The 288,358-nt window shown below is 47.9% G+C and overlaps 5 protein-coding genes, 3 long non-coding RNA genes, 1 other non-coding gene, 1 pseudogene and 1 gene segment (V, D, J or C); 6 read left to right on the top strand and 5 right to left on the bottom strand.

Moving 5' to 3' along the window:
- The first annotated feature begins 72,257 nt into the window (after window positions 1-72,257).
- Window positions 72,258-91,625, top strand: LOC140418544 (Ig heavy chain C region-like). The segment is given in 5 exon segments: window positions 72,258-72,331; window positions 87,406-87,699; window positions 87,909-88,217; window positions 88,827-89,135; window positions 91,177-91,625. Coding segments are annotated over 5 exon segments (1,347 nt in total).
- Window positions 91,626-103,903: 12,278 nt separating this feature from the next.
- On the top strand, window positions 103,904-111,391 carry LOC140418542 (uncharacterized). Its single transcript, XR_011945120.1, has 2 exons — window positions 103,904-103,980; window positions 110,180-111,391. It is a non-coding gene; the product is annotated as an uncharacterized lncRNA (long non-coding RNA).
- Window positions 111,392-128,798: 17,407 nt separating this feature from the next.
- Window positions 128,799-140,349, top strand: LOC140418541 (uncharacterized). 3 transcript variants are annotated; one of them, XM_072502031.1, is made up of 2 exons: window positions 128,799-128,922; window positions 136,165-140,349. In XM_072502031.1, the coding sequence occupies exon 2, from the start codon at window positions 136,676-136,678 to the stop codon at window positions 137,930-137,932; it is 1,257 nt and encodes a 418-aa protein (XP_072358132.1). In that variant the 5' UTR covers window positions 128,799-128,922; window positions 136,165-136,675; the 3' UTR covers window positions 137,933-140,349. The 3 variants fall into 3 exon arrangements, with proteins under 3 accessions (XP_072358132.1, XP_072358131.1, XP_072358130.1); XM_072502030.1 differs by having other exon boundaries at window positions 128,842-128,970; XM_072502029.1 differs by having other exon boundaries at window positions 128,842-129,029.
- Window positions 140,350-154,754: 14,405 nt separating this feature from the next.
- On the bottom strand, window positions 154,755-160,800 carry LOC140418540 (uncharacterized). Of its 2 annotated transcripts, XR_011945119.1 has the most exons (4): window positions 160,454-160,780; window positions 158,137-159,087; window positions 154,870-156,985; window positions 154,760-154,796 (listed from the first exon to the last, which is right to left on the bottom strand). It is a non-coding gene; the product is annotated as an uncharacterized lncRNA (long non-coding RNA). The 2 variants fall into 2 exon arrangements; XR_011945118.1 differs by having other exon boundaries at window positions 154,755-156,985; window positions 160,454-160,800.
- Window positions 160,801-176,035: 15,235 nt separating this feature from the next.
- Window positions 176,036-256,812, bottom strand: LOC140418534 (uncharacterized). 4 transcript variants are annotated; one of them, XM_072502018.1, is made up of 3 exons: window positions 256,570-256,812; window positions 185,562-185,677; window positions 176,036-182,929 (listed from the first exon to the last, which is right to left on the bottom strand). In XM_072502018.1, the coding sequence occupies exon 3, from the start codon at window positions 182,819-182,821 to the stop codon at window positions 181,367-181,369; it is 1,455 nt and encodes a 484-aa protein (XP_072358119.1). In that variant the 5' UTR covers window positions 182,822-182,929; window positions 185,562-185,677; window positions 256,570-256,812; the 3' UTR covers window positions 176,036-181,366. The 4 variants fall into 4 exon arrangements, with proteins under 4 accessions (XP_072358119.1, XP_072358120.1, XP_072358116.1 ...); XM_072502019.1 differs by lacking the exon at window positions 256,570-256,812 and adding an exon at window positions 199,211-199,284 and having other exon boundaries at window positions 185,555-185,677; XM_072502015.1 differs by lacking the exon at window positions 256,570-256,812 and adding an exon at window positions 199,211-199,284.
- LOC140418539 (uncharacterized) lies at window positions 199,043-202,772 on the top strand. The gene is made up of 2 exons (XR_011945117.1): window positions 199,043-199,251; window positions 201,914-202,772. It is a non-coding gene; the product is annotated as an uncharacterized lncRNA (long non-coding RNA).
- LOC140418538 (uncharacterized) lies at window positions 223,961-248,235 on the bottom strand (annotated as a pseudogene).
- Window positions 227,317-241,932, bottom strand: LOC140418536 (uncharacterized). 2 transcript variants are annotated; one of them, XR_011945116.1, is made up of 3 exons: window positions 241,775-241,932; window positions 238,895-240,705; window positions 227,317-227,334 (listed from the first exon to the last, which is right to left on the bottom strand). XR_011945116.1 is itself a non-coding variant. In XM_072502026.1 (2 exons), exon 2 carries the CDS (start codon window positions 240,270-240,272, stop codon window positions 239,250-239,252), a length of 1,023 nt encoding a protein of 340 aa, XP_072358127.1. In that variant the 5' UTR covers window positions 240,273-240,705; window positions 241,775-241,932; the 3' UTR covers window positions 238,148-239,249. The 2 variants fall into 2 exon arrangements, 1 of the variants encoding a protein (XP_072358127.1); XM_072502026.1 differs by lacking the exon at window positions 227,317-227,334 and having other exon boundaries at window positions 238,148-240,705.
- On the top strand, window positions 236,629-236,718 carry trnap-ugg (transfer RNA proline (anticodon UGG)). The gene is given in 2 exon segments: window positions 236,629-236,664; window positions 236,683-236,718. It is a non-coding gene; the product is annotated as a tRNA-Pro (tRNA).
- Window positions 256,813-261,685: 4,873 nt separating the features above from the next.
- LOC140422626 (uncharacterized) lies at window positions 261,686-279,553 on the top strand. Its single transcript, XM_072507632.1, is given in 4 exon segments — window positions 261,686-261,948; window positions 263,373-264,870; window positions 275,031-275,128; window positions 275,237-279,553. Coding segments are annotated over 3 exon segments (2,400 nt in total). The 5' UTR covers window positions 261,686-261,948; window positions 263,373-263,611; the 3' UTR covers window positions 276,280-279,553.
- On the bottom strand, window positions 269,051-272,104 carry LOC140418537 (uncharacterized). Its single transcript, XM_072502028.1, has one exon. The coding sequence runs from the start codon at window positions 271,904-271,906 to the stop codon at window positions 271,157-271,159; it is 750 nt and encodes a 249-aa protein (XP_072358129.1). The 5' UTR covers window positions 271,907-272,104; the 3' UTR covers window positions 269,051-271,156.
- Window positions 279,554-288,358: the final 8,805 nt, after the last annotated feature.

Raw genomic sequence — 288,358 nt, 5'->3', positions numbered from 1 at the left:
TATCACATTTCAACGTCGGGTGCCGATGTTCCTTCAAATTAGATCATCAAGAAATAAATTAACAGCAACTGAGACAGCAACCTCCAGCTGACCTTAAACCAGTTTAATCTACAATAAATTACAACATAACTTTTGGGACCACCGACAAAAAGGTGATGACCTGCACATCAGTGTAAATGGTTTCTTGATAAATTCTGCCAGCAAGGGCATATCTTGTTCCGTGAAAGATCTTGAGTGTTATGCTGAGCAACAGAGTTGATTGATGGGGGAATTGCTGTTCATCGACCTCCAAAAGGCATTTCATCAAGTGCTGCACCACAGCCTTGTGAGGAAATATGAAGCTCATAGAATAAAGTGAACAGTAGAAATATAGATACGAAATTGGCTAAGAGCCAGTAAACAGCTCGAAGTTTTGAAGGGCATTTTTTTGATAGAAAGAAAGTTTGTCGCAAAGTTCACAGGCATCGGAAATACGATGCAGCTCTTCCTGTTACATATTAATGAATTAGACCTTGGAGCAGAGGGCAGATTTCCAATTCTGGGCACCACAATTAAGAAAAGATGTGAAACTATTTCAGCTGGATGCAGAAAATATTCACGAGATTGGTTCCAGTGATGAGCAAATTCAGTTTCGAAGATAGATTGGAGACTTTGCGACTGCTTTCCTCATGGAGAAGGTTGAGATGCGATCTGATAGAGTTATTCAAAATCTCGAGGAGTCTGGACAGGATAGATAAAGAGGACCTGTTCCCATTGGAGAAGGATGAAGTACCAGGGGGAAATATTGAATGTAATCAGGAAAGGAACATTGAGATATAATGAGCAACATTTACCCAGGGAGTGGCTATGATCTGGAATGAACTGCTTGGGTTTGTGGGTAGACGCGGGCTCAATGGATACTTTCAAAAGGAAATTGGATTATTATCTGAAAAGAAAAAGAAACGCTGGATTCTGGAGTTAAGAGTGGTTTGGGGTCAATTGATCCTTTACAAGGTCAGCAAATACACGACAGGCCGAATGACCTTCTTCTGGACTGTAAGTATTCTCTGCCGATGCGTAAAGGGTAGACAGTGACAAAGAACAAAGAACAAAGAAATGTACAGCACAGGAACAGGCCCTTCGGCCCTCCAAGCCCGTGCCGACCATGCTACCCGACTAAACTACAATCTTCTACACTTCCTGGGTCCGTATCCTTCTATTCCCATCCTATTCATGTATTTGTCAAGATGCCCCTTAAATGTCCCTATCGTCCCTGCTTCCACCACCTCCTCCGGTAGCGAGTTCCAGGCACCCACTACCCTCTGCGTAAAAAACTTGCCTCGTACATCTACTCTAAACGTTGCCCCTCTCACCTTAAACCTATGCCCCCTAGTAATTGACCCCTCTACTCTGGGGAAAAGCCTCTGACTATCCACTCTGTCTATGCCCCGCATAATTTTGTATACCTCTATCAGGTCTCCCCTCAACCTCCTTCGTTCCAGTGAGAACAAACCGAGTTTATTCAACCGCTCCTCATAGCTAATGCCCTCCATACCAGGCAACATTCTGGTAAATCTCTTCTGCACCCTCTCTAAAGCCTCCACATCCTTCTGGTAGTGTGGCGATCAGAATTGAACACTCTCCTCCAAGTGTGGCCTAACTAAAGTTCTATACAGCTGCAACATGACTTGCCAATTCTTATACTCAATGCCCCGGCCAATGAAGGCAAGCATGCCGTATGCCTTCTTGACTACCTTCTCCACCTGTGTTGCCCCTTTCAATGACCTGTGGACCTGTACTCCTAGATCTCTTTGACTTTCAATACTCTTGAGGGTTCTACAATTCACTGCATATTCCCTACCTGCATTAGACCTTCCAAAATGCATTACCTCACATTTGTCCGGATTAAACTCGATCTGCCATCTCTCCGCCCAAGTCTCCATACAATCTAAATCCTGCTGTATCCTACGACAGTCCTCATTGCTATCCTCAATTCCACCAACCTTTGTGTCGTCTGCAAACTTACTAATCAGACCAGTTACATTTTCCTCCAAATCATTTATATATACTACAAAGAGCAAAGATCCCAGGACTGATCCCTGTGGAACACCACTGGTCACAGCCCTCCAATTAGAAAAGCATCCCTCCATTGCTACTCTCTGCCTTCTATGGCCTAGCCAGTTCTGTATCCACCTTGCCAGCTCACCCCTGATCCCGTGTGACTTCACCTTTTGTACTAGTCTACCATGAGTGACCTTGTCAAAGGCCTTACTGAAGTCCATATAGACAACATCCACTGCCCTACCTGCATCAACCATCTTAGTGACCTCCTCGAAAAACTCTATCAAGTTAGTGACACACGACCTCCCCTTCACAAAACCGTGCTGCCTCTCACTAATACGTCCATTTGCTTCCAAATGGGAGTAGATCCTGTCTCGAAGAATTCTCTCCAGTAATTTCCCTACCACTGAAGTAAGGCTCACCGGCCTGTAGTTCCCGGGATTATCCTTGCTACCCTTCTTAAACAGAGGAACAACATTGGCTATTCTCCAGTCCTCCGGGACATCCCCTGAAGACAGCGAGGATCCAAAGATTTCTGTCAAGGCCTCAGCAATTTCCTCTCCAGCCTCCTTCAGTATTCTGGGGTAGATCCCATCAGGCCCTGGGGACTTATCTACCTTAATATTTTTTAAGACACCCAACACCTCGTCTTTTTGGAGCACAATGTGACCCAGGCTATCTACACCCCCTTCTCCAGACTCAACATCTACCAATTCCTTCTCTTTGGTGAATACTGATGCAAAGTATTCATTTAGTACCTCGCCCATTTCCTCTGGCTCCACACAAAGATTCCCTTGCCTATCCTTCAGTGGGCCAACCCTTTCCCTGGCTACCCTCTTGCTTTTTATGTACGTGTAAAAAGCCTTGGGATTTTCCTTAACCCTATTTGCCAATGACTTTTCGTGACCCCTTCTAGCCCTCCTGACTCCTTGCTTAAGTTCCTTCCTACTTTCCTTATATTCCACGCAGGCTTCGTCTGTTCCCAGCCTTTTAGCCCTGACAAATGCCTCCTTTTTCTTTTGGACGAGGCCTACAATATCACTCGTCATCCAAGGTTCCCGAAAATTGCCGTATTTATCCTTCTTCCTCACAGGAACATGCCGGTCCTGTATTCCTTTCAACTGACACTTGAAAGCCTCCCACATGTCAGATGTTGATTTGCCCTCAAACATCCGCCCCCAATCTATGTTCTTCAGTTCCCGCCTAATATTGTTATAATTTAGGGCAGCACGGTAGCCTTGTGGATAGCACAATTGCTTCACAGCTCCAGGGTCCCAGGTTCGATTCCGGCTTGTGTCACTGTCTGTGCGGAGTTTGCACATCCTCCCCGTGTATGCGTGGGTTTCCTCCGGGTGCTCCGGTTTCCTCCCACAGTCCAAAGATGTGCGGGTTAGGTGGATTGGCCATGATAAATTGCCCTTAGTGTTCAAAATTGCCCTTAGTGTTTAAAAAAAATTGCCCTTAGTGTTGGGTGGGGTTACTGGGTTATGGGGATAGGGTGGAGGTGTTGACCTTGGGTATGGTGCTCTTTCCAGGAGCCGGTGCAGACTCGATGGGCCGAATGGCCTCCTTCTGCACTGTAAATTCTATGAAGCTATGAATTAGCCTTCCCCCAATTTAGCACATTCATCCTCGGACCACTCTTATCCTTGTCCACCAGTACTTTAAAACTTACTGAATTGTGGTCACTGTTACCGAAATGCTCCCCTACTGAAACATCTACCACCTGGCCGGGCTCATTCCCCAATACCATGTCCAGTACCGCCCCTTCCCTAGTTGGACTGTCTACATATTGTTTTAAGAAGCCCTCCTGGATGCTCCCTCCCGTGTGACACTAGCAAACCTCGCGGCCAGGATATTTATGCCTCTCCGGTTTAGATGCAACCCGTCCTTCTTATACAGGTCACACCTGCCCCGGAAGAGGCAGTAATGACAATGCCATTGGTCTATTGATTGAGACGCCAAAGCTAACTCTCTGAGGACATGTGTTCAAATCCCACTACATCCGACCGTGGAATTTAAAAATGCGATTCAAATTGTGAATTTAAAGATTGTTACAGTGATGGTGGCCATGAAAATATTGCCAGGAAAACACAGCAGATTCGCTGATGGCCTGCACGGAAGGGCACATTCCATCGTTACCCAGTCTGGCCTATCTGTGATCCCAGGCCCACAGCAGCCTTGTTGACTCTTAACTGCCCTCTGGGATGGCCGGGAACCAAATACATTCATGGGATTACAGGTTATCAACAAATGCTGGCCTTTCCAGCGAGGCACACGTCCCATGAAAGATTAAGAAACAGTATTTTAACAGCATATGCGATAGCTAGGCTTGCCCAGCAGATGGCAGTGAGACCGTTATTGCTGACATGACCTGAAGGAGAGATGTCTCAAATGTTACGGAAAATACTTTGCTTTTACTCATAGATCCTGTCTCTGTTTATATTACTGACAGACATGTTTCTGATTATTTGTTTCTATACTCGACAAAACCCCAGTTGTTGTAATGAACTAAGGGCCATTTACACTCACACCGGCAGTTACAACTACACTGAATTTTACACTGAACAAAGAATACTAAAGCACAGGAACAGGCCCTCTGCCCTCAAAGAGTGAAGGAACCATGCTGCCAATCCTAGCTAATATAAAAAAACTCCATGTCTCAATTCTTACTTCACTAGACCCATTCGCTACAGATACCAAACCACAACATGTTACTGTTTCCATTATACGAGACTCTGTCTCCCTCTCTTATTTCTTTGCGAGAACGTGCCACATATGCACTAAACTAGACATTATCTCAATCAATGCTGCGCCAGTCCTGCCTCTGTTTATATCATGCAATTCTCTGTCTCTGCTGTTGCGCTATGTTCTGTTTCTCTTGTTGCTGCACTTGTCCATGTCATAACTTGTATTATTCTAGTCTTGGTCTGCAAATTACTGAACCAGACTCTGTCTCAGTTTAAACACACAAAGTCTGGAATTAGATAACGCTACACCAGACCCTGTGCCAGTTTCCTTATCCCAAATGGTGTCTTCGTTGTTTGGCATCTTTGAATTTGTCTATATATGTGTTTCTGGAACAGACCTCTTCATTCACCTGAGGAAGGAGCAGCGCTCCGAAAGCTAGTGACATCGAAACAAACCTGTTGGACTTTAACCTGGTGTTGTAAGACTTTGTACTGTGCTCACCCCAGTCCAACGGCGGCATCTCCACATCTTCGTTATTACTGCACTAGACCATGCCTCTGTTCATATAATACAGATGTGGAGATGCCGGCGTTGGACTGGGATGAGTACGGTAAGAAATTTTACAACATCAGGTTAAAATCCAACAGGTTTTTTTCAAATCACTAGCTTTCGGAGCACTGTTCCTGTGAATGAAGAGATAGATTCGAGAAACATATATATAGACGAAGTCAAAGATGCAAGACAATAATTTGAATGCGAGCATTTGCAGGTAATTAAGTCTTTACAGATCCAGAGAGAGGGGTAATCCCAGGTTAAAGAGGTGAGAATTGTCTCCAGCCAGGACAATTGGTAGGATTTCACAAACCTAGGCCAGATGATGGGGGATGAATGTAATGCGACATGAATCCAATGTCCTGGTTGAGGTCGTACTCATGTGTGCGGAACTTGGCTTTACGTTTCTGCTCGGCGATTCTGCGTTGTCGCACGTCCTGAAGGCTGCTTTGGAGAACACTTACCCGAACATCACAGGCGGACTGCCCATAACTGCTGAAATGGTCCCTGACTGGAAGGGAACATTCCTGCCTGGTGATTGTCGCGCAATATCCATTCATCTGTGGTCGCAGAGTCTGCATGGCCTTGCCAATGTACCATTGTCTGGGACATCCTTTCCCGCAGCGTATGAGGTAGACAATGTTGGCCGAGTCGCACGAGTATGTACCACGTACCTGGTGGGTGGTGTTCTCACGTGTAATGGTGGTACCCATGTCGATGACCTGGCAGGTCTTGCAGCGATTGCCATGGCAAGGTTGTGTGGTGTCGTGGTCGCTGTTCTCATTGCTGGGTAGTTTGCTGCAAACAATGGTTTGTTTGAGGTTGCGCGGTTGTTTGAAGGCAAGTAGTGGGGCTTTCGAGATGAGCTTGGCAAGATGTTCGTCTTCATCGATGACATTTTGAAGGCTGCAAAGAAGATGTCGTAGTTTCTCCACTCCGGGAAAGTACTGGACGACGAAGTGTACTCTGTCGGTTGTGTCCCGTGTTTGTCATCTGAGGAGGTCGGTGCAGTTTTTTGCTGTGGCGCATTGGAACTGTCGGTCGATGAGTCGAGCACTATATCTCGTTCATACGAGGGCATCTTTCAGCGTCTGTAGATGTCTGTTATGCTCCTCCTCGTCTGAGCAGATCCTGTGTATACGGAGGGCTTGTCCATTAGGGATGGCTTCTTTAATGTGTTTAGGGTGGAAGCTGGAGAAGTGGAGCATCGTGAGGTTATCCGTGGGCTTGCGGTAAAGCGAACTGCTGAGGTGACCGTCCTTGGTGGAGATGAGTCTGTCCAAGAATGCAACCGATTCTCGTGAGTTGTCCATGGTGAGTCTGATGGTGGGATGGAACTTATTGATGCCACCGTGCAGTCGGTTGAAGATTCTGTGCAGTGAAGAGGTCTTGTTCAAACTTGTGCATGAAGATGTTGGCATATTGAGGTGCGAATCTGGTCCCCACGGCTGTTCCGTGTGTCTGGATGAAGAACTCGTTGTCGAAGGTGAAGACGTTGAGATCCAGAATGAAGCGGATGAGTTGCAGAATTGCGTCTGGAGATTGGCAGTGTCGGTGTTGAGTACTGAGGCTGTTGCAGCAATGCCCTCGTCATGGGGGATGCTAGTACAAAGTGCCGAGACGTCCATTGTGATGAGGAATGTTCCTGGTTCAACTGGTCCATGGGTGCTGAGTTTCTGTAAGAAGTCCGTCATATTGCGACAGAAGGTGGGCGTTCTTGTACAATGGGTTTCAGGACGCCCTCGATGTAGCCAGAGAGGTTCTCACACAGGGTCCCATTGCCTTATACGATAGGACGGCCTGGTGTGTTGGCCTTGTGTATTTTCGGGAGGCAGTAGAGATCTTCAACGTGGGGAGTACGTGGGATGAGAGCACGTAGGGTGCTCTGAAGGTCTGGATCCAAGGTCTTGATCAGTCTGTTGAGTTGGCAGGTGTGTTCCTTGGTCGGATCTGTGGGTAACTGGCTGCAGTGTTCCTGGTTGTTGAGTTGTCGGTACACATCTTTGCAATAGTCCGTGCTGCTCAGTATTACGGTGGCCCCTCTTTTGTCTGATGGTTTGATGACGATGCTGCGGTTGGTCTTGAGAGTACCGATGGCGTTGCGTTCTGCTTGGGTCACGTTCGGGGCTGTCTTGTGAATGCGACCGATGAATCTGGCATTGACGTGACTCCTGACGGCTTGAGCATACATGTCGAGTCCAGGGCGGCGGCCTTCCGGCCTTTTCTCTTTGGTTGCCGCACCACAGATCTCTCGGTCTGCTGTTCCGGTTCATTAGTTGTATGTAATACAGGACCTTGTCGCAGCTATTACTGTACACGCACAGCCCAATGTTTATTCCACTGGATCGTGTCTCCGTTTATATTTCACTTATCATGTCGCTGCTTATATTCTTGGAGCGCCTATCTTAGTTTACATTACACTTGCCCCTGTCTTACTTTATATTAGACTATACCCTGCCTGAATTTGGATTGCGGTGGACAATCCGCTAATATTGCAATACATCTTGCCTTTGTTCCCACTGCATATCGCATGTCTCTGTTTATATCACGAGACACGATGTCAGTTATGAATACGCTAGAGAAATGCGAGGTATCCAGTTTGGTAGCAAAACCAGATTATTATCTGAATGGGTATAAATCAGGAGAGGGGAATGTGCAACGAGACCTGGGTGTCCTTGTACACCAGTCACTGAAGGTAAACATGCAGTCCAGCAAGCGGTAAAGAAGACAAATGGTATGGTGGCCTTCATAGCGAGAGGATTCAAATACAGGAGCAGGGATGTCTTTCTGCAATTGTACAGGGCTTTGCTGAGGCCACAGCTGGAATATTGTGTACAGTTTGGTCCAGTTATCTGAGGGAGGATGTCCATACTGTGGAGGGTTTATCAGGCTGCTTCCTGAGATGGTAGGACTAACGGATGACGAGAGATTAAATTGGTTTGGATTGTATTCGCTGGAGTTCAGGTGTGTTTGTGTGTGTGTGTGGGGGGGGGGGGGGGCGGGGAAGGGGGGGGGAGGGAGGTACTCATAAAAAAAACATAAAATACGAACAAGAGGAGGCAGGGTAGATGCAAGAAGGATGCGGGGTGGGGGGTCACACTGGGGTCAGGTATAATAATAATCAGAGACCGGCTCCAGTGAGTCAATAACAGAGACTGCCGGGCCCGGGGTCAGACTGGGGTCAGGTATAATAATAATCACAGAGACCGGCTCCAGTGTATCGATAACAGAGACTGCCGGGCCCGGGGTCAGACTGGGGTCTGGTATAATAATAATCACAGAGACCGGCTCCAGTGCATCAATAACAGAGACTGCCGGGCCCGGGGTCAGACTGGAGTCTGGTATAATAATAATCACAGAGACCGGCTCCAGTGTATCAGTAACAGAGACTGGGGGCCCGGGGTCAGACTGGGGTCAGGTATAATAATAATCACAGAGATCGGCTCCAGTGTATCAATAACAGAGACTGCCGGGCCCGGGGTCAGACTGGGGTCAGGTATAATAATAATCACAGAGACCGGCTCCAGTGTCTCAATAACAGGGACTGCCGGGCTCGGGGTCAGACTGGGGTCAGGTATAATAATAATCACAGAGACCCGCTCTCGTGTATCAATAACAGAGACTGCCGGGCCCGGGGTCAGACTGGGGTCTGGTATAATAATAATCACAGAGACCGGCTCCAGTGGATCAATAACAGAGACTGCCGGTCCCGGGGTCAGACTGGGGTCAGGTATAATAATAATCGCAGAGACCGGCTCCAGTGTATCAATAACAGAGACTGCCGGTCCCGGGGTCAGACTGGTGTCTGGTATAATAATAATCACAGAGACCGGCTCCAGTGTATCAATAACAGAGACTGCCGGTCCCGGGGTCAGACTGGTGTCAGGTATAATAATAATCACAGAGACCGGCTCCAGTGAGTCAATAACAGACTGCCGGGCCCGGGGTCAGACTGGTGTCTGGTATAATAATAATCACAGAGACCGGCTCCAGTGTATCAATAACAGAGACTGCCGGGCTCGGGGTCAGACTGGGGTCAGGTATAATAATAATCACAGAGACCGGCTCCAGTGTATCAATAACAGAGACTGCCGGGCCCGGGGTCAGACTCGGGTCTGGTATAATAATAATCACAGAGACCGGCTCCAGTGTATCAATAACAGAGACTGCCGGGCCTGGGGTCAGACTGGGGACAGGAATAATAATAATCACAGAGACCGGCTCCAGTGTATCAGTAACAGAGACTGGGGGCCCGGGGTCAGACTGGGGTCTGGTACAATAATAATCACAGAGACCGGCTCCAGTGTATCAATAACAGAGACTGCCGAGCCCGGGGTCAGACTGGGGTCTGGTATAATAATAATCACAGAGACCGGCTCCAGTGTATCAAGAACAGAGACTGCCGGGCCCGGGGTCAGACTGGGGTCTGGTATAATAATAATCACACAGACCGGCTCCAGTGTATCAATAACAGAGACTGCCGGGCCCGGGGTCAGACTGGGGTCAGGTATAATAATAATCACAGAGACCGGCTCCAGTGTATCAATAACAGAGACTGCCGGGCCCGGGGTCAGACTGGGGTCAGGTATAATAATAATCACAGAGACCGGCTCCAGTGTATCAATAACAGAGACTGCCGGGCCCGGGGACAGACTGGGGTCTGGTATAATAATAATCACAGAGACCGGTTCCAGTGTATCAATAACAGCGACTGCCGGGCCCGGGGTCAGACTGGGGTCTGGTATAATAATAATCACAGAGACCGGCTCCAGTGTATCAATAACAGAGACTGCCGGGCCCGGGGTCAGACTGGGGTCAGGTAAAGTAATAATCACAGAGACCGGCTCCAGTGTATCAATAACAGAGACTGCCGGGCCCGGGATCAGACTGGGGTCTGGTATAATAATAATCACAGAGACCGGCTCCAGTGTATCAATAACAGAGTTTGCCGGGCCCGGGGTCAGACTGGGGTCTGGTATAATAATAATCACAGAGACCGGCTCCAGTGTATCAATAACGGAGACTGCCGGGCCCGGGGTCAGACTGGGGTCAGGTATAATAATAATCACAGAGACCGGCTCCAGTGTGTCAATAACAGAGACTGCCGGGCCCGGGGTCAGACTGGGGTCAGGTATAATAATAATCACAGAGACCGGCTCCAGTGTATCAATAACAGAGACTGCCGGGCCTGGGGTCAGACTGGGGTCAGGTATAATAATAATCACAGAGACCGGCTCCAGTGGATCAATAACAGAGACTGCCGGGCCCGGGGTCAGACTGGGGTCAGGTATAATAATAATCACAGAGACCGGCTCCAGTGTATCAATAACAGAGACTGCCGGGCCCGGGGTCAGACTGGGGTCTGGTATAATAATAATCACAGTGACCGGCTCCAGTGTATCAATAACAGAGACTGCCGGGCCCGGGGTCAGACTGGGGTCTGGTATAATAATAATCACAGAGACCGGCTCCAGTGAGTCAATAACAGAGACTGCCGGGCCCGGGGTCAGACTGGGGTCAGGTACAATAATAATCGCAGAGACCGGCTCCAGTGTGTCAATAACAGAGACTGCCGGGCCCGGGGTCAGACTGGGGTCTGGTATAATAATAATCACAGAGACCGGCTCCAGTGTATCAATAACAGAGACTGCCGGGCCCGGGGTCAGACTGGGGTCAGGTATAATAATAATCACATAGACCGGCTCCAGTGTATCAATAACAGAGACTGCCGGGCCCGGGGTCAGACTTGGGTCAGGTATAATAATAATCACAGAGACCGGCTCCAGTGTATCAATAACAGAGACTGCCGGGCCCGGGGTCAGACTGGGGTCTGGTATAATAATAATCACAGAGACCGGCTCCAGTGTATCAATAACAGAGACTGCCGGGCCCGGGGTCAGGCTGGGGTCTGGTACAATAATAATCACAGAGACCGGCTCCAGTGTATCAATAACAGAGGCTGGGGGCCCGGGGTCAGACTGGGGTCAGGTATAATAATAATCACAGAGACCGGCTCCAGTGTATCAATAACAGAGACTGCCGGGCCCGGGGTCAGACTGGGGTCTGGTATAATAATAATCACAGAGACCGGCTCCAGTGTATCAATAACAGAGACTGCCGGGCCCGGGGTCAGACTGGGGTCTGGTATAATAATAATCAGAGAGACCGGCTCCAGTGTATCAATAACAGAGACTGCCGGGCCCGGGGTCAGACTGGGGTCTGGTATAATAATAATCACAGAGACCGGCTCCAGTGTATCAATAACAGAGACTGCCGGGCCCGGGGCCAGACTGGGGTCAGGTATAATAATAATCACAGAGACCGGCTCCAGTGTATCAATAACAGAGACTGGGGGCCCGGGGTCAGACTGGGGTCAGGTATAATAATAATCACATAGACCGGCTCCAGTGTATCAATAACAGAGACTGCCGGGCCCGGGGTCAGACTGGGGTCTGGTATAATAATAATCACAGAGACCGGCTCCAGTGTATCAATAACAGAGACTGGGGGCCCGGGGTCAGACTGGGGTCAGGTATAATAATAATCACAGAGACCGGCTCCAGTGTATCAATAACAGAGACTGCCGGGCCCGGGGTCAGACTGGGGTCTGGTATAATAATAATCACAGAGACCGGCTCCAGTGTATCAATAACAGAGACTGCCGGGCCCGGGGTCAGACTGGGGTCAGGTATAATAATAATCACAGAGACCGGCTCCAGTGTGTCAATAACAGAGACTGCCGGGCCCGGGGTCAGACTGAGGTCTGGTATAATAATAATCACAGAGACTGGCTCCAGTGTATCAATAACAGAGACTGCCGGGCCCGGGGTCAGACTGGGGTCTGGTATAATAATAATCACAGAGACCGGCTCCAGTGTATCAATAACAGAGACTGCCGGGCCCGGGGTCAGACTGGGGTCTGGTATAATAATAATCACAGTGACCGGCTCCAGTGTATCAATAACAGAGACTGCCGGGCCCGGGGTCAGACTGGGGTCTGGTATAATAATAATCACAGAGACCGGCTCCAGTGTATCAATAACAGAGACTGCCGGGCCCGGGGTCAGACTGGGGTCAGGTATAATAATAATCACAGAGACCGGCTCCAGTGTATCAATAACAGAGACTGCCGGGCCCGGGGTCAGACTGGGGTCAGGTATAATAATAATCACAGAGACCGGCTCCAGTGTATCAATAACAGAGACTGCCGCGCCCGGGGTCAGACTGGGGTCAGGTATAATAATAATCACAGAGACCGGCTCCAGTGTATCAATAACAGAGACTGCCGCGCCCGGGGTCAGACTGGCGTCTGGTATAATAATAATCATAGAGACCGGCTCCAGTGTATCAATAACAGAGACTGCCGGGCCCGGGGTCAGACTGGGGTCAGGTATAATAATAATCACAGAGACCGGCTCCAGTGTATCAATAACAGAGACTGCCGGGCCCGGGCTCAGACTGGGGTCTGGTATAATAATAATCACAGAGACCGGCACCAGTGTATCAATAACAGAGACTGCCGGGCCCGGGGCCACACTGGGGTCAGGTATATTAATAATCACAGAGACCGGCTCCAGTGTATCAATAACAGAGGCAGCCGGGCCTGGGCTCAGACTGGGGTCTGGTATAATAATAATCATAGAGACCGGCTCCAGTGTATCAATAACAGAGACTGCCGGGCCCGGGGTCAGACTGGGGTCAGGTATAATAATAATCACAGAGACCGGCTCCAGTGTATCAATAACAGAGACTGCCGGGCCCGGGGTCAGACTGGGGTCTGGTATAATAATAATCACAGAGACGGGCTCCAGTGTATCAATAACAGAGACTGCCGGGCCCGGGGTCAGACTGGGGTCAGGTATAATAATAATCACAGAGACCGGCTCCAGTGTATCAATAACAGAGACTGCCGGGCCCGGGGTCAGACTGGGGACTGGTATAATAATAATCACAGACACCGGCTCCAGTGGATCAACAGCCGCCTGCTGATAATATGTATGCAGGGAGGCAGGGAGCTTAGTTTTATTCGCCAGTGAAACTGTGAGACAGCTATGATGCCTCGGGCCTTGGCCCAGTCTTTCTTGCATTAAAAAGGGATTGCAACCATTTTTGAGTGAGGAGCGTGTGACTGACTCCACCTGGAATCTTTTATACCCAATGGGAGGACAATCATGGCGGACTCGAGAGACTTCTGCTATCTGAGGTGATAATGATGTATCTTTCAGGGGAACCGAAAACATCTGTTTCTTCTCATTCTTACCAACACTTCTCCATTTACACAGACACAGAGAAGCCGTATCCGCCAGGTTATGGAAACTAAATCATCAAAACCCAATCGCATGAAGAATTCGTGCCACAAATGTTAAAGATAATTGTACTTTTTCTGAGCAAGTTCTATCCAGTGTTTCTTTGTTCAAAGTAACGAATTTATCATAGAATCGCTATAGTGCAGAAGATGGCCATCGAGTCTGCGCAGACCCTTCGAAAGAGCAGCCTACCTGGGTCCAATCACCGATCTTGTCCTGTATCCCTGCCCAACCTTTGGACACTAAGGGCAATTTAGCATGGCCAATCCACCTAACCTGCACATCTTTGGACTGTGGGTGGAAACCGGAGCACCCGGAGGAAACCCACGCAGACACGGGGAGAAAGTGCAACCTGGACACACACAGTCACGCGAGGTTAGAATCGTCTGTTCCCTGGCGCTGTGAGGCAGCAGTGCCAAACACCGTGCCGCTGAAAGTTTCCTGACAATTATCTACCCACGCCCAGGTTCTGCCAAATGACCGGATTAGCACAAGAGCAAAGCTATATAATGATTGTATTTAATTCGATGTCAATGAAGGACAGAGGTCGAAACAGAAGAGGTACTGGGACAATGATTCGAAATGAGCCATCCGACTGGCCCCATTGCCTATAATACAGAGCCTCCTGCCAGTTGTAATAGTCTCTCTTTAATTACTCTGTTCAAATCTTCATGGTTTTAGCAGTTTGGTTAAATAGACAACACAGAGAGATGGAGAGAGATACAGGGAGAGAGAGGCAGAGTAAAAGTGAGCAAACAAATATGAAGAGGAGAAAGAGAGATGGTGGGTTGAAAGAAAAAAGCTGAGAAACAGTAAAAACGAATTACATAGAGAGAGGGAGAATGATAAAATATTGAAAGGGAGCAAGATATCATTTCCTGGATTCAGAGAACCGAGTGACTGATCCACTGACCTTCCAATTGTGCCCTGGAGTGGAAGGTCTAAACAGATCACACCAGGCTCATTTGTAAATGTCACCACAATGTGATCTGTGTGGCTCTGCCCTGACTCTGTGGGCAGATAGAGGCCGCACTGACAGATGTTCTCACCAGATTGTGGTCCCTGGATTTATATTCTGCTGAGAAGTGAGATGTGCGGTTTGGTACCGGCAGCAGAGAAACAGGAAGCTGTGTTACCTGAGAATGAAACAGCAGGCGTCAGTTTCATGTTATCACAGTGAACAGTCTTCCTGCCTGTGATGGTGAACTCAGTCTGACAGCATCAAGAACAACCACACAGATTGCTGCTGGTCTCAGCATTCCATTCACCTCCATTCCCATTCCCTTTAAAAGGTTAGAGTACTTGTGCAAAAACACATTAACCGAAGGGGAGATGGATAGAGGGTTGTCACTGGGGGAGAAGAAGGGGCATTAATACAACAATTTCGCTAACAGAAGTTTGAAGTAAGTTGATGTCTCTGTGAGTGAGAGACTGAGAGAGAGAGACAGAGAGACAGACAGACAGACAAACAAAGAGAGAGATAGAGAGGGAGAGAGAGATTAATCTTTAAAGACATAAAGTGCCTTCAACAAAAAAAGATTTCAACGTTAGGTGCCAGACCCGACTGCTGTGTACCTGTGTATGGGAGTTAAGTCTGAGAGAGAGAAGCGGGATCAACAGAGAAAGCGAGGTGTGCTGATATGTAAGTAATTTGAAACATATATTTGCCTTTGCAAGGGAATGAACAGCTTGATATTACTGTCACGATAATTCAAGAACAGTAAATTTTGACTGTAGCATAGGATCTGGAAGGTAATCGCAACACAATGTCGTCATGTGCTGAAAATAATTGCAATTATTTGTACCACCATTTTGTAAAAAATGAAAAATGATGTGTTCCAGACCAACGGACCACCATAGGCATACAGACACACACACACTTACACACACACTTTACAGACTCTGTCTCTCTCAATCATTGGCCACAGCAAAAGCCAACAGAATCCCTTCAGCAAAAAGGGTGAAAGACAATTGGCACCATTAAAGAAAACAGTGAGTAATTGGCACAGATAAACACAAGTATGAATTAGTGATATCTACCACAATGGAGCTTGTGACTGTGCTGTGTGATGTGAAATTCAATATGGCTCCTTTATTCCTGTTCTTCTCCCTGTTGATGAAGTGAATGTCACATGACTCACTCCAAACTTTCAGCAAAATATTACACACATATCACCGGAGCAATCACACTAACACCATAGGGCAGCATGGTAGCACACGTGGCTAGAACTGTGGCTTCACACCGCCAGGGCCCAAGGTTCGATTCCCCGCTGGGTCACTGTCAATGCCATGTCTGTGTGGGTTTCCTCCGGATGCTCTGGTTTCCTCCCACAGTCCAAAGACGTGCAGGTTAGGTGGATTGGCCATGCTAAATTGCCCTTAGTGTCCGAAAAAAGGTTAGGAGAGGTTATTGGGTTATGGGGATAGAGTGAAAGTGAGGGCTTAAGTGGGTCAGTGCAGATTCGATGGGCCGAATAGCCTCCTTCTGCACTTTATGTTTTACGTAAATAGTTATTCATTATGCTTTTGTAAGTGAATTAAATCTGAGAGAGAAAAGGGAGAATTAATCTACGTGCAGTCTGAAACAAAGAGATGAGAACAGATCGGCAGTAATTTGAAAGTTGTATTTGCTTTTGCAAGGAACGTCCACAACCCCTAATAGTTATTGACACGACGAAATGGATTCTTTAAAAACAGAAGTGACTGCCCCTTTTCACGCACGCAAGGCAGTGGCGCAGTGGTAGTGTCGCCGGACTAATAACCCAGAGACACAGAGTCAAGCTCTGGGGACCCGGGCTCCCACCACGGCAGGTGGTGACAGTTAAATCAAGAAAAATCTGGAATTAAAAGCTGACCAGGAAACCATTATCGATGGGAGTAAAAACCCATCTAGTTTATTGATGTCCTTTAAGGAAGGACATCTGTCACGTTTAACGATTCTGGCTATAGCTATATGGCTTTAACTATGTTGTCGCTGGACTAGTAATTCAGAGACCCAGAGTCAAATTGGCAGGTGGTGAAACTTGAATCCAGAAAATTCTAGAAATTTAAAATCTGATGCTGACAATCAAACCATTGTCGATTGTAGTGAAAACCCACCTGGTTCACTGCTGTCCTTTGGGGAAGGAAACCTGTTGCCCTTAACTAGACTGTCCTTCATATGACTCCACATCCACAGCAATGTGGTTGACTCTTAAATGCCCCCCGGGATGGGCAGTTGCTGCCGGCCCAACCACCGACTCACACATCGCATGAACGAATAAAACATATTTAGAGTTTTGAAAATGAAAATCCACCCATCTTTTTCTTTCTTTCTTTCTTTCATGCTTTTTATCCTTCCTTCTTTCTGTCCATCGACCTTTCTTTCTTGCTTGCTTTCTTTTTATCCATCTATCTATCTATCTATCTAGAGGACTTCCGGTTGCGGCTATGCGGAGCTAAGTCGCACATTCGGCGGCTCCCGCAAAAACGGACTTTTGGGCTCTTTTCAGGGCCCCCAACGGTACCTTTTTGACTTTTCAAGGTGTGGGAAGGAGTTAATAATAGCTCCCCGTCAGTATATGGCTTCTACTAGGAACGGGGCGACAAAAAAGGTGGTGGTGGACCCCTGGGGCTGGAAGGGGCCCATAGAATGCTGGCGAGGAAGCCCAAGGCTAACGAGCCTCCGCGGGCGGTGCTGGTGCGGTTCCATCGGTTCGTCGATCGGGAGTGTGTGCTCAGTGGGCCAAGAAGGAGAGGAGCAGCAGGTGGGAGAACGCGGAGGTTCGGATATATCAGGGCTGGAGTGTGGAGGTGGCGAAGAGGAGGGCCGGGTAAAATCGAGCGAAGGCGGTGCACAGGAAGGGGGTGAAGTTTGGCATGTTGCAGCCGGCGCGACTGTGGGTCACCTAAAAGGACCGGCACCATTATTTTGAGTATCCGGAGGAGGCGTGGGCCTTTGTTCAGGCTGAGAAGTTGGACACAGATTGAGGGTCGGGATGGGCGATTGGGGACTGCGGTTGATATGTTACGTTTATTCTTTTTTCGAGGGGGGGGGCCTTTGCATTGCTCCGGGTTTCTTCTTTTTCTCAGTTTTTCTCTTTCGGGTCGGTGAGGGTGGTTGGGGCGGGTTGGGTACTGTTTTGGTCGGGTTGGTCGGGGGGGCTCTAGGAAGGGGGTAGGTAAACGGAACAGGGGTGGTGGATGGCGGTGAGATGGGACCCCACGGGGGAGGGGGAGGCCCAAGTCGGGGGTGATGGGACCGGGCCTGTAAAAGGAGCTGCGTCAGAGGTGGCGGGGCCTGGTAGGTGGAAAGCGCGGGCTTTTTCCCGTGCTGAAGACTGGAGGGGACGGGGCCGGGGCGGGGAAGCGAAGGTTGTTACCCACGCTTAGAATGGAAGGGGGAGGGGGATGGGGAACGGGAGAAGAGGGTGTGTCACACAATGGGAGGAGTCGAAGAAGAGGCAGGAGTGGCCGGGGTCAGCAGGAGTCAGCTGACTTGCGGAAGTGCAATGGGGGGAGTAAATCAGCTAGGATGGGTCCTAGTTCGGGGGTGGGGGGTGGGGGGGGGCAATCGAGTTGCTGCTGCTAAAGTCAAGGAGGAGCTGAGGCGAGTGGGGTGGGGGGGGGGTGGTTGAGACGGGAGTATGCCACTGTGGGGAACGGGCCAGGTGTGGGGTGCGGGCACATGGTTGGCCGAGGAGGGGGTCATGGCTAGTCGACGGGGGAAGGGGGCGGGTAGCCCCTGATCCGGCTGATAACCTGGAATGTAAGCGGTCTGAATGGGCCGATTAAGCGGGCCCGCATGTTCGCGCACCTGAAGGGGCTCAAGGCGGATGTGGTTATGCACCAGGAGGCTCACCTGAAGGTGGCAGACCAGGTAAGATTGAGGAAAGGCTGGGTAGGTCAGGTGTTTCACTCGGGGCTGGGTGCCAAAAATCGAGGGATGGCGATCTTGGTGGGAAATAAGATGTCATTCGAGGCGTCGAGCATTGTGGCCGATAATGGCGGTAGGTGCGTAATGGTAAGTTGTAAGTTGCAGGGAGAGAGGGTGGTACTGGTCAATGTGTAAGCCCCGAACTGGGACGATGCGGGTTTTATGCGGCGTATGTTGGGTCGGATCCCAGACTTGGAAGTGGCGGGCCTGATAATGGGGGGAGACTTTAACATGGTGCTGGATCCGGCACTGGATCGCTCCAGGTCTAGGATGGGTAGGAAGCCGGCGGCGGCCAGAGTGCTGCAGGGGTTTATGGACCAGATGGAGGGGTGGACCCTTGGAGATTTGCAAGGCCGGGGGCTAGGAAATTTTCATTCTTCTCACATGTCCATAAGGCTTATTCCCGAATCGACTTTTTCATTTTGAGTAGGGCGCTGATAGCGAGAGTAGAGGATACTGAGTATTCGGCAATAGCCATTTCGGACCACGCCCTGCATTGAGTGGACTTGGAGATGGGGGAGGAGAGGGACCAGCACCCGCTGTGGCACTTGGAGGTGGGGCTGTTGGCGGACGAGGAGGTGAGCGAGCGGGTCCGAGAAAGTATAGAGAGGTACTTGGAGACCAACGACAACGGGAATGTCTGAGTCGGGATGATATGGAAGGGGCTGAAGGCGGTGGTGAGGGGAGAGCTGATCTCCATCAGGGCCCACAAGGAGCGGAGGGAGAGGGGGGAGAGGGACAGGCTGGTGGGGGAGATGGTGAGGGTAGACAGGAGGTATGCGGAGGAGCCCGAGGAAGGATTGTTGAGGAAGAGGCATAGCCTCCAGGCCGAATTAGACCTGGTGACCACCAGGAAGGCGGAGATGCAGTGGAGGAAGGCACAGGGGGCGATTTACGAGTATGGAGAAAATGCAAGCCGGATGCTGGCGCATCAGCTTCGGAAGCGGGACGCAGCTAGGGAGATTGGGGGAGTTAAGGACAAGGGAGGGACTGTGGTGCAGTGGGGTTTGGCATCAATGGGGTCTTCAGGGACTTTAACGAGGAATTGTACCGATCCGAGCCCCCACGGGAGGAGGGAGGGATGGACCGCTTCCTGGACCAATTGAGTTTCCAAAGGTGGAAGAGGGACTGGTGGTGGGATTGGGGGGCCCCGATTGGGCTGGAGGAGCTGATCAAAGGGATAGGAAGCATGCAGGCGGGGAAGGCACCGGGGCCGGACGGTTTCCCGGTCGAATTCTATAAAAAATATATGGGTCTGTTGGACCCGCTGTTAGTTAGGACCTTCAATGAGGCAAGAGAGAGGGGGGCTTTGCCCCCGACAATGTGCCGGGCACTGATCTCCTTGATCCTTAAGCGGGACAAGGATCCCCTGCAATGTGGGTCTTACAGATCAATTTCCTTGCTAAATGTAGATGCCAAGGTGCTGGCGAAGGTGTTAGCCACGAGGATTGAGGATTGTGTGCCGCAGATCATCCATGAAGACCAGACGGCGTTTGTGAAGGGGAGGCAGTTGAACGCGAATGTGCGGAGGCTTTTGAACGTTATCATGATGCCGGCGAGGGAGGGGGAGGTGGAGATAGTGGTAACGATTGACGCTGAGAAAGCATTTGATAGGGTAGAGTGGGAGTACCTGTGGGAGGTGCTGAAGAGGTTCGGGTTTGGGGTGGGGTTTGTCAGTTGGGTTAGGCTGTTATATGAGGTCCCGATGGCGAGTGTGGCCACAAACAGGAGGAGGTCCGAGTACTTTTGGTTGCACCGAGGGACGAGACAGGGGTGTCCCCTATCCCCCCTGCTCTTTGCACTGGCGATTAAACCCCTGGGTATGACACTGAGGGAGTCAAGGAACTGGAGGGAGTTGGGGTGGGGTGGGGAGGAGCATAGGGTGTCACTTTATGCGGACGACCTGCTGCTGTATGTGGCGGACCCGGTGGGAGGAATGCCTGAGGTAATGAGGATTCTTAGGGAGTTCGGGGACTTTTCGGGGCACAAGTTCAACAAGGGGAAGAGCGAGCTGCTCGTAGTTCATCCAGGGGACAGGAGAGGGGAATTGGCGAGCTCCCACTAAAAAGGTATTTGGGGGTCCAGGTGGCCAGGGGCTGGGGGGCCCTGCATAGGCTTAATTTTACAAGACCGGTGGAGCAAATGGAGGAGGAGTTCAAGAGGTGGGACGCGTTGCCACTGTCCTTGGCGGGTAGGGTTCAGTCAATCAAAATGACGGTGCTCCCAAGGTTTTTGTTCCTGTTCCAGTGCCTCCCCGTGTTTATCCCGAAGGCTTTTTTCAGGCGGGTTAATAGGAGTATAATGGGGTTTGTGTGGGCGCGAGCTACTCTGAGGGTGAGAAGGGTGTTCCTGGAGCGGAGTAGAGATAGGGGGGGACTGGCGCTGCCCAATCTCTGTGGGTACTACTGGGCCGCCAATGCGATGATGGTGCGTAAGTGGGTGATGGAGGGGGAGGGGGCTGCATGGAAGGGGCTGAAGACGGCGTCTTGTGTGGGTACGAGTCTGGGGGTGCTGGCAACGGCGCTGCTGCCGCTCCCTCCAAGGAGGTATACCACGAGCCCGGTGGTGGCGGCTGCCCTCAAAATTTGGGTCAGTGGAGAGGGCACAGGGGGGGATGTTGGGGCCTCGGCATGGACCCCAATACGAGGCAACCACCGGTTCGCCCCAGGAAGAACAGATGGAGAGTTTTTGGGGTGACACAGGACAGGGACACATAAGTTGGGGACCTGTTTGTGGACGGGAAGTTCGCGAGTCTGGACGAGAAGTACGGGCTCGCCCCTGGGAACAGCTTCAGGTACTTACAGGCAAGGGCGTTTGCCAAGCAGCAGATGGTGGAATTCCCACGGCTCCTGCCACACACAGTACAGGACAGGGTGCTCTCGGGAGGGGTGGGGGAGGTGGGAGTGGGGAAGATCTCGGAAACTTATCAGGTCATGCAGGAGGAGGAGGAGGCCTCGGTGGTGGAGGCAAAAGGTAAGTGGGAGGAGGAGCTGGGAGAGGAGATTGAGGAAGGGACGTGGGCAGATGCCCTGGGGAGGGAGAACTCTTCCTCATCATGCGTGAGGCTCAGCCTCATACAGTTTAAGGTGCTGCACAGGGCACACATGACCGGGACAAGGGTGAGCCGGTTTTTTGGGGGTGAGGATAGGTATGTTAGGTGCTCAGGGAGCCCAACAAATCACACCCATATGTTCGGGGCATGCCCAGCGCTGGAGGAAGTTTGGAAGGGCGTAGCGAGGACGGTGTTGAGGGTGGTAGGATCCAGGGTCAAACCGGGCTGGGGGCTCGCAATATTTGGGGTGGCAGAGGTGCCGGGAGTGCAGGAGGCGAAAGAGGCCGGTATTCAGGCCTTTGCATCCCTGGTAGCCCGGCAAAGGAATCTTCTTCAGTGGAAGGATGTGAGGCCCCCAAGCGTGGAATCCTGGATCAGCGATATGGTGGCATTCATTAAATTGGAGAGGGTGAAATTCGCCTTCAGAGGGTCGGTTCAAGGGTTCTTTAGGCGGTGGCAACCGTTCGTAGACTTTCTGGCAGAACGATAGACATTGGTCAATGGCAGCAGCAGCTCGGAGAGTGGGGTGGAGGGGGGGGGGTTTACTTGATTACTGTTTTTGTTATTTACACCGAAGGGTCTGAGGGGTTGTATATACCAGTTGTGTAAGTCGGGGTGTTAATGTTAATTTATTTTTTATGTACAGGGCGGAGGGGGGTATGGAGGGTTGCTTCTCTGGACTGTGTTTTGTACTTAACCTTGTTGGGTTCTTTTTTTTCTCATTTTGTTATTGATATGAATTATGTTATTTTATGAAAACGTTTAATAAACATTTTTTTCCAAAAAATCTATCTATCTATCTTTCTATCTATCTATCTATCTATCTATCTATCTATCTGTCTATCTATCTATCTATCTGTCTATCTACCTACCTACCTATCTATCTATCTACCTACCTACTAACTATCCATCCATCTATCTATCCATCTATCTATCCACCTATCTATCTATCTAGATACCTATCTATCTAACTATCTACCTACCTACCAACTATCCATCTATCTATCTATCTATTAGACAACCGTTATTTCTTTCATCCATTTGCGCGACAGGCATCGCTGGTTGGGTCAGGAATTATGGCCGATTCCTAGTTGCCATTCAGAAGGTGGTGGTGAGCTGCCTTCTTTACTTGCTGCAGTCCCTGACATGCAGTTACACCCGTACTGCTATTAGCGAGAGAATTTCAGTATTTTTACCCAGGCACAATGAAGGAATGACGATATATTTCCGAGTCAAGATGGTGAATGTCTTGGAGAGGAACCTCCAGGTGTTCCAAGGTATCTGCTGCTCTTGTCCTTGTTGATGCTTGTTACCGTGGGGTATGGTAGGTGCTGATTATGGAACCTTGATTTGTTCCTACAGTAAATTGTGTGGATGGCACCAGTCAAGCGGACTGCTTTGTCCTGGGTGGTGTAAAGCTTCTTGAGGTTTGTTGAAGCTGCACTCTAGACAAGTGGAAAATATTCCATTACACTCCTGAATTTTGCTTTGCAGACGATGGACAGGCTTTGGGCAATCAGAAAGTCAGTTACTCGCTCCAGGATTCCTAAACATTGGACTGCTCTGGCAACCACGTCATTCGTCTGGCTCGTCCAGTTTCCGGTCAATGATAACTCCCAGAGGGCAGCACGGTGGCGCAGTGGGTTAGCCCTGCTGCCTCACGGCGCCGAGCTCTCAGGTTCGATCCCGGCTCTGGGTCACTGTCGGTGTGGAGTTTTCACATTCTCCCCGTATCTGTGTGGGTTTCACCCCCACAACCCAAAGATGTCCAGGCTAGGTGGATTGGCCTCAATAAATTGCCCCTTAATTGGAAAAAATGAATTGGGTACTCTAAATTTAAAAAAACAAATGATAACTCCCAGGATTTTGATAGTGCGTAACCAATGAAAAAACATCAGGTACATTATGCTGTGGGGTAGGACCGTTTGTAATATAAAATGAGACACAGAAGACTTCAGCCATGAACGAAACAGAATCTGACACAATAATATCATGATGTGGAGATGCCGGCATTGGACTGGGGTGAGCACAGTAAGAAGTCTTACAACACCAGGTTAAAGTCCAGCAGATTTGTTTCGATGTCACTAGCTTTCGGAGCGCTGCTCCTTCCTCAGGTGAATGAAGACGTATGTTCCAGAAACATATATATAAACAGATTCAAAGATGCCAGACAATGCTTGGAATACGAGCATTAGTAGGTGATTAAATCTTTACAGATCCAGACATTGGGTAACCCCAGGTTAAAGAGGTGTGAATTGTGTCAAGCCAGGACAGTTGGTAGAATTTCGCAGGCCAGATGGTGGGGGATGATTATCCATCTATAACCGGGACCTGGGATTCATGTCGCATTACATTCATCCCCCACCATCTGGCCACCCCAAAAGAAACCCCCCCTCCCCCCCTCCATCCCCCCCCCCCTCCCCCGGGTTGCTGCTGCTGCTGCTGACCTCCTCCTAACGCTCAGCGAGATAGACTAGGAACGGTTGCCACCGCCTGAAAAACCCTTGCACAGACCCTCGCAAGGCAAACTTCACATCTTTCCACAGTAACAAAATCCTCCACCGGGCTATCAGGGATGCAAGGGCCAGAATGCCGGCCTCTTTCGCTTCCTGCAGTCTCGGCTTGTTCGATACCCCAAATACTGCTAACCCCCAGCTCGGCTTGACCCAGGTGTTCACCAGCTTCGACATAGTCCTCGCAAAACCCCTCCAAAACCCATCCACCGCCGGGCATGCCCAGAACATATGGGCGTGATTTGTTGGGCTTCCGGAGCACGTCACACATCTGTCCTCCATCCCAAAGAACCTACTCAACCTTGGAGGAAGAATTAACCCTACTCAGGGCATCTGCCCACAGGCCCTCATCTATCTCCTCCCCAAGCTCCTCCTCCCACTTGCCCTTTAACTCCTCCTGCAGCGCTTGGTAAATTGCTAAAACCTTGCCTTCTCCAACCCATACACCCGAAATCACCCTGTCCTGAATCCTACGTGTTGGAAGCAGCGGGAATTCCCTCACCTGCCGTCTCACAAACTTGCATTTACCTGAAAGTGTTCCCCGGGGGTAGCCCAAATTTCTCCTCCAGCGCCCCTAGGCTCGCAAATGTCCCATCGATGAACAGGTCCCCCATTCTTTTAATCCCTGACCGATGCCAGCTCCGAAACCCCCCATCCATCCTTCCCGGGACGAACCAACGATTCTCCCGAATCGGGGACCAACCCGAGGCTCCCACCTCGCCCCCGTGCCGCCTCCACTGCCCCCAGATCTTCAGCGTCGCCGCCACCACTGGACTCGTGGTGTACCTTGTTGGCGGGAGTGGCAGCGGTGCCATCAGCAGCGCCCTCAGGCTCGTGCCCACACAGGACGCCATCTCTAGACTCTTCCACGCTGCACCCTCTCCCTCCATTACCCACTTACGGATCATCGCCACATTGGCTGCCCAATAATAGCCACATAGATTCGGCAGCGCCAGAACCCCCCTGTCCCTGCTACGCTCCAGAAACACTCTCTTCACCCTCGGGGTCTTATTCGCCCACACAAATCCCATGAAGCTCCTGCTTACCCATTTGAAAAAGGCCTTGGGGATCAAAATGGGAAGTCAGTGGAGCACAAAGTGAAACCTCCGAAGGAACGTCATTTTGACCGACTGCACCCTACCCGCTAGTGAGAGTGGCAGCATATCCCATCTTTTAAAATCCTCCTCCATCTGCTCCACGAACCGCGTCAAATTGAGCTTGTGCAGGGCCCCCCAACTCCTAGCTACCTGTATCCCCAGGTACCGAAAGCTCCTTTCTGCCCTCTTCAGTGGTAGCTCGTCTATCCCCCTTCCTGGTCCCCTGGATGCACCACAAAGATCTCACTCTTCCCTACGTTGAGTTTATACCCCGAAAAATCCCCAAACTCCCTAAGGATCCGCGTGACCTCCGCCATCCCCTCCACTGGGTCCGCAACATACAACAACAGGTCATCAGCATACAACAACACCCGGTGTTCCTCTCCCCCGGAACCAATCCCCTCCATTTCCTGGATTCCCTCAGTGCCATGGCCAGTGGCTCAATTGCCAGTGCAAACAACAAGGGGGATATGGGACACCCCTGCCGCGTCCCCCGGTACAGCCGAAATTCATTCGACCTCCGCCGGTTCGTAGCCACACTCGCCACAGGGGCTCTATATAGTAGCCTGTCCCAACTTATGAACCCCTCCCCGAACCCAAACCTCTGCAACACTTCCCAAAGATGCTCCCACTCCACCCGATCAAAGGCCTTCTCCGCGTCCATAGCAGCCACTACCTCTGCTTCCCCCTCCACCGAGGGCATCATGATCACATTGAGGAGCCTCCACATATTAGTATTCAGCTACCTGCCCTTCACAAATCCCGTCTGGTCCTCATGAGTCACCCCCGGGACACAGTCCTCAATTCTCGTAGCCAGAACCTTCGCCAGCAACTTAGCGTCAACATTGAGGAGCGAGGTCGGTCGACCCACATTGCAATGGATCCTTGTCCCGCTTCAAAATCAAAGAAATCAGCACCCTGGACATTGTCGGGGGCAGGGTCCCCTCCTCCCTCGCCTCATTAAAAGTTCTCACTTGCAAACGTGTCCAGCAGGTCCACGTATTTCCTGTACAATACAACCGGGAACCCATCCGGCCCCGGGGCCTTCCCCGCCTGCATGCTCCCCAATTACTTAACCAGCTCCTCCAGCCCAATCGGCGCCCCCAGCCTGACCACCTGCTCCTCCACCACTCTCGGGAACCTCAGCTGATCTAGGAACCATCGAATCCCTTCCTCCCCCGCCGGGGGCTCAGATCTGTACAGATCCTCATAGAAGTCCCTAAATACCTTGTTTATTCTCACCGCACTCCGCACCATATTCCCCCCTCTATCCCGAACTCCACTAATCTCCCTCGCTGCCTCCCTCTTCTGAAGCTGATGTGCCAGCATCAGACTCGCCTTCTCCCCATACTCATACGCTGCCCATTGCGCTTTCCTCCACTGTGCCTCTGCTTTCCCCGTAGTCATCAGGTCGAATTCCGTCTGGAGGTTCTGTCACTCCCTAAGTAACCCCTCCTCGGGGGCCTCTGCAAAGCTCCTGTCCCCCCTTTAAGTCTCCCCCACCAACCTCTCCCTCTCCCTCCTCTCTCTCTTCTCCCTGTGGGCCCTAATGGAGATTAGCTCTCCCCTGACCACCGCCATCAACGCCTTCCAGACTACCCCCACCTGCACCTCCCCATTGTCGTTGGCCTCCAAGTGTCTTTCAGTACACCCCCGAACCCGCCTGCACCCCCCCTCATCCGCCAACATTCCCACATCGATGCGCCACAACGGGCGCTGGTCCCTCTCCTCTCCCAACTCCAGTTCCACCCAATGCGGGGCGTGATCCAAGATGGCTATGACCGAATATTCCGTTCCCTCCACTTTCGGGATTAGCGCCCTACTGAAGATGAAGAAATCTATCCGGGAGTAGGCTTTCTGGACGTGGGAAAAAAAGGAAAATTCCAAACATCCATGGATCCACTCCCCCCATCTGGTCCATAAACCCCCTGAGCACCTTGGCCAGCCAGCCTCTTACAAGTCCTGGACCTAAAACGGTACAGTGCTGTGTCCAGCACTGTGTTGAAGTCCCCGGTCTCCCCCTGCCGCCCCCCCCCCCGCCCCCCCCCGCCCAACCCCCGTCCCCCATTAACAAGCTTCCTACTTCCAGATCCGGAATCCGACCCAGCATGCGTTTCATAAATCCGGCATCATCCCAATTCGGGGCTTGTACGTTCACCAGTACCACCTGCATCACCTGCAACGTACCACTCACCATCACATATCGACCTCCATTATCCGCCACAAAATTCAGTGCCTCGAACGACACCCGCTTCCCCACCAGTATTACAACCCCTCTGTTCTTCGTATCCCGCCCTGAATGAAAGACCTGCCGTACCCATCCTTTTCTCAGCCTAACCTGATCTGCCACCTTCAGATGTGTCGCCTGGACCATAAACACGTCTGCCTTCAGTCCCTTTAAGTGCGTGAACACCCGGGACCTCTTGACCGGCCCATTCAGGCCCCTCACATTCCAAGTTATCAGCCAGATCAGGGGGCTACTCGCCGCCCCCCCCCCCCCCCCCCGCCGACTAGCCATCTCCTTTTTTAGGCCAGCCAGGTGCCCACGCCTCCCGCACCCTCCAGTCCCCCAGGCGGCGGACCCCCGCCCCGACTACCTCTACTCCCTCCAGCTCCCCTTTGGCCAATGTAGCAACAGCCCAGTTACCACCCCCCCCACTCCCTCGCCTACCACCCCCCCCCCCCCCGCTAGATCCTCATATAGCCATTTTGCGCCCCCCATGACTCTCCCGTAAGTCAGCTGACTCCTGCTGACCCCGGCCTCTCCCGCCAATCCATCGGGTCCCCAGTGTGCGAATCCCCCCCCCCCCCACCTCCCCTTGGCAATCAGTGTGTGCTCCTCTCCAGCACTGCCCTCCCCCCCGGCCCCGCCCGCTTCCTTCCCTACCACGGGAAAAAGCCCGTGCTTTCCATCTGAGCCAGCCCCGCCTCCTCTGGCGCAGCTCCTTTTTGCGGCCTTACCCCAACTCCCCATCCCCGGGCCTCCACCCCCCCTCTTCCTCCGCGGGGCCCTGCCCCTCCAACACCAACGCCCACACTCTCACACAGCCCCCACATCAAAACCATTGACCCACCCCACCCAGCACCAAAACAAAAAGAACATTTCCAAAACGCAGTAAACACCGTAAACCCCCCCCCCCCCGTGACAAACCCTCAGTTCGAGTCCAACTTTTCAGACTGGATAAAGTTCCACGCCTCATCAGGCATCTCAAAATAGTGGTGCCGATCTTGGAACGTGACCCACAATCGTGCTGGCTGCAGCATCCCGAACTTCACCCCCTTCCAATGGAGAACTGCCTTAGCCCGGTTGAAACCAGCCCTCTTCTTCACCACATCCGCACTCCAGTCCTGGTAAATTCGGATCTCCGTGTTCTCCCACCTGCTGCTCCGTTCTTTTTTGGCCCATCTCAGGACACACTCTGTCCATAAAGCGGTGGAACCTTACCACTACAGCCCTTGGCGGCTCGTTGGCTTTGGGTCTCCTTGCCAGGACCCGATGAGCCCCATCCAGCTCCAGGGGCCTCGGGAAAACTCCCACACCCATAAGTGAATTGAGCATCATGACCACATATGCCCCGGCATCCGACCCCTCCACTCCTTCAGGGAGACCCAGAATCCGAGGATTCTGCCTCCTCGACGTATTCTTCAGGTCCTCAAATTTTTCCTGCCACCTCTTGTGCAGCACCTCGTGCGCCTCCACCTTCACCGCCAGGCCCAAGATCTCGTCCTCATTCTCCCAGGCTTTTTGCCACACCTCCCGGATCACCGCCCCTTGGGCCTTCTGGGTCTCCACCAGCTTCTCAATCGACGCCTTCATTGACGCCAGCATTTCTGCCTTCAGCTCCACAAAGCAGCATTTGAGGAACTCCTGTTGCTCCTGCGACCACTGCGCCCACGCTGCTTGGTCTTCACCCGCCGCCATCTTGCTTCTCCTCCCTCGCACTTTCCGCTGCACGAAAATCACTTTCTTAACCGCGCCACTCCTGGTCCAATCCATACAGTGCCGGGGAACCTTATTGTCACCGTCCCACACTGGGAGCCGTCGAACAATTGCCGTTGGGGCCCCTCTAAAGAGCCCGAAAGTCCGTTCCTGGCGGGAGCTGCCAAACGTGCGACCTACCTCGGCATAGCCGCAACCGGAAGTCGCTCAGTGCATTTCTGAACGTGACTGCACCTATTCGTTAAAGTAGAAAACACAGGCGGCATGTGGCAGAGTGGTTAGCGCTGCTGCCTACGGCACTGAGGACTCGGGTTCGAATCCTGGCCCTGAGTCACTGTCCATGTGGAATTTGCACATTCTCCCCATGTCTGAGTGGGTTTCATCCCCACAATCCAAAGATGTGCAGGGTATGTGGATTGGCCACACTAACTTGCCCCTTAATTGAAAAAATAATAATAATTGGATACTCTAAATTTATTTTAAAAAGTAGTAAACACAATCTCTTGCAGTCATAACTGAGACAGGATGAATTGTAGTTTGTATAGAAACATGGTCCTTCTTATTCAAAGGTTTAACTGCAGATAGCATTACATACACAGATGCAAAGGTAAAACGAAACATGGCCAGTACAATCATTACAAAGACAAGACCTAGGGTAACAAATGATGTTACACGGTTAAGTACAATGATAATTGAAGCAGGGCTCAGTGTAATACTGCGGAACGCACTGTGTCATAAAATATAACTAAAGACGTAGTTTAACTACAGTAAAAACTCAAGTAGAGTAAATTACAGGGGGCACGTGATCTAGTGTCTTAATAACTGTTATAATATCAAAAGATATAAACTCTGAGAGGGTATAATTTAGAGAGAAGTGAGAAGGGACCTATTTTATTTCAAACCGAGATATGGGGGAGCGTGGTAATAAATGAAATGCAACCCATTGCACTCTTAATAATGGCATTGTCTCGCACAGTAATAACGAAAACAATCTGTAGCGCAACATTTACAGGCACAGAACTGGCATTAAATAAACAGAGCCGGAGGTGTACAGGAATTACTAAAACTGGGTGTTGATTAATACAAGTGGAGACAGTGTAGTGCAGTGTATGCCGACAAACCTGGATTCATTACAACTGGGAAAGTGTTCTAATGCAGTGGTTACGATTGCAGGGTGTATATTCATAATAACTGAGACAGGGTGTGCAGCAATGATTAATGGAGGGAAGTCCAGAATAAGGGGCACAGTCTAAGGATATCGGGCATACCATTTAGGACTGAGATGGGGAGAAATTCTCGACCACAGAAAGCAGTTCAGGCCAAAACATTGTATGGTTACAAGAAGGATTATATATAGCTCTTGTAGCTATATAGATCATGGGATATGGAGGGAAAGCGAGAACAGTATGTTGAGTTGGATGATCAGCCATGTGATCATAATGAATAGAAGAGGGGGCCGAATGGCCTACTCTCGCACCCATTGATTATGCTTCTATGTTTCTATGTAATGCCACAAATCCTAAAATATATCTAAACTGAAACAGGGACGAGTGCAGTAATTCCTCATACAGAGTCGACATTAATTTGAACTGAGACAGGGCCAAGGTCAGTGATTACTGATGGGGGAAGGGGTCTACATTAAGGTAGATTTAGACAGGGGTATAATGCACTAATTGCTGATACAGGGTCGAGATTGATACAAAGTGAGTCATATTCTATGTGGTAATTAATGCTACAGGGTCTAGATTACCGAAACCCGAGATAAAGTCTAATGCAGTGATTACTGATTCCCGGTATAGATTCGCACAATACGAGACATGGTCGATTGAAGGGTCGGCCCAAGATTAATGTTGATCAATATAGGGCTGAGTGTTATGCTCAGCCTTACAGGGTTGAGATTATATATATGAAGACACATGTCAGTCTTTTTCTGTGTGTGTGTGGACATTTTCACACCAAACTCCTGGACAAACACACAAATAATTCTTGTGTTTTATACACCAATTCATGGGACGGAGTATGGGGAACTTAACTCTCGACACAACCCCGCGTTTTTCCTGCCCTGCAAGTATCTGGTGGTGCGGCAAAGAGGAAGCTTTACTATGTTCCTTACATGTGCTTTACCTGTTCTTCACATGTTAGATAGCGGATGTTGCGAAGAGTGATTTCCGCTGTACTGTACCTGTCCGCGTGTTTGAGGGGAGATTGTCAAGGGCAGTTTGCTCGGTAACTAAATCTTTACTGTTGGTGCCCTGGGAGTGTATAATGGGACAGGTTTCAGGAAGCGTTACTTTTTATCGAATCCTGTGATGTATTTGGCCTGAGAGTGTTTGCTGGTTCAGTGTGCAGGAAGCTTTGCTCTATATACAACCGCGTGCTGCACCTGACGTGGGAGAATTTGACACGATATTTTAGACAAGCAGAGCGTTGGTAAATCTGCCCTTGGAATTTTGATGGGCGCAGGAAATGGAGACGTCTGGGACCATTGTCTTAATGTCCGTGTCATATTTGAAAAGTGAGCAAAATTGATGTTCATGCGATTAAATGGGCAGTGGAAGAATATGTACAAAAGTGTCAGGTATCCAACTTCGGGCACAGCAGAAAAGAGGACAAGGTGAGAAGGGGGTGGTCAACGCAGGACAGAGGGTGTTGTACCTAAAAGCGAGCATCATATGGAACAAGGTAAATAAACTCATTGCGCACATTGAAATGAGCTGGTACGGTGTTGTGGACATCACAGAGACATGGCTGCAAGGGGATCAGAGCTGGGATCTAAATATACAAGGATAGGTATCCAAGTGAAAGGATAGGGAGACGGGCAGAAGGAGCAGGTTGCATTATTAGTATGGAATGAAATTAACTCAATAGCAAGAAGCAATATAGGGTCGGAAAGTATAGAATCTTTGTGGGTGGAGTTGAGGAATCGCAAAGGAAAAAATACCCTGTTGGGTGTTATGTACAGGTCCCCGAGCAGTAATCAGAATGTGGGGCAGAAAATAAATCTGGAGACAGAAAATGCATGTAAGAAAGGCAATATTACAATAATCATGGGGGACTTCAATATGCAGTTGGATTGGGGAAAATCAGGTTGGTAGCGGATCTCAAGGAAAGGAATTTTTGGAATGCGAAATAGATGGTTTTTTGGAGTAGCTTGAGACAGAACCTACTAGGGAACAAGGAATTCTGGATTTGGCATTATGTAATGAGGCGGATTTTATTAGGGAACTTAAGGTGAAGGAACCTTTCGGGACAGTGCCCACAATATGATAGAATCTACCGTCCGGTTTGAGAGGGAAAAGTTGGAATCAGATGATTGAAGGTAACTACGAAGTTATGAGGGAGGAGCTGACCAGAGTTGATTGGAAAATGAGCCAAGCAGGGAAGACAGTTGAACAGCAATGAGAGGAGTTTGGGGGGATTATTAGCAAGGACAACATAAATTAATCGTAAAGCGGAGGAAACATGGCTGATGAGGGAAGTCAATGACAGCATGAGAGCAAACGAAAAAGCATGCAATGTGGCATAGATTATTGGGAAGCCAGAGGATTGGGAAGCTTTTCAAAGCAAGCAGAGGACAACTAAAAATCAATAAGGGGGGTGCGGAGATTAAATATGAGTGTAAACTGGCTAATAATATATAATAATATTGCTGAGAGATTTTTTCCGATACATAAAAGGTAGAAGCGAGGCAAGAATGGACCACTGAGGCTGCAAATGTAGTAATAGGGAACAAAGAAATGTCAGGGGAACTGAATAGGTACTTTGCATCACTAAAGAAAAGGTGCTGGGGGAACTGAAAGGTCTGAAAGTGGATAATTCACACCCACCGGATGGACTACTGCCCAGGGTTCTAAAATAGATCGCTGAGGACATCGTGGAGGCACTGGTGGTAAACTTTCAGGATTAACTGGCGGTAGGGACGGTCCCAGAGGATTGGAAAATGGTTAATGTAACACCCCTGTTTAAGAAGGGAGGGAGGCAGGAGACAGGATATTATAGGCTGGTTAGCTTGAGTTCGGTTGTTGGTAAGATTTTAGAGTCTATTATTCAGGATGAGAGTGAGGGAACCACTGTGGTGCAGTGGTTAGCACTGCTGTATCACGGCACCAAGGACCCGTGTTCGATCCTGGCCCCGGGTTACAGTCCGTGTGGTGTTTGCACATTCTCCCCATTTCTGTATGGGTCTCACCCCAATAAACCAAAGAGATGTGCAGGGTATGTGAATTGGCCAAGCTAAATTGCCGCTCAATTGGAAAGAAAGAATTGATACTCTAAATTTAGTATTTTTAAAAATTAGGGATGAGATTTCGGAGCATTGAGAAATGCATGATAAAATAGGATTGAGTCAGCATGGGTTCTTCAATGGGAGATCATGCCTCACAAATCAATTAGAATTCTTTGATAGGTAACAAGGAAGTTCCACAAAGGAGAACCAGTGGACGTGATCAATTGGGATTTCCAAAGGGCCTTTGACAATATGATACAGGAGGCTGTTAAATAAGATAAGAGCCCATAGTGTTATGGGAAAGATACTGGCATGGAGAGCGGATTGGATGACGACAGAAGGTAGAGAGTGTGGATACAGGGGTCTTTTTCAAGGAGGGTCAGTGTTAGGACCACAGCTATTCATAGTATGCATTAATGATCTGGATAAATGAACAGGGTGACATGGTAGCACAGTGGTTAGCACTGTTGCTTCACAGCGCCAGGGAACCGGTTTCAATTCCCGGCGTGGGTCACTGTCTGTGCGGAGTCTACACGTTCCCCGCATGTCTGCGTGGGTTTCCTCCGGGTGCTCCGGTTTCCTCCCGCAAGTTCCGAAAGATGTCCTGTTAGGTGAATTGGACATTCTGAATTATCCCTCAGTGTACCCGAACAGGCGCCGTACTATGGCGACTAGAAGATTTTCACCATAACTTCATGTGTTAATGTGAGCCTACTTGTGACATTAATAAAGATTTTTATTATTACTGAACTGAGGGCACTGTTGCTACGTTTTCAGATGATACAAAGGTATGTAGAGGGACAGGTTGTGTTGAGGAAGCAGGGAGGCTGCAGAAGGACCTGGACGCGCTAAGAAAGTGGGCACAGAACTGGCAGATGGAATGCAACGTAGAAAAGTGTGGGATTGAGGTTGTGCACTTTGGTTGGAAAAATAGGGGCATAGACTATTTTTCAATTGGGAAAAGGCTCAGCAAATCAGAAGCACAAAGGGACTTAGGAGTTCTAGGTAGGATTCTCTATGGTTTGCCAAAGAGTCATTGGACTCGAAACCTTAGCTGTTTTCTCTCCCTACAGATGCTGCGAGACCTGCTGAGATTTTCCAGCATTTTCTCTTTCGTTTCAGATTCCAGTCTCCGCAGTAATTTACTTTTAAATTCTTACGGTTAACATGGAGGTTCAATTGGCAGTTTTAAAGGAAAATGCATGTTAGCATTGATGTTGAGTGGGCTAGAAAACAAGGGCAGGGATGCACTTCTGAAGTGTAAGGCTCGGGACACATCCCATTTGGAATATTGTGAGCAGTTTTGGTCCCCGTATCTAAGGAAGGATACTAAGAAGTTTTACAACACCAGGTTACAGTCCTACAGGTTTGTTTCGATGTCACTAGCTTTCGGAGAGCTGCTCCTTCCTCACCTGGACACAAGAGTAAATTCGTAATTCTGACCAAAACAGAGATTTCCATTAATATCATAGAATTTACAGTGCAGAAGTAGGCCATCCGGCCCATCGAGTCTGCACCGGCTCTTGGAAAGAGCACCCGGCCCAAGGTCAACACCTCCACCCTATCCCCATAACCCAGTAACCCCACCCAACACTAAGCGCAATTTTGGACACTAAGGGCAATTTATCATGGCAAATCCACCTAACCTGCACATCTTTGGACTGTGGGAGGAAACCGGAGCACCCTGAGGAAACCCACGCAGACACGGGGAGGATGTGCAGACTCCGCGCAGACAGTGACCCAGGCCGGAATCGAACCTGGGCCCCTGGAGCTGTGAAGTAATTGTACTATCCACAATGCTACCGTGCTGCCCACGGTTAACATTCGGAAATTGCAGTGCACCAGTGTTCCCATGTAGACATGTCCCTCAAGCCCAGTTCATTACTGGGACGTTGGTAAAATATTCAACTCAATATTGCCCACATGATAGCAGAACAAATACAAATGTCATACAACTAATTAACAAGAATTAACATAATCTCCAAATCAACAATGATTGTATTGTACAAACAAGCAAATATATACAATAATTTTAATATCGAGACAGACAACAGGAACATGGTCTGGTGCAATATGAACAGAGACATGTCCTGGTGTGATGGAAAGAGACAAATTCCTGTGGAATATAAAAGAGGCCGAACGTAATGTAATATAATCCAATGTATGGTTTTAGCATTGTATTAATTGAGTGTAGCACAAACAGAACAGTGTAGCATAGACAAGGGCAGGGTTTACTTAAATATAAATAAGGACAGGGTCTCATTCAACATGAGGATAAACAGATTTGATGTAATACAGTGCATAGAAAATAGAGCAGGAGTGGACCATTCTGCCCTTCGAGCCTGCTCTGCTATTCACTCTGATCATGGCTGATCATCCACCTCAGTAACCTGTTCCCACTTTCCCCCATATCATTTGGTCCCGACAGAATTTTGATCCCCAAGAGCTTTATCGAACTTCCTCTTGAAAACATACGATACTTTGGACGTAACTTCGTTCTCTGGTACAGGATACCACAGATTCACGACTCCCAGGGTGAAGATATTGCTCCTCATCTCAGTCCTAAATGGTTTACCCCGTATCCTGAGACTATGACCCCTGGTTCTAGCTCCCCCCCCCCCCCCATCGGGAAGATTCTTTCTGCATCCGCCCTGTCTAACCCTGTTACAATTTGATAGCTTTATAATCAGAGGGGGAAATTAATATTTCAGAAAATAGTATCTGCTGATTTCTGACCCTCCTGCCTTTGAACGACGTTTCTTCCTAATTAATCAAACAAAATCCTTCAGAATTTTGTACGTCTTTAAGCTATGATTAATCTAGGACAAAGGTTCGGCACAACATCGTGGGCCGAAGGGCCTGTTCTGTGCTGTATTTTCTATGTTCTATGTACCACGCCTGCCCATAAACTGCTAGGTTCTTAAGAAAACAATCCCAGCTTCCAACCGCTCTGACCGTGCAGCTCATGCAGTGGGAAGATCAAGTTGTATATATTTTTCTGCCTTGCTTGTTTTTAGATGCTATTTTTGGAATTATTGACATTTTATATGGAGCCAGTGGAATTCCCATTCACCATTACCATCGTGTCAGAATAATACACAAGACTAATTAAAGACCAGCCTCTGAAAATTAAATTAAAGAGTTTGAACTTTAGATACACTAAGCAATATTTCAGAATGTAATGTCAAAATGCAAACCATGATAGGTTAACAGTGTTCTTTTAGTAGAATCAATATCACCTCTGTCGTCTTTTAAAATCTTTCCTACTTCAAGACTGTGAAAAAAACAACTTTACACCTTGGTTTCGATAAAACTAACTTCGTCTTTATTGACCAAAGTCTGCATGTAGATGGCTACAGGTTAGAGAGAGAGAGAGCTTTTAAGGTAAACCTGCTCATTCTTTCTCAAGCTCGCAAAAACATGGAGAAAACGTTCAATATTTATACAAAAGCTGTATCATTTTACAAAAACAGACCTTGTTCAAAAATGTCAATACAGTCATAACTTCTGATCAAACATGTTGTCATGGAAAGCCCCTGACTCGGCTTATTTGCAGTATTTTGTCTTTAGAGGATTTAAGACGTGGTCTTATTTTGTTTTTCACCTCTGCCCTCATGATGCCTTGACGCAGATGGACCTAGGTCATGAGGAGGTTGTGTTATTAGGACATTCCTAGATCGTGGCTTTGATATCAGGTTTTAATAAGGTCAGGCACTATTTTCCCTCTTCTGGCCTTGTATGATACGATTATGTGGATTCTTAGCTTTGTCTAGATTGTCCGGGTCTGATCTTGGCACTTAGCTGACACAGCTGTCTTACACTTGGTTACATAAGTTGGCTATTTTTCCCATCATGCTATTGCTGAGTTTGTACACTTTCACATTCCCTCCTGTTGTCCCATCAGGACAACCACTCAATTTGTTCAAATAGGGATATTCAGGAGACGGGTGTAAATACATTGACACAAGCATCCAAGCAATCCTATTGCTAATAGTAATAATAGTAATAATATGAAGGCCTTAAAGATCCAATCGAACAATCCGTGTCCCAGCCAGCCTAACCAACCTGGTGGGTTATAATCGTGAAATTCTTGGCCAATTTCTTGAAGTTGATCCGCCTGTCTTCTTATATGGCCAGCTAGGTTGGTAATATTTTCAGAGGCATCTGGGATATAAGTACAGCATTCCTGACCTATAATGGCACACGTTCCTCCCTGCGAGGCTAACAGATAATCCAGAGCCATTCGATTTTGTAATGCCACAGTCCGGACAGACACCAGCTCAGCCGAGACCTCGGCTAGTGCCCGTCTGGTTGCCCTGGATTCTGCTGCTGTTATGTTCGACAGTTGTTCCAATGCCGAGGCCATAAGGATCAATTCGTTTGCTGACTTGCCTGTTCCGTATTGTGGAAAGGCGATCATAAAGAACTCCTCGGTTTTACTAATGGTCCTCCTGATTCGTGAGGAGTGTTGTTTAAGGGAGAGTAGGTGGTGCATGCAGGGTACGACATATCCTAGATAACAGGACCCTGTCCAATTTCTGGGAAGCCAGGAGTATGCTTTAGTGCCACATATGAAATAGGTCCCGTTATAGGCCGTAAAATTCTCAGCCATTGTCATCCAGGGTACCTGGGAATTATGCGTCCATGAGCTATTTGATGTTTTATTCCACACCCTGGACCAATCAAGAACAAACATACCCTTGTTGGAGAGGTTTGGTATCGGTCCCTGTCATTCGGTTGTAAGATTACACCTACTCTGCCCCATTGATGGTCCTTCTCCTGATTTATTAAAACATAGGGATCCTTGTGCAGTGCTCGATGGGATGGTAAGGGCAGGGGGATTCGAGACATGGGGATATCCAGGTTGATACCAGGCTGAAAATCTAGTCATCCCATAGCCAGCCGATCTCCAAATTTTCATATCTCCACCGAACCCCTGTGTTCGGTTTTGACGCAGTATCCACTCAACTGTTTCTGCTAAGTGGAATGGGAGTGATTGGAGAGGTAGCCCCTCCTTGGAATGGATGGGGATACGGGTACAAACCCAACAGTTACTTACATTCAATCTGTCAGCATAAATATATGACATATATAGAAAGCTATTAGCACGCAGCTCTTTGTCAGTTTGTTCGCCTACTGTCGAATGGCCATTAAGACCAATTAGTCCAAATAGTCCAAATGTGATAATGAAAATCCTCATTCTGCGTCCTCGTTGGGGCTGGAACCAATCTTCTTACAATCCGATAGGTGTACCCAACTCGAACGTCCTTCGAGTTTAACGGCAGTCGGTGTAGTCAGCAATACTTGAAAAGGGCCGCTCCAGCGTTGCCCTAACTTCTCTCTGCCCCAATTCTTTATCAGCACGTAGTCTCCTGGTTTGACTACTGGATATCGAGGGATCTTTGTTCCGGCTGCTGCTGGGAGATGGGCCTGTTTTACCTGCGAGTGGAGAAACTTCAAAGAAAATGTTAATTGCTTCAAATAACTCAGCATTTTATCTCCCATAACGTGGGGGTCTACTGCCTCTAGGGGTTCTTCATGGGCATCCCAGGGAGTCCTCATTGGCCGACCGTAGACTATCTCTGCAGCTGACAGTCCGGACCGCGAATGTGGAGTAACCCTCATGTGAAACAGTGCCAAAGGCAATACCTTTAGCCAATTTAATCCAGTTTCTTCGGTCAATTTAGATAATTTTTCTTTTAAGGTCCCATTTGCTCTTTCTACAATTCCTGCTGCCTGTGGATGATACGCGCAGTGCAGTTGTTGTTTAATTTTGAGTGCTTCGCATAATTCAGAATTGATTCGAGCCACAAAATGTGTTCCCTTGTCTGAGCTCATCATTCTGGGAATCCCAAATCGGGGAATAATTTCTGTCAATAGTAATTTTACCACCGTATGTGCAGTACAGTTGGTGGTGGGGAAGGCTTCAATCCATTTACTAAATACATCAATGATCACTAAACAATATTTATAGCATTGTACTTTAGGTAATTCAATAAAATCAAGCTGTATGCAGGCAAAATGACCATCTGGCAAGGGGGTTGTTCCAGGAGGGCATTTAATGCCTTTACCCTTATTATTTTTCATGCAAATAAGACATCGATCCAGCCGCATTTGTGCTGCTGTATTCAGATCTGGGTGCCACCAAGTTTTCAAAAGTAGCTGTACCATTCCCTCCTTGCCAAGATGTGTACAAGAATGCAAATAATCAATAAGTATCGGCAATAACGAATCTGGAACACAAACTTGACCTACTGGGGTAAGCCAGAGGTTTTGTGTCAACGAGTGCGAACAGCCCATTGACTTCCATAGTGTGCGCTCAGAATCAGAGGCGTCCCTCTGTAACCTTTGAATTTCAGCTAACTCTGGCATGCCCTTTTTTGCCAGAATAGGTAGCTGATTTAAAGCCTGTGTACCCCCTGCGGGAACAATCATAGGGGCTGATGCAGACGCTGCCTTAGCGGCTGAATCAGCACGGGCGTTTCCTAATTGCACAGGAGTGTCCCCGGAAGTGTGCGCAGCACATTTAATGATAGCCAGTTGACGAGGAAGTTGAATAGCAATGAGGAGATTTTTAACCCAAAGAGCATTTAGAATGGGAGAGCCTGCAGAGGTAAGGAATCCACGTTGCTGCCAGAGGCGGCCAAAATCGTGGGCGACACCAAAAGTGTACAAAGTGTACACATTCGCACTTTGGTCTTTGGCCAGAACACAAGCTCTAGTAAGGGCGAATAGCTCAGCTTTCTGTGCCGACACTGGAATCTGGAAAGCAGCTGCTTCCAGAATGTCAGTGTCTGTAACAATGGCATACCCCGATTGCGGGACACCCATTTGGGAAATAGAAGAACTGCCATCAATATAAAAAGTGAGATCAGGATTATCAAGAGGGTGGTCAGTTAAATCGGGACGAGGTGCGGTAAGGAAGTGATTCCTAAGCAAACAATCATGTGGTGGATCAACAAGTACATCAGGGGGATGTTCGAGGAATGCTGCGGGATTTAAAGTGGAACAGTAATGGAAAGACAGATATGGGTTCTGTAATAGTGAGACCTCATATCGGCTCAAGCGGGCCTGTGTCAGATGCTGGGTCTGCTGAGATGTAAGGAGAGCCACAACAGAGTGTGAGGTATACACATGCACGGGCTGATGAAGGGTTAGATTAGAGGCTGCCTGAGCTAACACATGTACAGCAGTGAGAATTTGAGTGCAGAGGGGCAAACCACAAGCTACTGGATCCAATTTAGGAGAATAATAGGCAACCGGATGGCGTTGGTCACCATGTTCCTGTGTCAAGACACCCGTGGCACATAGGTCAAGGACATTAACATACAACTGGAAGGGCCTGTCGTAAAGAGGTCGTCCTAGAGCCGGGGCGGAAGCCAGCGCGTTCTTAAGAGTAACAAAAGATTGCTGTGCTAAATCAGGTAGTTCAAACTTAAGGGGTGAATTCTGGGAGGAATAAGGAGTAAGCTCCTTGGTATGAGCAGTAACATTCGGAATCCATTGTCTGCAAAAGTTCACTAAACCTAAAAAGGCTCTCATCAGCTTTGGCGAGGTAGGAAGTGCAGTTTGCAAAATGGGAGTAATACGATCCTGCGTAAGGGAACGTTCAGTGGCGCTTATCAGAACGCCCAGAAATTTAACCTGCCTCTGTCCTTTGTGTACTTTATTAGGTGGTATTACATATCCCCAGGAATGGAGACGGGTGAGCAGATAAATGGAGTCGCGTTCATTAGAAGCAAAGTCAGGGCTAGCAAGGAGTAAGTCATCGACATACTGTATAATAGTAGATCCCCCCGGGGGTGTCAAAGTAGCTAATTGGGAGTGCAGTGCCTGTGAGAAGAGTGTCGGTGAATGAATGAAACCTTGCGGTAGCCTAGTCCAAGTGTACTGGTGCCCTTTGAATGTGAAGGCAAACAAATACTGGGATTCAGCGGCAAGGGGTATCGCAAAAAAGGCGTGTTGTAAGTCCACAAGGGTAAAGACAGCTGCCTCAGGCGGGATATTACTGAGGATTGTAGCCGGGTTAGGGACCAGGGGATGCAAGGGTTCAACGATCTGTTTGATATGGCGGAGGTCCTGGACCAAACGCCATTCAGACGGCCGCCCAACCTTAGGAACCGGAAGAATAGGAGTGTTACAGGGCGATTGGCACAGAACCAAAATTCCCTGTTGAAGGAAGGATTGTATCATGCTGGAGATTCCTTCCTCAGCGTCAGGGCGAATAGGGTACTGAGAAATGGAGGGCAGGGGCACACCGGACTTAACCTTAATGAGAACTGGAGGCACATTAGTAAGACCAACTTCGTGTTTGGCCGCAGCCCATAAGTCTGCAGGAATCTCTGGGGATGGGGAACGGTTGGACCGATGGTGGTTCAATGTACCATCAACACAAAAGGGCTGTGAAAAATACTGTAACGTGCCTTCAGGGAAGCTCTGTCGTCCAGTATAAAAAGGATCACATTTTCCTTGGAGGGTAGCAACCAGAAAGTCCAGTGACCTGGCACTGTAGCCTGCATTGACAGTGAGGGTAACGTGAGATGCCACTAGTCCAGACTGTTTCCAGAATACGAGGGGCACTTCAACAAGAAATGCAGAGCCCTCTTTTCCCTCAGCATGAGCGATGAAAGTAACTGCCACCGTGGACCCGAGGGAGTCCCGGTAGATGGTCTCCAAATCGGGCGAGCACCCCGTGTGGTCATAGCAAAGGGTCACGTATGGATGAGGAACATGCAAGGGAGGTGAAAAATTGGAGGGATCAAAATCAACGGACCACCATTGGGGAGTGAAAAAAGGGGTAAATTTCGAGGCTGGACTTGTGGAGCCGTGGAGATCGTGACGCCGTCGTCAAGGCAAACAATCTCAACTTGTAAGGGACATAACAGATCACGGCCAGCAAGATTAACACCAAGGGTATGCGTGACAGTGAAGGGAATACAACATTGACGGTCATTAAATTGAACCAGAAGGGGTTTCGTGAGTTGGTATGTAGCCCCCTCACCCATAAAACCAGAAAGTTCCACATATTCGTCTGAGAGAGGAAAACAATACTGTTTAACTAACGTCAAATTCAACGTAGAAGCAGTTGCCCCTGTATCAATGAGGAAGGGGATGGGAATACCCTCAATGTGAATTGTAGCTGTGGGTTCCTCAGAGTGGTCGCCAGAGAGAACCGGGAAATTGGAGCGGGCCAGTCAATAGGGGTGGGAGTCAGTGAAGGGAGCATACCGCCGTGGAGGGGGTGCCCTGTCTCTGCGTGATGGCAGGCAATCCCTAGCGTAGTGACCCATCCGTCTGCATTTAAAGCAAGTGACACTGTCTCGGGTTGGAGGACAAGGCCGGGGAGGGCCTTGGTGACGTTCATAAGGTGGGGGGTTCCTGCGAGGGGGTCGCTGGACAAACTCCGACTTTATTTTGGGTGTAGTAGGGTCCCTTCCGAAAGCTTCGCGGTCACGGCCATTGCTCCAGTAATAAGAGATAGCACGTCGCATGTGGGATTTGGAGCTATCAGACCAATCCATATTATTAGTTTTAATACTGGTCGCTATGCGGTCAGGCACGACCTGCATAAGCAGCGCATTGAACTGGGGAGATTTCAAGCCCGCATTAAAAGTCTCATCACCGGAATAAAGAGTGTAAATTCCACAAAAGCGGTCAAAAAATTCAGGACCCTCCTCCTTAGGAGTGGGTGTACAATCAAGAATTTTGGAGATATCTACAGGTTTACGGAGAGCACGCTTAAGTGCTGGGAACATTAAAGTGAGTTGAGCCTCATCTGATGGATTGTTGGTTTTAAATGCATCCCATGTGGTTCCATGATCCCCTAATTCTCGTTTCCATTTCTCACCTAAATCTGGGGGAAGGGATGAAAAAATAAGGGAATACTGATCCCTAGGGGTAGCACCATACACAGTCGCAGTTCTCCTCAGGTATTCAGTAAAGCCCTCTGGGTCCGTTTTATGTGACGGACAGTGAGCCATGATCAAACAGAGCTCCTGAGGTTTAAAAGCCTGCCATGTCTCAATAAATTGGTCGTCGTCATCAGTCGCTCGAGGGTTAACGAGACGTCGGATTGGAAAATTTGCAGGGGGAGGCGGTGGTGGAAAAGGCTCCTCTACCGGTGCTGTGCGGATAGTTAATTCTTGGAAAGCCTGACTAACAGAGGTAATGGGCTGATCGAGGAAGGGGGTTGGTGCTTTTGAGCGAGTGCATGTTGCAATGGGAGTAATAGGAGCAGGGAGATTATCGGCAGCAAGGTTGTTACAAGGGGGAGGGTGAGAACGGGGCTGCCGCACCGTGTAACTGGGAAGATGTGGCCATGGGGGCATCGTGGGATTTAATTCCTCCTCCTCCTCCTCTGTATCAATCAAATAGGGAAACAACGGCATGCCAGAGGTAGTGGGAGGATCCTCCTGATTTTTAATCTGATGGGCAATTCCGAACTGCTTACCACCCGATGCAGTATTATCCCCCCCCCACCCTTGATTCTTAGGATCTTTCCTGTCCCATAGTTCACATTCGAATTTCAACGTTTCCCAGTCTTTGGTTTCTCCGTCTATATAATCAGCAATCCCTCTCCTACGGGCATTGTCCCTCCAACTCATTAACAAGGACAGTTTGTGTCGTCTGTCTGATTCTTTTTGCCATTTGGTAATTAATTTCTTCCATTTGGCTCCGGCATTCCGAGACCAAATGGCTGTCTCTGCCGCGGTGCAGTTTTCTCAATTCCAGGTACCACCTAGTGGCCAAATTTCAGATCCGAATTTCTTATTTAAAGCTGAAGACAAGAGGCGTAAATTGCGTTCCTTATCAGGGAACATGGTGCACATAAAAAGCAAGGGAGAATTGTCCTCCGTTTTGTCCAGGCTCTGGCCCATGACTTTTAAGGAGTGGAAAAAAAATTAAAAGAGAGAGAGAAGAGAAAAAAAATGGGGAAAAACTGCCTTGTAAATTTAAAAGTCAAAAATCCAAATCTGGTCCCTGACCTAGCCAAGCCTGTGTATCCCTGTCCTGGGGGGAAAAAAACAAGAGCAGGGGGTCCCTGACCTTAGGCTTTGAACGACAACCGAGTCCCAGACCCTAAGAACATTACTCACAGTCAAATTTAGATTCGAACACCGTCACCTGTCAGCGTTATCTGTCAGGGACGAGGGGTCACAGCACCGATCCGAGAGAGAGAGAGAGACCAAGGTTAAAGCTTACCTTGTTGCGCCGTCCGTCTCCGCTCTCCGGGTTCGTGCTCGATCACTTGTTCGGTCCCCCACGGAAGCCACTCAGGGTATTGGTGAGGGCTCGCAGCGCCACTGTCGTCTTTTAAAATCTTTCCTACTTCAAGACTGTGAAAAAAACAACTTTACACCTTGGTTTCGATAAAACTAACTTCGTCTTTATTGACCAAAGTCTGCATGCAGATGGCTACAGGTTAGAGAGAGAGAGAGCTGTTAAGGTAAACCTACTCATTCTTTCTCAAGCTCGCAAAGACATGGAGAAAACGTTCAATATTTATACAAAAGCTGTATCATTTTACAAAAACAGACCTTGTTCAAAAATGTCAATACAGTCATAACTTCTGATCAAACATGTTGTCATGGAAAGACCCTGACTCGGCTTATTTGCAGTATTTTGTCTTTAGAGGATTTAAGACGTGGTCCTATTTTGTTTTTCACCTCTGCCCTCATGATGCCTTGACGCAGATGGACCTAGGTCATGAGGAGGTTGTGTTATTAGGACATTCCTAGATCGTGGCTTTGTTATCAGGTTTTACTAAGGTCAGGCACTATTTTCCCTCTTCTGGCCTTGTATGATACGATTATGTGGATTCTTAGCACTTAGCTGACACAGCTGTCTTACACTTGGTTACATAAGTTGGCTATTTTTCCCATCATGCTATTGCTGAGTTTGTACACTTTCACACCTCTCACAACAGGTACTTGAGACCATGATCCAGACCTGTGGTCCAAAGCAGAAGGAGCGTTTTATGTTCAGTTGCTCCATCTTTTGGATGTGATGATATTACAATCTTAGAGATGCTTCGCAATATTATTACTAGACTGGTAATCTGGAGACCTGAACTATTACTCCACAGGCAGGAGTACAAATTTCACCAGGGTATACTGCAATGATTTGAGCAGTTTTGGACTCCTTACCTAAGGATAGATATTTTGGAGGCAGTCCAGGGAAGGTTCTTTAGGTTAATCTCGAATACGGATGGATTTTCATATGCAGCTGGAATTTCACAGCACAGAAAGGGGTCCTTCGGCCCATCATTACTGCGCCTGTCATCAAACGGAGAAGAATCCGGCCCTAGATGGTTTGAAGCACAGACTTTTCGGTTTACAGCCAAACACGTTGACCAATTGCACCAAAGTGACTGACAGGAGGAGAGGTTAAGTAGTAAGGCCTACACGCATTGGAGTTTAGAAGAAGGAGAGGCGAACTTACTGAGATATTTGGTATTCTCAAGGCACTTGACAGTGTGGATGCTAGAGGCTGTTTCTGCTTGTGGGAGAGTCTAGGGCCATAGGGCACAATCTCAGAGTAAGGTGTCACTCATTTCAGAAGAGGATGAAGAGGAATTTATTCTCTCAGAGGGGAGTGATTCTATGGCAATTTTCCACAGAGAATTGGAGAGGCCGGGTCAATAAATATGTTCAAGGCTGAGACAGTCAGATTTTTCATCAGTAAGGTAATCAAGGGTTATGCGGATAAGGCGGAAACGTGGAGTTGAGGATTTTATCAGATCAGCCACGATCTCATTGAATGCCAGATCAGATTCCATGGGCCGAAAGGCCAACTGAACATATAACATCCAGTGCAGAAGGAGACCATTCGGCCCATCGAGTCTGCACCGACCCATATTAAGCCCTCACTTCCACCCTATCCCCGTAACCCAATAACCCCTCCTAACCTTTTTTGGACACTATGGACAATTTAGCATGGCCAATCCACCTAACCTGCACGTCTTTGGACTGTAGGAGGAAACCGGAGCACCCGGAGTAAATCCACGCAGACACGGGGAGAACGTGCAAACTCCGCACAGACAGTGACCCAGAGGGGAATCAGACCTGGGACCCTGGTGCTGTCAAGCCACAATGCTATCCACGTGTGCTACCGTGATGTCCCAACTGCTGCTCCTCCCTCTTATGGTTTTATGGCACCTGGGGGAACTTTCAATTAAATGAATTAATAAATCAGAAATAAAAATCGTCGTGTCATTCATAATGCTCATGAAGTTATCGAAATTTCCCAAAGCTCAGCAGGTTCACCAACATCCTTCAGGAGAAGAAATCTTCCCTCCTTACCCTGTCTGGCCTATATGTGACTAGTTCAGCAGTGATGTGGTTGACGTTTATCTACCTCTGGTATTGCCGAACAAACAAGTCAGCCGAAGAGAAGCTGCTACATAAACTCAAATGTGAATTCAACTGTCCAATGTGCCCCTTATCTAAAAGGTGGTTCACATCCGGCTTCTCAGGATGGACAGTTAATGCTGACTTTGCCAGTGAGGGTCATAGGCCGAGAATGAATTTTAAAAACTGTGCAAAGTGCTGCAGATTCCGGAAATCTAAAACAAAAACAACAAAAAAGGCTGCTCAGCAGGTCAGTGAGCATCAGCAGAGAGAGGAACAGATTCACATTTCAGGTGGGCCACCTCATTGACATAATTCTAAAGAGTAGAGCTGATTTTCCCGGTATCCTCGACCAATGTCCGTTCTTGAACATAAATCGCAGATTAGCTGGTCACTTATCACATCTCAGTATGTGGGAGCTTGCTGTGCACACATTCCCTGCTCCGTTTACAACATTACAGCAGTGACTAAATTCAGCAAAATATATCAGTGAGTTTTAAGGGCGTTGGGATGTCCTGAGGTCGGGTAAAGGGTTTTACAAAAGCAAGCTCTTTCCAAATGTTAACATTTTAAAACGCAAGTTGTAATATGTTGAAAGATCTGAGATTACTGTGACTATCGGTCACTCCTCTGCCTGATGTTTTAATTTATCTAGTTTAAATCGGTTACTATTTCAATCAAATTAATATTCAGTGGAATAACAGCCTGGTTAAAGATGCTTCATTAATTGAGGCATCAGAACTTTCAGAATGAATACTTAATTTAAATGTATTTTTTATTTCAATTAAGTAACATCTGTTCTAATGGAAGTTTCTATACATTTTAACCAACTGTCAATATTCTTAAAATAACCCGCTATTTTGAGTTGAAACTAATCAATGTGACTGTGTTTATCTCGTTTTGCTGACATGAACATTTAATTGTGACTAGTGAGGTGTTTATGTAAATAAACACAGAAATAGAAGTCTCAGATTAGATTATAGACTGACAAAAACATAACAACTATTTCCCCACCGACACAGCACAGAAATATAGATAAAGATGTAAATAGATCAACGGATTCCAGTAGTGATTGTTTTTGGACATTTGTTTCTTTATCAGTTATATGAGAAAAAATTCATGATGATATCCATGTTCAGAATTAGGAAAGTGTCCCTCTAATCTCGAAATATAATGACATGCGAAATGTGTTCGTAGAGTTTTCCTGTCTCTGATATCTGTGTCTTTCTCCTAACTGGTTCTGTCTCATGTCTCTCCACGATGGGCCATTGCCTTTAATCGACAACTTGAAGTCAACATGTGCCCAATATATTCTCTCAGCCCAATCTCACCCCATTGGCTTCCAACTAAATGGATCGAATCCAATTAATTGGAATATATAGAGGGAGTTTTACTCTAAAATGTGGTTGGAGTATTCAATTACTTTGTAGGGTTTAATGAGAACTGTAGAGAAAACGTTACCCTGTATCTAACCTGAGCTGCACAGAGTGGTGAGCATTTGATGTGGCAGTGCCGAGGGATCTTTCCCTTTATCTAACCAGTCTGACAGAGATAGATAGTTTTTTGATTAATAAGGGGACCAGGGGTTATGGCGAGAAGGCAGTAGATAGGCTATGAGAAACATAACAGTCGTGATTAAATGCGGAGCACACTCGAGTGGTCTAATCGTCGAATTCTGCTCCTGTGTCTTATGGTTTTATGGTCGGAAGACCATCTCTGGACGATCTTAGAATAGAAAGGTGCTTGATTGCCATCGCAGATATGGTGGGTGAAGGGCACCCTTCTGTATTGTAAACCGCTAATTCTCCATGACTCTGTGACAAGGTCTAAAACGATTATCACTCATATAGGGTGGAGATTAACCTAAACTAATCCAATAATATTTTTGTCACAAGTAAGGTGACATTAGCACTGCAATGAAGTTACTGTGAAGAAATTCTAGTCGCCACATTCCGCCACCTGTTTGGGTACGCAGACGGAGAATTCAGAATGTCCAAATTACCGAACAGCACATCTTTCGGGACTTGTGGGGGGAAACCGGGGCACCCGATGGAATCCCACGCAGACACGGGGAGAACGTGCACAGTTGGGACTCTGGCGCTGTGAAGCAACAGTGCGACTGCGATTGGATCTATTGCAGTGATTACTGATGCAAGGTCTAGACTAGCATAAACCGAGACAGGTTCTGGTGCAGAAATCACTGATACAAAGGTTGATTACCCTTAAATGATATAGGATACAGAGCAGTGATTATTGATTCAGTGTCTAGAATATTATAAACTGAGGTAGGGTCTATTGCAGTCATTGCTGCTGTAGGGTCTGGATTAATATATGTGTAAAGACTTATTAGGTCAGGTGATTAAAAACTTGGTCGACGAGGCAGGTTATATTTATTAAGGGAATTGAGGTAAGGATGAGTACGGAATTCATACCAGAGATTAGGGCCGAGATGCATGAAGACATCGCAAAGTGAAACAATTAATTCTGAAGATAACATTACGCCGTGATCGATTACAGGTGCAAAACTTAAGAACAATATTTTATATAAACACCTACACGAACGGTCAATACCTTTTTGCAGAGAATTCACTTGCTCTTCTTAGCCAAATGAGAGTTCTATGATTGGGTGGACATTTATCCTGTGGGTGCCAATCTGGGGATTCTGTGAAAGCACTGATCTGTCTAACATTGCCAGTGTATCAGATGATTGGTGAATATAAAACGAGGCAGGAAAATAATCCACGCCATAAAACAACTTTCCAATGGATAGAGTGTAGCACAAGAGTAAATTCATCATTTTGAACAAAACAGAGATTTCCATTAACTTTTGGAAAGTGCTGTGCACCGGTGTTCATATGTAGACCTGTCCCTCAAGCCCAGTTCATTACTGGGACGTTGGTAAAATATTGAACTCAATATTACCCACATGATAGCAGAGCAAATACAAATTTCATAGAACTACTTATAGGTATTAACAAAAATGAATATAATCTCCAAATCAACAATGATTGTACTCGTACAAACAAGCAAATATATACAATCATTTGTTATATCGAGACAGGCAACAGGAACATGGTCCGGTAAAATATCAATAGAGTTAGGCCCTAGTGTGATGTAAAGAGACAAATTCCTGTGGAACATAAAAGAGGCGGAACTTAATGTAATATCAATAGAGTTAGGCCCTAGTGTGATGTAAAGAGACAAATTCCTGTCGAACATAAAAGAGGCGGAACTTAATGTAATATAATCCTATGCATGGTCTAATGTAGTATTAAATGCGTGTAACAGAAACAGAACAGTGTAGTATAGACAGGGACAGGGTTTACTTTAATTTAAATAAAGACAGGGTCTCATTCGGCTTGAGAACGGATTTGATGTAATACAGTGACATAAAAAATAGAGCAGGAGTAAACCATTCTGCCCTTCGAGCCTGCTCCGCTTTTCCCCGTTTCATTTGGTCCCTTTAGAGCTTTGATCCCCAAGAGCTATGTCTAACTGTTTCTTTAAAACATGCAATACTTTCGACTCAACTTCGTTCTGTGGTAGAGAATTCCACAGATTCACGGCTCCCAGGGTGAAGATACTGTTCCTCATCACAATCCTAAATGGTTTACCTCGTATTATTAGATGGTGACCCCTCGTTCTAGCTTCCCCACCATCGGGACCATCCTTTCTGTATCCGCCCTGTCTAGTCATGTTGCAATTTGATCGGTTTAGAATTAGAGAGGGGGGGGAATTAATTAATATCTAATTAATCAGTGTCCTCTTTTTCTGACCCTCCTGCCAGTGAATCAAGTTTCTTCCTAATTAATCAAACAAAACAATTCTTAATTTTGAACATTTTTACCAGGCCTTGCCATAACCTGCTCGGTTAAAGGAAAACAATCCCAGCTTCCAACCGCTCTGATCGTGCAGCTCATGCAGTGGGAAGATCAAATTGTACTTATGTTTCTGCCTTGCTCTATTTTTGGAATAACTGATATTTTGTATGGAGCCAATGGAATCCGATTCACCATTAGCATCGTGTCAGCATAAGACCCAAGACTAATAAAAGACCAGCCTCTAAAAATTAAATTGACCCATGTAAGACTGGACCCTGAGTTTGAACTTTAGATTCCCCGAGCAATATTTCAGAATGTCAAAAAGCAAACCATGATAGGTTAACAGTCTTGTCTCAGTCGAATCAATATCACCTCCCACAACAGATACCCGAGCACATGATCCAGACGTGTGATCCAATGCAGGAGTGTTTCATGTTCAATTGTTCCACCTTTTAGATGTGATGATATTACAGTCTTTGGGATAGTCTCGCAATATTATTACAAAACTGGTAATCTGGAGGTCTGAACTAATACTCCAGACACAGGAGTACAAATTCCACCAGGGCATATTGTAATGTTGTGAACAGTTTTGGTCTCCTTATATAAGGATAGATATTTTGGAGGCAGTCCAGAGAAGGTTCTTTCGGTTAAGCCCGAGTATGGAGGGATTTTCAAAGCTAGGTAGCATTTCACAGCACAGAAAGAGACCTTTCGGCCCATCGTTACTCTACCTGTCAGCAGAAAAAGAAGAATCTGGCCTTGAATCACAGGCCTTTCGGTGAACAGCCAAACACGCTGACCAATTGCACCTCAGAGACTGACATGGGCAGAGCTTAAGTCGGTTAGGCCGACACGCATTGGAGTTTAGAAGAATGAGTGGTGAACTTTCTGAGATATATAGTGTTCTTAAGGGGCTTGACAGTGGAGACTATAGGGGTTGTTTCGGCTTGTGGGTGAGTCTAGGGCCATAGGGCACAATCTCAGAGTAAGGTGCCGCTCATTTCAGACGAGGATGAGGAGGAATTTCTTCTCTCAGAGGGTAGCGATTCTATGGAATGCTTTGCCGTAGAGAGTTGGCCTGATCAATAAATATGTTCAAGGCTGAGACAGGCAGATTTTTCATCAGTAAGGCAATCAAGGGTTATGGGGATAAGGCGGCAAAGTGGAGTTGTGGATTTAAAAAAATATATATATTTATTAAAGTTTTTTAACACACTTTTTCTCCCTTACAAACAATAACAATAAGCATTCCATAGAATCACTACCCTCTGAGAGAAGAAATTCCTCCTCATCCTCATCTGAAATGAGCGGCACCTTACCCCGGTAACAAAAGAGCAAGAAATTGCGCGGAGCAAGATATACATGACAAGATGATATATTTACATAGCTTTGTACACTGGCTCTCTCCCGTACGTGCCAGTTTCCCCAACCCTTCATGTTAACTCTTGCTCGTCCACCCTCCCAGGCAGCCCCCCTCCCCCCCCCCCCTCCCAGGGCATCCCCCCCCCCCCCCCAGGTTGCTGCTGCTGACCAACCTTCCTCTAACGCTCCGCGAGATAGTCTAGGAATGGTTGCCACCGGTGGCCTGTAGAACCTCTGCGCAGACCCTCTCAAGGCGAACTTAATTCTCTCCAACTTTATGAACCCACCCATATCATTTATCCAGGCCTCCACGCTGGGGGGCTTCGCCTCCTTCCACATTAGCAAGGTCCTTCACCGGGCTACTAGGGATGCAAAGGCCAGAATGCCGGCCTCTTTCGCCTCCTGCACTCCCGTCTCATCCACTACTCCAAATAGTGCTAGCCCCCAGCTTGGCTTGACCCGGACTTTCGCCACCTGAGATATTGCTCCCACCACTCCTCTCCAGAACCAATCTAGTGCCGGACATGACCAAAACATATGGACATGGTTCGCCAGGCTCCCCGAGCACCTTCCACATCTGTCCTCTACCCCAAAGAACCTGCTCAACCTCGCCCCCGTCATGTGAGCTCTGTGAACCACCTTAAATTGTATCAGGCTGAGCCTGGCACACAAGGAGGAGGAATTAACCCTACCTAGGGCATCAGCCCACAAACCTTCCTAGATCTCTTCCCCCAACTCCTCCTCCCATTTACCCTTCAACTCTTCTACCAGCGCTTCCCCCTTTTCTTTCATCTCCTGGTGTCTTGCCGACACCTTGCCCTCCCCGACCCATACACCCGAGATCACCCTATCTTGAATTTCTTGTGCCGGGAGCAACGGGAACTCCCTCAACTGTCGCCTCACAAAAGCCCTCACCTGCATATATCTAAAGGCGTTTCCCGGGGGTAACTCGAACTTCTCCTCCAGTGCCCCTAGACTCGCAAACGTCCCGTCAATGAACAGGTCACCCATTCTTCTAATCGCCACCTGATGCCAGCTCTGGAACACCCCCCCCCCGTCCATCTTCCCCGGGACAAACCGGTGGTTACACCTGATCGGGGACCACATCGATGCTCCCATTGCACCCCTGAGCCGTCTCCACTGGCCCCAGATCCTTAGTGTTGCCGCCACCACCGGGCTCGTGGTATATTTTGACGGTGAGAGCAGCAGCGGTGCCGTCACCAACGCCCCCAGGCTCGTTCCTTTACAGGACGCCATCTCCACCCCTTCCATGCCGCCCCCTCTCCGTCCATAACCCACTTGCGGATCATCGCCACATTTGCTGCCCAGTAGTTGCTACCCAGGTTTGGCAGCGCCAACCCTCCTCGGTCCCTACTGCATTCCAGGAACCCTCTCCTTACCCTTGGGGTCTTGTTCGCCCACACAAACCCCATAATACTCCTACCTACTCTCTTTAAAAAGGCCTCAGTGATCACGATGGGAAGGAACTGAAACACAAACAGAAACTTCGGAAGGACCACCATTTTGACCGACTGCACCCTACCCGCCAGCGAAAGCGGTAAAATGTCCCATCTTTTGAAATCTTCCTCCATTTGCTCCACCAGCCTCGTCAGATTCAGTTTAGGTAGGGCCCCCCAACTCCTGGCTATCTGGATCCCCAGATACCGAAAACTCCCCTCCGCTCTCCTCAGCGGTAGGTCCCCTATCCCTCTTTCTTGGTCCCCCGCCTGTAATTCAAAGAGCTCACTCTTCCCTACATTGAGCTTACAGCCCAAAAAGTCCTCAAACTCCCTTAGAGTCTGCATGACCGCCACCATCCCCTCCATTGGATCCGCCACCTACAGCAACAGGTCATCCGCATACAGCGACACCCGATGCTCTTCTCCTCCTCGGACCACCCCCCTCCATTTATTAGACTCCCTCAATAACATGGCCAATGGTTTGATCGCCAATGCGAACAACAGGGGGGACAGGGGGCACCCCTGCCTCGTCCCTCGTACAGTCGTAAGTACTCCGACCTCCGCCGGTTCGTCACTACACTCGCCAACGGAGCTCTGTAAAGGAGCTTAACCCAACTGATAAACCCTCCCCCAAACCCAAACCTATGCAGCACCTCCCAGAGGTACTCCCACTCTACTCGGTCAAAGGCCTTCTCTGCGTCCATAACTACCACTATCTCCGCCTCTCCCTCCACCGATGGCATCATCATCACGTTTAAGAGCCGCCGCACGTTACTGTTTAATTGCCTGCCCTTTACGAATCCCTCCTGGTCTTCATGGATCACCCCCGGGACACAGTCTTCGACCCTCGTGGCCAGCACTTTTGCCAGCAACTTTGCCTCCACATTAAGGAGCGAGATCGGCCTGTATGACCCACATTGCTGTGGGTCCTTGTCCCGCTTTAGGATCAAAGAAATTGTCGCTTCCGACATTGTCGGAGGCAGTGTCCCCTCCTCTCTTGCCTCATTAAAGGTCCTCACTAATAGCGGGGCCAACAGGTCTACGTACTTCCTGTAGAACTCCACCGGGAACCCGTCCGGTCCCGGGGCCTTCCCCGCCTGCTCAGCTCCTCCAACCCAAATCGGCCTCCCCAAACCTTTGCTCAGCTCCTCCAACCCAATAGGTGCCCCCAAACCAGCCACCTCTTGCTCCTCCACACTCGGGAATCTCAGCCGGTCTAGGAATCGTCTCGTCCCCTCTTCCCCCGCTGGGGGCTGGGATCTGTACAGCTCTTCATAGAAGGCCTTAAATACCTCGTTTATTTTCGTCGCACTCCGAACCGTGGCTCCCCTTCCATCTCTGACTCCCCCTATTTCCCTCGCTGCCATCCTCTTACGGAGCTGGTGTGCCAGCATCCGACGAGCCTTTTCCCCATACTCGTAGGTCGCCCCCTGCGCTTTCCTCCACTGTGCCTCAGCCTTCCCTGTGGTCAACAGGTCAAACTCCGTCTGGAGCCGTCGTCTTTCCCCAAGTAATCTTTCCTCTGGGGCCTCTGCGTATCTCCTGTCCACTCTCAAAATCTCCCCCACTAACCTCTCCCTTTCCATGCCCTCTGTCTTCTCCCTATGGGCCCTAATGGAAATGAGCTCTCCCCTGATCACAGCCTTCAACGCCTCCCATACCACCCCCACCCGCACCTCCCCATTGTCGTTGGCCTCCAAGTACCTTTCGATACACCCCCTCACCTTCCCACACACCACCTCGTCCGCCAGCAGTCCCACATCCAGCCGCCACAGCGGGCGTTGGTCCCTCTCCTCTCCCAGCTCCAGTTCCACCCAGTGAGGGGCATGGTCCGAAATGGCTATGGCCGAATACTCCGTCCCCTCCACCCTCGGGATGAGCACCCTGCCCAGAACAAAAAAATCTATCCAGGAGTAGGCTTTGTGTACATGGGAGAAGAAAGAAAATTCCCTGGCCTGCGGCCTTGCAAACCACCATGGGTCCACTCCCCCCATCTGATCCATAAACCCCTTAAGTACCTTGGCACCGCCGGCCTCTTTCCAGTCCTTGATTTGGAGCGGTCCAGTGCTGGATCCAACACTGTATTGAAGTCCCCTCCCATTATCAGGCCTCCTATCTCCAGGACTGGAATGCGCCCCAACATGCGCTTCATGAATCCTGCATCATCCCAGTTCGGGGCGTATACGCTGACCAACACCACCCACGTCCCTTGCAGCCTACTGCTCACCATTACATATCGCCCTCCATTGTCCACTACAATAGCCTTGGCCTCAAATGACACCCGCTTTCCCACCAATATTGCCACCCCTCTATTCTTCGCGTCCAGTCCCGAGTGGAATACCTGTCCTACCCATCCCTTTCTTAGCCTGAACTGGTACGCCACCTTCAGGTGTGTCTCTTGGAGCATGACCACGTCCGCCTTCAGTCCCCTTAAGTGCGCGAACACTCGAGCCCTCTTCACCGGCCCATTCAGGCCCCTCACATTCCACGTTATCAGCCGGATTGGAGGGGCTCTCAGCACCCCCCCCCCCCACCCCGCCGACTAGCCATCTCCTTTTCCGGGCCAGTCCCGTGTCCACGCCTCCCTCACCTTCCAGTCCCCCAGACGGGGGACCCCCGCCCCGACCACCTCTTCTGTGTCCCATTCCCTTTTGGTCAGTGCAGCAGCAACCCTTCCCCCCCTTCCCCCCTCCCCTCCCCCCCGTTAGACCCCTGTCTAGCTTTTTTGCTCTCCCATGTCACTCCCGTAAGTCAGCTGACACCTGCTGACCCCGGCTTTCCCCGCTGTCCCATTGACCTCCCCATGTGGGAGTCCCCCAATCTATCTGCGTTCCTTCGTTCCCCTTCCCGCCTTTCTTACCGCGCGCGGGAAAAACCTCGCGCTTTCCACAGCCCACTCCGCCCCCTCTGGCGCAGCTCCTGTCGCGGCCTTGTCTCTCTCCCCCAGACCATGTAACATTCCTGCACGTGGTTGACCCCTTATGTACACCAACCATCACACATCAAACCTCAAACATCCCCCCCACCCTCACAAACCCTCAGTAACAGTCCAACTTTTCGGTTTGAATAAAGGTCCACGCCTCTTCAGGCGTTTCGAAGTAATAGTGTTGGCCCTTGTATGTGACCCACAGTCGCGCTGCCTGCAGCATTCCGAATTTCACTCCTTTTCGGTGCAGCACCGCTTTGGCCCAGTTGAAACCCGCTCTCCGCTTTGCAACCTCCGTGCTCCAGTCCGGGTATATTCGGATCTCTGCATTGTCCCACTTACTGCTTCGCTCCTTCTTGGCCCATTTCAGGACCCACTCTCTGTCCGTGAACAGGTGAAACCTCACCACCATCGCCCTGGTGGCTCATTTGCCTGGGGCTTCCTCGCCAGCACCCGGTGTGCCCCATCCAACTCCAGCAGCCTCGAAGGGGCCTCCTTGCCCATCATCGCCCCGAGTATCGTGCTCGCGTATGCCCCGGGATCGGCTCCCTCCAATCCTTCAGGGAGACGGAGGATCCGAAGATTATTTCTCCTCGACCTGTTCTCCAGGTCTTCGAGTCTTCCCGCCCACCTCTTGTGTCGCGCCTCATGCTGCTCCACTCTCACCGCCAGGCCCAAGAGTTCGTCCTCGTTCTGACTGACTCTTTTCTCTAACTCCTGGATCTTAACCTCGTGGGCCTTCTGGCTGATCCCGAGTCCTTCAATTGCCAAAAGCATAGGCGCCAGCATCTCCTTGCGCATCTCCTCGCGCTGCTCCTCGAAGCAGTGCTTGATGAACTCCTGCAGCTCCCCTTTGTCTCTGGCCGCCGCCATTTTGTTTTCTTTCCCTCGCTTCTCCCGCTGCTCCAGTGCCGATTTTTTTGGCCGTTCCACTTCTGGTCCCTTTCATAGAAGTTGGAGGGGGACCTCGCTCTTCCCTTCCCCACGGGTTGACGTCAAAAAAAGTTCCGTTGGGGCTCCTCTAGCGAGCCCGAATGTCCGTGGTAGCGGGAGCTGCCGAATCGTGCGGCTTAGCTCCGCATAGCCGCAACCGGAAGCAGTTGTGTATTTTATCAGATCAGCCACGATCTCATTGAATGGCAGATCATATTCCATCAGCTGAATGGCCAACATCTGCTCCTCCCTCTTATAGTTTTATGGTAGCTGGGGGAAATAGCAATTGAATGAATTAATAAATCAGAAATAAAAATCATCGTGTCGTTCATAATACTCATGAAGCTATCGAAATTTCGCCAAGTCCAGCAGATTCACCAATGTCCTTCAGGAGAAGAAAGCTTCCCTCCTTAATCTGTCTGCCCTGTATGTAACTCTAGTTCAACAATGATGGGTTGGCTATTAACTATCTCCGATATTGCCGAGCAAGCAAGTCAGTTGATGGGAAGATGCTACAGAAAGTCAAATGTGAATTAAACCGCCCGAAGTGCACCTTATCAAAAAGGTGGTTCACATCCGGCTCCTCGGGATGGACAGTTAATGCTGACTTTGCCATTGATGGCCTTATGGTGAAAATGAATCCAAAACTGTTCAAAGTGCTGCAGATTCTGGAAATCTAAAACTAAAACAACAAAAAAGGCTGCTCAGCAGGTCAGTGGGCATCAGCAGAGAGAGGAACAGATTCACATTTCAGGTGGATTACCTCATTGACATAATTCTAAAGAGCAGAGCTGCTTTTCCCAGTATGCTAGACCAATGTCCGTTCTTCAACTAAAATCACAGATTAGCTGGTCACTTATCACATCTCAGTTTGTGGGAGCTTGCTGTGCACAAATTCCCTGCTCTGTTTCCAACATTACAGCAGTGACTAAATTCAGCAAAAATATATCAGCGAGTTTTAAGGGCGTTGGGATGTCCTGAGGTCGAGTAAAGCGTTTTACAAAAGCAAGCTCTTTCCAAATGTTTACATTTTAAAATGCAAGTTGTAACATGTCGAATGATCTGAGATTAATGTGACAATAGATCACTCCTCTGCCTTACGTTTTAATTTAAATACTTTAAACTGGTTAATATTTCAATCAAAGTAACATTCAGTGGAAAAGTAGCTGGTTAAAGATGCTTCATTAATTGAGGCTTCATAACTTTCAGAATGAATACTTAATTTAAATCTATTTTTCTTTCAATTAAGTAACATCTGTTCCAATGGAAGTTTCTATTCATTTTAACCAACTGTCAATATTCTTAAAATAAACCACGATTTGGAGTTGAAACTAATCAATACGTGAGGTGTTTATGTACACAGAAATAGAAGTCCCAGTTTAGATTGTGGACTGAGAAAAACAAAACAAATATTTCCCCACCAACACAACACTGAAATAGAGGCAAGGATGCAAATAGATCAACGGATTCCAGTAATGCTTGTTTTTCGACATTTTTTATTCATCAGTTATATGAGAAAAATTTCATGATGATATCCATGTTCAGAATTAGGAAAGATTCCCTCTAATCTCTAAATATAAGGACCTGCAAAATGTGTTCGTAGAGTTTTTCTGCATCCTATCTCTTTCTCTGCCTTTCTCATAACTCTCCACGATGGGTCATTGTGCTTAATCGACAACATGAAGTCAACATGTGGCCAATACATTCTCTCAGCCCAATCGCACCCCATTGGTTTCCAACTAAATGGATTGAATCCAATGAATTGGAATACGTAGAGGGAGTTTAACTCTAAAATGTGGTTGGAGCATTCAATGATCTTGGAGTGTTTAATGAGAACTGTAGGACAATTTTACTCTATGTCTGATCTGGGCTGCACCTGGTGGCGAGGATTTGATGTGGCAGGGCCGGAGAATCTTTCCTTGTACTTCACCAAGCTGCCGTGACCTTGGAGCATTTGTTTGCCCAGGGTGGAGCAAGCTTTACTTGCATGTAACCTGCACTAAACCTGCCCTGTGAGTGTTTGTTATGAATGTGCACAGGGAGATCTACTCCGTATCTGAACTCTGCTGGACCTGACCTGGGTGAGTTTGATGAAAAGATGCAGAGGTTTCTTTACGCAGTAACTAACCTCACTGTCAACCTGGCTTCGGGATCTCGGAAGGAAGAGTGCAGAAGAGCTTTTACCTGGTATAGAACCCTTGATTTCCAGGCCTTTAATGTGTCTAAGCGAGTTATTCCATATAATAATTTAATTCCATATAATAAAAATCGCTTATTGTCACAAGTAGGCTTCAATTAAGTTACTGTGAAAAGCCTCAAGTCGCCACATTCCACCGCCTGTTCAGAGAGGCCGGTAGGGTAATCGAACCCGCGCTGCTGGCTTTGGTCTGCATTGCAACCCAGCTATTTAGCCCGCTGTGCTAAACCAGCCCCTCATGCAATCTGCAGCTGCTCTGGGAATGTTTGATGGGGACAGTATGATTGAAGAAGTCCTGGCGACATCTTGCCTCCAAGCAATGATGCAACTGTCCTGCGAGTGTTTGAAGGGACAGTAGGCCCTGCCTTTGTATTGTACCAGGCCGTGAACCCACCTCTGCTTATGTTATACTACCTCGTACCCGTGTCAGTTTATATTCAATAAGGATCTGTTTCTGATTGTTCATATTAAACTAGGCCACCAATTAGAGGACATGCCTTGATCAATAAGGAGTTCAGGGGTTATTGGAAGAAGGCAGGAGAATGGGGATTCGGAACATATCGGCCAGGATTTAATGGTGGAGCAGTCTCGATGGGTCGAATGGCCTAATTCTGCTCCTATATCTTATGGACACATGGAACCTGTTTGTCTCTGTTTACATTAACCTAGAACCTGACTCTGTTTCTATTAATTTAAACCTGTCTCTGTATTAAATTAGTCACAGCCTCAGTTCTGCATTGGGCCATATCTCTGTTCATATTACATTGGACCCGGCCTCAGTATTTGCTGCGGTAAACCATGCACAATAATGTCGAAAGTGGCTGGGGTGGAAATTGTGAAGATAAAGAAAAACTGAGGTAACAGTAATAATGTAAAATTCTTCAGCGAGCAATGCTGATCTATGCCCAGATAAACGTCGCCATCTGTCTTGTCAGCACCCTAGCTTTGTGGACATACAACCGCAGATCTCCCTGATCTTCTTGCAGCCATTTCAAATTGTGCAACTTAACTTCTATTGCCTGGGCCTAGTGCAATAAACTGAGGGAATGGACCAGTTGTAATTGTGCAACATAAGCAAAGGACCATTAGATAAATAACTGAGTACTTAATGTTACAGCAACATTCATTCTCTTCACAACGGCCACACAGTAGCTGCAGTGTGTAACATCGACGGGATGCACTGCAACAACTCGCCAAGAATTCTTCAACAGCACCTTCCATACCCGAGACCTCCGAGAATCACAAGGGCAGCAAGCACATGGGAACACAATACTCTGCATCCTCCTACACATACAGCTCTCTGGGGCAGAAATTGGTCTTGGGCATTGGCAAAGAAGAAATGCCAACTGAAATCTAATTCCGCTAACTGCACTGAAAATTAATATCAAATGTTGCATCGCACACACTGGAGACACTATACATCCCGTTTCAGGCTGTTGCCATATACTGATTTCTTGTCCAAAATATGTATTTAATATATTATATTTCCATCTCAAAGACATGTGGAATAATGCGCCCACAGTTAAAAACAGAGGTATCATCTGGTGCATTAATAAAAGTGAGCAGGTCTCGAAAAAATAGGCAGATTTAGGATCAAATATAGAATCCCTATAGGGCAGAAGGTCACTCGGCCCATAGCATCTACACCTACCTATGAAAGATCACCCTCCCCCATCCCCCGCCCGTGCACCATGACCTGCGCAATTTAGAATGGCCAATAAACTTAACCGACGCATCTTTGGACTATGGAAAGAAACCAGAGCACCCGGAGGAAAGCCACTCAGACACAGGGAGAAAGTGCAAACTTGGCACGATAGTCAAGAATTGAACCCTGGAGCTATGAGGCAGCAGTGCTAACCTCTGTGCCACCGTGCCGCCGGCACCATAAGCAGAGACTGGGTCTAGTGCAATCTAAACTGAGTTCTGCTCGAGCGGAGTGTCGACTGATACAAATTGAGACACAAACAATGCAGCAATAAGAAGGATATTGTACAATACAAGAATAACAGGCAGGGCCTAGTGTTATATAAACAGGGACATGGGCAGGTGTAGCATTAACTAAAGCAGGATTTACTTTATTAGAATCTAACTATCTAGTCGAGTAATAATTGAGACAGAACCACATGTGATGCAAACAGAATGTTGTTCCAGTTTACGATGCACAGATAAACGTTCTGATGCAATAACGATTGTGACGCATTTCTTGCCAGATTAACCTAGACATGGGTCAATGCGTCATAATTAATGATTTGTAATATAAACAGGGTGTGGGCTGGTAGATTAACAACTGATATTCAGCCGAGTGCAGGAAAACTGAGAGAGAGCCTGTTGCAATGTGATAGAGACACGGCCGAATGTACTTTAAACCAAGGCGGGGGCTAGGTGAATGTAAGCTGAGAGATATGTTTAAAATGATTTAATAGGATCTTGGCGTCACCAGTAGCGTCAACATTTGATGCTAATTCCTAATTGCCCTTGATAATGTGGTGTTGAGCCCTCTTATTGAACCATTGCATCCCACCCTGAGCAAGTGCACCCACAGTGCTGATAGGAAGGGATTCCAGGATTTTGACCAGTGACAGTGAAGGAACAGAAACATAGTTCCCATCAAGATGGTGTGTGGCTTGGCGGGGAACGTGCAAGGCCTGCTGTTGCAATGCACCGCTCGGGGCCTGGTCCTTTTAGATGGCTGAGTTTGTGGGTTTGGAAGGTGCTATAGAAGGAGGCAGTTGCTGCAATAGATTCTTGAATATCGTTCACGCTGCTAGAATTGTACACCCGTGATTCAGGGAGTGAATGTTTTAGCTGGTCGATGGGGAGTTGTCGAGACGTCTGCTTTGTCCTGGATGGCGTCGCGATTCTCTCGTGTTGCTTGAGGGGCACATGTGAGACAAATGGAGAACATTCAGTTAAACTCCCGACTTCTGCCTTACGATGATGGATCTGGGTTAGGAAGTCAGGAGGTTAAATACTCACCGCAGAATTTCCAGCCACTGAGCTGCTCTTGTAGCCATATTATTTAAAAGATTCTTCCAATTCAGTTATTAATCAATGATAATCCAGAGGATGTTGACAGTGGGGGATTCAATCACGGTAGTGTCATTTAAAATCCAGGGGAGATGGTTAGAATCTCCCTTTTTGGGATGGTCATTGCCTGACACTTGTCAGCCCAAGCCTGAATGTTGTCCAAGTCTTGCTGTATAGAAGACAGACTGCTTCAGTATTAGAGGAGTCGAATATGGTGCAGAACATTTAGTAATCATCAGCGAACATCCCACTTCTGACCTTATGATGAATTGAGAAGCTAGGGCCGGGGACATTATGCTATGGAGATGATATGTGACAGGGTGATCCTTGACACTTCTCATGAAGTTGCTGATGATCGAATGTGGACTGACAGGGAAATAATTAGCCGGGTTGGATTTATCCTGCCTTTTGTGGACGGGTCATGTTTGTCAATGTTACACATTGTTGGGTACATGCCAGTGCTGTTCCTGTACTGGAGAAACTTGTCTGGGGCGCAGCCAGTTCTGGAGCACAAACCTTCAATATTGCTGCTGGAACGTTGCCAGGGATAATGCATTTGCAGCACCATCAGCCATTTCTTGATATCGTGTGGCGTGAATCAAATTTCCTGAAGACAGACACCCATGATGATGCAGACCACCGGAGGAGGCCGAGATGGATCATCCTCTCGGCACCTCTGGCAGAAACTTTCAGTCTTGTTTTTTGCTCTGACGTGCTGGGGTCCCCCATCATTGAAGAGGGGGATTTTATTGAGGCTCCTATGCTGGCTTTTTGTTTATTTATTCATTAATATTCAGGACTGGATGTGGCAAAACTGCAGAGATAGATCCTGTATATTGAAAATAGGATCACATTGATTGTGTGATATAAACATTGACAAGTACTGGTGCAGTATTAATTTAAACAGACTGTTGTGTATTATAAACAAAGACAGAGTCTAGTCTGACAAAAATACAGATGAAGTCCAATTTAAAATTAGCAGAGACAGCAGTAATTATTGAGGCAATGTCTGCTTCATGTAATGCAAGGCATCTCGATTTAAATTCCATCTGCTGGCCAAAATTTGCAATTGCAGTTACTGTGAAAATGTCGCTGTCAGATATAATCTATGATGTTGATGTATCCATAATCCATTTCCACAAATGTAATATCACATCGCCTTCTGCGGGAGGTGCCAACATCTAAAGTGTAACTAATTGCAGGTGTCGCTGGCTGATTCTCCCACATTGAGATCAGCACCAGAGCAAAGCGGCTCAATTCCTGGTCATGCATTTTTGTTCATCTTTGTGAAATGGAGAAATGTTTACCTGGGCGCTGGATGGAGTCTATGGGAAATGTAACATTCATCTAACAAACATAGTGTTGGGGAGAGTTTATTGATTCATTATACCACCTGGAAAATGGTTGGGGCCATTGTCTCCGAACCTTCCCAGGAAGTTAACATGGGATTTTAATTTTAAAGGTGAAATGTGGGTGTGCGTGTAAGACAGAGAGAATGCGTGTGTGAGAGACTGTGTGTGTGTGTGTGTGTTTGTGTGAAACACATGTTGCGCACAACTAAATTTCACAAAGGCCACGGCATCCTTCTATTTCCAATAGATACACAGCAAATAGTTCCACAAATGTTGCACCTGAAGCTCCCAATTGTCTTCTGGGTTGTCATTTTCTCGGTTTGTGTCGATTTCAAAGCTGCTAAATCCACTGGTCCTGGTGGTTCACACCAGCTGCCGGAGGTGTCGCCATTTTTTTCAGTTTGCAGCTGGTGGCACCCAAGTGTGCTGATCAATGTTTAGGTTTAGGGACATTATGTCACACTTGGAAGAATCATTGAAGCGGAATATCGGGCTTCCCACTGGGTGCGTGGCTCCGGCTACTTCGCAACGTGGAAATTCCTTGGTCGTGTGACCATGTCCCATTTAGCGACCATACTGGAAATGTGCAAGCCACCTCTTTTTAATTGTCTCAAAGAGACTTGCAAACTCTGTCTTTGAGAGAAGTGCCGCATTTCTGATTTTGTCCGGGCAGTAAATATCCATAATGCATTGCAGACAACAAAGATGGAATTGGCGGAGCTTTTTTTCTTGACAGCTGTAAGTGTTCCTTGTTGCACAGCCATACAACAAGTTTCTGGGCGTTGACGCCATATAAACCATCAGCTTGTTCCAAAGGGTCAGCTTGCTGTTATTCCATGGGCATTTAATGAGTAAAACAACGGTCGTGTCTGCTTTCCCCATGACAGCATTACATTCTACTTCAAGGCAGTCTCTCGCCATGAAAACTCGGCAGCAGAATTTGCTCGCCTGCTCTCATTTAGTGTGACCATGGCGAAAGTGCAACACCTTGACCCACGACCACGGTTTTCCTCATGCGTATGGTAAGGAAGAACAAGATACGGGCACCAGGGTCACAGTCCACAAGTCTCTACAGATGATGTTTTGTCTGGATGATCGGATTTTCAGAGTAGAGGAATTCTCTGATGAGGATGTATTCTGATTATGTCTCCGTTTGATGACTGAGGTTGCAGAGGTTGCAGCCTGACCGAGTGTGCTCCTGGATTTCATCCATATCTTCAGGGAAGGTGAAGATCAGCAGCATGGAGAGGAAGCTGCCGAATAGAGTTGGGTGTGGGACATGGTCATCTTTCACTCAATTATTCACTTAGAATCATTCGGATGTGGAATCATCAATCTGTACAGTGCAGTGCATTTTGCCATGGAAGGAGTGAATGAGACAGGGGAGCTTTAGCAGACAGTCAATTTTCCCCAAATCATATAGTCCCTACTCCGCTGACAGTGTTGAATGTTTATTGAGATTGACGAAAGTAAGGTGAAGAGGTAGACATGTGGCAGAGGGAGCAGATCATGTCCAGAGTAAATCTTGCGACATGAATACCGCGCCTTTCTTCCAGCAACATTCGGCCTACAAGCAGATGAAGTGTTTAAAGTGTGAAGCTAGCAAAGGCCTTCCCAGTGCTGCTATGAGTGAGATAAGAACATAAGAACTAGGAGCAGGAGTAGGCCATCTGGCCCCTCGAGCCTGCTCCACCATTCAATGAGATCATGGCTGATCTTTTGTGGACTCAACTCCACTTTCCGGCCCGAACACCATAACCCTTAATCCCTCTATTCTTCAAAAAACTATCTATCTTTATCTTAAAAACATTTAATGAAGGAGCCTCTACTGCTTCACTGGGCAAGGAATTCCATAGATTCACAACCCTTTGGGTGAAGAAGTTCCTCCTAAACTCAGTCCTAAATCTACTTCCCCTTATTTTGAGGCTATGCCCCCTAGTCCTGCTTTCACCCGCCAGTGGAAACAACCTATCTATCCTATCTATATCCTTCATAATCTTGTATGTTTCTATAAGATCCCGCCTCATCCTTCTAAATTCCAATGAGTACAGTCCCAGTCTACTCAACCTCTCCTCGTAATCCAACCCCTTCAGCTCTGGGATTAACCTAGTGAATGTCCTCTGCACACCCTCCAGTGCCAGTACGCCCTTTCTCAAGTAAGGAGACCAAAACTGAACACAATACTCCAGGATATGCCAATAGTTGCTGCAGTTTCCTCCGTCCACTTTGTTTTCCGATATTGGTTATGACTTTGCATCATGCATCTCCTGTGGGATGTCTTATATCTTCCAGCAGAGAAGGCGCAGGTCATAAATGTTCCAAAACATAGCAATTCTATTTACCAATTTTCATTCATTTATGAATATAAATAGTTAGATTCACAAATTGCCCTCGTTCCACAAAGTGCAGTTTTAAATTAAGTTGTACAGTGTGGCCGTAGAGGGTTAGGCCATGACTTATTGTCCATCGCTAATTGCCTTTCACAAAGAGGCGGTGAACTGCCCGTTTGAACCTCTGCAGTCACTCTGGTGTAGGTACACAGACGATGCTGTTAGGGAGGCAGTTGTCGGTTTTTGAACCAGCGACAGCGAAGATTTGGTGATATATTTCCAAATCAGGATAGTGAGTGATTTGGAGGTAGACCTCGTCACCTTACTTTCATCAATCTCAATAAACATTCGACATCGTCAGCAGAGCAGAGACTATAAGATTTGGAGGGGAATTTCCAGGTGGTCATCTTCCCATGTGTCAGCTGCCTTTTCCTTCTGGAAGAAGTCCTGGGTTAGAAGGTGTTTCAAAGGGGACTTGCTGCGTTGCTGCAGCGTATCTTGTGGATGGTACATTATTGTCATTGTTCTTCGGTGGTGGGTGGAATGAGTGTTTGCGCATAGGGTGGCAATCAAGCGGGCTGCTTTGGCCTGCATGGTGTCAGAATATTCAATTACAGTCCTGACTTGTGCCTTGCAGATGGTGAACAGGCTTTGGGAGTCAGAAGGTGAGTTGCTCGCCGCAGGTTTCCTCGACGCTGACCGGATCTTGTAGCTTCAGCATTTATATGGTCAGTCCAGTACAGCTTCTGGTCAATGGTAACCCCAGTGTATTGATCGTGGGGGATTCAGCGATGGCAATATCAGTCAATATCAAGTGGGCGATGGTTGGATTCTATTTTCCTGTAAATGCTCATTGTTCAGCAATTCCGTGGCGCATATTACCACTTGTCACAATTCACAAAGTTAAATAATGATATTAATCAATTATCATCAACTCACAACATAAAAAGTTATATTCGCCAATTATGATCCGCACTTAGTTTTACAAAATGTAAATGCAATTCCTTTAAGGGAGGTGGATTTGAGACCAGGAAGAGATCAGCCATGATGACTGAATGGCGGAGGAGGCTCGAGGGCCTGAATTGCCGACTTCCGCTCCTCATTCCTAGATTCGTATGTTTAACATAATCTATTGAGATTAAATTTAATTGAGATAGCACTGACCATTCTGCCACCAAGAAGTCACATCTTCACCGGAATTCAATGTGAACTGGAATTAAACCACACCAAGGATAATGTGCAGCCACCCAGCAGCCTCTGCGCTGTATTGGTCAGTGATCACCTCGTCGTCACAGAATCTCCAGACTGGAGTGTGAGATGATTTTTAAAGTGTCGGTAGAAATGAAACCTCCTGCACCTAATGTGACGTTAATAAATCTTTGAATCCCAGTATGTTATTACACTGTTTTGGAAAGTAATTCAACGTCTGCAGCTGTCCACTGAGTTCCACAGTATTTCTGTCCCAAGTCTGGTGTCTTCACTGATTTGGGGGAGGACATCTTGAGTGACTTATTGTACATGAAATGACATGTGCCAAAAATTACAGCCGTCCCTCCTCAATGTAATCATGTTCCCGCTTTCTGTGTTTGAGGTGAAGATTCACCATCAGCGGAGAAGAATCACCAGCACTGCAGGAATGTCTCCAGTTTCCTCTTCGTGACGTCCATCTCGTCAGTTCCCGATAGTCTGGGGGTGGAATTCACCCCGAACAGCTTCAGCTACCGAATGCATTACACTGACACAAATTATAATGGACCAGCTTTAATTTGTGAAGTCATCAACGCAAAACTGAGAATGTAGAACAGTATCTTTCAGGGCCAACTATCCATCCATCCATCAACCTCATTCACTGATTCGTCAATCAACATATTCAGGCATCCAACCAACACCCGGCCCGTACATCAAATCAGTAATCCCTTTATCTTTTGGGTGGATGGTGGGGGAATATTAATGACATTGAACCAGTAATCCAAAGGCCCAGGCTAATTCTGCGGGGACTTGGGTACAAATCCTACCATAGCCGGTGGGGGGATTTGAGTTCAATTAATAAATCGGAAATGCATACTAACTGTGACCATGAAATCCCCTCTGCTTCACCAATGAAGGAAATCTGACATCCCTCCCTGGTCTCACCTACATGTGGCTCCAATCGGACAGCAACATGTCTGACCCTTCAGCTCCTTCTGAGCTGGCCCAGCAAACCACTCAGTTCACCAGCAATTAAGGACAGGGATCACACGGTGATCTTGACAGTGAGTCCCACGTTCCATGGACGAATACAGGGAAAAATACATAAATATACATGTTTATCTATTACAAAATGTACCCTCTGTCTGATAGTCTGTCTGATAGTCTGCTTGTATTTCTATCAGTTATCACAATGCTATGATATGTGGGAGAGATCCTCCAGCGGGATATTGCTGCTCAGAGGGGTCAGAGAAGCTGGATAATTATCCTTTCCTTAGAGAGGGGAGCAGTTCAAATAGGTTCACAATTTTAAAACATAAAATGATCTCCAGTACTGTTGCTGGGTAGATGTATTTATAAATAGTCCTCATTGACAATGTTAAGAGTTTGAAGTTGGCTTGCAGCCAAGCGGTCAGTACTGAAGAAACAGATCTTTGAAAAAAAAAATCCAGATGTTTCCTGTAAACAACATTGAACTTTCGAGCCTGCCTGACTGCAGGGGGCTGGATTGCTGCCAAATACTGTGTGGGGCAGATTAGCCTGAATATGAATGGATAAAATGGGATTTATCCATTTAAACAATAAATGTTTCAGTCTCACATGAACTAAACTTTTTAAATGGTGATCCATCAAACCAACATATTCAGTGAATGTTCTGTTCACTTTGAGATTAAACGCCATCGGAAAATAGTAAACGGACTAACTGCTATTTAATTTACATTGATTCCGAGTAAAGGTCACTGTAGTTATTAAAGTCCGTTTGTTAAGAACCTAATGGAGTGAGAGTGAGTGGTGTTGACGGACCAAGTCCACAAGCCCAATAAGATGAGTGGAATTGCAAAAAAAATAAGTTAAATTAAAAGAAAATCATAATTCTGCCTTGAACCCGCCGGGATTCCTGGAATATTTTCGGAGTTGTTGACTTCATTGAAACGGGGGCGTCTCTTGAACCCGATTAGCACCGTGTTCTGTACAGTTTAATTTGTGCTGATTTCCATTGTTTAACAGTCACACTCATTGCTGCCAATGAGTGGAGGAATGACCAGTTCATGACCTGCTTCAGTGGAAGAGAAAACATTTATTCTTGTGATAGTGCTTAATAGGCCACAAAGTCCTGATATCCTGTGTTCCCAACACCCGGGAATGTTCGACAGCCGGTGGTCAGTAAAATTAGCGGCAATGATTTGGATGCTGAAGGATAACTTTACTGATCGCCGTGTCTATTCCGATTCATTAACTTCTCTGTCAAAAGCTGATGTGAATTTTCTGTTTCTCTGTCAACTCGCTGCTTACTTATCAGACAAGTGGGCTTCTTTTACCGCTAATGTTCACAGGACTGTCTGAGGCTCAGGGACAGATCCAGAAATACCAGGAGAAACATTGTCTAATGTGAGAATTTCTTCTTGTCCCCAGACCGACATTGCTTAATGAGAGTCTTCCACACTTTAAGTAAATCACTTTATTCATTGCCCGTATTTAGTTACAGAAATCGAGAACAATTCTCCTGATAGAACATACAGTGCAGAAGGAGGCCATTCGGCTCATCGAGTCTGCACCGACCCACTTAAGCCCTCACTTCCACCCTATCCCCGGAACCCAACAACCCTTCCGAACCGTTTTGGACACTAAGGGCAATTTAGCATGGCCAATCCACCTAACCCGTACATCTTTGGACTGTGGAAGGAAACCGGAGCACCCGGAGGAACCCCACGCAGACACGGGAAGAATGTGCAGACTCCGCACAGACAGTGACCCAGCCGGGAATCGAACCTGGGACACTGGCGCTGTGAAGCCACAGTGCTAGCCACTGTGCTACCGTGCTGCCGACTTAAGTTATAAGTTATTGTTTTAATGGGATAAAGAACCGGAGTTGTTACAAATCAGACAGAGAGACATCTTATTCCCTGTTAATATAATTTAACCTGTTTGTGTTCATCCCATTATGTTGACGAGTAGAAAGAAAAGGACTGAGTTTACAATCGAATTCACTTTTATTAACAGGTGCGAAAATATAATTTAGATTAGGATGAGGAGAGACATTACAATGAATCCATTCAGACAAACAAATATCCCGATACAGATAAATGTCTATTTAACAATAACCTATAGTAAATCTCTGGGTCCATTCTGTTGGGGGAGTGGAAGGTGGGACGTGGATCCAGTCGCCGCCTCCACCAGGGAATCAACAGGCGGCGCCTGGAAACCCGCCCCTTCTGCCGGGTATTTAAATGCCGCTCACTGGGACCCGAATCCAACAGTCCGGGAGCTGGTTTGCTCACTGAGTTCCTGACACAACCATTTCCCCCAAATGAACAGAAGGATGAGGTGGGCCATTTCTCTCAGTTTGTTGCTGACTTTCTTATCCCGTGAGTAGTTTTTATTGTCTAAGTCTCTCACTGTTGCTGTCTCAGTGTTAGTCTCTCTCTGGAATGTTCCAGAGTCACCAATCATTTCACCAGCATTAATCCTCGGGCTTTTTGATATATTTTTACAGATGTCCAGTCGGATGTTGTGTTGACTCAGCCGGAGGCAGAGACCGGGCGTCCCGGAGGCTCCCTGAGACTGACCTGTAGAACCAGCGGCTTCGATCTTGGCAGCCACTGGATGGGTTGGATCCGCCAGGTTCCCGGACAGGGGCTGGAGTGGCTCGTTAGCTACTATGATTCATCCAGCAACGGCTACGCCCCAGCCATTAAAGATCGATTCACTGCTTCCAAAGACACTTCAAACAACATCTTCTCTTTGGCCATGACGAACCTGAAGACCGAAGACACCGCCATCTATTACTGTGCAAGAGACCACAGCGAGAGGAACCAGGGCTGGACCCGCACAAGAACAGCTCGAGAGGGAATTCAGCAACTTGCACCTTAACCTGAAGGTCAGTACTTGATCCAAATGTAATTATTTATGGCAGTGATCAGAGTCAAAACACAAGCTGCTTCTTACATAACTGACACAGGGAAAATTAAACAGTAAAACCGAACAAACCAATCGATCTGCAAGTATTAGCTTTTGTCTGTTGATGTTTACTGTTAACAGTTTCAGTAATTACAGGCCTGGATATACTCATCGTTGTATTATTTCTGATACTTGGAGAAAGTCTATGTGCATTGCGTTTTATGAACTGCTGTCTAAATTGTAAATTCGATCAGAAGTAATCGTCTATTTGAAGTGAATATTGAGCGGCAGGGCTGAACAGGGAGTGAGTGCAGTTTTTGTGCGGGTGTCTGTCACTGTGACTACAGGGGGTCACGGTGCTGTGCACAGCGACATCCTCGTACAAAAACCTCAGTGAAAGAGTTTGTCCAAATTGGTGATCAGGGCCACAGCAGGATTGTCAACGTAAATGAGGCTTAAATAAAACACAATATTAGTTTGTGAAAAGGTACAACAATCTTCCACTTTATCTCTGTGGAACGACACGCTAAATGTTTAAAAGTGTTCCGATCCTCTTTATAAATATATTGACCAGGACAAGCTGAAATAACTCAGATTCGCTCTTGGAAGAGACAGAGTTAGTTTTTTGAACGCGCAGTGAAATTAAATCTCTGTATTTTACAGTTAACAGTCTGCCGCAGTATTTGACACGCTGTGTCTCACTGTGATAACTGGATCACAGCAGTTACTGTCAATACAAAAAGCCCCTCAGCACTAATTAACTGAGGCTGGCTCAGTGCTCGCTTTTACAATCCAACTTTATTTACAGTGAAGTATTATTCATATCCAGCATTGACAAAATGACAATAATTAATATGGAAATCTGTGACAATTATTCACTCGTTAGTTGGTGATTTCAAGAACATGATCATGTGTTACTCTGAAATATAAAACATTAAGGTCATTTCTGAACAGCAAGCGATCTCCACAAGTACAATTCTAGTTTAATGAAAATTTACCGTGCCTTTACCTTGTCTCTGGTTTGTGAATATTCAAAATAATGGTGGATTTCTGTCTATTTTGTGCAGGTGCGGTTATTGCACGGAGCTGCCCATGGAATGTGACACTGTGACGCTATGGACTACTGGGGACAAGGCACCATGGTGACGGTGACTGCAGGTAAGAACCATTCAATTATTTATGAACTGTTTTACTTGAGTCTTTGTTTTATTTATTTTTTTCTATTTTAACTACGCATTCGTTCACTGAATTGCGGGTTTGCTGGATTCTGTATTGAGATTTTGTTGGAATGCTTTATGTGATTCAGCTGAAAAAGGAATTATTCTGTCTCTTGACAAAAGGTTCTGCTGAGGGATTCAGACCCTGGTTGTTATGATTTGATGTTTATTTGCTGAGGATACTGTGGCTGGGTTACTTTAAATACCTAACGCCTGTTAAACAGTTTGGTATTTCTGCAATGTTTAATCTCGGTGACATCTGGTGGCTGCAGATTTTACCACCTCCTGCACAAGTGTTAGAAATCTACCCAATATTCACAAAATATGCTGAAGTATCTGTATCAATTTATTGAACACTTCCCGCTTATTGACAATGCTGATGATATTCTTCCATATTTCTGTTTGTTTTAATTGTTCATTCACTTGCTGAAAGGCGAATTTGGTGGGTTCTAGATATAAATTTTCTTGAAATGCTGTTTGATTCTATTGAAAGTGTTTGAAGAATTGAGCTGGTTCTCCATGAGACGAGTTTCAGCCTCTCGGTGATGTAATTTGATGTATTTCTGCTGAGGAGATTGTGTCTGGGTGATTTTGAATTAGTAAAATTTGTGAAACGATTCTGGCGTTTCTATATTCTTTAAACTCGGTGATATTGAGCGTTTCCATGTTTTGTAATTGAATGAAATAAGATACGTATTTGAAACTGTTTGGCACACGATTGTGGGTGGAAAACAGTTAGGATTTTAGAGTGTTTTTTAAAAGTGATGATTGCAGATTAAACTAAGCCACAGTTTAAAATGCTCTTTCCGAACATAATTTGTTACTGAAATCACAGTCTGGCTTTTCTTCAATGTTCCATCTTGGTAGGATTGATGGATGCAGCTTTTATCTCTCCTGTCAACTGTTTAAATGCGTTTGAAATATGGTCCAACATGAATAAAATGTGGTAAAGTTTCAAAAATATTTTGCACATACCCCACATCCTCACAATGATGTTACTGTTGTTCTGTATTTCTATTTAGTTTGATAATTCATACATTTGGTGTCGAACTGGTTTGCTGGATTCGATATTCAGCTGTTTTTGAAATGTTACATTTGATTCTGTTGAATGTAGAATTGAGCTGCTTCTCAATGAAACGGGTTCAGTCCTTACAATGAGTTTTGGTGTTTTGCTGCTGAGGAGATGGTGTGTCTGGGTGACTTTGAATAAGTACAATTTGTGAAGCGGTTTTCTGTTTCTACGTTGTCTCTGCATTGTTCAAACTGGGTGACATTGAGCAGTTACACGTTTTCTGGTTAAATGTAAAAAGGTTTGCGCGTTTGAATCTCCTTGAAACACAATTGTGGGGAGTAAACGCGTCAGGTTTCGAAAATAAAGAAAGGAATTAAAGATTTGATAGACATTTTTAAATTTTACCTACTGATTAAACTAAACCATGGCGTCATTAAGAACGCAATTCGTTACTGCAGTCTGAAACTATTTAATTAAACCGTTTTCAAATTCGTGAGTAAAATTAATATGACAAACAATTATAATGCGGTATTATCACCATATTATCCAAATATACTTTCATATTAATATCATTAATCATCAATCTCCTTTCACAATTCTGCTGTGCTTTGTACACCATTAGCATGACCGGAAAAGTTTCTCGGCTGGGAATATTTTGTGATTATTTCTGAAACTGTTTTAATAATAACATTGATTTTACAGCACTGTTCAGTTACAAAAGATATATTTGAATTATTTTTTATTTCTCTGATTTCGTTTGCAGTTACTTAAATATGAGTTTTATATTGCAGTTTGGCAGTTTATTTACCCGGTTATTGTATTAATTATGTGCAGCAGCAAGAATATTATCTCTTCAATATTTGTAGTTGTCTCTAACCTAATCATAGAGTTTTCTCAGAGGCGGAAGTCGCTGACAGTGCAGGAATTGTTCTTATGATTTTATTTAAATTGTAGGAATGTTCATACTGCACAGTGCTGGAGATTGACAAGTAAAAGCTTGAAATTCAAAGAGATTAATTTAATTACAAAAGGAGAATATTAGCTTTGCAATAATAATAACATCGTGTCTCGCAGAGCTGTGCTGTACACAATATAACATTATAGAAATAAAACAAATTATACAATAGAAGAATAGATTATATCTGAGCCTCAAGCTCGTAGATTGAACAAGAACATTTCTCAATCATTTTCTCACCATGTTTCAGGGCTGTGGAGGATCTGACTGAACTGTTTTCATTAAGTTGTGCACTGATTAATTTGGATCTCCTTTTCTTCAGCAATATTTTCAATAATAAAGTTACTCGAATTGCCTGAATGATTAAATCTCAGAAACACTTTATTGATCACAAACTACCAAGGACTTTATTGTTTTATATATATATATAGTTTCGAGTTACAACAGTTTATCAATTCGGGTATACCACTTTAACAAACAGATGAGATATTACACATGTCTGAATTATTCCATCCGATAATTTGAAGTTTAATATTTAATTAAATCCAAATTATTTATCAAATTTCAGGCAGGAGCAGGTTTTGAATTACAGAGAACCATGTTTTATTATTTATATTATAGAGTACAAATCAGCTGACAGGTCAACTAATTGACAATTGGCAATAACTTGCAATGCGACATTAGTACTAACTAATTCAACATAAATTAACTGCTACAATTGAGTAGCATACTGGTGTGTGATATCAAAGCTATTGGAGAATGGTTAATTGTACTGAAAATAATTTAGAAAACAATACATTTATTTGCTCCGGTTGAATAGGTGGCCCGCCTCCATTGTTTTGTTGATTGTATTTAATTAAGACATTGGATCAAATCAGGTAATCCGTTTCCAATGTGAATGTTTCCTGGTTTGTTTATTTCTTATCAAACACTGGATCTCTGTCACAGACATTAAACTCCCCTCAATCTGTTATATTTAATGGGTTCATTCTCAGTGAAAATATATTTTGCCCAGAAATGTCTGAAAGGCGAAGGGAGTTTGAAATTAATATGAGTTTAATTTCAAAGAGGTTATTAAATTTATTTTGTCGTAAGTTGACTATTTATCAATTAGAATCAAGCAGTTTGAATGATTCGTTCCCCTGTGTTTCAGAGTGAAATTTGACACACGAGGTACGCTCTCATCCGCACACTCTTTCTCCCTCACACACTCCCTCTCTCCCAGAAACCCGGACTATTCCTCAAACACACAGACACTCTCTCTCACAGAGACTCTCACATACACGATAGCTCTTCAAAAACACACAGTCTCTCACACACACACTCGGTCACACACACGCACTGCCTCACACATTCATTCTCTTACATACTCTCTGTCTCCAACTTTCTCTCTCTCCAACTCTCCCTCACACACCAACAGACTGTCACTCACTCTCTCACATACACAGGCACATTATCCCTCTCTCTCTTCACAGACAATCTCCCTCTCTCACACTCTCTCACAAACACACTCTCTCTTTCACGTTTTACCAATCTCACTCACATACACAATCATTCACAGACACACTCTCACACACATGCACTCTCGCACACATTATCTCTTGCACACACATGCCCTGTCACACACATCTCTCTCACACAAAAACCCTCTCTCACACATACACACTCTCACGCATACGCTCTCTCTCACACACTCTCTCTGATATGCATGGTCTCTCGCACGCACGCTCTCTCACACACATGCTCTCACACACACGCTCTCACACACACGCTCTCTCACACACACGCTCTCTCACACACACGCTCTCTCACACACACGCTCTCTCGCACACACGGCCTCTCACACACACGGCCTCTCGCACACACGGCCTCTCGCACACACGGCCTCTCGCACACACATGCTCTCTTGTACACCTGCTCTCTCACACATATATCCTCTCTTGCATACATGCTCTCTCATACACATGCGCTCTGATACTCACACTCTCTCGCACACACTCTCTCACTCACTCACACTCGTTCTCTCTTGCAGACACGCTCCCTGACACACAATCCCTCTCACTCACATGCTCTCTCATACACTTGCTCCCTCACATACATGCTCTCTCAAACACTCACTCTCTCACACACACACCCTCTCTCACTCACAAGCTCTCTCACAGACACGCTCTCTCATTCTCTCTTGCACTTACGCTCTCTGACACACATGCTCTCTCACACATGCTCTCTCACACTCATGCACTCACGCACACATGCTCTCTCACACACATGTTCTTTTGCACACATGCTGTCCCATGCACACATTCTCTCACGCACATGCTCTCTCGCACACATACTCTCACACATGTTCTGTTACACCCTCTCTCACACACATTCTCACACACATGCTCTCACACACGTGATCTCTCGCACACATGCTCTCTCACATACATGCTGTCTCACTCACATGCTTTGGTGCATACATGCTCTCTCACACATGCTCTCTTGTGAAAGCACTCTTTCACACACATGCTCTCACACACACAATTTTGCGCATACAGTCTCTCTCCTGTGCACACTATTTTGCTCCTCACACACACACACATCCACTCGCTCGCATAAATACACACAATCGCGCTCTCACACACAGATATTCTCTCACGCAGATATTCCCTCACACACAGATACACTCTCACACCCACACTCACACGTGTACTCTCTCTCTCCCACTCTCTTGATTCATCTCTTGCAGAAACACACACGCATTCACACACACGCATGCAGACACATGCATGGACACACTCACAGGCTCTCAGACACATACCCCCACACTCCCTCACACACACACACACTCAGATACGCACACACTTTCACATACACAGGTGAGTGCAACTGAACTAACATCAATAATAAAAATAATAATCTTTATTACTGTCACAAGTAGGCTTACATTAACACTGTAATGCAGTTACTGTGAAAGGCCCCTAGTCGCCACACTCTGGCGCCCGTTCGGGTACACAGAGGGAGAATTCAGAATGTCCAAACCACTAACAGGTCGTTTTTCAGGACTTGTGGGAGGAAAGCAGAGCCCCCAGAGAAAATCCACCCAGACACGGGGAGAACGTGCAGACTCCACACAGGCAATGACCCAAGTGGGAATCGAACCCGGGTCCCTGGTGCTGTGAAGCAACAGGGTTAACCACTGTGCAGCCGTGCCGCCAAATCAAGGCAGCATTGAAACGTGTGACCTCAAGCAACCCAACCAAAGAATGAATGGATGGGAATCAGGGGAAGAATCTCCGCTGGTTGGAGTCACAACCAGCACCAAGGTGGATGGATTCCATTGCTGGAGGCCAATCAGCTCAGTTCCAGGACATCACTGCGAGACTTCTTCAGGGCAGTGTCCCAGGTCCAGCCATCTTCAGCTTGTTCATCAATGACCTTCTTTCCATCATCAGGTCTGAACAGGGGTTGATGGCAGATGATTGCATCATGCTCAGCACAATTTGCAGCTGTGCAATCACTAAATAAACCTTTAAATAAAGCATCATGGAGGCTCTATCCGGTTCTGGCTGACAAGTGGTAAGTAACAGTCAAGTCACCCAATTGAAGGCAATGCCCACCTCCAGTAAGAACGGATCTAACCACCGCCCCTTGACATTCACTGGCATTACCATCATTGAATCCCCACTAACAACCTCCTGGGGATTAACATGGACCAGAAAGTGATCTGGACGAGTCATAGAAATGTTGAGGCCAGAAGAACAGATCAAAGGTGAGGAATCCTGCGGTGAAAAACTCATCTGCTGACTCCCCAAAGCCTGTCCGCCATTTAAAGATCCGCTGCAGAAGCTCATCATGTCTCCCTAGACAGCACCTTCCAAACCCATGACAGCGGCCACCTGGACAAGGACAGCAGAGACATGGGAACACCACCAACTGGAAGTTCAATCCCAAGCCATTTAGCACCATGACTATAAAATATATCACCGCTCCTGCACTGCCGCTGGTTCAAAATCATGTAACTGACTCGGGGAAACACCACATGGACGGCAATGGTTATAGAAGGAAGCTCGCCACCTTCTCAAAGGCAATGAGGGATGGGAGATAAATGCTGGCCGAGCCAGGGACGCCTACATCACAAGAATGAATAAACACAACACACTCTCTCTGACACAATATGACAAGAATTTTACGGGCAGAAAAATCTCATTTACAAAATGAAAATCCGTTAAGTCGCAGGAATGTTCATTGTCCCAGTTCTAAATTGTTTTGTGGAAAATGAAATTACATCGGCATTAAAGCAGCTGCCCAGTGATCTACACTGCTGTCTGACTGTACACAGCCGGTGTTACTGAAAGTATTGAAGCAGCTGCCCAGTGATCTACACTGCTGTCTGACTGTACACAACCGGTGTAACTGAAAGTATTAAAGCAGCTGTCCAGTGATCTACACTGCTGTCTGACTGTACACAGCCGGTGTTACTGAAAGTATTGAAGCAGCTGCCCAGTGATCTACACTGCTGTCTGACTGTACATAGCCGGTGTAACTGAAAGTATTAAAGCAGCTGCCCAGTGATCTACACTGCTGTCTGACTGTACACAGCCGGTGTTACTGAAAGTATTAAAGCAGCTGCCCAGTGATCTACACTGCTGTCTGACTGTACACATCCGGTGTTACTGAAAGTATTAAAGCAGCTGCCCAGTGATCTACACTGCTGTCTGACTGTACACAGCCGGTGTTACTGAAAGTATTAAAGCAGCTGCCCAGTGATCTACACTGCTGTCTGAATTTACACAGCCGGTGTTACTGAAAGTATTAAAGCAGCTGCCCAGTGATCCACACTGCTGTCTGACTGTACACAGCCAGTGTTACTGAAAGTATTAAAGCAGCTGTCCAGTGATCTACACTGCTGTCTGACTGTACACAGCCGGTGTTACTGAAAGTATTAAAGCAGCTGCCCAGGGATCTACACTGCTATCTGACTGTACACAGCCGGTGTTACTGAAAGTATTAAAGCAGCTGTCCAGTGATCTACACTGCTGTCTGACTTTACACAGCCGGTGTTACTGAAAGTATTAAAGCAGCTGCCCAGGGATCTACACTGCTATCTGACTGTACACAGCCGGTGTTACTGAAAGTTTTAAAGCAGCTGTCCAGTGATCTACACTGCTGTCTGACTGTACACAGCCGGTGTTACTGAATGTATTAAAGCAGCTGTCCAGTGATCTACACTGCTGTCTGACTGTACACAGCCGGTGTTACTGAAAGTATTAAAGCAGCTGCCCAGTGATCTACACTGCTGTCTGACTGTACACAGCCGGTGTTACTGAAAGTATTAACGCAGCTGCCCAGTGATCTACACTGCTGTCTGACTGTACACAGCCGGTGTTACTGAAAGTATTAAAGCAGCTGCCCAGTGATCTACACTGCTGTCTGACTGTACACAGCCGGTGTTACTGAAAGTATTAACGCAGCTGCCCAGTGATCTACACTGCTGTCTGACTGTACACAGCCGGTGTTACTGAAAGTATTGAAGCAGCTGCACAGTGATCTGCACTGCTGTCTGACTGTACACAGCCGATGTTACTGAAAGTATTAAAGCAGCTGCCCAGTGATGTACACTGCTGTCTGATTGTACACAGCCCATGTTACTGTAAGTATTAAAGCAGCTGCCCAGTGATCTACACTGCTGTCTGATTGTACACAGCCCGTGTTACTGAAAGTATTAAAGCAGCTGTCCAGTGATCTACACTGCTGTCTGACTGTACACAGCCGGTGTCACTGAAAGTATTAAAGCAGCTGCTCAGTGATCTACACTGCTGTCTGACTGTACACAGCCGGTGTTACTGAAAGTATTAAAGCAGCTGTCCAGTGATCTACAGTGCTGTCTGACTGTACACAGCTGGTGTAACTGAAAGTATTAAAGCAGCTGCTCAGTGATCTACACTGCTGTCTGACTTTACACAGCCGGTGTTACTGAAAGTATTAAAGCAGCTGTCCAGTGATCTACACTGCTGTCTGACTGTACACAGCCGGTGTTACTGAAAGTATTAAAGCAGCTGTCCAGTGATCTACACTGCTGTCTGACTGTACACAGCTGGTGTAACTGAAAGTATTAAAGCAGCTGCCCAGTGATGAACACTGCTGTCTGACTTTACACAGCCGGTGTTACTGAAAGTATTAAAGCAGCTGCCCAGTGATCTACACTGCTGTCTGACTGTACACAGCCGGTGTTACTGAAAGCTGATCAATGTGGAGAATCAGGACAGGATCGATGGAGAGGAAGAGGAGGAGGTGGGGGTGGTGGACCCGAATGGAGGAGCCCCAAGCTCGGCTGTGGACAACAGGCAACAGAAAGCTGAGCCTGAGCGGAAAATCGTCCCAAGAAACATCGTCCCAATGGGCTGGGAGCACCTGGGAATGATCACTCACCCACACTCACTCACGTACCCTCACTCACCATTCTCACCGTCACTCATTGACCCTCACTCAACCATCCTCAATGATACACCTTTCCTTAACCACCCTCACACGCAGACTCACACTCCCACCCTCATTCACCTACCGTCATTCACCCCCCTGACACACTCTCACTCACCCACCCTCACTCTCACACCCTCACACACACACTCACACATCCTCATTCAGCAACACTCACTGTCATTGACTCACCCATAGACGCCCAACCTAACTCTCACCCTCACTCACACACTCTCACACACTCATCCTCAAACACCCACCCATCCTTCCCCCCCCCCTCATTCAGGCTCTCACCCTCACTCAGCCACCCACCCATACTCACTCCCCCACCTCACACACTCTCACTCACCCACCCTCACTCTCACACCCTCACACACACACTCACACATCCTCATTCAGCAACACTCACTGTCATTGACTCACCCTTAGACGCCCAAACTAACTCTCACCCTCACTCAGCCACCCACCCACACTCATTCGCCCACCCTCACTACCCTCACCCACCCATCCACACCCACCCTCACTCCCCCTCATTCAGGCTCTCACCCTCACTCAGTCATTCACACACCCCCACTCACCCGCCCTCACAAGCCCTCATTCTGTAAACCACCCTCACTCCCCCACCCTCACTCACCCACCCTCCCTGACACACTCTCATTCACACACCCTCACACACCCTCCCCACCCTCACTCACCCACCCTCCCTGACACACTCTCACTCACCCACCCTCACACACCTCACTCCCCCACCCTCATTCTGTAAACCACCCTCACACACCCTCACTCCCACCCTTACTCACCTTCACTCACTCACCCACCACCACTCACCCACCCACCCTCACTCACCCACCCTCACTCACACGCCTCACACACTCTCACTCACACGCCTCGCACACTCTCACTCACCCACCTCAGCTCACCAACCCTCCCTGACACATTCTCACTCACCCACCCTCACTCTCACCCTCACACACACTCACTCACCCACCCTCACACACTCTCATTCAGTAAACTACCGTCACTCACTCATCCTCAAACACCTACGTATCCTCACTCACCCTCATTCAGGCGCTCACACTCGCTCACTCTCCCACCCACACTCACGTTCACTCACTCACCTACCCTCACTCAGCCACCCTCCCTGACACACCCTCACTCACCCACCCTCACTTACCCACCCTCCCTGACACACTCTCACTCACCCACCCTCCCTGACACACTCTCAGTCACCCACCCTCACTCAATCGTCCCTCAACCATCCTCACTCATTCACCCTCACTCACCCACGCTCACTGACTCCCCCCTCATTCATTCACCCACTCCATTCACTCACCAGCAGTCGACCCCCTGACTCACTCACCCTCATTCACTCACCCTCACTCACCCACCCTCACTCACTCACCCTCACTCACTGACCCTCACTCACTCACCGACCCTCGCTCACTCACCTTCACTGACTCTCACTACACAACCTCACTCACCCAGCGTCACTCATTCTCTGCGTCTCACTCACTCTCCCTCACACACCCTTTATTCGTCCTCGGTGACATACCTACCCTCAGTCAGTCACCCCTGATCCGCCACTTATCAACATTCATACATCCTCAATCACCCAACTCACTCACCCTCACTCAGTTACTCACTAACCCACACTCACTCTCCTACCCTCACTCAGTTACTCACTCACCCACACTCACTCTCCTACCCTCACTCAGTTACTCACCCACACTCGCTCTCCTACTCTCACTCAGTTACTCACTCACCCACACTCGCTCTCCTACCCTCACTCAGTTACTCACTCATCCACACTCACTCTCCTACCCTCACTCGGTTACTCACTCACCCACACTCACTCTCCTACCCTCACTCAGTTCCTCACTCACCCGCAATCGCTCTCCTACCCTCACTCAGTTACTCACTCACCCACACTCGCTCTCCTACCCTCACTCAGTTACTCACTCGCCCACACTCACTCTCCTACCCTCACTCAGTTACTCACCCACACTCACTCTCCTACCCTCACTCAGTTACTCACTCACCCACACTCGCTCTCCTACCCTCACTCAGTTACTCACTCACCCGCAATCGCTCTCCTACCCTCACTCAGTTACTCACCCACACTCACTCTCCTACCCTCACTCAGTTACTCACTCACCCACACTCACTCTCCTACCCTCACTCGGTTACTCACTCACCCACACTCACTCTCCTACCCTCACTCAGTTACTCACTCACCCGCAATCGCTCTCCTACCCTCACTCAGTTACTCACTCACCCACACTCGCTCTCCTACCCTCACTCAGTTACTCACTCGCCCACACTCACTCTCCTACCCTCACTCAGTTACTCACCCACACTCACTCTCCTACCCTCACTCAGTTACTCACTCATCCACACTCGCTCTCCTACTCTCACTCAGTTACTCACTCACCCACACTCGCTCTCCTACCCTCACTCAGTTACTCACTCACCCACACTCGCTCTCCTACCCTCACTCAGTTACTCACTCACCCACACTCACTCTCCTACCCTCACTCAGTTACTCACTCATCCACACTCACTCTCCTACCCTCACTCGGTTACTCACTCACCCACACTCACTCTCCTCCCCTCACTCAGTTACTCACTCACCCACACTCACTCTCCTACCCTCACTCAGTTACTCACACCCGCACTCACTCCCCTGCCCTCACTCAGTTACTCACTCACCCGCACACACTCTCCTACCCTCACTCAGTTACTCACTCACCCACACTCACTCTCCTACCCTCACTCAGTTACTCACTCACCCACACTCACTCTCCTACCCTCACTCAGTTACTCACTCACCCGCACTCACTCTCCTACCCTCACTCAGTTACTCACTAACCCACACTCACTCTCCTACCCTCACTCAGTTACTCACACCCGCACTCACTCCCCTGCCCTCACTCAGTTACTCACTCACCCGCACACACTCTCCTACCCTCACTCAGTTACTCACTCACCCACACTCGCTCTCCTACCCTCACTCAGTTACTCACTCACCCGCACTCACTCTCCTACCCTCACTCAGTTACTCACTCACCCGCACTCATTCTCCTACCCGCACTCAGTTACTCACTCACCCGCACTCACTCTCCTACCCTCACTCAGTTACTCACTAACCCACACTCACTCTCCTACCCTCACTCAGTTACTCACTCACCCACACTCACTCTCCTACCCTCACTCAGTTACTCACTCACCCACACTCACTCTCCTACCCTCACTCAGTTACTCACTCACCCACACTCACTCTCCTACCCTCACTCAGTTACTCACTCACCCACACTCACTCTCCTACCCTCACTCAGTTACTCACTCACCCGCACTCACTCTCCTACCCTCACTCAGTTACTCACTCATCCTCTCTCACTCATGCTCAGGAAATGGGCAAGGGAGCGGCTGCAACGAGAGAGGAATGGAGAACTGGAGCGAAACTGATGACGAGTGGCGCCCGAATGTGGCTGCATGACACGGGACTGCCGGGAGCCGGGGAAAGTGCAGAGAGCCGGGGAAAGACCCCGGAGCCGGGAGAAAGCGCCGAGGCGGTGGAAAAGAGCAAAGAGGCGGCGAAAAGGCAGAGTTGGGAGGAAAGCATCGAGATGCAGGGGAAAGGACAGAAATGCAGGGGAATAGACCGAGATGCAGCGGAACACACAGAGAGTGGTAGAAAAGGACAAAGAGTTGGAAAGAAGTGGTGAGAGCAAGGGAAAGGTGCAGAGAGCAGGGTGGGGGTGGGGGTGGGGGTGCGAGGGGCGGGGGGGGGGGTGGCGAGTGCGGGGAGCCGGGGGAACTGCAGAGAGTCAAGGGGGGAGGGGGTGCAGGGTACCGGGGGAAGTGCAGAGAGCCGGAGGCGGGGGATGAGGGGGGGGGGGAGTAGTGCAGGGAGCCGCGGGGGGGGGGGGGGGGGGGGGGGGAGGTGCAGGGAGCCGGGGGAAGGTGCAGGGAGCCGGGGAAAGAGGCAGGGAGCCGGGGAAAGAGGCAGGGAGCCGGGGAAAGACGCAAAGAGCCGGGGAAAGATGCAGGGAGTAGGGTGAAGGAGCACAGAGCCGGGGGAAGTGCAGAGAGCCGGAAGAAAGTCCATGGAGTGGGCGATAAGCGATAAGAATCGGGGTAAAGCGCACAGTGCTGGCTAAAACCTCAAAAAGCCCGAACAAAGTGCCAGGAACCGGGAAAAGCACAAAGAACTGGGAAAAGTGCAGCACACCTGGGCAAAGCACAAAGAGCAGGAAGAAAATGCAGAGTCGAGAGAAAGTGCAGAGATGCGGAGGAAAGCGCAGAGAGCCGTGGAAAAGAGCAGAGAGCTAAACGAAAGTGAAGGGACCAGGAGAAAGGTACAGAAATCCAGCGGGAACCGCAGAGAGATGGGGGACGCACAGGGAGCGCGGGGCGGGGTGCGGAGGGATTGCAGACAGCCCGGTCTCAGTGGCAGGCGGAATGTGGAGTTAACACCACAATCAGCACAGCCAGGATCTTATTGAATGGGGGAGGAGGCTCGACCGACTGAATGGCCGACTCCCGCATGGTCCTAAAATTAGAGAATGTTGCAATTACTCAAATGTAGAACCTTATTGTAATTATATAAAGGTGCATTCCGAAGGTATTTTTGAAGCAAAGCCACTATGCTCTGGTTTGGGGAATGGGGGTCGTGAAATGGAGAGAGGAGGGGGCATCAGTCAGTTTGAACAAAGGGAAGTTCCCAAATCTGCAAAGATACAAATGAAGAGACAACATTTTTAACACAAATTGATTTTGACGTACACAGCTCAGTGAGCTGGATTGTGACATCGACAGCTCAGATAGCTGGATTGTGACGTACACAGCTCAGTTAGCTGGATTGTGACATCGACAGCTCAGATAGCTGGATTGTGACGTACACAGCTCAGTTAGCTGGATTGTGACGTACACTGCTCAGTTAGCTGGATTGTGACGTACACAGCTCAGTTCGCTGGATTGTGACGTCCACAGCTCAGTTAGCTGGATTGTGTCGTACACAGCTCAGTTCGCTGGATTGTGACGTACACAGCTCAGTTAGCTGGATTGTGACGCACACAGCTCAGTTAGCTGGATTGTGACGTACACAGCTCAGTTAGCTGGATTGTGACGTACACAGCTCAGTTAGCTGGATTGTGACGTACCCAGCTCAGTTAGCTGGATTGTGACGTACGCAGCTCAGTTACCTGGATTGTGACGTACGCAGCTCAGTGAGCTGGATTGTCCGTACGCAGCTCAGTGAGCTGGATTGTCACGTACACTGCTCAGTGAGCTGGATTGTGACGTACACAGCATTGTCTGCTGGACTGTGACCTACGCAGCTCAGTTAGCTGGATTGTGACGTACACACCTCAGTTAGCTGGATTGTGACGTACACAGCTCAGTTCGCTGGATTGTGACGTACACAGCTCAGTTAGCTGGATTGTGACATACACAGCTCAGTTAGCTCATTGTGACGTACACAGCTCAGTTAGCTCATTGTGACGTACACAGCTCCGATAGCTGGATTGTGACATACACAGCTCAGTTAGCTGGATTGTGACATACACAGCTCAGTTAGCTGCATTGTGACGTACACAGCTCAGTTAGCTGGATTCTGACCTACGCAGCTCAGTTAGCTGGATTGTGACGTACAAAGCTCAGTTAGCTGGATTGTGACGTACACAGCTCAGTTAGCTGGATTGTGACGTACACAGCTCAGTTAGCTGGATTGTGACGTACACAGCTCAGTTAGCTGGATTGTGACGTCCACAGCTCAGTGAGCTGGATTGTGACGTACACAGTTCAGTTAGCTGGATTGTGACATACACAGCTCAGTTAGCTGGATTGTGACATACACAGCTCAGTTAGCTGGATTGTGACGTACACAGCTCAGTTAGCTGGATTGTGACGTCCACAGCTCAGTGAGCTGGATTGTGACGTACACAGTTCAGTTAGCTGGATTGTGACGTACACAGCTCAGTTAGCTGGATTGTGACGTACACAGCTCAGTTAGCTGGATTGTGACGTACACAGCTCAGCTAGCTGGATTGTGACGTACACAGCTCAGTTAGCTGGACGGCTGGTTTGTGATGAAGAGCGATCCCAACAGCGTGGGTTCAATTGCTGCACCGGCTGAGGTTATTCATAAAGACCCACATTCTCAACCTTGCCCCTCGCCTGATGTGTGGTGACCCTCAGGTTAAATCACCACCAGTCAACTCTCAGAAGGAGAGAGCAATCTCCGGGACTATGGCCTCATTTACATTTTATATCACATGGTGGCTGAAATAATGGGGGAAACCCTCTGCTCCCCTCGTTCAATCCAATCAAAGTTACACCATTCAGATTACATCAAAATGTGTGTTTTTTTCGATAGAGACGGAGAAAGAGATGTGAGTTTCTAAAGACGGGACAAAACGTAGGTGATTCTCAATGATATAACTGATAGAATATTCAATGTGGATGTAGGGTTTAATCGGTAAATGTTAGGATAAACTCATAGTTCTTGTCAAATTATGAAATGCTTGGTTACTTATAAATCACAAATACCAGTGTCTAACTTGTTGGATTGGCCATTCTCTCCCAGCAACACCGTCTCCGCCCACTCTCTACAGCCTGGTCTCCTCCTGTCAGCAACACAACGCCGATAGTTCCATGACCTTCGGCTGTTTGGCGATGGACTACTCCCCAGAAATCTCCAGCCTTACCTGGAAGAAAGATGGGCAGCTGATCACCATTGGAGTTAAGAAATACCCGTCAGTGAGAAACAAGAAGGGAACCTACACCCTGAGCAGCCAGTTAACCATCACCGAGCCAGGATGCAGCAAAATCAGCTGTGAGGTTCGACACAGCGGCTCAGATACGAGCATTGGAATGGAATGTAAGTGTTGTGGAATCTGTGAGAAATAGAAAACCTATGATTATCTTGTATAGGGTCTTGGAGTTAACTCATTTGTAATACTCTGCATATTCCTGATCCCTGGGAAATCCAGCTTAGTGTCTATTGACCACAAACATTTTTTAAAGCATATGAACTCATTTTGTTTATCAATTTCTTCTGCAAGAAATAGCTAATTGTGTTTCTTGAAGGTCCCAGAATTTATGCTCCAAATGTTCTCCTCACCGTGAGTTCCAGTGAAGAAATCACAAGACAAAAATTTGCAACCATTGTCTGTTCAATCAACGATTTCCAGCCAAAGTCAATGACGGTGAAGTGGCTGAAGAATGGACAACCCATGGGTTCAGGATTTGTCACCTCTCCCGCCTGTGAAGTGAACGGGAACTTCTCAGCGAGCAGTCGGCTGACAGTCTCCGCTGGGGAATGGTTCAGCAAAGCGGTCTATACCTGCCAGGTCACTCATCAAGAGGTCACCCAAAGTCGCAACATCACCGCGTCTGGTAAGAGACACAAACAGAGGAAACAATAAATCATCCTGCACTCTGATGTTAATCAAAATCAGGAATTTACTGAAGTTAGTACAAAGCACAGAATAACTTCTAATTTACTGCCATGTAGTTTGTGTTCCATTCTGATGTAAGAGCTGCATTTGGATTGCTCACCATTCAGGACTTGATCAGGATAGAAATACATGTTTCCCTCAAATTTGAAGTAATTTAGTGAGTGAGGTGGACTCGATGTCAGCTTTATCCTGAGACAGCTGATTATATTTGAGCGGCAGTGGGTGTCTGAAACACTTAACTGATAACAGCTCCGGGGGAAAGTGTTGGAAAGTTCATCCAACCTATTTATGGATCAGCCGCCAGTACTTCGTTCCTGAGATCAGGAATGGAATATTTGCATTGGGAATGCTGCAACACTGGTTCGTTAGCATGGTATCGGGACTGACCATATTTCATATGGTTTTCCATTGTGTATAGAAGATTGAAGGCGATCATTAGAAGTTGTTATTTCGAATTGATTTAGTCCCATGTAGAGTTCAGGCTGAATCCTGCTGTCCTGATTCTGAAGATCAAACTTGGGTTGATTTCCACTTTTTTCATTCGCAGATCCTTCCGGTTGCACTGATGCCTCAGTAACAATACTGCCACCACCAATAGAACAGGTCTTACTGGAGGCGACAGTAACCTTAACCTGCGTCATTTCGAATGCTCCTTATGGAGTCAACGTGTCCTGGAGTGAAGCGAAGAAGCCGCTGAAATCAGAGATTGCCGACCAGCCTGGGGCAGATACTGAGAGTGTGGTCAGCAAATTAAACATCTCGACACAAGCCTGGCTGAGTGGGGCTGTGTTTGACTGTGTGGCGAGCCACCAGGACCTGCCAACTCCTTTAAGAATTTCAATCCACAAAAAAATAGGTGAGCGGTGAGACTGAAGCAATAAGTGAGCCATTGTGTCTATTTCTAGTGTCAGTGCAGCGGTCAGTATTTAGCATTCAGTGTATTTATGGTCCATTCTGATTGGTAATTCCACTAACTAAATACTCTGGGCATTTAGAGTTTAAGGGGGAAATTGATATGCAGATGAATGAACAATTAATTAAAAACAGTGATATTGGGTTTAGATGGAGCGAGACCATAGACCACAAGACTTAGGAGCAGACGTTGGCCATTGGGCCCATCAACACCGGTCCAGCCGGCAGTGAGGTCATGACTGATCTGATGTGATAACCTTCAATTACTCTTTCCCGACTTATCCCCATATCTCTTGACGCCTTTACTGATTTAAAATCTGTCTCTCTCAACCTTGAACATACTGAGCAACCCAGAATCTACAGCCCCCGGGTTAAATAATTCCACAGCTTCACTACTCTCTGAGGAAATTCCTTCTCATCTCTATTAAATAGGCGAACCCTTACATTATGATCCTGCTCGCTGCTCCTAGACGCTCTCACAAGGGAGAAGAACCCCTCAGCGTCTATCCTATGAAGGTCCCTGAGAATCATTCATGTCTCGATTAGGTCGCCTTCATTCCTCTAAACTCCAATAAGTAAAACCCAGCCTACATAACCTCAGCTCATAAGAAAATCCCTCCATACTCGGGATCAACTTCGTCATCCTTCTCTGGACTGCCTTCAAAACCAATCTGTCTTCCTGAGATAAGGGTGCCAAAACTATTCAAAGCATATCAGGTATAGTCTCACTAAATAATAATAATCGCTTATTGTCAAAATTAGGTTTGAATGAAGTTACTGTGAATTTCCCGTAGTCGCCACATTCCGGCGCCTGTTTGCGGAGGCCGCTCCGGGAATGCCTTGTATAGTTTTAGCCAGACTTCCCCATGTTTATATTCGATTCCCATTGAAATAAATGTCAACATTCAATTTGTCTCCATGTTACCTGCAGAACTTGCTTTTTGTGGTTACTGCACGAGGACCCCCAATTCCCCCGTTACTTCAGCTTTCTCCATCTAAATAATATTCCGTTTTGTTCCTCCTCCTACCAAAGTGTCTAACCTCACATTTTCCAACATTCTGTTCCATCTGCCAAGTTTTTACTCCAGATTAAAGTCCAACAGGTTTGTTCTGAATCACTAGCTTTCGGAGCGCTGCTCCTTCCTCAGGTGAGGAAGGAGCAGCGCTCCGAAAGCTAGTGATTCTAAACAAACCTGTTGGACTTTAACCTGGTGTTGTAAGACTTCTTACTGTGCTCACCCCAGTCCAACGCCGGCATCTCCACATCAAGTTTTTACTCAGTAACTAAAGCTGTCTCTGTCCCTCTGTGGATTTTCTGTAATCCTCACCAATTGCCTTTCTACCTATTTTTTGTCAGCTGCAAACGTGGGTATAGGACATTGATTTATTAAACACAGTTTTGAAATTCATGTAAATTACATCTACTGGCCCCCCTCTCTCTCGCCTTCTCGTTATCACCTCAAATAAGGGCAATGCATTTGTCAGGCAATGATTTCCCCTTCACGAAGCCGTGCTGACTCTGTTTGATTATATTGTGTATGTTTAAATGCTCAGCGATTGGATCCGTTATAATGGACTCTAACCGTCTCCCACTGACAGATGTTAAGGTCACTGGCCTATAGTTACCTGTTTTTGTCTCCCTCCCCTTTTGAATAAGGGTGTTACATTGGCAGTTTTCCAATCCTCTTGGGGTAAGGTGGGGGGAGTCTGGAGTGGAGTTTATACACCAGCACAGAACAGTTGGGCCGAATGGCCTGTTTCCCTGCTGTAGACTTTCTGAAACCATCATATCCAACATCCATAAATTCTCAGGGAAAAGGCTTGTGTCCACCGCTGCTCCGAGCTGGGAAACAGGACAGATCCCAAAGTGGGAAATGGAAACCTTTAAAATCCAACACAAAACACATTTCTCTCACATCTAAACCGCGGTTCCATTGTCTCCGGAATTCCCCATTTTATTGACATTTATTGTACATTTTCTGCAGATCCCAATCCGCGGGAACCGTCCGTCTCTGTCCTTCTGCCCTCGGCTGAAGACGTCTCCGCTCAGAGATTCGTCTCCCTCAGCTGCTTAGTGAGAGGTTTCTCCCCCCGAGAGATCTTCGTGAAGTGGACCGTCAATGACAAGCAGGTGAATCCCGGGAACTACAAGAACACCGAGGTGATGGCGGAGAACGGCAATAGCTCCTTCTTCATGTACAGCCTGTTATCCATTGCAGCGGAGGAGTGGGCCAGCGGTGCTTCTTACTCCTGTGTGGTGGGACATGAAGCCATCCCCTTGAAGATCATCAACAGAACGGTTGATAAATCCAGCGGTAAACCCAGTTTTGTGAACATTTCCCTCGCTCTGATGGACACCGTTAATTCATGTCAATGAGAATCTATGGGTTACATGTCTAACTGAAATAAAAATAATAAAGTATTTTTCCTCCAATTATGATTTAAATGCACAGCCGCTTAATTAATGGAGCTTCCACTTTGCTGATATCAAATTGGTTTAATGAGACCCGGATTTCTACAGGTCTCGGCCCCAAGTCTGATACAACCAGTGCTCCCAGCTCAGAAACACCCTGGGTTAGAGACAGAGCACAACTCATTCATAACAGAAGTCAGCAAAATATCTTCACTGACTTTCCCCCCTCTGAGAAGAAATCGGACAATTTCCCATTTCAGACAAACAAACACATCATATTTAGTCCTCAGTGTTCCTGCTTCTCCCATTGTCCGTTCCTTTAAAATTGATGTCAGATTTCATTATCATAGAATTTACAGTGCAGAAGGAGGCCATTCAGCCCATCGAGTCTGCACCGGCTCTTGGAAAGAGCACCCCGCCCAAGGTCAACACCGCCACCCTATCCCCATAACCCAGTAACCCCACCCAACACTAAGGGCAATTTTGGACACTAAGGGCAATTTATCCTGGCCAATCCACCTAACCTGCACATCTTTGGACTGTGGGAGGAAACCGGAGCACCCGGAGGAAACCCACGCACACATGGGGAGGATGTGCAGACTCCGCACAGACAGTGACCCAAGCCAGAATCGAACCTGGGACCCTGGAACTGTGAAGCAATTGTGCTATCCACAAGGCTACCGTGCTGCCCCTAATTAATTTAAGATTTAAGTTGCTGTATCATACCCACTGGGAACTGAATTGAGGGTCACACAGAAACATGGACCAACAATCCTCAGCGAAAGAGAGGGGAAAGTGAAATTGTTAATCCACTATACCTCCACTTCACCAGCAGAGAGAGGGGGAGGGGAATTAGTTAATCCACTATACCCCCACTTCACCAGCAGAGAGAGGGGGAGGAGCTTTAGTTATTCCTCTGTACCCCCACCTCCCCAATAGAGGGAGGGGGAGGGGCTTTACTTAATACACTGTCTCCCCACTTCCCCAACAAAGAGAGGGGGAGAGGCATTAGTCTCCCCACTTCCCCAGACAAAGAGAGGGGGAGGGGCATTAGTCAATCCACTGTCTCCCCACTTCCCCAACAGAGAGAGAGGGGGCCATTAGTTAACCCACTGTCTCCCCACTTCCCCAACAAAGAGAGGGGGAGGGGCATTAGTCAATCCACTGTCTCCCCACTTCCCCAGACAAAGAGAGGGGGAGGGGCATTAGTTAACCCACTGTCTCCCTACTTCCCCAACAGAGAGAGGGGAAGGGGCATTAGTCAATCCACTGTCTCCCCACTACCCCAAACAAAGATAGGGGGAGGGGCATTAGTTAACCCACTGTCTCCCCACTTCCCCAACAGAGAGAGGGGAAGGGGCATTAGTCAATCCACTGTCTCCCCACTTCCCCAACAGAGAGAGGGGGAGGGGCATTGGTTAACCCACTGCCCCCCCCCACTTCCCCAACAGAGAGAGGGGGAGAGGCATTAGTCAATCCACTGTCTCCCCACTTCCCCAAACAAAGAGAGGGAGAGGTGCATTAGTTAACCCACTGTACCCCCCACTTCCCCAGCAGAGAGAGGGGGGCATTAGTTAATCCACTGTCTCCGCACTTCCCCAACAAAGAGAGGGGGAGGGGCATTAGTTAATCCACTGTCTCCCCACTTCCCCAACAAAGAGAGGGGGAGGGGCATTAGTTAATCCACCGTAACCCAATTCCACGACAAAGAGAGGAAGAGGGGCATTACGTAATGCACCGTACCCCCACTTCCCCAGCAAAGAGAGGCGGAGGGGTATTAGTTAACACACTGTGCGCCCACTTCCCCAACAAAGAGACGGTGGGGGCTGAGTTAACCCACTGTACACATGCTTCCAACAATGAGTGGAGCGGCATTATTTAATCCACTGCACCCATACTTCCCCAACAAAGAGAGCAAAGGGGCAATACTGACCCATTTTACCTCCACATTCCCGACCAAAAGAGGAGGAAGGTGATGAGTGAACTCTCTGTATCTCCACCTCCAGCAGGGAGATCCCAAAGGCAATTTGCTGAGCTGGCCAGAGAGAGGGAGATTATTAACTCAATATCTTCACAGTCTCCAAGCAGGGAGTTTGGAAGTAAACGGATCTCTAGACTAAGAACTCGGTTACTGACATTACAAGACGTCATGTAGCTTACTGGCTGAAGGGTTTAAAAGATCATCATGATAACGATGTATTTTTCAGCACCCTTGTTCCTCTTATCCATCTGCTAAAACCGATTCCCCAAAATCCAAATCCAGATGGTGATAGAATTCTCCCTGGGTTTTCAGTGTTCTCTCCTGAGGCACCTCCTTGTATTTTTGCATTCGGTCAATGATGTCAGCTTGCAACTCACAGAAAACACAGTTAGAAGCAGAAAGTTCAACATATTCTACATCGGTATCAATAATACCCACAACTGGAAAAGCTGCAGGCAGCTGATACAAACACACAGACAGATAAAGACACAAACACTACACACACATGCACACAGACCCACACACGCTCACACGTAGACACAAACACACACATAGACACACACATAGAAACACATGCATAAACATACACCCAGGCACAACGAACCACACATATTTTGACACAAAAACACACGCAAACGTGCGCAACAATTCACAAACATGCACATAAACACAAGAAAGCACATGTTTATACACACGCAGACACACGTGCACATACACACACAAATCCACACACACAAGCGGCTACACAAATGTACACAAACAGACACATACAAACACATGTCCACACAGGTACACAAACATATGAAACGAGACAAGCAGGCGGATTGAATAATATGAAACACAAATGTAACCAATAACATGAACATTAGCACAATTTCACGATGACATAAATAATTCCACTCAAACAGAGACAATAATCCACACTAACTCACTTATGGTCTCACGTGGACACATATTAGCAGACTCGTACGCACATTAACACGAACACACATGAATACACATGGAGTCATCAATACACAGCAATAGATAGTTATAAACAATCATCAACGCATAAATAGCACTGCTGCCTCACAGCACCAGAAACCCGGGTTCAATTCCAGCCTCGGGTGATTGTCGGTGTGGAGTTTCCACGTTCTCCCGTGTTTGTTCCTGTTTCCTCCGTGAGCTCCAGTTTCCTCTCACAGTCCAAAGATGTGCAGGTGAGGTGGATTGGTCATGCTATATTACCCCTTAGTGCCACAACGTTAGGTGGGTTACGAGGTTCTGGAGATAGGGCAGGGGCATGCGTCCAGGTAGAATGCTCTTTCGGAGGGTCGGTGCAGACTCAATGGGCCAAATGGCCTCGTTCGGCACAGTAGGGATTATACGATGATGATTCTATGATGAAATACATGCATCAACAAACACACACACACAAACGCACTTATCCAGACACAAACATTAAGACACTGATATGCATGTTGAACGTATAAAGACACATTAACACTTTTATTACTGGGCAGGGAAGTATAAACTTATATTAACACAGGCATTAATATATAAACATAGACTTCAACAGACAAACACGCACAATCAAACACTCATATTTACACATTGACAGAAGATAAACAAAGTTCACATACATACGCTGACACACAAATACACAGATCAATACTCATTGACACATGAACACACACAATGACACTTATAAAGACATCGGGACACACGAATTTCGCATCTACACAGGCACAAAAGACAAAGAACAAACACAAACTTCAGGCAAGGGCGGCACGGTGTCATAGTGGTTAGCACTGCTGCCTCACAGCGCCAAGGACCTGGGTTGGATCCCACTCCTGTGTCTCTGTCCCAGTGGAGTTTGCACATTCTCCCCGTGACCCGTGGGTCTCACCACCACAACCCAAAGATGTGCGGGGTAGGTGGATTGGCCACGCCAAATTGCCCCTTAATTGGAAAAATTAAGTAACACAGATCGATTTCTGAGTGTCACGAACTCAACAGTAGATATGCAATGAAAAATATTTTAAAGAATGAATTAGCAGCGGGAGAAAATGAAACGGGAATATTAAAAATATATCCTGGATTAATAAACAATCTAATTATATTTATTCGGCTCTATCCTCATAGATACCACAGACCACACCTGGACTGAAGACGATGAGGATGATAACGGGAACATCTGGACAACCGCTTCCACATTCATCACCCTGTTCTTTCTGAGCATTTCCTACAGCGCTGCAGTCACTCTGGTGAAGGTGAGAAGATTCAATCCACTCGCACTTCAGACTGACAGAAGCCGTTTCAAAAATCTATAAATGTTTGATTGATTAAAAACTCTAACATCAATGTCCCCGATCATAAACATCTGCTTCATCATTTTCTCTCTCTTTTACAGATCAAGTGATCGGTTGACTTTCGGACGCTGTAGATTTTCCTCAGCTGTTTATTATGATCTGTGTGTGACACAAATACAATATCTCCTCTTGGTGACTCTAACAGTAAAATCCTCTCAGTTAATTATTCTGCATCTGTAACTGAGACAATCATGGGCAGTATTTCTGTTTTCAGTTTAAAATGTACGAGATAATTTTGGCTGTAATGTCATTGTAGCTAATCATGTCCCTAAATGTTATGTCTAAATAAGTAACTTATCTCGTACCTTATTTACAACAGTTGCCTTCCCTTTATGTTGAGCTCCTGTTCTCTCTTTCTGGTGTCTGTTACAGTTGTACATACATTTGGCAGCTCAGAGGGCATGTGGTCTGTTCTCACTGTGACCCTCAATCGTTATATTCCCTTTTGTTAACTTCAGAATAAATTTTTGTGTAATATGTTCTCTGAAATGTTAATAAATATTGAATGAAAAATGAAGAAAGTAAGGCTTTGCTGAATTCCTTTCTCTCAGGTCCATCGGCACCGCTCCATTTCCCCGATTACAGTTTTCTCCCCTTTCCCAGACAGATATTTCTCACCCGTCCTATCTGGGATGTGTCTGAACTCAAGGCCCCTCAGCGAAAAAAACACTGCGCCACCAGGCGGCCCATCCGGGTTAAGACACCTTTAGCTTTGCCATGTTTTTGGTAAACTCCAGACAGAACGCCAGCTAAAGAATTCCGCAGATTCACTACCCTCTGAGAAAAGAAATGTCTCCTCATCTCTGTCCTAAATTTGAGACGCCTTATGCTGAGATTATGCCCTCTGGTCCTAGAGTCTCTCACAAGAGGAAACAAGATGATTTTTCAGGCTGTGTAACTGGTTAAAGCTCTTTCCACAGTCAGTTCACTGGAACACACTCACTCAGGTGTGTGTGTGTCTCGAGGCTTTTCCAGTCACACTGATGTTTGAAATCTCTTCCCACAGTCAGAACAGACAAGCACATTGACAGTTTGTGATATTTAGATCCTAATGAATTGAGTGACTGTCAGATCTCGATGTTATATTTGGCTCGAGTTGCCCAGCTGCCAATCCTCCCATTCTAATGCCTGAAAAAGAAATTTACAAAAATGATCACTGTAAGAATAGGGATAGAAATTCACAACAGATCATTCTAGTTTCTATTGAACCTTCTTTCCTCTCTTGCTTTCCCCAAGCATGTGGTCCAGTCAAAATAAAAGACCCAAATCAGCGAGTCCCAACCAAAGTGTCACTGTCTGTGCGGAGTCTGCCCGTTCTCCCCGTGTCTGCGTGGGCTTCCTCCGGGTGCTCCGGTTTCCTCCCACAGTCCAAAGCTGCGCAGGTTAGGTGGGTTGGACATGATAAATTGCCCTTATGTTAGATGGGGTTGCTGGGTTACAGGGATAGGGTGGAGGTGTGGGCTTAAGTAGGCTTAAGTAGGATGCTCTTTCCAAGAGCCGTTGCAGACCCGATGGGCCAAATGGCCTCCTTCTGCACTGTAAATTCTATGATTGTACCTCTATGATAATTTTAAAAAAAAATATATATTTATTAAAGTTTTTCAACGCAATTTTTCTCCCTTACAAATAATAACCCCCCCCTCCCCCGCCCCTCGTTACAAAAAAAAAACGAGAAATCGCGCAGAGCAAGATATATACATGGCAAAATGATATATTTACACAGCTTTGTACACTGGCCCTCACCCGTACATGCCAGTTTCCCCAACCCTTCATGTTATCTCTTGCTCATCCACCCTCCCAAGCAGTCCCTCCTTTCCCCCCTCCCAGGACGTCCCCTCCACCCCACCCCCCAAGGTTGCTGCTGCTGCTGACCGACCTTCCTCTAATGCTCCGCGAGATAGTCTAGGAACGGTTGCCACCGCCTGTAGAACCCCTGCGCAGACCCTCTCAAGGCGAACTTAATCCTCTCCAACTTTATGAACCCAGCCATATCATTTATCCAGGACTCCAGGCTGGGGGGCTTCGCCGGTCTACTAGGGACGCAAAGGCCGGAATGCCGGCCTCTTTCGCATCCTGCACTCCCGGTTCATCCACTATTCCAAATATTGCTAGCCCCCAGCTTGGCTTGACCCGGACTTTCACCACCTGAGATATTGCTCCCGCCACTCCTCTCCAGAACCCCTCCAGTGCCGGGCATGACCAAAACATATGGACATGGTTCGCCGGGCTCCCTGAGCACCTTCCACATCTGTCCTCTACCCCAAAGAACCTACTCAACCTCGCCCCCGTCAAGTGCGCTCTGTGGACCACCTTAAATTGTATCAGGCTGAGCCTGGCACACGAGGAGGAGGAATTAACCCTACCTAGGGCATCAGCCCACAGAACTTCCTTGATCTCCGCCCCCAGCTCCTCCTCCCATTTACCCTTCAACTCTTCTACCAGCGCTTCACCCTCTTCTTTCAACTCCTGGTGTATTTCCGACACCTTGCCCTCCCCGACCCATACATCCGAGATCACCCTATCTTGAACTTCTTGTGCCGGGAGCAACAGGAATTCCCTCACCTGTCGCCTCGCAAAAGCCCTCACCTGCATATATCTAAAGGCATTTCCCGGGGGTAACTCGAACTTCTCCTCCAGTGCCCCTAGGCTCGCAAACGTCCCGTCGATGAACAGGTCCCCCATTCTTCCAATCCCCGCCTGATGCCAGCTCTGGAACCCCCTGTCCATCTTCCCCGGGACAAACTGGTGGTTACCCCTGATCGGGGACCACACCGATGCTCCCATTGCACCCCGGTGCCGTCACCACTGGCCCCAGATCCTTAGCGTTGCCGCCACCACCGGGCTCGTGGTATACTTTGTCGGCGAGAGCGGCAGCGGTGCCGTCACCAATGCCCCCAGGCTCATTCCTTTACACGACGCCATCTCCATCCTCTTCCATGCCACCCCCTCTCCCTCCATAACCCACTTGCGGATCATCGCCACATTTGCTGCCCAGTAGTAGCTCCTCAGGTTTGGCAGCGCCAAACCTCCTCGGTCCCTACTGCGTTCCAGGAACCCTCTCCTTACTCTCGGGGTCTTATTCGCCCACACAAACCCCATAATACTCCTGCCTACTGTCTTAAAAAAGGCCTTAGTGATCACGATGGGAAGGCACTGAAACACAATCAGAAACCTCGGAAGGACCACCATTTTGACCGACTGCATTCTACCCGCCAGCGAGAGCGGTAACATGTCCCATCTTTTGAAATCCTCCTCCATTTGCTCCACCAACCTCGTCAGATTCAGTTTATGTAGGGGCCCCCAACTCCTGGCTATCTGGATCCCCAGATACAGAAAGCTCCCCTCCACCCTCCTCAGCAGTAGGTCCCCTATTCCTCTTTCTTGGTCCCCCGCCTGTAATACAAAGAGCTCACTCTTCCCTACATTGAGCTTATAGCCTTAAAACTCCCCAAACTCCCTTAGAGTCTGCATGATCTCCACCATCCCCTCCATTGGATCCGCCACGTACAGCAACAGGTCATCCGCATATAGCAACACCCGATGCTCTTCTCCCCCTCGGACCACCCCCCCTCCATTTATTAGACTCCCTCAATGACATGGCCAATGATTTGATCGCCAATGCGAACAACAGGGGGGACAGGGGGCACCCCTGCCTCGTCTCTCGGTACAGTCAAAAGTACTCTGACCTCCGCCGGTTCATCACTACACTCGCCAGCGGGGCTCTGTAAAGGAGCTTAACCAAATTGATAAACCCTACCCCGAACCCAAACCTACGCAGCACCTCCCAGAGGTCCTCCCACTCTACTCGGTCAAAGGTCTTCTCCGCGTACACAGCTGCCACTATCTCCGCCTCTCCCTCCACCGATGGCATCATTATCACGTTTAAGATCCGCCGCACATTTGTGTTTAGTTGCCTGCCCTTTACAAATCCCGTCTGGTCCTCGTTGATTACCCCCGGGACACAGGCCTCGATCCTCGTGGCCAGCACTTTTGCCAGCAACATTGCACCCACATTGAGGAGCGAGGTCGGCCTGTATGATCCACATTGCAGTGGGTCCTTGTCCCGCTTTAGGATCAAAGAAATTGTCGCTTCTGACATTGTCGGGGGCAGGGTCCCCTCCTCTCTTGCCTCATTAAAGGTCCTCACCAGTAGCGGGGCCAACAGGTCTGCGTACTTCCTGTAGAACTCCACCGGGAATCCGTCCGGTCCCGGGGCCTTCCCCGCCTGCATGCTCCCCAAACCCTTGCTCAGCTTCTCCAACCCAATTGGTGCCCCCAAACCAGCCACCTCTTGCTCCTCCACCCTCGGGAATCTCAGCTGATCTGGGAATCATCTCATCCCCTCTTCCCCCGCTGGGGGCTGGGATCTGTACAGCTCTTCATAAAAGGCCTTGAATACCTCGTTTATTTTCATCGCACTCCGAACCGTGGCTCCCCTTCCATCTTTGACTCCCGCTATTTCCCTCACTGCCATCCTCTTACGGAGCTGGTGTGCCAGCATCCGACTAGCCTTTTCCCCATACTCGTAGGTCGCCCCCTGCGCTTTCCTCCACTGTGCCTCCGCCTTCCCTGTGGTCAACAGGTCAAACTCCGTCTGGAGCCATCGTCTTTCCCCAAGTAATCTTTCCTCCGGGGCGTCTGCGTATCTCCTGTCCACTCTCGAAATCTCCCCCACTAACCTCTCCCTTTCCATACTCTCTGTCTTCTCCCGATGAGCCCTAATGGAAATGAGCTCTCCCCTGATCACCGCCTTCAACGCCTCCCATACCACCCCCACCCGCACCTCCCCATTGTCGTTGGCCTCCAAGTACCTTTCGATACACCCCCTCACCTTCCCACACACCACCTCGTCCGCCAGCAGTCCCACATCCAGCCGCCACAACGGGCGTTGGTCCCTCTCCTCTCCCAGCTCCAGTTCTACCCAGTGCGGGGCATGGTCCGAAACGGCTATAGCCGAATACTCCGTCCCCTCCAACCTCGGGATGAGCACCCTACCCAGAGCAAAGAAATCTATCCGAGAGTAGGCTTTGTGTACATGGGAGAAGAAAGAAAATTCCCTGGCCTGCGGCCTTGCAAACCGCCATGGGTCCACTCGCCCCATCTGATTTATAAACCCCCTAAGTACCTTGGCCGCCGCCGGCCTCTTTCCAGTCCTTGATTTGGAGCGGTCCAGTGCTGGATCCAACACTGTATTGAAGTCCCCTCCCATTATCAGGCCTCCTATCTCCAGGTCCGGAATGCGCCCCAACATGCGCTTCATGAATCCTGCATCATCCCAGTTCGGGGCGTATACGTTTACCAACACCATCCACGTCCCTTGCAGCCTACCGCTCACCATTACATATCGCCCTCCATTGTCTGCTACAATAGCGTTGGCCTCAAATGACACCCGATTTCCCACCAATATTGCCACCCCTCTATTCTTCGCGTCCAGTCCCGAGTGGAATACCTGTCCTACCCATCCCTTTCTTAGCCTGATCTGGTCTGCCACCTTCAGGTGTGTCTCTTGGAGCATGGCCACGTCCGCCTTCAGTCCCTTTAAGTGCGCGAACACTCGAGCCCTCTTCACCGGCCCATTCAATCCCCTCACATTCCACGTTATCAGCCGGATTGGAGGGGCTCTCACCCCCCATCCCCCCCCCCCCCCCCCGCCCCCCACGCCCGCCGACTAGCCATCTCCTTTTCTGGGCCAGTCCCATGTCCACGCCTCCCTCACGCTCCAGTCCCCCAGAGGGGGGACCCCCGTCCCGACCACCTCTTCTGTGTCCCATTCCCTTTCGGCCAGTGCAGCAGCAACCCTTCCCCCCCCCTTTCCCGCCTCCCGCTAGACCCCTGTCTAGCTTTTTTGCTCCCACCATGTCACTCCCGTAAGTCAGCTGACGCCTGCTGACACCGGCTTCCCCCGCCGTCCCATTGACCTCCCCGCGTGGGAGTCTCCCAATCCATATGCATTCCTTCGTTCCCCTTCCCGCCTTTCCAAAGCCCGCTCCGCCCCCTCTGGCGCAGCTCCTGTCACGGCCTTGTCTCTCTCTCCCCCAGCCGATGTAACATTTCCTGCGCGTGATTGACCTCTCTTTACAACAACCATCACACATCAAACCCCAAAACATCCCCCCCCCCCCCCACCATCACAAACCCTCAGTTAGAGTCCAACTTTTCGGCTTGTACAAAGGTCCACGCCTCTTCAGGCGTTTCGAAGTAATAGTGTTGGCGCTTGTATGTGACCCACAGTCGCGCTGGCTGCAGCATTCCGAATTTCACTTCTTTCCGGTACAACACCGCTTTGGCCCGGTTAAAACCCGCTCTCCGCTTTGCAACCTCCGTGCTCCAGTCCGGGTATATTCGGATCTCTGCATTGTCCCACTTACTGCTCCGCTCCTTCTTGGCCCATCTCAGGACCCACTCTCTGTCCGTGAACCGGTGGACCCTCACCACCATCGCCCTTGGCAGCTCATTTGCCTGGGGCTTCTTCGCCAGCACCCGATGTGCCCCGTCCAACTCCAGCGGCCTCGAAGGAGTCTTCATGCCCATCATCGCCTCGAGCATCGTGCTCGCGTATGCCCGGCATCAGCCTCCTCCACTCCCTCAGGGAGACCCAGGATTCACAGATTCTTTCTCCTCGACCTGTTTTCCAGGTCTTCGAGTCTTCCCGCCCACCTCTTGTGTAGCGCCTCATTCTGCTCCACTCTAATCGCCAGGCCCACGAGCTCATCCTCATTCTGACTGACTCTTTTCTGTACCTCCTGGATCTTAGCTTCGTGGGCCTTCTGGGTGATCCCAAGCCCTTCAATTGCTGAAAGCATAGGCGCCAACATCTCCTTGCGCATCTCCTCGCGCTGCTCCTCGAAGCAGCGCTTGATGAACTCCTGCAGCTCCCCTTTGTCCCTGGCCGCCGCCATTTTGTTTTCTGCCCCTCGCTTCTCCCATTGCTCCAGTGCCGCTCCTTTGGCCGTTACACTTCTGGTTCGTTTCATGGAAGTTGGAGGGGGACCTCTCTCTTCCCTTCCCCACGGGCTGCGTCAAATGAAAAAAATAATAAAAAAAGTTCCGTTGGGGCTCCTCTAACGAGCCCGAAAGTCCGTGGTAGCAGGAGCTGCCGAATCGTGCGGCTTAGCGCCGCATAGCCGCAACCAGAAGTCGAGAGGGAATCCTTTTGGCAGTGTTCGCTTCACCAGTCTGCCCCAAAAAGTCTATGGAAACTCCTGAAAAAGGTCTGGGAGTCCATTCCAGGCGGGAGCTGCCGAATGAGCGACCTACTCCTCCATGGCCGCCACCGGAAGCCTCGTCCCTGCTTCTTCAATGGCCTTGGTAGATCTTTTCACAGTTGTTCCCTCTGCTGCTAGAATTCACCTTTGATAGAGTCAAGTCAGATTGCAGCTTTAAGCTTGCCCTTCCCCCGCCTGCATGCTGGAAGAGGCCCTGTTTATCCTGTTGCAGCCAAATCTTTTACTGTTTCTGCCGGGTCTGGTAGCTAAAAGACATAACATTCCTGGGGGACACTGTCAGGGGAATGCTGCAGTCTTCTTGCCACACTGGGAAATGTCAAACAAATGCCGTGGGGCCCTGTTAAAGAGCCCAAAAGCCCGTTCCAAGCGGGAGCTACCGAATATGCAACCCAGCTCTGCATAGCCGCACCCGGAAGTCGTACCTCTATGATTATTGAGCATGATGTGGAGATGGCGGCGTTGGACGAGGGTGAGCACAGGACGAAGGCTTACAACACCAGGTTAAAGTTCAACATGAAGAACCTGAGGAAGGAGCAGTGCTCCGAAAGCTAGTGTTTGAAACAAACATATTGGACTTTAACCTGTGATTATTGAACAATCAGCGAGTCAGCCAGAAATCTGCCTCAGAATGCCCGGGTGATTGATGGCAGCTCCGGACCAATAGGAAGAGGAGGGGGGGGGGGGGCTGGAGGACCCACCAGGAGAAGCAAGCCTTCCAACCAATCGGAGTGAATGAGGGGCGGGGCCCACTGTGATTGAAGCATGCGCAGTGTGGGTAATGGCGAAGGAGATGGACGTCTTTTTCAGATCGGAAATTGGTAAGAGGCGATAAACAATATGGAGGGAGCGAGAGATCGCGGGGGTGGGCGGAAACGTTGCGTAAATTTGTTGAAATCGCCAACCTCGGAAAAGTTTACGGGACCCCGTTTGTACCGAGCGGAGCTGCAGCTCCTCATCTTCGGCTCGGGTTAACGGCCGCCATCTTTATTGGATGTGAATCGAGGCGCATGCGCGGTTGTCGTCTTTGTCGGGGGGCGATGTTTCAATGAGTGGGCGGAACTTGTTCCCCATTGGTCAGAATGGAGACACCTTGTCCATCAAACTGGATTAGTCTTTGAGTCCCAATGTCTTATTGATGATGCAAAGCGGTGGCAGAGATGGAAAGGAAAGGAAGCAAATCCTGCTCTCCGGATTTCACTGTCTTATTAGACATCCTGCCCATGTGTCCAAAGCTCTGCGACTCTGTTCAGTCACATGAAGACCCAGGATAGAAATTCACAACCCTGAGTAGACGTCACCCTCAAATCGAGGGACTGCTGATGACAAGAGCGTCAGTGTGCAGCGGGGGCCATGAGTGGTCAACCTGGACCCATAAGCAGGAGGAGAGAATGGTGTGAATTTCTATCCTGGACTGATGGTGATTAATTTTGGAAACTCCTTTTACAGGGGATTAGTAGAGGAGGATTTACACACAGCAAATTCAAACCAGGAGAAATGTTTATCTTTCTCGAATTTCATTTCTGGACTGACAGTGATGCCTTTGGCAACCTCTTTCACACGGGCTTAGAAAGAGATTCGCAGACAAGAAACCCACAACCAATCCTCACATCAAATTCTAACACCACAGTTCGAGATGCCAGGACCTGGAGATTATCGACCTTTGTGTGTAAGCATTGAGTTCCATATCATTATCACTCACTGTATAAAATGCCTACCTCCTATCTCCCCTGTAGATCTTGTTCACAATCTTAAATCTATGTTTCGTAATCATTTTACAATCTACTGATGGGAGCAGTTTTAAAAAATCTTTTGCTGGGTTTGCTGTTGTTTCTGGTGCCTGGGTCAATGCCGGGTGGTCTGTCTGGTTTCATTCCTTTTTCATGTTTTTGTAATGGTTGAATCAGCTTGGACCAGTCCATTTAGGATCCAGAACACAATTGAAGTCTCCAAGAATCAATTGATCTGTATCCAGGATGGATTCCAACAATCTTTTTACAAATGTTTCTATGAGATCCCCTCATTAAAAAAAAAGATAGAGAAGCAGAATTGGGCCATTCAGCCCATCGAGTTTTCGAGTTTGCTCTGCCATTCGATCATGGCCAATATATTTCTCATCCCCATTCATCTTGTATTGTAGCTCTCTTGAAATAAATGCGAACATTGCATTTGCCTTTCTAACGGCCAACTTTCCTTTATTGGCCCAATGTTACGAATCGTAATCAGTTCGCAAAGCATAATTTATATGAAGAATATCAATTTCAATGGCGGGTTTATTACACAACATGCACAGCAGCTCAGAATGTGCTCTCTCCATATGACAGAAGTTCCTCGCACATGCGCAGAGTCCGGCTGTGACTGGAGCATGCGGCGTTCGGGCTGTGATCGGCGCATGCACAGTTCAGGTTGTCGCTGACGGTGCGAGGAGCGGGAAAGAAACAATCGAGCGACTTTCAGGATTGGAGCCGGTAGGTGACTGGGGAGCAATTGAAGCTGCGGAGTGAGCCGGGAGGTTTCATAAATACCCCGTGGAGGCTTCAACACCCGGGGAAAATGTTAACGGTCCCGTCTTAAACAGCACCGAATAGAGTGAGAGCTGAGCGGTGACAGGCCCGGGTTACTGGCCGCCATCTTTACAGAGGACAAGGTGCCGCAGGGAAGGGGCTGGTTTAGCACAGTGGGCTAAGACAGCTGGCTTGTAATGCAGAACAAGACCAGCAGTGCGGGTTCTACTGCCGTTCCAGCCTCCCCGAACAGGTGCCGAAATGTGGCAACTAGAGGCTTTTCACAGGGACTTCATTGAAGCCTACTTGTGACAATAAGTGATTAATATTATTATTGTGCGCTGCGAGCCTAGACTGGATGCCAACTCTCAGAGATTGACTGACTGGAGTCTCCAGGATTTTATTTTATTCATTTGTGGGAGTCACTGGCTGGGCCAAAATTTATTGCCCATCCCTAATTTTCCTCAAACTGAGTGGCTTGCTCGGCCATCTCGGAGGGCATTTAAAGAGTCAACCACATTGCTGTGGTTTGGAATCGTGTCGGCCAGTCCAGGTAAGGATGGCAGATTTTCTTTTCTATTCATTCACGGGATGTGGGTGTCGCTGGCTGGGCCGGCATTCACTGCCCATCACTAATTGCCCTTGAACTGAGGGCATCTCAGGGCATTTTAAGGGTCAACCAGCTGACTGTGGATCTGGAATCACCTGTAGGCCAGACCAGGTAAGATAAGAGGATTTCCTTCACTGAAGGACATGAGTGAACCAGATGGGTCTTTGCAACAATCGACAATGGTTTCATGGTCATCAGTAGACTTTCAATGAATTCAAATTTTACCTTCTGCCTTGGTGAGATTCATACCTGGGTGTCTGGAAAATCATTGGGACAGTACAAAATATTTTTGTGACTCTGGAACATGATGAGGAGAGTATAAATATTAATTTTGGGTCGCTGGAAAATCATTTGGACAGTAAAAAAGATTTTTGAACAATTCTCTTAAGTAGATATAAAAACATTGAAAATGGGATGAAGGTTGATTGACTGACAGTCAATCACTGTCCTTTTAAAAATAAATTTAGAGTGCCCAATTAATTTTTTCCAATTAAGGGGCAAGTTAGCGTGTCCAATGCACCTAACGTGCACATCTTTGGGTTGTGGGGGTGAAACCCACACAAACACGGGGAGAATGTGCCAACTCCACACGGGCAGTGACCCAGAGCCGCGATCGAACCTGGGACCTCGGCGCCGTGAGACAGCAGTGCTGCCCTAGTCAAACACTGTCCTGTAAGGTAATGAGTCCTTTTGCTTCCCAATTGGCCGAGGAAGGCTGTGTGTCACAAGGATGGATGTGTCGACCGATTAATGGCTGGAGGATGGGGGTCAGGTCATGTGATCAAACCTCCAGGAATACATTTAATTAAAGTTGGCGAGGAGAGAGTGTTGTGAATTTCTATCCTAAACTGACAGTGAGGTATCTGTAAATTTACAGGACACAGGATGTGGAGATTTAACAGACGGGAATCTCATACCAAAGTCACATTGCAATCTGACAGAGTCACTTGATTCATTAGAACCTGAATTTCAGCAGCATCTGGGTGTGGAAGGTAAAAGGTTTGTCTGTTCTGTCTGTGAGGGAAGATTTCAGGTCTCAGTGTGACTGGAAAAGCCCCGAGATTCACAAACCCTGGTTAGACCAAACCTGGAGAACTGTGTTCAGTTCTGGACAACAAACCTGAGGAAGGATAGAATGGCCTCGGAGGGAGTGTAGCACAGACTTACCTGAGTGATATCTGAACCCCCGGGGTTAGTTTACAAGGCGAGATTAGACACAAGTGTCAGAGTCAGCTGGCAGCACGGTGGCATAGTGGTTAGTACTGCTGCCTCACAGCACCGATGTCCCAGATTCGATCCCGGCTCTGGGTCACTGTCCGTGTGGAGTTTGCACATTCTCCCCGTATTTGCGTGGGTTTCGCACCCACAACTTAAAGATGTGCAGGCGAGGTGGATTGACCGTGCTAAATTGCCCCTTAATTGGAAAAAATGAACTGAGTACTCTAAATTTGTTTTAAAATATTTTTTTTTACAATAAGGGGCAGAGAAGGGCATTCAGTCCATGCTCGCTCTCTAATCGGCACAGTGGTTAGCACTGTTGCTTCACAGCACCAGGGACCCCGGTTCTATTCCCGGCTTGGGACACTGTCTGCGGAATCTGCACATTCTCCCCCGTGTCTGTGTGGGTTTCCTCCGGGTGCTGCGGTTTCCTCCCACAAGTCCCGAAAGACGTGCTTGTTAGGTGAATTGGACATTCTGAATTCTCGTTCAGTGCACCCGAACAGGCGCCGGAGTGTGACGACTTGGGGATTTTCACAGTAACTTCATTGCAGTGTTAATGTAAGCCTACTTGTGACACTAATAAAGATTATTATTATTAACTGAATCAATCCAGAGTCACTCTCCTGCTCTGTCTCTGTATCCGCACAGCTTTATTTCTCTCAGGTTTCTATCCAATTTTTAAAAAACAATCATTTATTGTGTCTATTTCCAAACTCCATCATCGGCAGCAAATTTAAGGTCATTGCCACTGGCTGTGTAAAAACATTCTTCCTCATACCTCCTGGACCATTTACAAGCATAGACACGGAGCAACGTAGAGAATAGGAGCAGGAGGAGACCATTTGGCCCTTCGAGCCTGCTCCACCATTCATTACGATCAGAACTGATTAGGCTCAATAGCCTAATCCCGCTTTCCCCCATATCCTTTGATCCCCTTCACCCTTAGTGCTGAATCTAACTGCTTCTTGAAAACATGCAATGTTTTGGCCTTAATTAGTTCCTGTGGCGATGAATTCCATAGGCTCACCACTCTCTGGGGGAAGACATTTCTCCTGATCTCTGTCCGAAGTGGTCTACGCCGTATCCTCAGACTGTGACCCCTGTTTCTGGACACTCCCGCTATCAGGAACATCCTTCCTGAATCTACTCTGTCTCGCCCTGTTTTTTTTTAACCAGTAATTTAGTGTGCCCAATTTTGTTTTGCAATTAAGGGGCAATTTTAGCGTGTTCAATCTACCTACCCTGTACATCTTTGGATTTGTGGGGGTCAGACCCACACAAACACAGGGAGAATGTGCAAACTCCACACAGACAGTGACCTGGGGCTGGGATCGAACCCGGGTCCTCGGCGACATGAGGCAGCAGTGCTAACCACTGCACCACCCACTTTTTATACGTTTCTATGAGATTCCCCCCTGATTCCTCTGAATCCTAACCGATTCAACCTAACCTGCACATCTTTGAGCTGTGGGAGTAAACCGGAGCACCCGGAGGAAACCCATACAGACATGGGGAGAAAGTGCAAACTCCACACAGTCAGGCTGGGAATTGAACCCAGGTCCCTGGTGCTGTGAAGCAGCAGTGCTAACCACTATGCCACCCCCTGACTTACAACCCAAAGAGAATAGAAAATCCTCATCTCCATCTTAAATGGGTGACCCCTCACTTTGCAACAGTGACGCCCTTGTTCCAGATTCTCCCACAAGAGGAAACATTCTCTCCACATCCACCCTGTCAAGACCCCTATGGATCGTATACAGTTCAATCCAGGTTTTACCCCAAACTTTAAATCTGTGTCTGGGCTGCATGTACGATCAGTGAATGAAAACAGTGTTCCTTTGACCACCCGATGGAAATCTGGCATAATCTTGTGTCCCTGAATCAAATCTCCCCTCAATCTCCTTTGCTGGAACCATTCTGGCAAATCTCCTCTGCACCTTCTCAAGAACCTTCAGATCCTTCCTGAAGAGTGGTGACCAGAGCTTTAGAAAGATTCATAGAATAGAATTAGAACCATAGAACTCCTACAGTGCAGAGGGGGGGCATTCGGCCCATCAAGTCTGCATTGATTTTTTGAAGGCCCACACTCCTACCCTATCCCTGTAAGCCCAACGCCCCACCGAACCTGCACATCTCTGGACACAAAGGGACAATTTATCAAGGCCAATCCCCCACCGAACTTTCCCTTCTTTGGACTGATGGAGGAATCATGAGCACCGGGTGGAAATCCACGCAGACCCAGGGAGAATCCACACACACAGACATCAAGGCTGGAATTGAACCGAGTCCCTGGTGCTGTGAGGCAGCAGTGCTAACCACCATGCCACCAGGAGCGTAGTTTTGGTATCAATATTACTGTTTATGAAGCTCAAGATCGAATTTGCTTTGCCAACATATTATGTCTTGTAGATATACAAAATCCCTCTTCGCCTCTTTCTCTCTCCTCCCAAAGAGGACAGTTGGGTTTTTATGACAATCCAGCAGTTTTCATGGTCACTTTTTCTTTGATTCAGATTAGTTTCAGATTCCAGCATCCGCAGTAATTTGCTTTTATCCAGCATTTTCTCTTCCAATTTTTCTTAGTGCCGGCCCCACAAATGACCAGATTCATTCAGCTCAATTTCACAACCTGCCTTTGTATTTTTGTGGGTTCTCTCTCACTCCCTATTTTCTGTTTTCAATCAGTTTCACAGGGTGTTCGAAGGGGAGGCTTCAAAGTCCGGAAACTCAAACCAAGCATCACATCGGGTCTGACAGTCCTCAATTTATCATATCCTGAATATCATCGTTCTTTGAACATGGACAGAAAAAGCATCGTTCATAGTGGGGAGAAACCGTACACATGTTGTGTGTGTGGGCGAGGATTCACTCGATCATCAGGCCTCACGAGACACAATTGCAGTCATACTGAGGAGAAACCGTGGAAATGTGCGGTCTGTGGGAAAGGATTCACTTATCCATCCAAGCTGGAAACTCATTGACGCAGTCACACTGGGGAGAGACCATTCACCTGCTCCAAGCGTGGGAAGGGATTCACTGAGTCATCCACTCTGTCCACACACCAGCGAGTTCACACTGGGGAGAGACCATTCACCTGCTCCAAGTGTGGGAAGGGATTTACCATTTCAACCCACCTGCTGAGTCACCAGCGAGTTCACACTGGGGAGAGACCATTCACCTGCTCAGAGTGTGGGAAGGGATTCACTCGGTCATCCACTCTGTCCACACACCAGCGAGTTCACACTGGGGAAAGACCATTCACCTGCTCAGAGTGTGGGAAGGGATTTACTATTTCATCCCACCTGCTGAGACACCAGCGAGTTCACACTGATGAGAGACCGTTTCAGTGTCCAGACTGCGGGAAGTGCTATAAAAGTTCTGGTGATCTGATGAGCCATCAACGTGTTCACACTGACGAGAGACCGTTTAAGTGCTCTCACTGTGGGACTGGGTTCAGACAATCATCTGACCTCACTGTACATCAGCGAGTTCACACCGGAGAGAGACCATTCGCCTGCTTCAAGTGTGGGAAGGGATTCACTAAGTCGTCCGAGCTGCAGAAGCACCAGCGAATTCACACTGGGGTGAGACCATTCGCCTGCTCCCACTGTGGGAAGGGATTCACTCAAGTCAACCAACTTGCTGACACACCAGCAAATTCACACTGGGGTGAGGCCATTCACCTGCTCCGAGTGTGGGAAGGGATTCACTCAGTCATCCCACCTGCTGAGACACCAACGAGGCCATAAGTAACCACAGTGCATGGACTTTGCTGTTAACTCACATTCAGGACTGAACCATGTTCATTTGGGTCTCTTTCTGCTGATAACAAACTCCAGACAATTTACAGGGGCTAATATTCTGGCTAAAAGTCAAATAAATTAGATTTGTGTTAAATGCGCAGTGTGTTGAAACTTTCTAATATCTCTGACACAAGTTCCTTTTGAAGTACTCTCGCTCTCCCCTGTCTCTTCCATCCTCACCTCCAACAAGAAGTGTGAGGAGCTTGTGGAGCTTCTTTGTGACTGAGATTGAGTAAATCCGATCAGCTGCTTCCCTCCCTGCCAAGAGCCCACCAGACCAAACTGTCTCTAAATTTCAACTTTCCCGAGCCCTGAACTCACATCTTTCTCTAGTTTCTCACCCATCTCCCCTCATGCCCTCTCAGAGCTCATCTTGTCCATGAAACCCCACTCCTGTTCCATCAACCCTATTCCCACTAAGCTACTGATGTGTCCCTGGATATTGTCAACATTTCTCTCTCTTCAGGTACTGTCTCTCTGTCCTTCAAATCTGCCATCATCACCCCCTCCACAATAAAACAAACCCTTGACCCTGCCATCCTTATAAATTACTGCCCCATCTTCAACCTCCCTCTCCTCTCCAAACTCGTTGAACATGTTGCCACCTCCCAAATCCTTGCCCATCTTTCCCAGAATTCCCATGTTTGAACCCTTGAATCAGGTCTCTGCCCTGTCACAGTGAAATACAGGAGACAATCAGAATCTTACCCGGAAAGACAGACAATCCAACATGGATATGTTCATAAGACCAGAAGCAAGGGTAGCAGCACAGTCGTTATCAAGACACAACAATATCTGCTTGAGACAGACAGACAACCAAACAACACACATCACACCAAGCTACCGAGACGCATATACACGAGACAGGAAGGGAATTGGAGACGGAAGAACTCAAAGACTCCAGACACATTAACCACAAACAGATGGAATATCTGAGGGCACAACCAGGAGAAACAAAAAGTTCTACCTGCTCCTTAAAATGCACAAACACATAATAATAATCTTTATTATTGTCACATGTAGGCTTATGCAATGAAGTTACTGTGAAAATCACCTAGTCGCTACATTCTGGCACCTGTGTGGGAGGAAACCCACGCAGACATGGGGAGAATGTGCAGACTCTGCGTAGACAGTAATCCAAGTGGGAATCAAACTGGGGACCCAGGCGCTGTGAAGCAACAGTGCTAACCACTGTGCTATTGTCACGGAATTACCACCAGACACCAATCGGATGAGATTGAGAGAGAGAGAATTCGACTGAATGGTAGAACTAACAGTGCGAAAGGAGGTTATTCAGCCCATCAAGCCTGCACTAGCCCTTGGAAAGAGCACCCCACTCAAACCCATGCCTCCACCCTATCCCCATAATCCAGTAACCCCACCGATCCTTTTTTTGGCCAATAAGGGCAATTTAGCATGGTCAATCCACCTAACCTGCACATCTTTGGACTGTGGGAGAAAACTGGAGCACCCGATGGGAACCCACACAGTCACGGGGAGGATGTGCAAACTCTACACAGCCATCCGAGGCCGGAATGGCTGAAGCATCAACACACTGCTCCTCGTAGTTGATGGTACAGTGGTTCAATAAATATAATTAGTAGATTAAAAAGGTGCGTAATGTCAAGTAAAAACAGAAAATGCGAGATTAAACCAACAGGTCTGGCAGCATCATAGAATCCCTACAGTGCAGAAGGAGACCATTCGGCCCATCGAGCTTGCACCAACCCTACAAAAGAGCACCCCACCCAGGTGCACTCCCCCCGCCCCCCCCCCCCCCCCCGCCCTCTCCCCGTAACACCACTTCATCTTTGGACACGAAGGGGCAATTTAGTATAGCATATCCACCAAACCGGCACATCTTTCGACGGTGGGAGAAAACTGGAGCACCCAGACGGATCCCACACAGACACGTGGAGAATGTGCAGTTACCCAAGGCTGGAATTGAACCCAGGTCGCTGGCGCTGTGAGGCAGCAGTGCTAACTACTGTGCCACCATGCCACATCTGTGGCACGAGAAACAGAGGTAACGTTTGTTGTTCCTTGTAACAGTTCTGTAGAAGGGTCAATGGTCTCTAAAAGAGTCCATTGAAGTGAAAATAAAGTGTTTTACTCAGCGGATTGACACAGGAAGAAGATTCAGTCTGTGTGAAGCTCAAACTTCATTCACACAAAGCCCGTAGTCTGTTTGGCTGGAGTATGTCCCAGTCCTTTATTTGGATATCCAAGACATTTATTTTAAAGTGATCAGGATTTCTGCTTCTATGACCCTATCAGACAGCGAGTTCTAGACTCCCACCACTGAAATGATGACCTCCGAGAAGCCATAGCTTTTGGACTTCCGGTTGCGGCTATGCGGAGCTAAGTCGCACGTTCAGCAGCTCCCGACAGAAACGGACTTTTGGGCTCTTTTCAGGGCCCCCAGCGGAATTTGTTAGACAGTTCCCAGTATGGGAAGGTGATAGTAACATTTCCCCGGCACTGTTTGGATCGGACCAGGAGTCGAGCGGTGAAAAAAGTAGTTTTGGAGCAGTGAAAAGTGCGAGGGAGGAAAATCAAGATGGTGGCGGGTGGAGACCAGGCAGCATGGGCGCAGTGGTCGCAGGAACAGCAGGAGTTTCTCCAGCGCTGCTTCACAGAATTGAAGGCAGAGCTGTTGGAGCCAATGACTGCTTCGCTTGTACTTTTAGAAGATTGTAGTTTAGTCGGGCAGCATGGTCGGCACGGGCTTGGAGGGCCGAAGGGCCTGTTCCTGTGCTGTACATTTCTTTGTTCTTTGATAGACAAGCTGCTCGAGATCCAGAAGGCCCAAGGGGCGGCGATCTGGGAGGTGCAGCAAAAGGCCTCGGAGAATGAGGACGAGATCTTGGGCCTGGCGGTGAAGGTGGAGGCGCACGAGGCTCTGCATAATAAATGGCAGGAGGACTTCCGGTTGCGGTGATGCACTGCTAACCCGCACGTTTCGGCAGCTCCCGTTCTAACGGACTTTTGGGCTCTTTTCGGGAGCCCCAACGGAAATTTTTTCAGACCAAACCCAGTGTGGGGTGACGAAGGAAGGTGCCCCCCCCCCCCCGGGTGTGTATGGGAAAGACCAGTGGCAGTGGCCAGATTGCGAAAGATCCTTTGGAGCAGCGGCAGAGAAGAGAAGGAAGAAGCAAGATGGCGGCAGATGGAGCCCAGGCAACATGGGGCCCGGACCAGCAGGAATTCCTCGGACGGTGTGTGGAGGAAATAAAGAAGGAGGTGCTGGCGCCGATGTTATCGGCAATCGATGGGCTGAAGGAAACACAAAAGGTCCAGGCGATAGAGCTCTGTGGAGTGAAGGCAAAGGCAGCCAAAGACGAGGATGAGATACAGGGCCTGGTGGTAAAAACGGAGACGCATGAGGTGCTACATAAGAGATGTATCGAAAGGCTGGAAGCCCTGGAGAACAACTCGAGGAGGAAGAACCTACGGATTCTAGGTCTCCCCGAAGGAACGGAGGGAGCTGACGTTGGGGCTTATGTGAGCACGATGCTCCATACGCTAATGGGAGCTGAGGCCCCATCGGGCCCCCTGGAGGTGGAAGGGGCTCACCGGGTCCTTGTGAGAAGACCAAAGGCGGGAGAACTACCAAGGGCGATAGTGGTGAGATTTCACCGCTTCACGGACAGAGAGGCCGTTTTGAGCTGGGCCAAGAAGGTACGGAGTAGCAGGTGGGAGAATGCGGAGATACGAGCGCGGAGGTGGCGAGAAGGAGGGCGAGCTTCAATCGGGCCAAGGCAGTGCTTCACAGGAAGAAAATAAAATTTGGGATGCTGCAGCCGGCGCGATTGTGGGTCACGCATCAGGGCAAGCACTACTACTTTGAAACGGCGCATGAGGCATGGACCTTCATCCAAGAAGAGAAACTGGACTAGAACAGAGAGACTGATGTTGGGGGGGAAACACAAGGCTGTGGTACAGAAGTGTAAATTGGAGGATGTGGGACTATTGGCGGATGAGGGGGTCTGTTGAAGGGTGCGGGGATGTATTGAGAGATACCTGGAGGTCAATGATGATGGCGAGGGCCAGGTGGGGGTAGTATGGGAAGCGCTGAAGGCGGTGGTTAGGGGAGAGTTGATCTCCACTAGAGCTCACAAGGAGAAACAAGAGGGCAAAGAAAGGGAGAGATTAGTGGGGAGATTTTGAGGGTGGATAAAAGATATGCGGAGGCCCCGGACGAAGGACTATATAGAGAGAGGTGAAGACTTCAGACGGAGTTTGACCTGCTGACCACAGGAAAGGCAGAGTCACAGTGGAGGAAGGCACAGGGGATGAGATAATGAGTATGGGGAAAAGGCGAGCCGGCTGTTGGCCCACCAGCTTCGCAAGAGGATAGCGGCGAGGGAGATTGGGGGAGTTAGGGATGAAACGGGAACTAGGGAGCGGAGAGCAGGGAAGGTAAATTAGGTATTTAAGACCTTCTATGAGAGGCTATATAAGTCCCAACCCCCAGAGGGAAAAGAGGGAATGCAACAGTTTCTGGACCAACTAAGGTTCCCGAGGATGGAGGAGCAGGAGGTGGCGGGTCTGGGGGTGCCAATTGAGGTGCATGAGGTGACTAAAGGACTGGGGAACATGCAAGCAGGGAAGGCCCCGGGACCAGACGGGTTTCCGGTGGAATTCTACAGGAAATATGTGGACCTGTTGGCCCCGCTGCTGGTGAGAACCTTTAACGAGGCCAGAGAAGGGGGGACTCTACCCCCGGCAATGTTGGAGGCGACGATATCACTAATCCTGAAGCGGGATAAAGACCCGCTGCAATGCGGGTCATATAGGCCTATCTCGCTCCTAAATGTAGACGCCAAGCTGCTGGCAAAAGTGCTGGCGACGAGGATAGAGGATTGTGTCCCGGGGGTGGTGCATGAAGACCAGACAGGGTTTGTAAAGGGGAGACAACTGAATGTCAATGTTCGACGGCTGCTGGGGGTGATAATGATGCCCCCAGCGGAGGGGGAGGCAGAGATAGTGGTGGCGATGGATGCGGAGAAGGCATTCGATAGGGTAGAGTGGGAGTATTTATGGGAGGTTTGGGTTCGGGGAGGGGTTTGTCAGATGGGTCAGACTCCTATATGGGGCCCCAGAGGCAAGTGTAGTCACAAACCGGCAAAGATTGGAGTATTTTCGGCTACACAGGGGAACAAGGCAGGGGTGTCCCCTGTCCCCATTACTGTTTGCATTGGCAATTGAACCACTGGCCATAGCGTTGAGAGACTCTAAGAAATGGAGGGGGGTGGTTAGAGGGGTAGAGGAACATCGAGTGTCACTCTACGCAGATGACTTACTGCTATATGTTGCGGACCCTGTAGAGGGGATGACAGAGGTTATGCAGATATTGAGGGAGTTTGGAGATTTTTCGGGATACAGGCTAAATATGGGGAAGAGCGAGCTTTTTGTAATACACCCCGGGGACCAGGGAAGAGGAATAGACGCCCTGCCGTGAAGGAGAGTGGAAAAGAGCTTCTGATGTTTGGGGATCCAGGTAGCTAGGAGCTGTGGAACTCTACACAGACTTAATTTGACGCGGCTGGTGGGGCAGATGGAGGAGGATTTCAAGAGGTGGGATATGCTGCCGCTCTCATTGGCGGGCAGAGAGCAGGCGGTAAAAATGATGGTTCTCCCGAGGTTTCTTTTTGTGTTTCAATGTCTCCCCATTCTGATCACAAAGGCCTTTTTCAAGAAAATAGACAGGAGCATTATGAGCTTTGTGTGGGCAGGGAAGACCCGAAGGATAAGGAGGGGGTTCCTGCAGCATAGCAGGGACAGAGGGGGACTGGCGTTGCTGAGCCTGGACGACTACTACTGGGCCGCCAATGTGGCGATGGTTTGTAAGTGGATGAGGGAGGGAGAGGGGGCGGCGTGGAAGAGGCTGGAGATGGTGTCCTGTAAAGGAACGAGCCTAAAGGCGCTGGTGACGGTGCCGCTGCCGCTCTCTCCGAAAAGGTATACCACAAACCCAGTGGTGATGGCAACCTTAAGGATCTGGGGGAAATGGAGGCGACACAAGGGGGTGACGGGTGCCTCGGTGTGCTCCCCGATCAGGAACAACCATAGGTTTATCCCAGGAAAGACGGACGTAGGGTTCCAGAGCTGGCAACGAGCAGGAATTAGGAAACTGAGAGATTTGTTTATAGACGGGACGTTTGCGAGCCTGGGAGCGCTGGAGGAAAAGTATGAGTTGCCCCCGGGGAACAATTTCAGATACATGCAGCTGAGGGCATTTACGAGGCAACAGGTGAGGGAATTTCCGCTGCTCCCGACACAGGGGATCCAAGATAGAGTGATTTCCGGGGTATGGGTCGGGGAGGGCAAAGTGTCCGAAATATATCAGGAGATGAGAGACGAGGGGAAGGCGATGGTAGAGGAGCTGAATGGAAAATGGGAAGAAGAGCTGGGAGAGGAGATTGAGGAGGGCCTGTGGGCTGACGCCATAAGCAGGGTAAACTCCTCGTCTTCGTGTGCCATATGACGGGAGCAAGACTGAGCAGGTTCTTCGGAATGGAGGACAAGTGCGGGAGGTGCTTGGGAAGGCCGGCGAACCACACACACATGTTCTGGTCGTGTCCGGCACTGGAGGGGAGTGGCAAAGGTGATCTCAAAGGTGGTGAAGGTCCGGGTCAAGCCAAGATGGGAGTTAGCGATATTTGGGGTAGCGGAAGAGCCGGGAGTGCAGGAGGCGAAAGAGGCCGATATTTTGGCCTTTGCGCCCCTGATAGCCCGGCGAAGGATCTTACTCATGTGGAAGGAAGCGAAACCCCCCGGCGTGGAGGCCTGGATAAACGATATGGCAGGGTTTATAAAACTAGAACGAATAAAATTTGCGCTGAGAGGATCGGCTCAGGGGTTCTCCAGGCGGTGGCAACCGTTCCTTGACTATCTTGCGGAACGTTAAGGGGAAATAGATCGTCAGCAGCATCGGGGGGGGGGGGCACTATTTTTTGTTACTTTGTTAGATCACTATATTATTTAAAGAATGCTATTTATCAGTTACTGTACTATTTTTATGTTGATTTGTAAAATGGAAAAATTCTGTTTGAAAACTTTAATAAAATATATTTTTTTAAAAAAGAAATGGCAGGAGAAGTTCGAGGACATGGAGAACCGGTCGAGGAGGAAGAATCTGCGGATTCTGGGTCTCCTGGAGGGAGTGGAGGGGTCGGATGTTGGAGCATACGTGGTCACGATGCTGAACACTTTGATGGGCGCGGGGGCCTTCCCGGGGCCCCTGGAGCTGGAGGGAGCCCACCGTGTCCTGGCGAGCAGGCCCAAGCCCAACGAGCCGCCGCGGGCGGTGCTGGTGCGGTTCCACCGCTTCATGGATAGGGAGTGTGTCCTAAGGTGGACAAAGAAGGAGGGGAGCAGCAGGTGGGAGAATGCAGAGGTCCGTATATACCAGGACTGGAGCGCGGAGGTGGCCAAAAAGAGGGCCGGGTACAATCGGGCTAAGGCGGCTCTGCATCGGAAGGGGGTGAAATTTGGAATGTTGCAGCCGGCACGACTGTGGGTCACTTTCAAGGACCTCCACCACTACTTCGAGACGCCGGAGGAGGCGTGGACCTTTATCCAGGCCGAAAAGTTGGACTCGGATTGAGGGTCGGTTGCGAGGGGATGATGGGAGGGGATTGATGTGATTGTTGTGTTTTGGGGGGGATGTTCTGTTCTGTTTGGTCCTGTTTTTTTTTTGGGTGCTGGGTGGGGTAGGGTGAAATGGTTTGTAGTGGGGGTTTGGTGAGAGTGTGGACGTCGGTGGTTGGAAGAGGGGGCCCCATTGCGGGGGAGGCGAGACGGGAGGCCTGAGGTGGGAGCTGGGATGAGGCCGCGAAAGGGAGCCGCACCAGAGGGAGTGGGGCCGGCTTGGTGGAAGCGTGGGGAAGAAAGGGGGAGGGGTGGTGCTGGAGAAGAGCGCCCGCTGATGGACAGGAGGGGGGGGGAGATTCTCACACTGGGGAGGTCGATGGAGTGGCGGGGGCGGCCGGGGTCAGCAGGAGTCAGCTGACATACAGGAGTGCTATGGGGGGAGCAACGCAGCTCGGGGGGGAACCTAGCTGGCGGGGGGGGACTGGGTTGCTGCTGCATTGGCCAAGGGGGAGCTGGAGCCTGAAGCGCGAGTCGGGGTGAGGGTCTGCCGCTGGGGGGAACGGAGAATGTGGGAGGCGCGGGCACGGGGCTGGTCTAGAAAGGGAGATGGCTAATCGGCAGTGGGGGGGGGGGGGCGCAGCCCCCTGATCTGGCTGATAACTTGGAAGGTGAGAGGCCTGAATGGGCCGGTCAAGAGGGCCCGTGTGTTCGCTCACCTGAAGGGACTGAAGGCAGATGTGGTCATGCTCCAGGAGACGCATTTGAGCGTGGCAGACCAGGTTAGGCTGAGAAAGGGGTGGGTAGGGCAGTTTTTCCATTCGGGGTTGGATGCAAAGAATCGAGGGTGGCGATGTTTGTGGGGAAGCGGGTGTCGTTTGAGGTGCTGAGCATCGTGGCAGACAATGGAGGTAGGTACGTGATGGTGAGTGGTAAGCTGCAGGGAGTGCGGGTGGTCTTGGTGAATGTGTATCCCCCGAATTGGGAAGATGCCGGATTCCGGACCTGGAGGCAGGGAGCTTGATAATGGGGGAGGGATTTTAATACGGTACTGGATCCAGCATTGGACCGCCCTAGGTCCAGGACGGGTAAGAGGCCGGCGGCGGCCAAGGTGTTGAGGGGGTTTATGGACCAGATGGGAGGAGTGGACCCATGGAGTTTTGTTAGGCCGGGGGCCAGGGAATTCTCTTTCTTTTCCCACGTCCATAAAGCCTACTCCCGGATTGACTTCTTCGTTTTGAGCAGGGCGCTGATCCCGAGGGTGGAGGACACGAGTATTCGGCCATAGCCATCTCAGACCATGCCCCGCACTGGGTGGAGCTCGAGCTAGGGGAGGAGAGGGACTAGCGCCCGCTGTGGTGCCTGGAGGTGGGTTTGCTGGCGGATGAGGAGGTGAGTGGGCGGATCCGGGGTTGCATTGAAAGATACCTAGAGGTTAACAATATTGGGGGGATGCAGGTAGGGGTGGTCTGGGAGGGGCTGAAGGCGGTGATTAGGGGAGAGCTAATCTCCACTATGGCCCACAAGGAGGGGAAGGAGAGGGAGAGGTTGGTGGGGGAGATTTTAAGGGTAGATAGGAGGTATGCAGAGGTCCCCGAGGAGGGACTACTCAAGGAGCGACGGAGCCTCCAGGCCGAGTTCGACCTGTTGACTACCAAGAAGGCGGAGTGCAGTGGAGGAAGGCGCAAAGGGCGGTGTATGAATATGGGGAGAAGGCTAGCCGGATGTTGGCACACCAGCTTCGGAAGCGGGAGGCAGCGAGGGAGATTGGGGGAGTTAGGGATAAAGGGGGGAACACGGTGCGGAGTGCGGTGGGAATAAATGGGGTATTTCGAGACTTCTATGAGTGGCTGACACAAATCGGAGGAGGTCGGAATACTTTTGGCTGTACCGGGGGACGAGGCAGGGGTGCCCCTCCCCCCCCCCCCCCCCCCCGCTATTTGCGTTGGCAATTGAGCCTTTGGCGATGAGGGAGTCCAGGAACTGGAGGGGGCTGGTGTGTGTGTGTGTGTGGGGGGGGGGGGGGGGGGGGAGGAACACCGGGTATCTCTGTATGCAGACTGTATGTGTTCCTGAGCTGGCACAGGGCAGGTATTAGAAGGGTGGGGGACCTGTTTATAGATGGGACGTTTGCGAGCCTTGGGGTGTTGGAGGAAAAATCCGGCCTCCCCCCTGGAAATGCCTTCAGGTACATACTATATGTGGCGGACCCGGTGGGGTGGGGGGGGGGGATGCCGGAGGTGTTGCGGATCCTCAGGGAGCTTGGAGACTTTTCCGGGTATAAGCTCAACATGGGGAAGAGTGAGCTATTCGTGATACACCCAGGGGACCAGGGAAGGGGGATAGACGAGCTTCCAGTGAAGAGGGCGGAAAGGAGTTTTCGGTACCTAGGGATACAGGTGGCCAGGAGCTGTGGGGGGCCCTACATAAGCTCAACTTGATGAGGCTGGTGGAGCAGATGGAGGAGGAGTTTAAAAGGTGGGATATGCTGCCACTCTCCCTGGCGGGTAGGGTACAGTCGCTGAAAATGATGGTGCTCCCGAGGTTCCTTTTTATATTCCAGTGCCTCCCCATCCTGATCCCTAAGGTCTTTTTTAAGTGGGTCAGCAAGAGCATCATGGAGTATGTATGGGCGAAAAAGACCCCGAGGGTGAGAAGGGTGTTTCTGGAACGGAGCAGGGGCAGAGGAGGGCTAGCATTTCCTAATCTGTGTGGGTACTACTGGGCTGCCAATGTGGCGATGATACGCAAGTGGGTAATGGAGGGGGAGGGGGCGGCATGGAAGAGGCTGGAGATGGCGTCCTGTGTGGGCACGAGCCTGAGAGCGCTGGTGACGGCACCGCTGCCGCTCCCGCCGACAAGGTACACCACGAGCCTACTGGTGGCGGCGACCCTCAAAATCTGGGGGCAGGAGAGACGCCACAGGGGGGAGGCAGAGGCTTTGGTGTGGTGTCCGGTCCGAGAGAACCATCGGTTTGTCCCGGGGAGAATGGATGGGGGGTTCCTGAGCTGGCACAGGGCAGGTATTAGAAGGATGGGGGACCTGTTTATAGATGGGACGTTTGCGAGCCTTGGGGTGTTGGAGGAAAAATTTGGGCTCCCCCCTGGAAATGCCTTCACGTACATGCAGATAAGGGCGTTTGTAAGATGGCCGGTGAGGGAATTCCCACTGCTGCCAGCACGTAGGAACCAGGATAGGGTGCTCTTGGGGGTGTGGGTTGGAGAATGCAAGGCTCGGTGATCTACCAGGAGATGCAGGAGGAGGAGGCCTCGGTGGAGGAGCTGAAAGGTAAATGGGAGGAGGAGCTGGGGGAGGAGATAGACGAGGGAATGTGTGCAGACGCCCTGGGTAGGGTAAAGTCTTCCTCTTGCGCCAGGCGTAGCCTGATACAATTTAAGGTTCTGCACAGGGCGCACATGACTGGGGCAAGGGTGAGTCGTTTTTTTGGAGTAGAGGACAGGTGTGTGAGGTGTTCGGGGAGCCCAGCAAATCACGCCCACATGTTCTGGGCGTGCCCAGGGCTGGATGGGTTCTGGAGGGGCGTTGTGAGGATGGTGTCTAAGGTGGTGCATATCCAGGTTAAGCCGAGTTGGAGGCTCGCACTATTTGGGGTATTGGACGAGCCGGGAGTGCAAGAGGCGAAAGAGGCTGATATTCTGGCCTTTGCGTCCCTGGTAGCCCGACGGAGGATTCTGCTACAGTGGAAAGATGCGAGGCCCCCAAGCGTGGAAGCCTGGATCAGCGAAATGGCGGGGTTCATTAAATTGGTGAGGGTAAAATTTGCCTTAAGAGGATCTGTGCAAGGGTTCTTCAGGCCATGGCAACCATTCGTAGACTTTCTCGCGGAGCGTTAGGAGGTGGACAGCAGCAACCCGGGGGAAGGGGGGGTACTTTGTGTTTACTACTGTGTTTATTATCGTTTAATGGGGGCTTGTATATTGGGGGAATACGTGACATAGCTATAAGATGTTTATTTATGTGTTCTTTGTTTTTTCTTATTTCTGTAAGGGTTTCTTATTCCTGTTTGGTTGAAAATATGTAAAAATTTGAATTAAAATATTTTATTTAAAAAAGGATACTAGATATTATAGACTGTAAGATCCACGAACTCTGTCAAGATGGCTGCAACTTAACAGGTTACAATGGACATTAAACTGGCCAATATTCGATTCTCTGACCAATATTTAGTTAAACACGGACCTGAACAAGGAAACTTTGCATCCACCTGTGAAGTTTAAATGTCTCGTTGTATCAGGATTAACCAGCGTTTGAAGAACATGAAATCTCGGGATTGTTGGTCTCCAAGGGCCGTATTGAACACAGGAGAATGAGCTCGAATTGGGACAGAGATAAGCGTGAGTGAGCATCGTAAACTGCTATTGCATCGGGGTATTCTGGGTCCCAGAGTTTTAACCCTGCAGTTAATTGTCAGGGATGCAGCATAATAAACCCTGAACAAAGCAAATGTGTGTGTGAGACGCATCTGAAGCACCAGGAACCAGCTGAACCAGCAGAGCTGAATGTCTCCCAGTGCAGCCACAGTACTGAACTTATTCCAGCTTCCAAGTCCACCTGAGAACCAACCTCCTGGCTATTCATCCACAAGAAGCTTCAGAGCCTCATGAGAATTATTTGTTTCTAAAAACGCTTCACTCCAACTAAAAGATCTGCTCAACAAGACAACAAGCATTGCGCTGGTCAAGGAGACACAGCCTGAGTGAGTGAGACACAGACAGAGTGAGAATTTGGTAATTTGGTGCAGTGAGGTAACCAGGAAAGGTAAGTGGTTAATCTAATTGTGCTGTTTTTCAGTTAAAAGTGCAGTGTAGATTAGTGTCTGATTGGCTGAAGCTGCCCCACCCTAATTGCTGAGAGGCAGTTATCTGGCAGTCACCTGAGGCCTGTTAAGGGGCACAAAGGTACACATTGTATTCTTCTCTTTGAAGTTTTAGTGTGAGTCATCCTAAAGTCTGTATAAAAGACAGACAGAAAGCGCACTTAGTAAGCATTGCGCTGGTCAAAGAGACACAGCCTGAGTGAGTGAGACACAGACAGAGTGAGAATTTGGTAATTTGGTGTAGTGAGGTAATTCGGTGCAGAGTGGGAGAAGGTGTTTTTTCCCGACTGTTTTGTTCGCTCGCTTTCTTCGGACCTAATTTTGGGAGTCGTTCGGAGGAGGAGGAGCAGGCTCTGTGATTATAAAAACCTAACGGTAACTTCCTGTTTTCCAGTTTTTTTTCCTAAAGTGACGTCAGAGGGAAGCTGTGATCTGATTGGTTGATAGCAAATATGCCCCAAATTTTTTTTAAAACACAGCTAAACTCGTAAACTTAAATTAAACTAGTTAATTAATCAGTGATGGCTGGTCAGGCGATGTGCTTGAGCTGCTTGATGTGGGAGCTGGCAGATCCCATTGCGAGCTGCAGCGACCACATCTGCAGTAAGTGTTGGCTGCTCGAAGAGCTCCGGCTCAGAGTTGGTGAGCTGGAGTCTGAGCTTCAAACACTGAGGCACATCCGGGAGGGGGAGACTTACCTGGACACTGTGTTTCAGGAGGCAGTCACACCTGTCACAGTAAGTAGTTTAAATCCTGCCGGTGGTCAGGGACAGCAGGGTGTGACTGCAAGTCAGGCAGGTAAAGGGAACCAGCAGTCAGGAACTCAGGAGCCTCAGCCCTTGACCCTGTCCAACAGGTATGAGGCACTTGCTCCCTGTGTGGATGGCGAACAGGGCTGCAGGAAGGATGAGTCAACTGACCAAGGCACCATGGTTCAGCAGGCCATTCAAGGGGAGGGAGTAAATAGGCAAGTTGTAGTTGTAGGGGATTCTATTATCAGGGGGATAGATAGTATCCTTTGTGAGCAGGATAAAGAGTCCCCCATGGTATGTTGCCTGCCCGGTGCTAGAGTGCGGGACATCTCTGACCGGCTTGAAAGGATACTGGAGAGGGAGGGGGAGGATCCAGTTGTTGTGGTCCATGTCGGTACCAACAACATAGGCAAGTATAGAAAAGAGGACCTGTTTAGAGATTATAAAGAGCTAGGATTCAAATTAAAAAACAGGTCCTCAAGGGTCATAATCTCTGGATTACTGCCCGAGCCACGTGCAAATTGGCATAGGGAGGCAAGAATAAGGGAAGTTAACACGTGGCTGAAAGAGTGGTGTGGGAAAGAGGGGTTCCTTTTCATGGGACACTGGCATCAGTCTTGTGACAGTGGGGACCTATACCGTTGGGATGGTCTCCACCTGAACCGAGCTGGGACCAGTGTTCTGGCGAAAAGAGTAAATAGGGTGGTCAATAGGACTTTAAACTAGAGATTGGGGGGGGGGAGGGGAAGTCAGGGAACCAAGAGGTGAAGTAATCAGTGGGAAGCGTAGCTGCTTAGGAATACAAAAAAGCACGAAAAGACAGAACTCAGGAGAGGTTACGATAGTCCCCATCCCACAAAATGTGACACAGTGTATGGAAAGGCTCAGTAAACCAAGGTCCACCACACTAAGAAAACAAAAAGGGACTGTCAATGGAGAATTAAAGGTGCTATATTTAAATGCGTGCAGTGTACGGAACAAGGTAGATGAGCTTGTGGCCCAGATTGTGACTGGCAGGTATGATGTGGTAGGCATCACAGAGACGTGGTTGCAGGGGGTTCAGGACTGGCATTTAAACATCCAGGGATTCACAACCTATCGAAAAGACAGAGAGGTGGGCAGAGGGGGCGGGGTTGCCTTGTTAATTAGGAATGAAATTAAATCAATAGCACTAAATGGCATAGGGTCAGATGATGTGGAGTCTGTGTGGGTAGAGTTGAGGAACCACAAAGGCAAAAAAACCATAATGGGAGTTATGTACAGGCCTCCTAACAGTGGTCAGGACCAGGGGCACAAAATGCACCACGAAACAGAAAGTGCATGTCAGAAAGGCAAGGTCACAGTGATCATGGGGGACTTCAATATGCAGGTGGACTGGGTAAATAATGCTGCCAGTGGACCCAAGAAAAGGGAATTCATTGAATGTTTACAGGAGGGCTTTTTGGAACAGCTTGTGATGGAGCCCACGAGGGTACAGGCCATTCTGGACTTAGTGTTATGTAATGAGCCATACTTGATTAAAGATCTTAAAGTAACTTAGGAGGCAGTGATCATAATATGGTAGAATTCAATCTCCAATTTGAAAGAATGAAGGTAGAATCAGATGTAAAGGTGATACAGTTAAATAAAGGTAACTACAGGGGCATGAGGGAGGAACTGACGAAAATCGACTGGGAGCAGAGCCTAGTGGGAAAGACAGTAGAACAGCAATGGCAGGAGTTTCTGGGAGTAATTGAGGACACAGTACAGAGGTTCATCCCAAAGAAAAGAAAGGTTATCAGAGGGGGGATTAGGCAGCCATGGCTGACAAAGGAAGTTAGGGAATGCATCAAAGCAAAATAGAAAGCCTATAATGTGGCAAAGAGTAGTGGGAAGTCAGAAGATTGGGAAGGCTACAAAAACAAACAGAGGATAACAAAGAGAGAGATAAGGAAAGAGAGGATCAAATTTGAAGGTAGGCTAGCCAGTAACATTAGGAATGATAGTAAAAGTTTTTTTTAATACATTAAAAACAAACGGGAGGCAAAAGTAGACATTTGGCTGCTCCAAAATGACGCTGGTAATCTAGTGATGGGAGACACGGAAATAGCTGAGGAACTAAATAAGTACTTTGCGTCAGTCTTCACAGTAGAAGATATGAGTAATATCCCAACAATTCAGGAGAGTCAGGGGGCAGAGTTGACTATGGTAGCCATCACAAAGGAGAAAGTGCTAGAGAAACTAAGAGGTCTAAAAATTGATAAACCTCCGGGCCCAGATGGGCTACATCCTAGAGTTCCAAAGGAGATAGCTGAATAAATAGTGGAGGCATTAGTTATGATCTTTCAAAAGTCACTGGAGTCAGGGAAAGTCCCAGACGATTGGAAAATCGCTGTTGTAACCCCCCTGTTCAAGAAGGGAACAAGGAAAAAGATGGAAAATTATAGGCCAATTAGCCTAACCTCGGTTGTTGGCAAGATTCTAGAATCCATTGTTAAGGATGAGATTTCTAAATTCTTGGAAGTGCAGGGTCGGATTAGGACAAGTCAGCATGGATTTAGTAAGGGGAGGTCGTGCCTGACAAACCTGTTAGAGTTCTTTGAAGAGATAACAAATAGGTTAGACCAAGGAGAGCCAATGGATGTTATCTATCTTGACTTCCAAAAGGCCTTTGATAAGGTGCCTCACGGGAGACTGCTGAGTAAAATAAGGGCCCATGGTATTCGAGGCAAGGTACTAACATGGATTGACGATTGGCTGTCAGGCAGAAGGCAGAGAGTTGGGATAAAAGGTTCTTTTTTGGAATGGCAACTGGTGACAAGTGGTGTCCCGCAGGGTTCAGTGTTGGGGCCACAGCTGTTCTCTTTATATATTAACGATCTAGATGACGGGACTGGGGGCATTCTGGCTAAGTTTGCCGATGATACAAAGATAGGTGGAGGGGCAGGTAGTATGGAGGAGGTGGGGAGGCTGCAGAAAGATTTAGACAGTTTAGGAGAGTGGTCCAAGAAATGGCTGATGAAATTCAACGTGGGCAAGTGCGAGGTCCTGCACTTTGGAAAAAAGAATAGAGGCATGGACTATTTTCTAAACGGTGACAAAATTCATAATGCTGAAGTGCAAAGGGACTTTGGAGTCCTAGTCCAGGATTCTCTAAAGGTAAACTTGCAGGTTGAGTCCGTAATTAAGAAAGCAAATACAATGTTGTCATTTATCTCAAGAGGCTTGGAATATAAAAGCAGGGATGTACTTCTGAAGCTTTATAAAGCATTAGTTAGGCCCCATTTAGAATACTGTGTGCAATTTTGGGCCCCACACCTCAGGAAGGACATACTGGCACTGGACCGGGTCCAGCGGAGATTCACACGGAAGATCCCAGGAATGGTAGGCCTAACATACGATGAACGTCTGAGGATCCTGGAATTATATTCATTGGAGTTTGGGAGGTTGAGGGGAGATCTAATAGAAACTTACAAGATAATGAATGGCTTAGATAGGGTGGACGTCGGGAAGTTGTTTTCATTCGCAGGGGAGACTAGGACCCAGGGGCACAGCCTTAGAATAAAAGGGAGTCACTTTAGAACAGAGATGAGGAGAAATTTCTTCAGCCAGAGAGTGATGGGTCTGTGGAATTCATTGCCACAGAGGGCGGTGGAGGCCGGGACGTTGAGTGTCTTTAAGACAGAAGTTGATAAATTCTTGATTTCTCGAGGAATTAAGGGCTATGGAGAGAGAGCGGGTAAATGGAGTTGAAATCAGCCATGATTGAATGGTGGAGTGGACTCGATGGGCCGAATGGCCTTACTTCCGCTCCTATGTCTTATGGTCTTATGGTCTAAGCCTGCAGCGATATAAAGACTGCAGTCTGCATTCCATTTTCATCATTACAGCTTCAACTTGATCTGTACCTAATTTCTGTGTATGTGTCAGTGAGTGTGAAAGAGACGGGAGACTGAGATGTTCAAACATGCAGGGAAATAGTGTGATGATAAACAACCTTCTATCCGTTAAAAATCACCAGTGAGCCTGCTGCTGAAATGTGTTTTAAAGAAAGAAAAATTAATCTGAGGGTAAGAAAATATCACACAAACATCCTGATAATGGCTGGAAAGTCCCCGAAATGTAATCAAACGCTTTTAATCCCCTTCAGGTAGCTATATAGAGGCTGCAGCCTCTCACACTGAATGTAAACGTGACCCACAGACACCTCCAGGCTACAAACAGGAGGTTCAGCCTGGGCGTGGGTGAAACTTTTTAAAAACCTGTTGCAATTAATTGTTCTGGCGGGCACTAGGACCCGGCTGGGAACAGAAACCTGCAGGCCCCGCCCACTAGGTGTTGCATCGCCAAGATGCCAGCGCATGCGTCCTGCTTCCCCAAGATGGCGGCTGTGAACCAGGGCCTGGTCCCGGGAGAGAGCTGACCGGCGGTGATGTGACCTGAGGATCACCACACCTCAGGCAAGGGGCCAGGTTGGGAAGGCGGTGCCTTCAGGAATAACTGGGAAGGTGATGTTTGGTCAGTTGCTGCAGTCTGTGTAGTGAAGGTGCTGTCACAGTGGTGTGAGGTGAGGAAGTACAGGATTATCGCCCAGCAATGATGAATTAAGGGGAATGTAAATCCAGCTCAGGCTGCTTTCAGATTGGAAAGGGAGCTAAGGTGTGTCCTTAGCGCTGGTGAATGTTGTGGCTTTGGCAGTTTCTCTATAAAGTCATTCCCTCCCTCCTTCTACCACCTCTATCTTTACAGTCATAGTGTCTTTCAGCACGGAAAGAGGCCCTTCGACCCATTCATGATCTTTATTATTAGTGTCACAAGTAGGCTTACATGAACACTGCAATGAAGTTACTATAAAAATCCCCTCGTCGCCAGACTGCGGCGCCTGTTCGAGTACACAGAGTGAGAATTCAGAATGTCCAATTCACCTAACAAGCTCGTCTTTCGGGACTTGTGGGAGGAAACCTGAGCACCCGGAGGAAACCCGCGCAGACACGGGGAGAACGTGCAGACTCTGCACAGACAGTGAACCAAGCTCGGAATCAAACCCATGTGCCTGGTGCTGTGAAGCAATAGTGCTAACCACTATGCTACCGTGCCGCCCATAAGATTATTAAATTACTAGCTCTGGATGAATTGAGTCCCAGGATGCTGTGGGAGGAGATTGCTGGGGCTCTGACCCAAAGGTTTAATCCCTCTCTGGCCACGGGGGTGTTGCCAGGGGACTTGAGAACAGCTAATGTGGTCCTACTATTTAAGAAAGATTGTAGAATGGGTGGCATGTGGTGCAGTCAATAGCACTGGGACTGTGGCGCTGAGGACCCAGGTTAGAATCCCGGCTCTGGGTCACTGTCTGTGGAGTTTGCACATTCTCCCCATGTCTGTGTGGGTTTCACCCCCACAACATAAAGATGTGCAGGTTAGGTGGATTGGCCATGCTAAATTGGCCGTTAATTGGAAAAAAATAATTGGGTACTCTAAATTTTAAAAAAAAAAGAAAGGTTGTAGAGATAAGCCAGGGAACTGCAGACTAGTGAGTTTCATGTCAGTGGCAGGGAAACTATTGGAGAAAATTCTGATGCACTCTTATCTCCACTTGGAGAGGTTTGATCAGGAATAGTCAGCATGACACTATCAGAGGTCATGCCTAACAAATTTGATTGAATTTTTTGAGCATGTGACCAGGTGTGTGGATGTGGGCAGTGCAATTGATGTAGTTTACATGGATTTCAATAAAGTCTTTGACAAGATCCCACATGGGAGACTTGCGAATGACTCAAAGATTGGCCGGGTGGTTAACAGTGAGGTTGAGTGTCTTGGGTAACAGGAAGATATAGACGGTATGGTCAAATTGGCAGAAAAGTGGCAAAATGGACTTAGAATCATAGAATTTACAGTACAGAAGGAGGCCATTCGGCCCATCAAGTCTGCACCGGCTCTTGGAAAGAGCACCCTACCCAGGCCCACATCTCTGCCCTATCCCCATAACCCAGTAACCCCACCCAACACTAAGGGCAATTTTGGACACTGAGGGCAATTTAGCATGGCCTATCCACCTAACCTGCACATCTTTGGATTGTGGGAGGAAACCGGAACACCCAAAGGAAACCCACGCGCACACGGGGAGAACGTGCAGACTCCGCACAGACAGTGACCCAAGCTGGGAATCGAACCTGGGACTCTTGCACTGTGAAGCAATTGTGCTAACCACTATGCTACCGTGCTGCCCCTATTTGAAACCTAAACAGTGAGGTGACACACTTTGGAAGGCGTAATGTGACAAGGAAGTATTCAACGAACAGCATGGCACTGGGAAGTTCTGAGCAACAAAGGGACCTTGGCGTGTTTGTCCAGAGATCTCTGAACGTGGAAGGGCAGGTTAATAGGGTGGTGAAAAAGGCATATGGGACATTACCGTGAGCATTTCTGCTCGTCACATTATAGGAAGGATGTGATTGGAGACAGTGCAGAGGAGGTTGCATGGGATGGAACATTTAAATTATGAAGAGAGGTTGGATGAACAAACAAAGAGCACAGAAACATTCAGCACAGGAACAGGCTATTCGGCCTTCCCAAGGATGCACCGACCATGCTGCCCATCTAACCTAAAACCTTCTACTCTTCCGGGGTCCATATCCCTCTATTCCTAACCTATTCATGTATTTGTCAAGACGTCCCTTAAATGTCACTATCGTACCTGCTTCCACCAGCACCTCTGGCAAGTGAGTTCCAGGCATCCACTACCCTCTGTGTAAAAACAACTTCCCTCATGCATCTCCTCTGAACTTTGCCCCTCACACCTTAAACCTGTGTCTCCCAGTAATTGACTCTTCCACCCTGGAAAAATGTTTCTGACTACCTTCTCTGTCCATGCTCCTCATAATTTTGTAGACTTCTTTCAGGTCGCCCCTCAATCTCCGTCATTCCAGTAAGAACAAACCAAGTTTCTCCGACCTATCCTTGTAGCTAATGCGCTCCATACCAGGCAACATCCTTGGAAATCTTTTCTGTATCCTCTCCAAAGCCTCCACATCTTTCTGGTTGTGTGGCGACCAGAATTGAACACTATATTCCAAGTGTTGCCTAATAAAAGTTCTATAAATCTGCAACATGACTAGCCAATTTTGAAACTCAATTCCTCGGCCAAAGAAGGCAAGCATGCCGTATGTCTTCTTGACTACCTTCTCCACCTGCGATGCCACTTTCAGTGACCTGTGGACCTGGACACCTAGATCCCTCTGCCTGTCAATACTCTTAAGGGTTCTGCCATTTAGTGTATATTTCCCTCCTGTATTAGATCTTCCAAAATGCATTACCTCACATTTGGCTCCATGTGCCATCTCTCTGCCCAAGTCTCCAACTGATCTATATCCTTCAGAATCCTCTGACAGTCCACATTGCTATCCGCAATTCCACCAACTTTGTGTCATCTGCAAACTTACTAATCAAACCAATTACGTTTTCCTCCAAATCATTTATATATACTACAAAAAGCACAGGTCCCAGCACTGATCCTTACTGAACACCACTAGTCATAGCCATCCATTCAGAAAAGCACCCTTCTGCTGCTACCCTCTGTCTTCTATGACCGAGCCAATGCTATACCTATCTTATCAGCTCTTCTCAAATCCTGTGTGACTTCACCTTCTGTACTGCCAAGGGGCTTACTACCTTCGTCAATCATCTCTGTCACTTCCTCGAAAAACCCGATCAAGTTAGTGAGACACGACCTCCCCTTCACAAACCATGCTGCCTCTCGCTAATACGTCCACTTGCTTTGAAATGGGCGCAAATCCTGTCTTGAAGAATCCTCTCCAATAATTTCCCTACCACTGATGTAAAGTTCACCAGCTTGTAGTTTCCTGGATTATCCTGTATTTTCCTTTCAATTTTCTGAGTTATCCTATAGGCTTGGGTTTTTTCCATTGGAGCCGAGAAGACTGGTGGAGGAGGGGGGGGGAGGGGGGGTGCTGATTGAGGTGTACAAGATTATTAGGAGCTTGGACAGGATGGATAGGGAGCAGCTGTTCCCCTCAGTTGAAGGTGTCACAAGGGGATGCAAGCTCATGGTGAGGGGCAGGTGGTTTAAAGGGTCTTGAGGAAAAACCTTTTTACCCAGAGGATGGTGACGGTTTGGAACGCACTGCCTGGGAGGGTGGTAGAGGTGGGTTATAAAGTACCTGGGTTAACACTTGGCAGGTCATAACATTCAAGGCTATGGGTCAAGTGCTGGCAAATGGAATCAGGTCGGTCAGGTGTTTTGTGAGTGTCGGTGCAGACTCAATGGGAGGAAGGGCCTCTTTACTGTTGCTGATGATACAAAGTTAGATGGCATGATGGACAGCCTAGATGATGGCATCAAATTGCTAGGTGAATGGGCAAAATTGTGGCAAATGGAATTCCATGTAATCGAGTGTGAGGTTATCTGTTTTGAACCAAAAAAGAATAGAACAGAGAGCTTTCTAAATGGAAAGAGGTTAAGTTCAGTGGATGGCAAAGAGTCTGGAGGGTTCAGGTGCATAGATCCCTAAACTGCCAGGAACAAGTGCAGAAAATAATCAAAAAGGCGAATGGAATGCTGGCATTTACATAGAATCAGAGAATATACAGAGCAGAAGGAGGCCATTCGGACCATCGAGTCTGCACCGGCCCTTGGAAAGAGCACCCTGGCTAAGCCGACACCTCCATCCTATCCCCACCTAACCTTTTGGATACTAAGGGGTAATTTAGCATGGCCAATCCAGCTAACCTGCCCGTCTTTGGACAGTGGGAGGAAACCGGAGCACCCGGAGGAAACCCATGCAGACACGGGGAGAAAGACACAAGAGAGTCACCCGAGGCCGGAATTGAACCTGGGAGCCTGGAGTTGTGAGGCAGCAGTGCTAACCACTGTGCAACCATGCCGCCCATCTGGAGGATTGGAATATAAAGACACCGAGGTTGTCCTGCAGCTATACAAGACCCCACTTGGACACCACACCTTAGGAAGGATATTTTGGCCTTGGAGAGAGTGCAACACAGGTTTACTAAGATGATATGCCAAGACACATGGAATACAGGGGTTAAATTTTGAGGAGAGATTACACAAATTAGGCCTGTTTTTGCTAGAATTGAGAAGATTAAGGTGTGATCTGATTGAAGTATTTAAGATATTAACAGGGAAAGACAGGGGCGATGAAGATAAACTATTTATACTGATTGGAGATTCTAAAACTGGGATCATTGTCTAAAAATCAGGGCTCGACCGTTCAGGAGAGATGTTGGGAAGAACGTCTTCACACTCAGGGTGGGAGAGGTTTGGAACTCTCTCCCACAAACAGCAGGTGAAGCTGGATCAGTTGTTAAGTTTAAATCTGAGGTAGAGTTTTGTTAAGCAAAGATATTCAGGGATATGGAGTTGGGTCACAGACCAGCCATGATCTCACTAAATGGCAGGACAGACTCGAGGGGCTGAATGGCCTACTCCTGTCCCTATGTGTATTTCTGTGATTCTGAAATTCAGACAACACCATGAAAGGGTAAGAATCCGGATTAGAACCTGAGTTTGTCCGAGCTGCAAACCATCCCTCCAGATCCTGGCCCTTCATGGAATTAATGAAGGCCAAGGCAATAGTTGGATTATTGAACGACTTGACGGAGTTGTTGGATATCATTTTTCGGGTTGCAGGATAAAGCCTGAAGTAATTCACTCCCCACAGGCTGGAGCTGTCTTTGAACTTCATCGAAGCCTCGTCGCTTCGTTTGTGTTGCTGCCGAACAGGCCTGTAAGAAGTAAATCCTCACTCCTTCCTGGAGCCAGATGCCACCTCGCCGTTCCCTCTCCAGGACATTCTCACAAGTTGTGGAAGTGAATGATTACAGGCCTGGGATGAAAACTATCCCTCAGCCTCAAAGACCGATGCACCCTTTCTAATTTGAAACGCCCTGGCTTCACATCCAGCTTGAGAAAAGGTGGCAGTCGGTCCTCGAAGAACCTAACGGGAGCCTTACCCTCCACACTAAATGGACAGAAAAAAACATCATTTATGGGCAGCACGTTAGCACAGTGGTTAGCACAGTTGCTTCACAGCTTTAGGGTCCCAGGTTTGATTCCCGGCTTGGATCACTGTCTGTGCGGAGTCTGCACATTCTCCCCGTGTCAGCGTGGGTTTCCTCCGGTTTCCTCCCGCAGTCCAAAGATGTGCAGGTTAGGTATCCACCGAGGTGGCCACGATAAATTGCCCTTAGTGTACAAATGAAAGGTTAGGTGGGGTTACTGGGTTACCGGGATGGGGGGGGGGGGGGGGGGGCGGGGAGGTATGGGCCTGACTGGGGTGTTGTTTTTAAGGCGCAGACTCGATGGGCCGATTGGCCTCCTTCTGCACTCTAAATTCTATGATGACCATCTGACAGGCCGATGACTCAGATGTTCTTTCTCTGACCTTCAGTTCTCCAAGTTCTCCAGGACATCCGCCAGCCACTCAGCTGGTTTTCAAAGGATTGAATTCTTGCCTCCGTCAAGGAGGCATCTTGCTGAACGTTCAGGATTCTCTCCTCCGGATCATCGAACCTCTTCATGGCGTTTTGCAGGTGGTCCTCATGAGCTCACAGATATTGAGTCAGCACACTCCGCCTCTGGTCAATAACACGGATAATGTCGACAGTTATAATTTTTGCCGCCTCCCAGAGAGCCCCTTAGAGAGTGTGGTCGAGAGTCCTCCTGAGGGTCAGGCCGCCATGTTGAAAAGGCGGCTCCATTCCCGCTGAATCCACCTGCGCTGTTTTATTCATGATTTCTTCACTTTTTCCAGCATAATCCTACCAGACCGAACCCTGAAGTCTTCCAGGGACATGATAACAAATATGAATTCAAGGATTAGGTAGATGAGTGCCAGGCAATCAGGATAAGTGTCAGATTATAAGTTAGTGGCACCAGAACCTGCGGAAAAGCAGCTACTCCCACACCCGTATCACATGCCTGACACCTCCCCACCCCCAGACAGATTTCTGATTGATGAGGATGGCGAGTGTTATGCGGAACTGGCAGGTAAATGGACAGAAAGCTGAGATGAAAAATGAAAATGAAAATCGCTTATTGTCACAAGTAGGCTTCAATGAAGTTACTGTGAAAAGCCCCTAGTCGCCACATTCCGGCGCCTGTTCGGGGAGGCTGGTACAGGAATCGAACCATGCTGCTGGACTGCCTTGGTCTGCTTTAAAAGCCAGCGATTTAGCCCAGTGTGCTAAACCAGCCCCTTTACTCGACGATGTGGTGAAGATTTGGAATTCTCTACCCCCAAGGATTCTGGAGCCTCAGTAATCCAAGTATTTTCAAGACACAGATTGAGAGGTTTCTGGATATTGTAGACGTCGAAGGATATGGGGGATAGTGTCGGAAAACGGTGCTGAGGTAGATCAGCCAATGATCCCATTGGATGGTTCAGGTTCGATGGGCCGAATGGCCGACTGCAGCTAAAACTGTTGTGATCTCCTGGACAGGAAGCTGTGAGCATGGATCTGTCAATCAGCCTGAATCAGCACCTTCAGGAGAATTAGGAGGGTCAATATGAGATACAGCAGAGTGAGAATGGAGGGAGTGTGTGGGATGGAGATTTACAGCTTTCGGGGAATAAGAGAGAGGAAAAAATGTGCCATAGAAACTAGAATTGTCTGTTCTGAGTTTCTATCCTGTAGTGACTGACAAATTTTGTAAATTGTTTTTACAGGATATTAGACGAGGAAGAATTACAGACAGAAATGTCAAACGTCACGTCTCGATCTGACAGTCACTCCCTTCCTTGGAACCTGGATATCATCGGCCTTTGAATCTAGGAGAAATGTTTCCCTGAACTGTCAGCTAAATATTTCAACCATCAGTGTGACTGGAAAAGCACCGAGACCCACACAACACACACCCGAGTGAGAGTGTTCCAGTGAACTGACTGTGGAAGGATCAGTGTGACTGGAAAAGCACCGAGACCCACACAACACACACCCGAGTGAGAGTGTTCCAGTGAACTGACTGTGGAAACATCAGTGTGACTGGAAAAGCACCGAGACCCACACAACACACACTCGAGTGAGAGTGTTCCAGTGAACTGATTGTGGAAAGAGCTTTAACCAGTTACACAGCCTGAAAAACATCACAATATTCAGAGCGGGGAGGAACCGTACCTGTGTTGTGGACGAGGCTTCCACTGATTGTTCAGCCTGGAGAGATGTGAGGAGACCCAAAACATGGAGAAACCGTGGAAATGTGGGGACTGTGGGAAGGGATACAGATTCCCATCTGAGCTGGAGGTTCATCGACGCAATCACACTGGGGAGAGGCCGTTCACTTGCTCAAAGTGCGGGAAGGGATTTACTCAGTTATCCACCCTGCAGAAACACCAGCGAGTTCACACTGGGGAGAGACCATTCACCTGCTCTCAGTGTGGGAAGGGATTTACTCAGTTATCCACCCTGCAGACACACCAGCGAGTTCACACTGGGGAGAGGCCATTCACTTGCTCAAAGTGTGGGAAGGGATTTACTCAGTTATCCACCCTGCGGACACACCAGCGAGTTCACACTGGGGAGAGACCATTCACCTGCTCTCAGTGTGGGAAAGGATTTGCACATTTATCCACCCTGCAGAAACACCAGCGAGTTCACACAGGGGAGCGGCCATTCACCTGCTCTCAGTGTGGGAAAGGATTTACTCAGTTATCCACCCTGGAGACACACCAGCGAGTTCACACTGGGGAGAGGCCATTCGCCTGCTCACAGTGTGGGAAAGATTTACTCGGTTATCTACCCTGCGGACACACCAGCGAGTTCACACTGGCCAGAAGCCATTCACCTGCTCTCAGTGTGGGAAAGGATTTACTCGGTTATCTACCCTGCGGACACACCAGCGAGTTCACACTGGCCAGAGGCCATTCACCTGCTCTCAGTGTGGGAAAGGATTTGCACATTTATCCACCCTGCAGAATCACCAGCGAGTTCACACTGGGGAGAGGCCATTCACCTGCTCTCGGTGTGGGAAGGGATTCACTCAGTTATCTGCCCTGCGGACACACCAGCGAGTTCACACTGGGGAGAGGCCATTCACCTGCTCTCGGTGTGGGAAGGGATTCACTCAGTTATCCACCCTGCGGACACACAAGCGAGTTCACACTGGAGAGAGGCCGTTCACCTGCTCTCCGTGTGGGAAGGGATTTACTCAGTTATCTCACCTGCGGACACACCAGCGAGTCCACTCTGGGGAGAGGCCATTCACCTGCTCTCAGTGTGGGAAGGGATTCTCTTGGTTATCTCACCTGCAGACACACCAGCGAGTTCACATTGGGGAGAGGCCGTCCACCTCTCAATGTGAGACGGGATTGCATGTTTAATCGCACCTGCAGTGACACCGACAATTTCACAATCGATTACAGGGGTTGGATTCTGCTGTTATTGTTTCTGCTCTACATCCAGGACTGCATTTTGTTCATTCTGACAGGTGGTCAGTGAGGGTGGTCGGAGGGTGATGGAAACCAACTATTTTCTAACATACCTGATAGGTAAAAGAAGGCTATTTAGTATAAATATTAAGCCCCAGTTTTAATACCCATTTTAAAGTAAGGATTTCAGCACTCATAATCTCAGGTCATCTCAAAGCACATAGCTTCAACTAGCTTCAACAGAGACACAAAACAGCCTGACTTATGCATAATTTCATTGTAGATTAAAACAGCACTTTTACTGAGCTGAGAGGAGAAAGCCATTGTTCTAACAAATACATGTTCAAGACAGTGTGGCATTAAAACACAAGCTGTACCAGTTATCACTCCAAGGACAGGGCAGGCACCATAGCAACATTAAGGCGCTATTGTCCACAATGTGGATAATAGCGAAGTCAGCAGAAGTCCAGTTTGAACTGGACTTGATAATAACCATAGAATCGCATTCCATAACATACACAAATATTCAGACATGAAACATTTAGAACGAATGATGCACATTGAGGATTGACAGCTAACCGTCGAATCAAATACATTTGATTTTAATCCAAACCAATTAGAATGACATAGAGGTGCAGATAGATGGCTAAAGGCTGATATGATTTCCTATAACCGTGATGGTCCGTGCGGCCATCTTTATTCATGAATCACCTATACTTTGATCTAAACTATTCGCTGTCTCTATTTTTCATACTTTCACCTTTCCAGTCTAACTCTTGAAGTAAATGCAAGCTGGTTTGCCGTAAGCAAGAAACCATTTATGTATTATTTTGAAAGTTAAATTCTGTACAAGTTGCTTCTCTTTAAGTCCTCTTGCTAGCCGGACTTATCAGAGAATAAGATTTAAGTGACTCCTAATTGTAATCAAATAGAGGCAATAAAAGATTCTTATTTGCATCCGAGAGGTTTTAACTCAAATTTCTACTGAGTTTTAGTGTCGCAAGCTCCTCACTAAATCCTCATAGTAGATCTCTACAGAGGGTTTCTTTCTGCTGCACTGGCTGGTCTCACCACTTTGCCTGCAGTGGGCTGTTGATCTTTGAGCCTTGTTGCTAATACCTGGCATCAAATTGCACAAGGATCACACAGTGAAAGGATGTTTGGAAGTTTGAAGATATTTAGTTTCCATTTCTGTTTCAAACCCCCCAAAGCGTGCCACGTTGCCATGGAGATAGGCCCTGGTGGTTACATGGTTCCTTTGTTTAAGTTATCTGGATGTCCCTCACAAGGAAAGTATCAGAGTGTGAGGGGCAAGTTGTCTGAGGTGGACTGGGAAACTGATTGGTACAGGGAATACCTCATGTTTAAGGAATTATTACATCTTTATCAGAGGGTCGGTTAGCTCAGTTGGCAGGACGGCTGGTTCATGATGCAGAGCAAGGCCAGCAGTGAGGATTCAACTCTCATACTGGCTGAGTTTATTCATGAAGGCCCCGCCTTCTCAACCAGGCCCCTCGCCTGAGGTGTGCTGACCCTCAGGTTAAATCACCACCAGTCAGCTCTCTCTCTGTCAAAGGGGAGCAGCCTATGGTCCTCTGGGATTTTTGTGACTTTTACTTTGCATATATACAACCAATATAGATTCCTTTAAGGAACAAAACTCCAACAGGAAAAGTGATGCAACCTCAGCTAACATGAAAAGTTAAAAGATTCCATTAGATCGATTGGAATTCAGCAAAGGAGGACCAAGAAACTGATGAGAGCAAACTGGGGAGAAACATAAAAACCAACTGGAAAAGCTTCTACAGGAATGTGAAAAGGAAAAGATTAGCAAAGACCAATGTGGGTCCATTCCAGGCAGAGACAGGAGAGTTTGTAATGGGGAGTAAGGAAATGGCAGAGAAACTAAACAATGTGTGTCTGTCTTCACAGAGGAAGGTACAGAAATTGTCCCCAAAACACCAGAGAACCAAGGGACTGGCAGAGATTAGTATTGGTGGAAAAGTCATACTGGAGAAATTAATGGGATTGAAAGTGAATAAATCCCCAAAAGCTGATGATCTACATCCCAGAGTGTTGAACGAGGTGGCTGCAGGGATCTCTATTCCTCATTCTAAATTCTCCTGACTCTATCTGTAATGGACAAACATTTGTCTGAGCTAAACGTTTCCTTTTTACGTAGCCACAGAAGCTTTTACAGTCCATTTTTATGTATTTTGCCAGTTCACATTCTATTCTATTCTCCCTTTTTTTCCTTGGTGTCTTGGTCGAAGAACGGAAGTAGATTCTCAGGAATGAATCATCATTTGGACAGGTTCTGAGACAATTAAGTTTCGACTTCCAGGACAGAGCAACTATACTCGTGGAGTGTGATTTTAGATTGCGTAAAAGGGCAAAGTTCTAGTTTATAGTTTAATGTGTAGGTTTCCGAGTTAAAGTAGCTTCTAGTTTGTTTGTTTGTTGTATTAAAAGTCATAAAACTTGGAAGTCCCGTCGTGTGATCCTTTAATTTATTGACTGGGAATTTGACTTTTTATAAGAAGTTGCTGACCTTTATGGGGGTCCTAATCCACAAGTTTTATCTTCCTATTTGAGCCTCGGGCACCTTTCTGTCTCTATTGCTCATGTCAATGACAGCCAGGTGATGGAGCTGAGGGCTGAATTTAGCTGAGAATAACGGGGCCTGCACCCCAGTTGGGGAACTGCCATGGGCATCGCTAATAGAGACAGGAAGGTGCTGGAGGACTGAGTGGGAATTGGACATCCAACTAATCAGGTTTCGGGGGGGGGGGGGGGGGGGCGGTGACAGGGCTGATGATGATGTGACCTCCAGGGTTCAGTGCCCCTGTGTCCAAAGCGGGGGGGGTGGGGGTCACGGGAACAGGGTACAGAGGAGCCGAAGGGAAATCATTTGGGACCAGAAAGTTGTGAACATCCTGTTACTCTGGTTGTCTTTGATCCTCAAGTAATTTTCTGTTAGTTTTTTTTTAACCATGTCCTGTTTCGTCAATAAACTTTTAACAGGAAAATATTTGAATTTGTTGGACTTTTCCTGATTAAATATGTTCACTTTCAGAAAAGTGGGTGAGAGAGGTTGACAGGCTCTTTAACAGAAAGTGAGTCCCTCTAAGGTAATTGGCAATGGAGCCAGAGAGATAGAGGAGATTTGAATTTTCTTTTGATACAGTGTTTGAAAATGGAGTTCAGGGAATCAATTGTGACTGACTAATTTATCAAGGTTTTCTGAGGAAGTGACAAGGGATGTCAATAAAGGGGAAGCTGTAGATGTGCTTTATCTGGATTTCCAGAAGGGAATTCCAAAGGTGCCACATCAAAGGTTAATACACAAAATATGAACTCATGGTGTGGGATCAACATATCAGCATGGATAGAGGATTGGTTAGCGAACAGGAAGCAGCCAGTAGGTATAAATGGGTCATTTCTGGGTGGGTAAGATGTGACAAGTGGAATGTCACCAGGATCAGTGCTGGTCTCTGAACCATTTACAATCTGTATGAATGTGTTGGATGATGGGATTGAATGTCTGGTGGCTAAATTTTCTGATGACTCAAAGATAGGTCGGACAGTAATTTGTGACGTGGAATTAAGGACTCTGCAAAGGACTACAAATAGGTTAAGTGAGTGGGCAAAAAACCTGACAGATGGAGCATAACTTGGGAAAATGTGAATTGTCCACTTTGTCAGGAAGTATGAAATAAAACAATATTTATTTATTTATTTTTTAACAATACAGCGCAGTACAGGCCCTTCGGCCCACGATGTTGCACCGAAACAAAAGCCATCTAACCTACACTATGCCATTATCATCCATATGTTTATCCAATAAACTTTTAAATGCCCTCAATGTTGGCGAGTTCACTACTGTAGCAGGTAGGGCATTCCACGGCCTCACTACTCTTTGCGTAAAGAACCTACCTCTGACCTCTGTCCTATATCTATTACCCCTCAGTTTAAAGCTATGTCCCCTCGTGCCAGCCATATCCATCCGCGGGAGAAGGCTCTCACTGTCCACCCTATCCAATCCCCTGATCATTTTGTATGCCTCTATTAAGTCTCCTCTTAACCTTCTCTCCAACGAAAACAACCTCAAGTCCATCAGCCTTTCCTCATCAGATTTTCCCTCCATACCAGGCAACATCCTGGTAAATCTCCTCTGCACCCTCTCCACAGCCTCCACGTCCTTCCTATAATGCGGTGACCAGAACTGTACGCAATACTCCAAATGCGGCCGTACCAGACAGGTATCGACATTTAAATGGAGAGAGATTGCAGAACTTGAGTTCTGGGTTATGAAGTTAAAAAAAAACTCACCACTATTAGAATTCCCCCTGGACCAAAAATGGTCAATCAGGCATTATAAATGGTGAATAGGGATTCTCACTCCGACTCCTATGCAGACTTAGGTGGGTGTTATTCGGGTCAAACTAGTGTTTCAACTTATCCCCTGGTATAACCCATATCTTCATAGAAGATTTGATCTACTTCCCACTTAGTAGCTTCGATCCTGGGTCCCGCGTTGCTAAGTAAGTAAAGTAGACTTTGTCATAACCACTGTGGACTTCCGGTTGCGGCGATGCGGAGCTAAGCCGCACGTTTCGGCAGCTCCCGCGACAATGGACTTTCGGGCTCTCCAGAGGAGCCCCAACGGAGCTTTCTTTTGAATCAATCCCGTGTGGGAAGGTGCAGTAAGGTCCCCCCTTACAATATATGGCAGAGATCAGCGGTGGAACGACGAGAAAAGAGGCCCTGGAGCAGAGACCAAAACGAGGGGGAAAAAGCAAGATGGTGTAGAGCGAGCAGCGTGGGGACCAGACCAGCAGGAGTTCCTCAAGCGATGTGTGGAGGAGCTGAAAAAGGAGGCGCTGGCGCCAATGCTGTTGGCGATCGAGGGGCTGAGGAAGACCCAGGCGGTAGAGCTTCGTGAGGTGAATGATAAAGTGAATACCAACGAGGACGAGATCCTGGGCCTGGCGGTAAAAATGGAGGCGCACGAGGCGGTGCACAGGAGGTGGGCCGAGAGAATTGAGGTCCTGGAGAACAGGTCGAGGAGGAAGAACCTCCGGATTCTGGGTCTTCCCGAAGGAGTGGAGGGAGCTGATGCCGGGGCATACGTGAGTATGATGCTCCATTCGCTGATGGGGGCGGAGGCCTCTCCGAGCCTCCTGGAGCTGGAAGGGGCCCACCGGGCCCTGGCGAGGAGACCCAAGGCTGATGAGCCGCCAAGGGCGATAGTGGCAAGGTTCCATCGCTTCGCGGACAAAGAAAGTGTACTGAGATGGGCCAAGAAGGGGCGGAGCAGTAGATGGGAGAACCCGGTGATCCGAGTTTACCAGGATTGGAGCGCGGAGGTGGCAAGGAGGAGAGCTGGCTTCAACCAGGCCATGGCGGTGCTGCATAAAAAAAGAGTCAGGTTCGGCCTGCGCGACTGTGGGTCACTTATCAGGACCGACACCATTATTTTGAAATGCCAGAAGAGGCTTGGACCTTTATTCAGACGGAAAAACTGGACTCGAACTGAGGGGATGTGGTTGGGGGGGGAGATGTCGGTTGTATATGGGGTTGTAAATATGCGCAAAGAATACTTCATGGGTGGGATGATGGATGGGGATGTGGCTGGAGTTCTGGTTAAAATTCCTTTTTTCTTTTCTGTAGACGAGATGATGATGATGGGGAATGTGGGCGTCAGTGCTGGAGGGAGGTGAGACTCGGGGATGAGGGAACTGGGATAAGGGCCGCAACAGGAGCGGAGCCACAGGGGGCAGGAATGATTCAGGAAAGCGCAGGCTTTTTCCCGCGCCAAAAGGGGGGGGGGATGGAGGAAGGTAAGGAGGAGGAGAGACTCACACACAGGGGAGATCAACGGGAAGGCGGGGGAAGCCGGGGTCAGCAGAAGTCAGCTGACTCACGGAAGTAATATGGGGGGAGCAAAAGAGCTAGATGTAGATCTAGTGGGGGGGGGGGAGAGTTTTCTTTAGGGTTGCTGCTGCACTGTCCGAGGGGGAACTGAAAATGGAAGAGGTGGTCGGGACGGGGGTTCCCCGCCTGGGAGACTGGAGGGTGCGGGAGGCGCGAACACGGGACTGGCCTAAGATAGGTGATGGCTAGTCGGCAGTGGGGGGGGGGGGGGGGTGTGGGGGTGGTAACCCCCCAATCCGGCTGATCACGTGGAATGTGAGAGGCCTAAATGGGCCGGTTAAGTGGGCCCGAGTGTTCGCGCACCTAAAGGGACTGAAGGCAGACGTGGTCATGCTTCAGGAGACACATCTGAAGGTGGCAGATCAGGTCAGGTTAAGGAAGAGATGGGTAGGCAGGTGTTCCATTCGGGGCTGGATGAGAAAAATAGAGGGGTGGCAATACTGGTTGGAAAGCGGGTGTCGTTTGAGGCCAAGAACATAGTAGCGGACAAGGGAGGCCGATACGTGATGGTGAGTGGTAGGTTGCAGGGGACGGAGGTGGTACTGGTGAATGTATATGCCCCGAACTGGGACGATGCTGGATTCATGAAACGGATGTTGGGGCGTATTCCAGACCTGGAGGTAGGGAGCTTGATAATTGGGGGGGGGGGGGGGGATTATAATACGGTGCTGGAGCCAGCATTAGATCGCTCTAGATCTAGGACGGGGTGCTTAGGGGGTTCATGGACCAGAAGGGGGGAGTAGATCCGTGGAGATTTGCCAGGCCTTTGGCCAGAGAGTTTTCTTTTTTCTCCCACGTCCATAAGGCCTACTCCCGGATAGAGTTTTTTGTTCTGGGCAGGGCATTGATCCCGAAAGTGTAGGGAACGGAGTATTCGGCCAGAGCCATTTCAGACCATGCTCCGCATTGGGTGGAGCTAGAGCTGGGGGAGGAGAGGTACCAACGCCCGCTGTGGAGGTTGGATGTGGGACTGCTGGCAGACGAGGGAGGGTGCGGGGGTGTATCGAAAGGTATCTGGAGGCCAACGACAATGGGGAGGTGTAGGTGGGAGTAGTATGGGAGGCGCTGAAGGCGGTGGTCAGGGGAGAGTTCATCTCCATCAGGGCTCACAGGGTGAAGAGAGAGGGCAGGGAAAGGGAGAGGTTAGTGGGGGAGATTTTAAGGGTGGACAGGAGCTATGCAGAGGCTCCAGATGAGGGACTGCTCAGGGAGAGACGAAGTCTCCAAACAGAGTTTGACCTGTTGACCACAGGGAAGGCAGAGGCAGAGTGGAGGAAGGCACAGGGGGCGATATATGAATATGGGGAGAAGGCGAGTCGGATGCTGGCACATCAGCTCCGTAAGAGGATGGCAGCGAGGGAAATAGGTGGAATCAAAGATGGCAGGGGAACTACGGTGCGGAGTGCGGGGAAAGTGAATGAGGCGTTTAAGGCCTTTTACGAGGAGCTGTATAGGTCCCAGCCCCAGGGGGAAAAGAGGGGATGTGGCGATTCTTGGACCAATTGAGGTTCCCAAGGGTGGAGGAGCAGGAGGTGGCTGGTTTGGGGGCGCCAATTGGGGTGGAGGAGCTGGTTAAAGGACTAGGGAGCATGCAGGCAGGGAAGGCCCTGGGGCCGGATGGGTTCCCGGTGGAGTTTTATAGGAAGTATGTAGACCTGTTAGCCCTGTTGCTGGTAAGGACCTTCAATGAAGCCAGGGAGGGGGGGACCCTGCCCCCGACAATGTCGGAGGCGACGATTTCTTTGATCTTGAAGCGGGATAAGGACCCACTGCAATGTGGGTCGTATAGACCGATCTCGCTCCTTAACGTATATGCTAAGTTGCTGGCAAAAAGGTTGGCCTTGAGGACTGTGTCCCAGGGGTGATTCACGAGGACCAGACAGGATTCGTAAAGGGTAGACAGTTAAACACTAATGTGCGAAGGCTCCTAAATGTGATAATGATGCCATCGGTGGAGGGAGAAGCGGAGATAGTGACAGCCATGGACGTGGAGAAGGCCTTTGATCGGGTAGTGTGGGAGTATCTCTGGGAAGTGTTGAGGAGGTTTGGGTTCGGGGGAGGGTTTATTAGTTGGGTTAAGCTCCTGTATAAAGCCGCGGTGATGAGTGTGGTCACGAACCGGCGGAGGTCGGAGTATTTCCGGCTGTATCGACGGACGAGGCAGGGGTGCCCCCTGACCCCTCTGCTGTTCACATTAGCAATTGAACCTTTGGCCATGGCGTCAAGGGAGTCGGGGAAATGGAAGGGGGTGGTTCGAGGGGGAGAGGAACATCGAGTGTCGCTGTATGCAGACGACCTGTTGCTGTATGTGACGGATCCAGTGGAGGGGATGGTTGAGGTAATGCAGATCCTACGGGAGTTTGGAGACTTTTCGGGCTATAAGCTCAATGTGGGAAAGAGTGAGCTCTTTGTGATCCATCCAGGGAACCAGGGAAGAGGGATAGACAACCTACCGTTGAGGAGGACGGAAAGGAGCTTTCGATACTTGGGGATTCAGGTAGCTAGGAGCTGGAGGGCACTGCACAAACTTAATTTGACGCGGTTGGTGGAACAGATGGAGGAGGATTTTAAAAGGTGGGACATGTAGCCACTCTCACTGGCGGGTAGGGTACAGTCGGTTAAAATGGTGGTCCTCGCGAGGTTTCTTTTTGCATTCCAATGCCTCCCAATTGTGATTACTAAGGCCTTTTTTAAGAGGGTAAGCAGGAGCATTACGGGATTTGTGTGGGCGAGCAAGACCCCGCGGGTAAGGAGGGGGTTCTTGGAGCATAGCAGAGATAGAGGAGGGTTGGCGTTGCTCAACTTGGGTGGTTATTATTGGGCAGCCAACATGGCAATGATCCGTAAGTGGGTGATGGAGGGAGAGGGGGCGGCGTGGAAGAGGTTGGAGATGGCGTCCTGCAAAGGAATGAGCCTGGGGGCGCTGGTGATGGCACCGCTGCTGATCTCGCCGACAAGGTACACCACGAGCCCGGTGGTGGCGGCAACGCTAAAGATCTGGGGGCAGTGGAGACGACACAGGGGTGCGACGGGAGCCTCGGTGTGGTCCCCGATCAGAGACAACCATCGGTTTGTCCCAGGAAGGATGGACGGGGGGTTTCAGAGCTGGCATCGGGCAGGGATTAGAAGAATGGGGGACCTGTTCATTGACGGGACGTTTGCGAGCTTAGGGGCGCTGGAGGAGAAGTTTGGGTTACCCCCCGGGAAACGCTTTCAGGTAAATGCAAGTGAGGGCGTTTGTGAGGCGGCAGGTGAGGGAATTTCCCCTACTCCCGGCACAGGGGATTCAAGATAGGGTGATTTCGGGAGTATGGGTCGCAGAGCGCAAGGTGTCGGCGATATACCAGGAGATGAAAGAAGTGGGGGAGGCTTTGGTAGAGGAGCTGAAGGGTAAATGGGAGGAGGAGTTGGGGAGGGGCTATGGGCTGATGCCCTAAGTAGGGTTAATTCCTCTTCCTCGTGTGCCAGGCTTAGCCTGATACAATTTAAGGTAGTTCACAGAGCGCATATGACGGTGGCGAGGCTGAGTAGGTTCTTAGAGGTGGAGGACAGATGCCGGAGGTGCTCAGGAAGTCCGGTGAACCATGTCCATATGTTTTTGTCATGCCCGGCACTGGAGGGGTTCTGGAGGGGAGTTGCGGGAACAGTATCTCAGGTGGTGAAAGTCCGGGTCAAGCCAAGCTGGGGGCTAGCACTATTTGGAGTAGTGGACGAGTCAGGAGTGCAGGAGGTGAAAGAGACCGGCATTCTGGCCTTTGCATCCCTAGTAGCCCGGCGAAGGATCTTGCGATTGTGGAAGGAGGCGAAGCCCTCCAGCGTAGAGGCCTGGATAAATGATATGGCTGGGTTTATCAAGTTGGAAAGGATAAAGTTTGCCTTGAGAGGGTCTGCACAGGGGTTCTACAGGCGGTGGCAACCATTCCTAGACCATCTTGCGGATCTCTTTCTTTTCTTTGTTACGGGGGGGGCGGGGGGTGGGGGGTGGGTTTGTTTGTAAGGTGGAAAATATTGTTGAAAAATTCTTAATAAAAATATATATATTTTTTTAAAGTAATAACCACTGTTTCAGGTTACAACTTTTGAGTTATTTTATTATTATTTTTTCTTTTAAAAGATAAAATCACTTTTTACAGAAAGGTAAAAAAGATCTTTTCTTTGGATCCTCCGGGTCAGTTGTTAGACCTTCAGGTCTGCCTTGGCAATCTTTCTTCTTTAACTTTTGGTTTTCTCCTGATGGATTTGCTGTGCTGCTCGGTTTCTGTGTTCTATCCGTTCCATGTACCGAGGGCAGCTGTGAGAGCTGACTCTGCTGGCTGCTGAATTATTAGGGTTTATGTAGCCCTTTGCGCAGCCTTAGTTTCTATATGACCTTTATTGAAATGTAACTGTCCCTTGCCGACTGTAGCTAATGCGAGCTCCCAGTCTTTGAACCATCTTATTCTGCTTGACAGGTAATGCATTTGTTTTTTGTTTAAAAAAAATATTTTATTACGGTATTTGAAAATTGTTATAACAGGAACATAAACAATGACATTAACATGGTAAAATAAACATTTCCTCCACCCCCGCCCCCCAGCCCAATCTTCACACACCTCAACCATACAACAACAATCCGTCAACCCCCCCCCCCCCCCCCACTCACCCAGGAATACTGCATCTGCTGACATTTTAATTTTCCCCGAGAAAGTCGCCGAACGGCTGCCACTTCCGGGAGAACCCTAACATTGACCTTCTTAAGGAAAACTTTATTTTCTCGAGACTGAGAAACCCGTCCATGTCACTAACCCAGGTCTCTACACGCGGGAGCTTCGAGTCCCTCCACATTAACAAGATCCGTCTCCGGGCTACCAGGGAAGCAAAGGCCAAGATGTCGGCCTCTTTTGCCCCCTGAACTCCCGGATCTTCCGACACTCCACAGATCGCTATCTCCAGAATGGGCACCACCTGTGTTTTTCGCACCGTGGACATTGCCTTCGCAAAATCCTGCCAAAACCCTCTAAGCTTCGGGCATGCCCAAAACATGTGGACATGATTTGCTGGGCTTCCCGCGCACCTCGCACACCTATCCGCTACCTCAAAAAACTTACTCATCATAACCGCTGTCATGGGTGCGCGGTGGACTACCTTATATTGTATCAGGCTAAGCCTGGCGCATGATGAGGAGGTATTAACCCTGCTTAGGGCATCCGCCCATAGCCCCGCCTCCATCTCTCCTAGCTCGTCCTTCCACTTTCCCTTAAGCTCCTCCACCGGAGTTTCCTCCGCCTCCAAAAGCTCCTGGTAAATATCCGATACCTTCCCCTCTCCCACCCAGGTACTGGAAACTACTCTGTCCTGTATCCCCCGTGGCGGTAACAGCGGAAAGGCCGGCACCTGTTTTCTCAGGAAGTCTCACACCTGCAAATACCTAAAACCATTCCCTGCTGGAAATTTAAATGTATCCTCCAAAGCTTTCAAGCTGGGAAAGCTCCCGTCTATAAATAGATCCCCCATCCTTCCAATTGCTGCCCTCTGCCAACTCCGGAACCCGCCATCGAGCCTAGCCGGTACAAACCTGTGGTTATTACAAATCGGGGTCCAAATCGATGCTCCCTCCACTCTCTTATATCTCCTCCATTGCTCCCAGATCCTCAGAGCCGCCACTACCACCGGACTTGTGGAGTATCGGGCCGGCGGGAATGGCAGAGGTACCGTTACCAATGCTCCCAAACTGGTGGCTTTGCATGACGCCGCTTCCATCCGCACTCATGCCGACCCCTCCCCCACTACCCACTTCCTAATCATGGCAATATTAGCCACCCAGTAGTAATTGCAGAAGTTCGGCAGCGCCAACCCACCCTCCCCCCGACTGCGCTCCAGCAACACTTTCTTCACTCGCGGGGTTTTACCCGCCCACACAAAGCCCAAAATAATCTTATTCACCCGCTTGAAAAAGGCCTTAGGGATGAAGATGGGGAGGCACTGAAAGACAAACAGAAATCTGGGGAGGACCATCAGTTTCATGGTCTGTACCCACCCCGCCAGGGATAGCGGGAGCATGTCCCATCTCTTAAAGTCCCCTTCCATTTGTTCTACCAACCGGGATAGGTTTAATTTGTGCAGTGTCTCCCATTTCCGGGCCACCTGGATTCCCAGATATCGAAAGCTCTTCCCTACCATTCTAAGCGGCAGCTCTCCCAGTCTCTTCTGTCCTCTTGCCTGGATGGCAAACAACTTGCTTTTCCCCATGTTCAATTTATACCCCCAAAAATTGCTAAATTCCCCTAAGATTTGCATTACTTTCCCCATCCCCTCCAACGGGTCCGAAATTTACAAGAGCAGGTCATCTGCGTAGAGCAAGACCCGGTGCCCCCCCCCCTCCCCCTCCCGAACCAACCCTTTCCAGTTCCTCGAGGCTCTTAATGCCATGGCCAATGGCTCTATGGCCAGAGCAAACAGTAACAAGGAGAGGGGGCACCCTTGCCTCGTCCCTCGGTGTAGTTCAAAATACCCCGACCTCAGCCGGTTCATACGTACTCTCGCTACTGGTGCCTGATAGAGCAACCGCACCCAGTCGATAAAGCCCTCACCGAACCCAAACCTTCCCAGCGCCTCCCACAGGTAATTCCACTCAACGCGAGCAAAAGCCTTCTCCGCATTCATCGCTACCTCCACCTCCGCCTCCTCTCCTTCTGAGGGCATCATAACATTTAGAAGCCTGCGAATATTGGCTTTGGGTTGCCTGCCCTTAACAAATCTGGTTTTCCCCTATCACCCCCGAGACACAGTCCCCTATCCTTGTGGCCAGTATCTTAGCCAGCAGTTTGGCATCCACATTCAGTAGAGAAATCGGCCTGTATGGGCAGCACGGTAGCATTGTGGATAGCACAATTGCTTCACAGCTCCAGGGTCCCAGGTTCGATTCCGGCTTGGGTCGCTGTCTGTGCGGAGTCTGCACTTCCTCCCCATGTGTGCGTGGGTTTTCTCCGGGTGCTCCGGTTTCCTCCCACAGTCCAAAGATGTGCAGGTTAGGTGGATTGGCCATGATAAATTGCCCTCAGTGTCCAAAATTGCTCTTAGTGTTGGGTGGGGTTACTGGGTTATGGGGATAGGGTGGAAGTGTTGACCTTGGGTAGGGTGCTCTTTCCAAGAGCCGGTACAGACTCGATGGGCCGAATGGCCTCCTTCTGCACTGTAAATTCTATGAAATTCTAAGACCCGCATTGGTCCGGATCTTTCTCCCGTTTCAGGATCAATGAAATTGATGCAACATTGTTGGGGGGAGGACTCCCTTCTCTCTTGCTTCGTTAAATATCCTCACCAGCAGTAGGCTCAATATCTCTGAAAACATCTCATAGAATTCCACCGGGTAGCCGTCAGGCCCTGGGGCCTTGCCCGACTGCATGCCCTCCAGTCTCTTGATTATTTCCTCAATCTCAATTGGGGCTCCCAGCCCCTCCACCAGGTCCTCCTGCACCCTCGGGAACCTCAACTGATCCAGAAATTGCCTCATTTCCTCCACCCCAACCGGAGGTTCCGACTCATATAATTTACTGTAAAAGTCCTTAAACACCTCGTTCACCCCCGCTGGGTCTAGGACAGTATTACCATGTCTCTCTTTACTTTACCTATCTCCCTAGCCGCCTCTCTTTTCCTGAGCTGGTGTGCCAACATTCTGCTTGCCTTTTGCCCATACTCATAGATCGCCCCCTTGCCTTCCTGAACTGTTCCACTGCTTTCCCGATGGTCAACAACCGAAACTCCACCTGTAACCTCCGCCGCTCCCTCAGTAGCCCTGCGTCCGGGGCCTCCAAGTATCTCCTGTATACCTGGAGTATCTCCTCCACTAATCTATCCCTCTCAGCCCGTTCTGCCTTTTTTCTGTGGGCCCGTATCGAGATTAATTCCCCTCTGACTACTGCCTTCAAAGCTTCCCAGACCGTCGCTGCAGAGACCTCCCCCTTATCATTTGTTTCCAGGTAGATCTGGATGGACTTGTTAACCCGCCCACAGATCGCTTCGTCCGCTAGCAGCCCCACATCCAGTCTCCACAGTTTGCCCTCTCTCCACACTAATCCGTAGATCCACCCAGTGCGGGGCGTGATCCGACACTGCAATTGCCGAATACTCAATATCCTTCGGTATTAGCGCCCTGCTCAGAACAAAAAAGTCGATGCGAGAGTATACCTTGTGGCCATGTGAAAAAAAGGAAAACTCCTTCGTCCTCGGCCGTCCAAACCTCCATGGGTCTACTCCCCCCATTTGTTCCATAAAACCCTTCAATTCCTTTGCCGCAGCCAGCCTCCTCCCTGTCCTGGATTTTGACCGGTCCAATTCCGGATCAATGACTGATCCCATGATCAGGTTATGTGACTCTAAATCTGGGATCTTACCTAACACCCGCCTCATAAATTCCACGTCGTCCCATTCGGAGCATATATGTTCACAAGTACCACTCGCACCCCCTCCAGTTTCCCACTCACCATTATGTACCTACCCCCCTTGTCTGACACGATTCTTCCTGCCTTGAATGCCACTCGTTTGCTGATCATTGAGTCCAGTCCTGAGTGGAACACTTGGCTAACCCACCCCTTCCTCAATCTCGTCTGGTCCGTAACCTTTAAGTGTGTTCCTTGTAGCATTGCCACGTCCGCCTTCAGTTCCCTCAAATGCGCAAACACGCGAGCCCTCTTGACCGGCCCATTCAGTCCTCTCACGTTCCATGTGATCAGCCTGGACGGGGGACTTCCAAAATTGTCACCCAAAAAGCAGAACTAAATTCAAAGCCCATCCCCCCCTCTAACAAGGTCCCTGCAAGACAGATAACCTTTAACCATCCACACAGCCCATTATTTCACATAGAGATACTTAAATTTATACAATCCAGCACCACAAATCGCTGCCACAGTTCTTCTCCAAGGCTTAAGTGTCTTTTAATTCACCTCCAGCTTCATTTCTTTAATAAAGGTTCATATTTCGTCTGGCGTATCAAAGTAGAAGTCCCGTTCCTTATGTGTGACCCACAGACGGGCAGGGTACAGCATCCCTAACTTCACCCCCTTCTTAAAGAGGGTTGTTTTTGCCCGATTAAACCCAGCTCGCCTCTAGCCAAATCCGCTCCCAGGTTCTGATAGATGCGCAACTCACAGTTCTCCCACTTGCTGCTCCGTTCTTTCTTGGCCCATCGCAAAACGTGTTCCTTCTCCATGAAACGGTGAAAATGTATCACCATGGCCCTCAGCGGCTCGTTCGCTCTGGGCTTCCTCGCGAGGGCTATGTGCGCTCTGTCCTGTTCCAGGGTCCGAGGGAATGACCCAGCTCCCATCAACTTCTCCAACATGTCCGTCACATCTGATCCCTCACTGCCTTCAGGAAAGCCAACAATTCTGAGATTAAGCCTCCTGGACCTATTCTCCAGGTCCTCCAGCTTCTCCTGCATTATTTTCTGGCAGTCGTTCATCATCCCCACCTTGCTTTCCAGCACGGTTATATACTCCTCGTGCTTGGACAACTTTTGTTCCACCTCCTGGATCGCTCTCCCGTGGGTTTCCTGATTCTGAACCACTTGATCAATCGAAGCCTTAATCGGGTTCAGCTTGTCCTTCTTCAGCTTGGCGAAGCAATCCTCGAAAAACTTCACCAGCTGCTCCGTCGATAACTGTGCCGTCTCCCCGCGGCCCTTGCCCTCCGCCATGCTGTCCCGTGTCACCAGCTCTTCTTGCGTCTCCCTTATAGGACTTTGTTGTCTCACGCGGCCACTTCTGGTCAATTCTCCACACACCGGAGGAGGATTTCTCCTTACTGTCTCACTTTTCACTGATTTATCCCATAAAATCAAAAGAAAAACAGGGGGAAAAGGTCCAAAAGTCTGTTACAGGCGGGAGCTATCAAATGTGCGACCTCCTCCTCCATGGCTGCCACTGGAAGTGTAATGCATTTGTTTGGCAGGTACTAAATTTGTTTGTTGCTTCGTCAGCAGCTTGTCTGATATCTATCTCTAGTGATGTTTTTTCAGTCTCGATACTGGGTAAGAACTCGTGTTGATCGAGGCAGTTCGCCTCTGCACTTTTAAGGGTCAGCTGGTGTCAGCGGCAGGTCGCCCCCTGTAACTCTAACCTTATCCGGCTTGGTTATTTGCTAAAAAGGTTTTAACGTCAAAAATGTGGAAATTATGGTATAAACGTTCCACCTTGTGTGTTTCTTTATCTGGAAAGCAGTTGTTTCATTTTTAACTAGCGTCAGCAAGGTTTCATGCCTAACATTTATCCCCCAATTTAAACCTAAGATCCTGGCTGTTCCTTTTTTAACTGTTCAGTAAAATAATGCACTTCTAAGGAAGTGTGAAATACTGTTCCCTTTTATATAACTTAAGAATTTAAATTGATCGAATGTCTTTTTAACTTGAAAAACAGGATGAGTTGTCCCTAGCTGTGTTCTTTAATGCCTGTGAAGCTATCTGTATTTCAAACAAGCTGCTGCTGTTATCCCTTTGTGGGACTTATCCTTTACTTTTTAAAATCTCAAGTTTTTCTAGACTTCCATGGTTCAAATGACACATTTTCCCATTTTAATTTACAGGGTACTTTTTAAAGGATGTGACACAACCCGCCTGTCCCACCCTCCCAGGCAGTGCATTCCAGACCGTCACCACCCTCTGGGCAAAAAAGCTTTTCCTCAAATCCACCCTAAACCTCCTGCCCCTCGCTTTGAACTTGTGACCTCTCGTAACTGACCCTTCAACTAAGGAGAACAGCTATTCCCTATCCACTCTGTCCATGCCCCACATAATTTTGTGCACTCGATCAAGTTGCCTCTCAGTCTTCTCTGCTCCAGCGAAAACACCCCAAGCCTATCCAACCTCTCTTCCTAACTTAAATGTTCCATCCCAGGCAACATCTTGTGAATCACCTCTGCACCCTCTCCAGTGCAATCATATCCTTCCTATAATGTGGCGACCAGAATTGTTCACAGTACTCCAGCTGTGGCCTCACCAAAGTTCTATACAACTCCAACATGACCTAATAATAATAATAATCGCTTATGGTCACGAGTAGGCTTCAATGAAATTACTGTGAAAAGCCCCTCTCTGACCTCTCTGCTTTTGTAATCTACGCCTCGACTGATAAAAGCAAGTGTCCCATATGCCATTATCACCAACCTGTTAACCTGCCCTTCAGCCTTCAGTATCTCTAAACAAACACGTCAAAGTCTCTTTGTTTCTCGGAACTTCCCAGTGTCAGGCCATTCACTGAATACTTCCTTGTCATAGTACTCCTTCCAATGTGTATCATCTCGAACTTTACCAGGTTAAATTCCATCGGCCAATTTTTACCATTTTGACCATCCCATCGAGATCTTCCTATAACCCAACACACTCAACCTCACTAGTAACTACCCGGCTAATCTTTGTGTCATCCAAGCGGACTGATCCTAAAACCCCCACCACATAGTCACCGATGTCATTTATATCCATGACAAACCCATCATTTTAGTGGAAACGTGCACTCCCAGGCTGAAAGAACATCAGCTACTGGAAGCAAAGTTGTAAGACCGGCCAGTCCAGCAGAAATAGACCCTTGTCCACTTCACCAACTGTCAGAGTGAACCTAGTTCAGTCCTGGATGTGATTAATGTGATGGGCGGCACGGCAGCACAGTGGTTAGCACGTTGCTTCACAGTGGCAGGGACCCGGATTCGATTACCAGCTTGGGTCACTGTCTGTGGAGTTTGCATGTTCTCCCCGTGTCTACATGGGTTTCTTCCAGTTTCCTCCCACAAGTCCCGAAAGACATGTTTCTTAGGTGAATTGGACATTCTGAATTATCGCTCTGTGTACCCGAACAGGCGCCGGAGTGTGGCAACTTGGGGCTTTTCACAGTAACTTCATTGCAGTGTTAATGTAAGCTTACTTGTGACAATAATAAAGATTATTATTAACAACAGCAGAATCCAGCCCCTGTAATCACTTGTGAACTCGCTGGTGTCTCAGCAGGTGGGAGGAATCAATGATTCCCCTCTCACACTCGGAGCAGCTGAACGGCTTCTGCCCAGAGTGAACTCGCTGGTGCTTCAGAAAATTTGAAAATCAAGTGAATCCCTTTCCACACACAGAACAGGTGAACGGTTTCTCCCCAGTGTGAACCCGCTGGTGTGTCAGCAGGGTGGATGAATGAGTGAATCTCTTCTCACACATGGAGCAGGTGAACGGCCTCTCCCCAGTGTGAACTCGCTGGTGTGTCAGCAGGGTGGATGAATGAGTCAATCTCTTCTGACACATGGAGCAGGCGAACGGCCTCTCCCCTGTGTGAACCCGCTGGTGTGTCAGCAGATGGAATGAATCACGGAATCGCTTCCCACACTCCGAGCAGGTGAAAGGCTTCAGTCCAGAACAAACTCGCTGGTGTTTCTGCAGATTCGAAGACTGAGTGAATCTCTTCCCACACACAGAGCAGCTGAATGGTCTCTCTCCCGCTGTGAACTCGCTGGTGGGTGAGCAGGATGAATAAATCACGGAATCCCTTCTTACACCCTGAACAGGTGAACGGTTTCTCCCCAGTGTGAACTCACCGGTGTGTCAGCAAGGTGGAGGAATCTTTAAATCCCTTCCCACAGTCACAGCAAATGAACGGTCTCTCCCCAGTGTGAACTCACTGGTGTCTCAGCAGAGTGGATGAATTAGTGAATCCCTTCCCACATTGAGAACAGATGAACAGCCTCTCTCTGCTGTGAACCCGCTGGTGTGTCAGCAGAGTGGCTGACTGAGCAAATCCATTTCCACACTTGGAGCAGATGAACGGCCTCTCTCCTGTGTGACTGCGTCAATGTGTTTCCAGCTCAGATGGAGTTCTGAATCTCTTCCCACAGACCCCACATTTCCACGGTTTCTCCAAGGTGCCGGTGTCCTTATCTCTCCAGGCTGGACAATCAGTTGAAGCCTCATCCACACACAGAGCATGTGTGCGGTTTCTCCCCTTTGTGAATGGTGTTATAATTTTCATCCTGTGTAACTGGTTAAAGCTCTTTCCACAGTCAGTTCACTGGAACTCTCTCACTCGGGTGTGTGTTGTGTGGGTCTCGGAGCTTTCCCAGTCACACCGATGTTAAAATGCCTGATGGTTTTCACGTCCAAATGAATCGAGTGACTGTCAGATCTTGATGTGACGTTTGTTCTGAGATTTCTGTCCCCAAATCCTCCCCTTCTCATATTCTATAAAAGGAGTTTACAAATGACATCACTGTAAATACAGAAGAGAAATTCAGAACAGACAATTCTAGGTTCTCTGGAACATTCTTTCCACTCTCATTCCCCAAAACTCTGTCTCCCACATTCTCACTTATCTACACCTCCCAATTCTCCTCAATGTGCTAATTCATGTTGATCAATAGATCAATACACACCGCTTCATGTCCTCGACACAGAGACCATAACATAGAAAATAAGAGCAGGCCATTCGGCCCATCAAGCCTGCTCTTCCATTCAATAAGGTCATAGTTGATCTGATTGTTTCGTTAACTCCACTATCCTGCGTGTCATCCACACGGTAGCATTGTGGATAGTACAATTGCTTCACAGCTCCGGGGTCCCAGGTTCGATTCCTGGCTTGGGTCACTGTCTGTGCGGAGTCTGCACATCCTCCCCGTGTGTGCGTGGGTTTCCTCCGGGCGCTCCGGTTTCCTCACACAGTCCAAAGATGTGCAGTTAAGGTGGATTGGCTATGATAAATTGCCCTTAGTGTCCAAAATTGGCCTTAGTGTTGGGTGGGATTACTGGGTTATGGGGATAGGGTGGAGGTGTTGACCTTGGGTAGGGTGCTCTTTCCAAGAGCTGGTGCAGACTCGATGGGCCAAATGGCCTCCTTCTGCACTGTAAATTCTATGAAAACCCTCGACTCCCTTTTCGATCAAAACTCTAACTGGGCCTTGTATATATTTAATGATGCAGCCTCCACTGCTCTCTGGGGAAGAGAATTGCAAAGACTAACCACCCTCTGAGGGAAGACATTTCTCATCATCAATGGGGGACCATTTAATCTGACAATCTGCCCACTCCCTCTTGAATCCCCCATGAGGTGAAACATCCTCTCTTCATCTGTCAAGATAACACAGAATCTGACGAGCTTTCATCAAATAATTTTAGAGTACCCAATTTTTTTTTCTCAATTAAGGGGCATTTTGGCATGAGCAATCCACCTACCCTGCACATCTGTTGGGTTGTGGGGGCGAAACCCACGCAAACACGGGGAGAATGGGCACTTATTTATTGAACAGATATCCGGAATATTAAACTCCGGCCCAGTTACAGGAGTTACTACCAGCAACAAAAACAAATGAAGGATGTGATTAACACCAGAATCTAACCTCCACAGTCACTTGTGAACTCGCTGTTGTGTCAGTAAGTGAGATAATCGAGCAAATCTCTTCCCACACACAGAGCAGGTGAACGGCCTCTCCCCAGTGTGAACTTTCTGATGTGTTTGCAGGTTCGATGACTGAGTAAAGCCCTTCCCACACACAGAGCAGGTGAATATCTTCTCCCCTGTGAGAATCCATTGGTGTGTCACCAGGTCAGACGATGAAATTAATCCCTTCCCACACACAGAGCAGATGTACGGCCTCTCCCCGCTGTGAACTCGCTGGTGTTGAATGAGGTGAGACGACCGTCTGAATCTCTTCTCACACTGAAAACACCCAAACGGTCTCTCGTCCGTGTGAACAAAGTGGTGTTTAATTAGATCTGGTGAAATTTTAAAGCATTTCTCACAGTCAGAGCATTTAAAAGGTCTCTCATCAGTGTGAACGTGCAGGTGTAACTGAAGGCTGGACATCAGAGTGAATCCATTCCCACACACGGAGCAGGTGAATGGTCTCTCCCTGGTGTGACTGCGTCGATGAGCTTCCAGCTGGGATGGGCAAAGGAATCCCTTCCTACAGTCCCCACATTTCCACGGTTTCTTCGTTGTGCAGACGTCCTTGTGTCTCTCCAGGTTGGACATACAGTTCCTCGTTCACACACACAATACATGTATGGTTTCTCCTGAATTATGTGATTTTTTTCAGGCTGTGTAACTGGTTAAAGCTCTTTACAGTCAGTTCTCTGGATCAATCTCACTGGTGGGGGGGGGGGGGGGGCGGTCTCGCTGTTTTTCCAGTCATACTGATGTTTGAAATCTTTTCCCATAACAGAACAAAGATTTTGCCTCCCACATTCAAAGCGTGATGATATTCAGGTCCCAATGAATCGAGTGAGACCGACAGATGTTGATGTGATGTTTGGTTGGAGTTTCCACCTACAAAACATCTCCTAATATCCTGTAAACAGAGTTTACAAAAGCCATCACTGTCAGTACAGGATAGAAATTCTGAACAGACAGTTCTAGTTTCTCTGGAACATTCTTCTCTTGATCCCCCAAACATGTTGTCCAATCAAACTAAAAGAGCCCGAAATAGGCAACACAGCTTTACCAAGAGCAAAGGAAATCATCCTTGTGAAACCAGAATGTTTTTACCAGTGTTTATGAGACACTCTGTACCCTGAGGTACCCACTGATGGTGGAGGTTATGAACCGTACTGGTGGACAGGGCATGCTCCTTCCCCAGACCCACCCAGACACAGACATGACCATGGACGAGAGGCCGGCAGCCCTTATGAGGGAAGATAAGGAAGTGGCTCTGAGGCCACAATCAGTTCAGCCATGGTCTTATTCAATTGTGGAGCAGGCTCGATGAGCTGATTGGCCTACTTTGCTCCTATTTCTTATATTCAGCCGGTGTCACCCTCACCACCATGCGACTGACTCAACCAAGTCCAACAAATTGCTGTTTGAGTCAGGCCCCAAAGAAGTTCCTCTGACTTACCTAGTCCCTTTCACACTGGGCAGCCAAAGATTAGGAGCATGCGGCTGAAGTGTAACCAAACATTGAGGAACAGACCCTTCAGGTAGCTATACCAGAGCTGCAACCTTTCACACTGAATATATAATTGGCCCATGGACTCGTTGAGGCCAAAGACATCACCTGCAGCCTGCTGAATAGACTGGGAGGGGAGGGGCTGCTCATGGAGCAGTGTCCCTGCCTCTGAGCCAGAAGCTCCGGATTCGGCTCCTACCCCAGGACTTGATGACCAAGGATGGTGTGTTCATAATCCGGTCAAATAGGTTGAGTGTGTCAACCTACAAATACTTCCAAACATGCCAATGTTTGGGTTAGGTGGACTGGCCATGCTCAATTGCCCTTTGTGTCCAAAACATGTTAAGTGGGGGTTACTGTGTTACGGGGACAGAGGAGATACATGGGCTTCAGTAGGGTGCTCTTTGTGATGGCCGGTGCAGACTCGATGGGCCGAATGGCCTCTTTCTGCACTGTAAATTCTATGATGATTCTGGAATGTCTGACGGTAAGAGTGGGAGAAACTCCTGGTCAGCCACGCTTGCTGTTGTGTGGGGCACCACTCAAGGTATAAGCACGATATAACGAACTAGCGACCAGTTCCAGGAGTTATTAGCTGTGGAAACCGATGAAAGTCCGCCTTAGTGCACGACCGGGAGTGGGAAGACAATTGGAAGTATGGCGGTTTAGGCACGAGGACCCAGGTGCGAACAGAGACGCTGAAGCTCCGCCCACCAAGAAACCAGCGCATGCGCTCTCGCCCCGGTGAATCAAGATGGCGGCCGGTCACCTTGCCCTTTTTCCGGGATAAGACCCAGAACTGCAAACGAGGGACCCGCAGATTCGTATTCGGGTCTTGAGGCCTTCAGCAGGTGTTTATATACCCTCCCCGTCCAGGCACCGGCTCCCTCCCCGTCCATCCACGAATCCAAAATTCCTCCGCGTTTCCGCTTCTTCACCAGTTTGGAGATCCGAGTGACAAGAGACTCAGCATCGCCAGCAGTGCGCCTGCTCCAACACTGGGCGGTATTGCGCCTGCGCACTACTCTCCTGTGGTGTGAATAGAGGACATTCCCCACCGCGGGGCATACTGGGTAAAGTACCCGCCATTGAAAGTTTAATTCAGTGACCAGTGAATGTTTTTATTTTCATGGGGTGCGCTGCGGCAGAAATCAATGAAATTAGAAACATATTTTACAGACCACCCAGATAAAATTCTGATGATTGAGTGGATCCTGAACTGTGGAGGGATCTAAACAAGACACTGGGAATCTTAAAGGATGAAGGCACCAGAATTTGACTCCCATTAAAGACGAAGAATGTTATCTTAACTATTGTCAGGGCAGAAAAGTAACACATTTTCCAAATAAATATCGAAAATAGATACAAAATGAGGAATTATTAAGCTCTACTTGTTTCTTAAAAAATGAAAGATCTAATAAAATATATATATTTTTAGATATCTTTCTATACCCTTTTCTCTCACTGATTCATCTGATTTCATTTTGAGATTATCTGTTTGCCCTCAGTGGTTTCCTGTTAGTTCCACATTCTCACCAGTCTCTGAGTAAAGAAATAGCAAGTGGAAACATTCTCTCCATATCTACCCCGTCCAATCCATTGATCATTTTAAAGATCTCCATCAGCTCACTGTTAACTCTTCCTTTTTCTAATGAAATAGACCCCAATATGTTCATTTAAAAAAATAAATGTAGAATACCCAATTCTTTTTTCCAATTAAGGGATAGTTTAGCGTGGCCAATCCACCTAACCTGCACATCTTTGGGTTGTGCGGATGAGGTCCACACAGACAAGGGGAGAATGTGCAAACTCCACACAGACAATGACCTGGGGGTCATGATCGAATCTGGGTCCTCAGCCCTGTAGGCAGCAGTGCTAACCACTGTGCCAGCGTACAGCCCCAATCTGTTCAATCTATCCCAGCAGCTGTAATTGTTTTAGTTTACAAAATTCCTCAGTCAGTCCAGGATAGAAATTCAGGAGGAGACAGCCATTTTTCTTGGTTTGTATTTGCTGTGTAAATCCTCCGCTTCTAACCCCCTGTAAAAGGAGTTTCCAAACTCCAACACTGTCAGTCCAGGAGAGAAATTCACAACATTCTCTCCTCCTGCTCTGGGTTTGGCACTGGGACATTTCCTCCCGAGAGCTCTTGGGCAACTGGGAAAGTGGTAGCTTCCCATTCGGGGTTTGCAGTATACACAACATGTTTCCGGGGTCTCTCCGCTGGATCAATTGGTTCCTCTGCCCCACAATCCCCCTATTTACCCATTGTGGACTTGAGAGAGAAGCATATGTCTCTAGTCTTGACTGACACCGTACATGCTCAAAACACTGCTCAAAACATGCTCAAAAATCCACATGGAGACCCGACTGGGCCTACTTCAAGATCCGCCCCCAGGAGCGCCCAGTGTGGGAACAGACCATGGGACCCAGCCCAACCTGCCTCAGGAAACCCCTGCCCAGGACCCCCGAAACGGCGGCGACCCCACGCGAGGGCCGGAACGTGCTGCAAGGTATTCCCGTGCCCGCAGAACGCCGGGACCCATCCAGATCACAAACATGCCCCCCTAGCAACCCCTCTACCTCAACCAGTGCCCGGGACCCTGCCAGACGCAACCACCTACCTTCCACAAGGTCAGACTTCTCCCATCGGATCCCAGGATCATCCAGCAGCAGCCGCCGACCGAGAAAGCGAGGGAAACGCAGCGGTCTGCAGGTTAGACTGAAGCAACGCGGTTTCAGGACCCCTCTCCCCAGCATACACCTGGCAAACGTCCAAGCGATCGAAAACAAGCTGGATGAACTTAACGCCAGACTTACCTCTCAGAGAGAAGTAAGAGACTGCTGTGAGCTCTGTTTCACAGAGACGTGGCTCACCCCCGCCTCACCAGACTGTGCCATACAACCTGAAGGCTTCTCAATTCACCGGGCGGACCGCACGGCATCATCAGGCAAAGCGAAGGTTGGGGGGGGGGGTTGCCTCCTCATCAACTCCTCCTGGTGCTTGGATGTGGCGACTCTGGTGACCTACTGCTCCCCAGACCTGGAATACCTGACCGTGAAGTGCCGCCCATATTATCTTCCACGTGAGTTCACTTCAGCCATTATCACAGCTGCCTACATCCCACCCCAGGCAGAAGTGAGGAAGGCACTGGACGAACTATACACAGTAATAAACAACTATGAAACAGAACACCCGGAGGCCTTGTTCATCTTGGCCGGAGACTTCAACAAGGCCAACCTCAAGAGTGTACTGCCAAAATTCCACCAGCACATCTCCTGTCCCACCAGGGGCAACAACACTATTGACTACTGCTACTCAAAAATCAAGGGCGCCTACCGTTCCATCCCCCGACTGCACTTTGGGAAATCAGACCATAAGATGGTGCTCCTTCTCCCGGCATACAAGCAGAAACTCAAGCGGGAGAATCCAGCTAAGAAGGTTGTGCAATGCTGGTCCGAGGAGACAGAAGAGCTCTTACGTTACTGCTTCGAGACAGTGGACTGGTCCATATTTAAGAACTCAGAGACCAACTTAAATGAGCATGCCACCACCATCACAGACTTCATCAGCAAATGTGTGGATGACTGCGTGCCAAAGAAAGCAGTACATGCATTCCCCAACCGGAAACCATGGCTCAATCGCGAGATTGACTCCCTACTGAAGGACAGATCTGAGGTGTTCAAGGCAGCCGACCCTGACCTATACAAGAAATCCAGGTACGACCTCCGCAAAGCCATCCGAGATGCCAAGAGAGAATATCAAACCAAGCTAGAGTCACAGACAGATTCTCGGCGGTTGTGCCAAGGACTAAGCAACATAACGGGCTACAAAGCGAAGCCGAACAGTATCTCTGGCAGCAGTGCACCCCCTCCCCGATGAACTCAATGCATTCTATGCTCGGTTCGAGCAGGTAACCAACAATCCACTGGCGAGTGCCCCAGCAGCATAATTCACCAATACCCACCATCACAGCTTCCGAAGTCAGATTGGCCTTCCTGAAAGTGAACCCTCGGAAGGCGACAGGCCCGGACGGGATCCCTGGTTGTGCACTCAGAGCCTGCGCGGCCCAGCTGGCAGAGGTATTCGCGGACATCTTTAATCTGTCCCTACTCCACTCCGAGGTCCCCACCTGCTTCAAGAAGACCACCATCATACCGGTACCAAAGAAGAACCAGGCAACGTGCCTCAATGACTACCGACCAGTGGCCCTGACGTCAGTCGTAATGAAGTGCTTCGAGAGGTTGACCATGAAGCGCATCACCTCTATACTCCCAGAACGCCTTGACCCACTGCAATTCGCATACCACTCCAACCGGTCCACATCAGACACCATTTCCCTGCCCCTACACTCATCCCTAGAGCATCTCGAAAACAAGGACTCCTACATTAGATTCCTATTTATTGACTACAGCACTGCCTTCAACACCATAATCCCAGCCAAGCTCATACCAAAGCTCCAAAACCTAGGACTTAGCTCCCCACTCTGCAACTGGATCCTCAATTTTCTGACCAACAGACCACAATCAGTAAAAATGAACAACAACACCTCCTCCACAATAGTCCTCAACACCGGCGCCCCCGCAAGGCTGCATACTTAGCCCCCTACTCTACTCCCTGTACACACACGACTGCGTGGCAAAACTTGGTTCCAACTCCATCTACAAGTTTGCTGACGATACGACCATAGTGGGCTGGATCTCGAATAACGACGAGTCCGAATGCAGGAGGGAGATAGAGAATCTAGTGGAGTGGTGTAGCGACAACAATCGCTCCCTCAATGCCAGCAAAACTAAAGAGCTGGTAATTGACTTCAGGAAGCAAAGTACTGTACACATCCCTGTCAGCATCAACGGGGCCGAGGTGGAGATGGTTAGCAGTTTCAAATTCCTAGGGGTGCACATCTCCAAAAATCTGTCCTGATCCACCCACGTCGACGCTACCGACCAAGAAAGCACAACAGCGCCTATACTTCTTCAGTAAACTAAGGAAATTCGGCCTGTCCCCATTAACTCTTCCCAACTCTTACAGATGCACCATAGAAAGCATCCTATCGGGCTGCATCACAGCCTGGTATGGCAACTGCTCAGCCCAGGACTGCAAGAAACTTCAGAGAGTCGTGAACACCGCCCAGTCCATCACACGAAACTGCCTCCCATCCATTGACTCCATCTACACCTCCCGCTGCCTGGGGAAAGCGGGCAGCATAATCAAAGATCCGTCCCACCCAGCTTACTCACTCTTCCAACTTCTTCCATCGGGCAGGAGATACAGAAGTCTGAGAACATGCACGAACAGACTCAAAAACAGCTTCTTCCCCACTGTCACCAGACTCCTAAATGACCCTCTTATGGACTGACCTCATTTACACTACACCCTGTATGCTACATCCGATGCCAGTGCTTATGCAGTTACATTGTATATGTTGTGTTGCCCTATTATGTATTTTCTTTTATTCCCTTTTCTTCTCATGTACTTAATGATCTGTTGAGCTGCTCGCAGAAAACTACTTTTCACTGTACCTCGGTACACGTGACAATAAACAAATCCAATCCAGTCCAATCCACTGGGTGGAACCACGTCTGCACACTGCTCTGCTATGGTATGGATAGGGGACACTTCCCACCAGGGCAGGTTCAATTCAGGCATTCAAGAAGGAATTCGATGATCATTTGAAAATAAACATTGTGCAGTCATGTGGAGAAGGCAGGAGAAATGGCACTAATTGAAATGCTATTTCCAAGAGTCAGACATGACTGGCTGAATGCCCTCCTTCTATGCTCTGATAATTTTGTGATTCTGGGTAGTTTTTGTGTTATTTCAACTAATCCCAGAACAGCACTCTGGCAGAAATCCAATAGACTGGGGTTCGACAACTGATTGCTGATTTTATATCTGGGGCCTTAGGCTGCAATTCCACACGGATCTCAAAACATCATTTACCATTCAGTAATATTGACATTTAATGGCGGTGCTATCACCCATCATTCGCCGCGGCCCAGACTGCTCCCGATTTTCACTACTGGAAACACTGCGCAGCCGCGTTATTGGAGCATGCGCAGTGTAGTTAAATATGGTCGCCCGCGATGATGTCGGAGCAACATCAGGTAAGAAAGGAGTGGATAGGAATGAAGCCGGAAGGTGGACGTGGAAGAATAGAGTCTGTTGTGGGCGGGAAGAGTCGTATCTCCAAACTGGTGAAGAATCCTGTACAGGCCGCATAATAACCCAGTGACTGCACATTTACACAGAACGGGCAACAGATGCAAAGCTGAGGCTGATGAAAGGCCGGAGGTAACGGCAGCCATCTTGAGGGGAGGCAGCGGGTAGCGGGTAGCAATGCGCATGCGCGGTGCTCCCTGTCCTGTCAGCAGGAGGAGGGAATGTTGTGAATTTCTCTCCTGGACTGACGGATGGATTCTGGAAACTGCTTTTAAAATGAAAATCGCTTATTGTCACAAGTAGGCTTCAAATGAAGTTACTGTGCAAAGCCCCTAGTCGCCACATTCCGGCGCCTGTTCGGGGAGGCTGGTGCGGGGGTTTACAGGGTTTAGAAGGGGAGGATTTTCTCACAACAAACTCAAACCAAGAGAAAACGTTTTTTCTTCTAAATTCTATTCTGGACCGACAGTGATGATTTTGCATATTGAATGTCTGCACCCACCCCCCCCCCCCCCCCCCCCCCCCCCCCCCGCCACACACCAATCTCGAATGGAATGTCAAGACATTAATGACCTGTCTGAAATTCATTCTGTAAATGGTACATTACTTACCTAGAACATTCCATAAAGCTCCCTATCCACGATTCTAGGCGGCCAGTGTGTCGGTGCAGAATCAGCCTCTGCTGCGAGCATGTGTGATCTGGTGCTGCTGACAAAGTGAACACGGGGGAAGGGAGGTTGGAAAGTGCTGGTGAACAGAAGGGGGGGCCTGGAAACTGTTGGAAAACATGTGGGGTGGGCTGGAAACCATGGGTGAACACAAGGTTGGAAGGCGGCCTGGAAACGGGGTGAACATAGGTGGGGGAAGGAGCTGGTAACTGGATGGATTGGATTTTGTCTATTGTCACGTGTACCGAGTATTTTTCTGCGAGCAGCTCAACAGATCATTAAGTACATGGGAAAAAAAAGAAACTACATAATAGGGCAACACAGGGTACACAATGTAACTACATAAACACTGGCATCGGGTGAAGCATACAGGGGTGTAGTGTTAATCAGGTCAGTCCATAAGAGGGTCGTTTAGGAGCCTGGTAACTGCAGGTGAACGCAAGCCTGGGGAGCCTGAAACTGCAGGTTACCATTGTGTGTGTGTGTGTGTGTGTGTGTGTATGTGGTGGTGTGGGGGGGGGAGTGGAGAGGGGGGGGTTGGGGGGGGGAGTGGAGAGGGGGGGTTGGAGAGGGGGGGTTGGAGAGGGGGGGTTGGGGGGGGGAAGTGGAGAGGGGGGGGTTGGGGGGGGAAGTGGAGAGGGGGGGTTGTGGGGGGAAGTGGAGAGGGGGGGATTGTGGGGGGAAGTGGAGAGGGGGGGGTTGTGGGGGAAGTGGAGAGGGGGGGTTGGGGGGAAGTGGAGAGGGGGGTTGGGGGGGGGGAAGTGGAGAGGGGGGTTGGGGGGGGAAGTGGAGAGGGGGGGTTGTGGGGGGAAGTGGAGAGGGGGGGGTTGGGGGGGGAAGTGGAGAGGGGGGGTTGGGGGGGAAGTGGAGAGGGGGGGTTGGCGGGGGGAAGTGGTGGGGGGGGGTTGGGGGGGGAAGTGGGGGGGGGTTGGGGGGGGGGAAGTGGGGGGGGTTGGGGGGGAAGTGGAGGGGGGGGTGGGGGGGGTTGGGGGGGGGAAGTGGGGGGGGGTTGGGGGGGGAAGTGGAGGGGGGGTTGGGGGGGAAGTGGAGGGGGGGGAAGTGGAGGGGGGGGTTGGGGGGGAAGTGGAGGGGGGGGGTGTTGGGGGGGGAAGTGGAGGGGGGGGTGTTGGGGGGGGAAGTGGAGGGGGGGTTGGGGGGGGAAGTGGAGGGGGGGGGGTTGGGGGGGGAAGTGGGGGGGGTTGGGGGGGGTTGGGGGGGGAAGTGGGGGGGGTTGGGGGGGGAAGTGGAGGGGGGGTTTGGGGGGGGGAAGTGGAGGGGGGGGAAGTGGAGGGGGGGTTGGGGGGGAAGTGGAGGGGGGGTTGGGGGGGGAAGTGGAGGGGGGGTTGGGGGGGAAGTGGAGGGGGGGGAAGTGGAGGGGGGGTTGGGGGGGAAGCGGAGGGGGGGGTTGGGGGGGGAAGTGGAGGGGGGGGAAGTGGAGGGGGGGGAAGTGGGGGGGGAAGTGGGGGGGGGAAGTGGGGGGGGGAAGTGGAGGGGGGGGGAAGTGGGGGGGGGAGTGGAGGGGGGGTTGGGGGGAAGTGGAGGGGGGGGTTGGGGGGGAAGTGGAGGGGGGTTGGGGGGAAGTGGAGGGGGGGGAAGTGGAGGGGGGGTTGGGGGGGAAAGTGGAGGGGGGGGAAGTGGGGGGGGAAGTGGGGGGGGGGAAGTGGAGGGGGGGGGAAGTGGAGGGGGGGGGGAAGTGGAGGGGGGGGGGAAGTGGGGGGGGAGTGGAGGGGGGGTTGGGGGGGAAGTGGAGGGGGGGGTTGGGGGGAAGTGGAGGGGGGTTGGGGGGGGGAAGTGGGAGGGGGGGTTGGGGGGGGGGAAGTGGAGGGTGGGGTTGGGGGGGGAAGTGGAGGGGGGTTGGGGGGGGGGAAGTGAGGGGGGGGTTGGGGGGGGAAGTGGAGGGTGGGGTTGGGGGGGGAAGTGGAGGGGGGGTTGGGGGGGGAAGTGGAGGGGGGGTGGGGGGAGAAGTGGAGGGGGGGGGTTGGGGGGAGAAGTGGAGGGGGGGGTTGGGGGGGGAAGTGGAGGGGGGGTTTGGGGGGGGGTTGGGGGGGAGTGGAGGGGGGGGGGTTGGGGGGGAGTGGAGCGGGGGGGTTGGGGGGAGTGGAGCGGGGGGGTTGGGGGGGGGTGGAGGGGGGGGTTGGGGGGGGAGTGGAGGGGGGGAGTGGAGGGGGGGGGTTGGGGGGGGGAGTGGAGGGGGGGGGTTGGGGGGGGGAGTGGAGGGGGGGGGTTGGGGGGGGGAAGTGGGGGGGGGGAGTGGAGGGGGGGAGTGGAGGGGGGGGGAGTGGAGGGGGGGGGGGTTGGGGGGGGAGTGGGGGGGGAGTGGGGGGGGAGTGGAGGGGGGGGTTGGGGGGGGGAAGTGGAGGGGGGGGGTTGGGGGGGAAGTGGAGGGGGGGGGGTTGGGGGGGGAAGTGGAGGGGGGGGGTTGGGGGGGGGAAGTGGAGGGGGGGGGGGTTGGGGGGGGAAGTGGAGGGGGGGGTTGGGGGGGGGAGTGGAGGGGGGGGGGTTGGGGGGGGAAGTGGAGGGGGGGGTTGGGGGGGGGAAGTGGAGGGGGGGGGTTGGGGGGAAGTGGAGGGGGGGGGGTTGGGGGGGGAAGTGGAGGGGGGGGTTGGGGGGGGGAAGTGGAGGGGGGGGGTTGGGGGGGGGGGGAAGTGGAGGGGGGGGGGTTGGGGGGGAAGTGGAGGGGGGGGTTGGGGGGGGAAGTGGAGGGGGGGGTTGGGGGGGGAAGTGGAGGGGGGGGGTTGGGGGGGGGAAGTGGAGGGGGGGGTTGGGGGGGGAAGTGGAGGGGGGGGTTGGGGGGGGGAAGTGGAGGGGGGGGTTGGGGGGGGAAGTGGAGGGGGGGGGTTGGGGGGGGAAGTGGAGGGGGGGGGTTGGGGGGGGAAGTGGAGGGGGGGGTTGGGGGGGGAAGTGGAGGGGGGGGTTGGGGGGGGTTGGGGGGAAGTGGAGGGGGGGGTTGGGGGGGGGAAGTGGAGGGGGGGGTTGGGGGGGGAAGTGGAGGGGGGGGTTGGGGGGGGGTTGGGGGGGGGGAAGTGGAGGGGGGGAAGTGGAGGGGGGGGGTTGGGGGGGAAGTGGAGGGGGGGTTGGGGGGAGGAGTGGAGGGGGGGGTTGGGGGGGGGTTGGGGGGGGGAAGTGGAGGGGGGGGTTGGGGGGGGGGAAGTGGAGGGGGGGGGTTGGGGGGGGGAAGTGGAGGGGGGGGTTGGGGGGGGGGGAAGTGGAGGGGGGGGTTGGAGGGGGGGGTTGGTGGGGGGGTTGGGGAAGTGGAGGGGGGGGTTGGGGGTGAAGTGGAGGGGGGGGTTGGGGGGGGATGTGGGGGGGGGTTGGGGGGGGAAGTGGAGGGGGGGTTGGGGGGGGAAGTGGAGAGGGGGGGTTGGGGGGGGAAGTGGAGAGGGGGGGTTGGGGGGGGAAGTGGAGGGGGGGGGTTGGGGGGGGGAAGTGGAGGGGGGGGGTTGGGCGGGGAAATGGAGGGGGGGTTGGGGGGGAAGTGGAGGGGGTGGGGGTTGGGGGGGGGGGAAGTGGAGGGGGGGGTTGGGGGGGAAAGTGGAGGGGGGGGTTGGGGGGGAAATGGAGGGGGGTTGGGGGGGGAAGTGGAGGGGGGGGTTGGGGGGGAAGTGGAGAGGGGGGGGGTTGGGGGGGGGAAGTGGAGAGGGGGGGTTGGGGGGGAAGTGGAGAGGGGGGGGTTGGGGGGGGAAGTGGAGAGGTGGGAAGACATTTAAAAACAAGATGAAATACAGAGGGTTCAGAAAACTGGGTGAACATGAGAGGCGGTTGCTGAAACCAGGCATGGAGAGTGGGAAGTCTGGAAACTGCTGTCAAATTAAGTGGGGGCCAAGGGAAACCTCAGGTTTCCCCCAGCCAACCCACCCTCTAGGATCTTGTTCAGGCTCTGGGTAAAACAATTTCTTCCTCAAATCTCCCCCATTTCTTATCAAACCCTAAATCTGTTCTCCAAGCCCTCGACCCATCAGCTAATGTAAACTGCTTTTCTTTTGTCACCTAAACCTGTCATCAATTTGTACAGCTCCATGACCCACTCCTCAACCTCCTTTACACCAAGGAGAACAACCCCAACTTCTACAAGTTGTCGCTAAATTCCCTCATCCCTGCAACTATTCTGGTAAATTTCTTCGGCACCTCATCCTTCTTCATGTCCCCCTCCCCGTGTCTCAAATCAGACAATACAATCCTGTGCTATACACATTTTTAATCTACAATATACACATCTATAGTCTAGCAGCTTTGCATGAAGCTTGTCAGGTCTCTATATCCTGGATAGGAAGCGGTGAGTATGGACCTGTTGATCAGCATGAATTGGCATCTTTGGAGAATTTGGAGGGTGTATTTTCCACAGAGCGAGAGGGAAATGAAATGAAATGAAAATCGCTTATTGTCACAAGTAGGCTTCAAATGAAGTTACTGTGAAAAGCCCCTAGTCGCCGGATTCCGGCGCCTGTTTGGGGAGGCTGGTATGGGAATTGGACCGTGCTGCTAGCCTGCCTTCAAAGCCAACGATTTAGCCCAGTGTGCTAAACAGCAGAGTGAGTGAGATGGAGATTTACAGCTTTGAGGAAAAAGTGATTAAAGAATGTTCCGTAGAATCCTGAATTGTCTGTTTTGAATTTCTGTCTTGCACTGACATTGCTGACTTTTGTGAATTCCTTTTTCAGAATATCTGAAAGTGAGAATAATCAGACAGAACTCTCAAACCAAACATCACGTCAAGATCTGGTAGAGTCGCTCAATTCATCAGGACCTGAATCTCATTGGCCTAAGGCTCTAGAAGTGGTAACGTTTTTTTGTTCTGTCTTTTTTGAAATATTTTGTGACTGAAAAAGCCCTGCGACACACCGAGAGAGTGTTTCAGTAAACTGTCTGTGGAAAGAGCTTTAACCAGGAATACAGCCTGAGAAATGTCACACCATTCGCAGTAAGGAAAGACTATACACTGGTTCTGTGTGTGGATGAGGCTTCAACTGATCATTCAACCTGGAGAGACACGAGGACACCGGCACCATGGAGAAACCGTGGAAATGTGGGGACTGTGGGAAGGAATCCCGTTCCCCATCTGAGCTGGAGATTCATCGGCGTATTCACACTGGGGAGAGGCCATTCACCTGTGAGTGTGGGAAGGGATTCACTCATTTAAACAACTTGCGGACACACCAGCGAGTTCACAGTGGAGAGAAGGCATTCACCTGCTTTGTCTGTCAGAAGGGGTTCACTCACTCATGGAATCTGTTGACACATCAGCGACTTCACACTGGAGAGAGGCCATTCACCTGCTCTGAGTGTGGGAAGGGATTCAGTCGGACATGCAGTCTGCAGACACACCAGCGAGTTCACACTGGGGAGAGACCATTCATTTGCTCTGAGTGTGACAAGAGATTCACTCAGTTACCTCACCTGCTGACACACCAGCGAGTTCACACTGGGGAGAGGCCATTCACCTGCTCAGTGTGTGGGAAGGGATTCATTGAATCATTCACCCTGCAGATGCACCAGCGAGTTCACACCGGGGAGAGGCCATTCATCTGCACTGAGTGTGGGAAAGGATTCACTCAGTCATCTAACCTGCTGACACATCAACGGGTTCACACCGGGGAGAGGCCATTCATCTGCTCCTTGTGTGGGAAAGGATTCACTCAGTTATCCCATCTGCAGACACACCAGCGAGTTCACAAGTGATTACAGAGAATGGATTGGGCAATTATTGCTGCTGTCAATCACATAAATTACTCAATCACAAAAGGATATTTGGGAGGGAAAAGGTATTTGGCTTGCATTTCTGTTTGGAACACCAAGTTGCCTTAGAGATGGACTGTGGTGGTTAGAAAGATTGTTTAATTTAGCTGGGTGTTTCTACAAAGTTTTGTGGGGAAAGTTGGTTGAGGTAGATTGGGAAGCTACATTAAAAGCTATGACAGAAGACGAGCAATACCTAGCATTTAAGGGATTAATACATAATTTACAACAAGTGTACATTCCTTTAAAGAACAAAAATCCAACAGGAATAGAGATGTAACCGTGACTAACCAGAGAAGTGAAAGTTTGCATTAATTAAAGGAAGAGGCTCAGGAGGGGCTGTTTAGCACAGGGCTAAATCACTGGCTTTGAAAGCAGACCAAGGCAGGCAAGCAGCACGGTTCAATTCCCATAACAGCCTTCCGAACAGGCGCTGGAATGTGGCGACTAGGGGCTTTTCACAGTAACTTCATTTGAAGCCTACTTGTGACAATAAGCGATTTTCATTTCATTTAATTTTCATAAAGCAACCAAAAAAGCAACAAGACCGAGGATTGAGAGCTTTTTAGTATTTAGCAAAAGAGAACCAAGGTACTGATGAAGAAAGAGGAAACCGAAATGAGAAAAAACTAGTGAGAGACATAAAATCTGACTGTAAAAGGTTTGATAGATATGTAAAAAAGAAAAACATGTGTGTTCATTACAGACAGAATTAATAATGGTGAATGAGGCAGCAAAAATAAACAATAATTTCTGTAGAAAAGCCATATGTGACTCAAAATGTTTACTGTGTTCCTCTTTCCACATATACTGTCTGACCTGCTGAATTTATCTAACATTTCCTGTTTTTATTTAGTGTTAAACAAATGTGTGTCTGTCTTAACCCAGGAATTTACAGAATCATCCCAATGATACTCGAGAACCAAGTGCATGAGGAACATAAAGAGATTAGTATTAGGAAACAGTAGTACTAGAAACATTAATGGGATTGAACATTGATAAATGCCCTGGCCCTGAGGATCTACATCCCAGAGTGTTGAAAGAGGCGGCTGTAGAGATGGTGCATCCATTGGTAATCAACTTCCAAAATTCTATGGATTCTGGAATAGTTCCTCCAGTTGGAAGGTGGAAAATGTTCACTCACTATTGAAGGAAGGAAGGAGAGAGAAAATGGGGAACTGCAGACCTGTTAGCCTGATGTCAGTCTATTCGAAAGGATGTGAAAACGGCACACTTGGAAAATAGCAGAGTCAGTGTGGATTTATCAAAGGGAAGCTGTCTATATCAGTGATTTGGATGTTGTGACATGGTACCACAGTGGTTAGCACTGTTGCTTCACAGCGACAGAGCCCCAGGTTTGATTCCCTCCTTGGGTCACTGCCTGTGTGAAGTCTGCACGTTCTCTCCGTGTCTGCGTGGGATTTCTCCGGGTGCTCAGGTTTCCTCCCATAAGTCCCGAAAGGCATGCTGTTAGGTAATTTGGATATTCTAAATTCTCCCGCTGTGTACCCGAACAGGAGTCGGAATGTGGCAATGAGGGGATTTTCACAGTAACTTCATTGCAGTGTTAATGTGAGCATACTTGTGACAATAATAAAGATTATTATTGAGGATCAGTTGTAATGTTTCCAAGTTTGCTGCTGACCTAAAACTCTGGAATTGTGTGATGCGAGGAGGGTCAGATTTTTAGATACTAAAAGCATCGAGGTGACGTGGAGACAGTGCAGGAAAATAACCTGGAGGTAGATCAGCCATGATCTAGTTGAATGGCAGAGTAGGCTCATAGAATCATACAGTCCCTACATTGCAGAAGGAGGCCATTCAGCCCATTGAGTCTGCACCAACACTCCAAAACAACACCCTATCGAGGCCCAAGCTCCAGCCCAATACCCGCAACCCTACCAAAATATTTGGACTCTTCCAGAGGCAATGTAACACAGCCAATCCACCTTACCTGCACACCTTTGGACTCGAGCGGGCAAAAGGTCTGCTCCTACCCTCTTGTTTCCTCTGCTACTCAAAGGCAGTTTTTTAAAAGTTCATTTACGGGATGTGGGCATTGCTGGTTAGGCCAGCATTTATTGCCTGACCCTAGTTGCCCTTCAGAAGGTGCTGATGAGTTGTCTTCTTGAACAGCTGCAGTACTTGACATTAGGTAGGAGGAGGAATCAAGCGGGCTGCTTTGTCCTGGATTGAGTTGAGCTTCTGGAGTATTTATTGGAGTTTCACTCATCCAGGCAAGTGGGGAGAATACTATTACACACTTGACTTGTGCCTTGTGGATGATAAGCTTTGGGGGGGTCAGGAGGTGAGTTACTCACCGTAGGATTCCTAGCCGTTGACCTGTACTGGTAGCTGCAGTATTAATGTGATTAGTCCAGTTCAGTTTCTGATCAATGGTACCCCCCAGGATGTTGATTGTGGGGGATTCAGCAATTGTAATGCCATTGAATGTCATTACAATTGAAGGGGCGATGGTTAGATCCTCTCTTGTAGGAGATCATCAGTGCCTGACACCTGTGTGGCACAAATGTAACTTGCCACTTGTCAGCCCGAGCCTGGATATTGTCCAGGTCTTTCTGCATTTGGGCAAGGGCTGCTTCATTATCGAAGGAGTCGCAAATGGTGCTGAATATTGTGCAGTCATCCGCAAACATACCCACTTCTGATCTTATGATGAAGGCAGGTCATTGATGAAGCAGCTGATGATGGTTGGGCCGAGGACACTACCCTGAGGAACACCTACAGTGATGTCCTGGAGCTCGTGGTTGGCCTCCAACCATCACAACCATCTTCCTTTGTGCCAGGTACGACTCCAACCAGCAGAGAGTGTTCCCCTGATTCCCATTGACTCCAGATTAGCTGGGAGTCCTTGATGCCATACTCGGTCAAATGCTGCCTTGATGTCAAGGACTGCCACTCTCACCTCACCTCTGGCATTCAACGCTTTTGTGCATGTTTGAACCAAGGCTGTAATGACTGCAGGAAGACATCAATAGACTGATCAGCCGGCCAGAAAAGTAGCAAACTGAGGTCAATCCAGAGAAGCGCGGGGTAATAAATACATTTGGGGAGGACAAACACGAGGGAAGGAATATGAATGGTATGATAGTGAGGTGTTGAGGGACAGAGGGGCATGAGAGTGCAAGTCCACAGATCCCTGAAGGTGACAGGAGAGGTAGATACGATGATTGTAAAGGCAGAGAGATACTTTGTTATTCACGGGGACATAGAGTACTACAGCAGGGAATATTCCCAGCAATTTCTATTGGAGGAAAGACCTGAAACCCCTCTCTCCACAGATGCTGCCAGAGCTGCTGAGTATTTCCAGCATTTTCTGTTTTTATTATAAGATCAGGGAGGTTATACTGGAACTGTCCAAAACACTAGTTAAACCACAGCTGCATTACTGAGTACAGTTCTGGTCACCACATTACAGGAAGGATGTGTTCATACCAGAGAGGATGCAGAGGAGATTGACCAGGATGTTGACACAAATGGAGAATTTTAACAATGAGGAAAGATTGGAGAGGCCGAGGTTGTTTTCTGTGGAACAGAGAACACTGAGGAGAGATTAACTGAGGTGTTTAACATTCTGAGGGGCCCTGGATAGAATGGACAAGAAGGATTTATTTCATTAATAGGTCAATAACCAAAGGGTTTAGATTTAAAGTAATTAGCAACGGATTGGGAGTGGAAGGGGCATAATGGATCTCTGTGTCTATTCGGAACCCTGGATATGTGTTATCCCTTCTCAGTTCCCAAATAACAGAGGTCAAGTCTGTGCTTTTTGGCAAAGTCCAGTTGAACTTTATTTGTCAGCTGTGCCACTTGTTTTTAATACAAAATTTAGAAAAAATCAACAACTAGCCCTGCAGTAAGCTAGTCAGATTAATTGTCTTTAGCGAATACAGAAGTTGAGTTTTCATTTAAATCATAATACACCAGATAAAATAACTGGGTAATTTTGATTAGCAAAGCGAGCAGCAAAGGTTTCATAAATAGATGGAGTGAGCAAGAAGAGAAACCGAACAAAGCAACAGAAGCACTTTTCCATTCCGGTAAGTGATTCTTAAGAGAATTGTTATCTCAATGTCTGGCCTTCTTTTTATTGCTGATTGGCTTTAACTAATTTATAATTCATCAATTTGACCAAAGTGTCTATCCATCAATTTAAGAGATATATGTATTTGAGTATGTTGGCGGAATTCTCCCATTCCATCGCTTGCCAATTTTCCAAATTATTGACACCTGCATCTCAACATTAATTAGAAAAAAAACAGCCTTCAGGGCATTATGACCTTAGACTGTCTATTACCATGGAAACGAGACTGTCCGTGCTGGAAAAGCAGCAGCATACAATGGGGTCTTTTAGCTAGTTGGCGTCACTGACCTTGCTTGTCTCAAGCAATTTGCAAATGTTAAAATCTAGGTTTAATGAACGAAAACTAAAGTGTATGATCTGGATTAACCCTTAATGGGTATCCAGCTATTGTTGCACTCAAATAATGCTTCATATGCTTCCTGAGTTCTCATTTAACTATTTTACCGTTATCATCTATAGGTAACTAGAAAGCCCATTTCTATCAGTCCCCCCTTTTGATTCTTCTAAAGATTAATAAGATGAATCAAAATAACGAATAGAAGTTAGGGAAGAAATGTGATAGGATAGAATTAAGCGCAGGGAGGAACTCATTTGCGTTTTCTTTAATGGTTCACTTGTTTGAGAACAGCCATCAACACTGGAACGGGCAAAGCTTTGCAAGCGTTACAAGCATTCTGGACGTATTTTATGCAAAAAAGTGATTATATAGTACAATAACAATTCAGTAATAATGGAAGTTAATTATATGATTGCAGTAATAATTGGGTAATAATGCAGTAATGACAGTTCAATAGTAGGAGCCTGGTTCAATGTCATGGGCTGGTGGTGCAGTTGGACAACTATGAACCACTTTGATTGTTGGGGCATTATGGGTAGCCATACATTGGGCAATGCATCTGATCGGCAAGATCACTACCTAAATGACAAACCCAAAAATGAAAAATGAGAGAAGTCCCTGAATGATGGAAATTCCTGTGCTACCCACCCATCCAGAGAGCCATCCCCTAAGAGGGGTGTCAGAGAGTTGTTAAAGTTTCCCAACTTCTTCTGGAATATGTGCTGACAAGCTGTTGATTTCTTCCGAATTATCTGGGATGTAGGTGCAACACTCTGCACCAATCAGGGCACAGGTGCCACCTTTCTCGGCTAGCACATAGTCAAGTGCCATCCGATTCTGTAAAGCCACAGTTCGATTGGCTAGCATCTCGGCTGAAATGCTACTGAGAGCTCGGGCAGTGTCATTGGCTATTTCCTCGAAGGCTGTGGCCAATTTAATGTATTCTCTGCTCAATACGATGATGCCATAGGCAGGGATGAGAGCAGAAAAGAATTTCTCAGCCCCTGTGATCTCGCATTTAGACCTCGTGATGATAGTGGTCAGTTGATATTTCTCAAACTGTGGGATGAAAGGTCCATGTTTTGAGTCTGCGTTTATAGCATCGGCTAGGGAAAGGGAAACGAATGGCGGATGAAGGGGACAATGAATCATAAATAGCACGCTCCTCTGCAGCTCACTGGGAGCCAAGGGTCTGCAGTATTACTGTAATAGGTGCCATTATAGGTAGAATATTGGGCAACCACTTGTGGGTATCAATATTCTGTACAATTTGTCCCATCGGTGTGATTATTAGATATCCTTTTAAAGTCGATGGGATTCCCTTCATGTCCAGAGACCACTACCTTGTGTCATGAGTGCACTCTGTACTGGCACTCACATCCAATAATATTCACATTTACTGTATCCCACATTCCATGCTCTATGATTATAGCCGATTAAACAAATGGTCCCAGTATGATTATGACCAGTTGGGAAGGTTACTTGGGCTGGTTTCTGTTTCCGATCAGAGACATGTTGATACCATCCCTTGAAAGTATTTACTGGGCGGCCTGCAGATCGCCATCTCTTAACCTCATCGTTTATCATTTCTTTGGTTCTGGTGTCTCCACATTGGGGAAGGGAAGAGTCGGGATTTTGGAAAATGTACCATTGTTCCATTTGGGATAAAGTAAAAGGAACAGGCTGCAGTGGGATAGCTGTTTGGGAATTGGTAGGGATAGAAGAACACACCCAGCAATTAGAGACGTTAAAGTCTCTGGCATAGGTATAGGACATGTAAAGGAACGTGTTAACATTGAACTCCTGGGTAAGGCCTGCTGGGCCAAACACATAACTGAAAATCAATATTATGGCAAACATTTTTACAGATTCTGATTTTGGTAAGCGCGCTTCACATATGACGCGTGAATCCTTGATTTCTTTCTTTGGAGTTTCACGGCTGACTGGGTTGAGAGTAATATCTGGTAGGGGCCTTCCCACTTGGCTCCTAATGGTTTGTGCTGAATTTGTTTTATGTAAGCGGATTCGACGGGCACCAAGTCGTGGCCCCATCAGGAGGATCGCCCCACTCCATCGAGGCCTGAAAGCATTTGTTAAGTTTTGACAATAACTAAGTAAAGCATCACTCATCACATGACAGTCTGTCTTTCTTAAGTCAATAGTTCCTGCCAGGGACATGGGTCTACCAGTGATGACCTTAAATGGGCTTAGTTTGGGGTTGCTCTGATACTGCACAAACCTAGTGGCAGGGCTTGAATCCAATTCATGCCTTCTTGGTTGTATCTGGACAATCGTTCTTTTAAAGTCCGGTTCATGCGTTCCACTTGTCCTGATGATTCTGGATGATCAGGGCAGTGTAGATTCCAATCGATGTTCAGTAATCTGCACACCTCCTGGCAAACAGCAACTGTAAAGTGGGTTCCACTGTCTGAGTCAATCTAGCTGGTACTCCCCATCTGGGAATATAGCCTTTGCATAGGACTTTGGATGTATGGGTGGCTGTAGCCCTCCTGGCTGGAGCAGCCTCTACCCATCTAGAGAACTTATCCACTATTACAAGGAAGTCAGTGTATCTTTGACATGTAGGAAGGGTGATGTAATCGACCTGTATATTCTGGAATGGTCCTGCAGGGGCAGGAGCTTTTAGCTGAGGCATTGATGTTATAGGTCGTAAGTTGTTCTTTTCACAGGTTACACAGCAGTTTGATACCAATTGTGCATATTTTTTGAATCCTTTGCCACACCAACTTTTCTGGAATCAAGCCATCATCTGTCCTGGGCCAGAAATGGCAAAATGGCATCAGTGCCTGTGGTGCAACTGGTTTATCAGTCTGAACTTGTCTCCAAATATCATCACCATACAACTGGATACCTGAGTCTAACCATGACCATTTCTCTTCTTGTGCCGAGTCATGTTGCATTTCAAGTAGATCTTGCAATAAATCGGTCACTCCCAATTTGTAGATGTGTCTTGGTTCTGCTGAAGAATCCCACTGGGAGGCAGCTTCCTTCGCTACTCTGTCTGCAAGGGTGTTTCCTTGTGCTTCTATAGTGTTGTCTTGAGTAATGGCAATACCATTTAGAATGGATACTTCTTTTGGCAAAGCTATGGCTTCTCGGAGGTCATCATTTCAGTGGTGGGAGTCTAGAACTCGCTGTCTCATAGGGTCCTAGAAGCAGAAATCCGGATCACTTTAAAATAAATGTCTTGGATATCCAATTGAAGGACTGGGACATACAGGGCAATCGACTGAGATCTGCAAAATAGGATTTAGCCGAATAGTTCCACTTCAGCCAGCACTCACACAATGGGCCAAATGGCCTCTATCTGTACCAGAACTTTGAGGTTTTTACTCTGATAGTTGGAGTTTGTTTCTGATGATAATAACCTCTAAGGGACTGGAGTTTAACATTCTAGATATTGGTGAAATAAATCAGCTGTTTTAAACACGTTGTAGATTTTTGTCTTTCCCGCCTGAGTGTTTAACATCACCTGGCTGGAGCTCAGAAAGGACAATCTCACCTCATAGAATCAGAGAATTTACAGTGCAGAAGGAGGCCATTCGGCCCATTGAGTCTGTACCAGCCCTTGGAAAGAGCATCCTACTTAAGCCCACACCTCCACCCTATCCCCGTAACCCCACCTAACCTTTTGGACGCGAAGGGCAATTTAGCATAGTCAATCCACCTAACCTGCACATCTTTGGAGTATGGGAGGAAACCGGAGCACCCGGAGGAAAGCCACACAGACACGGGGAGAACGTGCAGGCTCCGCACAGACAGTGACCCAAGCAGGAATCGAACCCGGGTTCCTGGCGCTGTGAAACAACAGTGCTACCCACTGTGCTACCGTGCCGCCCTTGCATCCAAGCTCCCGGATTGTCTGTCTTCTCTCCGGGTAAGATTCTGTTTGTCGCTTGTATTTCACTGTGGCAGGGCAGAGACCTGATTGAAGGGTTCAAACATTGGAGTTCTGGGAAAGATGGTCAAAGATTTGGGAGGTGGCAACATGTTCAAACAGTTTGGAGAGGAGACGGAGGTTTAAGATGGGGCAGTAATTTGTAAGGATGGCAGGGTCAAGGGTTTGTTTTATTGAGGAGGGGGTGATGATGGCAGATTTGAAGGACAGAGGGACAGTGACTGAAGAGAGAGAAATGTTGACAATATCCGTGGATACAGGGGAGTTGGCTGATCAGTAGCTGAGTGGGAATAGGGTCGATGGAGCAGGAGCTGGGTCTCATGGACAAGATGGGCTCTGAGAGGGCATGAGGGGAGAGAAACTAGAGAAAGATGTGGGTTCAGGGCTCAGGAAAGGATGACATTTAGAGACAGTTGGGTCCGGTGGGCTCGTGGAAGGGAGGGAAGCAGCAGAGACAGCTGATCGGATTTACTCAATCTCAGTCACAAAGAAGTTCCACAAGCTCCTCACACTTCTTTATGGAGGTGAGGATGGAAGAGACAGGGGAGAGTGAGAGTACTTCAAAAGGAACTAACCTGTGTCAGAGATATTAAAACGTTTCAACACACTGCGGATTTAACTCAAATCTAATGTATTTGACTTTTAGCCAGAATATTAGCCCCTGTAAATGGGCTGAAGTTTGTTATCAGCAGAAAGAGATCCAAATGAACATGGTTCAGTCCTGAATGTGAGTAACAGCAAAACCCATTCACTGTGGTTATTTGTGGCCTCGTTGGTGCTGCTGCAGGTGGTATGAAATGGTGAATCCCTTCCCACACTCAGAGCAGGTGAACGGTCTCTCCCCAGTGTGAATTCGCTGATGTACAGTGAGGTTAGATGATCGTCTGAACCCAGTCCCGCAGTGAGAGCATCTAAACGGTCTCTCGTCAGTGTGAACACGTTGATGGCGCATCAGTTCCACAGGACTTTTATAGCACCTCCCGCAGTCTGGACATTGGAACGGTCTCTCGCTGTGAACTCGCTGGTGCTTCTGTAGGTTGTAAGACATTTTGAATCCCTTCCCACACTCTGAACAGGTGAACGGTCTCTCTCCAGTGTGAACTCGCTGGTGCTTCTGCAAGTCAGATGACTGAGTGAATCCCTTCCCACACATGGAGCAGGCGAATGGCCTCTCCCCAGTGTGAATTCGCTGGTGCTTCTGCAAGTCAGATGACTGAGTGAATCCCTTCCCACACTTGGTGCAGGTGAATGGCCTCTCTCCAGTGTGAATTCGCTGATGTACAGTGAGCTGAGATGAGTGTCTGAACCCAGTCCCGCAGTGAGAGCACCTAAACGGTCTCTCGTCAGTGTGAACACGTTGATGGCACATCAGTTCCCCAGAACTTTTATAGCACTTCCCGCAGTCTGGACATTGAAACGGTCTCTCATCAGTGTGAACTCGCTGGTGTTTCTGCAGGGTGGATAACTGAGTGAATTCCTTCCCACACTGGGAGCAGGCGAATGGCCTCTCCCCAGTGTGAATTCGCTTATGTACAGTGAGGTGAGATGATTGTCTGAACCCAGTCCCGCAGTGAGAGCACCTAAACGGTTTCTCGTCAGTGTGAACACGTTGATGGCTCATCAGATCCCCAGAACGTTTGTGGCACTTCCCGCAGTCTGGACATTGAAACGGTCTCTCATCAGTATGAACTCGCTGGTGACTCAGCAGGACGGATGACTGAGTGAATCCCTTCCCACACTTGGAGCAGGTGAATGGTCTCTCCCCTGTGTGAACCCGCTGGTGTTTCCGCAGGGCGGATGACAGAGTGAATCCCTTCCCACACTTGGAGCAGGTGAATGGTCTCTCCCCAGTGTGAACTCGCTGGTGTGTGGACAGATTAGATGACTCAGTGAATCCCTTCCCACACTTGGAGCAGGTGAATGGTCTCTCCCCAGTGTGAACTCGCTGGTGTGTGGACAGATTAGATGACTCAGTGAATCCCTTCCCACACTTGGAGCAGGTGAATGGTCTCTCACCAGTGTGACTGCGTCGATGAATTTCCAGATGGGATGGGGAAGTGAATCCTTTCCCACAGTCCACACATTTCCACGGTTTCTCCTCGGTGTGACTGCATTTGTGTCTCGTGAGGCCTGATGATCGAGTGAATCCTCGTCCACACACACAACACGTGTACGGTTTCTCCTCACTGTGAACGATGCTTTTTCTTTCCATGTTCAAAGTACGATGATGTTCAGAATATGATAAATTGCAAACTCTGTCAGATCCTGGTGTGATATTTGGTTTGCATATCTGGACTTTGAAGCCTCCCCTTCGAACACCCTGTGAAAACAGAAAATAGGGAGTGAGAGAGAACCCACAAAAACACAAAGGCAGGTTGTGAAATTGAGCTGAATGAATCTGGTCATTTGTGGGGCCGGCACTGGGAAAAAGTGACCATGAAAACTGCTGGATTGCTGTAAATACCCAACTGGCCTCTTCGGGAAGAGGGAGAAAGAGGTGAAGAGGGATTTTGTATATTTACAAGACATATCAAGGGAGTAGTTGGCAAAGCAAATTCAATCTTCAGCTTCATAAACAATAATATTGATACTGAAACTATGCTTCTGGTGGCATGGTGGTTAGCACTGCTGCCTCACAGTGCCAGGGACTCAGGTTCAATTCCGACCTTGGTGACTGTGTGTGTGGAGTTTGCACTTTCTCACCGTGTCTGCGTGGGTTTCCACCCGGTGCTCAGGTTTCCTCCCACAGTCCAAAGAAGGGAACATTAGGTGGATTGGCCTTGATAAATTGCCCCTTAGTGTCCAGCGATGTGCAGGTTAGGTGGGGCTATGGCGTTACAGGGACAGGGTAGGGGTGTGGGCCTAGGCAGGGTGCCCTTTCAGAGAATCAGTGCAGCCTCGATGGGCCGAATGGCCCCCTTCTGCACTGTAGGAATTCTATGGCTCTAATTCTATTCTATGAATCTTTCTGAAGCTCTGGTCACCACTCTTCAGGAAGAACAAAGAACAAAGAAAAATTACAGCACAGGAACAGGCCCTTCGGCCCTCCCAGCCTGCGCCGATCCAGATCCTTTATCTAAACCTGTCGTCTCTTTCCAAGGATCTACTTCTCTGTTCCCCGCCCGTTCATATATCTGTCTAGATGCATCTTAAATTATGCTATCGTGACCGCCTCTACCACCTCCGCTGGCAAAGCGTTCCAGGCACCCACCACCCTCTGCGTAAAAAACTTTCCACGCACATCTCCCTTAAACTTTCCCCCTCTCACCTTGAAACCGTGACCCCTTGTAATTGACACCCACACTCTTGAAAAATTTTGTTGCTATCCACCCTGTCCATACCTCTCATAATTTTGTAGATCTCAATCAGATCCCCGCTCAACCTCCATCTTTCCAACGAAAACAATCCTAATCTACTCAACCTTTCTTCATAGCTAGCACCCTCCATACCAGACAACATCCTGGTGAACCCCCTCTGCACCCTCTCTAAAGCATCTACATCCTTCTGGTAATGTGGCGACCAGAACTGCACGCAGTATTCCAAATGTGGCCTAACCAAAGTCCTATACAACTGTAACATGACCTGCTGACTCTTGTACTCAATACCGCGTCCGATGAAGGCAAGCATGTTGTATGCCTTCTTGACCACTCTATCGACCTGCATTGCCACCTTCAGGGTACAATGGACCTGAACTCCCAGATCTCTCTGTGCATCAATTTTCCCCAGGACTCTTCCATTGACCGTATAGTCCGCTCTTGAATTAGATCTTCCAAAATGCATCACCTCGCATTTGCCTGGATTGAACTCTAACTGCCATTTCTCTTCCCAACTCTCCAATCTATCTATATTTTGCTGTATTTTCTGACAGTCCTCCTCGCTATCTGCAACTCTATCTGAATGTGAAGGTTCTTGGAGAAGATGCAGAGGAGATTTACCAGAATGGTTCTAGCAAAGGAGGTTGAGGGGAGATTTGATTCAGGGACACAGGATTATGCCAGATTTCCATCAGGTGGACAAAGAAACTCTGTTTCCATTCACTGGTCATACAAGCAGTCGGGACACAGATTTAAAGTTTTGGGTAAAACCTGGATTGAACAATATAAGATCCTGAGGGGTCTTGACAGGGTGGATGTGGAGAGGATGTTTCCTCTTGTGGGAGAATCGAGAACATCACTGTTGCAAAATAAGGGGTCACCCATTTCAGATGGAGATGAGGATTTTTTATTCTCTTGAGGGTTGTAAAACTTAGGAACTCACGTCCTTAAAAGGCAGTGGAAGCAGAGTCCTTGAATATTTTTAAGGCAGAGCTGGATAGATTCTTGATGAGCAAGGGGGTGAAAGGTCATCAGGGGTAGGCAGGAATGTGGAGTTGAGGTTAGAATGAGATCAGCCGCAATCTTATTGAATACTGAGCAGGCTCGAGGGGCCGAGTGGCCTGTTCCTAGTTTGTATGTAAAAGGTACAGGAGATATGAGGTGATATGAGATGTATGTTTTGACACAGCGAGCGGCATGGCCTGAAACTTGCTGCCTTGGAGAGAGTTTGAAAATAAACACAATGAATGATTTGATTTCAAAAGGAAATTTGATGGACATCTGAGGGAAATTACCTGCGAGGACACAGGGAGAGATCAGGAGAATGGCACTGACTGGATTGCTCCAGAGAGCTAGCATGGACTCAATGGGCCGAATGCCATTCTCTGTGCCAACATGTCTCTGAATCCTTTGTGTAATCTAATTTTGTAATTTAACCCCGGGGGGGTTCAGATATCACTCAGCTAAATCTGTGCTACACTCCCTCCGAGGCCATTCTATCCTTCCTCAGGTTTGTTGCCCAGAACTGAACACAGTTCTCCAGGTTTGGTCTAACCAGGGTTTGTGAATCTTGGGGCTTTTCCAGTTACACTGAGACTTGAAATCTTCCCTCACAGACAGAACAGACAAACCTTTTACCTTCCACACCCAGATGCTGCTGATATTCAGGGTCTGATGAACCTAGTGACTCTGTCAGATCGCGATGTGACGTTTGGTTTGCGTTTCCCGTCTGTTAAACCTCCACTTCCAGTATCCTGTAAATTTACAGAAACCTCACAGTCAGTTAGGACAGAAATTCACAACATTCTCTCCTCGCCAACTTTGATTAAATGGAGGTTTGATCACATGACCTGCCCCCATCCTCCAGCCATTAATCGGTCAACACATCCATCCTTGTGACACACTGCCTTCCTCGGCCAATTGGGAAGCAAAATGACTCATTACCTCACAGGACAGTTACTGACCTAACGATTTTCCAGACACCCAGGTGTGAATCTCACCAACGCAGGGAGCGGAGTTGGTGTGAACTCGGGGAGAGGAGCTTCGGAACAGTAAATATAAATAACTTACCTCAGGGATTCAGGGCAGCACGGTAGCCTTGTGGATAGCACAATTGCTTCACAGCTCCAGGGTCCCAGATTCGATTTCGACTTGGGTCACTGTCTGTGCGGAGTCTGCACATCCTCCCCGTGTGTGCGTGGGTTTTCTCCGGGTGCTCCAGTTTCCTCCCACAGTCCAAAGATGTGCAGGTTAGGTGGATTGGCCATGATAAATTGCCCTTAGTGTTGGGTGGGGTTACTGGGTTATGGGGATAGGGTGGCGGTGTTGACCTTGGGTAGGGTGCTCTTTCCAAGAGCCGGTGCAGACTCGATGGGCCGAATGGCCTCCTTCTGCACTGTAAATTCTATGATAATCTATGATGATTCACGGCCTAGTCGGCAGGGAGAGGCGTTGGCCCGGATCCGGGGAGGAACGGCAAGTATAAATAACTTACCTCGGGGATTCATGGCCTTGTCTGCAGGGAGCGGGGTTGGTGCCAATCCGGGGAGGAAGAGCTTCGGAACAGTCAGTATAAATAACTTACCTGTTGGGTATCTGGACTGGGGGAAAAAACTGAAACGTGACATTAGAGTAATTAACTAAGTCGGGGAGTAACGAGGAGATTAGTAACTAGGAGATTGCTGATTTTTATCTATATCAACGATTTGGATGAGAATGTACAAGGCTTGATCAGTAAGTTAGCAGATGACACTAAAATAGGTGGTATTGTAGACAGTGAGGAAGGTTATCAGAAATTGCAGCTGGATCTTGATCAGCTGAGGAAGTGGGCCGAGAAATGGCAAATGGAGCTCAATACACATCAGTGCGAGGAGTTGCATTTCGGAAAGTCAAATCAAGGTAGGACTTTCACAGTGAATGGTAGGACCTTAGCGAGTATCGTGGACCAGAGCGACCTTGGAATTCCGGTGCACGGTTCTCTAAAGGTGGAGTCACAGGTAGACAGGGCAGAGTTTGTGGCATGCTGAACTTCATCAGTCAGGGCATTGAGTATAGAAGTTGGGAAGTTATGTTGCAGTTGTACAGGACGTTGGTGAGGTCGCACCTGGAGTATTGTGTTCAGTTTTGGCTGCTTTGCTGACAGAAAGATGTTATTAAACTGGAGAGAGTGAAGAAGAGATTTACAAGGATGTTGCCCGGACTCAAGGGACTGAGTTACAGGGAGAGATTGGACAGGCCAGGACCTTTTTCTTTGGAGCGTAGGAGACTGAGGGGTGATCGAGGTGTGTAAGATCATGAGAGGCATGTATAGGGTGAATACGCTCAGTCTTTTCTCAAGGTTGGGGAATCAAGGACTCGAGGGCATCGGTTTATGTTCAGAGGGGAAAGAATTAATGGGAACCTAAGGAGCAATGGTTTTACACAGAGGATGGTACGTATGTGGAATGAGCTGCCAAAGGAAATGGTTGAGGCAGTGACATTGACAACATTGAAAAGGCATTTGGACAGATACATGGATAGGAAAGGTTCAGAGGGATATTGGGCCAAATACAGGCCAATGGGATTGGCTTAGGTGGGCTTTTTGGTTGGCATGGACCAGTTTGGGCCGAAGGACCTGTCTCCATACCATAGATTCTATGACCCCCAAGTCTCTTTGGACACCCACTGTACTTAACCTCTTTCCATTTAGAAAGTACTCAGTTCGATCTTTTTTTGGTTCAAAGCAGATAACCTCACACTTGTTTACATTGCTACAGTGTTGCTCATTCACCTCGTCTGTCAATATCTCCTTACAATTTTATGCTATCATCTAGGCTGTCTACGATGCCACCGAACTTTGTATCATCAGCAACAGGCAGAAGAGGCCCTTCGGTCCATCAAGTTTGCATCGACACATGAAAAGCCTGACCCACCTACCTAATCCCATTTGCCAGCACTTGGCCCATAGCCTTGAATGTTATGACGTGCCAGTCTTCATCCAGGTGCTTTTTAAAGGATGTGAGGCAACCCGCCTCTACCACCCTCCCAGGCAGTGCATTCCAGACCATCACCACCCTCTGGGTAAAACATTTTTCCTCAATTCCCCCCTAAACCTCCTGCCCCTCACCTTGAACTGGTGTCTCCTTGTGACTGATCTTTCAACTAAGGGAACGACTGCTCCCTATCCACCCTGTCCACGCCCCTCGTACACCTTGATCAAGTTGCCCCTCAGCCTTTTGCTCCCACAAACACAACCCACGCCTATCCAACCTCTCTTCATAACCTAAATGTTCCATCCCAGTCAACATCCTGGTGAATTGCCTCTGCACCCCCTCCAGTGCAATCACATCCTTCCTATAATGTGGCGACCAGAACTGCACACAGTACTCCAGCTGTGGCCTCATAATAGTTCAATACAACTCCCAACATGACCTCCCTGCTTTTGTAATCTATGCCTCAATTTGATAATGTGTCCCGTATGCCTTTTTCCCCACCCTATTAACCTGCCCTTCTACCTTCAGAGATCTATGGACAAACACGCCAAGGTCCCTTTATTTGTCAAACTTCCCAGTGTCATGCCATTAGTTGAATGCTTCCTTGACAAATTACTCCTTCCAAAGTGTGTCACCTCAGACTTTTCATGGTTAAATTCCATCTGCCACTTTTCTGCCCATTTGACCGTCCCGTCTGTATTTTCCTGTAACCAAAGACACTCAACCTCACTGTTAACCACCAGGCCAAGCTTTGTGTCATCCACAAAAACTGATCCTACCCCCCACATAGTCATCTATGTTGTTTATATAAATGATGAATAATAGGGGGCCCAGCACAGATCCCTGTAGTACGCCACTGGTCACTGGCTTCCAGTCACTGAAGCAGTTGTCTGTCATCATCCCCGGATCACAGCTACGCCAATTTTCAATTCACCTCATCAAATTACCCTGTATCCCATGTGCATTTGCTTTCTTTTTCTGGGTCTGTACTCGTTGGGAGTTTCGAAGGATGAGGGAGATCTTATTGAAACTTACAGAATACTGAGAGGCCGAGAGAGAGTGGACGTGGAGAGGATGTTTCCACGAGTGGGAAAAACTAGAACCAGAGGGCACAGCTTCAGACTGAAGGGAAGATCCTTTGAAACTGAGATGAGGAAGAATTTCTTCAGCCAGAGGACAGTGAATCTGTGGAACTCATTGCTGTGAAGGCTGGGGAGACCTGTAGCCACGTAAAATGGCTGCTTCCCGATTAATTTGGCCAAAACCCGATTTAAAATGGCTAACCGGAAAGGCTGATGGGAAAAGCAGGTAACAAGACACAAACGGACAGCTGCAGGCAGAATATCATATTCGGCTCTGGGGAAGTCGGCCCAGATCGATACTCAGGGCTATTAACAGCCCATCAACCAAGACATCTGCAGTTATACTCAGGACTATTAGCAGCCCATCAACCCAGACATCTGCAGTTTAATCGGCTATCCCCGGAAACAATTGCAACATATTAGCAATTGAATACCGGGCCAGACCTGTCGGCGCCTGCAGTGGCCGAAACAAAGGCAGGTGAACGACCACCCCCCGATCGGGGAATCGCCTCGCAATTGGACGTATCGAACCCAGTGATTGGGAACAAGTCCAATCACTTGGGACTCAGGGTCAAGGGCCGCCCCGAGAGGCGGGAAGCCCCTGGGCCCTATAAAGTGAGGGGCCAAGTTCAGATCTCTCTCTCTCTCCCTTCTTCGCCTGCTCGAGACCTTCGCAAGAACACCAACCAGCAACTGTAAGTTTGAATCCAGCGATCGCTATCCGATAAAGACTCCGAGCCATCGACCTGTATCAGCCTTTTGAATCCCGCGGGCCAGATCTGATTGGATAAGCCATTCGTTTCCCTGACCTGGTGGGCTCTTCCTAAAGTTAAGTATTGGCCAGTAGTGATAGGTTTATTATATAGATAGTAGGATTATTGTATAAACATTACTTGTTGTATATAATAAATGACCGTTGATTTCAATCTTACTAAGCGGTGTGCTGACTTATTAACCATAACTTGAACCACGTGGCGGTATCAGAAAGATACCTGGCGACTCGTGACCAAAGGTGACGTAATCAGAGCTAATAAACTACGGCTAAAAAGAGCAACAGTCCAAATCAGAGTGTCTTTAAGACAGAGATAGATAGTTCTTGATTAATAAGGGCATCCGGTGAATAAGGAGAAGGCAGGAGAATGAAGAAGAGAAACATATCAGCCATGATTGAATGGCGGAGCAGACTCGATGGGCCGAATGGCCTAATTCCTTTTTAAAAATAAATTTAGAGCATCCAATTCATTTTTTCCAATTAAGGGGCGTGTTTAATCCCCCGACCTTGCACATCTTTGTGTTGTGGGGGCGAAACCCACGCAAACACGGGGAGAAAGTGCAAACTCCACACGGAGAGTGACCCAGAGCCGGGATCGAATCTGGGATCTCGGCGCCGTGAGGCTGCAGTGCTACTCACTGCACTACCGTGCTGCCCGGCCTAATTCTGCTCCTATGTCTTATGGTCTTCCAAGTCTCCCATTGGGATCTTGTCAAAGATTTGCTGAAGTCCATGTAAACAGCATCAACTGCACTACCTTCATCTACACAGCTCGTCACCTGCTCAAAAAATGCAATCAAATTTGGTCAGCATGACTTCCTTCTGACAAATGCTGACTATTCCTGATCAAATCCTGCCTCTGCAAGTGGAGATAGATTCTCTCCCATAGTTTCCCTACCACTGACGCAAGACTCACTGGCCTGCAGTTTCCTGGCTTATCTCTACAACCTTTCTTAAACAGTGGGGCCACATTAGCTGAACTCCAGTCCTCTGGCAATTCCCCCGTGGCCAGAGAGGAATTAAAAATTTGGGTCAGAGCCCCTGCAATCTCCTCCCGCGCCTCCCACAACAGTCTAGGGCACAACTCATCCGGACGTGCAGATTTGTCCACTTTTAAACCTGCCAACACCTCCAATACCTTGTCACTCCCGATGTTAATTTGCTCAGGAACTTCAGTCTCTGCCTGAATTCCATATCTGCCTCCTCATACTCTTGGGTGAAGACAAATGTGAAGTGTTCGTTCAACACCCTACGTCAGACTGTTGTTCATAGACTACAGCTCCGCCTTCAACACCAATAGCCCAACAAAACTAATAACCAAACTCTGCAATCTTGGACTTGACCCTTCCCTGTGCAGCTGGATCCTTGTCTTCCTCACCAACAGACCGCAATCTGTCAGGATAGGTAACAGCATCTCCTCCACAATAGTCCTCAACACCGGGGCCACACAAAGATGTGTGCTCAGTCCTCTACTGTACTCCGTATACACACACACAAGACTGTGTGGCAAGCTTTAACTCCAATTCTATCTATAAGTTACGAATGATACGAATATGATGGATCGTACCTCAAACAACGACGTGTCAAACTACAGAAGGGAGAAAGATCACTTGGTTGCTTGGTGGACAGAAAACAACCTCTCTCTCAATGCCAGCAAAACCAAGGAACTGATCATCGACTTCAGGAAGTGTAGTACGACACACGCTCCCGTCTACATCAATGGCTCCGAAGTGGGAATGGTCGATAGCTTAAAGTTCCTGGGGGGTCACCATTACCAACAGTCTGTCCTGGTCCACTTACATTTATGCAACAGTGAAGACAGCCCAACAACATCTCTACTTCCTATGGAAGCTAAAGAAATTTGGCATGTCCGCATCGACTCTCACAATCTTCTACAGATGTGCGAAAGAGAGCATCCTATCCGGCTGCATCACATCACAAGAAACTTTTTTTTTTTTTTTAAATCACAGCAGTCCAGATGGTTTCTAACCAGGATTTTATATATCTCAGTACTTCTCCAGTCACACAGATACTGGAAATCTTTACCTACAAACAGAACAGACCCGAAGAAATAGGAACAGGAGTCAGCCGTTCAGTCCTTTGAGCTGCTCCACCATTTAATAAGATCACGGCTGATCTCACACTCACTAAGTCCACTTTCCTACCTTCCCTCAGTAATCCTCAATTCCCCTACTGATTAAAAACAGATCGATCTCAGCCTTGCAACTGATCACGGACTCGGCCTCCACATTTCCTGGGCTAAATAATTCCAAGATTCACCAGTTTGGGAGAAGAAATTCTTTCCTCATTTGGCAGTCCCTCCAAACCCAGGATCACCCTCGTGAACCTCCTCTGTACTACCTCCAATGATAATATATCTTTCCTGAAATAAGGGGACCAAGACTGTACACATTATTCTAAATGTGGCCTCACTGGAAGCTTGTACAGTTTTGTGCAGCAACACAACTTTGTGTGTAGAATCCAGCCCCCTTGAAATAAAACATGCAGGACGAGGCTAAAAAGATGGCCTCTCCTCCTAGAATGTCCAACAAGGGGAAACATCCGCTCTACGTCTACCCCGTTAATCCCCTTTAGCATTTAATGTACCTCAATTATATCTCCTCTCATTCTTCTAAACACCAGTGAGTATTGGCCTAAACTGCTCAAATCTCTCTTCACAAGACAATCAATCTAGTGAACCTTCTCTGAACCGCCGCTAATGCATTTATGCCATTGTCCAAGGGACAAAATCTGCATCACTCCCAATGTGGTCTCACCAACGGCCTATACAGTTACAACAGCACTGCCCTACTTTATACTCTATTCCATTAGCAATGAAAGCCAACATTCCATTTGCCTTCCTTATTACCTGCTGCACCTGCAGACTGTCTGCGATCCGTGTACAAGGGCACCCAGATCCCTCTGTACAAAAGCATTTTGAACTTTCTCTTAATTTAGATAATAAGTTGCTTTATTATTCCTGAGCAAAATGGATAACCTCACACTTATGCAGGTTAAATTCCATCTGACACAGTTTGACCCACTCACCTATTTCTCATTTCCTCTTTGCAGCTTGCTTTCCCACCCATTTCAGTGTTAGCTGTAAATTTGGCTATCGGAAGACCAAAAGACTGTCAGACATAGGAGCAGAATTAGTCCACTCGGCCCATCGGGTCTGCTCCGCCAATCAATCATGGCTGATATTTTCTCATCCCCATTCTCCTGCCTTCTCCCCATAACCCCTGATCCCCTTATTAATCAAGAACCTATCTATCCCTGTCTTAAAGACACTCAGTGATTTGGCCTCCACTGCCTTCTGCAGCAAAGGGTTCCACAGATTCACCACCCTCTGGCTGAAGAAATTCCTCCTCATCTCGGTTTTAAACGATCGTCCCCTTAGTCTGAGATGGTATCTCTGCTTCTAGTTTTTCCTACAAGTGGAAACATCCTCTCCATGTCCACTCGACCCAGGCCTCGCAGCATCCTTAAAGCTTCAATAAGGTCCCCCCTCATCCTTCTAAACTCCAACAGACCCAGAATCCTCAACCGTTCCTCATACGACAAGCTCATCATTCCAGGGATCATTCTTGTGACCTCCTCTGGACCCTCTCCAAGGCCAGCACATCCTTCCCAGATACAGGGCCCAAAACTGGTCAGAATACTCCAAATGAGGTCTGACCAGGTACAACCTCAGAAGCACATTCCTGGTCTTGTATTCTAGCTCTCTTGACATGAATGCTAACATTGCATTTGCCTTCTTAACTGCTGACTGAACCTGTACATTAACCTTAAGAGAATCATGAACAAGGACTCCCAATTACCTTTGTGCTTCTGATTTCCTAAGCATTTCCCCATTTAGAAAATAGTCTATGCCTAAATTCCTCCTTCCAAAGTGCATAACCTCACCCTTTTGCACATTGTATTTCATTTGCCACTTCATTGCCCACTCTCCTAGCTTGTCCAAATCCTTCTGAAGCCCCGCCTGCTTCCTCAATACTACTTGTCCCTCTACAGATCTTTGTATCATCTGCAAAATTAGCAACAGTGCCTTCACTTCCTTCTTCCAGATCATGAATCGTACATTCTATCTGTCCCATAGTCATTAATTTAGACTGTAAATAGTTGGGGGCCGAGGACCGAACCCTGTGGCACACCACTAGTTACAGCTTGCCAACCAGAAAAAGACAGAAGAGCCCTCCAAGACCCCTCACACCTGTGTTATTCTCTCTTCCATCGGCAGAAGCTACAAAAGTCTGAGAACACGCACCAACAGATTCAAAAACAGCTACTTCCGTGCTGTTACCAGACTCCTGAATGAGCCTCTTATGGGCTGAACTGATCTCTCCAAGCATCTTCTTGGGACGGTCAATAGAGAATTAAAGGTGCTATATTTAAATGCGCGCAGTGTACGGAACAAGGTAGATGAGCTTGTGGCCCAGATTGTGACTGGCAGGTATGATGTGGTAGGCATCACAGAGACATGGTTGCAGGGGGTTCAGGACTGGCATTTAAACATCCAGGGATTCACAACCTATCGAAAAGACAGGGAGGTGGGCAAAGGGGGCGGGGTTGCCTTGTTAATTAGGAATGAAATTAAATCAATAGCACTAAATGACATAGGGTCAGATGATGTGGAGTCTGTGTGGGTAGAGTTGAGAAACCACAAAGGCAAAAAAAACATAATGGGAGTTTTGTACAGGCCTCCTAACAGTGGTCAGGACCGGGGGCACAAAATGCACCACGAAATAGAAAGTGCATGTCAGAAAGGCAAGGTCACAGTGATCATGGGGGACTTCAATATGCAGGTGGACTGGGTAAATAATGCTGCCAGTGGACCCAAGGAAAGGGAATTCATTGAATGTTTACAGGAGGGCTTTTTGGAACAGCTTGTGATGGAGCCCACGAGGGAACAGGCCATTCTGGACTTAGTGTTATGTAATGAGCCAGACTTGATTAAAAATCTTAAAGTAAGGGAGCACTTAGGAGACAGTGATCATAATATGGTAGAATTCAATCTCCAATTTGAAAGAAAGAAGGTAGAATCAGATGTAAAGGTGTTACAGTTAAATAAAGGTAACTAAAGGGGCATGAGGGAGGAACTGACGAAAATCGACTGGGAGCAGAGCCTAGTGGGAAAGACAGTAGAACAGCAATGACAGGAGTTTCTGGGAGTAATTGAGGACACAGTGCAGAGGTTCATCCCAAAGAAAAGAAAGGTTATCAGAGGGGGGATTAGACAGCCATGGCTGACAAAGGAAGTTAGGGAATGCATCAAAGCAAAAGAGAAAGCCTATAATGTGGCAAAGAGTAGTGGGAAGTCAGAAGATTGGGAAGGCTACAAAAACAAACAGAGGATAACAAAGAGAGAAATAAGGAAAGAGGATCAAATATGAAGGTAGGCTAGCCAGTAACATTAGGAATGATAGTAAAAGTTTATTTAAATACATTAAAAACAAAGGGGAGGCAAAAGTTGACATTGGGCCACTCCAAAATGACGCTGGTAATTTTGTGATGGGAGACAAGGAAATAGCTGAGGAACTAAATAAGTACTTTGCGTCAGTCTTCAGAGTAGAAGACATGAGTAATATCCCACCAATTCCGGAGAGTCAGGGGGCAGAGTTGAATATGGTAGCCATCACAAAGGAGAAAGTGCTAGAGAAACTCAGAGGTCTAAAAATTGATAAATCTCCGGGCCCAGATGGACTACATCCTAGAGTTCTAAAGGAGATAGCTGAAGAAATAGTGGAGGCGTTAGTTATGAGCTTTCAAAAGTCACTGGAGTCCGGGAAAGTCCCAGAGGATTGGAAAATCGCTGTTGTAACCCCCCTGTTCAAGAAGGGAACAAGGAAAAAGATGTAAAATTATAGGCCAATTAGCCTAACCTCGTTTGTTGGCAAGATTCTAGAATCCATTGTTAAGGATGAGATTTCTAAATTCTTGGAAGTGCAGGGTCAGATTAAGACAAGTCAGCATGGATTTAGTAAGGGGAGGTCGTGCCTGACAAACCTGTTAGAGTTCTTTGAAGAGATAACAAATAGGTTAGACCAAGGAGAGCCAATGGATGTTATCTATCTTGACTTCCAAAAGGCCTTTGATAAGGTGCCTCACGGGAGACTGCTGAGTAAAATAAGGGCCCATGGTATTCGAGGCAAGGTACTAACATGGATTGACGATTGGCTGTCAGGCAGAAGGCAGAGAGTTGGGATAAAAGGTTCTTTTTCGGAATGGCAACCGGTGACGAGTGGTGTCCCGCAGGGTTCAGTGTTGGGGCCACAGCTGTTCTCTTTATATATTAACGATCTAGATGACGGGACTGGGGGCATTCTGGCTAAGTTTGCCGATGATACAAAGATAGGTGGAGGGGCAGGTAGTATGGAGGAGGTGGGGAGGCTGCAGAAAGATTTAGACAGTTTAGGAGAGTGGTCCAGGAAATGGCTGATGAAATTCAACGTGGGCAAGTGCGAGGTCTTGCACTTTGGAAAAAAGAATAGAGGCATGGACTATTTTCTAAACGGTGACAAAATTCATAATGCTGAAGTGCAAAGGGACTTGGGAGTCCTAGTCCAGGATTCTCTAAAGGTAAACTTGCAGGTTGAGTCCGTAATTAAGAAAGCAAATGCAATGTTGTCATTCATCTCAAGAGGCTTGGAATATAAAAGCAGGGATGTACTTCTGAAGCTTTATAAAGCATTAGTTAGGCCCCATTTAGAATACTGTGAGCAATTTTGGGCCCCACACCTCAGGAAGGACATACTGGCACTGGAGCGTGTCCAGCGGAGATTCACACGGATGATCCCAGGAATGGTAGGCCTAACATACGATGAACGTCTGAGGATCCTGGGATTATATTCATTGGCGTTTAGGAGGTTGAGGGGAGATCTAATAGAAACTTACAAGATAATGAATGGCTTAGATAGGGTGGATGTAGGGAAGTGGTTTCCATTAGCAGGGGAGACTAGGACCCGGGGGCACAGCCTTAGAATAAAAGGGAGTCACTTTAGAACAGAGATGAGGAGAAATTTCTTCAGCCAGAGAGTGGTGGGTCTGTGGAATTCATTGCCACAGAGGGCGGTGGAGGCCGGGACGTTGAGTGTCTTTAAGACAGAAGTTGATAAATTCTTGATTTCTCGAGGAATTAAGGGCTATGGAGAGAGAGCGGGTAAATGGAGTTGAAATCAGCCATGATTGAATGGCGGAGTGGACTCGATGGGCCGAATGGCCTTATTTCCGCTCCTATGTCTTATGGTCTTCTCTACTGAGTAGTCCTGCACTCCTTATGCTTCATCCGATATCTATATCTATGTATTTACATTTTGTATTTATCGTATGTCCTATGATTTTCGTGCATGGAACACTCTGCCTGGACTGTACCCAGAACAATAATTTTCACTGTACCTCGGTACATGTGTGGATAAATCTAATTCTAATCTAAATCCAATATAATCTAATCCCCACTCTCTGCTGTCTGTCGGTTAGCCAATCCTCTATCCAAGCTAATATATTACCTCTCAGCCCCGTGAGATATTACCTTGTTTATTACAAAGAAAAGTACAGCACAGGAACAGGCCCTTCGGCCCTCTAAGCCTGCGCCGACCATGCTGCCTGTCTAAACTAAAATCTTCTACCTTCCGGTGTCCATAATCCTCTATTCCCATCCTATTCATGTATTTGTCAAGATGCCCCTTGAACGTCACTATCGTCCCTGCTTCCTCCACCTCCTCCGGCAGCGAGTTCCAGGCACCCACTACCCTCTGTAAAAAAACTTGCCTCGTACATCTCCTCTAACCTTGCCCCTCGCACCTTAAACCTATGCCCCCCCAGTAATTGACCCCTCTACCCTGCGAAAAGGTCTCTGACTATCCACTCTGTCTATACCCCTCATAATTTTGTAGACCTCTATCAGGCCGCCCCTCTACCTCCGTCGTTCCACTGAGAACAAACCGAGTTTATTCAACCGCTCATCATAGCTGATGCCCTCCATGCCAGACAACATTCTGTAAAATCTCTTCTGCACCCCCTCTAAAGCCTCCACATCCTTCTGGAGTGTGGCAACCAGAATTGAACACTATACTCCAAGTGTGGCCTAACTAAAGTTCTATACAGCTGCAGCACGACTTGCCAATTTTTATACTCAATGCCCCGGCCAATGAAGGAAGCATGCCGTATGCCTTCTTGACTACCTTCTCCACCTGTGTTACGCCTTTCAGTGACCTGTGGACCAGTACACCTAGATCTCTCTGACTTTCAATACTCTTGAGGGTTTCTACCATTCACTGTAAATTCCCTATATTAGATCTTCCAAAATGTATTACCTCAAATTTGTCCGGATTAAACTCCACCTGCCATCTCTCCGCCCAAGTCTCCAAACAATTTAAATCTTGCTGTATCCTCTGACACTGGGGCTGTTTAGCACAGGGCTAAATCGCTGGCTTTGAAAGCAGACCGAGGCAGACCAGCAGCACGGTTCGATTCCCGTAACAGCCTCCCCGAACTGGCGCCAGAATGTGGCGACTAGGGGCTTTTCACAGTAACTTTATTTGAAGCCTACTTGTGACAATAAGCGATTTTCATTTCATTTCATTTCAGTCCTCATCGCTATCCGCAATTCCACCAACCTTTGTGTCGTCCACAAACGTATTAATTAGACCAGTTACATTTTCCTCCAAATCATTTATATATACTACGAACAGCAAAGGTCCCAGCACTGATCCCTGTGGAACACCACTAGTCACAGTCCTCCAATCAGAAAAGCATCCTTCCATTGCTACACTCTGCCTTCCATGACCTAGCCAGTTCTGTATCCACCTTGCCAGCTCACCCCTGATCCCGTGTGACTTCACCTTTTGTACCAGTCTGCCATGAGGGACCTTGCCAAACGTCTTACTGACGTCCATATAGGCAACACCCACTGCCCTACCTGCATCAATCATCTTTGTGACCTCCTCAAAAAACTCTATTAAGTTAGTGAGACACGACCTCCCCTTCACAAAACCGGGCTGACTCTCGCTAATACGTCAACTTGCTTCCAAATGGGAGTAGATCCTGTCTCGAAGAATTCTCTGTGAGGTTGTTTGTGGAGAGAAAGCGGCGGATAGTGAGAGTGGAGAATGTTCTTGTTTCACATTCTGCTCTGGGGTTTGTAAACCCCGCCCCCGACCTCTCACCTGACACCTCACAATGCGCGGAGTGATTGACGGCAGCACTGACCAATTGGCAAAGAGTGGGCGGGCCCAGAGGACCGGTCGGGAGTGACTGGTCCTCCAACCAATCAGCGTGAATGTGGAGGCGGGACTGGGCTGAGTGAAGCAGTGTGATTAATGGCGACAAAGAAAAAGTTCTTTCTCGGATCCACAATCCGTGAAGGTGGGAATGGCGGGACGGAGGGAGAGCTGGATCAGGCGGGTCGTTAGACACGCTTCGTTTTATCTTAACCGAAAATCCGGAAAAATAACCTCCCGGTACCTGGGGATCTGAGCGGGAGCTGCAGCTTTCTCGCAGACAAGGTGAAGCAAACACCATCTTTCTTTGGCTCTGGCAGACGTGCGCATGCGCCTTCTCAATAGTGGGTTACTTGCAGCAGTGGGCATGCGCCATCGGCATCCTTAGTTGGATCACTAGCGACAGTGCGCATGCGTACCCACCATCTTTATTGGGGCATGAGCAGCAGAGCTCAGGCTCAGTCGCCATCATTGTTGGGGGCAACATTTTTGAAACGTTTCTTCTTGACAGAATGTCCATCAAATTGTTTCACTCTGAGTTACAAATTCCTATTCATGGGGCAGAATATATCCAGGGCTGTGACAATAATTCGAATTTATATTGTGACTTGAACAGAATAAAACTTTTAAGACTTAAGACTTTCAGAGAAACGTTACAAAGTAACAATTGACACTGAGCCACAAGAGGAGATATTAGCTTTTAAGGACAATCTTAACGGAGGAAAGTGAGTCAGAGAGTTTTAAGGAGGAAATTCCAGAAATTGAGGCCTTGGTAATGGTGGTGCGATTAAAATCGGGAATGCTGAAGTGGCTGGAATTAAATGAGTGCAGAGATCTCAAAGGGGTGTGTGTGGAGGAGATTACAGTGATCAGGATGATCATTACCATGGAGTAAAAGAATGAGAAATTTAAACTTTTTGTGCCTTTTCAAAGGAAGCGTTTGTAGATCAGTGGGCACAGGGGCTGGTGTGAGTAAGCACATGGGTAGCAGAGTTTGGGATGGGATGGAGGGGGTTGTTTAATGTTGCAGTCCAGCTGCGAGTGCGTTGGAATAATTTGGTTAAGTGGTAACAGAAGAATGGATGATGGTTTCTGCAGCAGATGAACAGAGACTAAGGTGGAGTCGAGCTGTGTTCCTGAGGTGGAAATCGGCAATCTTGGTGATGATGTAGATCTGTGGTCAAGAGCTCATCTGGGGTGAAATATTTCACCATGGTTGTGAACAGTCTGCTTCAGCCTCAGACATTTGACAGGGATGGAATTGGTAACAAGGGAGTGGAGTTTCTAGCGAGGATGAAAGGGAATGGGTTCAGTCTTGTCAATATTTAAATGGAGGAAAGTTCTGCTCATCCAGCACTGGATGTCAGACAAGATCAGACAGTGTGTGTCTTGGAAAGCAACTTGCAGGTGGTGATGTTCACATACATCTGCTGCCCTGCTCCATCCAGGTGGTGGAGGTTAAGGGTTTAGGAGATTCTGTCAAATTGTGATTCAGTTGCTGGTCCATTGCTTCCTGTTACCCTCACTCCGTTCTCACTCTCTCTCCCTTTCCATCAATCTTTTTGATTCTCTCTCCCCTACTACTCACTCTCTTTCTCTCTCACTCTGTTTCTCACAAGGTTCTCTAGCCCAGAGGGTTGTGGATGATAATAATAATCATTATTGTCACAAGTAGGCTTACAATAACACTGCAATGAAGTTACTGTGACCATCAGTGAATATATATAAGGCTGAGATGGTGAGATTTTTGGTCTCTCAGGAAGTGAAAGGACGCAGAGAGCTCACGGGAAAGTGGAATTGAAGACTGAGATCAGCCACAATCGTGTTCAATGGCAGAGCAGGTTTGACGGGCTGAATGGTCTACTTCTGCTCCTATTTCTTGTGTTCTTGCAGAGGCCTGAATCTTGTGTGGGCTCAGGCTGGGTGGCAGGTTCCCTTCCCTGAAGGACATTAACAAACTGGTTCAAAAAGTTTCAACAGTTTTCGTGGTCACTTTTTCCCAGTGCCGGCCCCACAAGTTACCAGATTCATTCAGCTCAATTTCACAACCTGTCTTTGTGTTTTGTGGGAGCTCTCTCACTCCCTTTTTTCTGTTTTAACTCAATTTCACAGGGTATCAGCAGGGAAGGATGTGCAATTGGGAAACTCCAACCAAGCGCCACATCAAAATCTGACAGTCGTGTAACTGATCGCAACCTGAATATCATTAGATTTTGAACATGGAAGAAAAAAAGCACAGTTCACAGTGGAGAGAAACTACACATGTTCTGTGTGTGGACGAAGCTTCAGCCGATTATCTGGCCTGTCAAAGCACAAGCGCAGTCACAGCAGGGAGAAACCATGGAAATGTGGGGATTGTGGCAAGGTGTTCAATTACCCATCTGACCTGGTAACCCATCGACACATTCACACTGGAGAGAAACCTTTCATCTGCCCCGAGTGTGGGCGTGGATTCACTCAGACATACAGCCTGTTGATGCACCAGTGAGTTCACACTGGGGAAAGGCCTTTCACCTGCCCCGAGTGTGGGAAGGGATTCACTCATTAATCCCAACTGCTGACACACCAGCAGATTCACAATGATGAGAGACCTTTTAAATGCGGGATGTGCTTTAAAAGTTCACGGGATCAGGTGTCCCTTCAAAGAGTTCACACTGATGGAAGACCGTTCAAATGCCTCGACTGTGGGAAGTGCTTTAAAAGTTCCGGGGAACTGGTGTCCCATCAACATGTTCACACTGACAAGAAACCATTAGGGGCTGGTTTAGCACACTGGGCTAAATAGCTGGCTTTTAAAGCAGACCAAGGCAGGCCAGCAGCACGGTTCAATTCCCATACCAGCCTCCTCGAACAGGCGCCGGAATGTGGCGACTAGGGGCTTTTCACAGTAACTTAATTGAAGCCTACTTGTGACAATAAGCGATTTTCATTTCATTTTTCATTTCAGGTGCTCCGACTGTGGGACTGGGTTCATAAGATCATCTCAACTCACTCTACACCAGCGGATTCACACTGGGGAGAGACCATTCACCTGCTCCCAGTGTGGAAAGGGATTCATTCACTCAGGCAACCGGCTGAGACACCAGCGGGTTCACAAGTAACTGCTGTGATTGGACTTTGCTGTGAATCACATCCAGGACTGAACCATGTTCATTGGACTCGGGTTTGACTCATATTTATAAACGCTAATCCAGTTATAAGGGATAATATTCTGGATAAAAGTCAATTATTTAACACAAGTGTGTTTCGAATCTTTTAACATCCCATCACAAATTAGTTCCGTCTGAAGGTCTCTCTCTCTCCCCTGTCTCCTCCATCCTCACCTCAAGTGTGTGGAGTTCATGAAGCTTCTTACTCACTGAAATTGAGACAGTCAGATCAGCTGCCTCTGCTGCTTTCCCTTCTTCCACTGGGCCAAACTGTCTCTAAAATTCCACATGGTCTGAGCTCTGAACTCATCTTTCCCTAGTTTCTCTCATACCATCTATCTTCCTCAGAGCTCATCTTGTCCATTCGACCTGCCTCCTGCGCCAGGGTCCTGGGTTCGATTCCCGGCTTGGGTCACTGTCTGTGCAGAGTCTGTGCGTTCTCCCCGTGTCTGTGTAGGTTTCCTCCGGGTGCTCTGGTTTCCTCCAACAAGTCCTGAAAGACATGCTTGTTGGGTGAATTGGACATTCTGAATTCTCCCTCTGTGTACCCCAATGCCGGGGTGTGGCCACGAGGGGATTTTCACAGTAACCTCATTGCAGTGTTAATGTAAGCCTACTTGTGACACTAATAAAGATTGTTTGATTATTATTATTTAACCACATTCTCACAAAACTACTGACCATTCAACTTCTCCATGTTGTGTGATATTGTAAATAGTTCTGTCTCTTGGTCCTGTCGCTCATCTTTAAATGCACCATCATCACCCATCCGAAAACAATATTTAACCCACCATCAGTGCAAACTACCACATCAAAATCTCCCTTTCCTCTCCAAGTCCTTGTACTCGGTGTTCCCCAAGGATCTATCCTCAGCCACTCCTATTTCTCAACTACACGCTGCCACTAGGGGACATCATCCCAAAGCACCGTGTTAGTTTTCACATGTACACTGACAACACCCAGCTCTCCCTCACCCCCATCCATTCCTCCACTGTTACTAAATTATCAAACTGCTTATCCCACATCCAGTACTGGATGAGCAGAAATTTCCTTCAATTAAAAATTGGAAAGACCAAAGCCATTGTCTTCAGTCACCATTCGAAATTCCGTTCCCTAACTCCCGAGTCCATCCCTCTCCCTGGGAACTGTCTGAGGCTGAACCACACTCTGCACAATCTCTGTGTCAGATCTGACCCCAGGATGAGTTTCTGACCCCATATCCACACCATCACTAATATCAGATATTTCAATCTCCATAATGTCATCTGCTGCTGAAACCCTCATCCATGCCCCTGTTACCTTTAGACTTGATTCCAAGACATTCCTGTCCAGCCTCTCCCATTCACCCCACATGGAAACATGAGCTCATCCAAAATTCTGCTGGACGTGTATTTTCTCACACCAAGTCCTGTTCACCAAGTCCTGTTCACCATCACCCCTGTGCTCACTGACCTACACTGGCTCTGATTAAGCAAAGCCTCCATTATAAAATTTGCATTCATGTTGTCAAATTCCTCCGTGGCCATGAACATCGTCAGCCTTTAACCATGGAAGCAAAGAGCCCTGTTCAATGTGGGGAGAAACAGTTCACGTGGTCTGAATGTAGATGATGTTTTAGCTGATGGTCTGACCTTTCAAACGATATGTAGTCTCGCTGGGAGAAGCTTTGGAAATCTGGGGACTGTGAAATAAGATTTAGTCAGACTTGGAGATTACTCGACCTGTTCACACTGAGGAGTGACCGTTGATGTTCTCCGTGTGTGGGAATGGATTCACTCAGCTAACCAGCCTCACTTCTTCATGGTCAATCTGTGCAGGACTGTTACCAAGTGCAATGTATCTTTCCTGAGGTTTGGTGCCCAGTACGGAACACAGTTCATGCAGCAAGTGCGGAAAAGACAGCAGGAATTTCTCTAATCTGTGATTTACAAGGAAACATTCCAGGTTCCCAGCAGTTATGTTACTTCAGTAATTTCCTCATTCTCCATTAACTACCCTGCCTGTTAATTCTATTATTTCTGATAGTTCCATTATTGTAGCTGTAAACATCATGCATCAGAATTTAAGAGCAGTGAGGTCATGAGTCAGGTTTCAAAGTTGCAGGAAGGTGGTTTAAAGTGTGTCTTCTTCAATGCCAGGAGCATCCGGAATAAGGTGGGTGAACTTGTGACATGGGTTGGTACCTGGGACTTCAATGTTGTTGCCATTTCGGAGCCACGGATAGAGCAGGGACAGGAATGGTTGTCGCAGGAGCCGGGGTTTAGATATTTCAGTAAGCTCAGGGAAGGTGGTAAAAGAGGGGGAGGGGTGGCATTGTTAGTCAAGGACAGTATTACGGTGGCAGAAAGGACGTTTGATGAGGACTCGTCTACTGAGGTAGTATGGGCTGAGGTTAGAAACAGGAAAGGAGAGGTCACCCTGTTAGGGGTTTTCTATAGGCCTCCGAAAAGTTCCAGAGATGTAGAGGAAAGGATTGCAAAGGTGATTCTGGATAGGAGCGAAAGCAACAGGGTAGTTGTTATGGGGGACTTTAACTTTCCAAATATTGACTGGAAACTCTGTTCGAGTACTTTAGATGGGTCCGTTTTTGTCCAATGTGTGCAGGAGGATTTCCTGACACAGTATGTAGATAGGCCAACGAGAGGCGAGGCCATATTGGATTTGGTACTGGGTAATGAACCAGGACAGGTGTTCGATTTGGAGGTAGGTGAGCACTTTGGTGATAGTGACCACAATTCGATTACGTTTACTTCAGTGATGGAAAGGGATAGGTATATACCGCAGGGCAAGAGTTATCTCTGGGGGAAAGGCAATTATGATGCGAAGAGGCAAGACTTAGGATGCATCGGATGGAGAGGAAAACTGCAGGGGTTTGGCACAATGGAAATGTGGAGCTTGTTCAAGGAACAGCTACTGCGTGTCCTTGTTAAGTATGGAGCTGTCACGAACTTCCGGTGACGGCGGGCGGGAGGCAGCCGCGTGTTGGAGGGCTCCCGTTCGGGAACGGCATTGTCGGGGGTTAACGCCCGGTCCTAGGGCCAGTGAAGGCAGTAAAAGCCGGGAGACAGCACAGAGGAGGGGAATGTCGAAGACCAGCAAAAAAACGGCCGTGAAAAAAGCAGCTGAAAGTCCGTCAGGGAGTGGAAAGGTCACCGCGGGGTCAGTAAAGAAAATGGAGGCTGGAGGACCAAGGGGAGGCCACATTGCTTACAGCTGAAGAAATAACTAAGGTGATGGCTGTGGAATTCGAAAGGCAGTTTGCAAAATGCATGGAGACAGTGCGGAAGGAGATGAGGGAGGTTTTGAGTGCACTGGTGGAGGAGGCGGTTTCCCCGGTGATGACGGCGGTGGCGAGTGCAGTGGCGGATGTGCGAGAGCAAGGGCTGAAGGAAGTGGAGGAGACATTGCAGCACGGTGATCAACTTGCCTCGATGGGGACGGAGATGCGGAAGGTGATGGACATTAACAAGGATCTGCGAGGAAAAATGGAAGACCTGGAAAAAAGATCCAGGCGACAGAATTTGAGGATTATGGGGCTGCCCGAAGGAGTTGAAGGACCGAAGCCGACTGAGTATTTTGCCGTGAAGCTGGCAAAACAATTGGGGGAGGGGGAGGATCCCTCCCGATATGAACTGGATCGGGCTCATTGGTCGTGGAGGCCTGTACCAAAGGCGAGTGAGCCGCCAAGGGCAGTGACTCTGTGCTTCCGTAGGTGCAGTGTGAAGGAGAAGGTCCTGAGCTGGGCCAAGCAGAAGCGGGTGGTGCAGTGGGCTGGAGCTGGTATACGTGTATACCAGGACATAACGGAGGAACTGGCGAGAAGGCGGGCTGCCTTCAACTGGGTGAAGAGGGCACTGTACATTAGCAAGGTGCAGTGCGGCATTGTATATCCAGCGAAGCTGAGGGTGACTTATAAGCTCAGGCACTTTTATTTTGGAACGGCGGAAGCAGCGGAGGAGTTTGCGAAGGCAGAAGGACTGTGGCAGAACTGACAAATTGAGAAATGGCCATGTGCCGATGTAACCTCATGACTGTATTTTCTTCTTTCTTGTTTCACTGCGTGCGAGTGTAGGGGCTAAAGGAGCCAATGTTGTATATATTTGGACAAGGGAAGGGATGGGACTTTCACTCGAAATGAGGGCTCTTTGGGGTATAGGTGGATATGCGGGGATCTCTGAGCTTTCCTAGGGCCGGGCAAGGGGGAAAGGGATCCGGGCGGGGGCCTCCACGCTGGCCGGTTTAAGCCGGCCAGTGAACGGGAGTGAGGTGGGGGGATGGGTTGCGGCCATCGGAGCCTGGCAGAACAGGGTCCGAGTGGTTTAGCCGGGGTGGAAAGTTGGGGGGAAGGAACAGAGGTTGGGAGGAGGAGTTTTACAAGAGGCAGTGGACGGGAGGAGTTTTACAAGAGGCAGTGGACGGGAGGAGCTGAAGACTTGGGGGGGGGGGGGGTGTACAACTCTTGGGTATCATGTACGGTACTCTTTCAGAGGCTGGATGGCGTTGAGTGTGGGGGGGGGGGGGGGGAGTGGGCTCCATAGGTCAGTGGTGACCATGGGCGGTCCCGGGCTCCTTTTTCTCCTTTGTTTTTTGTTTCCACCGTGGGAAGGTTTGGTTTATTGGATGCATATATTGACAGGTGGGCCGTTGTTTGGGGTGGTGGGAGGATGGGATCATTGGTATTGTTAAGGGGATTGATTTGGTATTTGTTACCATTTACTCCTAAATTTATAATGTAAATTTTTGAAGGAAAATGTGAAAATGTAGAATAAAAAAATATATATTTTTAAAAAGTATGTACCTGTCAGGCAGGGAGGAAGTGGTCGAGCAAGGGAACCGTGGTTTACTAAAGCAGTCGAAACACTTGTCAGGAGGCTTATGTAAAGATGAGACATGAAGGTTCAGTTAGGGCGCTCGAGAGTTACAAGTTAGCTAGGAAGGACCTAAAGAGAGAGCTAAGAAGAGCCAGGAGGGGACATGAGAAGACTTTGGCAGGTAGGATCAAGGATAATCCTAAAGCTTTCTATAGATATGTCAGGAATAAACGAATGACTAGGGTAAGTGTCGGGCCAGTCAAGGACAGTAGTGGGAGGTTGTGTTTGGAGTCCGAGGAGATAGGAGAGGTGCTAAATGAATATTTTTCATCAGTAGTCACACAGGAAAAAGACAATGTTGTCGAGGAGAATACTGATATTCAGGCTACTAGACTAGAAGGGCTTGAGGTTCATAAGGAGGAGTTGTTTGCAATTCTGGAAAGTGTGAAAATAGATACGTCCCCTGGGCCGGATGGGATTTATCCTACAATTCTCTGGGAAGCTAGGGAGGAGATTGCTGAGCCTTTGGCTTTCATATTTAAGTCATCTTTGTCTACAGGAATAGTGCCAGAAGACTGGAGGCTAGCAAATGTTGTCCCCTTGTTCAAGAAGGGGAGTCGAGACAACCCAGGTAACTATAGACCAGTGAGCCTTACTTCTGTTGTGGGCAAAATCTTGGAAAGATTTATAAGAGATAGGATGTATAATCATCTAGAAAGGAATAATTTGATTAGAGATAGTCAACACGGTTTTGTGAAGGGTAGGTTGTGCCTCACAAACCTTATTGAGTTCTTTGAGAAGGTGACCAAACAGGTGGATGAGGGTAAACAGTTGATGTGGTGTTTATGGATTTCAGCAAAGCATTTGATAAGGTTCCCCACGGTAGGCTACTGCAGAAAATACGGAGGCATGGGATTCAGGGTGATTTAGCAGTTTGGATCAGAAATTGGCTAGCTGGAAGAAGACAAAGGGTGGTGGTTGATGGGAAATGTTCAGACTGGAGTTCAGTTACTAGTGGTGTACCGCAAGGATCTGTTTTGGGGCCACTGCTGTTTGTCATTTTTATAAATGTCCTGGAGGAGGGCGTAGAAGGATGGGTGAGTAAATTTGCAGATGACACTAAAGTCGGTGGAGTTGTGGACAGTGCGGAAGGATGTTACAAGTTACAGAGGGACATAGATAAGCTGCAGCGCTGGGCTGAGAGGTGGCAAATGCAGTTTAATGCAGAAAAGTGTGAGGTGATTCATTTTGGAAGGAATAACAGGAAGACAGAGTACTGGGCTAATGGTAAGATTCTTGGCCATGTGGATGAGCAGAGAGATCTCGGTGTCCATGTACATAGATCCCTGAAAGTTGCCACCCAGGTTGAGAGGGTTGTTAAGAAGGCGTACGGTGTGTTAGCTTTTATTGGTAGAGGGATTGAGTTTCGGAGCCATGGGGTCATGTTGCAGCTGTACAAAACTCTGGTGCGGCCGCATTTGGAGTATTGCATGCAATTCTGGTCGCCACATTATAGGAAGGATGTGGAAGCATTGGAAAGGGTGCAGAGGAGATTTACCAGAATTTTGCCTGGTATGGAGGGAAGATCTTATGAGGAAAGGCTGAGGGACTTGAGGCTGTTTTCGTTAGAGAGAAAAAGGTTAAGAGGTGACTTAATTGAGGCATATAAGATGATCAGAGGATTGGATAGGGTGGACAGTGGGAGCCTTTTTCCTCGGATGGTGATGTTTAGCACGAGGGGACATAGCTTTAAATTGAGGGGAGATAGATATAAGACAGATGTCAGGGGTAGGTTCTTTACTCAGAGAGTAGTAAGGGCGTGGAATGCCCTGCCTGCAACAGTAGTGGACTCGCCAACACTAAGGGCATTCAAATGGTCATTGGATAGACATATGGACGATAAGGGAACAGTGTAGATGGGCTTTAGAGTGGTTTCACAGGTCAGCGCAATATCGAGGGCCGAAGGGCTTGTACTGCGCTGTAATGTTCTATGTTCTAATCTGTTCTATTGCTCACTCTGGTTTAAGTTTATGTTGCGGTTAATAACAGACAAACTCTGTCCTCCCACCGATCTGATTAGAGTTTCCAATGAGTCGATTCTGTGGAATGGAATGTCTTATCAGCGTTTCCACGGTGACCTGTCTGCAGTGAAGGAATGGCTTATCAGCGTTTCCATGGTGATCTGTCTGCAGTGAAGCGCCTGCTTGAGTTTCTAACTCAGACTAAACTTCTCTCTCCCATAACACACATTATATCAGACATTGGATGTCAATGTATTTCAGCCACGTTATGTTAATGTCTCCAAAACCCTAAAAGGAGTTTCAGATACACAAACTTTTAAATGTGGGAGGACAAGTTGATAAAGTGTCTAAAAAACACATGGGATCCAAGGTTTTATAATTCTGGGCGTGGAGTACAAAAAGGACAGAGGTCATGTAAATCTGTACAATCATTGGTTAGACTGCAGTTCAAATATTAGATCAGGTTTTGGGGATTTTACACCAGGAAGGATGTGAAGGCCATGGAGAGGGTGTAGAAGAGATTCACTGAGATGATCCCAGGGAAGAGAGGCTTTAGTTTCCAGGAGAGATTAGAGAAACTGGGGCTCTTTTCATTCGTACAGAGGCTGACTGGAGATCAGAGGGAGGGGGGTTCATTCCAGCCTTGGGTGACTGTGTAGAGTTTGCACTTTCTCCCCGTGTCTGCGCGGGTTTCCTCCGGGTGCTCCGGTTTCCTCCCACAGTCCAAAGATGCACAGGTTAGGTGGATTGGCCATTCTAAAAGATTTCCCCTGAGTGTCCAATGGTTAGGTGGGGTTACATGGATAGGGTGGAGGAGTGGTCCTCTACATTGGCCCATCAAACGCTCCCATGATAGGTTTTGCACAAGGTTGGATACAATGTAAATGTATCAGTGGTTAGCACTGCTGTCTCACGGCACCGAGGTCCCAGGTTCGATCCCGGCTCTGGGTCACTGTCCGTGTGGAGTTTGCACATTCTCCCCGTGTTTGTGTGGGTTTCTCCCCCACAACCTAAAGATGTGCAGGGGAGGTGGATTGGCCACACTAAATTGCCCCTTCATTGGAAAAGATGAATTTAGTACACTAAATTTTTTTTTAAAATCAATTCTACTAGTTACATCCTCAAAATTGAAGTTTCCCTTCATAAATCCATGCTGAATCTGTCCAATCCTGCCACTGTTTTCTAAGCGCTCAGCTATAAAATCTTGATTATGGATTCAACAATTTTCCCCACTTCCTACATCAGGCTTCCTGGTCTATAATTCCCTGTTTTCTCTCTCCCTCCCTTTTTTAAATAGTGGAGTTACATAATCCACCCTCCAATCTGCAAGAATTGTTCCTGAGTCTGTAGAATCCTGGAAGATGAGCACCAATGCATCCACTATTTCTCGAGCCACTTCTTTAAGTACTTTGGGTTGCAGATTATCAGGCCCTGGGAATTTATCAGCCTTCAATTCCATCTATTTCCCCAACACAATTTCTCTACTAATATTGATCTCCTTCAGTTCCTCCCTGTCAGTTCTCATAATTAATTTTGGCTAATCCAGCTTTTTATAAGTGATGCACGATCAATAACCTCAGAAACGAGATTGGGGACATTTGAAGGCTTTAATACACCAGATGTTTCCCCCAGCTGCGCAGGTACAGAAGAAAGCGGCTGGGGCGGCACGGGCTCTTATACCCCGCCTTGCAAGGCGGAGCTAACATACAAGCTTAACTAATGGGAACAAGTACATTCTCCACCAATGGTATTCCGGCATTACTAGGTACCGTAATCCTCCTAACACAGACTACCACATTCACCCCCTGTAAAAAATGAGTCCGGCGGGGGTGCTGGCTTCGTATTACACGTGGTAAAAGTGGTAGAAGTTACAGTTATGAAGGTACGTAATGCCTCCGTACAGTGTTTTGCCTCATTACATCTTAACTATTTACAACAGTAATGTACATTTCAAAAGGAAGCAATTAGTTGATCGGGGGCCCTGGTCATCCTCTGCGATCGCTGTAGCCTTGGTGGTGATGCCGGTGGAGGTTCGGGCGTCTCTGACTCCGGGAATGTGGTTTTGGCTTCTGTGGTAGCTTCATCACCCCTTGACGTGGCTGGTGGAAGGGCCGACTGACTTGGGAAGGGGGCGGCTGTGGGGTGCGCCGGTGGGCAGGGCCTAGACGGGGCCTGTGGAAGAACCGATCCACCTGGGAAGGGGGCGGCTGTGGGTTGCGCTGGTGGGAGGGAGGGTGGGACTAGTCACGGGGGATCCAGTGGTGTGGGGATCCAGTGGGCGCTAGGTCCCGTAGGGAGACCGTATCCTGTTGGCCGTCGGGGTACGCCACATAGGCGTACTGAGGGTTAGCGTGGAATGATGGACCCTCTCGATCAATGGGTCCGATTTGTGCACCCACACGTGTTTTCGGAGCAGGACGGGTCCGGGAGCTGCCAGCCAGGTCGGGAGCGAGGTCCCAGAGGAGGACTTCCTGGGGAAGACAAGGCGACGTGCATGAGGTGTTTGGTTGGTCGTGGTATAGAGCAGTGACCGGATGGAGTGGAGGGCATCCGGGAGGACTTCCTGCCAGCGGGAGACTGGGAGATTCATGGGCCGTAGGACCAATAGGACGGTCTTCCAGACCGTTCCGTTCTCCCTCTCTGCCTGTCAATTTCCCCGGGGGTTGTATCTGGTCGTCCTGCTCGAGGCAATGCCCTTGCTGAGCAGGAAATGACGCAGTTCGTCGCTCTTAAAGGAGGACCCCCTATCGCTGTGTATGTAGGCGGGTAAACCGAACAGCGTAAAGATACTATGGAGGGCTTTTATGACGGTGGTTGCGGTCATGTCAGGGGATGGCGAATGGGAACCGGGAGTACTCGTCAATCACGTTCAGGAAGTACGTCAGGAAGCGGTCGGTGGAGGGGAGGGGGCGTTTGAAATCCATACTGAGGCGTTCAAAGGGACAGGATGCCTTTATCAGGTGCGCTTTCTCTGGCCTGTAGAAGTGCGGCTTGCACTCCGTGCAAATTTGGCAATTCCTGGTGGCTGTCCTGACCTCCTCGATGGAGTAGGGCAGGTTGCGGGTCTCGATGAAGTGGAAAAATCGAATGACCCCCGGGTGGCAGAGGTCCTCGTGGAGGGCTTGGAGGTGGTCCACTTGTGCATTGGCACATGTGCTGCGGGATAGGGCATCAGGAGGCTCGTTTAACTTCCCGGGATGATACAAGATCTCATAGTTGTAGGTGGAGAGTTCGATCCTCCACCGTAAGATCTTGTCGTTTTTTATCTTACCCCGCTGTGCATTATCGAACATGAAAGCAACCGACCGTTGGTCAGTGAGGAGAGTGAATCTCCGGCTGGCCAGGTAATGCCTCCAATGTCGCACAGCTTCTACTATGGCCTGGGCCTCCTTTTCGACTGCGGAGTGGCGGATTTCGGAGGCCTGGAGGATGCATGAGAAGAAGGCCAAGGGGTCTGCCCGCTTGGTTGAGGGTGGCCGCCAGAGCTACGTCAGACGCGTCGCTCTCGACTTGGAAGGGGAGGGACTTGTTGATGGCGTGCATCGTGGCCTTTGCAATGTCTGCTTTGATGCGGCTGAAGGCCTGGCGGGCCTCTATCCACAGGGGAAAAACTGTGGATTTGATCAGTGGACGGGCCTTGCCTGCACAGTTGAGGACCCACTGGGCATAGTAGGAAAAAAACCTAGGCAGCGCTTCAGGGCCTTGGAGCAGTGCGGGAGGGGGAACTACATAAGGGGGCGCATGCATTCAGGGTCGGGGCCTTTCACTCCATTACGCACTACGTAGCCGAGGATGGCTAGGCGGTCTGTGCTGAACACACATTTATGATTGTTATACGTTAGGTTAAGGATTTTCGTGGTTTGGAGGAATTTTCGGAGGTTGGTGTCGTGGTCCTGCTGGTTGTGGCCGCAGATGGTGACATTATCGTGGTATGGGAATGTGGCCCGTAAGCCATACCAGTCAACCATTCAGTCCATCTCTCGTTGGAAGACCGAGACCCCTGTTAGTGACACTGAAGGGAACCCTTAAGAAGTGGTAGAGCCGCCCATCTGCTTCGAAGGCAGTGTATTTGCAGTCACTAATGCGGATGGGGAGCTGGTGGTAGACGGACTTAAGATCCATCGTGGAGAAGACCTTGTATTGCGCAATCCTGTTGACCAGGTCGGATATGCGGTGGAGAGGGTACGCGTCAAGCTGCGTAAACCTGTTGATGGTCTGACTGTAGTCGATGACCATCCTATGCTTCTCCCCGGTCTTTACAACCACTACTTGAGCTCTCCAGGGACTGTTGCTAGCCTCAATGATGCCTTCCTTCAGTAACCATTGGACCTCTGAGCTAATAAAGATCCGGTCCTGGGCACTATACTGTCTGCTCCTGGTGGCGACAGGATTGCAATCCGGGGTGAGGTTCGCAAACAGGGAAGGCGGATCGACCTTGAGGGTCGCGAGGCTGCGGACAGTGAGGGAGGGGGGGGTATTGGGACACCGAATTTGTAAGTTAGACTTTGGAGGTCGCACTGAAAATCCAACCCTAGGAGTGTGGCTGCGCAGAGATGGGGAAGGACGTAGAGTCGGTAGTTTTTGAACTCTCTTCCTTGAACTGTGAGGTTAGCTACACAAAACCCCTTTATCTCTACTGAGTGAGATCCGGAGGCCAGGGAGATTTTTTGATTAATGGGGTGGACGGGGAGAGAACAGCGTCTTACCGTGTCGGGGTGTATGAAGCTCTCCGTGCTCCCAGAGTCGATTAGGCAGGACGTTTCATGCCCATTGATAAGCACCGTTGTCGCAGCAGTCAAGAATGTTCGGGGCCGAGACTGGTCCAGGGTCACCGAGGCTAATCGTGGCAGCAGTTGGATGTTCGATTCGGGCAGTGTGTGGTCAGCCGAACTGGGGTCCTGGGAGTCCATCCAAGATGGCGGCGCCCACGGGTCGCACATGGCTGGGGGTGCACAGAATGGTGGCGCCCATCCATCGCACGTGGTGTCCGCGGGACAAGATAGTGGCGCCCGGAGGCCACACGTGGCCCTGGAGGGGGAAGATGGCGGCGCCCGCTGGCACACGGGGTCCGTGGAGAGAGTTGTGGTGGCGGTCCGTATTCGCCTCCGGAGACCGCAGCGACCGCCCGGGCCTGGAATACTGCCACGAAGTGGCCCTTTAGGCCGCATCCCTTGCAGATAGATGAATGGGCCGGACAGCGCTGTTGGGGGTGCTTGGCTTGCCCGCAAAAATAGCAGCGGGGCCCTCCGGGATTGCCAGGCCGTGTCGCAGCACAAGCTTGTGGGGGATGGGAGATGCCTCGGGGTTGGCTGCGGGAGGGTTCCACGCTGCCCAGGGGGCTGCCGCACGGTCGGGGACGTAAGCGCGGGCATTTCGGGAGGCCACATCCAGGGAGCCGGAAAGAGCCCGTGCCTCCCTGAGGCCTAGTGTCTCTTTCTCCTGCACTCGCTGGTGGATTTGGGAGGACAGCATACCTGCAACGAAAGCATCCCGGATCAAAAGTTGTGTGTGATCGCTCGCCGAAACTTGTGGGCAGCTGCAGTTTCTCCCATACACCAGGAGCGCACGGTAGAATTCTTCCAGTGATTCCCCAGGGATTTGTCACCCTTTCGCTAGCCGATGTCGAGCGTAGACCTGGTTTACAGGGCGAATATAATGTCCTTTCAGCAGCTCCATTGCTGCATCGAAATCGTCCGCGTCCTCGATGAGGGTGTAAATACTAATGAGCTAATTTTACCAGATTTCTGGGCTCACCCTCGAGTGCAGGACTAGAAGTTTCTGTTCTCCCGTGGGTGTGTTTTCGGCCGTTCCGAGATATCCGTTGAAACACGCCAGCCAGTGCTTGAAGGTTGCCACTGAGTTTGCCGCGTGGGGGCTGAGTTACAGACACTCCGGCTTAATTCGAAGCTCCATTCTTTTAAATCTAGCGTATTAAATTGATGCATGATCAATAACCTCAGAAACTATATTGGAGACAATTGAAGGCTTTAAGACGCTAGATGTTTCCCCCAGGAGCGCAGGTACAGAAGAAAGCTGCTGGGGCGGCATGGGCTCTTATACCCCGCCTTGCAGGGCGGAGCTAACATACAAGCTTAACCAATGGGAACAAGTACATTCTCCACCAATGGTATTCCGGCATTACTAGGTACCTTAATACTCCTAACACGTCCCTAGTAGCCCGGCGCAGGATCCTACTCATGTGGAAGGAGGCGAAACCTCCCGGACTGGAGGCCTGGGTAAATGATATGGCGGGGTTCATTAAACTGGAGCAGATAAAGTTTGCCCTGAGAGGATCGGCTCAAGGATTCACCAAGCGGTGGCAGCCATTTCTCGACTACCTAGGGGAACATTAAAGGGAAGACAGATGACCAGCAGCAGCAACCCAGGGGGAAGGGGGGGAGGGTTTAGTTTAGTTTAGGTCAAAGATAATGGGGTTTTGTTACTTGTGTATTGTTAAAAATTTCTGTATTGTTATTGTTGCGTTTGCTTTGTAAGAGGGGAAAAATTGTTGTTTGGGAAAAAAATTTCAATAAAACATATTTAAAAAAAAAAAAAATACTTCTAACACAGTCTACCACAATAAGATATGAGCTAGTTTCCCTAACTTCTTGATTACATACCAGAGAAGACACACTGAAACTGGTAAAATTAGCTCATTAGTATTTACTTGAATAAGCACGCTGCACGTCATTCAATTACATTCCTTATCCTCAGCAGAGCTGCTAATTCTAAAATACTAGGAAATAACTGGGGGCCGGTTGAGCTCAGTTGGCTAGACAGCTGGTTTGTGATGCGGAATAAAGTCAACACCGCAGGTTCAATTCCTGAACTGGCTGAGGTTATTCATGAAGATTGCCTTCGCAATCTGACCCCTCGCCTGAGGTGTGGTGATCCTCAGGTTAAATCACCACCAGTCAGCCCGCCCCCTCAAAGAGGAAAGCAGCCTCTGGTCACCTGGGGCTCTGGCGACTTTAATTTACTAACAAATAAGGCTAAGTACAAATCATTAAAGTGACAGATCGCGCTTGGATTTGAAGATTCTCCAGCTCTCCCTTCGCCTGTATCCATCTTGTGGATCGTTCTAATTCAGTATTATTTCTTCCAAGCCTTCAATTGTCCAAACTCAATTCCCTTTTCCTTCAATGTTACTCCTGTTGACCATAACCAGTGTTTTCCGTTCTGTCCTGATTGGAGTATGAGTCAATGCCTTGATGATTTTAAAATGTTTTCTCCATTTACGGTCACATTTTTAAAAAAAATTACGGAATGTGTGTGTCATTGGCTAGGCCAGCATATTGCTCATCTCCAGAAGCCCTTGAGAAGTTGGTGGTGAGCTGCCATCTTCATCTGCTGCAGTCCCTTAGGTGTGGGTACACCCACTGTGCGGTTATGGAGGGAGTTCCAGGATTTTGACCCAGTGCCAGTAATATATATTTTCAAATATATATATTTCCAAATAGGAATGGTTAGTGATTTGGAGGGAACTTCCAGGTGGTGGTGTTCCCAGGTATCTGCTGCCATTCTGCTTCTAGATGGTAGAGATCCTGAGTTTGGAAGCTGCTGCCTAAGGAGCCTTGGTGAGTTACTGCAGTGCATCTTGGAGATGGTACACATACCTGCCATTTTTCATACGTGGTGAAGGGAGTGAATGTTTGTGGATAGGGTACCAATCAATTCTTTGTCCTTCTTGAGTGTTGTTGGTTCTGCACCCATCCAGACAAGTGGAGAGTATTCCCTTACATTCCTGATGTGTCTTGTAGATGGTGCACAGGTTTTAGGGAGTCAGGAGGTGAGTTACTCGCTGCAGGATCCTAGCCTTTGATCTGCTCTTGTAGCCACAATATTTATGGCTAGTTCAGTTTGGTTTCTGGTCAATGGTAACCCCTAGGATGTTGACAGTGAGGGATTCAATGATGGTAATGCTATTTAATGTCAAGGGGCAATAGTTTAGATCCTCTCTTGTTGGAGATGATCATAGTCTGGCATTTGTGTGGCACAAATGCAACTTACCACTTGTCTGGATAAACCTAGATATTATCTCGCTGCATTTGGCCATGGACTGCTTCCTTAACTGAGGAGTCGCAATTGTGCAGTCATCAGCGAGCATCCCCACTTCTGACCTTATCATGGGAGGCCGGTCATTGATGAAGCATCAGCTGAAACTAGTTTGGCCTAGGACACAGTTTGAACATGTCTGGGATTCATTCTTCAGTGAATTTCACAAAGCATTTCTGAATTAGTTGTTTTATATTTGACAAATCACATCTGCACACTCACACCGATATCCTCACATGAGGCTACAAGGGCTCCATCCAATGCAGACAATTCAGAGACTTTCAGGTGATCTCATATTAAAACATAGAATTGTTTAAGTCTAATTGCAATCAACCAATCCACCAGTGTTTGTAAATAGTTCACTCGATTGTTTTAGTTTGAAAAAGACTGAACAATTCGGGAGGACAGGAATTTCAGATGGTAAATTGAAATACTTTAAAAAATATATATATACATAGCGATACAGAAGGAAAAGGGTAAACTGATCGATACAGAAGGAAAAGGGTAAACTGATCGATACAGAAGGAAAAGGGTAAACTGATACATACAGAAGGAAAAGGGTAAACTGATCGACACAGAAGGAAAAGGGTAAACTGATCGATACAGAAGGAAAAGGGTTAACTGATCGATACAGAAGGAAAAGGGTAAACTGATCTATACAGAAGGAAAAGGGTAAACTGATCGATACAGAAGGAAAAGGGTAAACTGATCGACACAGAAGGAAAAGGGTAAACTGATCGATACAGAAGGAAAAGGGTTAACTGATCGATACAGAAGGAAAAGGGTAAACTGATCGATACAGAAGGAAAAGGGTAAACTGATCGATACAGAAGGAAAAGGGTAAACTGATCGACACAGAAGGAAAAGGGTAAACTGATCGATACAGAAGGAAAAGGGTTAACTGATCGATACAGAAGGAAAAGGGTAAACTGATCGATACAGAAGGAAAAGGGTAAACTGATCGATACAGAAGGAAAAGGGTAAACTGATCGACACAGAAGGAAAAGGGTAAACTGATTGACACAGAAGGAAAAGGGTAAACTGATCGATACAGAAGGAAAAGGGTTAACTGATCGATACAGAAGGAAAAGGGTAAACTGATCGATACAGAAGGAAAAGGGTAAACTGATCGATACAGAAGGAAAAGGGTAAACTGATCGACACAGAAGGAAAAGGGTAAACTGATTGACACAGAAGGAAAAGGGTAAACTGATCGATACAGAAGGAAAAGGGTAAACTGATCGATACAGAAGGAAAAGGGTAAACTGATCGATATAGAAGGAAAAGGGTAAACTGATCGACACAGAAGGAAAAGGGCAAACTGATCGATACAGAAGGAAAAGGGTAAACTGATCGACACAGAAGGAAAAGGGTAAACTGATTGACACAGAAGGAAAAGGGTAAACTGATCGATACAGAAGGAAAAGGGTTAACTGATCGATACAGAAGGAAAAGGGTAAACTGATCGATACAGAAGGAAAAGGGTAAACTGATCGATACAGAAGGAAAAGGGTAAACTGATCGACACAGAAGGAAAAGGGTAAACTGATTGACACAGAAGGAAAAGGGTAAACTGATCGATACAGAAGGAAAAGGGTAAACTGATCGATACAGAAGGAAAAGGGTAAACTGATCGATATAGAAGGAAAAGGGTAAACTGATCGACACAGAAGGAAAAGGGTAAACTGATCGACACAGAAGGAAAAGGGCAAACTGATCGATACAGAAGGAAAAGGGCAAACTGATCGATACAGAAGGAAAAGGGTAAACTGATCGATACAGAAGGAAAAGGGTAAACTGATCGACACAGAAGGAAAAGGGTAAACTGATCGATACAGAAGGAAAAGGGTAAACTGATCGATACAGAAGGAAAAGGGTAAACTGATCGACACAGAAGGAAAAGGGTAAACTGATCGACACAGAAGGAAAAGGGTAAACTGATCGACACAGAAGGAAAAGGGTAAACTGATCGACACAGAAGGAAAAGGGTAAACTGATCGACACAGAAGGAAAAGGGTAAACTGATCGACACAGAAGGAAAAGGGTAAACTGATCGATACAGAAGGAAAAGGGTAAACTGATCGATACAGAAGGAAAAGGGTAAACTGATCGACACAGAAGGAAAAGGGGAAACTGATCGACACAGAAGGAAAAGGGCAAACTGATCGACACAGAAGGAAAAGGGTAAACTGATCGATACAGAAGGAAAAGGGTAAACTGATCGATACAGAAGGAAAAGGGCAAACTGATCGATACAGAAGGAAAAGGGTAAACTGATCGATACAGAAGGAAAAGAGTAAACTGATCGACACAGAAGGAAAAGGGTAAACTGATCGATACAGAAGGAAAAGGGTAAACTGATCGATACAGAAGGAAAAGGGTAAACTGATCGACACAGAAGGAAAAGGGTAAACTGATCGATACAGAAGGAAAAGGGTAAACTGATCGACACAGAAGGAAAAGGGCAAACTGATCGATACAGAAGGAAAAGGGTAAACTGGTCGATACAGAAGGAAAAGGGTAAACTGATCGACACAGAAGGAAAAGGGCAAACTGATCGATACAGAAGGAAAAGGGTAAACTGATCGACACAGAAGGAAAAGAGCAAACTGATCGATACAGAAGGAAAAGGGCAAACTGATCGATACAGAAGGAAAAGGGTAAACTGGTCGATACAGAAGGAAAAGGGCAAACTTATCAACACAAAACAGACTTATACCATTTCTCTTGGTTGATCAGGCTGTAAAAACATAATCCCTCTTGTACCCCTTCTTTGACAACAATTCTGATGGGAATCTTGCTTTGGGGATTCCAGTTCTTGGCTGGCAACAGACCTTCTACTCGGGTATTAAATACCTAAGTAGATCCTCCCTCAGTTTGAATAAACTGGATAGAACTCAATGGTTGGTCAATTTCATACCTGAATCGGTTTGATTGGGTTTTAACCATTTGGGTAAATGTCGCACAGATCGGGATACAATGGGAATGTTTAATGTATCCCTCCCATCATTGTGTGACCTTCCAGTTCCAAATAAGGTTACCGAGGGTATGAAGACTCGTTGCTAACGATCATATCAGATCATACATTCCTTCTCACAGAAGCTGTAATATAGAATTTAAAACAGGCTTAGACAGTTTTAGGTACAACCAAGTCTTTTAACACAACCACTTCCAGATTATTAAATCTTCAATTAAAATCAACTGAGGCACACTACTTATTTAATAATTTGTTTCTGATGAGTGAATAATTAATACACATCATTGATTAATATAACCAATCAATTGCTGAATACAAAATGCCCTTTTCATTTAAATGTTACGTTTCACAATGGCTTCCTTGATCTTATTAGCTTACTTCAGTAAACATAAAATGTAGCTCATCTGAAAATGAATCATTTCTACTGAAACGAACTGCCTAGTCCCACTTATATGTGTCTGTAAATATCTTTGCTCACCTCCCCCTGAATGCGTCAATGTCTTGGGCAGTGGCCAGTTTATCAAATGCAATTCTCTTTGAACGTTTATCCACAACAATGCAAACATCTCCAAGAGAGCCATCAATTTATTAGTCTCATCTACACTTTCCTTTCATTAAAATATACATCAATACCACATTGATATATTCCACTGAACTACACCCACAGTGAGGTATTCCAATTCCCATTTAGTGGGGTTATTTTTCCTTAACTTTATTCCTGTGCTCAACCACTTCCTCTTATACAATTTTACACATCCCATTAGATATCTCATTCATGAGGCTTAGAGAAACGTTACTGTCCAGTACTCCTACCTATAAAACAGGAATCAGACATTTCAATTTGATTCCAGGTATCAACAGATTAGATGTTTTTTATTTTCAAAATTAGTTCAAATTCAATTTGCAGTATTGTGGGGCTGGTGGGTTTAAGTCTTCAATTTATTTCCCCAGAGGAAACCTTCTTTTCCGATTCCCGGGAACCACCCAGACTGGTTGTCGTCAGGTTTTGTTCTGAATATTTGATAATCCCCCTCAGCTTCAGGTAAATTTCCCTTTCGAAGTTTGAAATAGCAAAGCTATAATTTTACTTCATCAATTTTGGCAATTGTTGAGGAAAAATATACCAGCGCTTCGAGTTTTCGCCAAAGGTCCTTTATTTAACACAAAGTTTGTGGAGGGAGTTAGAGTGACCACTCTATTAGGCCTTCTAATTAGTCCTTCTAATTGTCCCCACTTTACAAAAGGCAAGGCAGTACTTTATATGGTACAATAAGCAATATTTAGAAAAACGAGGCATTCCTTTGATAAGCCCAGAGACAGAAAAGCGAGCAGAGTTAAACAACTTGAATTCCTAGTCTAAGGACAATAATAATTGTCTGCTGTCAGCAACAATGTGCAGCTGTGCACTTGTTTACATGGTCTGACCTTCTGCCTATTACATGCAGAACTTCTTGACTGAAATAAGGCTAATATATCCATCATGCTTTGCCAAGTGCCTATTGCCATGAAATATAGTCAAGCAACCGGTTAAAAAAGAATACAGGGTATTCAGGCAACTAATCGGCCAACTACAGTCCCTTCTACAGCAAAGCTTACTCCAACTTGCTGGTTATAAATGGTATTTTTACGTCAGAATCAGAAGTCTTGGCAATTGATTTGTCGGCAAGTTGCATATCTCCCATCTCAAGCTCTTTCTCTCAGAAAGTAACAAATTGCCTAAATGGTTAAGGCCAAAGTCTTTGAAAGGCAAAGCCTTGAGTTCAAATTGTCACCATGTTGTGATATTTGATGCCAGTTCTTGAATTCAGAAATAAAAACCTTCTCGATCTCTTGCTGCAGCATCAGCACAAACCCTGGAAACCCGTTGAATCCACTTGGATTTGTCCAAGAGCCCAATGGGTTAATGTGTTCAGGAGAACAACCAAAAATGTGAGAGCAAAAATAATCCCGCGTTAATGATGAGGTGTTATTGTTCAGTGGTTACATTCCCATCACTGAGTCAGGAGGATGTGGGTTCAACTTCAGCTCCAGAAACCTGACCATAAAATCCGGCTGGTATTCCAATGCTGTACTGAGGGAATACAGCACTGTACTGAGGGAATACAGCACTGTACTAAGGGAATACAGCACTGTACTAAGGGAATACAGCACTGTACTGAGGGAATACTGCACTGTACTGAGGGAATACTGCACTGTACTGAGGGAATACTGCACTGTACTGAGGGAATACAGCACTGTACTGAGGGAATACAGCACTGTACTGAGGGAATACTGCACTGTACTGAGGGAATACAGCACTGTACTGAGGGAATACAGCACTGTACTGAGGGAATACAGCACTGTACAGAGGGAATACAGCACTGTACTGAGAGAATACTGCACTGTACTGAGGGAATACAGCACTGTACAGAGGGAATACAGCACTGTACTGAGGGAATACAGCACTGTACTGAGGGAATACTGCACTGTACAGAGGGAATACAGCACTGTACTGAGGGAATACAGCACTGTACTGAGGGAATACAGCACTGTCTATCAGAGGAAACCTTCCAATATAACCCCATCTGCTCTTGCAGCTGGACATTAAAGTTCTGCTGATGATATTTCGAAGGAGGAAGTTCTCTCGGGTAAACTGCTCAATATAAAGCCCTCGGTGATGAGCACTGAACAGATAATCTGATCATAATCATAGTTCTGTTTTGAACTCACTTTCTTGCTTCACAGATGCTGCCTGACCTGCTGAGTATTTCCATCATCTTATTTGTGTTTGTTGGAGCCTGTTGTACACAATCTGGCTGCCGCATTTCCTACATTACAACAGTGACTATATTTCAAAAGAACCTCATTGTCTGTAAAGCACTTTGGGACATCCTGAAGTTGTGAGAGGTGCTATATAAATACAAGTCTTCCATTAACAAAGGTGAAAAGATCCAACAATGGAACAGTCGGTAAGAGCATATCAATCAGTCTCCTCTTATCTTACAGAAATCCAGGATTCCAACACTGTCCATTTAATGCAATTCATGTCCATTCTGTTAATCCCATTAACTGGGCTGGGGTTTAACATCAAGGGAAATAAATCTGAACTGTCAAAATGAACATGGTTCATTCCTGGGTGTAGGAATCCAATCCCTGTAATCACATGTGAACCCTCTGGTGTGCCAGACGATTGGATGGCCGAGTGAATCCTCTGCCACACACGGGGCAGGTGAACGGCTTTTCCCCGGAATGGAGTCGCTGGTGTTTTGTCAAATCACTTCCGCTTTTAAAGCTCTTCTCACAGTCAGAACATTGGAATGGTCTCTCATCAGTGTGAACAAGTTTATGTCTCCGAAGCTGAGATTTCAAAGCAAATCCCTTCCTACACTCAGTGCAGGTAAAAGGTTTCTCCCCAGTGTGAATTAGCTGGTGATCCCGGAGATTATATGGATTAGTGAAATTCTTCCCACAATCAGTGCAGGTGAACGGTCTCTCTTCAGTGTGAATACGCTGGTGTCTGAGAAGGTGTGCCGATTTAATAAATCCCTTCCCACACACGGAGCAGATGAACGGCCTCTCACCAGTGTGGACACGCTTGTGATCAGTGAGGTGGGAAGAACAAGTGAATCTCTGCCCACACTCAGAGCAGTGGAATGGTCTTTCCCCAGTGTGAACCCGTAGATGCTCAGTGAGGTTGGATGAAGACCGGAAGCTCTTCCCACACTGAGAGCAATCGTACGGTTTCTCTCCAGTGTGAACTCGCTGGTGCGACGTTAGGTTGGATGCTGAAGTGAATTCCATTCCACAGGTGGAGCAGATAAACAGCTTCTCTCTTGTGTGAATACGTTGATGAATAATTAGATTCCCAGCATTCTTATAGCTTTTACCACAGTCAGAGCAGTTGAAAGTCCTCTCCCTGGTGTGACTACGTTGATGAATTTCCAGCCCTGATGGGGATTTGAATCCCTTCCCACAGTCACCACATTTCCACGGTTTCCCCATGCTGTTGGCGTCCTTGTGTTACCAAGGCAGTGACGTAGGGGTATTGTCACTGGACTAATAATCTAGAGACCCAGGGTAATGCTCTAGGGACCCAGGTTCAAATCCCACTGTGGCAGATGGTGAAAATTGAATTCAATAATGATCTGGAATTAAAAGTCTAATGATGACCATGAAACCATTGTCAATTGTTGTAAAAACTCATCTGGTTCACTGATGTCCTTCAGGTCTGGCCTACATATGACTCCAGATCCATAGCAATGTGGTTGACTTAAATGCCCTCCGGGATGGGCAATAAATGCTTCCACAACCAGCAATGCCCACATCCCATGAACAAATTAAAAAAACAGGTCTCTCCCCACTGTGAATGGTGCGATGTTTTTTCAGGCTGTGTAACTGATTAAAGTTCTTTTCAGTCAGTTCACTGGAACATTCTCACTCGGGTGTTGTGGGGGTCTCGGTGCTTGTCAGTCACAATGATGTCTCCGATCCTTTCCCACAGACAGAACAGACAAACATTTCTCCTTCCACATTCAAAAGCTGATGATATTCAGATCCTGATGACCGTGTCAAATCCTCTCCTTCCAATCCCCTGTAAAAGGAGTTGACAGTGTCAGTATCACTTTCATTCCAAAGAAACGAATATCTGGATTTCCAGAAAGCTTTTGACAAGGTGCCACACAAAAGGTTGCTGCATAAACTAAAGATGCATGGCATTGAGGGTAAAGTGGTAGCATGGGTAGAAGATTGGTTAACTAACAGAAAGCAGAGTGTGGGGATAAATGGGTGTTTCTCTGGTTGGCAACCTGTAACTAGTGGGGTCCCTCAAGGATCAGTGTTGGGCCCGCAGTTGTTCACAATTTACATAGACGATTTGGAGTTGGGACCAAGTGCAATGTGTCAAAGTTTGCAGACGACACTAAGATGAGTGGTAAAGCAAAAAGTGCAGAGGATACCGGAAGTCTGCAGAAGGATTTGGCTAGGTTAGGTGAATGGGCTAGGGTCTGGCAGATGGAATTCAATGTTGCCAAGTGTGAGGCTATCCATTTTGGGAGGAATAACAGCAGAATGATTATTATTTAAACGGTAAGATGCTAAAACATGCTGCTGTGCAGAGGGACCTGGGTGTGCTGGTGCACGAGTCGCAAAATGTTGGTGTGCAGGTGCAACAGGTGATTCAAGAAGGCTAATCAAGTTTTGTCTTTCATTGCTAGAGGGATGGAGTTCAAGACTAGTGAGGTTATGCTGCAATTGTATAGGGTGTTGGTGAGGCCGCATCTGGAGTATTGTGTTCAGTTTTGGTCTCCTTTCCTGAGAAAGGACATATTGGCACTGGAGGGAGTGCAGAGGAGATTCACGAGGTTGATCCCAGAGTTGAGGGGATTAGATTATGATGAGAGGTTGAGTAGACTGGGACTGTACTCATTGGAGTTTAGAAGGATGCGGGGGATCTTATTGAGACATATAAAATTATGAAGGGAATAGATAGGATAGATGCGGGCAGGTTGTTTCCACTGGTCGGGGAAAGCAGAACTAGGGGGCATAGCCTCAAAATAAGGGGAGGTAGATTTAGGACGGAGTGTAGGAGGAACTTCTTCACCCAAAGGGTTGTGAATCTCTGGAATTCCTTGCCCAGTGAAGCAGTTGAGGCTCCTTCTTTAAACGTTTTTAAGAAAAGGATAGATACCTTTCTAAAGAATAAAGGGATTCGGGGATATGGTGTAGGGGCCAGAGAGTAGAGCTGAGTCCACAAAGATCAGCCATGATCTCATTAAATGGCGGAGCAGGCTCGAGGGGCCAGATGGCCTACTCCTGCTCCTAGTTCTTATGTTCTTATGAAATTCAGAACAAATAGTTCTAATTTCTGTGGAATATTCGTTCCTCTCTTGTTTCCCCAAATATGTTGCCCAATCAAAGTAAAAGAAAGCAAAATCCCAACAAAAACAAAGGAAAGTTAGGACGGCACGGTGGTTAGCAATGCTGCCTCACTGCGCTGAGGACCCAGGTTCGATCCCGGCCCCGGGTCACTGTTCATGTGGAGTTTGTACATATTCCCTGTATCTGCATGGGTCTCATCCCCACAACCCAAAAAAGATGTGCAGGGTAGGTGGATTGGCCGCACTAAATTTCCCCTTAATTGGAAAAAAAAGAATTGGGTACTCTAAATTTTGTAAAAGTACAAAGGAAAGTTTTTTTAACTAAACCAGAATGTTGCTTTCAGTGTCTCAGAAACACTCTGCACCCTGAGGTAACAACAGTTGTGGAAGGTATCAAGCGTACTGGTGGACAACTCATGGTCCCACTCCAGGGCCACCTGAACATGGACAAGACCACAGAAGAGAGGCCAGCAGCCAGAGGAAGCCCTACATTCTCCCCCATCTGGATCTAAAAATTGGTGTTTTCAACAGATCAGGAGCAGATCCTCTGCTCCGACTAGCCCATACCCCTCTGTGCAGTAAAGCTGACCTTCTAAAAGTGCATCCTGCCTAAGCCCACACCCCCATAACCCCACCGAACCTGCAGATATTTGGGTTGTGTGAGAACAGCAGAGCACCGGAAGAAACCCACGCAGACACAGGGATAATGTGCAAACTTCACAACGTCAGCCACCCAAGCTCCGATTCGAATCCGAGTCTCTGTCGCTGTGAGGCAGCAGTGCCAACCACAGTGCCGCTAATTAATAATTTTAAACTATTCTGTTGCTTTCTGTTCCGGGCACTACGACCCAGTTGGAAAACAGACTCTAAAGTCCTGCCCATTCTCTCTTACGTCACCCTGATGCCTGCGCATGCGCTCTTCTCCTCGTTGAACCTACATGGCGGCCGCTCACCCGAGCTTGACCCCAGGCACATTACCCAAAGCCACAAACTCGCTACCGGAGGGTCTTATTTAGGGTTGGCGGCCTTCACTCAGGAGTTGATAAACTCTTCCCGTCCAGAGCCGGCTACATCGCTCCCTCTGGGATGCCATATCCTTACCAGTTTGCTACAGCCCATCTGCACCCAGTTCCCTCCAACTCGGAAAAGAGCCACCCAGAATGCCCCGCGGCAGGCTGCCTCTGGAGCATGCGCACTCAGCGCAATGAGCCAGTTGGATAGAGCGGTTTCTGGGCCGCGGGGCTTGTGGGAGCTATGGCCACCATTCATCAGCTGCTCGAGGCCTCTGAGCCAGAATCTCTGGATTCGAGTCCTACCCCAGGACTTGATCCTAACCCGGTCAAACAGGTTGAGTGTGTCAATCTGCAAATGCTTCCAAACTCACCAATATCTGACGGTAAGAGTGGGAGAGAGTCCTGGTCAGCCACGTGTTTTGTGGGAGCCTCTCAAGTTATAAATCCCTGGTAACAGACCAGTGACCAGTTCCAGGAATTACTCGCTCTGGAAACAGATGAAAGTCTGCTTTAATTAACCACGAGTGGGAAGAGAATTAAAGTGATGTTTTTGTCAGGCGCTAGGACCCGGGTGGGAACAGGCGCTGAAGCCGCGCCCACCATATTTTACATCTCCAAAACCCGGCGCAAACGCTCTTTCCCCATTAAATCAGCAGTTAATCTTGGGCTTTTGGGGGGATAAAGCCCAGAGCTGCAAAAGAGGGACCCACAGATTTATATTCAGGGTTTGAGGCATTCACCAGGTGTTTAGGAACCCTCCCCGGCAAAACCAGAAGAGAGAGAGAACTGTGAAACATATCAGTTAAGTGAGGAAGTTGGAATGTCAGTGGTTTAGTGAGAATAGGGTCAAGGGAGCAGAGGTCAGGTCTCATAAACAAGATTAGATTGAACAGAACATGACAGGAGATAGGAGAGAAACTGGAGGTAGATCTGAGTTCACACTCAGACGAGGGGGATTTTTAGAGACAGTTTGGCCCGGTGGAAGGGAGGGAAGCAGCAGAGGCATCTGATCAGATTGTCCACTCACTGTAATTACTTGTGAATTTGCTGGTGTCTTATCAGGTTGGATGACTGTGTGAATCTTTCCCCACACTTGGGGCAGGTGAATGGCCTCTCCCTTGTGTGAACTCGCTGAAGTGTCAGCTGGCTGGATGACTGCATTGCGCAGGTCAAGGACACACAGCCTGAGTGAGAGAGATACAGACCGAGTGAGAATTTGGTAATTTGGTGCAGTGAGGTAATTCGGTGAAGAGTGGGAGAAGGTGCTTTTTCCCGACTGTTTTGTTCTCTCTCTTTCTTCGGGCCTAATTTCGGGAGCCGTTCGGAGGAGGAGGAGTAGTCTGATCATAAAAACCTAACGGAAACTTCCTGTTTTCCATTTTATTCCCCAAAAGTGACGTCAGAGGGAAGCTGTGATCTGAGTGGTTGATAGCAAATCTGCCCCAAATTTTAAAAAAAACACAGCTAAACTCATAAACTTAAATTAAACTAATTAATTAATTAGTGATGGCTGGTCAGGTGATGTGCTTGAGCTGCTTGATGTGGGAGCTGGCAGATCCCATTGCGAGCTGCAGCGACCACATCTGCAGTAAGTGTTGGCTGCTCAAAGAGCTCCGGCTCAGAGTTGATGAGCTGGAGTCTGAGCTTCAAACACTGAGGCACATCCGGGAGGGGGAGACTTACCTGGACACTGTGTTTCAGGAGGCAGTCACACCTGTCAGAGTAAGTAGTTTAAATCCTGCCAGTGGCCAGGGACAGCAGGGTGTGACTGCAAGTCAGGCAGGTAAAGGGAACCAGCAGTCAGGAACTCAGGAGCCTCAGCCCTTGACTCTGTCCAACAGGTATGAGGCACTTGCTCCCTGTGTGGATGGCGAACAGGGCTGCAGGAAGGATGAGTCAGCTGACCAAGGCACCATGGTTCAGCAGGCCATTCAAGGGGAGGGAGTAAATAGGCAAGTTGTCGTTGTAGGGGATTCTATTATCAGGGGGATAGATAGTATCCTTTGTGAGCAGGATAAAGAGTCCCGCATGGTATGTTGCCTGCCCGGTGCTAGGGTGCGGGACATCTCTGACCGGCTTGAAAGGATACTGGAGGGGGAGGATCCAGTTGTTGTGGTCCATGTCGGTACCAACAACATAGGCAAGTCTAGGAAAGAGGACCTGTTTAGAGATTATAAAGAGCTAGGATTCAAATTAAAAAACAGGTCCTCAAGGGTCATAATCTCCGGATTACTGCCCGAGCCACGTGCAAATTGGCATAGGGAGGCAAGAATAAGGGAAGTTAACACGTGGCTGAAAGAGTGGTGTGGGAAAGAGGGGTTCCTTTTCATGGGACACTGGCATCAGTTTTGGGACAGGGGGGACCTATACCGTTGGGATGGTCTCCACCTGAACCGAGCTGGGACCAGTGTTCTGGCGAAAAGAATAAATAGGGTGGTCAATAGGACTTTAAACTAAAGATTGGGGGGGAAGGGAAAGTCAGGGAACCAAGAGGTGAAGTAATCAGTGGGAAGCGTAGCTGCTTAGGAATACAAAAAAGCACGAAAAGACAAAACTCAGGAGAGGTTACGATAGTCCCCATCCCACAAAATATGACAGTGTATGGAAAGGCTCAGTAAACCAAGGTCCACCACACTAAGAAAACAAAAAGGGACGGTCAATAGAGAATTAAAGGTGCTATATTTAAATGCGCGCAGTGTACGGAACAAGGTAGATGAGCTTGTGGCCCAGATTGTGACTGGCAGGTATGATGTGGTAGGCATCACAGAGACATGGTTGCAGCGGGTTCAGGACTGGCATTTAAACATCCAGGGATTCACAACCTATCGAAAAGACAGGGAGGTGGGCAGAGGGGGCGCGGTTGCCTTGTTAATTAGGAATGAAATTAAATCAATAGCACTAAATGACATAGGGTCAGATGATGTGGAGTCTGTGTGGGTAGAGTTGAGGAACCACAAAGGCAAAAAAACCATAATGGGAGTTATGTACAGGCCTCCTAACAGTGGTCAGGACCGGGGGCACAAAATGCACCACGAAATAGAAAGTGCATGTCAGAAAGGCAAGGTCACAGTGATCATGGGGGACTTCAATATGCAGGTGGACTGGGTAAATAATGCTGCCAGTGGACCCAAGGAAAGGGAATTAATTGAATGTTTACAGGAGGGCTTTTTGGAACAGCTTGTGATGGAGCCCACGAGGGAACAGGCCATTCTGGACTTAGTGTTATGTAATGAGCCAGACTTGATTAAAGATCTTAAAGTAAGGGAGCACTTAGGAGGCAGTGATCATAATATGGTAGAATTCAATCTCCAATTTGAAAGAAAGAAGGTAGAATCAGATGTAAAGGTGTTACAGTTAAATAAAGGTAACTACAGGGGCATGAGGGAGGAACTGACAAAAATCGACTGGGAGCAGAGCCTAGGGGGAAAGACAGTAGAACAGCAATGGCAGGAGTTTCTGGGAGTAATTGAGGACACAGTGCAGAGGTTCATCCCAAAGAAAAGCAAGGTTATCAGAGGGGGGATTAGGCAGCCATGGCTGACAAAGGGAGTTAGGGAATGCATCAAAGCAAAAGAGAAAGCCTATAATGTGGCAAAGAGTAGTGGGAAGTCAGAAGATTGGGAAGGCTACAAAAACAAACAGAGGATAACAAAGAGAGAAATAAGGGAAGAGAGGATCAAATATGAAGGTAGGCTAGCCAGTAACATTAGGAATGATAGTAAAAGTTTCTTTAAATACATTAAAAACAAAGGGGAGGCAAAAGTTGACATTGGGCCGCTCCAAAATGACGCTGGTAATTTTGTGATGGGAGACAAGGAAATAGCTGAGGAACTAAATAAGTACTTTGCGTCAGTCTTCACAGTAGAAGACATGAGTAATATCCCACCAATTCCGGAGAGTCAGGGGGCAGAGTTGAATATGGTAGCCATCACAAAGGAGAAAGTGCTAGAGAAACTAAGAGGTCTAAAAATTGATAAATCTCCGGGACCAGATGGACTACATCCTAGAGTTCTAAAGGAGATAGCTGAAGAAATAGTGGAGGCGCTAGTTATGAGCTTTCAAAAGTCACTGGAGTCCGGGAAAGTCCCAGAGGATTGGAAAATCGCTGTTGTAACCCCCCTGTTCAAGAAGGGAACAAGGAAAAAGATGGAAAATTATAGGCCAATTAGCCTAACCTCGGTTGTTGGCAAGATTCTAGAATCCATTGTTAAGGATGAGATTTCTAAATTCTTGGAAGTGCAGGGTCAGATTAGGACAAGTCAGCATGGATTTAGTAAGGGGAGGTCGTGCCTGACAAACCTGTTAGAGTTCTTTGAAGAGATAACAAATAGGTTAGACCAAGGAGAGCCAATGGATGTTATCTATCTTGACTTCCAAAAGGCCTTTGATAAGGTGCCTCACGGGAGACTGCTGAGTAAAATAAGGGCCCATGGTATTCGAGGCAAGGTGCTAACATGGATTGACGATTGGCTGTCAGGCAGAAGGCAGAGAGTTGGGATAAAAGGTTCTTTTTCAGAATGGCAACCGGTGACGAGTGGTGTCCCGCAGGGTTCAGTGTTGGGGCCACAGCTGTTCTCTTTATATATTAACGATCTAGATGACGGGACTGGGGGCATTCTGGCTAAGTTTGCCGATGATACAAAGATAGGTGGAGGGGCAGGTAGTATGGAGGAGGTGGGGAGGCTGCAGAAAGATTTAGACAGTTTAGGAGAGTGGTCCAAGAAATGGCTGATGAAATTCAACGTGGGCAAGTGCGAGGTCTTGCACTTTGGAAAAAAGAATAGAGGCATGGACTATTTTCTAAACGGTGACAAAATTCATAATGCTGAAGTGCAAAGGGACTTGGGAGTCCTCGTCCAGGATTCTCTAAAGGTAAACTTGCAGGTTGAGTCCGTAATTAAGAAAGCAAATGCAATGTTGTCATTCATCTCAAGAGGCTTGGAATATAAAAGCAGGGATGTACTTCTGAAGCTTTATAAAGCATTAGTTAGGCCCCATTTAGAATACTGTGAGCAATTTTGGGCCCCACACCTCAGGAAGGACATACTGGCACTGGAGTGTGTCCAGCGGAGATTCACACGGATGATCCCAGGAATGGTAGGCCTGACATACGATGAACGTCTGAGGATCCTGGGATTATATTCATTGGAGTTTAGGAGGTTGAGGGGAGATCTAATAGAAACTTACAAGATAATGAATGGCTTAGATAGGGTGGATGTAGGGAAGTTGTTTCCATTAGCAGGGGAGACTAGGACCCGGGGGCACAGCCTTAGAATAAAAGGGAGTCACTTTAGAACAGAGATGAGGAGAAATTTCTTCAGCCAGAGAGTGGTGGGTCTGTGGAATTCATTGCCACAGAGGGCGGCGGAGGCCGGGACGTTGAGTGTCTTTAAGACAGAAGTTGATAAATTCTTGATTTCTCGAGGAATTAAGGGCTATGGAGAGAGAGCGGGTAAATGGAGTTGAAATCAGCCATGATTGAATGGCGGAGTGGACTCGATGGGCCGAATGGCCTTACTTCCGCTCCTCTGTCTTATGGTCTCATGGTCTTATGGACTGAGTGAATGTCTTCCCACACTGGGAGCAGGTGAACGGCCTCTCCCCAGTGTGAGTTCACTGGTGTACATGGAGGTCAGATGATGTCTTGAACCCAGTCCTGCAGTAAGTGCACCTGAACAGTTTCTCATCAGTGTGAATAAGTTGATGACGCATCAGTTCCCCGGATCTTTTAAAGCATTTCTCACAGTCTCGGCATTGAAAAGGTCTCTCACCTGTGTGAACACGTTGATGGGGGAGCAGTTCCCGGGCACTTTTGTAGCACTTCCTGCAGTCTTGGCATTTAAATGGTATCTTCCCATTGTGAGCACTCTGGTGATTCAGCAGAGTGGATAACTGAGTGAATCCCTTCCCACACTCAGAGCAAGTGAAAGGTCTCTCCCCAGTGTGAGTGCGCTGGTGTTCACTGAGTTAAGATGACTGCTTGAACCCAGTCCCACAGTGAGAGCACCTGAACGGTCACTCGTTGGTGTGAACACGTTGATGGAGTATCAGGGCCCGGGAACATTTAAAGCACTTCCCACAGTCTGGGCATTTAAAAGGTCTCTCATCCGTGTGAACTTGCTGGTGCATCTTCAAGTCAGATGACCGAGCGAATCTCTTCCCACACTCTGAGCAGGTGAATGGTCTCTTCCCAGTGTGAACCCGCTGGTGTCTCAGCAGGTTGCAGGACTGAGCGAATCCTTTCCCACACACGGAGCAGTTGAATGGTTTCTCCCCGGTGTGCACTCGGTGGTGTTGCAGCAGGCTGGATGATCGAGAGAATCTCTTCCCACAATCAGAGCAAGTGAATGACCTCTCCCCAGAGTGTCTGGGACGGTGAATTTTCAGTTGAGATGTGGATCTGAATCCCTCCTCACATTCCCACGGTTTCTCCTCACTGTTAACGGAGCTTTTTCCTTCCATGTTCAAAATTCACCAATATTCAGGTTACGATGAATTGGGTGACTTTGTCTGATCCTGATATGATGTTTGATCTGAGTTTCCTGACTGCAAATCCTCCCCTTCTAACTCTGAAATTCATTTAAAACAAAAAAAAGGGAGCGAGAGAGAACCCACAAAAACACAAAGGCAAGTTGTGAAATTGAGCTGAATGAATCCGGCAACGGGAAAAAAGTGACCATGAAAACTGGTGAATCTTTTGTGAAAAGTGAACTAGTTTTTTAATGTCCTTCAGGGAAGGGAACCTGCCGCCCGGCCTGAGCCCACACAAGACTCGGGCCTTTGCAATAACACAAGAAATAGGAGCAGAAGTAGACCATTCGGCCCGTCGAACCTGCTCTGCTATTGAATACAATTATGGCTGATCTCGGTCTTCCATTCCCCTTTCCCGCCAGCTCCCCATGTCCTTGACTTCCTGAGAGACCAAAAATCTCACCATCTCAGCCTTAAATATATTCAATGATGGATCATCCACAACCTTCTTGGCTAGATAATTCTATGCATGAAAGAGAGAGAGAAAGTTAAAAAGAATGAGGGAAAGGGAGAGGGAGCGAGAACAGAGGCATTTCCTCCACTGACACCGGAATCACAATTTGACAGAATCTCTTAACCCATTAACCTTCGCCAACTGGATGGACCAGGACAGCAGATGTATGTTGACATCATCACCTGCAAGTTCCCTTCCAAGACACACACTGTCCGACCTTGTCTGGCATCCAGTGCTGGATGAGCAGAACTTTCCTCCACTTAAATATTGACAAGACTGAACCCATTCCCTTTCATCCCCGCTACAAACTCCACTCCCTTGTCACCAATTCCATCCATCAGATGTCTGAGGCTGAAGCAGACTGTTCACAACCCTGGTGAAATATTTCACCCCAGATGAGCTCTTGACCACATAGCCACACTGTCACCAAGATTGCCGATTTCCACCTCAGTAACAGCTCGACTCCACCTTAGTCCCTGTTCATCTGCTGCAGAAACCATCATCCATTCTTCTGTTCCCTCTCAAACAAATTATTCCATTGCACTCGCAGCTGGACTCCAACATTAAACAACCCCCTCCATCCCATCCCAAACTCTGCTACCCATGTGCTTACTCACACCAGCCCCTGTACCCACTGATCTGCAAATGCTTCCTTTTAAAAAGCACAAAGTTTAAATTTCTCATTGTTTTATTCCATGATAATGATCATCCTGATCTCTGTAATCTCCTCCACACAAATCCCTTTGAGATCTCGGCACTCATTTAATTCCAGCCACTTGAGAATTCCCGATTTTAATCTCTCCACCATTACTGGAATGTCAAACGCAATCCATCAGAGTCAGCGTGGTTTTGTGAAGGGTAGATAGTCTTTGAATCATTTGTTGGGGTTTTTAGAAGATGTAACAAGCCAAGTGGATAATGGGGTCCTGTAGATGTATTTGGACTTCCAGAATACATTTGATAAGGTGTCCCACAAAAGAAAAAGGAGTCATTTGTCAGGGCTAGAAGGCTGGGAACAGCCGAAGCCTGTGTGGAACATGAGGAAAGTAGGAAGGAACTTAAGCAAGGAGTCAGGAGGGTTCAAAGGGGTCACAAAAAGTCATTGGCAAATAGGGTGAAGGAGAATCCCAAGGTTTTTTACATGTACATAAAAAGCAAGAGGGTAGCCAAGGAAAGGGTTGGCCTGCCGAAGGACAGGGGAGGGAATCTATGTGTGGAGCCAGAGGAAATGGGCAAGGTACTAAATGAATACTTTGCATCAGTATTCACAAAAGAGAAGGAATTGGTGGATGTTGAGTCTGGAGAAGGGTGTGTAGATAGCCTGGGTCACATTGAGGTCCAAAAAGACGAGGTGTTGGGCGTCTTGAAAAATATTAAGGTGGATAAGTCCCCAGAGCCTGATGGGATCTACCCCAGAATACTGAAGGAGGCAAGAGACAAAATTGCTGAGGCCTTGACAGAAATCTTTGGATCCTCACTGTCTTCAGGTGATGTCCCGGAGGACTGGAGAATACCCAATGTTGTTCCTTTGTTTAAGAAGGGTAGCAAGGATAATCCAGGGAACTACAGGCCGGTGAGCCTTACTTCAGTGGTAGGGAAATTACTGGAGAGAATTCTTCGAGACAGGATCTACTCCCATTTGGAAGCAAGTGGACGTATTAGCGAGAGGCAGCACGGTTTTGTGAAGGGGAGGTCGTGTCTCACTAACTTAATAGAGTTTTTTGAGGAGGTCACAAAGATGATTGATGCAGGTAGGGCAGTGGATGTTGCCTATATGGACGTCAGTAAGGCCTTTGACAAGGTCCCTCATGGCAGACTGGTACAAAAGGTTAAGTCACATGGGATCAGGGGTGAGCTGGCAAGGTGGATACAGAACTGGCTAGGTCATAGAAGGCAGAGAGTAGCAATGGAAGGGTGCTTTTCTGATTGGAGGGCTGTGACTAGTGGTGTTCCGCAGAGATCAGTGGTGGGACCTTTGCTGTTTGTAGTATATATAAATGATTTGGAGGAAAATGTAACTGGTCTGATTAGTAAGTTTGCAGACGACACAAAGGTTGGTGGAATTGCGGATAGCGATGAGGACTGTCAGAGGACACAGCAGGATTTATATTGTTTGGAGACTTGGGCGGAGAGATGGAAGATGGAGTTTAACCTAGACAAATGTGAGGTAATGCATGTTGGAAGGTCTAATGCAGGTAGGGAATATACCTTGAATGGTAGAACCATCAAGAGTATTGACAGTCAGAGAGATCTAGGTGTATAGGTCCACAGGTCACTGAAAGGGGCACAGGTGGAGAAGGTAGTCAAGAAGGCATACGGCATGCCTGCCTTCATTGGCCGGAGCATTGAGTATAGGAATTGGCAAGTCATGTTGCAGCTGTATAGAACTTTAGTTAGGCCACACTTGGAGGATAGTGTCCAATTCTGGTTGCCACACTACCAGAGGGATGTGGAGGCTTTAGAGAGGGTGCAGATGAAATTTACCAGGATGTTGCCTGGTATGGAGGGCATTAGCTATGTGGAGTGATTGAATAAACTCGGTTTGTTCTCATTGGAACGACGGAGGTTGAGGGGCGACCTGATAGAGGTCTACAAAATTATGAGGGGCATAGACAGAATGGATAGTCAGAGGCTTTTCCCCAGGGTAGAGGGGTCAATTACTGGGGGGCATAGGTTTAAGGTGCGAGGGGCAAGGTTTAGAGGAGATGTACGAGACAAGTTTTTTTACACAGAGTAGTGGTGCCTGGAACTCACTGCCGGAGGAGGTGGTGGAAGCAGGGACGATAGTGACATTAGGGCTCGTTGGTCTAGGGGTATGATTCTCGCTTTGGATTTCGCGATCTCAAAATCTGCGTGAGGTCCCGGGTTCAAATCCCGGACGAGCCCTTTGATGAGGTTTTGTGGGCAGCACGGTAGCATTGTGGATAGCACAATTGCTTCACAGCTCCAGGGTCCCAGGTTTGATTCCGGCTTGGGTCACTATGTCTGTGCGGAGTCTGCACATCCTCCCCGTGCGTGCGTGAGTTTCCTCCGGGTGCTCCGGTTTCCTCCCACAGTCCAAAGATGTGCAGGTTAGGTGGATTGGCCAGGATAAATTGCCCTTAGTGTCCAAAATTGCCCTTAGGGTGGGGTTACTGGGATAGGGTGGAGGTGTTGACCTTGGGTAGGGTGCTCTTTCCAAGAGCCGGTGCAGACTCGATGGGCTGAATGGCCTCCTTCTGCACTGTAAATTCTATGATCTATGATTTAAGGGGGATCTTGATAAATACATGGATAAGATGGGAACAGAGGGATACGGACCCCGGAAGTGCAGAAGATGTTAGTTTAGACGGGCAGCATGGTCGGCACAGGCTTGGAGGGCCGAAGGGCCTGTTCCTGTGCTATACTTTTCTTTGTTCTTCGTTGACTGTAACCCTGACCTCCCGTTTTACAACAACCAATTGGTTTCACAACAAACTCTATCACTGATTTATTTCCCCTTGCGGGTTTGCAGCCTCAATAAAGATGGCAGCCGTTAACTCAGGCCTAAATCATTCATATATAACACACAAAGTATGGAATCCTGTCCTGAACAATCCAGAACTCCGTTGGAAACAGTCTTCCGGTCACAAAAATACCTCTGGACCATTCCCCTTTGCTTCCTGCTGCTCCAACTGATGACATTTCCAGCACTTGTGATTGCCAAGCTTAATGGAAGTGCCCTGGTTTTCCCACATGGAACTGGATGTGTATTCCACGGGGCTGGGATGTGCTGTCATGTCATTATTTATTTCATTATTAACTGACTTAAGTAAATAAACTTAAGAATAAAACAAATAAAGATTCATCAGATCCTCACCAGTTAGTTTTGTCCATTATCCTGAAGTGACCTTATTTTTATTGGGAGTTAACTGAAGTCTGTTCCTAACCTCTCATTATCTAAATTTCCATTCACCACTTTTCTGTCCACCTGACCCAGTCCATGGCTTTCTCCCTCATTGTCTAAAACACATCAGCAACTTTTGTGTAATCCTGGTGCATACATTTCAGTCTAAATCATTGATATATACCGGAAACTGTGGCGCTGCACTGGAAACAGACGTCCAGGCATCATTCAGTCCCGGATGTGACTAACAGCAGCAACAACAACTGAATCCAAACCCTGCTGTTGCCTGTGAACTTGCTGATGTCTGTGCAGGTTGTTTGACTGAGTGAATCTCCTCCCGCACATGGAGCAGGTAAACAGCCTCTCCCCAGTACCGCTCTGTTAGATCTACCATGCGGTTTTAGCAGCACTTTGCGATTACTAAAACTCAGTAGGAATTTAAGTTAAAACTTCTCAGGTGCAAATAAGTATCTGGTTTATTTGTCGCTATTGATTACAATTGAGAGTCATTTAAAGTCTTATTCTCTAATAAGTCCAGCTAACATAGGACTCAGAGTGACAATCTGTAGACAATTCAACTTTCAAACAATCACAGAAATGATTTTCTTGTTTAGGCAAACAGCTCGCAATAACTTCAAAAGTCAAAGTCAGAAAGTGAAATATGAAAAAAACAGAGAGACAGCGAATAGTTAAGTCAAAGTATAGATTGATTCCGGAAAGAGAGATGGCCGAAAATCCATCACGGTTATACCAAATCATATCAGACTTTAGCCATCTATCTACACCCCAATGTAATTCTAATTGGTTTGGATTAACATCAAATGAGTTTGATTTGAGGGTTAGTTGTCACTCATTAATAGGCAACATTAACCTAAAATGTATTCTTGTATGAGCTTATGGAATGCGATTCGGCTTCCTTACCACAAGCTGCTTGAACTGGATACATGCTGAGGACAATAGCGCCTTTAGGTTACTGTGCTGTTGTCACGGAGCTTGCCCTGTCCTTGGTCACTTTATCTTGCAAATGTATTTGTTAGCTGAATAAGAATGCTGTTTTAATCTATCTGTTTCTGTGTCATGTTGAAGCTATGTTTTGAAATGCTGAATGTGTGTTTTGAATTGACCTGAGGTTATGAGTGAGTTTTAAAATGGTATTTAATAGACGAGGGAGCTCAGTGCTAAATAGCTATCTTTTACCTATAGAAAATAGCTGGCTTCCACACGCTCCCACGTATGGGTGACACAGTAGCACAGTGGTTAGCACTGTTGCTTCACAGCTCCAGGATCCCAGGTTTGATTCCCGGCTTAGGTCACTGTCTGTGTGGAGTCTGCACGTTGTCCCCGTGTCTGTGTGGGTTTCCTCCGGATGCTCCGGTTTCCACAGTCCAAAGATGTGCAAGTTAGATGGATTGGCGATGCTAAATTGCCCTTAGTGTCCAAAAGGGTTAGGTGGGGTTATGAGTTAGGTTGGAGATATGGGCTTAAGTAAGGTGCTCTTTGCAAGGGCCGGTGCACTCGATGGGCCAAATGTCCTCCTTCTGCACTGTAAATGCTATGATTCTGTTTCAGTGTGAACTCGCTGGTGTTTCAGCAGATTCTGTTTACTTGTAAATCTTTTTTCACAGTCAGAACATTTAAAAGGTTTCTGATCAGTGTGAACAAGTTGGTGTCTAGTCAGGTCGGATGACTGAGTGAATTTCTTCTCACACACGGGGCAAGTGTACGGTCTCTCCCCAGTGTGAACTCGCTGGTGTTTCAAAAGCTGGGATGACTCAGTGAATCCCTTCCCACACACAGAGCAGGTGAACGGCCTCTCCCCAGTGTGAGTGCGTTGATGTATCATTAAACACCTTTGACTTTTAAAGCTCTTCTCACAGTCAGAACATTGAAAAGGTCTCTTATCTGTGTGAACACGTTGGTGTGTCCGGAGGTTCGATGACTGAGTGAATCCTTTCCCACACGTGGAGCAGGTGAATGGCTTCTCTCCAGTGTGTTGGCGTTGATGGAACAGTAAATCATTTCTGCTTTTAAAGCTCTTTTCACAGTCAGCACATTTAAACGGTCTCTGGCCAGAGTGGACCTGATGGTGAGTCCGGAGGTTTGATGAAGCATTAAATCCCTTCCCACACACAAAGCAGGTGAATGGCCATTCCCCAGTGTGAGTGCGTTGATGTAACAGTAAGTCCTTTCTGCTTTTAAAGCTCTTCTCACAGTCAGCACATTTAAAAGGTCTCTGATCAGTATGAACAAGTTGGTGTCTCAGGAGTTCGGATGACTGAGTGAATGCCTTCCTACACACAGAGCAGGAGAACGGCCTCTCCCCAGTGTGAGTGCGTTGATGTATCAGTAAATCCTTTCTGCTTTTAAAGTTCTTCTCACAGTCAGCACATTTAAACGGTCTCTGGTCAGTATGAACATGCTGGTGTGTGATGAGGTTGGATAACGTAGTGGATCCCTTCCCACACATGGAGCAGGTGAACGGCCTTTCCCCAGTGTGAATACGTCGATGAGTTTCCAATTCAGATGGGTAATTGAATCCCATCCTACAGTCCCCACATTTCCACGGTTTCTCCATCGTTATCGACAAGTTATCAGGTGTAGGTGGGATGCAGATTTGAGGTCACTATCAGATCAGCCGTGATGTTATTAAATGGTGGAACAGGCTCACGGGGCTGAATGTCCAATTGCTGCTTCTTGATTCCTTTGGTGCGAATGTCCTTACGCCTCTCGAACTTGGATCATCAGTTGAAGCCTGAGTAAGGTGTCTCTCTGGTGTAAATGCTGAAATTTAATTTCATGCTATGTGATTGGTTAAAGCTCAGTTCCAGCTAACGTTGGAAAATTACTTAGATGTCTGTGTCTCGGTGCTTTTCCAATCAAAGTGATTTTTGAAATATTTTCCCAAAGACAAAACAGACAAACATTTCTCCTTCCACGTTGAAAGGCCAGTCCTGATGAATCAAGTGACTCTGTCAGATCTCAACATGATGCTTGCATCTGCAAATATTCTGTAAAAGGAGATTACATTGAAATATTGTGAATATATAAGACACAAACAGGCCATTCTGTCACAGATTCTGCTGCTGTCAATACTCGGCACACATCTTCGACTGTCACACCTATCAAATCTCAGCCTGTCAGCTGATTTTTGATTCCATTTTCTCATGTGCTTGTCCCGTTGCCTTTTGAAAACATCTCAGTACTTTCCTCAACTCCTTTCCATGGTAATGAGTTGCACATTCTAAACCTGTGCGTAAGTACATTTGCCCGTATTGCTCCCTTGGATTTATTCGTAACTATCTTGTATTTATGACAAATTCTGAACAGTCAATTCTAGTTTATCGAGAACATATTTTCCTCAAAGTTGTAAATCCCCGTCCCACACACTCTTCCTCCTCCCTGGGCTGAAATCCAAACCCATCTCACCATCGGCACCATTTCTTTCCTCCACTCCCAGTTTTCTCCCTCCCTCTCCTCTGCCTGGGTTCAGTTCTCCAGCTCCTATCTGCAGACTGACAATAAAACCAATGGGTCTTATTGGGGGTTTGGGGCCTCCAGCGGGTGTTTGTGAACCCTCCCCGCCCACCTGCCAGGGTTTCCTTCCTTGCCAGAGATCAGAGTCCTCATTGATTTGAGTGCAAAGTGGAAGCTCTTATTTATTGTGCCCCTCCCCCATCCTCTGATGTGAACCATCCTCCAGTGTCTGAAGCAGGATGGTGCCCGTTAACCTGGGCCTGTTCCCGGGAGGGAGAAGCACCGCAGCTGCAAACCAGGGAGCTGACAATGATTGTGAAGGGTTTGATCCAGCTCACAATGCCCGGGGACTGATTGACAGCAGGTGCAGACCAATGGGAAAAGGGGGTGGAGCTAGCAGACCGATGGAGAGCGGCGAGTCCTCCAACCAATCAGAGTGAATGGGAGGCGGAGCAAAGCCGGGGCTCTCGCTCCCTCCGCATGCACCCTGCCACCCGGGCTTGTCTCGGCGAAAAGCCCGAGCAGCTGTCGCCGGTTCAACTGCCGTATCCGAGCTTCGTAATCAGAGCTTGGGGCCTACGTTTATCGAAAATCCCGACCCACCTGCCGGCTCCATCCCTCCCTCATGACTCAGCGAGCGGGATCTGCCTGTCTGAGAATTCCCACCCGACCGCCTGAGTCCTGAGCTGTCATCAGCACCGCGCATGCTTCAGCTGACATGGCGACCGGGGCTCAGCCCCGCCTCTCATTCACTCCGATTGGTTGGAGGACCAGCTGCTCAGCTTGGGCCTCAACACCCACCCACCTCTTCCTATAGGTCCAGAGCTACCGTCAATCATTTCCCGGGCACGACGCTGGTCGCGGCCAGGAGGTTTCACTGAAACCCGGTGGAGACTCCAAACCCCAATAAGAAGTGAAATATCAAACATATTCATACCTTTACTTATACAAATTTGTTAAAAAGATACAGAAAGAGCCCGGGTTTTCATCGAGCGGGGGGACAGCTGCAGCCTGCTCCCGGTGACTGGCCTGAGTTAACGGCCGCCGTCTTTATTGAGGCTGCAAACCCGAGAGTTTGTTGTGAAACCAATGGGATGTAAAACAGGAGGTCAGGGTTACAGTCAACAACAACAACTTCTATTTATATAACACCGTTAACATCATAAATCATCCCAGTCAACCTCACAGGAACATTATGAGACAAAGTGAGACTCCCAGACACAAAAGGAGATATTAGGGCAGGTGACCAAAAACTTGGACAAAGAGGTGAGTCTTAAAGAGAGTCTTAAAGGAGGAAAATGAGGTGGAGACAGAGAGTAATTATAATCGAGAGTGTACAAGAGTCCAGGATCAGATTTGCAGATATCTCAGGAGACTGTGGGGCTGGAGGAGGTTGCAGAGACAGGGAGAGATGAGGCCATGGAGGGGTTTGAAAACAAGGGTGAGAATTGACTGGGAGCCAGTACAAACAGGGAGCACACAGATGTTAGTGTAAAAAAAACTTGCTGTGAATTAAGATTTTTGGATGGTTTGAAGTTTACAGAGCTAGAATGTGGGAGAGCAGCCACGTGTGTAATGGAATAGTCGAGTCTGAAAGTGACGGTGGCATGACCAATGTTTTCAGCACCAGGTGCACAGAGACAAGAAAGAGGCCGGATGGTGTAATGCAAGTGAAACAGGCGGTCTGAGTGATGGCACAGACACGAGGTCAGAAGCTCATCTTGGGGTCAAATGTGAAACCAAGGTTACAAAGAGACTGACTTGATCTTAGACTATGGCCAGGGAGAGGGATGGAGTCCATACGCCAGGAATGGAAATTGAACAGAGATCAAAAAGAGTGGCTTCAATCTTCTCCATATTTTCTTGAAGTTAATAAGTCAGGGAGCGAACAAGAAACCAGGGTGATTCAGATTAATATCTGTCACAAGTCACGAAGGAAGTGAAATATCAAACATATTCATACCTTTACGTGTATAAATTTGTTGAAAAGATACAGAAAGAATTATGACACTTTATTTGGATTTCAGCCCAGAGAGAAGGGAGAGTTTGTGGGATGGGGGTTTAAAACTCAGATCCTGCGCGGACCAGCTCGCAGATGTGCTCTCGGACATGTTCAACCTCTCCCTACTCCATCCTCACCTGCTTCAAGAAGACCACCATAATACTGGTGCCAGGAGAGTGATAGAGAACCTAGTGGAGTGGTGTAATAACAATATTCTCTCCTTGAATATCAGCAAAACTAAAGAGCTTGTCATTGACTTCAGGAAGCAAAGGGCAGCACGGTAGCATAGCGGTTAGCGCAATTGCTTCACAGCTCCAGGGTCCCAGGTTCGATTCCCGGCTGGGTCACTGTCTGTGCGGAGTCTGCACATTCTCCCCGTGTGTGCGTGGGTTTCCTCCGGGTGCTCCGGTATCCTCCCACAGTCCAAAGATGTGCAGGTTAGGTGGATTGGCCATGCTAAATTGCCCTTAGTGTTGGTTGAGTGGGGTTACTGAGTTATGGGGATAGGGTGGTGTGGGCTTGGGTAGGGTGCTCTTTCCAAGAGCCGGTGCAGACTCAATGGGCCGAATGGCCTCCTTCTGCACTGTAAATTCTATGAAATACTGTACACACCCCTGTCTGCATTAATGGGGCCGAGGTGGAGATGGTTAGCAGCTTCTAATTTCTAGGTCTGCAACCAACAATCTGTCCTGGTCCACCCACATCGACGCTGCGACAAAGAAAGCACAACAGCGCCAATACTTCCTGAGGAAACTAAGGAAATGTGGCATGTCCACAGTGACTCTAACCAACTTTTACAGGTGCAGCATAGAAAGCATCCTATCTGGCTGTATCACAGCCTGGTATGGCAACTAATTGACCCAAGACCGTAAGAAATTACAAAGAGTCGTGAACAGAGCCCAGAATATAGAACATAGAACAGAACATTACAGCGCAGTACAGGCCCTTCGGCCCTCGATGTTGCGCCGACCTGTGAAACCACTCTAAAGCCCATCTACACTATTCCCTTATCGTCCATATGTCTATCCAATGACCATTTGAATGCCCTTAGTGTTGGCGAGTCCACTACTGTTGCAGGCAAGGCATTCCACGCCCTTACTACTCTGAGTAAAGAACCTACCTCTGACATCTGTCATATCTATCTCCCCTCAATTTAAAGCTATGTCCCCTCATGCTAGATATCACCATCCGAGGAAGAAGGCTCTCACTGTCCACCCTATCCAATCCTCTGATCATCTTGTATGCCTCAATTAAGTCACCTCTTAACCTTCTCTTTAACCAAAACAGCCTTGAGTCCCTCAGCCTTCCCTCATAAGACCTTCCCTCCATACCAGGCAATCTCCTCTGCACCCTTTCCAATGCTTCCACATCCTTCCTATAATGCGGCGACCAGAATTGCACACAATACTCCAAATGCGGCCGCACCAGAGTTTTGTACAGCTGCAACATGACCTCATGGCTCCGAAACTCAATCCCTCTACCAATAAAAGCTAACACACCGTACGCCTGCTTAACAACCCTCTCAACCTGGGTGGCAACTTTCAGGGATCTATGTACATGGACACCGAGATCTCTCTGCTCACCACACTGCCAAGAATCTTACCATTAGCCCAGTATTCTGTCTTCCTCTTATTCCTTCCAAAATGAATCACCTCACACTTTTCTGCATTAAACTCCATTTGCCACCTCTCAGCCCAGTGCTGCAGCTTATCTATGTCCCCCTGTAACTTGTAACATCCGTCCGCACTGTCCACAACTCCACCAACTTTAGTGTCATCTGCAAATTTACTCACCCATCCTTCTACGCCCTCCGCCAGGTCATTTATAAAAATGACAAACAGCAGTAGCCCCAAAATAGATCCTTGTGGTACACCACTAGTAACTGGACTCCAGTCTGAACATTTCCCATCAACCACCACCCTTTGTCTTCTTCCAGCTAGCCAATTTCTGATCCAAACTGCTAAATCACCCTGAATCCCATGCCTCTGTATTTTCTGCAGTAGCCTACCGTGGGGAACCTTATCAAACGCCTCCCATCCATTGACTCTGTCTACACCTCCCGCTGCCTTGGAAAGCGGGCAGCATAATCAAAGACCCCTCCCACCCAGCTTATTCACTCTTCCAACCTCTTCCAGCTTCTTCCCTGCTGTTACCAGACTCCTAAATCACCTTCTTATAGACTGATCCGATCTCTTCACACATCTTCTCTACTGAGTAGTACTGCACCCCTGTATGCTTCACCCAATGCCTGTGCCTATGTATTTACATTGTGTATTTATGTATGCCTTAAGTTTTTTCATGTATGGAATGATCTGTCTGAATCGTACGCAGAACAATATTTTTCACTGTACCTTGGTACAGGTGACCATAAACAAATCCAATGCAATCCTTCAACCAGGGAATGGTGAGAATGTGGAACTCACTGGCACAGGGACTGGATGAAGGGAACAATTTAGATGTAATGAAGGGGAAACTAGACAAACACAAGAGGGAGAAGGGAATAGAGGATGACAATGAGAGATTTAGATGTGGAGAGATGGGAGGGTGGCTCCTTTGGAGCAGAAACACTGAGCTGGACTGGTTGTGTCCAGTGGCTTGTTTCTGTGTCTTGTCTCCTGTGTAACTTCAGTCCTGAAGGTCTGGTTCTAACTTTTAGACAATGCCACCTATTCCTAGACTGTCAAACCTGCAGCGGGAATTTATATTTGCCCTCTGTTCATTTAAAGTGTTGATTCTGCTGTTACTGTCACTGTTAATCACACCCAGAACTGAACCATCTTCATTCTGACAATTGGGGTTTATTTTGAATCTCTGTAACTGAGCTGGGCTAGAGTTTAACATCTTGTTATTTGTGAAATAAATCAGCTTTGTCTCAAACACACTGTGTCAAGTCCTTGATTTCTCCAGGGGAAAAGGAAATTAACTGATGTCCTGTCAACGACTGTTCTATTTTTGGACCATTTCTCCTTTCAGATTTATACCTTTGGTTACTTTCCATGTACAAGTCCTAGCTCCCCATACCTTCCAGAGTGTCTCTCCCAGCCTTCACATCCAGGGAAGCTTTCGGTGTTAAAAACAGAAAATGCTGGAAATAATAATCCAAATTTTCCCAACTGCCAGTTGATTTTGTCCCAGACAATTGGCTTCAACTTTCCCCAACATTGATGTGAAGCTGATTGGATGTAATTACTGTGCTTGAGAACAGGGATGTAACAGTTACAATATGTCAGTCCTTTGGAACCACTGCTCTATAAGGAGCATTGGAAGCACTGGATGTGGGAAAAGCAGTTTGATAATTTAGTAACAGTGGAGGAATGGATGGGGATGGGGGTGAGGCAGAGCTGGGTGTTGTCAGTGTACATGTGAAAACTAACACGGTGCTTTTGGATGACATCACCTAGTGACAGCGTGCAGAAGAGAAATAGGAGGGGCCGAGGATAGATCCTTGGGGGGACACCGAGTCCACAAACTTTAGAGAGGAAAGGGAGGTTGTAGATGGGGCATTAGATTTCAAGGATGGTGGGATCAAAGGTTAATTTTTAGGCTGTGTGACAACGGTGGATTTCAAGGTAAGAGGAACAGTATCAAGAGACAGAGCGGTGTGTTAATATCGGCTAAAATGAGCAAACTGGATGTTCAGCAGTTTCGTGAGAATCGGGTGAAAGGAACAAAAGGCAAGTCTCACGGACAAGATGAGCTCTGAGCGGGCATGATGGGATAGCTGAAAAAGAGGGGAAAGATGTGAGTTCAGAACTTGGACAAGAAAGGACTTTAGAGGCAGCTTTACTGAGTGGTTTGGTGGAAGGGAGAGGAGCAGAATCAACTGATCGGATTGTTTCACTGGGTGGGATTTTCTGGCACTTCCTGTCCTGCCAAAGGCCAACCCCATATAACTGGGCTGGTGTTTATTAACAGCAGCAGAAACAGACTCAAATGTATCATCTTCAGTCTTTCATGTGATTTACAGGAAAATCCAATCACTGTAATCATTTGTGACCTCGCTGGTGTCTCAGCAGATGGGATGACTGAGTGAATCCCTTCCCACACTTGGAGCAGGAGAACGGCTTCTCCCCGGTGTGAATGCGCTGGTGTTTCAGCAGGTTAGGTGAATGATTGAATCCCTTCCCACAGTCCGAGCAGATGAGCGGCCTCTCCCCAGTGTGAATTCTCTGGTGTACGGGTGAGTAATGATGATTTCCTGAACCCAGTCCCACAGTGGGAGCACCTGAACGGTCTCTCCTCAGTGTGAACACGTTGATGGGTCACCAGAGCTTTTAAAGCACTTCCCGCAGTCCACACATTTAAATGGTCTCTCGTCAGAGTGAACCCGTTGATGGGATGTCAGTTCCACAGAACTTTTAAAGCACTTCTCACAGATCAAGCATTTAAAAGGTCTCTCCTCAGTGTGAACCCGTTGGTGTTTCAGCAGGTGCGATGACTGAGTGAATCCTTTCCCACACAAAGAGCAGGTAAATGGCTTCTCCCCAGTGTGAATTTGCTGGTGTTTCAGCAGGCCGGAAAACTGAGTGAATCCGTTCCCACACTCGGAGCAAGTAAATGATCTCTCTCCAGTGTGAACTCGCTGATGTGCCAACAGGTGGGATGACTGAATAAATCCCTTCCCACACACACAGCAAGTAAATGGCCTCTCCCCAGCATGACCACGCTGGTGTCTTAACAGGTTGGATAACTGAGTGAATCCCTTCCCACACTCGGAACATGTAAATGGTCTCTCCCCATTATGATCTCTCTGGTGTTTTAGCAGGCTGGATGACTGAGTAAATCCCTTCCCACACTGAGGGCAAGTGAACGGTCTCTCCCCGGTGTGACTGCGTCGATGGGTTTCTAGGTCAGATGGGTAACTAAATGCCTTCCCATAGTCCCCACATGTCCACGGATTCTCCCCAGTGTGACTGCGCTTGTGCCTCGAAAGGCCAGAAGATCGACTGAAGCCTCGACCACACGCAGAACACGTGTACGGTTTCTCCCCACTGTGAACAGTGCTTTTTCCTTCCATGTTCAAATTCTGACGATATTCAAGTTCTGATAAATTATACGACTCTCGTCAGATCCTGCTGTGGTGTTTGGTTTCAATTTCCCAACTTCAAATCCTCCCCTTCTAATGACCTGTGAAATTGATTTAAAACAAAAAAGGGAGTGAGAGAGAACCCACAAAAACACAAAGGCAGGTTGTGAAATGGAGCTGAATGAATCTGGTCATTTGTGGGGCCGGCACTGGGAAAAAGTGACCATGAAAACTGCTGGATTGTCATAAAAACCCAACTGGGTCACTAATGTCCTTCAGGGAAGGGAATCTGCCTCCTTGTCTGGACCTACACAGACCCGGACCCCTATTTGAGGAGAGAACAAGACAGAGGGAGCGAAAGGGGAGTAGTGGGAGAGTTGAGGTTGTGGGGGGGCGGAGGACACAGGTGGTGAGAGAAACTCATCCAGAATTTTCACAGAATCTCCCAAACCCTCAACCTCCACCTCCTAGGACCAACATCGCAGGTAAATATGAACACCATCACCTCTTAAGTATCCTCCCAAGTCACACACCGTCATGACTTGTCTGACTTCCAGTACTGGATAAACAGAAATGTTATACATTGGAAAGACCAAAGCCATTCAGTCCCTGCTACTCCTTGGCCACAGGCTCCATCTCTCTCCCTGGTAACTGGCTGAGTCGCAAAGTGATTGTTCACAAGCATCGCAACGTATTTTACCCCAAGATGTGTTTTCAACTACATAGTCACATTATCACCAACAACCTCTCTTTCAACTTCAGTGTCAGCTCATCCACTGCTGAACCCATCATCCATTCCTTTGTTACTTCTGGATTTAACTATCCTAACAACACCCCCTCCCACATTTAACCTCCCTGTAATCTTGAGGTCATCCACATCTAGCTCTGCGGTCCACATGCTTACTCACACCAAGTCTTGTTCATCCGGCACCCTGAGCTCACTGACCAACAAAGGCTCCTGGTTAAGAAATGTCAATTTAAAAAAAAATTATCATTTAATAAATGTAAACGACTTCCGGGTGCGGCGATGACCAGCTGAGTCGCACGTTTCGGCAGCTCCCTGTGAAACGGACCTTTGGGCTCTTGATAGGAGCCCCAACGGCAATTTTAACGGCTAAAAACACCGTGCGGTAAACCAGGAGGGTGTTCCCCCTGGACACGGATGGAAAAAGGAGAGGAAAGTGGCCGGATTGCAGCGGATCCTTTGGAACAACGGCAAGGAAGGCAAGCAAAAACCAAGATGGCGTCGGAAGGTGGCAGTTTCATATGGGGCCCTGAACAACAAGAGTTCTTGAAATGCTGCGTGGAGGAGATAAAAAAGGAAATGAAGAAAGAGTTGTTGGCCCCGATACTACAGGCGATCGAAGGGCTTAAGGAGGAACAAAAGACCCAGGAGCAGGAGCTTCGGGTCGTGAAGGCGAAAGCAGCCGAGAATGAGAACGATATACAGGGCCTGGTGGTGAAGTCGGAGATACAGGAGGCACACCAGAAACGATGTGTGGAGAGGTTGGAGGCACTGGAAAACAATGCAAGGAGGAACAACCTGAGGATTCTTGGCCTTCCTGAAGGTGTGGAGGGGGCGGACGTCGGGGCATATGTGAGCACGATGCTGCATTCGTTAATGGGAGCGGAGGCCCCGACGGGTCCGTTGGAGGTGGAGGGAGCGTACCGAGTTATGGTGCGAGGATCGAGAGCAGGAGAAACTCCCAGAGCCATAGTGGTGAGATTCCTCCGTTTTAAGGATAGAGAAATGGTCCTTAGATGGGCGAAGAAAACTCGGTGCAGTAAATGGGAGAACGCGGTGATCCGCGTTTATCAAGACTGGAGTGCGGAGGTGGCGAGAAGGGGGGCGAGCTTTAATCGGGCCAAGGCGGTACTTCACAAAAGGAAGATAAAATTTGGAATGCTGCAACCGGCAAGACTGTGGGTCACATATCAAGGGAGGCACCACTACATTGAGACGGCGGATGAAGCGTGGACTTTTATTGTAGAAGAAAAACTGGAATGAGTGGATTATGAAAAAGAACGTTTGGACAAAGTGGTGGGGCGAATGGGGGGGGGGCAAAGAGGGGTTTTATGTTCTAATCCTGCGGTATGGTAACTTTTCTTTCTCCCACAGGTGGTGATGGGGGAGGTGGGGAGGGAGAGGAGATGGGGCGTTGGCCATGGGAGGCGGGGCCGAGGGAGAGGCGCGGGCTTGGTTCCCGCGCTCTGATAATTATGGCGGGAATAGAGAAGCAGGAAGGAGGGGGCGTCGCACAGTGCGAGCCGAGGTCACGGGGGGAAGCCGAGGTCAGCCAGAGTTTGCTGACTTCTGGGAGCAACATGGGGGGAGTAATTACGCTAGCGGGGGGTCTAGCGGGGGGGGGGGGGGTGGGAGGGGGGAATTACTGGGTTGCTGCTGCTGGGGAAAGGGGGGAGTGGGTACGGGAGAGGATGGGCGGGGGGGCACCGCTTGGGGGAGATACAGCTGCGTGGGAACTGGGTGAGAAGCTGGAAAAAGATGATGGCTAACCGGCAAGGGGGGGGGGGTGGTGGGAAGCCCCCCAACTCGGCTGATCACGTGGAACGTGAGAGGGCTCAACGGGCCGATAAAGAGGGCACGAGTACTCGCACACCTTAAGAAACTTAAAGCAGATGTGGTTATGTTACAGGAAACGCACCTGAAACTGATAGACCAGGTTAGGCTGCGTAAAGGATGGGTGGGGCAGGTGTTCCATTCAGGGCTGGATGCGAAAAACAGGGGGGTGGCTATATTAGTGGGGAAGCGGGTAATGTTCGAGGCAAAGACTATAGTGGTGGATAACGGGGGCAGATACGTGATGGTGAGTGGCAAATTACAGGGAGAGATGGTGGTTTTGGTAAACGTGTATGCCCCGAACTGGGATGATGCCAACTTTATGAGGCGAATGCTAGGACGCATCCCGGACCTAGAGACGGGAAAGCTGATAATGGGGGGAGACTTTAACACGGTGTTGGAACCAAGGCTGGATAGGTCGAAGTCCAGGACTGGTAGGAGGCCGGCAGCAGCCAAGGTGCTTAAGGATTTTATGGAGCAGATGGGAGGTGTGGACCCGTGGAGATTCAGTAGACCTAGGAGTAAGGAGTTCTCGTTTTTCTCCTATGTCCATAAAGTCTATTCGCGCATAGACTTTTTTGTGTTGGGTAGGGCATTGATCCTGAAGGTGAGGGGAACGGAATATACGGCTATAGCCATTTCGGATCATGCCCCACACTGGGTAGACTTGGAGATAGGGGAGGAAACAGGAGGGCGCCCACCCTGGAGAATGGACATGGGACTAATGGCGGATGAGGGGGTGTGCCTAAGGGTGAGGGATGTATTGAAAAGTACTTGGAACTCAATGACAATGGGGAGGTTCAGGTGGGAGTGGTCTGGGAGGCGTTGAAGGCGGTGGTTAGGGGGTGCTGATATCAATAAGGGCACATAAAGGGAAGCAGGAGAGTAAGGAACGGGAGCGGTTGCTGCAAGAACTTTTGAGGGTGGACAGACAATATGCGGAAGCACCGGAGGAGGGACTGTACAGGGAAAGGCAAAGGCTGCATGTGGAATTTGACTTGCTGACTACAGGCACTGCAGAGGCACAATGGAGGAAGGCGCAGGGTGTACAGTATGAATATGGGGAGAAGGCGAGCAGATTGCTGGCACACCAATTGAGGAAAAGGGGAGCAGCGAGGGAAATAGGGGGAGTGAGGGATGAGGAAGGAGAGATGGAGCGGGGGGCGGAGAGAGTGAATGAAGTGTTCAAGACATTTTATAAAAAATTGTATGAAGCTCAACCCCGGATGGGAGGGAGAGAATGATGGATTTTTTGGATCGGCTGGAAATTCCCAAGGTGGAAGAGCAGGAAAGGGTGGGACTGGGAGCACAGATCACGGTAGAAGAAGTGGTGAAAGGAATTAGGAACATGCAGACGGGAAAGGCCCCGGGACCGGACGGATTCCCAGTTGAATTTTACAGAAAGTATTTGGACTTGCTCGCCCCGGTACTGACGAGGACCTTTAACGAGGCAAAGGAAAGGGGACAACTGCCCCCGACTATGTCTGAAGCAACGATATCGCTTCTCTTAAAGAAGGAAAAGGATCCGCTACAATGCGGGTCCTACAGACCAATTTCCCTCCTAAATGTGGATGCCAAGGTCCTGGCCAAGGTAATGGCAATGAGAATAGAGGAATGTGTCCCGGGGGTGGTTCACGAGGACCAAACTGGGTTTGTGAAGGGGAGACAGCTGAACACGAATATACGGAGGCTGTTAGGGGTAATGATGATGGCCCCACCAGAGGGTGAAACGGAGATAGTAGTGGCGATGGATGCCGAGAAAGCATTTGATAGAGTGGAATGGGATTATCTGTGGGAGGTGTTGAGGAGATTTGGTTTTGGAGAGGGGTATGTTAGATGGGTGCAGCTGTTGTATAGGGCCCCAGTGGCGAGTGTGGTCACGAATGGACGGGGATCGGCATATTTTCGGCTCCATAGAGGGACAAGGCAGGGATGTCCTCTGTCCCCATTACTGTTTGCACTGGCGATTGAGCCCCTGGCGATAGCGCTGAGAGGTTCCAAGAGATGGAGGGGAATACTTAGGGGAGGAGAAGAACACTGGGTATCTTTATATGCGGATGATCTGCTACTATATGTGGCGGATCCGGCGGAGGGGATGCCAGAAATAATGCGGATACTTGGGGAGTTTGGGGATTTTTCAGGGTATAAATTGAACATGGGGAAGAGTGAGCTGTTTGTGGTGCATCCAGGGGAGCAGAGTAGAGAAATAGAAGACCTACCGTTGAGGAAGGTAACAAGAGACTTTCGTTACCTGGGGATCCAGATAGCTAAGAATTGGGGCACATTGCACAGGCTAAATTTAACGCGGTTGGTAGAACAGATGGAGGAAGATTTCAAGAGATGGGATATGGTAGCACTGTCAATGGCAGGGAGGGTGCAGGCGGTTAAGATGGTGGTCCTCCCGAGATTCCTCTTTGTGTTTCAGTGCCTCCCGGTGGTGATCACGAAGGCTTTTTTTAAAAGGATAGAAAAGAGCATCATGGGTTTTGTTTGGGCCGGGAAGACTCCGAGAGTGAGGAAGGGATTCTTACAGCGTAGTAGGGATAGGGGGGGGCTGGCATTACCGAGCCTAAGTGAGTATTATTGGGCCGCTAATATTTCAATGGTGAGTAAGTGGATGGGAGAGGAGGAGGGAGCGGCGTGGAAGAGATTAGAGAGGGCGTCCTGTAGGGGGACCAGCCTGCAGGCTATGGTGACAGCCCCATTGCCGTTCTCACCGAGGAACTACACCACGAGCCCGGTGGTGGTAGCTACACTGAAGATTTGGGGACAGTGGAGACGACATAGGGGAAAGACCGGAGCATTGGGGGGGTCCCCGATAAGAAACAACCATAGGTTTGCCCCGGGGGGAATGGATGGGGGATATGGAATGTGGCAAAGAGCAGGAATAACGCAACTGAAAGATCTATTTGTGGACGGGAAGTTCGCAAGTCTGGGAGCGCTGACCGAGAAATATGGGTTGCCCCAAGGGAATGCATTCAGGTACATGCAATTGAGGGCTTTTGCGAGGCAACAGGTGAGGGAATTCCCGCAGCTCCCGACACAAGAGGTGCAGGACAGAGTCATCTCAAAGAAATGGGTGGGGGATGGTAAGGTGTCGGATATATATAGGGAAATGAGGGACGAAGGGGAGACTATGGTGGACGAACTAAAAGGGAAATGGGAAGAAGAGCTAGGGGAGGAGATCGAGGAGGGGCTGTGGGCAGATGCCCTAAACAGGGTAAACTCGTAGTCCTCGTGCGCCAGGCTAAGCCTGATTCAGTTTAAGGTATTACACAGGGCACATATGACTGGAACACGGCTCAGTAAATTTTTTGGGGTGGAGGATAGGTGTGCGAGGTGCTCGAGAAGCCCAGCGAATCATACCCATATGTTTTGGTCATGCCCGGCACTACAGGGGTTTTGGATGGGGGTGACAAAGGTGCTTTCAAAAGTAGTAGGAGTCCGGGTCGAACCAAGCTGGGGGTTGGCTATATTTGGGGTTGCACAAGAGCCGGGAGTGCAGGAGGCGAGAGAGGCCGATGTTTTGGCCTTTGCGTCCCTAGTAGCCCGGCGCAGGATATTGCTAATGTGGAAAGAAGCCAAGCCCCCGGGGGTGGAGACCTGGATAAATGACATGGCGGGGTTTATAAAGCTAGAGCGGATTAAGTTCGTCCTAAGGGGGTCGGCTCAAGGGTTCACCAGGCGGTGGCAACCGTTCGTCGAATACCTCGCAGAAAGATAGACGGAATGGGAAAAAGAAGGCAGCAGCAGCAGCCCAGGATCAGGGGGGGGGGGGGGGCGGGGGAGGGGTGGGGGGGGGGGGGGGAGAGGAGGAACCAGAAGGACTATCAGGGTTGTTAATATATACTGTATAGTATGTATAGGTCGTTGCTACAGATAATTATATATTGGACTGTTAAATTATATTTTTGGAGAGTGTTACTTGTGACAAGGCAGTTGCCAATTAGGGCTAGTTTTCATTTTTGTTATTTATTATTTATTCATTTTTTGTTTATAAAATAGGTCATTGTTATTTGTGTTGTTATAATATTGTGTAAAGGATGCACAATGTACTGTGTTGGTTGACCAAAAATTTTCAATAAAATATTTAATAAAAAAAAAAGAGAAGGTGATGGCTAGTCGACACGGGAGGGGGGCAGGTAGCCCCCTCGTGAGGCTGATCACGTGGAACGGGAGAGGCCTGAATGGACCGATTAAAAGGGCTTCCTTGACCTTGTTACTTATAACAATGAATACAGTATGAATACAGTATGAACAAGATTGATTTTTAAAACTAAAAATGACTCCCCAGGCCTCCCTACATTTTCCCACATTGCAACAGTGACTCCACTTCAAAAGTACTCCATGGGCTGCAAAATGCTTTGGGAAGTCCTGCGGTCGTGAGAGGTGTAATAGAAATGCATTTTTTTTCAATTGGCCACAAATTTGCATATGGTACATTTAGTCATTAATAAAGATTCATGTTTTAATTTTATAAAATGACCATGTCTTTGACACCATGTTGAAATCCAAACACACTTTCTCCTGAATTATTTGTTTGAAAACAGTGAAGTTTTGTGATTTGGAATCCGCTGCCTGCATTGCGAGACTGTTTTCCAAAAGAAAGGAAATGAAAATTGCAGGGAAAAGGGATTAACTGGGTAGCTCTTTCTTTTTTTTAAAAAATATGTTTTATTGAAATTTTTTTTCCCAAACAACAATTTTTCCCCTCTTACAAAGCAAACGCAACAATAACAATACAGAAATTTTTAACAATACACAAGTAACAAAACCCCTTTATCTTTGACCTAAACTAAACCCCCCCCCCCCTCCCCCTGGGTTGCTGCTGCTGGTCATCTGTCTTCCCTCTAACGTTCCCCTAGGTAGTCGAGAAATGGCTGCCACCGCCTGGTGAACCCTTGAGCCGATCCTCTCAGGGCAAACTTTATCTGCTCCAGTTTAATGAACCCCGCCATATCATTTACCCAGGCCTCCAGTCCGGGGGGTTTCGCCTCCTTCCACATGAGTAGGATCCTGCGCCGGGCTACTAGGGACGCAAAGGCCACAACGTCAGCCTCTTTCGCCTCCTGCACTCCCGGCTCTTCCGCAACTCCAAATAGAGCTAACCCCCAGCCTGGTTTGACCCGGGCCTTCACCACCCGCGAAATCACTCCCGTCACTCCCTTCCAATACCCTTCCAGTGCCGGGCACGCCCAAAACATGTGTGCGTGGTTTGCCGGGCTCCCGCCACACCTCCCACATTTGTCCTCCACTCCAAAGAACCTGCTCAATCTTGCTCCCGTTATGTGTGCTCTATGTAGCACCTTAAATTGAATCAGGCTAAGCCTGGCGCATGAGGAAGAGGAATTTACCCTGCTTAGGGCATCAGCCCACATACCCTCCTCTATCTCCTCCCCTAGTTCTTCTTCCCACTTTCCTTTTAGTTCGCCCACCGACTCCTCCCCCTCTTCCCTCATCTCTCGGTAAATCTCTGACACCTTGCCCTCTCCGACCCACACCCCTGAAAGCACCCTGTCCTGTATCCCCTGTGTCGGGAGCAACGGAAATTCCCTCACCTGTTGTCTAGTACACGCCCTCACCTGCATATATCTCAAGAAATTTCCCCGGGCTGGGTAGCTCTTTCAAACAGGCAGCATGATCAGGATGGGCAGAATGGCCACCTCCTAACCTCTTCGTTTTGTCTGCCTCTCAAGTGAGTGGTAATGACCTGGAATACACGCCCCATGAGTGTGGGAGAAACAGAGATGATGGAATAATTTAGAAAGGACACTTGTGGAAAATACACTTACCAGGATGGAACAGGAAAATGGAACTCACTGAATTGTTCTCGCGGAACCAGCAGGAACGTGATGGGCTAAATGAGTGGAAATGTGGATTCCCAGGCTCAAAGAGTATCAGCCCCCTGGAAGCAAAGTCATGAAACCGGCCAGTCCAGCAGAAATAAACTCTCTGATCCTCCCTCTTCACCAACTGTCAGAAAGAACACGGTTCAGTCCTGAATGTGATTAACAGCAGAATCCAGCCAATGGAATCACTTGTGAACTCGCCAGTGTCTCAGCAGGTTGGATAATTGAGTGAATCCCTTCCCACACACTGAGCAGGTGAATGGCTTCTCCCCAGTGTGAACAAGTTGGTGTCTCTGTAGGGCAGATGGATCGCTGAATCCCTTCCCACATTCGGGGCAGGTGAATGGCCTCTCCCCGGTGTGAACGCGTTGGTGAACAATCAAGTTGCAAGACTGACTGAATCCCTTCCCACATGCAGAGCAGGTGAATGGCCTCTCCCCGGTGTGAACTCGCTGGTGTGTCTGCAGGTGTGATGAATTCCTGAATCCCTTGCCACAGTCAGAGCAGGTGAATGGCCTCTCCCCAGTGTGAACCCGCCGGTGTGTCAGCAGGTGTGATGAATCCCTGAATCCCTTCCCACACTCAGAGCAGGTGAACGGCCTTTTCTTGGTGTGCACATGCTGATGTTTTCGCAGGGTGGATGAATCACTGAATCCCTTTCCACAGACAGAGCAGGTAAACGGTCTCTCTCCAGTGTGAATGCGTCGATGGGTTTCAAGAGCAGACGGGAACAGAAATCCCTTCCCACAGTCCTTACATTTCCACAGTTTCTCCATCATGTGGGTGTCCTTGTGTCTCTCCAGGTTTGACAATCAGTTGCAGCATTGTCCACACATGGAACATGTGTATGGTTTCTCCTCGCTGTGAATGGTGTGATATTTCTTCAGGCTATGTAACTGGTTAAAGTTTTTTCCACAGTCAGTTCACTGGAACACTCTCGTTCGAGCGTGTGTGTGTCTCGGTGCTTTTCCAGTCACTGATGATTAAAATCTTTTGACACAGAAACATTTTGCACTCTAGATTCAAAATCTGATGATATTCAGCTCTCAATGAATCGATTGGCTGTGTCAGATCGCGGCATGACATTTGTTTTTAGATTTGTGTCTGAAAATCCTTCCCTTCTGATATCCTGTAAAAATAGTTTTTCCAAAAGTCATCACTGTAAATCCAGGATAAAAATTCAGAACAGATAATTTTAGTTTCTATGGAAAATTCTTTCCTTTCTTTTCCCCCAAAAGTTGTCAATCACCGTCTCACACACTCTCTGTTCATTCTCACTCTGCTGTACCTAATATACACACTTCCAATTCTCAAGGTGCCATTTATCTAGATTCATGCTCACTACTTCCTTTTCAGCACACAGAGATCTGAAAATCTTCATGCAAGTAGTTGGTCTAAATTTATAAGTGCATTTTAGTGGGCTCAAGAATGTGTGAGATATTACTTCATTAGATACACAGAGGTGGTTTGAAGGCGACATTTATTTTGGCAGTGAGTGATCATTATATGGAACTCACCGTCTCCGAGGGTGTTGGAAGAGGAGTTGATCAAAAATTCAAAAATGGATATTCAAGGAAATAAACCTACAGATGAATGAGGATATAGAGGGGGAATGGGACTGATGAGATTTTCTGCACAGAGTCAGCATGGACTTGAGGGGCTGAATGGACTCCTTCTCTACTGTACTAACTGGCTGGAAATATGTAATGTAGCTTTGGTACTATCTTACAGAATAGAAATAATTATAAATTAACTTTACTGCATAGCCATAAATAATATATTTAATATGTACCATACAAGAACTAGACATATTAATGTTGCTACAATCTCCGTAGGGACCAATAACCTGAAAATAAACACATTTCCAGAGAACCCCAACTGTCCAAAGATTCGCAGGTTAGGTAGATTGGCTGTGTGAAAAATACTCCTTCAGTGTCCAAAGATTTGCAGGTTAGGTGGATTGGCCATGCTATAATTGCCTCTTGGTGTGCAAAGACGTGCATGTTAGGTGGATTGACCATGTTACAATTACCCCTTGGTGTCTAAGGATATAATAATAATAATAGCTTATTGTCACAAGTAGGCTTCAATGAAGTTACTGTGAAAAGCCCCTAGTCGCCACATTCCGGCACCTGTTTGGGGGGGGGGGGGGCCGGTACAGGAATTGAACCTGCGCTGCTGGCATTGTTCTGCATTACAAGCCAGCTACTTAGCCCACTGTGCTAATGCAGGCTAACTGAGGTTACGGAGATAAGACCTAAGTAGGGTACTCTTTCAGAGGGTCAGTGCAGACTCGATAGGTCGAATAGCCTCCATCTGCACTGTTGGACTTCCATGGATTAAATTGCAGGATAAGGATTCACTTTAAAAAAAAAAATCAAACAAATAATAAACCAAATAAATAAAACCGGCCTCCCCGAACAGCCGCTGGAATGTGGCAACCAGGGGCTTTTCACAGTAACTTCATTGAAGCCTACTTGTGACAATAAGCAAAGGGCAGCACGATAGCACAATTGCTTCACAGCTCCAGGGTCCCAGGTTCGATTCCGGCTTGGGTCACTGTCTGTGCGGAGTCTGCACATCCTCCCCGTGTGTGCGTGGGTTTCCTCCGGGGCTCCGGTTTCCTCCCACAGTCCAAAGATGTGCAGGTTAGGTGGATTGGCCATGATAAATTGCCCTTAGTGTCCAAAATTGCCCTTAGTGTTGGGTGGGGTTACTGGGTTATGGGGATAGGGTGGAGGTGTAACCTTGGGTAGGGTGCTCTTTCCAAGAGCCAGTGCAGACTCGATGGGCTGAATGGCCTCCTTCTGCACTGTAAATTCTATGATAAATTCTATGAAACTTTATCAATGTCACAAGTAGGCTTACACTAACACTGCAATGAAGTTGCTGTGAAAATCTCCCCAGTCGCCACACTCCAGCGTCTGTTCGGGTACAGAGGGAGAACTCAGGATGTCCAATTCACCTAACAAGCACGTTTTTGGGACTTGTGGGAGGAAACCGGAGGACCTGGAGGAAACCTATGCAGACACGGGGAGAAAGTGCTGACTCTGCACAGACAGTGACCCAAGCCGGGAATCGAATCCAGATCCCTGGCGCTGTGAAGCAGCAGTGTTAACGTGCTGCCCACGTGAATCAACATAAATGAATCATGTATTAATCATACCGGTACCAAAGAAGAACCAGGCAACGTGCCTCAATGACTACCGACCAGTGGCCCTGACTTCAGTCGTAATGGAGTGCTTCGAGAGGTTGATCATGAAGCGCATCACCTCCATACTCCCAGAACACCTTGATCCACTGCAATTCGCATACCACTGCAACCGGTCCACATCAGACACCATTTCCCTGGCCCTATACTCATCCCTAGAGCATCTCGAAAACAAGGACTCCTACATTAGACTCCTATTTATTGACTACAACTCCGCCTTCAACACCATAATCCCAGCCAAGCTCATATCAAAGCTCCAAAACCTAGGGCTTGGCTCCTCACTCTGCAACTGGATCCTCGATTTTCTGACCAACAGACCACAATCAGTAAGAATGAACAACAACACCTCCTCCACAATAGTCCTGAACACCGGCGCCCCGCAAGGCTGCGTACTTAGCCCCCTACTCTACTCCCTGTACACACACGACTGCGTGGCAAAACTTGGTTCCAACTCCATCTACACGTTTGCTGACGATACGACCATAGTGGGCCGGATCTCGAATAACGATGAGTCCGAATACAGGGGGGAGATAGAGAACCTAGTGGAGTGGTGTAGCGACAACAATCTCTCCCTCAATGCCAGCAAAACTAAAGAGCTGGTAATTGGCTTCAGGAAGCAAAGTACTGTACACCCCTGTCAGCATCAACAGGTGGAGATGGAGATGGTTAGCAGTTTCAAGTTAGCAGAGATGGTTAGATGGAGGTGGAGGTGGAGATGGTTAGCAGTTTCAAATTCCTAGGGGTGCACATCTCCAAAACTCTGTCCTGGTCCACCCACGTCGACGCTACCACCAAGAAAGCACAACAGCGCCTATACTTCCTCAGGAAACTAAGGAAATTCAGCATGTCCACATTGACTCTTACCAACTTTTACAGATGCACCATAGAAAGCATCCTATCAGGCTGCATCACAGCCTGGTATGGCAACTGCTCGGCCCAGGACCGCAAGAAACTTCAGAGAGTCGTGAACACCGCCCAGTCCATCACACAAACCTGCCTCCCATCCATTGACTCCATCTACACCTCCCGCTGCCTGGAGAAAGCGGGCAGTATAATCAAAGATCCCTCCCACCGGGCTTACCCACTCTTCCAACTTCTTCCATCGGGCAGGAGATACAGAAGTCTGAGAACACGCACGAACAGACTCAAAAACAGCTTCTTCCCCACTGTCACCAGACTCCTAAATGACCCTCTTATGGACTGATTTCATGAACACTACACCCTGTATGCTTCATCCGATGCCAGTGCTTTTGTAGTTACATTGTATATGTTGTGTTGCCCTATTATGTATTTTCTTTTATTCCCTTTTCTTCTCATGTACTTAATGATCTGTTGAGCTGCTCGCAGAAAAATACTTTTCACTGTACCTCGGTACATGTGACAATAAACAAATCCAATCCAAACAATATTGGAATACAAAGGGATCAGGGCTTATGGGGAGAGGCCAGGAGAATGGGAATGAGAAATTTATCAGCCATGATTGAATGATGGAGCAACTTGATGGACCAAATGGTCTAATACTGCTCCTATATCCAATGGTCTTATGAATAGCCAGGATAAATTTGACTTTAAATATCTCAGACAATAAAAACAGGTTCCACAAAATCACAGCATTTTCCCCTCAGCAGATTTGTCTCTAATTCGAGTTCCAGAGTCCCACAACTCTGTATTTCCCAGAGGGAGAATGAAAGTATTTTACTCACAGATGTTGAACAGAGGCGGACGCTTTAGCCTGTGTGTGAAGCTAAAAAAAACCAATGCTGTGCTGTTTCAAATCAAGCTGCAGGACTGCGAAGAAAATGATGGGAAGACATTTTGCAAAGTCCCCTCCCTCAGCTGTAGGCCCAGCGCGCAAGCGCAGAACGGGAATTGCTTCCCCATTGTCTTCATGCAAGGAATTGACCAATGGGAGGAGCTGAGTGAACGGAAGCACTCTGAACACCCAGCCAATCAGACCGCGGGCTTTGTGCCAATGACTGCAAGCAGCTTCCTCGATTGTGTGAATATGGGGCTTGTGAAGCTGCTCATTGCAGCCCAGCAAAGCTGCTGCTGCTCCATCTCTGAATGAAGATTGAGATTCACACAGACTAAAACCTCCAAATGTAACATTTGTGAGTAAAACACTTTCTCTTCCCATTTTTATTTATTTTCCAATTCTAGGCTTCAATTGTTGACTTGCAGGAACTGGAGGGAAAGGAAGTGAATCCAGGGAGGTTGCAGACTCCAGAAAGGTTGGCCCAGGTATCTTCCTCTCTTAAGGGGCTTGTTTAGCACAGGGCTAAATCGCTGGCTTTGAAAGCAGACCAAGGCAGGCCAGCAGCACGGTTCAATTCCCGTACCAGTCTCCCCGAACAGGTGCCGGAATGTGGCGACTAGGGGCTTTTCACAGTAACTTCATTTTAAGCCTACTTGTGACAATAAGCGATTTTCATTTTCAAAACACTAACTCCATTTTCTCCCTCACATTGGCATATTTATTTGTCTGGCCAAAAATGCGGTCTCTTTCCTAATGTTCACAATTAAGAGTGGTTTCCCCTTGAGATGGCTGACATTTAAGGGGACAATGAATTAATATTGGACAGAGATATACCTGGTGTTGTTATGTGGTACATATTTGATATATTATTTATGGTTCTGTCATAAAATCATTTATTTCCACTTTTAAAATATAGTTCTGTATATCTTTACAATCCTCACAATACAGAGGAGATCAAACAGCAACTCCACTCTTTGCTGAGCCACCCAGTCACTTGCATTCCCCCTATATTACTGTACTCGTGCAAGTTTATTTCCTTCAAGTATCCATCAAATTTCATGTGGAAACAGATGATTAAAACCACTCACTGTATAAATAGTGTTCTTTCGCATATCCTCTGACACCGCAGCATAATTAAGAAATTGAGTCTAGCATATTACACATTTTTAAACAGTTACATGTACACATAATACATATATTCCAGGAGACTGCGTAGAGTAGAAACTGTTGAGCAGTATGAATCAATCGTTCATGAGAATTGTTTGGGTGAATATTAGGTACAGCACAGTGATAATGGAGAGAATGTGTCTGGGTTGATATTTGAGGAATGATATATGAAAGAAGGATTCGCAGAAACTAGAATTTTTCACAGAATTTACAGTGCAGAAGGAGGCCATTCGTCCCATCGAGTCTGCACCAGCTCTTGGAAAGAGCACCCTACCCAAGCCCACACCACCCTATCCCCATAACCCAGTCACCTCATTCAACTAGCACTAAGGGCAATTTTGGACATTAAGGGCAATTTAGCATGGCCAATCCACCTAACCAGCACATCTTTGGACTGTGGGAGGAAACCGGTGCACCCGGAGGAAACCCACGCACACACGGGGAGAACGTGCAGACTCCACACAGACAGTGACCCAGCCGGGAATCGAAACTGGGACCCTGGAGCTGTAAAGCATTTGTGCTAACCACTATGCTACCGTGCTGCCCTAAATTTTTGATTTTCTATTTCTATCTTGTACTGATAGCAATGACTTTTGTGTTCTCCGTTTACAGGATTATAGAAGGGAAGAATTTGCAGACAGAAATCTCAAAAGGATTTTAAACATCAGTGTGACCGGAAAAGCACGAGACACACACAGGCCTGAGTGAGAGTGTTCCAGTGAACTGACAGTGGAATGAGCTTTAACCAGTAACACAGCTTGCATAAGCCTTGCTCGGGGAAACCATACATTTGCTTTGTGTGTGGGCGAGGCTTCAACTGATCAACCTCGAGAGACAAGGACACCCGCACCATGGGGAAACTGTGGAAATGCCGTGACTGTGAGAAGGGATTCAGATCCCCATCAGAGTTGGAGATTCATCGACGCAGCCACACTGGGGAGAGGCCATTCACCTGCTCCGAGTGTGGGAAGAGCTTCACTAATTCATCCAACTTATTGAAACACAAACGAGTTCACACCAGTGAGAGACCGTTCACCTGTTCTGACTGTGGGAAGGGATTCAAATCTCGATCAGAGCTAGAGATTCATCAACGCAGTCATACTGGAGAGAGGCCATTTACCTGCTCCGAGTGTGGTAAGGGATTCGCTCATTCATCCAATCTCCTGATGCACAAGCGTGTTCACACTGGGGAGAAGCCATTCTCCTGCTCTGTGTGTGGGAAGGGATTCAGCGATTCATCCACCCTGCGGAAACACCACCGAGTTCACACTGGGGAGAGGCCATTCACCTGCTCTGAATGTGGGAAGGGATTCACTTGATCATCCAACCTGGTGGCTCACCAGCAAGTTCACAATGGGGAGAGTCTGTTCACTTGCTCAGAGTGTGGGAAGGGATTTAGTAATTCATTCAACTTACTGATACACCAGCGAGTTCACACTGGGGAGAGGCCGTTTACTTGCACCGTCTGTGGGAAGAAATTCACTCATTCTTCCTCTGTACGGACGCATCAGCGAGTTCACACTGGGGAGAGGCCATTCACTTGCACTCTGTGTGGGAAACGATTCACTCAGTCAGCCAGCCTGCTGGCACACCATGTCACTCACACCAATGAGAGACCTTTCAAATGCTCGAACTGCGAGAGTTGCTTCAAAATAGCTGCTGATCTGAGGGTCCACCAGCGCATTCACACCGAGGAGAGACCATTCAGCTGCTCTCACTGCATAAAAACATTTAGAACGTCATCCAGTCTTCGAAAACACCAACGAATTCACACCGGGGAGAGGCCGTACAACTGCTCTCTGTGTGGGAAAAGATTTAATGATTCATCCGCCCTGTTGACTCACCAGCGAGTTCACACCGGGGAGAGGCCATTCACCTGCTCTCAGTGTGGGAAGGGATTCACTCGATCATCCCACCTGCTGACACACCAGCAGATTCACACTGGGGAGAGGCTGTTCACCTGCTCTCAGTGTGGGAAGGGATTCAGTAATTCATTCAACTTGCGAACACACCAGCGAGTCCACACTGGGCAGAGACCATTCACCTGCTCTGTGTGTGGGAAGGGATTCATTCAATCATCTCACCTGAAGACACATCAGCGAGTTCACAAGTAATTACAGGGGTTGGGTTCTACTATTTTTGCTGCTGTTAATCCAGGACTGAACCATGTTCATTCTGACAGTTGAGTGTGAGGTCAGAGGGTTTCTTTCAGCTGGACTGGCCGGTCTCACTACTCTGCTTCCAGTGGGCTGATGTTTATGGAGCCTGATAGAGCACGTTTCCATGGAAAGTATCCACAAATGTTAATGAAGGACATTTATTTTATCCTGGATAGTAATATTAATTTTTAGTTTTTATTTTAACAACCATTGCAGGTAGCTTGAAAATAAATACATTTGTCTGTTGCATTGAGTCTACAAACCAGGGCCAGGCCGGTCAGGTCAATTGGTCTGTGTCAGTATTTATGCTCCACGGGCAGCACGGTGGCGCAGTGGTAGCACTGCTGCCTCATGGCGCCGAGGTCCCAGGTTCGATCCCAGCTCTGGGTCACTGTCCGTGTGGAGTTTGCACATTCTCGCCGTGTTTGTGTGGGTTTCGCCCCCACAACCCAAAGATGTGCAAGGTAGGTGGATTGAACACACTAAATTGCCCCTTAATTGGAAAAAATGAATTGGGTACTCTAAATTTTTTAATTTAAAAAAAAAAGTATTTATGCTCCACATGAGTCTCCATCCACCCCTCTTCATATCCCCCATCAGCATCGCCTTCTATTCCTTTCTCCCTCATGTATGGATCCAGCTTCCCCCTCAATGTATTCATGCTGTTCACCTCAACCACCCGCTGTGGGAGTGAGTTCCACATTCTCACCACTCGCTGGATAAAGAGTTTTCCCATGCAATTCCTATTGGATTATTGAACACCTGCATAATAAAGACTTGCATCAAGTCACACTTCAGTCTTCTCTTTTCTTAAAGAAAAGCAGCCCCTGCCTTTCCTGAGGGCTAAATGCTCTCAGTTTTTCTGATACAGGATGATGTAGACGGGCTGGTCAGATGGGCAGATCTGTGGCAAATGGATTTTAAGCCTAAAAAGTGTGGGCTGATGCCTGTATTCATTAAAGATTACTGTATTCACTACTTACCTGTCAGTAATAGAAGATTGAATAAGTAGTGATCCTTAATTCTAATTAAATTAATGAATCAATAATCAATGAGTAGTTATACAACAAGGTTGAATTTTACTTGCGGTAAAATGTCAAACTTTAGTTACTGTTTATGTAAAGAATGTGCAATGAAGATAAAGATGGAATCATATCGAGCACAGAGGAAGATGGTTGTCATTGTTGGAGGTCAGTCATCTCAGCTCCAGGACATCACTGCAGGAGATCTTCAGGTTATTGTCCGAGGCCCAACCGTCTTTAACAGCTTCCTCAACAACCTCCATTATAAGGTCAGGATTACTGATGTTCAGCAACATTCATCACTCCTCAGATACTGAAGCAGTCCATGTTCAAATGCAGTCAGACCTGGACAATATCTTGCCAGGGCTGGGAAGTGACAACTGACATTCGTGCCACACAAGTGCCAGACCTTCTCCAAATAGAATCTAATCATCGCTTCTTGACTTTCAATGACAGCATTGTTGAATCCCCCACTATCCACATCCTGGCATTTACCATTGGTCAGAAACTCAGCTGGACTAACCATATGAATACTGTGGCTACAAGAGTAGTTCAGAGGCTGGGAATCCTGTGGCTAATAACTCACCTCCTGACTCTCCAAAGCCCATCCACCATCTACAAGACACAAGTCAGGAGTCTGATGGAATATTCTCCACCAACCTGGATGAGTGTAGCTCCAACACCATTCAAGAAGCTCAACGCCATCCAAGATAAAGCAGCCACCTTTATTAACAAGCTAGCCACAAACATTCAATGTCTCCACCAATGATGCACAATAGCAGCAGATTGTACCATCCACAAGATGGACTGCAGGAACTAACCACAGCTTTTCGGACAGCACCTTCTGAACCCACAAACTCTACCGTCTAGAAGGACAACAGATACAAGGGATCGCCACCATCTGAAAGTTTCTCTCCAAGTCACTCACGATCCAGACTTGGAAATATATCACAAATTCTTTACTATTGCTGGGTCAAACTCCTGAAATTCCCTCCCTATCAGCACTGTGGGCTTACCTACACCACAGGAACTGCAGCGGTTCAAGAAGGCAGCTCACCACCATATTCTCAAGGGCAATTGGGGATGGACAATAAATGTTGGCCCAGTCAGCAAAATCCACATCCCTTGAATGAAAAATAAATAAAATTAATAGCGAGAGAAACCTTTAACCTCGGACTTAAGGAGTAGGAGTGCAGAGGAGATTCACTAGGTTGATCCCAGAGTTGAGGGGATTAGATTATGACGAGAGGTTGAGTAGACTGGGACTGTACTCATTGGAGTTTAGAAGGATGCGGGGGGGATCTTATTGAGACATATAAAATTACGAAGGGAATAGATAGGATAGATGCGGGCAGGTTGTTTCCACTGGTCGGGGAAAGCAGAACTAGGGGGCATAGCCTCAAAATAAGGGGAGGTAGATTTAGGACGGAGTGTAGGAGGAACTTCTTCACCCAAAGGGTCGTGAATCTCTGGAATTCCTTGCCCAGTGAAGCAGTTGAGGCTCCTTCTTTAAACGTTTTTAAGAAAAAGATAGATGCCTTTCTAAAGAATAAAGGGAGTCGGGGATATGGTGTACGGGCCGGACAGTGGAGCTGAGTCCACAAAGATCAGCCATGATCTCATTAAATGGCGGAGCAGGCTCGAGGGGCCAGATGGCCTACTCCTGTTCCTAGTTCTTATGTTCTTATGTAAATAAACATTGAGTACCCAATTATTTATTTATTTATTGATATTTTCCAATTAAGGGACAATTTAGCGAAGCAAATCCACCTAACTTGCACATCATTGTGTTGTGGGGGTGAAACCCACGCAGTCACGGGGAGAATGGGCAAACTCCACACGGAAGTGACCCGGAGCCGGGATATGAACCCGTATCCTCGGCCCCGTAGGAAGCAGTGCTCACCACTGTGTCACGTGCCACCTACCTTTAACCTCTCATTAGCCTCAGTTTGAAACTGTACAAGGGATTGTATAGATTCAGATAACGGAATAGTGAATGAGGGATTGTATAGAATCAGATAAAGGAATAGTGAATGAGGGATTGTATAGAATCAGATAACGGAATAATGAATGAGGGATTGCATAGAATCAGATAAAGGAATAGTGAATGAGGGATTGTATAGAATCAGATAACGGAATAATGAATGAGGGATTGTATAGAATCAGATAACGGAATAGTGAATGAAGGATTGTATAGAATCAGATAAAGGAATAGTGAATGAGGGATTGTATAGAATCCGATAAAGGAATAGTGAATGTGGAATTGTTTAGAATCAGATAAAGGAATAGTGAAGGAGGGATTGTATAGAATCAGATAAAGGAATAGTGAAGGAGGGATTGTATAGAATCAGATAACGGAATAGTGAATGAGGGATTGTATAGAATCAGATAACGGAATAGTGAATGTGGGATTGTATAGAATCAGATAAAGGAATAGTGAATGTGGAATTGTTTAGAATCAGATAAAGGAATAGTGAAGGAGGGATTGTATAGAATCAGATAAAGGAATAGTGAAGGAGGGATTGTATAGAATCAGATAACGGAATAGTGAATGAGGGATTGTATAGAATCCAATAAAGGGACAGTATGAAGCGGTTCCATTGCATTCCTGTCTAAGATAATCAGATGGTGGTGTAAGTAATGGAGAATCCAGTAACCAAACTGACCAATTGTCAACAAGCCCCAATCTGACGTGAGGGAATGGTCAATTTGGCAGATAAAAGGTCTTCTTTGCTGGCCAAGTACTGAAGATTCCCGAGACCGTGTTCCAAGGAAATTACTGTCAAAGAAGGAGCCAGAGATGGTTATGCTTCGACAGACTGATCACCCGCATGAAGTTGTAAATGTCAATGTTTTAAAGTTAAGTAAACGTTTTTCTTTCAATAAATGTCTTTTTAATTTTACTATACAGAGAATTCTGACATTGCTTTAATTAAAGTATCGCCCGAACCAAAGCGACTTATCAAATGGTTGAATCAGTTCTTTAGCCAATTAAATTACAGATAATAAGTTCAAATACAATTCTTAAATTTTAAAACTTGCATTTCTGTAGCACCTTTCATGACCACGGGTTGTCCCAAAGTGTTACAGCCAATGAAGTACTTTTGAAGAGTAGTCACTGTTGTAATGGAGGAGATGCAGCAGCCAATTTAACACAGCAAGATCCCACAAACAGCAATGTGATAATGAGCAGATGGTTTGTTGTCGGTCAGGCTGGTTTAGCTCACTTGGCTAGCTAGCTTTACGATGCAGAGACAAGGCCAGCAGCGCAGGTTCAATCCCCGTACTGGCTGAGGTTATTCATGAAGGCCCTGCCTTCTCAACCTTGCCCCTCGTCTGGGATGTGGTGATCCTCAGGTTAAATCACCACCAGTCAGCTCTCCCCCTCAAAGGGGAAAGCAGCCTATGGTCTTTTGGGACTATGGCAACTTTACCTTCCCTGTTGTCAGTGATGTTGATTGATAAATATTGCCCAGGACACTGGGGAGAACTCCCCTGCTCTTTGAAATTGTGGCCTGATGGGGCGGTTGAGTCAGCATCTCATCCAAAAGACAGACAGCAGAGCAGCTCCAATTCATTTCCTTTATTGTGAGGGGATTTGATTACAGGAATGAGGCCATACATGGAATATTATATGCAGTTTTGGTCTCCCTATCTGAGGAAGGATGTTCTTGCTATGGAGGGAGTGCAGTAAAGGTTTATCATACTGATTCCTGGGATGGAGGGACTGCTGTATGAGGAGAGGTTAGTCAGTTAGGATTGTATTCGCTGGAGTTCGGAAGAATGAGGAGGGATCTCATAAAAACCTACAAAAACCTAACAGGACTAGACAGGGTAGATGCAAGAAGAATGTTCCCGATGGTGAGGGTGTCCAGAACCAGGAGTCATAGTCTGAGGATACAGGGTAGACCATTGAGGACAGAGATGAAGATAAATCTCTTTTCCCAGAGAGTGGAATTTGTTACCACAGGAAGCAGTTGAGGCTAAAACATTGTATGTTTTCAAGAAGCAGTTAGATATAGCACTTAGGGCGAAGGGAATCAAAGGACATGAGGGGGGATGGGGTAGGATTAGCCAACTGAGGTGGATGATCAGCCATGATCATGATAAATGGTGGCGCAGGCTCGAAGGGCCGAATGGCCTCGACCTTCTATTTTCCATGTATCTGTGTCAATGACAGCCAGCTAACGGAGCTGAGGGCTGGATTTAGATGTGAATAACGGGGCCTTTCTCTCAGGAAACTGTCATTGGCCTCACAATGACAGAGAAACAGTATGGTGTGAGAGGACTTACTGGGAAATGAGCCTCCAACCAATCATAGAGGCAGGTGTGAAGATGAATGAATTCAAAGAGAAACTGGATGAAGGCGTGAGGGAAATAAACACGGGAATATAACAGGGCAATGAGACTGACTGATTTGCTCAGTGAGCAGGCATGGAAATGATGGGCCAAATGGCCTCCAGCTCTGATTTAGTGGCTGATCCAAAGAGAACAGCTTCTGCTGCTCCAGTCTCTCCAACTCACTGAACTCCTTCATCCCTGGCACCATTCTCAGAAATCCTCTCTGCACCTTCTCGGGGAACGTCACATCTTTCCAAAAGTGTGGGGCCCATAGGTAGGATTCTATTCTGGGGGGAGAGAATTGAAAAGCAGGGAGGTTATGTTCAACTTGTTTAGTACCATGGTCAGACTACACAGGATGTACTGTCAACATTAGTGATCTTCATTTCAAAAAAGGAAATGGTGGCACTGGAACAATTGTCAAACATATTCAAAATGATCAGATCAGAATTGAAATAATTGATTGCTCAATAAAGGCTGGGGTGCTTTTCTCTGGATAAGAAGAGACTGACAAGTCTTGAAAATTATGAAAGGTCGAATGATCCAATAGGGATTTCATGAGCTAACTGGCCTGGCCCTGTGCTGTAGACTCAATGGAACTGAGTATTTATTTTAGATTTAACTGCAGTGGAAGGAAAACACTATTTACTATCCAGGATAAAATAAATGGACTTCATCAGCTTTTGTGGATCATTTCAGTGGAAAGGTGAACCTTCTGGCTCAAAGAGCACCAGCCCACTGCAGAGACATGGGACCGGCCAGTCCAGCAGAAAGAAACCCTCTGACCTCCCACTTCACCCACTGTCAGAATGAACATGGCTCAGTCCTGGATGTGAGTAACAGCAGCATTAACATCAGAATCCAACCCCTGTCATCACTTGTGAACATGCTGGTGTCTCAGCAGGTGGAATGAATCAATAAATCCTTTCTCACAGTCGGAGCAGGTGAATGGCCTCTCCCCACTGTGAACATGCTGGTGTTTCAGGAGGCTGGATAACTGAGTGAATCCTTTCCCACACTGCCAGCAGGTGAACGGCCTCTCCCCAGTCTGAATGCGCCGGTGTCTCTGCAGGTTGGATGAAGTAGTAAATTTTTTCCCACAGTCGGAGCAGGTGAATGGCCTCTCCCCGGTGTGAATGCGCCGGTGAGTCAGCAGACTGGATGAATCACTGAATCTCTTCTCACACGTGGAGCATGTGAATGGCTTCTCACTGGTGTGAAGACGCTGGTGCGTCTTAAGGCTGGATGACTGATTGAATCCCTTGCCACACTTCGAGCAGGTAAATGGCCTCTCCCCAGTGTGAACTCGCTGGTGTACCAGCAAGGCAGATGAATCAATGTATCCCTTCCCACACATGGAGCAGATGAATGGCCTCGCCCCAGTGTGAACTTTCTGGTGGGTTACCAGGTCGGATGACTGAGCAAATCCCTTCCCACACTCAGAGCAGGTGAATGGTCTCTCCCCAGTGTGAACTCGTTTGTGTGTTTGCAGATGGGATGACTGAGTGAATCCCTTCCCACACTTAGAGCAGGTGAAAGGCCTCTCCCCAGTGTGAATATGTAAATGAGCTTCCAGCCCAGATGGTAAATGGAATCCCTTCCCACATTTCCACGGTTTCTCCATGGTGTCGATTTTCTTGTGTCTCTCCAGGTTAGTTGGACGGGCCCAATTGTTGGGTTTCAATCCGCTGTGAATGGTGTGATGCTTTTTCAAACTGTGTAACAGTTAGTGCACTGGAACACTCTCACCCGGGTGTGTGTCTCGGTGCTTTTCCAGTCACATTGATGGTTAAAATGCTTTGAAGCAGACAGAAAAATCATTTTCCTTCTAGATTCAAAAGCTGATGAAATTCAGGTCCCGATGAATCGAGTGACTCTGTCAGATCTGGACATGCTGTTTCATTGGAGATTTCTGACTGCAAATCCTCCACTTCTGATATCCTTTAAAGGGAGTTTACAAGTCATCACTGTCAGTATGGGAGAGAAATTCAAAACAGACAATTTTAGTAGTTGCTATGGGACATTCTTTCCCCTCTCCTTCCACAAAATCTGTAAACCTCCATCCCTCCACTCTCACTCTGCTGTACCTAACATACACCCTCCCAATTACCCTCCTGAATGTATCAATTCATCCAGTATTATATTACAGAATAGAAAAATTCTAAATGGCCAGACAATGTAATAAATCAAAGGAGAAGGTTTTTATTTACTGTAACAATCAAACTAAAAACATAAATGAATCATTTATTAACAAATAGTATTTGAATAGCCAGGATAAATTTGACTTTAAATATCTCAGATAATAAAAACAGGTTCCACAAAATCTCAGCATTTCCCCCCTCAGCAGATTTATCTCTAATTCCAGTTCCAGAGTCCCACAACTGTATTTCCCAGGGAGAGTAAGATAGTGTTTGACTTACAGATGTTGGATAGAAGAGGAAGTTTTGAAGTCTGTGTGTGAAGCTAAAATCCAATGCTCGGTTGTTTCAAATCAAACTGCAGGACTTGGAAGAAAATGATGGGAAGACATTTTGCAAAGTCCCCTCCCCCACTCCCTCAGCTGTTGGCCCAGCGCGCAAGCGCAGAAAGCGCTGCTGACCCGAGCTGTGTCAGCAAGCTGAGTGCGGCTGCCGCCAGTGGTCGCTCCCGATCTCTTTTTGGACCAGCCAGCCGCCGTAGGGAGAAAAGGGCGCGCGTGCGCGAGCGGAGTAGGCCCAGGTATCTCGTAAATACATTAACATCCTTTAACTCCCTCAGTTTGACACATTATTTGTCTGGCTGACAGGATGGTGTCCTACCTAATGTTCACAATGAAAGGGATCGTTTTCCAAGTAGATGAATGAGTTTAAAATGAATAGTAAATTAATACAGTACAGATTATATGGTACATAATGTATTATTTATGATTTCTAAAGTTCATTATAAAAAATTTTTCTATTGTAATATATCGCAGTGTAGCTGCATTATATATTTCCAGTTTTAGAGACATGACAGTACAGAAGGAACTCGAGTCCTGCTAACTCTGTACAGCAATCCAGTCAGTCCCATTCCCCCTTTATATCCGTGTTCAGCTGAATAGAACCGAATAGAATCCCAACAGTGCAGAAACAGGCCATTCGGCCCATCAATCTGCACCAACACTTTTGGACATTTAGGAGCAATTTAGCATAGCCAATCTACCTAACTGCACATCTTTGGACTGTGGGGGGAAACCAAAGCACCGGAGGAAACCCACACAGACAAAGGGAGAAAGTGCAAAATCCACACAGACAATCAGAAGAATTGAACCTAGGTCCCTGGTGCTGTGAGGCAGCAGTGCTAAGCACTGTGCCAGCTGAAAGGTTATTTCCTTCAAGCATCTGTCCAATTTCATTTTGAAATCACTGATCATCTCTGCTTCACCCTCATTGACAGTGAATTCCAGGTATTGATCACTCACTGCCAAAATAAAGCTCTTTCTCACTGACCCCTATCTCTCTAATCACATAATAGAGCACTGCATATTACACACTTCTATAATCCCCATGCAAAAATACATTTGGGTCATTCAATCCATTATGTCTGTCTAGGCTCTCCAAATGAGCATCGTGACTTAGTACCTGTCTCCTGCCTTTTATTTCTCTCTAAGAAATACAGGGAGTTGTGAAACTCTGTAATTGCATTTACTGCTTATTCTCTTCCCACACCGAGTGATGCATTAAGGCAGATTTCCATCTTTTTCTAAAGCTAGTAATTCCTGAAACAGGTTGCGAGTCTGTCACAGGGGATGTCAACATTGCTGACCAGGAGTCTCTCCCATTCTTACTGCCAGCCATTGATGAGTCTGGAAGGATTTCCATGTTGATCCACTCAATCCGCTTGACTGCTCCCTGTACCCACTTCCCTCGACCATCAATTTCCAGGGTGGGACACGAACCCGAAGCTTCCTGCTCAGAGGCAGGGCACTAGTCACTGCGCCACAAGACATCTAGTGCCTAGTATGTTGAGAGGGAAAGTGCTTGTGATTTTGTGCAGCTATTTAAAGTCAAATTTATCCTGTCTATTCAAACACTATTTGTCTCTGAATGCATAATTCAGTGATGTTGATTTTAGTTTGATTGTTACTGTAAAAAATTTAAACACATGAAACCTCGTCCATCTTTTCCTTTGAGTAATTTTGGAATTTTTTATTTTATGGTTATGGTTTCCCAGGGGACTCAGCAACAGAGATATATCCAGTGTTGTTTTATAGAACATATTAGGTGTAATATTTATGTTTCAGTTATAGAATTTATTTATTTCTATTTTTGTAATCTAGTATTGTCGCTATGTTATACATTTCCAGTTCTAGACATTATAGTTCAAAAGGAATCCATTTGGAAATTTGAGACATCAAATCTCTGCATTCCAATCCACTCAGTCCCATTTCCCCTTCTATATCCCCTTAGCCCCAAATGTTAATTTCCGTCCAAGTGCCCATCTAGTTTCATTTTGAAACCATTTGTCTCCTCTTCTATCATCCTCAGACAGTGAGTTCCAGATTATGACCCACTCACTGTCTAAAGAAACTTCTTCCTCACATCCCCCACCCACTGTCATAAACTAGAATTGCCTGTACTAAATGTTTATCCTGATGACTTTTGTCAAATCCTTTTCCAGAATATCAGAAGGGGAGGATTTGCAGACATAAATCTCAAATCAAATGTCAAGTGGAGAATTGACAGTCGCTCGATTGTCTGGACCTGAATATCAATGGCTTTTGAATCTAGAAGGAGAAATGTTTGTCTGTTCTGTAAACTTCAGAAGATTTTAAACATCAGTGCGACTGAAAAAGCACCAAGACATCTATGTGAATTAGAGTGTTCCGGTGTGGTAAAGATATTTAACCAGTTCCACAGCCTGAAGAACCATCACACCATTCACAGCCCAGAAAGACCGTATCCGTGCTGTGTGTGAGGACGTGTCTGCTGATCAGTGAACCTCGAAAGAGACAAGGACACCAACACCATGGAGAAACCGTGGAAATGTGAGGACTGTGGGAATGGATTCAGTTCCCCGTCTCAGCTGGAGATCCATCGACGCAGGCACACTGGGGAGAAACCATTTACCTGCTCCGAGTGTGGAAGGGGATTTACTAATTCATCTGACCTGCTGACACACCAGCAAGTTCACACAGGAGAGAGGCCATTCACCTGCTCTGAGTGTGGGAAGGGATTCTGTCGTTCCTCCAGCCTGCTGGAACATCAGCGAGTTCACACTGGGGAGAAGCCATTCACCTGCTCTGAGTGTGGGAAGGGATTCTCTCGGTCTTCCCATCTCCTGGTACACAAGCGAGTTCACACCGGGGAAAGGCCATTCACCTGCTTTGAATGTGAGAAGGGATTCATTAATTCATCCAAACTGCGGATACACCAGAGAGTTCACACTGGAGAGTGGCCGTTCACCTGCTTTGAGTGTGAGAAGCGATTCACTGATTTATCAAATCTGCGGACACACCAACGAGTTCACACCGGGGAGAGGCCATTCAAATGCTCAGAGTGTGAGAAGAGATTCCGTCATTCATCCAGCCTGCGGATACACCAGCGAGTTCACACAGAGGAAAAGATGTTCGTCTGTTCGGGTTGTGGGAAGGAATTTTATTGCTCTGCCTCCCTGCGGATACACCAGCGAATTCACACTGGGGTGAGGCCATTCACCTGCTCTCAGTGTGGGAGGGGCTTCAGTCGGTCAGCCCACCTGCAGACCCACCAGCTCGTTCACCCTGGGGAGAGACCGTTCCCCTGCTCCGAGTGTGGGAAGGGATTCACTCGGTTATCCATCCTGCTGACACACCAGCGGATTCACACCGGTGAAAGGCCATTCACCTGCTCTGAGTGTGGGAAGGGATTCATTGATTCATCCACCCTGCTGACACACCAGCGAGTTCACACTGGGGAGAGACCATTCACCTGCTCTGTGTGTGGGAAGGGATTCACTCGGTCATCCATCCTGAAGGCACATCAGCGAATTCACCAGTAATTGCGGGGGTTGGATTCTGCTATTATTGCTGCTGTTAATCACATCCAGAACTGAACCATGTTCATTCTGACAGTTGAGTCCATGTTCATTCTGACAGTTGAGTGGTCGGGTCGGAGGGTTTCTTTCAGCTGGACTGGCCGGTCTCACGACTCTGCTTCCAGTGGGCTGATGTTCATTGAGCCTGGGAGAGCACGTTTCCATGGAAATGACCCACAAAAGCTGATGAAGGACATTTATTTTATCCTGGACAGCAAATAGTGTTATTCCTGCCTCTCCAGGTAGATCTAAAATACATACATTTGTGTCTGTTGCATTGAGTCTACAGCACAGGGCCAGGCCGGTCGGATCAATTGGTCTGTGTCAGAATTTATGCTCCACATGATTCTCCACCCGCCCCTCTTCATCTCCCCCATCAGCATCTCCTTCTATTCCTTTCTCTCGCATGTATGTATACAGCTTCCCCTTCAATGAATTCATGCTGTTCACCTCAACCACTCACTGTGGGAGTGAGTTCCACATTCTCACCACTCGCTGGGTAAAGAGGTTTCTCATGAAATCCCTATTGCATTATTGAAGCCTGCATAATCTTAAAGACTTGCATCAGGTCACACTTTAGTCTTCTCTTTTTTTAAAGAAAAGCAGCCCCCGCCTTTCCTGAGGGCTAAATGCTCTGTTTTTCTGATACAGGATGATGTAGACGGGCTGGTCAGATCTGTGGCAAATAGAATTTAAGCCTGAAAAGTGTGGGCTGATGCCTGTATTCGTTAAAGATTATTGTATTCACTACTTACCTGTCAGTAACAGAAGATTGAATAAGTAGTGATCCTTAATTCTAATGTAATTAATGAATCAATAATCAATGAGTAGTTATATACCAAGACTGAATTTTACTTGCTGTAAAATGTAAAACTTTAGTTCCTGTTTATGTAAAGAATGTGCAATGAAGATAAAGATGGAATCATATCGAGCACAGAGGAAGATGGTTGTCATTGTTGGAGGTCAGTCATCTCAGCTCCAGGACATCACTGCAGGAGATCTTCAGGTTCTTGTCCGAGGCCCAACCGTCTTTAACAGCTTCATCAACAACCTTCCTCCATCATATTCCTTTTTCCCTCATGTATGTATACAGCTTCCCCTTCAATGTATTCATGCTGTTCACCTCAACCACTCGCTGTGGGAGTGAGTTCCACATTCTCACCACTTGCTGGGTAAAGAGGTTTCTACTGAAATTCCTATTGGATTATTGAACCTCTGCATAATCTTAAAGACTTCCATCAGGTCACCCTTCAGTCTTCTCTTTTTAGAAAAACGCAACCCTGGTCTTTCCTCTCAGTTCTGGTATTACTCTCATTGGGTAAACCAGTGTCCCATTTCCCTGTTCTGTCCCTTTGTCCTTTCAGGTTTATTTCCCTCAAGTGTCCATCCATTTTCCTTGTTAAATCTTTCATTGTCTCTGGCCTCATAGGCAGCGAGTTCCTGCTCATTACCACTCACTGCATTAAACTTCTCCCTCACATCCCCCTGCATCAGTCCAGAACTCACAAATCTGTGCACCCTCATCCTTGTACCATCAGCTAATCGGAACAGCTTTTCCTTTTTCACCTCATCTAAAGCTGCCATAAACTTGTCCACCTCGATCACATCTCCCCTCACCCTCCTGTGTTCCAAGGTGAACAACCTCAGTGTCTCCACCCTAACCTTGTGGATAAAATTCCTCCTCCCTGGAAGCATTCTCCAAATCTCTTCTACACCATCTCAAGGAGCCTGACATCCCTCCTAAAGTGTGGAAGAAGATTTTGACCAATGAAGGAACAGGGTGGCACAAAATAAGCCATTTCTGTCTCGAAAAGAGAATCCAGAATGTTTGAGTCTGAGAAATGAACTAAAAAATGAAGATCCACCTACAACTGAGCAAGAAGAAGCGAGTTTAACTGTGGAAATGACTGGAATCTTCTCTGTAGATTGGAACAATGGAGAAACTACAAACATGGGAGAAAGTAAAGTTCTAAAGGTGAACTATGAACTGTTCTAAAAACTGAACTTGAAAATTCACATCTGAGCAGCAGTGAGGACTCTCCTCTCGCAGAAAGAACTTTGGACAATAATTATTATAAGAAGAAAACTTTCAGAAAACACAGCAGCAGTAACATTCCTTCTTCAGTGGACTGTGTTTCCTGGACATGGAATTCAGTTGTTATCAAGATGGACTTGTGAACCTGAGATGGACATTGGAGGGATATTATGTGTATTTCAGGTTCAAAGTCAGTTAAACATAGGACTTAGAAAGAAGAGTAGGCCATTTGGCCCTTCGGGCCTGCTCCACCATTCAATAAGTTCACAGCTGTTGTTAAGATATACGTGCTATGCATTGGTGAGACTGGGGGAAGTATTTAAAATGGAGACCACAGATATTTTGGAGGATTATCAAATCATGGATGTTGTGAAATATAGAATCCCTACAGTAGAGGAGGCCATTCAGCCCATCGAGTCTGCTCTGGCCCTCCGAAAGAACATCCTCCCTTTTTGAAACAATTTTTCCAATTAAGGGGCAATTTAGCGTGGCCAATCCACCTACCCTGCACATCTTTTTGGGTTGTGGGGGTGAGACCCACGCCGACACGGGGAGAATGTGCAAACTGCACACAGACTGTGACCCGGGCCGGGATCGAACCTGGGTCCTCGGTGCCCTGAGGCAGCAGTGCTAACCACTGCGCTACTGTGCTGCCCTAAGAACACCATCCCTAAGCCCATTCCCCCAACCCGCAACCCCAACTAACCACATCTTTGGACACTATGGGGCAATTTAACTTGGCCAATCCTGCTAGTCTACACATCTTTGGACTGTGACAGGAAACAAAATCACCCGGAGGAAATCCACGCAGACAATCACCCAAGGCTGGAATCGTACCCAGGTCCGTGTCGCTGTGAGGCAGCAGTCTTACCCACTGGAGTGCTGGAGTAACATTACTGTCCATTCTAATGTTCACATAATATATTTGTAGATCAGGGACAGAAGGACAGGAACTTGCAATCAGTTTGGAAATAACTCCAATATCTCCTGTTCTCAAACACTTTGTCTGGAAAGTTAACAAATGGGATGAAGCCAAATCTTTAAAAGTCTTTATTTCAAATCGTCACCGTGCTGTCAGTGGAAAGGGTTAACTTCAACTTCTCTGCTCCCAAAGGTATTGGAGCAAACATTCTCAAATGTGCACAACTGTGTTGACTTTGTGTAACTTTATTTTCAGATAAAAGAACCAAACACCATTTTAAACTTTGTTTCCTCAATTCTTTGGGCATTTTTCTCAGCTTTGCCCAAATGTGTTTTTTCCTCTTTCTTCAGGCACCTTTCCAATTGATTCAAATAAAACTAAAGAAAAATAAAGGTAAAACAATCAGCTTTCATAGGTAACCAAAAGCTTCAACCTTCTTACACCAAAAGAAGTTAAAGAGGGTGGAGCTTCAAAAACTTGTGAAATCCAATTCACAACGTTAAGGCTGAAGTTTAACTTAAGAGAATCCAACTTTTCACTGCCTTTTACAATTGTACAAATAAATTGCAATTCATACTTAAAGATTTATTTTCACTCAGTAATTAGAACATGTCACCTTTCTCAGCAGAGACTCCAGATCAAATTCCAATTGTTCACTTCTCTTGTAGTTGGTGTGTGGAGAAGATCATGTTCACTTAGATCTGTCAGCACAGAAACCGCACTGTGATTCTGGATACACTCAGTCTGCAAGTAGATGGATCTTTTAAACATCTCCCTAGCGAAGGTCTTTCCAGTGATGCTAAGGAGTGAGATGTCCCTGTAGTTGCTGCAATCTCCTCTGTCACTACTGCATTTATAGGTTATGATGATTTTTAGCATCATGCACATGGAATTGTTCCAACCTCCCAACAGAGGAGTGACAGTCGATGGAACTTTCTATGTATGAGCAGTTCAGCTGGAATTCCATCCTTGCCGGGCACCTTTCTGCTTGCTCAGCAATCAATGGCCTTTTCCAGCTCAAATGATGAGGGTTCCTTGTCCAACTGAACCATGACAGGAAGCTGCAGGAGATTGCAGAGACTGGGAGATGTCCACAGCTCACAGTCATGTTCAACCCAGCGGGACATCTGTTTACATCTGCCAGGATGTCACCATCTGGGATTTCAGGGGCACAACTTTGGTGATGGTCAGACCCAGCACCCTCTTCCCATCACACACAGCACACGGGTTTCTGTTTTCGCAGGCAGTTTGGAATTACTGACGTTGGCTGATTCAGTGTTTATTTGCACAATCTCTCCGTGTTTTACACAAGTGTCTTGGTTATTTTCACATGATGCCGTGTTCTCGGAGTTGGGTTCATGTTGTACATCAGGTCGCCTTTGCTTTTTGCTTCAATGACAGATATCATCTCTGCTGAGTGTGTCTCAAACCAGTCTGTGCTGTAGGTTCCACTTTTACCATTGAATCCTGTAGGATCTTTACAGTGTAGAAGGAGGCCATTTGACCCATTGAGTCTGCACAGACCCTCAAAGAGCACTCTATCTCGGCCCACTCCCCGCCCGATCCCCTAACCCTGGCTGCTGCCGCTGATTGATTGATTGATTGATATTTATTGTCACATGTACCGAAGTACAGTGAAAAGTATTTTTCCGCGGCCAAGGGAACGTACACAGTACGTACATAGACAAAAGAATAATCAACAGAGTACATTGACAGTGGTGCATCAACAAAATAGTGATTGGTTACAGTGCGGAACAAGGCCAAACAAGAGCAGCATAGGGCGTGGTGAATAGTGTTCTTACAGGGAACAGATCAGTCCAAGGGAGAGTCGTTGAGGAGTCAGTAGCTGTGGGGAAGAAGCTGCTCCTATGTCTGGATGTGCAGGTCTTCAGACTTTTGTACCTTCTGCCTGATGGAAGGGTCTGGAAGAGGGCTAACCCTGGGTGTGAGGGGTGTCTGATAATGCTGTCTGCCTTTCTGAGGCAGCGGGAGGTGAAGACAGAATCAATGGGAGGGTGGCAAGCTTGTGTGATGCGTTGGGCTGAGTTCACCACACTCTGCAGTTTCTTGCAATCTTGCTGTGTGAGAAATGATTGAACTGTGACTTCCAAGTTTCATCAATATCAATGTTGATTGATGAAGTTTTTATTGATGTGCCTGTGAAATATTTCACAGTTTAGTTTAATGCTCCTTGATAATGTCATTTCACAATGGACATGTTACTGTGAGGAATGTGTGAGTCAGTAGCAATGGTCAGCAATGATTAAGCAGCACTTTCTAATTGAAGATGTTAATCAGTGGAACCTTTTAAACTCTGAATTGTAGATTTTGGATCAAACATCAATTTAGGACGATCCTGTTAAGAGTTCTTGAATGAAGGGGAATATCACAGATGCTGCTTTGAAAATGGGACAGCGCAGCCCCGAGAATCAATGACATCTGAAAATATTAAACTGCAGCCAGTTTTAGGGTTTGTTAACATCAGCAGAATCAAACCAGATATTGTCAGACCATCAATGCTGGATGTGAATAACAGCAGCATAAACAGCAAAATCCAATCCCTGCAGTCACTTGTCAACTTGCTGATGTCTCAGCTCATATCGTGACTGAGTGAATCCCTTCCCACAGCGTCGATGGTCGGTCAAGTCCCTTTGTGAATTTGTTGGTGTGCACTGAAGGTGGATGACTTTATGAGCGTCTTTCCAATGAAACTACAGCTGAATAGCTTCTCCATAGTGTAACTTCACTGGTGTCTGAGCAGACTGGATGATTGAGTGAATCCCTTCTCGCAAACTGAGCAGGTAAATGGTCTCTCCCCGGTGTGAACACAATTGTGTATAGTGAGATTAGATGAAGACGTGAACCTCTTTGCACAGGACATGCAGCTGAATGCTCTGTCCTCAGAGTGAATTCGTTGGTGTAACATGAGTTCAGCTGACTGAGTGAATCCCTTCCCACACACAGAACAGATGAACAGCCTCTTCTCAGCATGAACCCGCTGGTGTCTAAGCAGGTTGGATGACTGAGCGAATACCTTCCCACACTTGTAGCAGGTGAATGGCCTCTCGCCAGTGTGAATCCGCTGGTGTGCAGTAAAGACGGAAGAACAAGTGAACCCTTCCCACAAGTGCAGCAGGTGAATGGTCGCTCCCCAGTGTGAGTGTATTGGTGTGCAGTGAGGGAAGAGGAATGCCTGAACCTTTTTTCACAGGAAGTACAGCTGAATGGTTTGTCTTCTGCATGATATCGCTGGTGTAACACGAGGCCAGCTGATTGAGTAAATCCTTTCCCACATTCCGAGCAGGTGAATGGTCTCTCTCCTGTGTGAATACGCGGTGGGTTTCCAGCAGGCATTGATAATGGAATTCCTTTCCACAGTCTCCACATTTCCATGTCTCCATGATCCAGGTGTCCTTGTATCTCTCCAGTTCGGACAACCAGTTGAAGCCTTGGCCACACAGAATATATGGATGTTTCCTCCTCTATGTGAATGGTGCAGGCTGAGTAATTGGTTGAAGCACTTTGCACAGTCAGTGAACTGGAACACTGTCACTCAGATGTGTCTGTGCCTCTGTCCTTTTCCAATCACATTGCTATTTGAAATGTTCTCCCACAGGTAGAACAGGCAAACATTTCTCCTTCCACATTCAAAGGCTGTTGATATCCAGGTAATGATGAAGCCATTAACTCAGCCAAATGCTGCTATAATATTTGGTTTGAACAAAGAAAAGTACAGCACAGGAAGAAGCCCTTCGGCCCTCCATGCCTGCACCGACCATGCTGCCCGTCTAAACTAAAATCTTCTACACTTCCGGGGTCCATATTCCTCTATTCCCATCCTATTCATGTATTTGTCAAGATGCCCCTCACACGTCACTATCGTCCCTGCTTCCACCACATCCTCCAGCAGCGAGTTCCAGGCACCCACTACCCGCGGTGTAAAAAACGTACCTCGTACATCTCCTCTAAGCCTTGCCCCTCGCACCTTAAACCTATGCCCCCTAGTAATTGACCCCTCTACCCTGGGAAAAAAATCTCTGAATATCCCCTCTGTCTATGCAAAACCGTTTGAGTTTCCAGTCTTTGAAATCTCCCCTTTTAATACCCTGTAAAAGGAGTTTACAAAAGTCATCACTGTCAGTCCAGGATAGAAATTCAGGAAACTCAATTCTAGTTTCTCTGCAACATTTTTTCTTCTCTTGTTCCCCCAAAGCTGTAAATCCCCGTCCCACACACTCTCCATCTTCCCTGGGCTGAAATCCAAACCCATCTCACCATCTGCACCATTTCTTTCCTCCACTCCCAGTTTTCTCGCTCCCTCTCCTCTGCCTGGGTTCAGTTCTCTAGCTCCTGTCTGCAGACTGACAATAAAATCAATGGGTCTTTTGGGGGGTTTGGGGCCTCCAGCCCGTGTTTGCGAATCCTCCCCGCCCACGTGCCAGGGTTTCCTTCCTTGCCAGAGATAAGAGTCCTCATTGATTTGAGTGCAAAGTGTAAGCTCTTATTTATTATCCCCCCCTCCCCCATCCTCTGATGTGAACCATCCTCCAGTGTCTGAAGCAGGATGGTGCCCGTTAACCTGGGCCTGTTCCTGGGAGGGAGAAGCTCCGCATCTGCAAACCAGGGAGCTGACAATAATTGTGAAGGGTTTGCTCCAGCTCACAATGCCCGGGGACTGATTGACGGCAGGTTCGGACCAATAGGAAGAAGGGGCGGAGCTGGAGGACTGAATGGAAAGGGCTGGTCCTTCAACCAATCAGAGTGAATGAGGGGCGTTGCTGAGCCCGGCTCTCCCTCATTGGCTGAAACTCTGCATCATTTTGAAAGCTGATTTGTCTCAAACTCCAGGAGAAAACTGGACCTTTCTGTTTGTGGCTTTAAACAGATGAGAGGAAATGAAGGGATCTGGAAAGCAGCAGATTCTTCATGTTGTTCCAGGAAAGTGGGGCCTGTGGGATGTCAGGTTTTACACAGCACACGGTCAGCCTGTGGTTTCACGCTGGATAAAGAATCTGCAAACAAGGCAAGGGAATAAACAATTAATGGTAGGACCCGAAGAACTACAGAGGATCAGAGGGACCTTGGTGGCAATATCCATAGGTGAATAAAGAGGTATATTCCAGAAACAAATTCAAAGATGCCAGACAATGCTTGGAATGCGAGCATTAGCAGGTGATTAAATCTTTAAATATCTGTAAAGATTTAATCACCTGCTAATGCTCGCATTCCAAGGCATCTTTGAATTTGTCTATATATATGTTTCTGGAACATATCTCTTCATTCACCTGAGGAAGGAGCAGCGCTCCGAAAGCTAGTGACATCGAAACAAACCTGTTGGACTTTAACCTGGTGGACTGTGCTCACCCCAGTCCAACGCTGGCATCTCCACATCATAGAATATAAGAGCAGGGAGGTTATGATTACATAGACTATACAGTGCAGAAGGAGGCCATTCAGCCCATCGAGCCTGCACTGGCCCTTGGAAAGAGCACCCCCATTTAAGCCCAGAACTCCGCCCCATACCCGTAACCCAGCAACCCCACCCAACCCCTTTGGACACTAAGGGCAATTTAGCATGGCCAATCCATCTAACCTGCACGTCTTTGGACTGTGGGACGAAACCGGAGCACCCGGAGGAAACCCACGCAGACATGGGGAGAACGTGCAGACTCCACACCGACAGTGACCCAAGCCGGGAATCGAACCTGGGACCCTGGAGCTGCGAAGCGACTGCTAACCACTGTGCCGCCCTGATGGAGCTGAATAAAATGCTGGTTAGACCACAGCTGGAGTAGTGTGTGCAGTTCTGGAAGGAAGTGATTGCACTCGAGAGGATGCAGAGTAGATTCACCAGGATGGCCTGGGCTGGAGTATTTCAGCTAACAAAAGAAACTGGATAGTCTGGAGTTTTCCTAGGAGCAGAGAAGGTTGAGAGGGACCTGATTGATGTGTATAAAATTATCGAGTGAATTAGTGGTGAATAGATGGGGTGGACAGGATGGAACCTTTCCCCTTAGCCGAGGGGTAAATAACCAGTGGTCCTAGAAAGGAAACTTTCCCCTTAGCTTAGCGGAGGGGTCAATAACCAGTGGACCGGAAAAGGAAACTTTCCCCTTACCGGAGGGGTCAATAAGCAGGGGCATAGATTTCAGGTAATGGCAGGAAGTTTACAGGAGATGCGAAGAAAAACATTTTCACACAGAGGTCGGTGGGAATCTGGAACTCACTGTCTGAAAGTGTGGTAGAGAATGTAAACTTCACAACATTTTAAGAAGTATTTAGATGAGCACTTGAAATACCGTAGCATGGAAGGCTATGGTCTAAGTGCTGGAAAATGGGATTAGAGTAAATAGGTGCTTGATGTGGACACACATGGAGGCCCATACCGGCCTCCCGAACAGGCACCGGAATGTGGCGACCAGGGGCTTTTCACAGTAACTTCTTTGAAGCCTACTCATGACAATAAGCGATTATTATTATATTATAATGGGTTAAAGCGCATCTTTCACTCCTGGAAAAACTGTCTGACTCTAATCGTACCATTCAAATCACTCAATGGAATTGTCAGGAACCACATTGCTTGAAGAGGAAGGTTGCTGACACCTAATGATAAGCAGCACTCGCACAAGCAGCAAAACACATAACTTTGGTCAGACAAGATTTTACCATTTTAAATTCATACTGACTATTTATTGTTATGTTTATCTTTTCCAGATTTTAAAAATTCTCTCCTTTACTCAGGATTCGACTATTTACCAATGTGAAACTCATTTTTTCATCATTCCCTGGACACGTTAACGGTAGCACAGTGGTTAGCACAGTTGCTTCATAGCGCCAGGGTCCCAGGTTCGATTCCCGGCCTGAGTCACTGTCTGTGTGGAGTCTGCACGTTCTCCCCGAGTCTGCGTGGGTTTCCTCCGGTTTCCTCCCACATGTCCCGAAAGACGTGCTGTTAGGTGAATTGGATATTCTGAAGGAACTGAGAGGGTTCGTGGAGCAAACGGGGGGAGCAGATCCATGGAGATTTAGCGGGCCGATGGCGAGGGAGTTCTCATACTACTCCCACGTCCACAAGGTGTATTTCCGAATTGACTACTTTGTTGTGAGTAGAGACCTGCTGGCCGTAATGGTGAGGGCAGAATATTCAACAATTGCCGTATCGGACCATGCTCCGCACTGGGTAGACCTGCAGTTTCCGAGCATGAGGGCGCTGGAGAAGTTTGGGCTGGCGAGGGGGAACGAATTTAGATACTTACAGTTGTGGGATTTTGTTCTCAGATTGGTGTCGTCCTTCTCACGTCTCTCGCCGAAGGGGAGGCAGGACAGGGTAGTTTCTAGGGGAGAGGTGGGAGAGGGTAGAGTCTCAGACGTCTACAAGGAACGAATGGGAGCTGAGGACACGCAGACTTCCCTGGCTCAAATCCATGGTTCCCCGAATCGGCATTTCACTTGGCCCTGTCCCCAACCCGAAGTGCTGGCGAAACTGCCTCCAAATTCTCAACAAAGCTATTACTACCGGACTCCCTGAGTATTTCCCCGGGGCCGTCGGGAGCGGTGCTGTTGCTTGCGCCTTCAATCTCGACCCCTGACACAAACTTTCCTCCATTCTGACCCACTGGGAGTCAACCCCTCTGACCCAGCTCCGTACCTTCTCCATATTCTCCATAATTCATCAGGTTCGGAAGACCCAAACCCCCTGCCTGTCTTCCTCTCTGTCATAGCACCTTTCTAATTCTGGCCACCTTTCGTCCCCATATGAACGAGGTAATCATCCCTTCAATCTCTCTAAAAAATGCATTTGGGAGGAAAATCGGCAGGCATTGGAAAATAAACAAAAATCGTGGCAACACGTTCATTTTAACCACCTGTACCCAACCCGCCAGTGACAAAGGGAGACCATCCCACCTTGCCAGGTCGGCTTTCACCCTCCCCACTAAACTATAAATGTTGTAGCTATGGTGCCTCCCCCAATCCTAAGCAACCTGCACCCCCAGGTATCTAAAGTGAGTCCCTGCCTTATGGAATGGCAGCCCCCCCCCCCCCCCCCCCCAACCGACCGGCCGAGACACCACAAAATACTCACTCTTGTCTAGATTTAATTTGTATCCCGAGAAAGACCCAAACACCCGAAGCAGCTCCAATATTCCCCCTGTTGGCACACTCGGTTCTGACACATATAGGTCATCGGCATATAAGAACACCCTATGCTATATCCCCCCCCCCCCCCCACTCACCCCGCACTATCCCTGTCAATACCCTCAAACCTCTTAACGCGATAGCCAGTGACTCAATCGCGAATGCAAGAAGCAGGGGGGACATAGACATCCCTGCCTCGTCCCACGATGGAGAGAAAAGTATTCTGAGCTGATGTTATTTATGCGGACACTTGCCCTCGGCTCCTTATACAGTCGCTTTACCCAGTCCACAAATCTTGGTCCAAACCCAAACCACTCCAGAGCTGCCATCAAGAACCCCCATTCTACCCGGTCAAACGCTTTCTCGGCATCCACTGCAACAACCACCTTTGATTCCTTGGTGCCATAATCACGTTCAATACCCTCCTAATGTTCGAAAAGAGCTGCCTCCCTCTCACAAACCCCATCTGATCTTCACCTATCACCTTCGGGAGGCACTCCTACAGCCTACCTGCCAGTACCTTCGCCAATATCTTTGCGCCACGTTTAAAAGTGATATGGGCCTATACGACCCACACTCCGTCGGATCCTTATCTCTTTTAAGCAACAGGGAAGTCAGTGCCTGCCCAAAAGTTTGTGGTAACACCCCCTTCCCTATCGCCTCCTCAAACATCCGCACCATCAGTAGTACCAGCTTATATTTGAATTTTTTAATAATATTCCACCGGAAACCAATTCGACCCTGTCACCTCGCCGACTGCATCCTCCCAATCGCATCTTTTATCTCCTGCTCCACTATCACCCCTTCTAATGTCGCCCTGTCCCCCTCCCCTAACCTTGGGTACTCCAGCTCATCTAGAAATTCCTACATCTCCTGGCCTCCCCCAGGTGACTAAGACCTGTACAACCTCTCAGAAAATTCCTGAGACCTTGTTAATCTGATTTGGAGCT

This window comes from Scyliorhinus torazame, chromosome 5, assembly GCF_047496885.1.
Source record: "Scyliorhinus torazame isolate Kashiwa2021f chromosome 5, sScyTor2.1, whole genome shotgun sequence".
NCBI classification, from domain to species: domain Eukaryota; kingdom Metazoa; phylum Chordata; class Chondrichthyes; order Carcharhiniformes; family Scyliorhinidae; genus Scyliorhinus; species Scyliorhinus torazame.
The sequence above is the reverse complement of the archived record's forward strand: the minus strand, read 5'-3'. Positions and strand labels throughout refer to the sequence as shown.

Coding starts and splice junctions, on each gene's coding strand:
- LOC140418536 (XM_072502026.1), bottom strand. CDS start 240,272: ATGGAGAAACCGTGGAAATGTGGGGACTGTAGGATGGGATTCAATTAC.
- LOC140418541 (XM_072502031.1), top strand. CDS start 136,676: ATGGAGAAACCGTGGAAATGTGGGGACTGTGGGAAGGGATACAGATTC.
- LOC140418537 (XM_072502028.1), bottom strand. CDS start 271,906: ATGGAGAAACCGTGGAAATGTGGGAAGGGATTCCATTTACCATCTGGG.
- LOC140418534 (XM_072502018.1), bottom strand. CDS start 182,821: ATGGAAAGAAAAAGCATCGTTCACAGTGAGGAGAAACCGTACACGTGT.